Genomic DNA, 282,944 nt, shown 5'->3' with positions numbered 1-282,944 from the left:
ATAGACATCCATGACAAAGTTGAGAAGGCCATTCCAGTGGCTTTACAGTTTACATCGAGCTGTAAAGCTACTGGGATTTCACAAGCCAGTTCACAGTAGCATTGGTGTTAGGTCCTCTGCCGTGCTGCAGTCTCCAGGCGAAGGATCCTCTGTATCATCTCTGTATCATCTCTGCCGTGTGGCGGGGTGGCGATTAGCACAACGTGGCACGTGCTCCCTCAACACGACCCATGCATTTAGCTATTTTGAAGTCCAATACCCAGTTCAAATTCTTATCGCATATAAATTAATGCTTTTAAGCACAGCCGCGGCGCACCAGTACAATCTTTATGAATGTGAAACGCCTATTTGAACTTCTAAGCAACTATACTGCGGGACACTGTGAGGGATGACAAACCCTTAAGCCAGTCAAATTATTCCTCTAGAGAAACGGTAACAATTATGTCCTATGGTTTCTCGCCTAGAGCAAGTGCCACGTCTGCATGAGGTCGACCAGAATAGGTACAAGCTTAGACACTACTGTGCTGAAACCCTTCCTCGCTTACAAACAGTACTCCTATCTGTGTAGGGAGAGCTAAAGCTTTGTGTCGCTGTTACTGGTCTATTTCTATCCAAAATGTTGCGGTATCATATATATTCAGCATTCACCACGATATAGACACATAAATAAAGTACAAATACATTTATCATTTTAATTAATTAGTATCATAATTGTAATACATAATTAATTTATTTTGATTATCATATTTAAGAAGTTTTCTTCTCAATTTATTTCCATGACGGAGTCGTGCCATATCCGTTTTGGGAGCCAATTGTGAAACTGGTTGCAAAACAGAGCGTCCGTTGATGGGAGGAGCGCAGCCTTGAAACGTCACGCAGTCGGCGGTCAGTCCTTAGGAGACGAAGATGATGAAGACGTGGCGGTAAGGTCACAGGACACACCCGGCGGACGGTGAGCCTGACTAACGACCATATGAACGCCGCATGTGACACCGCCGAGTCCATCGTGGCAAATTTGTCAGCGTGACTGTTCTGGTCAGCGGCCAGTCACGCTGACATTATTGATCCCTGCTCCCCTCCTGGCTCTGTCTCATCGGGAATGGGGTCACGACTTTCTGCTAGGTCACCTGAAGGCGGTAAGGTGTGACTTTTACGCCATGCCGGTCGAAATCGCCGACCCTTATGTGTGCATTGTCTGAGTCAGAGACTCCGCCGAGGCCTTCCGTTTCGTCACAATCGTGATCACGGTGTCTGCAATCTGCCGATTTGCATGTCGTTTGCTTCTAAATGGGATGATAATCTTTGTCATTCAAGATGAGCCATCATCATGAGGTTCCATCCTTTTGACAGACGAGTCGAGAGACACTATGGATAAGCAATATGAGTGAAGCTGTAGACAGCTTCTTGCATGGTAATATGACTATGAACATAACTTACAGATTCACAATAGTCGCTGACATTTTAGCTTCAAAGCAATAATTGGGATCTACATATTCCTGACAGTTAATTGTGCCGTTATTGTGTCTCAATGGGAGCGTCGCTGCTTTGGCGCATAAGACACGACAGCACGAAACTCCAAGATCCCATTATTTCTATCTTTGGTGTCGTCAGACGGATATTTTACTGAATAAGATTTTCATTATCTTGGCATCTTGGGTACTGTGACAGTTGTTTCAAAATATAAAGCTGTTTTTAAGCTTCGTCTCAATCCTTCTAAATTGTCCAGCTTCTCGTTTACCGCATTTCCTTTCACTGATTGTCTTTGAGTTGATGATGAGTAAGAATGCTTAAATATCTTATCACTTATGTTTCACAAATGTTTCCTGGATTTTATTTATAACACTTGCTTACCATCATGGCTCATCCGTCCATAAACATCAGGGACAAGCCTGAATCGCATAGCTATGCATGGTTAGATAACATTATTCCTAACCTTGAAAATAACACAATTCTTCAAGTAACTTACATTTTGCTGACGATTTGGCTCATACCTTTTCAGATAAAATTGTTCCAGTGTAGGTACTGTGCTAAGCACCACGTGATGACGGATTTAGACAATATTGCACAACGTTATGCATATTTGCGGCGACGAATACCTACAACAAATTGCGACATAAGCCACCCATGCAATATGTGTGATTGGGGCCAAAGGCCAAGCCACCGCCCTCTTCAACAATTATGCGTGACAATTATTCCCCCAATAAAAGATAGGAAAAGTCTCTTGAGCCTCCATGTAACGATTAGCTCATGGATTAGTGGGATGGTTTTACGAGCCGCGCTGAGCGCCTTAGGAGCGACTGTGTGACCCTCCCTCCTCTGCCCTCGGGGCGTGCGGCCATCAGACCGCTGATCACGTGATAAAGGGCCGTCGCTGGTGGCCGACTGCCGGTTGCGTCACGTGACGTGTTGCGTGCAGACGCGGGCCGGTATTGGCACAAGAAGAACCGTCCAGACACCAGGGAGGCGGCCATTGATTAAGAACAAGGTCAGGACACTGGCGGATCCAGGGGGGGGGCCACCGGGGCCATGGCCCCCCCCCCAAAAGCCTGAAAGGGGGGGCCAACATATCTTTTGGCCCCCCCCAAAACGCTTGGAGAAAAATTAATGTGAGAAGGTTGCGTAGTAGATACCTACTAGAATCAGCAGCGTGATTCAATAGCGTAGAGAAAGTCAGGGGCGCGGGAACTACTTTCAGACTGGGGGAGCACACCATAATAGAGATCAACCTAGGGTCCCCCCAAATCTAGTTTTCTCACCGGTTTTAGGCCACTTATTTTTCATCCCTTGGCTTTTTCAACAAAAAAAAAAGAAACAGTTGCAAAAAAAGGACGGTATTCCGTTTGAAAGTTGTGGGGGCACCGCCCCCACTGGCGGATTCAAGGGGGCCACCGGGGCCATGGGCCCAAAAAGCCTGAAAGAGGGGGCCAACATATCTTTTGGCCCCCCAAAACGCTCGAAGAAAAATTAATGTGAGAAGGTTGTGTAGTAGATACTTACTAGAATCAGCAGCGTGATTCAATAGCGTAGAGAAACCCAGGGGAGCGGGAACTACTTTTAGACGGGGGGGGGGGGGGGGAGGTCACACCATGATAGAGATCAACCTAGGATCCCCCAAATATAGTTTTCTCGCCGGTTTTAGGCCACTTATTTTTCATCCCTTGGCTTTTTCAACAAAAAAAGAAAACATTTGCAAAAAGGAGCGGTATTCTGTCTGAAAGTTGTGGGGGCACCGCCCGCACGGCCCCAGAGTTGGGGGGGGGGGGGCAAGCTGCTACCACTGCCCCCTCCCCCCGGTTCCCGCGCCTATGGAGAAACTACCGGGTTTACTAGCTTCCTTCATAAAGTGTCGTCATGTCTTATCGTCACCCGAGAAGGTCTTATTGCATAAATATCGATTGAGCTGTCAAGTTAACAAACTTGCTGTGGCAGCCTGACCTGACATGACCCGGCAACTTTTCATTCACGGAATATGCGCAATAAATTTTTTAGGAAAACTCACTGAGTTTTCGTTGAAAAAAAAAACTTGTTTTGTTTCGTAATTGTACAAGAAGCATATGAGGGACCTTTTTGTCCCTTCCTGCGAAACGGTAGAAGACTTATTTCGGTCACAGCTCAGGCCAATCTCTAAGGGTCAGTCGGGTCACTTATTTCTTAAAAGGGTCCTTACGGCATCCAAGGACCAATTCCGGCTTTTGAGTGCGCCACATCAGCATTTGATGCTACGACAGATGTCGAAATCTGAATATATGTTACAGGCCGTATGAAAATTCGGTCCGTTTGCAAACGGCCTGGCCCAGTCAGGCCATATGAAACTACCTGAAAACACCGGCCGTTTGCAAACTATGACCTGAAATATCAGACTGTTTGAAAACGAACTAGTTAGTTTCGGCCTAGCGGATCCAGGGGGGCCACGGGGTCATGCCCCCAAGCCTGAAAGGGGAACAACATATATTTTTTGTCCCCAAAAACACTTAAGAAAAATGAATGTGAGAAGGGCGTAGTAGGTAGAGAGAAAATACCGTATCATTAAAAATCTGTGAGCTTGATAAAAGTGTTGGTCTTGTCTTCACCCAAGAAGTTCTTATTGCACACTTTAACCATGGATGAAAGAACCTTCATCCCCTGGTTCTCCTTCATCCATGCTTTAACTCTCGATCGACGTGTGAAGTTATCGTGTAAGGTATCATGAAGCCGATCGCGACGAAACTTTAGTACCCTCATGGTGACAAAGTCTGAAAATTTCATGACCCTGACCCAACTGAACTTTGACTTGTGGCCTATTTCTCGAGACTGTTTGGCCATGTTGGAGGCCATGTTTGGCCGGAATAGCGATTCGGCTTATGTCGGCTCACATTATCCGCGCTTTTATAGTCTTTTCGTGGTTTAAAACGCTCAAACATGTGATATGATGTTGCTCCCACGCATTAGGGCGGATGCCAATGTCACCTTACGGTCAAGTCAGGTCATTGACCTTTGATGACCTCGGTGCACTTTTCCGAGTTTAACATGTTTCTAGGATAGTTTCGTTTAGCTGATTTTGAATTTAGCATTTTGCAGCCATTTGAACATTTACCAAGTAGTTTTGATGCCTTCGTATCATGTTACGTAGCTGCCAGTGGTAGTGGACACCTGCTATACGGACGCCCATAAGTACTCCTACTGGTTGATCTGACCTGACCTGCCCCGACATGGTCTAAACGCATGAAGACATTATCTATGATCCAAACTAACATGAAATTTGTGATCAGCACAAAAAAACGTATTACAGCCTTACTTTAGGAGGTTCTGACAGGTCCTGATTTTCCCGTCTTTTGGGTCTGTGACCTGACCTGGGCGGTGTTTCACGGCACGCTGCCAGCCGCTGCCAGCGCTGATGGCACTTTTGGTTTCAATGGAGACATCAACAAGCCTATACCCACAACACTACCGAAGGCTGACCTTAGCTCGCGGAATGCGCTGTCAGCGGCTGTCAGCACGACCGTGAAACACCGCCCTGGAAGGTCAACCAATGACCAAGGACCTTAAAATCGGGTATCATCGGCTTCGTCTCGTCACTCACGGGCAACACGCCTGTTTTTTTTTCCGCGAGCTCTAGCTTAATCAGGGGCCGAACGGCAGGGGGTCCAACCGACACCTCCCAGACCGCGAAGGCTGCGCCACGCACCGACCCGGAGCGGGCTAATTGGTCGACAAAAGCAATTTGAAGTGTTTTCAAAGTAATATTTAGGCTCGGGTTGGGTGGGCTACCATTTCTATTTTTTTATTTTTAGTTTAAAAAAATATCGTTTCAGGGCTGTGACGAAAAAATAAGTGGCCTAAATCCGATGAGAAAACAGGATTTGGGGGTACCCTAGGTTTGGTTACTTGCAGGAGTTGGCCCCCCCCCCCAAAACGCAAGTCTGGATCCGCCAGTGGGTCAGGATCGCCTCGATCGCGAGCAAGGAAACCGAGAGTGGTTTGTCTCCCACAGAATAGCTGGCCTTAGGCAATAGGCATGTTGTTAAAGGGACCCTCCCACCCTAACATAAGATTTGAGTTGAGATAGCCAAAATGGGGTCCCTGGCTCACAATTACCGGTTTCGGCACTCACAACATCGAGAAATGCCTTAAATCGGAAATATTGAATTTCAAAATTGCAGCATTTTGTTTCAGAGGGGCTAATGCATAGGAATACCCCTCTGAATGTGTGACGTCAGCGCAGATATCTAACGATTTTTAAATGTTTGACTAAAACGTTTTGTAGCACGCGGTGGTTTATGCTGCTTTACGCGCAACAAGTGCCGCACTTTCAGCTGCCAAACTATTGCTTCCAAATAAAGTCTCTAGGAACAGCGGAGATCCCAAAAAGTAAACAAAAGTAGGTAAAAGTCTAATATCTTGAAAACCGGTGAATATTTTTAGGTGAAATTTGGTAGATATTCGTTTTCGCTCTTTCTGAACCGAGCGACATCACTTTCATGTCAATTCATAAACTTTTTGAAGGTGGGAGGGTCCCTTTAACTTTTAATCCTACCCTAAATGAAATATGTACCTAACCAATTATTGGTATGCATGCCACGACAGCGATGAATGATAACGGGCCTGATAGGTATGTAGTAGGTACTACCTTCTTTAACACAACTTACACAAGTGAAAATGATGCTTAAGCAACGCCATTTTGTGCTTCGTTTTAATTGCTTTTATCGGTACACACGTCCACAGACTTCTGAACTAAAATGTGCCTTGTCTTTTTCCGAATCACTGCGACTGCGCCGAATCCACCCTCCGCTCGGCCCTGACGTCACCGCCATGATCGCTGTCGTGACCTCGCCCTCTGGGGAAGCCGGGTCGGGCCGGCAGAGCAGACGGCGAGGCGGCCCGCCCCTCTCCACCCCTCCCCGGCCCTCCTCCCCGCCGCTTCTCCCGTCCGCCCGTCCGGTGGCCTTTTTCGGTTCCGCCCGCGGGCCGCAGCCACGTCGCACGCTGATTGGTCTACTGTTTTTACCCTGTTGTTGCATGTCTGCATGCATACGGAGCGATGCTTCTCGAGGAGAGCGAGCGAAAAACGCAGCCCTGACATCGACCTGATTGACGAACGGAAACGCGCCGCGCCGGATTGATCGGATGCGGGAGCGGCCGGCCGGGGTGGCAGGGCAGGGTGGGGTGGCAGCGCGCACTGCTATGGCTGCGATATGACGTCAATCGAGGCTGTATCGGCCCGGCACCGGTGGAGACGGCGTTACGCGCGTGATAGTGTGCGCGTAAGGCTACTGCTGACACGGCAGCTTCATGCCTACCTACTGTTTTTCCGTTGGAATCAAATGTTTTCAAATCCACTTTCACTTTGGAAACTAAATTGGTCTTTGGAGTCCGATATATGTTTGTTGATTGCAGCAATTAGCAAATCGTCACTTTTTGCTGAATAACGGCCTATGCTCAGAACGTCCGACTGGCCCCGATCCAAACCCTTGCTCACGGTTTCTGTGTCTCTAACGCAAAAAGCCTCCTAATTTAATCATTCCCTATTTGTTTCAAGATTACTCTTTTTTACAACACGGTATTTTATCATAACCATCTTGTTCACATCATTTGAAATATATGATGTGCAGTAAAGGGCAACGAAATCTTTGCTAAATTAGGTACTCCTGGTTAAGCCCAGTTTCCAAGCAGCTCAATTGACATCAATTATAGTGGTTTTCCACTAAATTTATGATGCCCCACACGTTCAACGTTACCCTCCCTATATCGACACCTTAAGCACTAACGCAATATGCTTTCACCATGATTATGATCCCGCATGATAGACTATGTCAGCGGAGATAGCCTCCCAAATGAGTCATCAGCTGCTGCAGCGGCGCCCCTCCTTCTCATGGCCCCCACTGGGAACGTCTGAACGGCTGAAACTGGGACAGAGCTACTGTGGTACAGAGCCATTGACTCGGCGACCCGGGACTGCAGGACTGGTCCTGTCCGGGCCCTGACCTCGACCGTGCCCGGTGGCAGGTCACAGAGCCTCCCCCCCCCTCTCCCAGCTGCTCCAGACTCAGTGGACCAGCGCGACTACGCCGAAACTATTTCACTTCACTGCGCCGAGCCCGAGTGCGCTGCTAAGTTTTATCACCCGGCTTCGCCGCCGTTCACCGGCCGCCGCCATAATGACCTACCCGCACCCTCCTGGGGCTCATGAGGGGCTGCTGCAGCGCGCAGTGTTGCAAACGCGTCCGTTCGCAGGCAGGGGCCGCTCTGGGGGTGCCTTTTGCGGCGCAGCCCCGCGAAGACCCTGGCCGGAGTGTTGGGAAATAGTCATTACGTTATATTTAGTCGTGCTCGGCTGTGGCGTGGTCGGAGGGCCTTCTGGGGAGAGCGACTGCGGTCCCGGAGGGTGTTTGATCGCCGCATTCGTCTGAGTAGCGCAGAATCTTTCCCTGCAGCAGACACAGCGACTGAACGTGACGCGACTCGTGCCGTGATTCAGGATCCGTCTCACCGCCCAACTATCGGGCCCGACTCATGTCACGGGCTGACCGGGAGGTCTCACTCAGGTCAGTCGGGTCAAAGGTCGAGCTCGGCAATCGGCACACCCATCACCAACGTCCCGTTTGAATGAATAGCTATAGAAGTGACCGTAGACAATGGCCTTTTGACAGGTGTGCGAGCGAAGAGCGGTCTTGTCTTTGGCAGGGATTGCGAATGGTGGAAACGATAGGCATACCTAATATGCAGGAATAAGGAGAACTCACACACAAACATTCATGTTACAGTAAAATGTATTTCCATTGCCCGTTGACGAAAGCAATGCAGATGAAGCATTTGAATATTGTTACCTAATTATAAAATATTTATCGTACAAGAAGCATTCGAATACATATTTGTATACCCATCTGTATACACTGCTGCATAGCCATAAATCACCAATGAACACACATGCATGCATTATACGCTCTACGCGTGCTCATGTCCAGCAGAAGAGCGATATATCATATACCTACATAGCATCGCCGAGACGCTAACTCTGACCAAACGTAACCACTAAGACAAAATCAATAGCGATATGCATCGTTCCACCTTCCAGTTTAAAACCTTAAAAAATATATATAGGTAGTTAGGTACTTGTACACATGCGTTCACTGTCCAGTACCTCAAGACGGATCACCCCGTACTGTCTGATCAATTATCTGTATTATCTGATCTGATTACATCAGAGATTATGCAACAGCTGTCTCCGTCGGCACCTCTATGACCCCAGCGCGGTGTGGGTGTGGGTGGGGTCCGTCTGTCCGTCTGTCGGCCTGTATACCGTTCCAGGTCAGTGCAGATTTGTACTCCGCCCCCGAGGCAGACATGCCGGCACTGGCGTAACCCACCTGCGCCGACCGAGGGGATCGCTAGAACTGGGGAGAGGGAGGGTCAGCGGCCACCACCTCAGAGGTTGCGTCACGAAGAGAGCGTCTGTCGCGCGAGGCGATAGGGGTCGGAACTCGGAATATGGATATCGGGCACTGACAGGCGAACAGAGAAACGAACGAGATTGAGAAAATAAACGGACCAACAGAGCTAGAGGATTTAAAGGACGCGACAACAGTCCACGAGATAACCTAGGTGAAATGAAAGCCAAGCGATGTGTAGCGGCAAAACAAACCTAACACGTTTTCCAACATTGCCGGATTTGTGCGCAGATAGTTGCAGAATGGTCGAATGAAAGCTTACCTAACGCTGTTCGGCGCGGCGTTTACAGCGTTGCTGGATTAGGGAATGGAATAGGCCGCACATCGAGCACAATACCCAGCTTACACAAGCATATCAGGCATGGACCAAGGGCGTGCTTGGTGCCTGTCACGCCCATTCTAATCGCGAAAGCTGACGCCGTTTATGCAGTGATGCCGATTATGCAGAGTGCCATAAGTTATTGGGCATAAGATGTTCTCAAGGTGGCTGCAATCTTAAAGTGGCAACTAAAGAAAAAGAGAGAAAAAGGTGCAATTTTTGACGTCGCTCTGACATCTTTTCAATCTCTACAACATTCTTTTCAGTTGCGTTATCATAAAAAGTTACCTTATCCAGAAAGTCATTTTCGTATCCAGAAAAGTTAAATGTCTTCGCCTGCTAAAGTAGTTTTTGACCATAGGAGACTAGAGATGTTTGCGAAATGCAATAAGCCGGATCGTGACTGTCATAGATATTTTACCTCAGTGATACGCATTTACGACGCTTACATTTTACTTTCTTATTTTCACAACATTTTTATGTTTAACCTAAATACGTTGCCTATGTTCTAATGATTTACAGCATAAATCGAGTTCCGTCATCCACTCATGTTCCCGAATCAGCACGATCAGTTTCATATGCATTAAATATTTAAACGAACTTGAATTGAGGATTATCAATAGACAGGTGTGACATATTATAGTGCATGTATGGCCTAAACTTTTGAATTCATTTTAAAAGGGGAAAAAACGTAAGAAATTACCCAACGTTTCGCATTTATTGCTTAGTCATGGGTCTTCGAGTGCGATTGTCTTTAAAATGAATTCAAAAGTTTAGGCCATACATGCACTGTAATATGTCACACCTGTCTATTGATAATCCTCAACATGTCAAGAAGTGCAATGAATGAGCCATATCACTTTAGGCAATCTTTCTATCTTTAACGAAAGCAAACCGAACGACCGAACGAATCGAATTTCTTCGAAGATGCAAGGAAGAACAAGTCCTTACGAACTCGGCGCCAAGCAAGCTTCGCCCAAAATGGAGCAATAAAAGAGCAAGCGAGGCACAGGAGTTTCTCATCATTTGAAGTGAATTCCGATAAAGTTTTATATCTACCAACATAAACCTGGGAAAAATATGACTCTAAAACAGCACATATGAAAAGCGATTCATCCCAGAAAAAGACCTCTCCTCCAAAAACTGTGTGATTTATATGCAATTTTCCCATGATGTATTCAAAAGTGTCACAATCGCACTCGAAGACCCATGAGTCATGACTAAGCAATAAATGCGAAACGTTGGGTAATTTCTTGCGTTTTTTTCCCCTTTTAAAATGAATTCAAAAGTTTAGGCCATACATGCACTATAATTTGTCAGAACTTGAATTGGTATCCTATGTATGGCATCCCTGCTGCATCGGCTGCCGTCACGGCCAGCCGATTCCAGGGTGCCGATTCCAGGGTGCCGCTTCCAGATGCCCTGGTATCCTATGTGATTGAATCATTTATGCTGTCATGCTGTCCTGTAATTCGTCGGGCCTTCAGCAATCTGATCCGTCTGCGGAATCGGCTCTGAAGTGACGAAACGACGCTCCCTTGATTAGCATTGGTCAAGCTAGGCTCGTAATCGCATTTGCCTGCCGCAGTACCTATACACGGTATGAATCAAGATTACGTATGAATGGCATGGTGGGTGTTTTTAGTCTGGAGAATGAATGAAAACTGGCGATTGAGATTGGTTGTCAAATGCGACTTGCTGTGTGAGTAGCTGAATGGCTCTGATGGCCAGAGCCGAGATCGTATTCCTAAAAAAAAATCGTTCAAGTTTGTTTCGATGCATGGCCCATATACGCCATTCATCAAATGTGGCTTTTATGTTCGTTTCCCATGAATCAAACAAACTTTCAATATTTTATTTGACCGATTATATTTTTACACGTAAAATAGGTAGGACTAGGTACGTACCACAACACCATCGAAAACAACAAATCAAGTGCTTTTGCTAAATTGCACCGTTCGTTGCGTTATCGTTGCATTTTAAGGATCCTTTTCATCAGCATGAGCCGTCAAAGTGAAGCAATGACATTTTGGTTTGAACGCATGATGAATGACGGCAATGAAAAATCTATCTGGCATAACACTCGTATGCAATGCTGTATATGATGCATTCGATAATGCCATAAGCCTGGTTTAACAAAACCATACAGATCCCCAATCCACCACCGTCCACCACCATCGTTTTTTAGGCTTAAGACTCTCATCCCCGAGCCTTGGTGTTCGTTTTTGTGCCACCCTTGTTACATTCAGCTCACGCGTCAACTGCATACGTTCTTTGTGAACATCACGGATCTGGAGAGCTCACTCCGTCACGGCTGTTTCACGGTCACGGCTCTGGCAAAAAGATCCTGTGGGGAGTCCACACGGCGGCTGTGGCTCACCTTGAAGTGAAACAGGCAGTGTAGCTCATCACCGCGCTCCATTACAGAGAATTGAGCCGCCCTGGCAGGGCCGGAAATGTCTGTCGGTCGACTGGCCAACACAGACGGCAGAGCGGCGACCCCGGCCGACGGTCCGCGCTGCAACTTCCGCAAGAAACAATGGCGTGACAACTTGGTTTCGCTCATGAATAAATCATAACGGAAATCGGTTGAATGGCGAAATACTCGGAGGAGACGGCTGCCCCTGAAATGAAACATCACATATGGAGGATTGTCAACAAGAAGAGCTGACCGAGCCGTTAGCTGCACGCAGGCAAGGCCAGATCAATCATATCGGAAATTATTCGCCACCGTGCGCGTTCAGGAGCACCACGGTCTCTCTCTCTCTCTCTCTCTCTCTCTCTCTCTCTCTCTCTCTCTCTCTCTCTCTCTCTCTCTCTCTCTCTCTCTACAGTATAGGTATCTCTTGCCGTATCCGCCACCCAGCGGTACCAGGCATTGCAGTGTCAGGCCTGCCCTGCGTCCGCCCTGTGACCTTCCTTTTCTGTTCTGGGTCCTCCTGTCTCATCCTGTGCTCTTCCCGTCCCGCCCTTCATGCTGAACTGTCCTACCAACTCGGCTTTATCTACCCTGTTCTCTTCCGTCACGAGTCCTGTCTGTCCTTTCGTCGACATTCTACCCATCTTAATTGAAGTCCTGCACACAGTGTCTACGAACCGGCCTACCTACCATATTTCCCGCTCAAATTTATTTTTGGCATTTTTTCGTAACTCCATTAAAGTTGCATAGTGCACTTCCAGTGCATTATATGTTAAATATAAGCGTAAATTATAATGCGCCCTGTTTCTACTACTTGCAGCTAACCGTTTTAACGAGGAATAATATAATGAATACATACCACTGCACGATTAAGGACTGGCGACGCTCTACAGTCGTCTGCCCCCCATCATAAAGCCCCTCATTCTCCTGTGGCACCAGGTCAAGGTTACGGCGGCCGTCCGCGCCACCAGGGGCCTGGTGCCTCCTAATTGGCACCGCTAATAACGTCTGAGAGCAAAAACTACGCTCCAAGCCAGCGTTTCCGCTCCTCACGGTGGGAGTTCAATCACGCAGATTGTCGCTGCAGAGCGCAGAATGTGGCGCATCTGGGTGGTCGAGCTCGAGTCAGTGTGTTCAGCCGTTAACTGATGATGGGGACGTCTCATAAATGTGGTCTGATTGCGAGTATGGTTAGCTTTCTGTGCCATATGGGACCACTGCAGTCAGCATGCAGTCAGCAGAGCGGCAGGCTATGTAAGTGCGCAGTGTGTGTGGACTGTGGAGGTTACCATTGTGTGATCGACGATTAGGCGGTGCCATCATTCTATTAGAGTATTCGTGTAACAGGGCTACAAGTAAATAGCATCTAGCCTTAGGTTATAGGTAGGTATATTATACTTCTCTTCGAATTCCAAGTTACTTTACCTAGCCGCTCTAAGTGATCCGCTTACCACTATAAAGTCGGGTGTCTATTGACAATTGTTTATTTATTTCAATACATTGATGTGAAATGACACGACGCATCAGGAAACTTTGTTTACGAAAAGGCCACTTGTTTAAAAACAATGATGGCAGAAAAAATTTAGCGCGTTATTTTGTAGCTTTACAAAAGAAATACTATGGAAGGCACATGAAAGCACCGCTATAATACGAGTATATTATAATGTATTCTAGTCTCCACTCCAACATTCATCACACATTCTCTGTAAAGCTCACCGCTGGACAAATGTCCTCAGAAGTGGTTACACTGATCAATCCGGGCCAAACATCTCACCCATAACGGGCGGGCTCGCCGAGGCGTTGCCGTCGTCATCCTCGGGCCACTTGAAGAGCCGACAGGAGGCGATGTCGCGGGCGGCGCTCTCCTCCACCCGTCGGTCGCCGCACTGGAACGCGCTGCGGAACTCCGGGTCGCCGTGGACCAGCGAGTTGACGGCGAGCTCGGCCGGCAGCCACGTCACCTCGCCCAGCATGTAGAGCTCCTGCCGGTCCGGCGAGCCGTTGCGGCAGCGCGCCTGCGCGTAGGCGAGGTAGAAGGTCTGCTCGGAGCTGTTGAGATGCAGGCCGGGCAGGGTGACCGTGGGCCAGTGTTGGCTGTACTCGCGGTACAGCCGGTGGGAGAGGTGGTAGGCAAAGTACTCACGCAAAAACAGGAAGCCCGCCGTCTCGGGGGTGATCTCGGAGCTGAGGTTCATGAAATGGTAGCGGGTCGACTCGACGGTGCTGCTGGCGAGCGCCAGCCGGTAGTTCTGGACGATGGGCTGCAGCTGGACGGCCTCCTCCAGGCAGCTGACCATCTCGTCCAGCCGGCGCAGGGTCGGCGGGTCCCAGTTGAACGTCTCGTTCAGCGCCAGATGCACCAGCAGGAACGGCACGGCCAGCGCCTCGTACACCAACGAGCCGAGCGCGGCGGCGTTCAGAGGTGCCGGCAGCGAGGCGTCGAACCAGGGCAGCTGCAGCGCGCCGAACGGCACCGTCAGCGTCTGCCGGTCGATGTCGTACCGGATGTCGGTGCTCTCCAGGGGCGGTCCGGCGGCCGACAGCGGACTCCGGGAGACGCGCACGGGCCGCGTGAACCCGTACAGCTCGCGCAGGTTGCCGAAGAAGCTGCTGCTGTATATGTTGAAGCGCAGCGATGAGTAGTAGCTGTCCACCGGACCTACGATCATGTGTGGCTCGCCGAAATCGACGTTGATGCTATCGAGGAGCTTCTTGGAGACGTGACGCGAGTGATCGGTCATCCAGTCGAAGCTGTCGAGCAGGGGGCCGCGCGCGTGATCGATCATCTGGCGCGCGACCGGCACGCTCTCCTGGCCGAAGTGCGCCGAGATGAGGAGAGCTCGCAGCGCGGGCTCCATGTGCCGCTCGAGCAGCGACAGACACTGCTGCTCCCGCGACTGGAGCGGCTTCAGCCGGAACTCGTGGTCGAGCTCCTCGCTGAGCGTGGCGTACACGGGTCCGAGGGCGACCAGGTAGCCGCGGATCACGGGCCACACCAGGAAGTGGTAGAGCCGCTGGTAGCGCGTGTCGTCGATGATGCGCCCGATGCCGGCCATGTAGCCGGTGCTCGGCACCCGGACGGTGACCGAGTCGGGCACGACGCCGGCGCCGTAGCGGCCGTCCAGCAGCCGGCGCCAGTCGATCTGCGGCACCAGGTCCTGCAGCAGCGGCAGCGAGACGGTCTCCTCTGTCGCCGCTCGCTCCGCCGAAAGGTCGGGCCGCAGTACCGCCAGCGCGTCCTGCACGGCCAGGATGTCCTCCACCATCGGGTTGATGCAGTCCTTGCCGCAGAAGCGCTCCTGGGTGGCGCCGTGAGAGTCCTGCTCCAGATGAGCAAACACCACGCGCAGATGAGTGCGCAGCCTGGACGTCAGCTGGTCATTCATCACGCTGCCCGGCTTCGTCACCGACTCCACGAAACCCATCGCCAGTCGGGGAAGACTCAGCACCAGCAGGTTCTGCTCATGGTCGTACACCATGTCGAAGAAGGCATGTTCCGGATGCAGGGCGGTGGTGTTGCCTAGCACGTCGTTGAAGTCGAACTGCGTTTCCTCCGGGTAGAACACGACGGCGCGCGTCTTGCGTCGTTTGATAGTCCACGTACCGAACAGGTCCAGACCCCCGAGGCGCGTCAGCAGATCGACCAGCTTCAGGACTTTGTTTTCTCCTTCTTCGTACGAGCTCATGCACGTGGTGAAGAAGACCTTGGCCTTGGCGACGGCGCTGGAGGTGGACGTGTTGAAGTACTGCTCCCGGCGCAGCAGCACCAGCAGCCGGTCGGCGGTGCGCTGCTCCAGCACATCTCGCACCCCGAACGGCCGCAGAGTGTCGGTGGGATGCGCCGTGCTGAACCCGCCGCACGCGTAGTTGTAGAAGTTCGTGCACGGGTCGGCCGAGTGGTTCAGGAACAGTATGGTTTCGGCGGCGCGCAGCACACAGCCAGGCTGGTCGCAGACGCGGGGCGCCGGCGCCCTCTGCGAGCTGGTGAGGGGTGCAGGGACGACCGGCGCCCTGTCGCCGTACCACACGAAGAGGCCGATAACGACGGCCACCAGCACCAGGCAGACCAGGACACCGGTCAGGTGTTTGAGTCTATCGCGCGACAGTCGACACTCGGGCGGACAGCCGCGGCCCATGCGGCGCGGCTCGCGCGACACGATGCGCAGGTTGTCGGCCGGCACGCCCGGGTCGGCGGGCGCCGGGTCGGCTCCCTCCGGCTCCGGCTCGGGCCGGGCTCGCTCCGGGCCGGCCGGGGAACGGTCCACGCTGGCGGAGCCGTTGGCGCCGTCGGCCACGTACCCGGCCACCACGGCAGCCGGCTCCGATGGCATTGTGCGGCGGTGGGTCACAGACAGGTCACGGCCGGCTCGGACGGGTCGCGGCGCACGAAATACCAGTAGAGCAGGCCAAAATGGCGTTAGATGATATCACTCTCGTCACCGCACAGTGTGGCCGAACACCAGTTTAGCGCGAATTTAATCCCAGCGCCGCTCGGATCCACTGGAAATGGTTCTCTGGTTCCAAAACTGACACTTACCCCTCGCCGGACTTATTGGTTTTCAAAATACGCGCCGGCCGAAGGGGGGAGGGGGGTTGGTACGACCCCAGTCGCTGTTTCGCCCCTGATGGTGCTAGAGCCCCGCGGAAAAAAACGAGCGTGTGCGCCGTTACGAGACGCAGCGACTGGTATCCGATTTTAAGGTCTCAGGCCAGCCTGTGACCTCTGAGGTCAGGTCAAGTGAACTAGGCGCGGATTCATTTTTTATTAATAACTTCGCGAAAAAATGCCGCAGAGCCGCAATTTTGGTATCATCATGTTCGCCTCACTCAGGCGCGTCGAATGGTATACTTTTGTTCGGCTGAAGTTAACTTAAGGTGTTGACCGTGGGTCAAGGTCAGGTCAGAGTCCTCCAGATCACGAAGTTGGTTGAAGGAGGTCATGTTGCATATCATTCGATTCGGCAAGTCTTCCTGAGTCCATTGGTGGCTTTCTCGACTCGCTAGCTCAATTTAATCGGGAGTTATTGACGAAAAACTCTTATTACCCTAGTGACGTCATAAATGACGTCACGTAAGACCAACAATGCATAAGTGAAGCATCGGACCTTGCAAGGAGTGCATGAAATCACGATTTCGTGTGCTTGAGATAGTTTATTAGGCTGGAGCCTGTCCGGCCGCGCCGCCCCCGACCTTGGTCAGGTCACATAGGGCGGCCGACTAGACATGTTCAAAGCTGAGTTGACGGCAAATAGGCAAAAACTGGCAACTGAAACTTGCTCGCTTATGTTCAGAAAGGTGCGGAGAGTTCAGCCATGCCCTATTCGTCATATCCATTTTTATCCATTTTGACATTTTTCAACTTCTTTATTAAATACTATCGTGAGAACGATACACATGCAGGGCTCTTGTTCTAACTCATTAAACTCAAAAACCCTTCATTGAAAAGCTACCATGATAGCAGAAACAGCTTCATCATGAATTGTGCTATCCGGTGATATGCTATTTTCTCATATATCTTCTCGAAACTTCCGTAAAATTTACGTTGAAAACTGGACATATTTATCAGTACCATAGCCCGATTTTAGGAACCGGAGCGTGGGTCTACTTTCGGCAGGGATATAAGTCCTCAAATGGTAAAGTGGCTTAAAAATAAGGTTCTATCCGATAACTTCAGACAATTTCCTACCCACTGATAGGTATAAATAACAGTTTATCGAAAGTCGGGTTTTTGATTAAATTCGCGCTAATCTGGTATTCGGCAAGACCGTGCACCGGTAGTTTCAATAAGCAACAGCGTCCTACAGAGAGGCACCGACGGCAGCCTAGCGGGCAAGCGACCCTCCGACCGAGAAAAGACGTCCGCCTCCGACCCAGCTCCCACCAGCACCGCACGGCCGACCCTCCAGCACCGACTGCCCGCGCGTCCCGGCTGCGGCACTGACCTGGCCGGAGGCCGCGACCTCGCTCCGGGCAGAGGCGCAGGGGCGCGCTCAGGGATGCCATGACGGGAGGGTAGAACGGCCGTAATCGCAAACGTGGTTTAGGTATATTCATCGGTTATGTGAACTGGAACCACTATAATAATAAGGTCTGCTGTACCTATATGCTAACTTTTGCTCGCTTCAGTGTATCTTATTTCACGCTCGTTTTGCTTGAGCGCAAGCTTATAAATGAGCGAATGAAAGGAGCCCATCTATAAACGAGCTGCCCATGACCTCAGGCCAAACCTTTTGTCTTTCATTAGCTAATCTGGTAGGGCTACTTACCTACCTATAACCTACCTATGCAGGTAAGAGTCGGTTACTACGGTTCATCTGACTTCTGAGGTCATACGGCTGATGAAATCACATAGGCCTAAGCGAATTGCTTAGTGGCTTTTCGTCTCGATCAACCTAGTAGGTAGTAGTGGGACTAGTTACTGGGCAGGCAAAAGAACAGCTCCCAAAGGCGAAAATCTCAGGGTCATAGAGGTCGAACGACGTCACCATATTCGAAATCGCTAGATGTTGACTAAACAGCGGACAGCCTATCTTGATTCCGAATCAGATGACATTTTCGTCTCGATCCGTGATCGGCCCAAGAGAAGAGCTGGTTCTGACATAAACTATCTGACCTGACCTGACCTAACCTACTAAAAAAAAAAAAATATATATATAAGCAGTGAAGTAGGTAAGACCACGGTAAGACTAGCTAAGCCATAAGCCACTTTTTATCATTTTTATTAGATTATTCTCTTTTCATACCCGTAACCCGTGGTTCCATGAGTTATACCTAGGATGGTTGTGAGGGTAGCTGTCGGATAGAGTTAACCCGTAACCGTTATGTGCATATATTATTTTTTATCTTTGGTTGCGTTTGTGTGCATCGAAATTGTGTGTATCGAGAGTTCAGTGGTATCGAAAGACGTTGTAAGGCAGTGTTTTAGTGCCTACGTGCTGGTTGAGTGACGCAGGTGAGCTGTTTCTGGCGCATAGCTTTTACGCTTAGTTTTGTTATTACAGGGGTGACGATTGTACGATAAGCATTTCAATTTTGTGGAGAAATATCGCAAGTATCGATACGTTTTATCACTTTTTAATCTTAGAAGGATGCATTCCTTCTTTTTGAGTCTTATTCTGAGGATTCCTGGATTTCTTATAGCCGTGCTGGCTGCTGCCCATGGGTATATCATGATTCATGATATAAACCGTGTTGGTGTTGCCCAAGGGTTTTTAAAACCTGTCAAAGTGAAACTGACTGCTTGATCTTGAAGTCAGTGGTACACTGACGCCACCATTCTGATTGAAACTTTCTAGGCTTATGTAAACTTTAGTGCTCACAGCTTGATTTGACTACAATGACAATGAAAACATGAGGACCTTCGCATGTCAGACCCTCTTACCTGGTACTCTTACCTGGTGGGGCTCCTTCTGCTTCGCAGCCGGTAGTAAGGACTGGAGCAGGAGGAACCCGGATAGGATCAGGACACGCCAGTCACAATCTCCCCACGATGATGTCCTGTAGATATGGCCAGATGACTGGAAAGTGTGTGTCCTCGTGGCATATGCCATTGGAAAACAACACTTATCGGTATGTTTGCACAAATATCGCGAGTCAGATGTAGTCGTACAATGTGTTACCTAGTGCCTGTGCGAGAAGTCGTTTGAAAGACGACAGATCTGAAGCGGCCACCACGGCCTCTGGCAAACTATTCCAGATAGCCACCCGACGATGCGAAAACGAGCGCTGCCGCACGTTCGAAACAGCACGTGCTACATGCAGCTTGAAGCAGTGACCACGAGTTCCACCTCGGGGAGGCTGATGGAAAATGTCCTCAGGGGTTATTGTGCTCTTCCCATGGAAAATCTTCCAGTACTGTATCAGATCGGCGCGAATTAGTCGGCCTTGCACAGAGAAAAGGTCAAGTTCCTTCAGCCTCTCCGCATAAGTCATGTCGTGCATCCCTTCAATGTGTTTTGTCCATCTGCGCTGTACCCTTTCTAGTTTACGCACATCCTCAGCATATTCGGTGTACCACAGACAAGACGCATACTCAAGCACAGGCCTTACATGCGTCTTGAGAAGGAACAACATGAATGCGGGTGATCGACAAACTGTAGCCTTTTTAAAATTGTGACACAGTCCACCGGCCTTATGCACTACAGTGGCTATATGTAGATGAAATTTTAACGAATCATCGACCAACACTCCTAGGTCACGCTGCGAGTGATGGATCGGAAGTGGTGTACCGTCTAACGTGTACAACGGCTGAGATTGGCTACAGAACTTCCGGGAAAATCTCAACACCGCACACTTAGCCTTGTTCATGCGCAAGCCCCAGGACAGAGAGGTCTTATACAGCACGTCAATATCTTGTTGCAGTGTCGGATCTGTCTGGGGATACAACGACACAGAGTTGCGCGCAACCGAAGCATACAATTTAAGGTCATCGGCAAACATCTGAAAAGTACAGGAAAGCTTTGAGCACACAAAATTAATATATATCAAAAACAACAGCGGACCTAACACGGAACCCTGTGGAACACCACTGCACACGTCTCTGCTGCTGCTTAAGTTACCACCAACACACACCTGCATGACTCTATCTGTTAAGAATGAAGAAATCCAAGAGAGTAGGCATCCATCAATACCCAACAGCTGAAGTTTCCTAAGCAGTATTCTATGACACACCACATCGAACGCCTTGGAGTAATCAAACAGAACAAGATCAAGGGTCTGACCTGCGTCAACTTTCAATGATACGTCGTCATAGACAAGTAGGAGCTGTTCCATCACCGATCTCTCGGGACGGAACCCAAACTGGTGCTCCGATATAATTCTATTTGAATCCAGGTACTCGTATACATGTTTGGCAATGACACGTTCTAGCACCTTACAACAGACAGGGGTAAGACTTACGGGTCTATAATTAAGGGGTTCATATCGCTTTCCCTTCTTAAACAGCGGTATTACATTAGACCTCTTCCAGGCGCTTGGAACGGTACCTTCCACAATCGATCGGTTAAAGATAACATGTAAAGGGTAAGTTAGGACATCACTACAATTTTTTAACACTAGCGGATGAATAAAATCAGGACCCATTGCAGAGTTTGTGTCAAGGGAGCGAAGATGTGACAGCACATCCTGCGCCGTAACTCGGATAGCGTCAATAGAACCGTCAAAGGTCTGATGAGGCTCTTGGGCAGTGGGGACCTCTTTCATAAACACAGAGGCAAAAGAAGTGGCCAGTATTTCACCCATGACTAATGGGTCCGAAGTCAGTTGTCCCGTATCTAACCTTAAAGGCCCTACAGCCAAGGCCGTATAAGTTCCTACAGCAACCGGCGCGACCTTCTTAGATCTGACGTAAGAGTGCAAGAGTTTTGGACACTCACTGAACCTCTGTATCATAGATTGCTCGTATGACGCCTGAGACATCACATCAAAGTTACGAACTCTCTTGTTTATAGTAGAAAAATGAACAAAGGCATCGCGGGCCGCAGCGGATGTCCGGCCGCTATGCAGCCTGACTTTTATATGTCAGCCAAGCCTCGTGTCGCCTGCTTAGTAAACTCCTAGGTGGATTTTTTGACCAGGGTGGCTTGCCACCCGAGCTCCTGCTTTTAGGAGGCACATGATCTAACACTTTACCAACGACAATGTCTCTAAATCTGTCAAAACTATCAGAGGCATTTAAATATCTAAGCTCAAAATTCCAATAAACCAATCCTAGGTCCTCCTTCAATCTACGATAATTTCCCTTGTGCCAAGAGAACTTCCCTTGCACTGCCTTTGCTACTGATGACTCGCCACTGAAGATATAGTCAAATACTACAGGCACATGATCACAAGCAGGCAAGGGGGGTTGCACTATGACACTGCCAATTCTATCCCACTCAGAAGTCAAGACGAGATCTAATGTGTTTCCAGACCTAGGAAACGTGGGCTCTGACACCCACTGTACTAGACCTTTTGATTCAAACACATCCATAAATTTAGTCTCAAGTGGCGGGTACGAGCCCACTGGTAAGCACCCAGATTGACACCACTGAATACCTGGAAGATTGAGATCACCCAAGACTACAATCTCTTTGCCCTCCACAATACTCTGTTAACAATCAACAAGAGCATCATTCTTCGCTAAATCATTTGAAGGGGGTCTATAAACACACGCAAAATACCCACACCCAAACTTGGACCCACAGTCCAAGTTTGGCCAGAAGGGATAAGGGCCATTTGGGGTATTTTATTCTGTTAATTGTGCATTGACAAAGTGTTTCCCTTTCATAAAGGTAGGGTTGAAAAGTTTGCTCAGAAACAGTGGGTATCTGCATTTGCAGGGGCGGCGCCACGGGTTTTCGATAGGGGGGGACGGGGACGGGGGCTTCCCTGACCGAAAATCCTAAAAGTAGATACTGATCGTGTATGCAAAAAAAAAAAAACGAGGCACGTAACGCCACGAAACTTCGCAAAGCCCAAAACACATCGAATGGTGCATCCCGTTTCCAAACTTATCCTAGGACACCTAAGATCGATCACCTTTTCAAGCATCCTTGCCTCTAAATCAAAATTTGCAGTCTTGCCAACTCAAAGCTGGTTTCCTACAAGCTGCGTACCTATTGCTTAGGTATGAGTAGCAGTGCCAACTATTCTTACGTTTCGTACTTTCAAATTTTCGACCTTGCGTCTGGTCAGCATCATCGCTTCACCATCATATATGTAGTCATGGAGGATTGAGGAAAAGTGGGAATGTCTTCTGCTCTGACAAGTGCGCAAAAACTGCAATATAATTTCAGAATCATGACATCACCACCTGATCCATATGCAACGGGCAGGGTGCAGGTAATGGCTAGCCGTCAGTGGTCATGTCATCGGTGGTCACTCAAAAGGTCATGCTAGGTCATGGAAGGTCACCAGCCGTTATTTAACCCACGAGCCGCTGGGGGGGGCATAAAGTTGCCCCCCCTTTACGTTTTGTGAAATATCTCCGAAACCTGATGAGCTACGAACGTGAAACTTGGCATAGCTTCAAATGAATACCTAGGCAATGTTTGAGGAAAGTTTGGTGGTTGTAGCACCTAGGATGACGTCACAGTGACGTCATAAAGTTTTGTCGTTTTCCGATATGGACCGTTTCTGATGACGCTGAGCATGAAATTCGACTGTAAATGAACTAGACAGCACCTGCTGTCATCCTAAAACATCTTACTACACTTCCATCTAGTTTCTGACCAATAATCGGCCCTTTATATTCGGTCCCATATATGTGATGTATCGTGAGGAATATGAGAGTCGCAAATCTATAATTTCACTTATGACGTCACTGTGACGTCATTTCAAATGGGATCTACACCAAATTTGGACACAACCTTGGCTAGGTATTCAGGAAGATGTATGCAAAGTTTCGCTTCTCTATCTCTTCGCGTTGCGACGATATCGTCGCAGAAGTAAAGGGGGGGGGCAACTTTATGCCCCCCCCCCCCCCCCCAGCGGCCGGCGGGTGGCGCGGAGGCCCAGCGGCCGCCGGGTTAATCACACTTTCTGATGGATTTTACTTACCAAGAGCTTCGCGGGAAAAACGAGCGCATGCACCGTGGAAAAAAAATTGAGTGAAAGGGTCTCAGGTCCGGCGACCTCTGTAGGTGACATGCCCCAGGGTAGGATTCCAGTCCTTGTTGATTAACTTCGTCGAAATTGGCAGTAGAGCTGTGATGTCGGCACCATTGTGTTCGTCATGATCGAGCTGGCACGACCTGCATCGTTCTCATATTCACCCTCCAATCGTAACAACTACAGCAGGGATTGGCAAATGGCGGGGCACCCCCTTTGGGAGGTAATGAAGGTCTCTGGAAACCTCATCCCTCATCTCTTTAGCATTAGTGGCTCTCCTTATGGAACAGGTTTCTTGACTGGTCTGTTTCACTCCAGAATGCAAAGACTAGTCAAGGTAAAACCGAGCGCACCACAGTGAGCACAATTTCAATTTGATAAGCTGGTGCATCTCAATTTTCATGTAGAACCTTTCACGTATCACGTAGGGTTAAATGGCATAGATTTGCTGGGGTTAAATGGCATAGATTTCAAATGGTTCCTGTGGTAGAACTGCCATGCTTGAATTTGACTAATTAGGAATGGAAAATATCCATATAGTAACGGAAATCTATGGAATTTCAGTAAACTTGGTTTTGTCGGCAATGGGGTCTGGCAGTGGGGTGGGGAGGTAATTACCCTGCCTGGCGCCCCAAAAAGGGGGGGGCACGATCCCCGAGGCCCTGCCGATCACCTTCTAACTACAGGCATCACAGCTCCACACCTTTTGCAGATGGCCAGGACCCCCTGCGATACATCCCAACAGCAATCTTTATTCAGAACCTGCCTTGATTAACCAACGATGCATTAAATGCGACGGATAACTCTACAATGCATTATTATCAACTATTGAACGGGCCTCGCCGATAGGGGGGTACTGTACCCCCCTAACTTTCGATAGCGGGGGACCTGTCCCCCCCGTCCCCCCCGGTGGCGCCGCCCATGTGCATTTGCTATTGAAAGTTTAATAATATGCTGCTGTAATGCCAATTGACTAGGTATCGAGCTCATAGTATGACACTATTTTTTATTGGTAACATGTATTTTTGATGAGTGATAGTCCCTTCTAATTCCATTTTTTTACAGATTGGATAATTGTTGCCAATAATTGTGCATTTGACAAGAATCTCCATGCCCTGACTCGACTTATGAGTGACGGCTTATGACTGTTCTAGTTCCAAGGACAGAGGTGCATATCTTCTCTGGATTCAAGCAGATCTGAATTTTAATTCATGGAAAACCTCATGTAAGTGGATTGAGCTTTGTCATGCTTCTGCTGTGTAACACTTTTTCATATTTTAAGGGCAATAATGCTAGTCAATGAAATAAAATTATACCTATATATTTTGAAGATGAAAGTCAATATCGTTCTTAATTGCTACCAATATTGTGTTATGTCCTGCTCAGTGTCTAGGGCCTTTGTGATGTGTTTTAGCTCCCTGAACATGTGTTGCAAAAAATAATATGGTTATGTTTCCAGAGTTCATGTGGTCACATACAATGTGGCTACCACATTCCCAACTGCTGGACTAAACCTGTCAAGCTTGCTTGATCTGGAAAACAATGCTAGCCAAAATAGACCAGACATCTATGTTATTGGGTAAGAAAATAGAAAAAGGAAACAAACGTTTTCATTGTATTTCATTTTTATCATTTTCTAATGAAATTATTTATGAGCATACTGTTATCATTTATGGTGATCTAGCCTCTAGGTGTCTTGTGGCTTGTAGTGACAGAACATAAATGTGACATTGCTTGCTTAGAGCTGTATGATTTAAATGAACTTGTTGTTATATCGGCTATGTGGTTATTGCATTAGTAACTGCTTTTTTGCAGCTTGCTTATTTTTCAACAGTTTCTATGGATGTGTGATTCTAAAATACATAGCTATTTTGGTTGTTGGTAAAAAATCTATTTCACCCTCCCTGCAGATGTCAGGAGGTCAAATCCCAGCCACAGAACATGCTCTATGACTCTCTCTTTGATGATCCATGGTCAGCTTTATTCAAGTGAGTGAATTTACATTTTAGTGTGGTTTGTTTGTTGTTGTACTTCTGTTGTATTTTAATGGTGGGCCCACCTGCCTTGTACACAAATCAATCTGTTATTTTGTCCCACAATATCAATTTTTAACATGACTACCACATCGGTGTTATGTCCAAAGATGCTAATTGAAGATATTGGTAATTCAGTTCACCATGCTCATGATTTGATCATTCATTAGAAGTTCAGATGTTGCTGCTTATGTTTCATGTAACCTTGCTAGATACAATTACCCAACTCTGCCTAACAGCAAAACTAAGGGGACATGGCTCGTAACCACGCCCGCTTCCCCACAGATGAACGCTTCACTGGTAAACCTTCCTCCCCTACACTGGTGTACCCTCCCTCCTGGCCCTCGATAGACGGACGCTCTGCTGGGGTGCCCTCTCCCTAACCTCCCCTCCCCATAGACAGACGCTGGCACCGCTGGGGTACGTGAAGCTGCGCACGGTGCGCGTCCAGGGTATCGTGCTCTCGGTTCTGGTACGCCGGAGACACCTGGTGGCCGTCCGACACACCGAGGAGCAGATCGTGCGGCTCGGACTCGGTGGCATGTGGGTGAGTGCAGGAGAGCTGGAGCGGAAGGCAGCTGTGTCCGCCGCTGCTCAGGGTTCAAGGTTTAGACTTCGATAATTGTTTACTTGAGCCCTGAATTGCCGATTGTCTCTAGCTGCTATTTTGAGAGAACGAAGTTTGTATGAATTTGCTACCTTAAACCTAGCGTGCATTTTTATCTTTCTGTCTCGCTCAACGCCTGACGTCTGTACTGCCGACTTCAGCGCCCTCGATGTGGACGGTTCGCTCCTCTGACCTGTCTTCTCCGTCCCGATCTTTGCGACCTCTATGGTGATCACCCGTCTGACCTACTACCTCCTACTGCCCCTACCTCAGCGCCCTCTGCTCCGCCTCTCACCTGACTCGCTGCTCCTCGCCAGGGTAACAAGGGCGCCGTGGCACTGCGTCTCTCCATCATGGGCGTGAACCTGTGCCTGGTGAACGCCCACCTGACGGCGCACGACCATCTGTTGTCGGACCGGGTGCGCAACTACGGCGACATATTGGAGCAGGCCAACTTCCAGGACCCGGCCACCAGCAAACTGCTCTACCACGAGTGAGGCGCCGCAGCGACACGGGTGGGACGGGGGAGGGGAGGAGGGACGCCTTGAACTCATGCTGGAGCTCAGGGCGACATTTTTTTTTTGACGACCTTTTGCTCTGAGATTACGTATGAGTTGCCTGAATTTTCTAGAAAGATGTCTCTAAATGCAAGTCTGCAAGACTAGTAATTAGTTTTCCGTTAAAATCGCCTTCATGTGCTTCAATCAGTGAACTCTGCTACACCTCCCGCCATCTCCCGCCTAGTATCCCTGCTGACCCGCCCTCCCCTCCTTCTCTGCCCTCTTCCCCAGCTACCTGATCTGGCTGGGTGACCTGAATTTCCGCCTGGCGGCCGGGCCGGACGACGCAGCCGTACGGCAGATGGCGTACGAACACGACCTGACGCCCCTGCTGGCACTGGACCAGCTGCGCGCCGCCCAGACCTCCGGCGAGGCCTTCTCCGAGCTCAGCGAGCCAACGCTCACCTTCAAACCCACCTATAAACTGGTACCCCGCCGGCGCGGCGAGTACGCTCACAGGTGAGTTAGGAGGAAGGGAGGATGAGATAGAGCAAGTGGAGATGCAGCATACTATGATAGAATTTCCCATACGTTTCGTGGCTACAGGTGCATTAGGTAGCCAATTTTTGTCTTTGCACGGTTATGACGTTATTATTTCATCACGAAGACATGAATCCTGCTTGTTAGCCTTTTTCTCGTTTCTTGTTATATCTCCCTGTTGTTTTTTGTCTCTTTTTTTTTGCCTCGTCGTCGTCAGATTAACTTTATCCAAACCCCATTTTTGTTGTTATGTACTGTCTCTTGTTATCATGTTATGTACTGTCTCCTCTCACTCCCCGTGCATGTTTATTCTATTCTTTTTTATTTTGCTTTATTCTTCCATTTCGTTCTATATTTGTCCTCCGGAAGCACCATTAGCGTCCAATGTCCATGTATTGACATCTCATCTTAGTTTTTGCTTCATATTTAGATTGTCCGCGGTTTATTACGATTGTTACCGCTGGTGGAAAGCGAACAGGTCAACTCCCGTCTCCCTCAGATATAATTCCCTTACTGACCTCCCCCCGCCCCCGCTTCCGTCAGCCGCCGGCCGGCCTGGACGGACCGTATCCTGTACAAGGTGAACGAGGACGTGTACGAGGGAGCGCGCCTGTCGGCCGACCCTCTCAGCTACCAGAGCCACCCCGAGTACACCGGGTCGGATCACTGTCCTGTGTCAGCCAGCTTCAGCGTTAAGGTCAGTACCTCCGGGGTCAGTACCTTAAAGTACAATACCTCTGGATAAAGGTCAGCACTCAGTACACCGGGTCGGACCACTGTCCCGTCTCGGCCAGCTTCAGCGTCAAGGTCAGTACCTCCGGGTCGGATCACTGTCCTGTGTCGGCCAGCTTCAGCGTCAAGGTCAGTAAGGTCCTCTGGCTCAAAGTCAGTACATCAGAGTCAGGGTCAGTACATGGATCCAGTTCAATACACGTTAAAAACTTTCACAAACCACACTGCGCCGTGTACATATAACGCATAAATGTGCATACGCCTCGATCAGCTGGCCCAATATGTTCCTCTGTTTCAGATGTTATCGAGCCTGACTCTGCTATATGTGTAGTTCCTACTTCCTGCCCATCTCTAATTCTGACCGAGTACCTACCTGTTCCAGGTGTTCTCGGGCCAGACGCCGCCCTGTGTGGAGTTCCTGCCCATCTCTATGTGGCTGATCGGAGCCGACTGTGTGGCCAAGTACCGGGTTGATCCGGCCCTGGAGACCTCCAGCTGGGACTGGATCGCGCTGTTCAGGGTAAGGCGCGCCGACCGCCGGCTCCGACAGGGGCGCCACTGCAGGGGTGTTCTCAGTCGCAGTCAGCTGCAACGATTGATTGTGGATGCTAATAGTTGTAGCTGTAGACGTTTGTAGACGAAATTCAGTGTCAGTACCTAATCTGTGCGTGTATGTGAATTTCATAATAGCTAGCTCATCTTGCCACGACTTCGGATACTCTATCGTAGATCTTTCTGTGGGCTTGTGTTAGGATCATTTTCTAATGTTATTTCACATCATTACGACTTGCATTTTAGCTGTTGTTGGAACCAGGGCCAGGGGGAGGAATTAGTGCCTCGTGTCGGTCCCTCTCACTGACGGGAGGCTGCACTGCGATATTGCGCTGCTAAGTGGTCCTCAGATGGCGGTGGAGCTCTGCACCAGATGGCATTGCGCTGCGCGACTTTCGATTACGGACGCCGACCATGTCTGTCGTGAAGCAATCTTGGGTCTACACAGTACAAGTCCTCCAGCTTTTCATTTACTTTTGTTCCTTGTAGTCGTAGTGCACTCGTGGGATGGTATGCATTTGCTTGAGGCCATGTCGTTTTTCGTGAGTGATGCGAGATCGGCTATTTTGCGGTCGAGACCCCTGCAGTCTGCTGTTACCGACTCATCGCATTCAGTTTTCAGAAAAGGCGTTCCCGCACCGGGAATCGAACCCGGGCCTCACGGGTGAGAGCCGTGTATCCTAGCCACTAGACCATGCGGGAGTTGAGAGTGCGGGTTCAATAGCTGCTTCAATTTGGTGAATGCCTTTTGGATGTTTGCCATAAGCTGTGACGTTTGGAGGCGGGGTAGAGAAGGTCGGGCTGTTTACTCTGGCCCCCAATTCTTACCTGTTTAACTCACTTGTTGGGTTTCCTTGACTCCCCACTGCATGAAGAGAGGCAGGAAACCGCGTATGAAAGACGCGCCAATTCCCCTGGTTACGCTGGGCGCTGAGAGATGGACCGCAGGGGGATTGGGGTAATGCGTCTGCTTGATGTTGGAGGAGGAAAAATTATAGATGTGATTTGATTAGCTATGCAGTGTCAGTTTAGTACCAGCTGCCACGGTACTGCTTGATCCGCTCCTTCGCGGAATCTGGAGTGCAGTTAGCGATTGTCTCTTTACTTCGTCTTCAGCTCGTAGCTGTGTGCGCACTGTGCTTCTTACGCTGTTTGCCCGTCTGTCTTGCCTGAAACGGTTACCCGGAGCCTGTACTCGTATTGTTTTGGCTACGGGGCACGGTCACTTCACTTCCTTATTCACCGTTTGCAGTCGACGACACATACACATACAGTCAAAACCTTGTCTCGGTTAAGTGGTCGATCGACGCACATTATACCGTAGGGCCTAGGTACGGTTCTATAGCCCGGTTTTTATGACTGGGTCGCCTACGGACGGGGTGCTATTGTCGGCGTGCTTTGAGAGGCTCCGGTGCGTTCCTTCGAAGCGTTTCAATGGGTAACGGTGGAGGGTCAATCCGTGCCCAGGATAGGTAAATGGACGCACAGGGTGGGTGCTGATGCGCGCACCACTTAAAGCCTTTCCTGTCAGAACCTTGATTAACGTCGACAATAATTGTTCGAATTAAAAGCATCCGATTGTATGCCGTGACGATAAAATGTGAGTGAGTCAAATATTTGGCTAAGCATGCCGTTTATCCTGGGTCTGATGACCGTTATAAATGTTTGAACGGGTGATACACCCGTAACAACGGGACAAAGTATCGGTTCGGCGGTTTTTAACTTGTTAATTAAGTCGTGTAAAAGAAGAATGGCCATCGAAGGCGTATGATGGTCAGCTGCTGGGCGTTGAGTACGTGAACTTGTGACAACGTCCTGCGGCTCGATATCTAGTGACCGTGCTGCCTAGTGCTGCTGGACGGCCTCGTCTGCACGCCAATATGACCTTGGTGCCGTGCCGTCCCGGCTCTAATTGGGCCGAATTTCGCGTGCCATCTGCGCTGGTGCGAGGTAGCGCAGCTTTTTTCGTGTCATTACAGTGCACCAAATGCTGGTTCGGAGATCAGATTTCCGACACGCCAGGCATTTTCTCACCTTTCGTGACAAGATTATGAAACGAACTCTGTTTCTGTCGGTGCGAATTTGTATCTCTGCGGTAAATGTGGGACTAGCTGTGCATTTTTCTTCTGGGCTATTAGTGGTACACATCAATGGTGACATTTTACGTGTTTTTTACTTATCGGTGTCTCTGGTGACGACTGACGAGCGTTGTAAATGGAACAGTTGGGTGGTGGCGCCAGGCTACGGTGAAATCTAGCGCCTCGGACAGATGTCTGCTAAGTGCTACATTGCAATAATCCATGCACGTGAACGTCGCAGAGCACGCCAGCTTTGGAGCCTGTCAGGCCATTTTCCGAGTCCGTTTTTCCCTGGCTTAAGTGTGGGATCGATGGTCAATAAGCTGCTTACCGACTGTGATTGACTGGGTGTCATTATTATATTGTCTTCACGGATCTTACCGCTATTCGAGCTCGGCAACCGGTCTATCCGGGATGGTTTGACGCTGTCGCCCATTTTTCTTCCTTATAGTTACGTTCCGCGTAGACTAATGAGTCCATATAAATACTGGGAATAATGTACGGTATCCACTGTTGTATGCTTTGACTGTACACACACGCATGTTGAGCATTGTTACGGATGCCGCCAGCGTTAGCCACGCGCACTAATCAACCTGTCAAGTGCCTTCGCACGAGTCTAACCCGTGACATTGTCGTCAAATGGCGCTATATGTGCCTGTTAGCTCCGCGAGACCGCGACACTCGTCGGGGTTATATCCCCGACCGGCCTTTTTTAACACTTCCAAGGCGCAGCAACCCTGTGAATTCGTCACACTGCGATCAAACTTCAGCAGGCCTCTGACTACTGTTCGTGCTATTCCACCTCTGCCGGCTTCGTAAAATAACTCTACCGTCCCCCATTCAACATTGTGTTAAGCCTTCCCGGTTCCCTGATACATACCTTCGAACACCTTAACTGACTGCTCCCGCCCCTGCCGTGCCCATCTCAACCTTGTTGCATTCCTTCTGACCATGTCGCTCCCTTCCTGGCGTAGCACTGTCATTTGTGTACCCCTCCGTCCCATCGGATGAGCGTCAATCTCGGATCTCAGTATTGAAGAGATGCCCAAGCCGTGACATCAGTGTCTGTAGGGAATGAGACGGGGCTCTCCTCTCGGCCGGCCGCGTCCCGGCTCTGTCGGGTCTTCCATCCGTCTGTATTGTTACTTTGGAATGCAGATGTAGGAGGGCCGGTATTCGGGCTGATATTTAATGCGGCGACAGCGAGAGAGGCTGGGCCGGTCGGTTTGGAGTTTAGAACGCTGGGCGGGCTCAATATTGACACCCTCTATGGGCGTGTCACGCATTCCAGAACAGGATAGAGAAGTGTTATTTGCCCAGACCTCGACGCATTCTTCATTTTCTTCGTCTGTCTGGCCCTCTGACTCTTGCTGTCTGTTTGGTCCGTCTGACTGGCCGACTGCTAAGCCGTCTGTCTGTCTGGCCGTCTGTCTGGCCGTCTGTCTGGCCGTCTGTCTAGCGGTCTGTCTGACGGTTTATCTGGCGCTCTGTCAGCTTGTCTGGCCGTCTGGTAGCGATGTGGTCGTGCTGCTGTGTGGTCTGCAGACGCTCGGTGTTAATCGGGAGGACGCCTGGCTCGGTCCGCCCCTGTGGCGAAGACGCTGCACCTGGTGCAGTCAGGCTGTTGGGTGCTAATTGGCAAATTGGTAATTGACCCTATCTGATCTGGGAGGAGATGTCTGCCTCGCTGTGGTATCTGCTCCCGGCAGTGATAAGCTGTAAACATCCCCAGACTGTATTTCGGGATTGAAGTTTTGTGGATTGTTTCCCACGAGTTTGCGCCTTAGTAACCCTAAAGGCAAAACCGGTTGGCATTGGCATTGGTAAGTGCTAGATCAGATATGATCTACTTTGCAATATTTTAGCGTAGCTCGCGCTCTGAAGTATTTTTTGATCGACACATTCCTGTCACCCAGTTCTGGACATAATGCTCCACCAATCGTCCGGTTGGTAACAGGGTCAGGAAAGACACTGAGGGCTGAGACGCCGATATTACCTTACCGTCCTTCGACATGTCACTGATGGTGTCGGCTCTTACCTCAACTTGGCATCTGTAACTAGCGAGTGGCTGGATTTTAGGGTTCACACTAAGCGGTCCGATACTTACACTGAAGGGAGTGGTAGGATATCACGCTCCAATGCTGCCGCAATGTCGGCAGAACAAAGAGTGTTTTGACCTCGGAAGAAGAGTGGATATTTTCCGGTAGCATCGGAGTCATGTTTCGGCCGTGCACGCCACGTTGCCCGTTTGATGGTTCCGCTCTGTTGTGGTTTGCAGTCATGTTTGCCTGCTGAGGAGTATTGTCAATAAAGGCTTGTAGACCGCTATCCTGCCCACCGTTACGTGAGCGCTGTACCGACCGTTCCCGGTAAGTTCTCTCTAAAATGCCTCCCGAACCGGGAATCGGGGAGCGGCTCTGCCGCGATTTTCGTGTACTATGACGTTTGCCAGCTATTGGCAGCACTAAAAATGCGCAGTATAGTAGAAGAGTATCGGGTTCAGGTACCCTGGTGGCCAAATTCCAGTATTGTTTGCCTCTTATATGGCTAATGCTGGCAATTAGGCAGGAATGCGTCGTAGACGGGCCCTTGTTTTGGCTGCATAACGGTTCGGCCACGTGACTTGAGGACGATCCACGATTGTGTTTGTTCTGTGCTGTCGAATATTTGTTTTTTTTTTCTGGACCACAATCCCTCATTTTACGTGAATGAAACATAAACTCGCCGTGTTCGAAGCAAAGTATGTAGTCATTTTGGCTCTATATGGATGTGTGACGTGACTTTGACAAGAGGGATGAATTATGCCAATATCGACCACTGCACTTGGCTGGTTGAACTTATCGAACGGATAATATACGAGACCATTGTCAGTTGTATAGGCCAAATCAGATTACAACTGTACAGTCTGTCTTAATAGTACCGCTTAAAGTAACGGTGGATCCATCAAGCCTGACCGAGGAAGGGCCTGCTAAATTTGAGTCACCGAAGCAATTAACATCCTCGTCCATCCCCCAGGTGAATTGGTTCGGTGACTTTCAAATTATAGCACGCCCTTCCTCGGTCAGGCTCGATGGATCCACCGTTACTTTTCGCGGTGCTTTTAAGGCAGACTGTACGTTGTTTGCGACTCGCCACACAGCTTTCCAATTTCTATTTGTGAACGGTAGTTTTCTTATCAATGTCTAACTGCTTTGTGAGAAGAGAAGCAAGCTGTTTCACAAAGATGTATGTACAGTATTCATAAGCCGTCGACCTCGTACGCCGTCGCTCTTCCTTTCGAGTCTCTTATGTCGGCTATTTAGGAGACATGTGTGTGCTGAGTTTCTCATGCTGTTCCTCTCGGCAAATATCCCGGCACGGCGGGCCGTGGAATGTCCATCGATCCACCGCGGAATTTCCACCGGTCCACCGTGGAACGCCCACCGGTCCACGGTGGAATATCCACCTCCTCCACCTCCTCTGTGGACGCCCACGCTCGACCGCCGTGTCCGCAGACAGGACTGAGATCCGGTGGCGTACGCAGCCGGACGGGATACCGCATTGTCTTTGAAGTAAGCCGACCAGAATGATTGCAAGCGGCGTCAGTGATTCGTTAGTGTTTATATGATCCAGCACAAGGCCGGGCGGATCCGGCGGATCGCTTCGTTCTGCGCCGTCAGGTATTTGCGGCATTGTTTCTGTTGCGCGTCCCCCTGGGCCTCATAACCTTGACACATATTGGCCCACTTACGCCGAACATGAGATCAGCGATATACTGCGTGGTACAATCCATTATATCGTGTTAATTACCCTCTGATAAACAGACTGGAAGACGGAAGGCATTGCTGACGACATTGCCGAGCTGCCAGAGACTCCATATTATCTGGCCAGATGCCTTGGCTAAACACCAACTACGATAGTTGCCGTGCGTCTCACGCGAGCATTTTTAGGGTCCCTAGGTGACACGTAGCTCTCGCTGGTGTTGCCATCTGCCAGTGCTGCCGTTTCAAGCAAACCTGCTTGTGTTTCCTGACATAAGCTGTGAGAACCAGGAACTGTGAGATTCAGATAAACCATGGCAGTTTCACCGCAGCGACGCATGGCCGAACGGTCAAATATACGACAGAAAAGGGAAGAGTTAAACTGAACTACATTTCTTGTGATCCTGTAGTCACGACTAAGACTCTGCGGCAAACTTATCTGCGCTCCATGTCGACCACCCATGGATTGGGTGGATTATTAAACAAAATCACAGCTCTTACGCACACCCACGCCCACACGGGGGTCTGCCTTGAACGGCCGTTTGTGACGCCCGGTGCCCCTCTCCCTTTCAGGCGGATTTCGCTGGTCTGGACGAGTACATATCATACATCTGGGTGCCGCGCTCCAGCTCGTCCCCCAACTCGGACCACTTCGTCGCCGTCTTTCCAGAGGACAGCATCACGGTGCCAGGTGAGTGTCCTGGGAGCGGTCTCCCCGCAGTTTTCTCAGACTTGCAACATGACCCCTAGTTCTGAACCACAATTAAACGCGGTAATAAGGTATCACAACCGAAATGTGTGCGTTTTTGCTGCTTATTACCAAGGTACTTCACAGCATTTGAAGTTGTCGGCGTTAGCTACCGTCTGGGTTACGCATTGAAACATTCGCTTGGAGCATTCCGAAAGCCTGTTCCCGTCCTGACCATGATGTGTCTAGAATCGTTTGATATCCTTGACATTTACAGTTGAACTAAAATTCCTTCTTATTCTTGCTACACCATGACCCTTAATATCCTCATTAGGGTAAGACACAATACCAAAGTGGGTAATTAGTAGGAGATTCTGCAAGTTGCATGTCATCACAAAGCCAAGTAATCGCATGGTGCTGCCCCAACACGAAACTTTCTCTGTTGTGGAGGATGTAGCTGCGGTGCTGTAGGTTTAGTGATACCTGCGCGATAGTGTGCTCTAACGTCCTGTTCATATAATGTTTTTCTACCTCCTACCTTTCATGGTCATTATCTCATGACTTTAATCCTCATATTCATTTTGGATTTGACTTCGTCAGTGTCACCTTGGTCCTTCTGCCTGTGGTGCAGGTTTGACAGTGGCAGCTGTAGCCTCCGGGCAACTGAGGCTACAGCAGTCCATTCGTCATTCTCTCACGGCAGCTCGCGGTGACAACAGTACCGCCAGGTGCCATGGAAGATGACCACTGGTGAATCCGATTTTAAACAGTCCGAATTCACAGAGTATCCATCCGCACCCAAAAAATAACGTGTCCGTTATATGATGCTGTTTCAGTCGCGATAGTGGTTCTCAAGGCCGACTGTGTCGCTAACGAAGCTGCCTGCTCCTGGACAATTAATATCTCGTTAACCACCGCAGTAATTAAACGGTGCTCAAGTGTACACTGGTAACCTTCACTGAAGCAGAATGCGGTGAGCGTTGACATGAAAATATATGAGATTAACCGGCCAAAGTCTGGCTGAAACGCCATGTACCGAGCATGTTTCGCCATGTTTCGGTTTATGCCTGGGTGACTGCTACATCATGCCTTGCAGTCGGGGACGAAGCTCATAGAATCCCATCTTGTGTTAGGTGGTAAGTAGGTGGTAAGAGTCCGAGGACGTTCCACCTGGGTCCTTGTCTCGTTTCGCCGTGTCCTCTGTAGATCGTTTACGGGTTCGCTGCTTTCCGTGCCCCGTTCCATCAGGCGGTCCGTTTAGCGCCTCACAGTCGGGGTGAGACTAACCGCTAAGGAGCTTGTGGTTGGCCACTGGCGACTGCTAGAGGGGGGGGGGGGGGATCTCTGGAGAGCACGGGGAGGGGAAGGGGATCATCGTCGAGCCGTGAGAAGAACGATGGCGCCCATCAGGAGCCGACCACTTAATCCGTCCAGTGATATCACGCCAGCCACGGACTGAGACAAGCCGGCCCGACTTGACCCGAGCAATGATGACGTCACTGGGTGAGGCTGGTGGCTGTGACGTCTCTGGGGCGCGGCTGGTGGCCTGCGATCAGTGGCCGCGCGTGATAGAACACCGGCCAGGCGGGTGGCCGAAAACCGGAGCCGCAAATCTCCGAGCCCAGGCAGGATGGTGGATATGAGGACCGTTAGATCTTGTTTGGGCGAGTCTTTTCGGCTTGTCCGTGGTTATCTCTGTTTTTAGTACCCTTGAAGACGTAGGACTTACATGTAGGTATGCAAGCTTTGCTAGGCCTTTGTTGGCCGTTGTTGGTCGACTTAGTCACCGTTCGCTGTGGCTGCTGCACGCGGCAGTCCCCTCCGGCGGACTCTCCCCGGGTCCGGGACTCTCGGCACCCGGCGCGGACGGCGGACCGCCGCGGATGTCGTGATGGCCGGCTGAGCTCTGCCGGCGGACGGTAGCGCCGCGGCCCGCCGGTCCGGTAAAGTACCGGCTCCCGGGCACTCAGCCGCTGGTGTTTTGGTGCCAGCCGCGCCGCCGCCGGAATTTATGGCGCTTTGTCTCCATCAGCAGGCAGCAGCGGCGTTAAATATTTACCATTCTTCTCTTGGTGGCGTTCAGCAATTCAAATTGTATTCACGGTGAGCCATCAGCCCGCTCGGCCGTCCATGCAGCAGGTTCTCAGTCTCCGTCTTCCCCGACCGGTCGGCGGGCGGTGCGCGGGGACTGATCGGTGGCTCGGACCGTTCCCGGTATCGCCCGCCACGTGCAGCGCCGAACGGTGTCCCCGGCGCCCCTGTCCTGCCCTGTCCCGGTTCTCGGTACACCCCTGCTGTTTGTTGTGTGACTGCTGTGCCTCTCGGTTCGTCCTCGCATTCCACGGGTCAGTATCAGCTTGACGTCATCACTCTGAACAGCGCCCCTGGTCCGCACCCTTCTGAATCTGCACCCCTCCTCCTGGCATACCAACATGACTGCTCTTTTATCAGTCCTCTCACCCTCCACTCTTCTCCGAGCCCGCGCGCCCGCTGCGGTCGGCTCGGACTGCGTATCCATCTTTATGACACCTGCCCCACCACCGCTGTGTTTGCATTGCAGGTAACTACGTGCTGGCCTACTGCGGCCGTAACGGCGGCGGGGTGTACGGCGTCAGTGCGCCGTTCCCTGTCCGGTACGGCCACACAGCGCGACTGGCGGCGCTGGCGCTGGACGGCGCGCCGGCCGCCGAGCTGGAACGCCGCCCGCTGCTGGCGCGCGCAGCTCCCGAGCAGGCCCGCGAGGCGCTGGAGCTGGAACAGGAGCAGCAGGAGCAGGAGCGGGAGCAGCAGGAGCGGGAGCCGCTGCTGGAGGGACGGCCGGTGCTAGACGGTAACCCCGGCCCGGCCCGGGCGGCGGCCGGGGGTGGCGCGGCCGACAGCGAGGGAGAGACGGACGGGGTGCCTCGGAGACGGATACCGGGCCCAGCGGCAGCGGCGGCGCCGGAGCCCCCTCCCGAGGACTGGGAGACCGTGGAGCGGCCCTCCAGTAAGGAGGAGTAGACGGTAGTGTTTGCCTTGGACAGATTCCGAACCAGCAGCTTAGTCAGCGGCCGTCCGGTGTGTGTCAAATGTGGTCAGGTTTGCAGCTCGGGTGAGTCGTGCTGGGGTTTAAATTGGACCTGATCACGGCACATTGTTTGATTAGCCAATGATGATTGAATGGTTCTCTCTGACAAGTGTAGGTAGTAGTTGATGCAGCTGAACAAAATGAACATAGATAGTTGTAGAACTCCCATGACTGGATATAGCTCGTTGTTATCACGATCGATGTAGCACTATTTATTTCTACTCTTAGCTGAGATGCATACTGTGTCATGTGTGGAGATGCATAATGTATGAATGCATAATGTGTATCGGTGCCTTGCGCTTGGTGATTGTCATGGGCTTCCTGGAGAACTGCCGCGGCCGACTGCGTAGCTTTTCCGCTCGTCGTGAGCTTGTGTGGTGACCGTTTCAGCCGGCAATACTGGAGAACTGTGCTCGCCACCGGTCTAACTAGTAACTACAGAAGTGGCCGCAGTCCCTCTCGCATTCAGCGCAATGTTTCATCGGTGAGTTTAGCTAGTCTAGTCATAAAACCGCCTTCCGGCTCCGTGGTCACTGCGCTGGAGTCAGCCGCCGTTATCATTAAACGAAGTCGCGTTTTTTTTTTAGTCACCTGAAGCGAATGGAATTGCCTTATCACCCTGCTGTCCGGATCAGGATGGGGCGGGTGTTTAGTGCGCGAGTGGCTTCCAACTGAATTAGTCAGATTGTGGCAATCCTTGTGGGGGCTTGCACTTGTTATCAGAGGTGGTGGCGGCATGTGATCCTTTGGTGACCTTTCGATGGGGCAGTTATTTAGTGAGTGCTGTGATGTGTTTTCGAGTAATTTCCTGAAGGTCTGATGCGTGAAGGTGTAATTAACAGAGAACTTGTACTTACGAGATTCAGGATGTGCAATTTATCAATGTCAACACAAACATTCTGGACTATCCGCACCTGTATCGAATGTTGCTATGTTGTGCCGACGGTGGCGCCGGACGGCGGCAGCGGCAGTCTGCCGAAGCTCGTCCGTCTGTGATTCTGTGCGGTGTCGGGGCGAGGCCGGACTATCTGGGCCGTAATTCAGCGTCCGTGTAACCCAACACGGCGCGCCGTGTCAACATGATGTCAGGCCTGGACGCTGGTGTCGACCGCTGGTGTCGGGCCCTGGTTTCGGCCCGCTGGTGAAGGGCGGCTGGTGACTGCCGTGTCGTTTGAATGGTGCGGAGCTTATCCGGGTGGAAAGGGAGTGTCTTATGTATGTGTGGCTCCGTCGTCCAGCTTTGCGGAAAAGACGGGTGACATTTTGCAGATTTTATGTGAAACCTGTTCGTTTTACCTGGGAATTCCGATCATACTGCCTGTACTGTTTATGAGAAACATGCCCTCAGTTCCCTGTATGGCTATGTTTGCGTTCTGACAGAGCGCCATTGCACCTAACACACTCTGCCGTCGTTTGGTGCGCACATGGGACACGCAACAGCGTGCCCGATGGTTTTTACCGCTCCTGTTCAGAGCGTGTATCTCCAAAATCGAAAAACGCAGCGGCGGCGTCTGAGCCGATCGTCCGATGTCCTTGATTAGATATTCTCTTAACGAGGGTGGCGGCCGGTGGTGCATTTTCCGCTCACGTGGGCCGTTGCGTGACGGTAGATCGGATGTCAGTTTGGCCGGCGTCGTGTCGTCGATACGGATGACGACCGATTTACATCCTGCGATCGTGTCCGTCCGGCCGGGCGGCGGGCGGCGGGCGCTTCTGTGGGCCCGCGGCCGGTGTGACTCGGGGCGCGGACAGGGTAGATGGAGGAGGACAGGAGGGCCTAACTACTGACGAGATGACGAACTGCCGACGGATGTATGCTCGGCCTGCCGACTGGCGACTGGGCACTGGTAGCGGCAGCCCTGACCCAGTGAGGGGCGGCCGCCCCCCCCCCCCCCCACCGAGACCGGTCAGCGGCAGATCGGCACAGATGACGGAGATGGCATCACGCAGCGTCCCTCCATTTCCATCTGCTTTCAATGGCCGCCGCCGCCGACGTGGAATGGTTGGCGATCCACCGTACATACGGTGACCGACTGGGGAGGGCTATTATCGTATATACCTGAGCTGTGTTACAGGGGCCCTGAGAGAGGATGGCTCAGTACGCGAGCTGCTGTGGAAGGCTATATCGTACACGGAATAAGGCAGCGGGCCTCTGAAATCTGGTTAAAAATGGGGTAGATTATAAGCCTTTTAAGCGTGCTTTTGCAAGTATCGCAGCTAAATTTTCCTCTTTTACTCCGATACAGGCAGCAAAAACATGCTCGCGTAATAAAGAGCTTGAAAGGCAATCGAGGCTCTTCTACAGTTTTTTTCCCGTCATTTCATCCGATTTTATTCCACTGGCTTATGGCTTTTCTTCGGAAGGAACTTCGTGTCAAATGAGCTGTGGCTGGAATTTCCTCACCCCACGATGGTGGAATGAGTTATGGGATGATAAGCTGTGAAATGAAGTGTTGGACTGTGTTGGTGTGCGCTGCTGTTTAGCGTTCGTGAAACCTGTCCTTGGCTGGGCGCGGGCCGGACTGTGGGACTTTGGCAGAGGCCGTAGAAACGTTTACTCTGTTCCGCCAGCCCTTGCCAGGACTGAATTAGGCATATGCTGTAATCAGGAAATGACGACGCTCAGTGAGGCGAATGAAAATGCTGTTTACGCACTGTGTCTGGCGAGCCATGGTCGCTGTTGAAGGACGCGGGTCGGTGTGCCGTCGGCCCGTCGAGTTACTTCTGTGGCGGCTCTGTGCGGGGTATTTAACCGACCCTGAACCCTGCGGGCCCCTGACCGGGGCAGGGGCGGCCGTGTGTGCTGTGGTTGCCCCATCCCGTCCGTCAGGATACTGCATTACGGCCAGGTGCGCTGTGTTTGACCGCAGTCACGTCCAAACGCTCAGCGAACCGCTGAGCGGTGAGCTATATCAAACGGAACATCGCCCGGCGCTGCTCAGCGCTACGGGGAAGGACTGGCGGTGGGGCTAGCCGCTAACCTCAGGGTGACACCCCCCGACATACTTGCACTCTAAACCGCCGGGGATTCCGGCCGGTCCCCCATCTTTGAGAGGTCCGACCTACCACCGTCGGCTCCGCTTCGTTAGAACCCGCGGCCGAGTCGGGGGCCGTGAGCTGAGCGGACACCGCTACTTTCCGTGACCGGGCCGCCCCAAAGCCGCTCCACCGGCCGGGGATGTGAGTCTGAGACTGGCCGGGTATTACCGTGATAGGTGTGTTGCTGGGCACGGACTGCTAACGGGCGGTCACTGACTGAGCTCACGGTCCCAGCCGGCACCGGCAGCGGAGAGCCACGGACAGGCGAATGGGATGGGATTTGTCGTCTGAGAATGTCTGATTTTCATCGCGCCACGTTTTAATACTGCATGGAAACGTGCACCAAATGATCAACGATATCGAATTCGGGACCAAACCATATTTGTTATCTGCACTTATCATCCATGTAGGCACCAAGGTTTGTGTTAGTCATGGGTTAAGCATGTGAAAATGGTTGATGTTATCTGATTGGAAAATGACTGCGGTGGGTGTAATGGGCGGACAGTGTGGTCGGCGGACCCGTCTGCGGGGCCAACAAACGGTGGGAGAGAAGGCTGTGGTCACTATATCAACGAACGGCTGCGACCACTTTGGGGCTCTTAGCGAGCAAAGTGTTGTTATTGGTTAGATATCACCGGAATCGAGATATTGTCAACAGATTCAGGCGTCAGCAGAACCGAATGACGTCGATCGGCTGTTCCGGCGATCGCAGCTGTTTTCGCCCGGTGTTGGTCGGACCGCTGCAGCTGCGATCCGTGGTTCCCCGGGCTGATCACGAAGTGGACAGCGGCGGCCGGACAGAGCTGTCAAGATGGGGAGATGATGGCGGCGGTTTGTGGAATCGGCCAGCGCTGAGTGATCGGGACTGTCTCCGTCCGTGGACCATATACGTCTCGCGGTGAGCCAGCGGCCCCCTGAGGGTTAGACTGTACCGTATCACTGTAAAAAAGTTTAGCATTTGGGGTACTAACGGCTGCTATTCGTAGCACCTTTTAGCGTCAAAAGAACCCTACGACGTATTTACAAAGAAGCACGGTGCTAATACTGTGCTAATGATAGCTAACATTCCCATCAAATATTATAAGTTTAGATCACCTATTCTTCTACTGAGCTTAACGTCTACTTCTGCTAGTACCCAGTCCATCAGTGAGTGCTCTTTCAAGCTGGATTTCTAATTAGAACCATTTTAAGTGTTTTAGAAGTTGGTAATGCTGAATATGGTGCTTACGTTAGTATCACAATAGAACCGGACATGCTTACAGAGGAAACAAATTTGAAATTGGCGCCAAAGAAAGTAGCTAAGCCCTGCTTTACAAATCTCTGGGAGTCTTATCACCAGCCCTTTAGCACGTTTTGACGGCGCAGAGCGATATGCGCATGCGCGTGCCAGCTGTTTCCGGCCACGTGTTACGCCATTTTAGTGGAGTCCGTTGGTCGTGGTGGGAGTGTGCGCACGTGCTCCGGTATATGAAGTGAAATAAAGTGAAGTGAAGTGCTCCGGGCACATGCCACCGAGTGATAGCTCTGGAATGATAGCTTAAATCAGCTATCGGTGGAATCCGTCGTGGGTGGCATGGGAGTGCACGTGCTCCTGCTCCGGGAGGCAGTGAGGTGGAGGGAAGTGCAGTGCAGCAGTGCAGTGAAGTGAAGTGAAGTGCTCCGGGGCCGGGTGGTACATGAGCATTTGCCACCGACACATGCCACCGACACCGACGTTGATCGACTTTGGTGAGTCTGACACGTTGATCTTTTGACATTATCTTATATTGTTTAAGTGCTTCATATTCCGACTTTGGTAAATCGCGCTTCTTGGTCTGAAGGAAAGTTGTGTTGTTTGCGAAAATAGCTCCCAACAGAAAAAAATCTTGGAACTGATCCAGTTTTTTTTTTTGCTCCAGGCATGGGGCCTGATCAGTTCTTCCGTCGACTACCACTTACAATGGAGGACAACTACGACAACAACACGGGGTCTCCGGTTCCGTCTATCACTAAACGCCGTCTGGTCGTGGATGAGGTCGAACTTATGGCCATGAACGGAACGTCGGTTCAACGACCCCCCCCCCCCCCCACCGCCTCCCCCAGTCGATCTCGCGTTAATCGTCGGTCACTGCGAGTGTGCAGGTATATGAGCGACCTTTCGCTATTTCCCGTGCGTTTGTTTGTGTATATATTTACATTTGTTTTTCATGCAGATGATATGAAGTGTTAATAAATGTTCCATTATTATTTTTCAATTTTATAATGTGTTGGATGCTTGAAAGATGCACTTACACGGGAATATTGCAGAATGCAAAACACAATCATTGAGACTTGTAGTTATCACTTATCTAGGATATAACCTTTTTTGCACGTGTTTTCGGCCTTACACAATTTCCTTTTTGGTAATTGATAGTCCTTTTTGCAGTAACTAGTGAAAGTATGTGCTGCTAAAGAAAGCAGGTTTTGCGAACTTTTCATGCAGCAGCTTTAACTAGTATAGATATTCTACTTTCAGCCCCAATGCTTTCGTTAGCATTATTCTACTTGTCGTGGGGTAACAATAGCGCTAAAACGGTTCATATGTGAGTACGGAAGGTACTAACTGCATGCTATTCTTAGCACCTTTTAAAGTTTAGCACCGCTAGGGTACTGAAAATTGGTCTAGCAGGTGTAGGGTACTACATTTAGTACACGGGTGCTAAACAAATATGGGTACTTATATTAGCACCTTGATACTAAACTAGATCTCAGTTAAGTACGAATAAAATGCTTAGCTTAGCACCGCTAGGGTACTGAAAATTAGTCAATTGAAAAGTACCTCTATGGTGCTAAACTTTTTTTTACAGTGTATAGGGTCCGCCACCATCCGCGGCGGCACTCTGAGCTCATTGCTCCCGCAGCAAATCGAAGCGGCTCTAAACCATAGAAATAAAGACTATTCTTGTCGTTGGGCAGAATTATCACTGGCCTGGTTCAAACGTTGACCTGCCTTGTTATTTGCAATGATCAGGACCTAGGTACAGCTCTGTTCCATGCGTCTTGTTTTGCTCTGTTCCAAACGACGAAACGTCCATACGGCAAATTGTCTTCGAACTTGACCGTCCCTTTATTTCAACTTTCTCCCTTCTAAATTGCACCAACGTAAGCTGGTTCTGGTCCTGCGTTGCAGACGGTAGCCACTAGTCAGCCCCCATCCGTCCAATACGTCCGTGACTGGACGTATAGGTACTGCGGCTCTTCTATTTTATCAATGCATTGATAAGAAAGGGAATAGGTCATACGCATAAATGGTGTAGCTTATCTCTCTTCTTCAGTCATCTCTCTTCTCTAAACTGCCTTTCAATGCGATTTTATGATGGCGCATCAGCGGCTCGTTTACGCAAGAGTTATGCATAATTCACGGAACATTTCAAAGGGAGCTCGACCCTCGTCCTTCTGCGGTGCCGACAGGACCGTTGCACATTGGTGATTTATGTCTCACAGCGGCCTCGTCTAACTGGTAAACTCTCGGACAGCCCCGTTGGCCGGTGGTTTTTGTCGCCAGTCGTCACTATCTGGAGAAATCTACGCGGTAAATCCCCAGTCTCGGACGCGGACCGCTGCACTGACTTATGTCGGCTGGAGAGGGGAAGGAGGGACGGGGACAGGTAGAGGGACGGTCCCATCGCGGTCTGATCTCGGGCCGGCGCGGAGGAGCAGCTCCTCTTCCAGCTGCCACTCTAAGGGCTGTTTGTCACAGTCCCGACAGGCTGACTTGTTGCTTGTTCACTTACCTCTTATTATCCCGGTCCAAAATGACATATGCGTTTGCAATATCTGCGAGCTGTGTGGATCAAAAAATCACGGTAGACAAGTACCTGTTGTGCATGCCTTCCTTTTTCAATTTCGTTCATTTATTACACCGTCAAAAATTAGACAACCGCATCAGCTGCTACATAGACCAGACATCTCATGAGTTGCACATTGATCAAAGTTTGCTGGGATCTCGAGTTATAAACCTGCGCCTGCCGTTGACTTTTCGCTTACTATAGTTATTTCCCTTGCATTGTGGCCTATCAGCGACCTCCCGCGCCCCGGGCGGGCCGGCACCAAAGGGATCCGCGGTATTCATACACCCACTTGTTCAGTAAGCGTGTAAATCAACTGTCCGTAATTGCGTGACCGCATGCTGCCCTGCAGACACAGCCGCGGGGAACGGTTATTATACACCTGTGGGGCGGGGGCGGCTGGCATTGTTACACTCCGTGAGACAGTCGCTGACAGAATCTCTGGCAGTGTGACCGTTAGTGATGTCAATTACGGAAAATCTTGATACCGATACCAAACTAAATACCAACAATAACCAAAGAAGAATACCGAAACTGAACCAAATTGGTAAACACAGGAAAATACCAACTTTTTACCAAATTCACAGCCTCCTTTACATTAGGAACGATTCACAATACCAACAAAATACCAAATGCATTAGCCCTAAAATACCTAATACCAAGTTGGTATCGGTTTGGTATCGGTATACCAAAAAGTTGGTATCTGATTGACATCGCTAGTGACCGACCTTGTGGTCATCTGGTCATGTCATCGTAGTCTGCATTGTATCCGGGCAGTCATTGTTGTCCGTAGTCTGCATGTGTATCGACTGGAAGAGAGCGTTACGGACCTCCCCCTTACCGGTTCGTGGTCCAATGCAGTGCATTCGGCTGAACTCCATGGGAGTGTGTGACTGAACTCCTCGTCCGGAAGAGTGTGCTGCGGCTTAACTCCTGGTCCAAATTGTTAGTCACCGTGCAAATTGTGACAGTGTGCGCCTGGCCTCTCAGTCTTCAGTCCGTGAGAATAACGTCATTCCCCCAGTAGTCATGCCGTTGTCCGTGAGAGCGTGAGGCTGACCCCCCGGCCTGGCCTGCGAGGTCGTAAATTAACGACACCATTGTGTTTCTCACAGAGGCTATAAACCAGACACTCTGAATACCTAATGAGCCTAATTGTCATATGTTGTGAGTATGCAGAGCGTCATGGACATTTGCAACGCTACTCGCCCTAAATGGCCGGCTTCTTTATTGTGGTGCTAGGGGCGGGCAGCTGCATGGCTTGCCTGCACTTAGGCAGTGATTTACTATTTATGTAATGAAAACAATCGTTAACTTGAAGTAAATAATCAGTATGCTTCTAAGCGATGGCATAAATTTGTGCTTATTAAATGCGCATTGCAACGCTAGTTTGGTTTGGAGGTGCGAGAATTCTCGCGATGAAATCAATATCGAAACTCAAAGAGCATATGTAACGCATAGGTAGGTATTAGGTAGAAGCCAGCTATCAACAACCAGTTAAACGGCACCAAGCCGCTATACGGCAACCCGCTGCTGATTTCAGTCCAGAAAAACGCGGTCATCGCCTGCCCCAAGGCCAGCAACATGATAAAACAATGTTATACAATGCTGGTCCAAGATCATGAACGACATACATATCAGGCATTGCATACTTGTGTGAGTAAACGACAGCAATGGAGCCTGGTTGGTACTGCATTGCATTGACATTTACCATACCAAAGTGTTTGGCTTCATTCTAGGCCGGCTATGTTGAAGTTCATTGCAGACGTGGATTATTTTGTCCTTGCATTCTCTCAAGAAGCTGAATTGCGGACTACGTAAACGGCTTATCCTCGGATATACGCTTTCGGAAAAGTGTTTTAAAACTAAATACCGACTAAAACTATGGAATGTATGCAATTAAAAAAGCACATTGCTATAACTACTACTAATTATGCTATAAGTACCTTTTTATAAATTGGGTACGGCCTTCCGGTAAGAGTGGTTGGTCAGCCGAAGTGTTTTGGTGAAAATACCTTAGCTTAGGTAGCTTTGAATGACACAGACACGCCTGCAAAATGACTGGATAGAAATAAGAAAAGTCTTATGCGGACGATTCGGCAAAATTTATCTGCACTGAAACAGCCTTCACACACATTCATCAATACTGATCGATTATTGTGCTGCTGGTAACGAGCCACGTTATGTTTGGAGGTTCGTGCATTATCATTATCGAAAATTGACGAAGCTGCAAAATAGGTACAGGGGTAAGGTTTCGAGAACGATTACTAAAATTATACCGGGTGGATACTAACTATGAAAAAAGAGAGGGTATCGGATTAACATTTGCAGCAACAAAAATATGCACACTGCAGGATCTGATGACGTTCTATTTGCTTACATGGGGCAGTCGACATATTACGAATATATGTCGTAGACTATATATTCCGTGCATGGGGATACATTCTAGGAGACATTGCGTGATGTGCTGTACGTAACTATTAAGTTGTGGAAAATATTTTAAAACTCCTCTTCTTTCCTTCTTCTGAAATTGAAACATCTCTGAAACTGCTCCTGCAATGTACGAATTGTGCAATGAGCACTGTACAGTGTACATGGTCTCCATGATAACCGGTCTCGATTCTGTAGTGTGCGCCATCAAAGTCTCCATTTAAGCTGTCGTGTGCGTTATCGAAGCCTTCTACTGATTTTGTCGCTTGCGCCATCATAGTTTATTGATGTTATCCGCGCTATCCAAGTCTCCGAAGTCTTCTTCTTTCTTATCCTGTCAAGTGCGCTATCGAAGTCTCCCACTGATTATGGTGTGTGCGCTATCGAAGTCTCCCACTGATTATGTTGTGTGCGCTATCGAAGTCTCCCTCTGATTCTGTTGTGTGCGCTATCGAAGTCTCCCACTGATTCTGTTGTGTGTGCTAGCGAAGTCTCCCATGATTCTGTCGTGTGCGCTATCGAAGTCTCCCAGCGAAGCTGTTGTAAGCGCTATCGAAGTCCCCCAATGATTCTGTCGTGTACGCTATCGAAGTCTCGACTCTCGCAGCGGTTCTGTCGTGTGCGCTATCGAAGTCCCCTTGATTCTGTCGTCCCCAGCCTGTTATCGAAGTCTCGTTCTGCAGCTGCCGTGTGCCTGTGCGCCTTCGAAAGTTTTCTGCTGGTTACCAGGCTTCTGTAGTGAGGTAGAATTTAATAGTCTTGCCGGGCCGCATCTTTTTGCGGATTTTAACGCAGCTTGCCCACTGCCACAACGCGAATGGACACTGCTTTGCACAGGCAGACCTCGCATCACACCAGCAGACCACGCCTCATACCAGCAGTCCCCACCCCACACCAGCAGTCTCCGCCCCACACCAGTAGACCCCGCCCCACAGCAGCAGACCCCACCACACACCAGCAGACCCCGCCCCACGTCAGCAGTGCGTCCTGTGAAGGTTTGCGGTGCCCCACAGTCGGTGCCCGCAGATGCCGCGATTGCTAGCACGCAAGCATTTGTTGTTTTCTGGCTACACGTGGATAGTCGACCGTCAGTTTCGACAGTTGTGGTTGCAATTACTGGAAGTAACACGGGCCAATCAGCATTCAATAGCTCAGCCTGTTCAATTGTGGGTATAGCATTGTTTGTTATATCACTAAAAACATCAGTACGAATCCAAAAGTTGGCGACGGTGCCAGGTACGGCGAACGCTCAAACACACTGAACTGTCGTGTTGGTATGGTTGAACAGCTCTGGGCAATAAAATAACGAATTTAAGGTTGCTGCACTGCGGTGATAACGCATCAGATGCCGTAGAACGGCGCTATATATAGATTTCTGAATCGGCTGAGTTCCGCAGTCGGCAGTCGTTGGACAATCGAGGCCGGGTTATAAGTGGCCGAGCGGCTAGGACAACTTTTGGAAATGTCAGACAAACACGTCCCAAATGTAAAAACAGGCCGAACGATTAACTGGGCTGATCTTAATCGCGTCAGTGTGAATCCGGGAGTTGTTTGGACTCTGGCCATTGTGCTGTCATGTCTAACACATGGCTGATTTGGATCACGAATTCCTGGTGGCGTTATGAATAGCATTTTGCTTTAAGCATATAGGAGGCATGAATTTGTTCACAGTTGTTGGGATATTTTTTGCTTTCAAGAAATGCAGTGCATTTGTTTTCTATTCTGCTGGGTGTGGAATATTAAGAAGATTATTTCCAAACACATTGGTTGTTTTTTTAGGAATATGGCTCGTGATAATTAAATTTTCCTAAGTGATTGTGGTATTTAGTAGGGGTGTAGACTGTAGGTACATAAGAATATTCCATTCGGGCACACCAGTCATTGACATGGGGAAACCCAACGGAGGGTGTCCTCGAATGGCATTGATTTTTTCACTTGGCAGAATTTCGGTGACGTTTACCCCGTTTATATTGAGTATTTACTATGAACACAATAAGATAAATGTTTTCCACCTACCAAATGTAGCTTCCAGCCACAAATATGATAGCACGGCAGAGGTTGCAGTGTCATTGCAATGTTTTTGTCAATGAAGATGACAAAATATATCCTGATACCATGCATTACATTAACCCGCGCCCAGATGGGGTCTGCCGAGCAACGCGGTCTGATGGGGGGGGGGCCATTTTGGCCCCCCCTCAGATCTCGAGAACCACGCAACATAGCGACAAGCGGTAAACGGTGTTGGATAGCCCCAGCGGGGAACTACCTTGTGACCCAATTTCATTGACCTCGGTCAAACCGATGACGTCACAGGTCAGGTCAAAGGTCGAATTTTCACCGTTTACAGGCATTTCAAGAAATGCGTTGTAAAATCGAGTAAAATGCATTTCATTGAAAATCATCGATGGAGAAATGCTCTTCAAACACATATTTTGCTATTTGAGGTCACTGATACCAGGTCAGGTCACAGAGGTCAGGTCACTGGGGGGGGTCACAATATGAAAGTGTCGTGTGATACATGTTTTATGGTCCATTTTACATGACAAATGCGATTATGTGGGTCAGACAGACCTTAGGGCCAGCTTAGGTCACGTTTTGGTCATGGTCAGGTCAAGGTCAGGTCAAGGTCAGGTCAAATTAGGTCAAATTTCAAAGTTGATATTTTTGCATAAAATGGGTATCGATTCGATGCAGCTCGTCACGGGGAGTTCAATGGTGGTCTCCGTTTTGCGCTACGAGGTCTAGAATTGCTAAAAATTGAGTTCAAAAATTTGACGTCATCAATTTTTAACAGTTTTTTCGCTATAACTTGGCCAAAAAAAGAGGTATCGATCTAAAATTTGGTATGTATATCGAAGAGCGCAGGGACTATCACATATGTTCCGGTTTTTTCGAAATTCGAAATTTTTTTGGAAATTTTTTGAGTTTTTCTGAAAAAATCAATTTTTTTTATTTTTGGGGGTCAAAATCCCAAAATTTCGAAAATCCGAGATAGCAAGTTTTGTAGCGCCGTCTTTTCTCTACACAACCACATAAAGAACTTTAAAATTGCTTGTTAACTGTAGAATTGGTGAGCGTTTCAAGATGTCATGTTTTTTGCTCATTTTTGCTCGAACATGACCTCAGTTTGACCTCAATAACTCCTGACCTGAGGTGACCTGTGACTTGAAATTTTGTGTGAAGGTGTCAAATTGATGCCCGGTAAGGTACCCAAAATTTGGCGGCGCTGCGCGCCGCCGTTTTCCTCGTTATTTAAGAAAAACCACAGGGGGGGGGGGGGGCCAAAATGGCCCCCCCCATCAGGGCGCGGGTTAATAAATAGTCCTTAACCCGCGCCCCACTGGGGGGGGGGCTATTTATAGCCCCCCCTCCCGTTTTTCTGCAATAACTTCCAAACCGCTTGACGTATCGACGCCAAACTTGCAGCACCTTCGGCTGCATCGATTTGACACCTTGTGTCAAAATTTGAACTTCGTACCTACCATATGTCGGCCGGAAATGACGTCAGAGTGACGTCATGTTCGGCCGATTTCGACGCAAAACATTGAACCACGGCAATCGCTCCCAAGAGCTCAGTTTTTAAGCTAGATCCAATTTCTTTGCATGAGCTGACTCAGAATAGACTGCGCTATCAAACTGCTATCTCGGATTTTCGAAATTTTGAAAATTTCGAAAATTTTATATAATAAAATTCAAAATTTATATTTATACATTTTTTTCAAAAACTTTTTGACTTTTCGAAAAAAACCGGAATATATGTGATAGAACACATTATTATGACTAAGCCTAGCAAGTTTTAGCTAAATATCTTCCAAAATGGCCAAGTTATACGCATTATTGCAAAAAATTAACAATTATTAATTTTTCAAATCAATTTTTCAGCACGAATTTGACATCGTACGCCAATATAAATAGCACCATCGTGTTCCTGAGCTCAAACTGCATCCAATAGACACATTTTTTGTTGAAAAATTATAACTTCAAAATTTGACCTTTTTTGACCTGAAAGTGACCTGACCTGAGCTAAATTTGACTCAAAATGACCTGGAATGACACAGACGACATCAAATTCGAAATATTTGGCCTAAATGGACCATAAAACATGTGTCACGTGACCGACGGATGATATAATATTTTCGTGACCTGTGATGACCTGACCTTGACCTGAAAATCAAAGTACAAGTTTGGTACCCTCAGAGTATCTAGAGCATCTGTTCACGAGTGTGTGAACCAAAAATGAGCCTGATCTGACTTGTAAGACGGCGGCCAGAGCCCAAAAAGTGAAGAAGCCAAAATGCTAATAGTTTTTACTTTGACCTGACCTGTGACGTCATCGGTGACCTCGAGGTCAATGAAATTAGGTTTCGCTCGACAGTTTTTTCCGGGGCTATCAGATGCCGTTTGAATTTTGACGATCGGCCCAGTAGTTTCGGAGTTAGGAGGGGGGGCTATGAATAGCCCCCCCCCCCCCCCCCAGTAGGGCGTGTTATACGCAGACCCCAGTGGGGCGCGGGTTAAGCAGTCGTAGGGGTGCAATATTTCAATGGAGACAGCTTTGATATTTAAGGGTATTCAGTTTCATTTCAATTTTATTGATGAGATTGTGAATATGTTTGGTTATCTTCTGTATCTGTCTCATTATTGGGAAGCATTAGGTACAAGCGGTTCCATCTATTTAACTTTGTTTGTTTATTTGCTGAAGGTTTTACTGATCTGTAAATCACTGATTTGTTTTGTCTCGGACCTTTGTTTGTTGCTAACAAGGAGTGTTGAGATCACGGCGACTACCGAGTCTTTGAGTCACAACATAAATCATGACTCAATGACCGCATGTAATAGTTTTATACCGCTGTGAGTAGTCATGCGTCCTGTGACAATCGTCTTTGTGTCCGAGTTCCCATTCGACTAGAAACACACTTTTGCTGGCGGTGATTGAAGGCGATGAGCCGTGTCCTATGTGAGTCAGTCGCCCTATTCTAACCACACAGCCACCGGGCAGAGACGGGGGCAGAGGGGGGGGGGGGGTGAGTCACACCCCCGGCTCGGTGACCAGCTCGGTCGCCGCTCGCCGTGAGCCCCAGAACCGGACCATGGTATCGCCGTGCCGCGTCCCGACGAGAAGAGACCAGGAAAGGCGTTATGGCCGGCTTTGTGAGGCGAGCCATGTCCGTTAGTCGAGCCCGCTGGAATGGCACGGTGAATAACGTGCCGCGAGCGGAAATGCCGACGCAAATGACGTATTTAAGCACTAAATCGGAATGTACGCGGATGACGTGTGATCGTGATTAAATTGAATGTCGTGAGATTATTCATAAGTTGGTAGGTACCTATAGCTTTGTGAGTGTCATGCCCAACCCATCATTTTTATTCAATTGTCTAATGTAAAAAAAAAATGAGTAGCAGTTATAATGATGTTGAGCAGGGATGCGGAGCCGGAGCCGGAGTCGGAGCCGGAGCCGCCGGAGCCGGCATATTTTGCCCGGAGCCGGAGCCGGAGCCGGAGCCGTGGAACAATATAGCCCGGAGCCGGAGCCGGAGCCGGAGCCGCCAAAAAAGGGGGCGACTCCGGCTCCTTTTTATTTTTTGAAGAGGAAAAAAATAATTGACCTAGTTCGGTTTGACAGTACAAGGCAGTAAAACATATGGTACTTTACTTACGTCATGGGCCATCAAGTGAATGAAAAAAGCCGAATATCCCCAGTATCCCACAGTACGCAATCAACTTCTTGTCTGCTCCTCCCCCCCCCCACGTCTACTGCATCCCCAGAGCATGAGGAGAGGACCGGTCATCAGGTGACGGCCATTGTTTTCAAGCCAGTGCAGTGGACTGCGACTCCCAGCACCGTCTCTTCCCCTCCCCCCCCCCACTCCCACCCCCCAATGCACCCGAGACTGGTGTCAGCTTACGATGGTTCAGTGAACTCCAATTCGCGGCGACTGCGTTTCCAATGCCATCGCTTCCTAGTCCTTTGTTCTGCCAGTTCTCTCCGAGGTGTGTTTGCGCGGGGACGCGGTGAGCCGGTCATGGTAAGGAGTAACGCGTATAACCAATCCAATTTTTCTTCCACCCGTATTTAATTGATTGCATAGGGGATGTACTGAGTCGGAGCCGGAGCCGCCGGAGCCGGAGCCGCCGGAGCCGGACCATTTTACTCGGAGCCGGAGCCGGAGCCGGAGCCGCCACAACATTTCACCCGGAGCCGGAGCCGGAGCCGGAGCCGTTTTTTTCTCCGGAGCCGGAGCCGGAGCCGGAGCCGTCTGAAATTTCCACGGCTCCGCATCCCTGATGTTGAGATATTGTGCTGAGACTGCACTGAAACGTTATGTGTCCTCTTTTGCTTCAACTAAAGATGAACTATAGAGAGCGTGTGATCGATGAAATAAAACAATTTAACTACGAAGTAGCGTTTCTCACAAGCGAAAAAAAGAAACTATTCACTGCTGGTTAGCATCCAAGTGATGGTCGATTATTGATGCATTGTGATGATGGATGTGCGAATCGACTTTCCAGAGTAGCGTGTTTCTTGTCATTTACTTAGATGGATAATTCGTTGACTGTGATTGCAAAGTGTCGCGTCATCCCTGCAGTGCCATCTTCTGAGAGGTACCGTCGCACAGCTTTCCCGGCGGCCCACTTTCTGAACACAACCAACCGACATGACACTTCGGATGAATTTAATATCACCGTCACATGCCATACGACCATCCCGAGTCGACATAGCGTGCTCTCACACAGCATGAGGCCACGAATGAGTTTGTCGGGTTCGTCTGCGCAGCAAGATATGTGTGAAAGCCGCGCGCCCTCCGATCGGCTCGATTGTATCTCGGGTCAAGACGATCGCCGGGCGGTGGCGTCTTCCATCCATCAGGGCCCGTCCGTCCGGCGGACACGAACAAAAACACTGAGCTCGGCACTGACGCGCCCGACGGCCCGCCATCCGTCCCCGCGGCCATCAGAGACACAGGCAGGGGGGTACGCTCCGGCTGTTTAGCATTACGAAAAATGGTGACAGACGTTTGTGGAGGATTGTCGACGAACTCTTGTTCCGCGAGCAGTACTTACACGCTAGCGGAAAATTCACCAATCAGCGCTCGGCAGTACTCGACGCTGATTGGTCCGACGCTCGTGACGAAATTGCGGGGGACCGCAGTTATTCTCTATGGACCCGAATAGGCTTTTGGATTTCGGAGGAGTTTCTTTAAAATTATATGCTGTTTGGAGCTGTTTTCGAGTTGAAATATATTTCTTATGACTGTTAGCTATATAATGACACCATAAAATCATGATTTTAATAAATATTACCGATGTAATATCGGCCGAAAAGACATGCTGTCATGGCACGGACTGCCCTGCGGCTGATGTGGGGCCCCTAGTGCCAGCGTATGGTAATAATGGGTTGACGAAGGGTTATTGGAGAAACTTAGAGCCCCTTTAGCATTCAGTATAGGGTCATCAGAGGCCGGGAATGTCCATCAGGGGTCTGAGTAGGCCTGTCATAGGGGCATACATGACACATCATGGCCCATGGGTCAATGTAGATCCATTAGGGGCCGTTGAAGGGCCATCATTGTTCAGCGTGGGCTCGCAATTACCTCTGATGGGCATATGCCGTGCCCCGATGGACTAACGCTGGCCCCTGATGAACCATCACCAGCCCCTGATAGGTCTACAAAGCCCTCTGCTGGGTCCAAATTGGTCACTGATATGCCCAAATGGGCCACTGAGATACCCGTACAACATCGGGCACATCCCCTGACTGCACCTGCTGGACCAATGCCGTCCCCTCATGGGCCCACCACAGCTCTTGAATGACCTTTTCAAGTCCCCTGAAGTGCCTTTATTGGCCTAAATGGCCCCTGATTGACTGATGTGGTCCCTATTGGTCCTATATGGCCCCCATGAGCCCTCAACGTCGGCCTAGACAGCCTTACATTATATGCCACTGGGCCCTGTTGGGTCAGCACCGGCCCCCGATAGGCTTGCACACTGGACCCACCGGGCCTATACCGACCCATGAAGGGTCTATGTCGAACCCTCACGGACCTCCGATGACCACACGCCGACATGTGTGGCCCCATCAGCAGTGGTCCGTCTATCCCATGTACTTACGGTCTTTTTGGCCGATGTGACACCGGTAGTATATAGAATGTCATGATTAAATGTCGTTATTACACAGTCAAAAGTCACAGAAAGAATATCCAAGCTCAAAAATGGCCTCAAACCCAACAAAAACTGGTATAAATCCCCTTCAAAAGCCGTAAGTCTATTAAACGCCATAGGGGAATAGCTACAGTCCCCCGCAATTTCGTCACGAGCATCGGGCCAATCAGCGTCGAGTATTGCCGAACGCCGATTGGTCGATTTCCGCTAGCCTGTAAATGCTGCTTGCGGATATAGTTTTGAACAAGTGAGGGTCGCGGCTACTAATTATCGCTTGTCACCACTTTTTCGTCGGGAACGTTCTACCTGGTTTATATAGCCTTGGACACAGGTAAAAACGTCACACCGGCCGCGGCGGCGCCCCCGCAGTCGGCACAGGGCGCTGACCGGCAGCCCCGGCGCCCCGCGGGCGCCCCCGCCCCATCAGAGATCACTGCTGCGCGCGGCTCGCGTCACTCACGTCACTCGCGTCACGGCACCGGTGACGTCACGTCAGTACATCATGCCGGGGTGCGGCGGAGTCCGATAGAAGAACACATTGGGGTTTCCGGCGGAGAGCGTGCGCTCGGCCGGCGCCCGGTACTGCGACTTGATGTGGTCGATGGTGTTGTACATGTTGTTGTCGTCCTGCCGGATGTAGCCTGGAACAGAGGAGTGCCGTGGTCACGACCCTGATAGCATCTCCAATCGAACACTGCGGGAAGCGCCAATTACAGACGCTCTATCACCGGACTGCGCTCGTTTGTTCAGTGTTACAAAACATACACTAGGGAGACAGCAACATATTGCATGGGTGACTTCAGTACAACTGTGAGCTGACGTCATTTATATCACAATATGACGCCATTGGTATCATGGTATGACGTAATAGGATCGTTCATCTCGGGTCACTGGATCGCTGAGATGACTGGCGGAACGCTGCAGATCAACACCACCATGAGCAGCAGCACAGAAGGTACGCCAGCCGAGCCATCCCACGTACGCAATCTGCATCACAACCACCTCCCAACAAACAAAGCCCCGTCTGGAAAGGCCCGGTAGGTGTACAAAGGACCAGGCTAGCGACCCAGCCGAGAAGGGGATGGAGGGGCATTGTTCAGGCCGGGCGGCTCCCCTTTACTTCCAGCGTATGCCGTCTACGGCGCCGATTCCAGCAGGCTCAGCGGTACGTGGAAATCAAGTTTATATTGCGTTCGACCCTCCGCTCCACCCTCCACCCATCTGCAGTGACCCGGAGTCGGGACCCTCCTCCGGCCGACTCGTGGCGCCGCGCTGGTCCACTGGGACCACTGCTGGGAAATGGTTCCGGATTGGTCCCGGCTCCGGCCGGCGGTCCACCGGGGACGCTACGGGCCCGGCCGGGATGACCGGCGCCCTCACATCGGCAGAAAAAGCCAGTGCCAGCGCCAGCGTGACAAACCGAGCAGGGCAGGGATCGGACCATCGCGGAGGGGGAGGGTCGGACCGACGCCCGGCGGTGAGTTACTGCGCCAGGCCGATGGGGACTGTCGGCTCTGAAATACTGCCCGCCGCCCCTGCCGCCCCGGCATCCCGCTCCGCCGGCCGGCACCGGTCAGAGGTGGCGCCCCTGCCCCGTTCAGGTGAAACCAGTTTAAATCAGGGCCGGGAGGTCCGTCCTACTAGGGCGCGGTGGGACTGTCCCCGCAGCACGGGGTCATCCCGCCGAGCGCAGCTGAGGAGTGGGACGTCCCACTCCCATGTATGAGCCGATTTTTAATCACTTAAAAAGCTTGTTGATTGTTCACATATATAGGTTCGTTAGTGTAGCTACCACACCTATAATTGAGCACGTCAGCCAGACCGATTTGTTTTACCGGTGTTACAACAGACTGGCAAGGCGGACCTGGATTCCATTCCGCGTCAACCTTGACACCAGGAATCGTGCACGTTCACTGATGATACACAGATGTAGGAAGACCTGCTTTGAGACGAGATCCGGCAAAGAATGGAAAATGGGAAACAAGCTGGAAAATACAGCGATGTGTCTAGGCACCGATCTTGCAGCGAATGAAGAGGAAAAACGAATGGTATGGAAGACTAGGGGAGAGCGGGGCCAGTTGAAACACGGGGTCAGATGAAACATGGCTTTATTTTCAAAAGTATGCAACATATGGCGTTGCCGACACCACTGCGCATCCGCGCTCGACCACTTCCTTTGTCAACGGCGTTTGGGCGGCAAACGGACGGTAATTTTGATTTGACACTTGTTTTTGTGTTTTTGAGGGGAGTTTGGGAGAAATCGTTTTTATGAATATTTTGTGATATCTCATATACCTTTGTTTGCTGAAAGAAGAACTCCTGGCTCCGGAATAACACCTTATTTGGCCCTTCATTCAGCATGATGCCGTCCCTCCAGCTGGTTTGACATGTGCTTTACGGCGCGTGCGAGATGGCGGGAGCGGATGGGGTCAATTGAAACGCTTCTCTGAGGGTCAGTTGAAACAGGGCCACAGGCCGTTTCAATGGACCCCGGTGACCTTTACAATGGTTATTGTTCAGGGGCTGTAAACATTAAAGGAAATAGTCCACCTTTGAAATGAGCTTTTAAACTGAAATAGTAGTTTAATATAGCTCAATTTTTGACCCCTTTTTCTCCAGCCTTTTGCTTGAAAGCACACTATAGCCTGAGATATTTCTCATTTTCCTCATCCGCCCATTTTACCATAGTCTATGTACTTTATGTCACCTATTATGAGGAACTTTGCACTTTTAGCTTTCCAACGACCTATTGAATGTAGCATTTGGAAAAGTAAACCGGACAAAATATCTTCTTAAGAAAGTGGCCTTAAAGAGGAAAACATCCCATTGTTAAAGGGACCCTCCCACCTTTAAAAAAGTTTATGAATTGGCATGAAAGTGATGTCGCTCGGTTCAGAAAGAGCGAAAACGAATATCTACCAAATTTCACCGAAAAATATTCACCGGTTTTCAAGATATTAGACTTTTACTTTTGTTTATTTTTTGGGATCTCCGCTGTTCCTAGCGACTTTATTTAAAAGTGCGGCATTTGTTGCGCGCAACGCAGCATATACCACCGCGTGCTACAAAACGTTTTTGTCAAACATTTAACGGACGTTCGAAAGCCTGATGACGTCATCAGATTTAAGTGCCTATACCAATACATTGTGGCACTTATTTGCACAGATGTCAAAATCAAACTCAAATTTCTTTGTGATGAAGTAATTGCTGGAGAAACGGTTTTCACGGCACTGATTTTCAAAGAACGTCCATCAAGATGGCTATCTCAACTCAAATCTTATGTTAAGGTGGGACAGTCCCTTTAATTAAGGATAGGTGCAATTGACCCCATGAGCTGGTTCAATTGACCCTCGCATCGGGGTCATTTGAAACGGGCGTAGAGCTGTTTTATAAGCATGCGTTTGGCAGCAAAATATGTTTGAAACATAATTTTACATATCTTAAAATGAAGCCAAAAGAGCATATTTTTTCATGGCATTGTGCATTTTTCGATATGACAACTAGATCTCGCTGTGCATGTCAATATATAAAAAGTGGTTCAACTGGCCCCGCTCTCCCCTACCTGATAGGAAAGGGGACAGGGAAGGAAAGGAATGAAGAAGCAGAGAGAGAGGTAAAATTGATGCGTAAAGACACTGCACGAAACTAGAAACAGCGAACATGAGGGCGACAGGAAAATACCAGCAAGTTCTCAAGCAAATAAGATCTGCCACAACTTTACAAAGTAGCATGCAACAAGCAAGCATCTACAAGTTGGCTGCATGTTGATTGACATCGGGTCGCCGCCCAGACCGATGTGACGTGGGGCGACGCGGCGCTCCCTACACGTGTCTGTTGTGTATAAAAATCGTCCCGGTGCCGGTCCGACATCGGTTATCGCCTGCGACCGTTAGCGGCCCGGCGAGTCACGGCCGGCCCGCCGCGCCCGCCGGCCGCCACGGCTAGGGGTGAGCTCAGCACCGAGCGAGGGGTGAGCTCAGCTCGAGTCACCCGTCCGGCCCACTCCCACACAGGCACATCAGCGCGGGCCGCCAGTCGAGCTCCGAGCAGAAACACATCACTCACCCACCAATCACAGAATATGGATGGGGAAAACAGAGACGGCCTTCAGCTCTGGGGCCTTCCGCGAATGGCGACGTCGCTGCATAGCTCACAGTCACTGGTGCAGACAATTGGTCGGTAATCGCCCACCAAACGGTGGGTACTTGGCTAGGTGACAGTCCGTCCCATTCACTCTCTCCTTGACCATCATTTGACCGCAACCCACTCTGGCCTCACGGTGACCAGATGTCACCTGGACGTCGACCACTAAACGGCTCCGCCGCCCAACACTTTCCTCTTCGACGAGGCACGCGTCAGTACCGCCCGACTGACTGCGATGAGTGTTCACCGAACCGTGACCCGGCCGCGCCCGGTAACACCGCGTCCTCCACCAACAGACTCCTCAGCGGACAGACTCCAGTCAGACGTTCATCACGGGCTAATGGACGGACGCTGTCAATAGGCGGCCGTGAAAGGGACACGCCCAATGTGAGTCGTTCGTGAGCAGCCATCCATAGTGCGCTCAGGAGGGACCCACCAAAAGCTAATCTCGGAATCTAGGTACTTTGGTGACTGATTTTCCGCCATCCGTCTTAATTTGTCTGTATTCACTCGTAGGTGACGACCTTCGCTCAGCCTGCTTCCAATTTCCTGTCGGATTGTCCTCGCCACCACACGGCTCCTCTTTCTACAAACCCTGGGCTGGGAGGGGCCGCGGAAGTTGAGCGAGATTCGTCTCACCCCGGTGCCCCCTCCCCCGCGGAGAGGCGTGTGGCGCGCGCATGACCGGCCACGGAGAACTTCACGCTTTCATCGCGACTGCACCGGGCCGACCTCGCCAACTGTGTCTCCCTAATTCTCGACACGACTCGGCGGCCTACTGTGTTACACAACAACTGCACATGGCTCCGTTCCGCGCGGAGAGGCGGGAGGAATCACACTGGAGGCAGCTGAGGGGAGCGCAGGCTGAAGGAAGTGTAACTCAAAGAACATTTATCACACCGCTGTGCTTGTATTTATGATGGCTGTGGTGAAATATATCCTATCCTATAAATAAAAGACGTTTGTTTAACGAAGCAAACATGTCATATGCAGACATGTACGTGGCTCTGTTTAAGTACTAAATCACAGTATTATTAAATGTTGTTTTGCAGGTTTTATTCCCATGGTGCACAGCCAGAAGGGCCATGTATGGTCATGCCCAAGTTGCTCGCCCCATAAAGCTGTTAGCCCTTCTCGGCCATAAATAAGTGAAGAGGATTACTTTGCATCTACGGAGCGAATGTTGGCCAATGGGCCGCCAATAGGGAGTGGGGACGACAACGCTCAATGGCTCAATGTAGGTCTCCCAGGGGCCGTGCCGGCCTGTGAGGGAGCGGCGAAGGGGCTGCCTCTGGTCCATATACCTGCACTAAGCTGTCGGGACGAGCTGGGCTGGGCCGCTAGACCCAGCAGGTGCCCTAGTTAGAGATCGGGGCGGCGATTACACGACACTTTGAATGCCGCTCCATTGGAGCTGGATCTCTGTTTGGATTGCACATGCAGGTTCGCTCGCTCCTGTGGAGCTCTTTTCCAACAATTTGGGCCACATGGGTCATCCGCCTGATAAAACAAAGGTCCCGCTTTGGCAAAAATCAGACAGGATAAAAAACAATTCATTCGAGTATGTGTGAAAGTCGTCTGTCTTGCAAGAACAGCTGCTGGCACGACACCCATTCAACCTTCCCACCTATGGCGAACGCTTTATATTGTAGCGTGCGCATTGCGATGCTGCAAAGTAGAACACTTGAGCAAACGCCAATGCATAAATGGGCGTGTGATTGTCATAACTGCTTGCGCAATTCACGATACCAGACAACTGAAAGTTCGGCGTGATATGCAACAATGCGCATCATGTTACATAATGGGTGTTAATCGTTCCCTGACAGGTAATGGCTGGCTGGCGTCTGCCCATGCCAGGCACGACTTTAACCGCAGACCGAGTGTTTCGATAATTGGTGGTGTGACATCGTCAATCGGCGGACGTAACTTCTCTCTGTGGCTCACCGTAAAAGAAAGCTGTGTCAGCCGGTAGGCGCACTGAGTCTGGACACGACCACTCCATAGTTTCAGCCAAATATCAGGCCTGTCTAGACGGCAAGGCCGTCCCGAATGACATCATCCCAAATTCACTTGATGCTACCCAGTAACAACTAAAATCCGAGCCACATCGCCTGACCGAAATCGGCCCAGCACTGATATCGTCCACCTATAAGCTAACCAGCTACGTTATTGCTGATGGGTTTTGTTTGTTCCGGAGCCGGAACGGATGGGTGCCCGCCAGGTGACAGGCCGGGTCTGTTGCGTGAAATACTCGTCACGACACAGCGTGACACGACACGACACGGTATGACACGGCACGACACATCACGACACAACGAGTAGCCAGGTGCGGCCCGCAGCGCAGCTGGCCTGACGACAGGCCGAGGGAACGGCCGATGGAGCCGTCAGTTGTCACTCCAACGGTGATTTGGAGGTCTTTTGGACGGAATACGGACTTTTCGGACTTCATGTGTGGCTTCTTTTAAGGTAAGCGGGTCATCTAGAACGATATACGGACTATTTCAAATGTATGTGGGAAACCACCATAAGCTTTCAATATTTCTTTACACCATCGCTCGTTCCTGCGCTGTACCGGTATATTGGTATTTTCTTCGTGGTGAATTCCATACAACATCCGGCCCAGGTCGCAAAACGGTCGATAATATCGTAGACATCCGATTTACTGCCACACTATCCGATAATCAGCTATGATTCCGAATTCCGATCAAAACATGCCTGCTGTCACCCTAAAAACACACAAACAGCAGGCTTGGTACGGGCTCGTCGTCCTTTGGTATATTTATAGATAGATTTGAAGCGTACTTTTGGGTAAACATTTCCTTGAACACCAGGTGCAAGACCCAATTCAACAAAAAACCTTAAGGTAGGGGTCCTTATTCTGCGGAAGCGATTATGATCACTCGATTTTAGAAACTGGGGACAGAAGGTATTTTGAGTTTTAGTTTTTATGTAGGCAGCGTCAGTATCAGTCAACACACCACAGGTTCAGTTATGGAAATCCTATTTCCAAGGTATGCATCTCCATCAAAAGATATCTTCAATAAGCTACCCTACTGCACACCGTTCAGAAATCTATGCTACCTCTATTTTACCTATAAGGGAAGTGTATCAATAGCAATGTCCGATTGGTTACGTCACGGTCGGGGACTGGCACGTCTCCGCGAACGGTGACGGTCGCCGGCGCAGCAGACTTGCTTTCCGTCGGCACGTCCGGGTAGCAGCAGGAGCGATGGTGATAGCAGTGGTGACAGCTCAGTGATGGTGGTGATGGTGACTCGTGACGTTGGTGATGACGGTTGGTGACGTTGGTTATGGTGTCAGTTGCAGTTGGTGACTCGAGTGGTTGTGCTAGTGGTGGCGGTGGTGACAGCGGCAGTGGAGGCAGAGCAAGGTCTCCGAGTTGATCACGGTCATGATTGCGGTGGATGCTGAACAAACCCAACATAAGATGCCGATCGAATTGACCGCACGACCGCAGTGGCTCCTATATCGCTGTTGTGAACGAGCTGAGCTTGCCGCATGGGACCGACCCGGTGACATTGCGACCGCCGTCTGCGACCGCCGTCTGCTGACCCGCGGCTGCAGACTGCCCGGTGACATTGACGACCGGCAGACGGGGTGACGGCTGCCTTTTCAGACCGATCACGACATGCGACGCCGGCCAGACAGTGACCGTGGTCCATGAAGTCATCGAAGTCGCCACAATGCATTGGAACTGTCTGAGGGTCTGTTGTTTCTTTAGGCTCGCTCGACGAACGATCAAAGACTGTAACCAAAAAAGGTGGATTAACACCAATCGGTAAATCTGAAGAAGTAGCGGTAATGGTCTACGAAATACCATCCATCGCTCATATCAGCTGTGGTGAACTCATCCGCAGCACATTTTCGGCGTTTTAATTTCGATGCTTTTACTGTCGCTGGAATGCTCCTATCGGCGGCTATATTTACCTTGGTCGGCCCCACCTGGCACGCTCCTCCGCCGGTCACTGTCAGCGGGTGACCGTGACTGTGGCCGGTGGCGGCTGACGACTGGAAAACCTTGACGACAGGTGACAGGTGGGAAGGTCCTTGCCACCTCACACTTCACAGCGACTGACTGATAACAGTACCCATCACCACTCGGTAAGAGATAGCACCACTCATCACCGCTCGGTAACAGATAGTACTACCAACACCAGTCGGCAGTGGACGCCGGGCTATCTCACGGCGCCCGCAGGCTGCCGATGCGAGACGCCTCCCCTCCGTGAGCTGTTGATGCCAGGATGTTATCGGCACTCTCACCCCAGCACGAGCGACTTTTAATTGGCGATTGCCGATCGCACTCATCAGCTATCACGGACGCCCTCCCCGCGCCCCACCCGTCTCTCTCTCTCTCTCTCTCTCTCTCTCTCTCTCTCTCTCTCTCTCTCTCTCTCTCTCTCTCTCTCTCTCTCTCTCTCTCTCTCTCTCTCTCTCTCTCTCTCTCTCTCTCTCTCTCTCTCTCTCTCTCTCTCTCTCTCTCTCTCTCTCTCTCTCTCTCTCTCTCTCTCTCTCTCCCTCCCTCCCTCTCTCTCTCTCTCTCGCTCTCTCTCTCTCTCTCTCTCTCTCTCTCTCTCTCTCTCTCTCCCTCTCTCTCATCTCTTCTGCCTATCACCCCTTAGATAAGAGCGGGTTGTGCGAGGCTGACCGAGATATCAATGAAAGGGAGAGTCGCTGCGCCTGGATAAGGATGCAGCGCACGATAGCCAGACGCTAGTCGCTTGTGATGTGAAGGCCGGTAAGCGGAGACGACAGAGCGCATTGGTGAGGAGCATGATTGAAGAGCAGAGCGCCGAAGTGGTATACGTTTAATTTTCGCCGCGATCGAGTCTTATTCAATCATCAGCTAGCGGCTCGCATTGAACTGTGTGGTAACCATTCATCTACGATGAAATGTAGGTATTGATAAGAGCTTAGGACATGTAGTATTGTAATGGGATAAACAATGGGAACTATTTTGAATTATATTCTTTTGAATTGGCAAAATTACATACCTACATAAAATGTAGTATGTACAGAAGTTTAGTTCATCTGACTGATCATATGAATTCATCACAATAATATGAATTCAATCTAAATAACCTGAATAAATTCAACTTAACCTCTAGCCTGAGACGACCCATCAAATCAAGTTCATGTCGATAATTTGACTTTAAACACCGTGACTACGTCTCAGTTAAAACCTCTACAGCCATCACAGCGCACGGCCGGCCCAATCAATCACCCCTACCCTAATCCATCCAGCAATCAATCGGGGGCCTCGGCGCGATCCATCACGGCTCGACGAGCGGCAGATGAGGCGGCGCGCGCCTGCTCTCCCGATGGCCCGATAGGCCAGGTGTAAACAGAGAGCGGCCGCCGCGTCCGCTCCGCAATCAGCCCGCGTGCGCCGCGCCGGCCGGAACGGGCCTACTCGCACGCGACTGTCTCACTCCTCTCTGCACCGGGATTGACCTCTGCACCGCCGCCTCTGATCAGATGGGGGATAGCACACACGGGCGTGAGACCTGTGTACGCGGAGTTTTACTGTTTTGTTTACGCTTTGGGGTGATGCTAATTTCGGGCGGAGTTTCATCTAGAAGAAGAGCTCCCGCGCCGAGAGAGAAAGGAGGCGCCCTGCTGCAGCGCCCCAGAGCGGAGCGGAGCGCTGTTTGGTCTGATTTGAAACGCAATCAAGTCGGATTACCGGCTAGAAAGGTTTTGCTTGATTGCGAAAGAAGACATAAGGGTTGGAAGGAAAGTCCGAGAGGATTGATGGATATCTATGCAGTAGAGTGTATACGGGTATGCACTATGCATGTTATATGCTTCTAGTAAAATAAATGTTACAGTGCATCTACGGATCACATGTCATGTCAGTTGTTTTCACGACATCCAGTTGTGTGCAGTGCACCCTGGTTTTGACCACTGACATGACACTATCATCCACTGTGTGACGCATCCGTCTCAGTCCGGCCCCACCTGTCATTCACTGACCACTCTGCCCGGGTTCACCGGGTCTGACACGCTCTGTTATACAGGGTGCGCTGTCGATTTCAGACGGGACCAGCGCTGTCCCCGCATGCTGTACCGTTCGGTTTCCCCGGAGGTCACTGCGACACAGGGCCGGGTGGACCGCCCCAGCCCCGGCAGACCGCCCCAGCCCCGGCACGAAGAGGCCCGAGCGCAGACTCATGCATTATGCCGGCTGTTTTTCTTTTTCGACTTCAAGGCCACCAGGAAGAGAAGAAGGAACGGCGGAGATATAGAGGATTAACCGGCTACCGCATGATAATGATGCATCGCCGTTCAATTTACCTGCCGCAATAAATATTGTAACAAGTGGAACAGCAGGAAAACACTACAAAAGATCGTCTATTCAAACTAGACACAATCGTCCTTCCGGGGCAATGAAGCGGACAAACACTGGATGCTGCATTTTTACAAGCAATGACCCATGTAGATGAATATTTGTGTTACATGAATCATTCGAATGTGCAATTTTATACGTTTGTATTACTGTTCGAATGAAACAAAGGAGCTAAGCCTCAATGAGAGAGCACCACGAGTGCGTGGCTGTAACATGTCTAACTCTAAGTGACCGTTAAACGGCGGTTATAACTATAAGTATCGACCTTCTGAACCCCACTCTACACCGGCTCGGCCACAAATGATGACGTCACGCTAATGACCTGTTCCACACGTCATTTATGTGCCAAACGGCGCAACCTCGGCTGAATAACGCGCGCGGCGAATCTCCATATGCATGACGCACGCTACTGAAAGGAGCAGCAGGTCGGGAGACGGTAAAAATTACACCCTAACGACAGGAGCAGAGCGGCTCTAGTAAAGCCGGGAGAGCGGACGAACAGCTGTGTTTGGATGGGTGAGAGGCACGGGCCGCAGCGGCGGTGAGAAAGTCCGGTCCGGCGGCCCGCGCCAGGTGGTCGGTGGGTCAGGCGGTCAACTGGAGCAGAGATGCCGAGATAGCCGCCTGCTCCGTACACAGATTACCCAACCGTCAAACCAGGGCAGAAATGGGGAGACGGCGATCGATCGCCGGCCGACAGCGTCAGAATGTGCGGCCGCGCAGCTCTGGCGAGACAAAACTGCGCGACCACCCAAAATACGGCAAAGGCATGCTTATATCTGTGAACCTGCATATGTATGGATATGAAGACGTTTAGAGAGGTGTGAGCCGTTAAAGGAATGCTACCAAACATAGCTTTATCCCATGCCACGGAGATGAGGAGCGGCTGTTGACTCACAAAGACGATTGGTGCAAAATGCCTGATGTAACAGCGATGCCGCTCAGATAAGTTGGCATGGAAACAGACGCGCCAGCACTGAAAATCTGCTGGTTGGCCGAAGATACACGGCCATTAATCACAACGGCTACTTTGCAGACATGCAATAAAATTAGTCATACCGGCCGTCAGCCGCCGTCGGTGTTATTGAACAACAAGACACATTTTCATAACGGGGAACTTTATTTCTTTCGAAACCTCACAGGAAAACGAAAGCAGCAAATAAGCCGTGTGGGAAGTGTCTCTGTTCGCTCTTTTATTTTCTTATCTCTATATCTCATTTTACCATTCCTTTCACCGTTTTTCACTCAGTAAAAATATGGCGGTATGAAATCAGAAGCATGCCGATGTACAGCTCGTAGCTTAAACAATCTACTGTCATGCAAACTGAGTGTCATGCTGCGCTGCCCGACCGTGACGTGATTCCAGACAATCTAATCTAAATTTGCATCGTCATCGGGCGCCTCAGTCGCTCTGATTAGCCCCTGGCCGCGTCCCAAAGTGCCCTATCTCCATGACTGAGGGAGTGAGCAGCCCTGCTGGCTGGCCGCCACAGAACAGGGGACGGAAAACGACAAACGCCGAACGGTATACGGTAGGGTTGTTCAAAAAAACCGAATTTTGGAAAAGTATACGGGCTCATGGCTCATGTGGTGCGGTATTCTTTTCTGAGTCCAATGATGCCCATTTTTCTGAAAAGTATTAACTGTTAGGGGCTCCTCAAACGGCTTAAAGCGGACCATGTTACGCCCGCCGACCGGCCGGTGTCAATAAGGGCGAGAATTCGACGCCGCGCACGGGCGGCAGCGCCTTATCGGCACCGCGCGCCACGACACCTGCCGGGCGGCCGGCTGGGCGGTGGGAAGTTATAAGTGCGTGGTCTTATTGCACACGATCGGGGTGAGCTATCCCATGTTTTCGGGGCGGAAAGTTTCAGTGCAGCATCGGTGCAGCTGCTGCGGTGGTCTGTGTCGATGGTACAGAAAATAAGTCAAACATAGCTGAGAAAAGACTGAATGATTCCGGTTAGTTGCCTCGAAACAATCCATTTCAAGAATACATTTGCCTTCTTAACGTACCGTATCACTTGTTAATTCTTTAAAAAGCAAACTCTGAGCAATAACAGACTTCTTTGCATTGCTGTTGACAATTCACGTTACTTTTGGACGGTGGCTCGCACCCCCAATGTGCTGCCACGCATCTTAAATCTAACGGCGAAACGCGCAACTGTGCGAGAATCGAAAATTCACGATTTACGTACAGCAAGAGCTGACAATGCACAAGAACAGAATATGGAGACCCGGAAGTCATCGGTCCAAGTTTGGGGGTGGGTTTGACGAGCATGGGCGTCACCAATGTCATTATGCAGATACGTTGATATCAAATGCTGAAGCAACAGAATCGACGCCAGGTTTAACTTAGATTAGCAGGCCGAAATAAAACATAGCATGTCCGGGAATGACAGGGTGGCCACCCTGACAGTGTGACGAAGTGAGACATGAGTAGAGACATTAGCCGGAGTACCTATAAAGCGCCGTTTATCCAATCTTTCGAGCATAAGCGACGCCGGCAGTCCGGCCAGGGCGGCCGTGCCCACCGATGCCGATCAAGACCCGAATCCAGACCCGGCATAGAACACAGCTCTGCCCTGACGTGACACATTACCCCGCTGTGTCACTCATGACGGATGGACCAATGCAGGAGCCTTGCCAGCTCCTGTTGTACCTACTTCGTTAAATTTTCGATTCTCGCTAAGTTGCCGTTTCGTCGTTGGAATAGAGTTACGCGGCAGCATATTGGAGCTGCGAGCCACCGTCCAAAAACAACTTAAATTGTCAACAGCAATGCAAATAAGTCTGTTATTGCTCAGAGCTTGCTTTTTGAAGAATTAAAAAGTGATACAGTACGTTAAGAAGGCAGCTGTATTCTTGAAACGGATTGCTTCGAGGCAACTATCCGGAATCACTCAGTCTTTTCTGAGCTCTGTTTGAGTTATTTTCTGTACCATCGACACAGACCACCGCAGCAGCAGCACCGATGCTGCACTGAAACTTTCCGCCCCGAAAACATGGGATAGCTCACCCCGATCGTGTGCAATAAGACCACGCGCTTGTAACTTCCCACTGCCCAGCCGGCCGGCCGGCAGATGCCGTGGCGCGCGGTGCCGATAAGGCGCTGCCGCCGGCGCGCGGCGTCGAGTTCTCGCCCTTATTGACACCGGCCGGTCGGCGGGCGTAACATGGTCCTCTTTAAGCCGTTTGAGCAGCGCCTAGCAGTAATACTTTTCGGAAAAAAGGGTATCATTGGACTCAGAAAAGAATACCGCACCACATGAGCCATGAGCCCGTATACTTTTCCAAAAATCGGTTTTTTTGAACAACCCTAGTATACGGGTTCCGTTCCCGGAGCTGCCAGTGGCAGGCGTCCCGCCGTTCCCCACGCCATGGGCTTCTGGTAGCCGGTGTAACAGGGCACAGAACATGAAACGAGCCATGAAACGAACTGGTAGCCAAAACAGCCGGTGTCGACACTTTTCCGAATCGCGGGCGTCATGGCATGCAGGCGTGAAAGCCGAGCGAAGGAAATCGTGCAATCGTCCGTGGCGAATTGGTGGGATCGCCCGCGAGCACGTCCGGGCCGGAAGGTGAAGTGAGTGCCAAACACAGACTGAATCTGTCGGTGTGGAATGTCTCAGGAAGTATGGCAAACTATCCAAACACGCCACACGTATCAACCCACAGGCATCCTGGATCAAAACAGCAAGCAGGTTTGCTTCGAGCTGCTTAAGCCACAAACATTGTTTGGGCTTGCGATAAGCACTATAAGCAACACGCCACAGATAGACCAGGCAGGAATTCGGCTGAGGGACGCATGCACTTTGCACACGCCATCGAGCATGCCCGATCCGAGCACGATACGCTGCGATCGTGAATTGTCTCGTTAGAGCTGATAAAGCGGATCGTGCCGGCGCGGTGCCGGAGAGAGACACTTTCCTCGATCGCCGAAACTGCTGGCTGCCAGTGACCTTCGGGGACAGCTGGGAGCACACGTGACACCGTCGACACTGGTGACCACTGAGAGTTTGGCGACACTGACATTGAAGGCACGGTGCCAATGACTATAAAAGTAAAGCCCTGTCGGCACTGAGAGCTTGGAACCGATGGTGACAAATTATGATAGCGATATTTACAAATACTCAAATCAAGTCCACAAATAAAATGGTGCCCTTTTAAAGTTCCATAGCTGGCTTGCGAAAAAAATAACAAGACTGTCTTGACATAATTTCCGATGGGTTGGCACTGTGTGCGTATGACAACCGCGACACAGCTTGCCTGCCACCGGTGACACCGCGTGCCTGACACCTCTAACACCGCGTGCCTGGCACCTCTGACACCATACCCCTGACACCGGCGACACCGCAGCCATCGGCGGGTGTCACGAGCGTGGCCCACCGTCAGCAGTCAACTCCCATCGGTCGTGATCGGTGAAATGGAAACTGGCCGCGCCGACCGGTCGCGCTGAAAGGTCCATTTGGCGAGCCGGTTACGTGCCATCGGAGAGCGACGGGCGTCCGGCACGGCGCGCGGAGCTCCGACCCAGCCAGGTGGCGTCCACTGTGTGACCAGCTAAACTGGAAGGCGTAGACTGCTGAGTGAGGGAAATCTCAGTTGACTTTACAGTGTCTTTCTATTGCGTTTAGGAAATAAAATGTTTTAGTGAGATGCTTTGTTATGCCTTGGAGGCCTAAATATGTAGTATCAGCGATCTAAAACAAACTATAGTCCTTAGGTTTCACATGCACAAAGGGTGTGACTTTCACAGGATGTCGCTGCCGTTTCCGTGTGGATTTTCAACGTGCGTAATTCATCCGGTCGTGATTCAAGGATTCCTTTCCAGTGCCCTGTCACTTATGCCTCTCTTACTCTTTCCTTGTGAGTTTCACGCTCATTACGTCATCCTCCACATCACTGCCATGATACACCATTCTCCGCATTATTTTCAATACCGTTTTCTCTCGGAGGGTTTTCCGGTGTCTGCCAACTCAGACTCAGGTGAGGTCATTGCACGGTATCAGATAAACTTATCTCCGGTCGGATAGTGTCAATTTGCTAACAGCTCCTTTGCGTCAGCCAGAACGGCGGCACGAATAAGTGATGCTATGTTTAGTTTTATTGGCGGTCATTGTCGCATTTTCTTTTTTAATTCAACTAGACTACGTACTGTTCTTGTCTATATTTAATATTTGTCTATACTTTGTTCTGAGTCTATAAGAATAATTGTGGACTGTATTATAACTATATATGTAGGTATATAAAATTTGGATTAAAATGCACGTCTATTTTAGATTGGTGTCATAATTCACATACAACAGAGTTTAGACGGTACCATTCCTCTGCTCGCATGATACGTCATAAGTGACGACACTGACACAGCCTGTCATCAGCGGACGACAATGACAGACGACAGGAGGCGGCCGGCGCGGCGGCCGGTACTGGGCGACAATGGACCCGTGGACGTAGGAACGCTGTCACCCGCCGCTCGTACCAGTCGTCTGCACCGGCAGTGCCCGGCGGTAAACTTTGATTAATCACTCCATTGAGGGACGGAGTAGGGAGACTCGTGTTTCCTGTCAATGCTACTACATAATGTCCGTATTGTCATACGAGCGATCCATTTGTCATATTCTGTCGGTACTCGGTGCGTAAGGTTTCATGTGCGCAACCTTGACAAATGATGTCGGATGCATTTTCTCTATTGCTTCAGAGATTACACGTAATTAGCTACAAACGGTGAAAAGTTGGTTTTGAGGTTCCTTATTCTGGTTTCTACATGCACAATATAAGTTTAAGCCTTTATTGCGTTTTGCAGGACAGCAAATTGTTCAACCTTTTTGTTTGTATTTTTGGAGGAAGCCGACAGTACTCAATTTTAAGAGCCTACATAGGTCATTGGTTGATCTAGGTCAGGTCAGAGATCAAAGCAGAAACAGGTGGACCTGCACTGGAACTTTATGAAGTGACATCTGGGGCATTTTGGGGTCCTGTTTCTGAATTTGACCTTCCTTTTCTTCAGTAATGATGAGCTTGGCATCTGCAGTAGGTCGCTCAGATCAGGTCAGGTCAACCATCAGGTATCCCGACAGCTATCCTAAATTCCTTAGCATATGCTCACCACCACTGACTGCTTTGCACCATGTGGCGTGACCTAAGGAAAGTTATTTGGGCTATTTCCACTTGGTTCACAAAGCTCCGGATTATTCATATACACCTTGCATTCGGCGATATTTCTGGTAATGAATGGACATACTAACTAGGTAGATGAGCTCGCACCTGAAATACTTCCACGGAGTTTACCTATGTAGACCTGCCAATTTCCTCCTGATATGTTACCCAGAACCAAATCAGCGACTTTGGAGCAAGAATGCAGCGCTTTAGCCAGAAAACAGACCATGAAACAGATAGATCGGAATGCAATGTTTACCTTAGCACGAATATCCCAGAGCTCTCTAGTTCCAGGGCAATCACTTTCTGCTTTTTTCGGCAGTACGCCGCCGACTGATTATTTGAGACGTTAACCAAAGGACTGTGTTACAGCATGCTATGAAGTTGATATTCTCTGTGCTAATTAACGGTAAGACGTGTGCCAAGTCGTGTCCCGAGCTGGCGAGTAAATCGTGCTAGCATTCACGTCCGAGAAATGGCCCGTCACAGTCATCAGATGATTAAAACGTGGGCGTTAGGCCCGACTAACTAGTTCACCAGTCATGATGAGCGTCATTTAATTCAGTTCAGTGTGCCCCAGGGGCCGGGTAGCAGCCTTTAACAGCACAACAGGGAGGCACGTGGGCACTGCAGGCACTGCTGTACACTACACAGCTGAACTGAGGCCCCGTGGTACTTATTCACATAATGAGGCTTGAGACGTACTCATGAGCTCCATTTCTGGGACACGACAAAGCTATGTAAAGTCACGATCGTTCGCTTCGCCATTATTGCCTAGCTCCGGTAAATGGCAAAAGATCCGGGAAAGCACGAGACTAAAGTTGAGTCAACTGAACGTTTTCCGTCATCCCGCTCAACAGGGCAATGCACAAACACCTCGCTGAAACGTAATTTGCCACAAGAACCTTGAACACCACCACTGTCATCGCCACCACCATCACCACCATCGCTGCCGCCACCACCACCGCCATCGCTGCCACCACTACCACGACAATCGTCACCGCTGTCACCACACCACCGCCACCACCGCCACCTCAAAAAGCCGGGAAAAGTGCACCAGGCCCGTCAGCCGGGAGGAAATCACCGCCGCCGTGTCACCTACCTGTGGCCGAGCTCGTCAGTGCCTCTAAGGTGACCCCGCATGCAGTCCTAGCTAACGGCCGGCCGCCGGTCATGCCTCGTACTCGCTGGTAAAGTATAGTCCTGCGAGGGAGACGCCGCGGGGTCAGGCAGCCTGCTCAGCACCGGCTTGTGGTCACTGTTATGTGATGCGCTTGCTTCTGTGTGTGAGTTACCCCGTGAATGTGAGCATGCCATGAGTTTTCCCTGATAGAGACCGAGCCCTTCCGGCGAATAAGCCGGCTCCTCCCGGGTAAGTCAGGCGCCGGGCCGGATCAGACCGCATCCCGCCGTCTGAGAGCAGGTAATCTGGCACCGGTCAAGTGCAGGTGCAGCCCCGGCCAGGAATGTCGGACCCGTCGGTCAAACCCGACCCTCCCGACCCCCTCCCGTGTCTGTTTACCCCCCCCCCCCCGCACCCCTCGGTTGCCAGGGCCCAGGAACAGCACGCGACATCCGCGCCAGCGCCGGTCACGTGATCGCACCCGGCAACCAGTCCATCATGCAATTGCCCATTATTACCCATTAGATACTGATAGTTCACCCATGGCATGCACCCGGGGAGAGAGCATTCCATTCTGACCTACAATTTGTGGATAGATAGTTGGGGCGTTGATTCGGAAAAGTATGAGCGGAGGGCGTTGGCACGAATTATTAGTTGTTGGTTACACAAAGATCGTTGGATTTATGCATCTTCTAGTCACGCATGGACATTGTATCATGCCAGCACAAGGCTCATGACGTTAGTCAAACACAAGTGACACACAATTAGACACAAGTTAGACATCATATGATCAGTGAAACACAGAAAAACGCTATACAGACTACAAAAAGCCACCAGTGCTGAGGTTCCCTAGGTCGGATCGTCGCCCCACTCATATCACCCTTCTGGTGCAGCCATTACGAGTATACCCACTACCCAGTCCGGGCCGTGTGGAGCGTCTTCCAGTTCCGCCTACCGTGTCGCCCGCCCCGCGGTACTGACCCATTTGTACCAGCCGAAGTCACGCGGTGTATCGACACGGAACGCCGCTCACAGGGCGTCGCGACTCGACGACGCGGCGGTAGGGACTGGGCCAAGACACCCCACCCCGGAGTGGGGAGGGACACCGCAGGAAACGAACGGAACAGGAATGTGCACACACACGGTGGCATATGGGATGACTATCAGGCTTTATATGGTTGAAAGTGATTATAGATTTATAAAATTGGGCATTTAATTGCCTAAATTTAATTTGGGTTTTCATAAAGTTTGTTATCAATAGCTCAGGCAATAGCCGATAAATCACCTACAATCTGTCCCTCATAAAATTTGTCTGTTAGTCTTCTTCACAACCGCTTCTTCTTCAATTGTCCATTCTCCTTTCAATAATCCTTTCTTTATTCCCTGTTTAAATTCCATTGGGAGTTGCGGCCATCTTCGAAGAAGATGAACCTTGGACAAGATTAAAGCTAGCAAAACTGATGCGCCTTATAGCGACGTTACGTAGCAGGCAACCTAAGTCATGCTCATCTAAATAAGTAGAGCAAACACGCTTGCGTGTAATAAAATCGACACACAAATATTCTCATGAAGCCGAGCAGAGACTATAGGTAACTCATCTTTTCATTAAACAACGCAAAAAGGTGCTTTATGCCACCACCGAGCGTATCTCACAAGTTTAATTTTAGGGGTGAGCTTCTTCGTTTAACCACCCTCGATAACAATGCTCGAGACAATGCCACGGCCATTTACCCCACGTGGTAAGGTGCGCGGTAACATCCAGTGATCACCAGGGGCACGGGGACTGGCATTATAAGTAATTGTACGGCCCGACTCATAGTCAAAACGCCCGCGCGTCTTAGCCTGCAGCGGGACTCATTTTAGAGGCTAAAAACGCGGCTGAGACCTCTGTTCTGTGACATTCTCCCTCTGCTACCAGCTACACACGGGGGAATTAAGGTCACACATGTCCTCCCGTGCGACATACAGCCGTCGCCGCACAGTTTCCGGCCATATGTCTTGCTTAACTTCCCGTATCTTTCCGCCAATAGTGGCATAAACCCCGTCTGCCGGCTGCATTTGGTGGACAATGGAGCCGTCATCGCACTAAGCCAGCCCGCTGACAGGGGCGTCCCTGGACCCCTCCTGACCTTCCCCATCACCCCCTTCCCCGCCCCCGCCGGCCGACAAGGCGACAGCGGATTAGGGATTTTCGCCTGTCCCGTGTGCCCGGTACCGAACCCGACGATAACGGTCGACTGAGATTGATGGAGCAGTTAGCCGCGAATGGGGCCGCCCCGACCACACCCCGCTTCTGCAGTCACTGCGATCATCACTGATCAGTGATCATGGAGCCGAGTCACTGTGATCACTGGTCAACTATGGGCTACGGCATCGAGTACACTGGTCACTCAGCGTGTTAACTGGAGATTGCATGCTTACTAATGAAAAGCATAAAGCAAAATAATTGATTAACTAGTTTGAGCTGTTATAGCTCGAGCGTTATGCTGCAATCCTTACTTAAAGCCAGTTATCAGTCATTTAAATGTTCAGGAAGGGCTAAAAAAAGTCAGAGAAGTCCAATGAATTACAACCTGTCACGCGCATCGTGAAGGTTGGAGGGTCCCGTCGGTGTACTCTCGGTGGTATCGGGATTGCGATTCAGACTTATCGTCCAGGCTTTGTCACGCGATTGCGTTCAAAGGTGACGGCGAGTCCGGCACAATCTGTTGTTGCTGTCTTATACTGTCTGCCATCGCTGTCTGCAGTGCGGGTGTGGGAGGTTACCAGCGACAGCATAGTGGAACTTAGAGAAAATGAATGACAGCCAGAGACCTTGCATGCGGATATAAAAGTAATTTAGGAGCAAAATGTGATAATTTATTCTTACAAGAATAAATGCCACTTGGTATTTCCAGAGCCACCCTTAAAATCTCGTCTCCGTCAATCGAGATTTGCAGAAGGGCGAGGGCCGGAGACGCCTTTTCACATGGATTTGGGTGTAAATGTCCGAGAGTTGTTAATGACTCTTGCAATATGTAACCTTGAAGAAAGGAAAGAAAGACAGGTCTATGTTTCAAACGAGGAAAAGGATTGCATTAATATGGCAAGAGGAGCCATTACGAAGACGGAATCCATCATCAATAAGCATCAAGTGTCACATCAAAGTTATCCGATCAAAGGGAAGTATCTCAGAGTTCGGACACAAAAATAATTCACCCAACCAGTTTGAAAAGTTCCGTTTGAGCTTGAATCAAAGCGTCATTATGGTTCCATAATGGCACTGGAGGACACCTGAAGACATCATTGCAAGCGACGGACAAGAATGACGATCATTCTGATCATAAAAATCAGATGTACTATCGGTCGCAGTTCAACTCTTGCCAATCAGGCGGACATCGATGAGTTTTAGTAGCGATAGTTCTATCCCGTAGTGGAGTAATTCCCTCTCTGTCGGGGGCCGTGTCAGGACCGTTATTTTTCAACTCGCTTCGGCGTCAAACGGTATGCCGGAGCTGGCAAGTCATTCGGACTGGCCATTGTCTTTGTTCATTAAACGACATAAGCCCTCAGTCACGAAGGGGCAGACACAAAGGTGGAGCCTTCGCGACAGATTGCAAGGATTCCGTTAGCTCTAAATTTCCAGAGCAGCTGAGCAGCTTTCCGTATACTATTTTGACACTCCATTTTTATGTCCCGCTTGGTATGTATGTGGCATGCAATATTGCAAACAGAAGCGTGCAGCCACACAGTGACATTGGAGATTGGTGCACGAAGATACCGACATTTATTCATGTAGACTTACCTCATGCCTCGGCTGGAATGTTGCTATCAAAAACAGCATATTCTTGCTATAGGTACAGTATTGTAGTGCACCACGAGCAATAGGTAGATGCGCTTCTCTTTGGCTATCATATCTTTTATATGCTTTTATTTTACTTAATTTTAATCCCGGTGGATACATTTATTCTTACTAAATGTATATCAATAGAGTAAAATAATTTAGACGTTCCGATCCCGTTCCAAATTAACCTAACACCTCAGTTAACATTTTAGGTTCCGTCCTTTTTCAAGCTACCCTGTGTTTAACTCTACCTTAAGTCTAGCCCAACAGCTTGAAGCGTTTGGCAACCATTCCCTTTAGCAGCAGATACTTTTATTATTTTCTACAGAGGACCACTTCGGTACCTACATTTCAGAGGATAGTCATAGGAGCTCAGCCTAATGACTTCACGCATAGGCTGGTACTCAGTCAGAGCCCACGTCAGCACATTATCCTTTTCTCATCATATACCATCCTTCTGATTATGCTTTCTAACCACATATGACCAGATTGTCCAATCAATCCCTATACCCGTAAGAGCAGCGAGGTCCCCACCCCTCAATCAGCGCGTCCCAACTTCCAGTCAATGACAGCGACCTCCCCGAGTACCCCATGTATGTAAATCCCTGGGTTATCCCGGTGCCCTGCCCAGAGCGGCCTGATGCGTTCCCTCGGAGCACCCCGGTGCCAGCTCAGCGCACCCCTCGGAGTACCCCCGCACCCCTCCACTCTCACCTGAGCAGCGCGGTATGAGGTACGGCGTCTGGTAGTAGGAGGGAAGCGGCAGCGGCACCGCCACCGGACCAGACTTCCTGCGCCGATCTGCAACTGCACACCGTGCACTGTCAGCATGCGGTGACCTCACTGCAGTGACCTAGTATGGTGAGTGACCCACGTGCGGTGACAATCGCAGTGAACATCCGTGCAGTGACAAGGCGTGAATGGTGCACGGTTCATACTCGTACGGTGAAAACGCATGACGCTGGGCTCTGAAAAGTTAAGTGTGCGGTGCATAACAGACCCACGTAGGAACATATGTCCCCAACATGCGTGGGCAGACCACAGGTTGCAGCTGGTGCAAAAACTCTGCCGATCGGGTGCAAAAAGGAGACATCAGGCTGGCATACAGGTGCGATTACACACGGGACAGGGCCGCGACATGGGTGGTCCAACGATCGATACCGGGTAAAAACAGACATTGTTCTGAACTGAGTGGGTCGTGGGACACGCCGGGCGGCCCGACCCAGCCCCGACCCAGGTGTTGGCCGGGGTTTGATGGACATGGGACACATTACACGCAGACTTACATGGCACATGCGCGGTGCGTACACCGATCTGCTGCAGACACCATACGGGCGGTAAGGGGTGCTGCAATCCAAGGAAACACTTCACGTGATGGTAAGTGCTGGCAGATGCTGCGAATTCCTCTCAACCAGCCGCCATTTGGGCCTATCAGAGTCGAGCTCAGCCATACCAGACGTTGCGTGTGAGGAATGCTATCGTTGCCGTCTGGCTCGAATTCTCCCGCTGGCCTCATCACGTGACTACAAACAGACTGCGCAGCGGCAAACTGGGTGGGGGGGGGGGGACCTCGCCGGGTCGCGGGGAGGTGACCGTCCAAGGCTGCCCTGGTCAGCGCGTCACCCAAACCGTGACGGTACTGGTGACACGGAGCGTCTCCGTGACGCCGCCGTCACAGCCGTGACGCAGCCGGGTGCGTCACGGCGTCACGGTGGCGCCGCATTCGACCCGTTAGCGGTGCCCTGGTGGCGGCATGGCACATATAAACTGGGGCAATTTAACGGCGGCAGCGGCAGTCACGGGGGGGGGGGGGGAGTGCGCGAGCCGGGGCGTGTCTTATGTTAAAGATCAGCTGGTAAATGACCCGGCGGTAAGCGCAGTGGGTGGTGACTGGTAAAGCAGACGCGTATAGTGCGATGGAGACGATCGGGGACTGACGCGACTATGATAGTAGATTGAAGAGAGGGGGCTGTAGGGAAATGGCTGAGTGGGAATTGGGATGGGCAGTCGATATTGTGATGAAGAGATGCAAGAGAGATGTCCCCGGGACAGGGAACTTAATACTAGTACATCAAAACATCGTCAACCGGCAACTTACACACCAAGCGAACACTCCTTGAGCTGGAATTAGGCACAAACCAAGTTCCATCGGTCTTTCTGAATGCTTTATGATGTTTTGCCACAATGGAAGGTCAAATAAAGGCTAACGTGAGTGAAAGATGATCGAGCTATCGTCTTTGAATATCCAGCAACGGCCTATCAAGTTGTAATAAAGCTGTAATAGTTAGGTTGGTACTATTGTCATTTATCGGGAGCTGCGATATCAATCAGGGCACACAAAATAAGCGACTTTTAATGCAAGTTTTCGGGGTGTCGATGCATTAAGTCATGTTCGGTATTGGATCATATCATTCGTGCAATAAAACTTGTGAGAGAATCATAGAGAAAACCACAAAACTCAGCGCTTAAACTGCCTTTCATCAAAATATATGACACAAACTGTGGCAATTACCAATAACGGAACGACCATTACCAATGATGCTCGGTGTTTATGTGCGACTTTTATTGCCGGCCGGGCCATTACGCTGCCCCTAAAAACTATGGGTGAGACGAATGCACCCTCTGGCACACGCAGCCCACCCGCGGAGCCTTAATAACCACTGCACATTGGGAGACGCCGAAACGAAACTTATCTTGAACTGTAGCGTTATGTCATTTGGAGTTCGAGCACCTTTCCTAGGCATGGAGGCATCTACAGACTACAATCTAATTCTCAAAAGTGCTTGAGTGGTGAGTGACAAGTTGTGAGGGTACCTAACTGGATAGTAATGTGCCTACTCAAAGCATTATAGCTGTTGGTTTCCATGTTTATATAAGGGTGTCTCATACCGTTCGCTCCTCAGGTCTGTCATCCAGAGTTGGCTGTTGTTGGCCGTCTGCACCCAAATCATGTTATCGTTCATATCATGATCGATAGATAACATTCGAGATAACATAGATAACACATAACAACATTCGAGCGCCCTAATCGACAATAGGTGGGCCGTATTACTGATTTACAAGATCGTATTGACGGAAAGCTACAACGCTGTCCTATGCCTATCTAATGGTAATGCCAACAATGAGAAAAAAAGCAAACTTAAATGAGTGTTGCGTTCATAGGCCCGTGAAACGTAAATCAGTTTTGATAATACAGGAAAATGAGTTTTTTTTGTAAGCCAGCATGAACAAGGACATTGCGCAATCCTCTGAACACATACAATATTTCTACTCAACCATTTGTTTTTGGCACACTACTGAACTGATGGCTGTTAGTTTTAAAAAGTATTTTTAAAGCCATATCAAAGCATTGCCTCTAATCACACCATCACTAAAACTACATCATTAATTTAAAGCCTCAAAATACTGATATTATTCTTGTGATTGCCTGATATACGAATAAGTTCTAACAAGTTCAGCTTAAAGGGACCCTCCCACCTTCAAAAAAGTTAATGAATTGGCATGAAAGTGATGTCGCTCGGTTCAGAAAGAGCAAAAACGAATATCTACCAAATTTCATCGAAAAATATTCACCGGTTTTCAAGATATTAGACTTTTACTTTTGTTTACTTTTCGGGATCTCCGCTGTCCTAGCGACTTTATTTGAAAGTGCGGCATTTGTTGCGCGCAAAGCAGCATATACCACCGCGTGCTACCAAACGTTTTAGTAAAAGATTTGAAATCGTTAGATCTCCGCTTACGTCACAAATTCTAAGGGGGCATACCAATGCATTAGCCCCTTAGAATCCGAAAACTGCAAGTTTGAAATTCGATATCTCCGAATTAAAGCATTTTTCGATGTTGTGAGTGCCCAAACCGGTATTTTCAGGCCATGGCCACCAATTTGGCTATCTCAACTCAAATCTAATGTTAAGGTGGGAGGGTCCCTTTAAAAACGTCAGGTACTCAATATACGATGGCTAAGCAAGCGATCTATCATCTTCAACGTTATTAATGTTACCGTTTATCATTGAAGATATGTTTTAGGCACCCATACTTAAACAATGGTCTCAACAATAAGTGCTTTGAGTCATTTTTGTGGCATTAGTCACACCAATGTGCTCGACTTTCGAATATTTCTGGTACCGTTACAAGCACCGCATCCTTAAGTCATGACGATAATAATCGCTGATTTTCATCTATGCATCGTACATGGGTAGGTAACTTTCTTTATGATTTGATCGCTTGTCTAGATTAACGGCTGACGAACACAGAAAAGACACAAAACAGGAATGATAAATGATGTGCTGAAACAGTAGTAACTGTAACGTTAAGTCCGCAGTTGGCGGGTAACAACCCATCAAAAATGTTGCAACGTCCAGAAATCATTAGCGACGTGCAGGCTCGGTCATTTAGATTATCAGCGCACGTATCGTTGGCAAACCTGCCCGATCTCGGGAGCACGCAATGCCGAGCCGGGATTAGAGCGTGTTCGACATCCTTTCAATGCCCGGCGGCTGTTTGCGGATACTGGGGGCCACTCGGAGAGCGGGTGGGCTGACGCGGGCGCTCCGGACCAACCGGTCCTCTGGAGACGACGACAGCCTGGTGCGTTCGACATCGGACCAACAGGCGATCGGATCGCCAGTCGTCGAATGCCGGCCCCGCGTCCAATCGTGTCGCAATGCGATTGGATCACATCGCGCGCTCAATTGGGCTGAATAAAATGGCAATAACTCTTCATCTTGGTAGTCTTATGCGCACAGCCGCTATAGGTGTGAGCTCAAGCAGTAACCACAGCCACATAATTAAACCTCAACTTTGAGCATCGGCTTTCCAGAAAAGCCCGTGAATCAGAGACCGCGAACTCACGGACAGTGAGCACTAAACACATCACGAAACATCAGCAGCACTCCACTCCCGCAAGCCATCCAGAAAACCATAACGGACTTAACAGACGCTCAACTTTACAGAATGCAAGGGGTCACCGACCTGAGAAGCCCCATGTCCCCTGTCCCCTCCCTATAAGCCGTCTCCAGCGCCGGTCAGGGCGGAGCTGCTGCCGGGGTCTCCGTGACTCGGCACAAGCCGAACCAGGCTCCGCTCTCCGTCACAGGAGATCACGTCTGGACGGTGTCGGCCCGGCTGTATGGGAGCGCCGCAGCGGCCCTTTGTGTCGCTCCAGTCCGGGATACTGGGCGCCACTTAGCAGGTGATGAGTCCAGGACTGCCAGCGATCGGTGGCCAACGAACTCGTGTGTCCGGCAGACTCGGCACGGAACAGCGCCAACTGCGGACCGTGGATGTCAAGCCAGGTGACGTTTTCGTGCAGGCGGTCCGATAGAAGATGGTTTTCAACAGTCATTGGATGCAAGCAGCTGGTGGAGAGCTCGCCAGTCCTTGCTGACATTCGCATAAACATAATGAGGGAAGTTCGGATGGTACGAAATAGACATTGAGCCTTAGGTCGAGGAAGTATAATCATGACATGATTATTCGCCGAAAATTATAGTCGCAGTCATGATTTTAGGAGTAAGGAGCAACAAGAACTCATGCGCCTGGTGAATAACTAAGAGACGACCCAACAAAGAAGGAATGCCACCAATGCCAAGCCAACTTAGAAACAACACTTTAAGCCGTTTCTGCCAAACGGCTGAATTGGTAACCAAGCGGATATGGAACACTCGAAAAGTAGCTCACATTGCATGACATCAGGCAAACCCAAACGAGTGTCAGCAACTGCACAACAACCCGCCCCACAGCAGCGGCACGACAGGCGGAGAGACAACACCAGACATCCGTCTAGACAGCACTTTCCTAGCTGACAGACCCTCAATGTCACAGCCCTGTTTGATAAGCGGTCATCGGTGAAATCCGAGACCGGATTGGCCGGCCGGCGGATAGTCGGGCTCCAATTCATCCTTGAAATCCAAGCGCCCGGCATTGATTGCATTGATACGCTGCGAGTTGAGCGATCAACAGGTGGATCGAGGACATTTTACAACGGATTTGGTGCCAGTGTTTGATAATGCTATGTCTATTTTATGAGTAGGCACTAGACAATAAATAGAAAGATTTGATTAGTTGGGCGAAAGCGTTTCCAATTTGTTTTTATTTCATGCGTTTGAGACGGATAGGGATATGTAATGTGTCCATGCTGGATGCGATCGAACAAATATAATCGGAAGAAGAAAAAGGAAACGGAAAGAGGTCGATGAAATTGAAATAAAGCTTGAACGGAAACAATTTGGAATGTAAACAGTGACAAACAAAGTGGGTGGACGGCGGAAAGGAAAGGACAGTTCTGTAGAGTGGCACTTCTCGCCGGTTTCTGCGGTTGGGTGCTGGGGTAGCCTGTCCACAGACATGCCACAGGGATAGTCTGCCAGCGTCCGGCGGATACCGCAGCCGCTCGCACCGGCAGCCAATTGAGGAGGGCATGGTGCCGTTCCAGGGATCGGATGACTCGTCAGACGGGAGAGAGGGAGAGAGGGAGAGGTCAGGGAGGAGAGGAGGGGTGGGATGTAACAGGATGAGAAGGAGAAGCATGTCGGAAAGTACAAAGACGGCAGACATATATGAAAGGACTACAAAGAAACGGGAATTCCTTCATTGCTTGGCTTGCTTCAGATGCCTGGTTTGGTAAGATAGCTGTGATGACAAGTTATGCAGACATAACTGTAAATCGACTTATCGAATGTAATAAAACATCTTCTATTTGAAGATTTGGGGTGGGTGGTGCCATGACTAAAAACAGCTCAGACGAGAAGCTGGGATCTTCCATGATGATAACATCTACTGAATAATTAGGCATCTCTTGGTATTACTAATGCCAGCAACTTAATTGAGTTGACAAATGTCCATTCTCAGACCGCAGATCAGGCTAGAGAAGGCCGAGGCATTTAGTGCACGTCGGTCGCAACTGAGGCATTTACAGCATATCGGCGACCGTTCTACGCCTACGCCCGTGGGTGTCACGATGACACCATGATAGCACCGACGACCCCTCGTGAAACGCACCACAGCGTCCGACACGACCTGCGGTTCCGCTGGCGCCATCCCATAACCGAGACCACTGCGGCTCGAGCCTCGTTGTAAAACGCGTCATACCCGCCGCAGCAAACAGCCCAAACCGCGGTGTGCGGGGTGATGTAACGGTCCTCAGCGTCACCAGAAGCCACCGAGGGGGGGGGGGGCACTGGCGACCGCCCAAATCGTGACGACGCTCGGACCCAGCCGGCTATTTCAGCTATTTCACAATGCACCTGGCCGCATCTATTCGGATAGCATCTGCGTGAGAGTCAGCTCTGAGACTCAGCTCTGAGAGACAGCTCGACGGCAGTCCCTGCTTTGCTGAGGATGAGCTTCAATGAGCGAACCGTCGGAGGCGCGTCAGAGAACGCAGTGTCAGCGCCCGCTCGAGAGTCCGCTCTTTGACGGTGACTTGGCCTGAGTGCCGCCGTCATGACCGATAAGAATAGAGTCCCCTCGAGACGGCATCATACGGGAGTGCCGACGGACAGCTGGGCGTTTCGGAAGCGCAGAGGCATGGATGAGCCCCTGACATATCCCGTCTGGTATTCTTTTGTATAAAAGGATAGCGCTAATCGTGATTTGAAATGATAATACTTTTCTGAGAGCCGGCATGCAAAATTATCAGATTAGGTAAAAGGGTTTAAAAATAGGCACAGGTAAAAATGGTTTTATCTGGCAGAACATAATAGAAATGATTGTCTGCTTTGGAACCTGAAGAACACTGAAAATTGAACATAGACATGTTTAGTCAGTCATGCCTCATCCAATATTTCTGCACACTTCACGTCATCTAAAACGGTCAACACAATAGCGCTATAAGTCATACGCAATGAGTGACTGCCGGGAAACAACATTGGTGATAACCCTCAGCGTCCGATATGTTCAGAAACACATCGCACGCCTCCCAATCACCCCTCCCCGCCACCCCGAGTCGGAACTCACCTGCCGGCTGCACCTTCACCGGACGGAAGTGGTAGAAACTGGGCGAGGCGGCGCGCGGGTCGGCGTAGCTCAGACTCAGTCTGTCCTCGCGATCGTCCCTGCGCACTCCCTGGCGGCCCATGGCGGCCAGCTGGCGGCCCTTGGGCATAAACATCACCAGAAACACGAGCGTAGCATTGACGGCCAGCCCGAGGCTGACGGAGGCGTCCCGGTAGAGGGGCGCCGCCACCAGGCCGGCCACCACCCACGTGCACCAGACCAGCACGCTCAGCGCCGACGCTACGCCGATGTAGGCCGCCTCGCGGTAATTGTCTTTGATGCGCCGCGAGCGCGCTGCCACACAGGCGACCAGCACCAGCAGGAACAGCGGGTACAGCAGCGTCAGGAGGTGCACGTGGAACGAGGCGGCGCAGGCGCCGTCCGCCACGGCCGGCGGCGTCACGGCCAGCCACTGCGCCGAGATGGCCAGCTGCGTCAGCACCACGAAGAACAGCAGCAGCGCCTGGTAGTTGGCCGGCAGGTACACACCGCCATTCAGGCTGATGAGGAACACACACTTGACGAGTAGCGCGGCAAACATGAGCGAGTACGCCAGTCCGGTGCCGAGGCGGATCACGGCGCACGACGCCACGGACGGCTCAAACACGTGCGCGCCGGCCGTCAGAGAGGCCAGCAGCAGTCCGGCCAGCAGCGCCTGGCCCAGCATCACGTGGCGCCGGCTGGGCGCCGTGCGAGACACCTTGAACAACACGTACGCCTCGAACGAGAGCATGGCCAACACGTTCATGGCAGCGATCACCATCACGGGGATGACCCAGACCTGTCGGCGGAGGCCGAGCGCGCTGGCGGCCGCCGCGGCCGGCTCCTCCGGGTCGGCCGGCTCGCCGGGCTGCACGCGCCCCGGCACCGTGAACAGCGAGTCGAGCGCGCCGCCGGACGCCATCGCCGCGCCGCCGCCGCCTTCGCCCGGACCGGGCGCTGCAGGTCAGACCGAGCGGCCGCTTTTTGCTGCCCGAGCATGGGCGTTTTTGCGTCCGGCAGGCATGCGGGCGGCGCTGACGGATGCCGCCGCCGGTGTCCGCCCGCGGCGCGTCTCGGCCGCCCCGCCGCTCGTCTCCGCCGCGCCGCCGCTCGTCTCCGGCGCCGGTGTCCGCTCTCGACGGTCGCCTGAAACGAAGACAAATGTTGCTGAGGACCACACGGCGGCTCGCTAACGGTCGGCCGCGCCTGCCGCGCGCCGTCGTCACACCGCTCGTAGCGGCGGCATCGCGCGCAGCGGCCCGGTAAATCAGACCAGAAGTGCCGGCAGAAAGTCACAAATTATGCCGAGCGAGGCTGCGAGACGTCACCGGCCGGGTGGGCGCCGCTGCGGGCGGTGTACGAGCAGGGACACGGCGGCGACGGGGCCCGCGTTACGGTACCGCCCGCCCACCGACGCGCACTATACTGCGGCTACGGACCGTGACATGAAGAGAAACGGATTCGTGTGTGGGCATATCAGTTGTTGAACCACAAGAGTGATATATGTATGCGTGCAAGGTTTCCATAATAAATGGGCCTCGGAGACTGGTGGCCTGGTGCTGAGTTTCAGAATAATGACCAGATGACTCGGTGACGAGATCGGATGAGACTAGAACCGCTACCGGTTTGAAAATACGACTACTTTTTGTCTGCAGGCAGCTGCCAGGGCCAGTGTCGGCCGGCGGCGCCGCGACTGATCCGCACACCGAACGACTCTCCCGCCGCCCGCGCATTTTTACCTCGGCTGATTGTGTCACATGAATCACTGGCTTTACTCGGGAGTCAGACAGCCGCCGACGCCGCTCCGCCGGCGGCTGGACGACTACCCAGTGGGTAGTACCCAGTGCCTACCGGCGGCGGCGGGAGCGTGCCGGCTGGCCACGACACGCACGGGTGCCGACCGGGTGAGAGGCGCGTGCCTCCCGGTCACGTGCATCGCGGGCACGCGCCGCGAGTCCGGTGGCTCCCGCGAAGGCGCGCGTTTCCCATGGGTACGTGTGCGAGCCGCGGAGGCCCGGCGTGGCAATAGAAAGTGATCAGGCCGGTAGGTATACCGGTGGCGGCGGTTTGTAATGCCGAGTGAAGTGAAGAGCAGAAACATATCACAATGGTCCGATCATGGGCATTAATACTGGTGATAAGATCAACAACATTGCCCATACCAGGCTCGGTGGAGCGAGAGGCAAATAACACGCGAAAAACTAGTGAACAGTACTTTCGCCAGAGCTTGAACAGGAAAGGAAAGTTATACTTTTTCATTGCGGAAGTAAGATAAATCGATGCCTGAACACATTTCGAATTCAGCACGATCACCTTTCGCAGATTTGGTGAGCTCTGATCAAGTAGTTATAACCCAACGCATTTTTAAATTATTTTCAACAAATCTCTTTAATTTCACCGACTGAGAGCGTTTAATACTTCAAGGAGTGTGTGGGCGCACGCTTTCGGATTCCACACGCACTCGGGTGTTTAAAGTGGCGCTGGATATTAACTACTACATGAACAGATAGGCGGGCCGGGCAATTACAGAGAAACTTTGGAGCGTGGGACCAGGAAGCCATCGCAGTCCGTAACAAGGTAATAAGACGTTTTCATAGCGTTAGGTGCGCAACTGTTGAAATGATAGTGTGGGGAGCAAAGTGCGTCGAGTGTAACGAATACACTAGCCAGTCGCTAGGATATGCCGTCATTGGGTCTGTTCCAGTCGCACTTCCTAACACCTCTAAACTGCTCCAAAATTGCTTCCCTGTTCCAGTGGCAGCTCTAGCCCCTACAAAGCCAAGGAGGGTTCTGCTCCAACCTCCTCTATCTTGCTCTTCAGGAGGAGTTTAGGTGTTTGGAAGTGCGACTGGAACAGACCCATAGACAGAGGTGTTTTCGAGCAAGGAACAGACAGACACTTTTGGTTGAATATGTAGTGTGCTGATCGCTCAATACCGGTGCATTGTCGTCTGGCTACTTTGTCCGACAGGTTTTGACTGTGGCGATGAAAGTGAAATTAGAACGTCAATGGCCTTGAGAACCGCTTGTTTAGTTAAATACGGATAATTTCAACAAATCTTTCTATTATGCTAACCTTGGAATTATCGATATTTTCCTAAAGAAAGTACATGGAAGACAGCTTAGGTGAAATCAAAGACAGAGACTGATCCTCCCTTTACCATAAATGGAAGGAACCAGAGCAAAACACTACCATTTACAGTGTTTAACATATAAAATAATTAAGTTTTCCTCTATATTCAGATCCCAACAGAAAAGTCGGCAACTAGTCACATCAGATTATTTCGAATAGCGTCTATAAAGAGCTGCCTATCGTGTAAATTCAACACCACATCGGGCTAATCCAAGAATATTAACAAACAGTGGGCATGTCCCAGGCATACTCCAAAAAACGTTTTATAGATAGTGTTCGCTGTCCATATATGTTCGTACCGATGGCATCGGGAAGTGAGTTAACATGTGTCCGTTCACGTAATTCGGCTCAGGCGAGGCGCGCCCAGGCGGATACGCGGGTTTACCGGCTCAAACTAACTGCAGACGCAGCTTGCCGATACAATCTCAGTGGCTAGGAGGTGAGATTTGTTTGTGATTAGAGCTAAATTAAACCTCGTGATGACAGCCACGCAATGGGGACAGGGTAGGTATGTACACCACAAATCCAGGACGCCAGCGGCAGGATTCCGTTCGTGATTTAACCAAAGATATTTTATATGTAAAACGCATGGATATAGTTTAGTTGAAAGGCTCACCCAAAATTTAAAATTCATTAAACTGCACGATGAATCTGATCGATTTCTAAATGCCAATAAGGTTAGGCCGCATGTTGTAGGCAACTCCTGTTAAAAAAAAATTAGCACTCGAATAATTTCATTGAGCAAATCTGCTCTCCGAAATACAAGCATAAATGCTGGCGAACTTCGATAGTATTGAAGTCGAGCCACCAATCAAGTATTTTCAGTCAAGATTTTCAGTAAGCAATTTTGTAATTTTGTTATGCTTGTTACAGCCCTCAGATTAGCATGAGAAATAGATGTGATTTACCCGCAGAGTACCCGGGGGGGGGGAGGCTCTACAGAGCCGCCTTCCGTTTTTCTGGAATACCTTTATCTTTTAAACTGCTTGACGTATCAACACGAACTTGCAGTACCTGCAGTAGCATTAATTTGACACCTTGTGTTTAAATTGCAACTTTTTAGCTACTATAGGTCAGCCGGAAATGACGTCAGAGTGAAGTCATATTGGCCGATTTTGATGCAAAACATTGAACCACGGTAAACGCTCTTTTCAGCTAGATCCAATTTCTTTGCATAAGTTGACTGAAAATACACGTGGCTTTCAAAATGCTGTCTCGGATTTTTAAAGGTTGAAAATTTCGAAAAAAAACAAATACATATCCAACTACAAAAACACATTTAGTCAAATTGAACGACAAAAGTATGTTATCAAAATAAAGTTAGGACCGGGTGACCAGTGCCAAATGATAAAATAGGCACGCGTCGCTGAAACAGTGGATGGACGCCAAAAAATCGCTTGTTTTCTTATGCCTGGGTCTGAGTGTGTTGAGTGAAGTAACCCGCGCCTGGCAGGGACTGTTTTTGGCACACCTCAATGCATTTTCTGCACATATTAGCGGAAATTTCAGACCATGATCGCTCAAGGTCAGGTCACCAAGTCATGTCAAATGACATTTCCACGGGAAAATGAAAATGCTGGCCAATGGCCATGGCTACGCCAACTGAATGATCGCTTTAAATTTTAAGCGACTAATGATAGTAAAAGTGGGCAATGGGCATGTATAAAACACTCTCTCGGGATTATGATATCAGTGACCTAGGGTCTTGAACTGCGCTCCTTTTGGACGAAATGCAACATCGGGTAACATGTAAACATGACACAATGAATTGTAAAATGAACCCGTGATCCCTGTTTATGCCCCTGAGGCCTGAGGTCATCTCAGTTCATGAGTGGTTTTCAACACTTTTTTACAATAACTATCGAGTATCAACATCGAGTATCAACAAATATTCTAAAGCGGTGGAAAACACCTTACGATGTGTTTAGCTCAGCGATGCGAACTGACATCACGACCTTATCCGGCCAGTTCAAGACCTTGACTTTAAGTCAAACTTTTAAAGTTAGTTTTTAACATCAAATTATAATTAATTCAACGCGTCTGAACAAGACCAACACGCTGTCGGTAACTTCAACGCGACAATGCTTGTTTTCAGTCAAAATCTATTGAAGAAAATATTTCCATAACATCGTCAGTCTTAATTTTCCATCTAGTTGAGACTAAGTCGATTAGCTTAGGTCAAATGTGAGATTATTATCCAGAAGCATGTTCCAAAAGAGCTGTCGGATGCGCTTTTCCGCGGCGCTATACGCTCCCGAGTCATGCACCGATTTCTCACACATTTCATCATCAGTTACTAATTCATTTATGGTAGGCATATGTAGAAAAGAATCGCATTGAAGTGCCATGTATTAGTATTGACAGTACAGTATCGGCAGTGACTCGCATGGTATTTTAAGAACAAAGCACAGTAACTGTTTTATCAATACAACCAATCACAGAAAATCTCAGTCATGATAGTCACTTCAATTCAAATGAAGCCATTGACTCTTATGACTCGTCTAAGGCTCATTATCAAAGAGAACCTGCAACTCCATTTGCTCTACTACTCCTCTCCCCCGCATTCCCGCTGATTTGTCACTCAGTTCTCTCCCCTCACCTCTGTGCGTCTCCGTCCGGTGTATCAGCGGCGGTGGGTAGGACGTCAGGCAGCGTGGCTCGGCGCGGCAGCGGCAGCACGCTGCGCCCCTCCTCTGCGTACACCGGCGACCAACTGGACGGCGGGACGCCCGCCCGGCCGGCCCGGCCGCCGGCGCCGCCGTCGGTACTGCCGCCAGGGGGAGCGACACGCCAGCGCCCCCGGACCGCAGGACGGTCCCGGTGGGGGTGTGGAGGAAAGGTGGACTGGAGGACCAGCGGTGGTCCATGGTCTTCACTCGTCACGGTCTCCTATGTTCCGTATTCCCTCCCATGGTCGCATGACTCGCATTTTATGGCTCTACACTCCTCGCCACAGTCATGTAACTGGTCCAAATGAAACATCAACTAAAGAGACAGCTCTTCTCTTGATAGGTGTATCCGTACTTATCACTGTTCATCCTCGCTATCCTCAGGACAGTCCCATTCGAGTGATCTACACCCCCCTCAGGCGACGCTTCCGATTTCCCGAGCTGGCGGTCACCCCTGGTTACCCCCGCCAGACTGTGTGTGGCGACTGGTGAGGCCAGTTCCACTCCCGGACCACTCAGTTTCTCCGGACGACCGTTTGAGCGGCAGGACCATCGGAACGGCCTCTGCCGCCGCGGCGCAACGACGGTGGTCCGTTCGGCAGTCAAATGTTATGCCTATCGGCTATCCAACATCCCATTAGCTGTGAATGTAGAGGTTCCTCCCAGCAAAACAAAACAAAAACAATTGTCCGTCCCCGAGGTCCGTTCCATATGTTCCTCTGGACAAGTTCATCCGCATTCCACATCCCCTCGCGTTTCCGTTTTCGGTCTGGCGGTCACCAGCACCAGTGTAGTGGTGAGGACAGGCCCTCGTCGGGCTCCGCGCCGGTACCTACAGCGCGGAGGCAGAGCGGATCTTTTTCCTAATTTACTGACGTCGGACAGAAATGTCACTTTTAAATAAGGTAGGTAGGTATATTATTTATGACGCATGTTTCGATGTAAGCCTGCATAAAAAGATATAGCTGACATTTATTACTTTGAACCCTCGCCGTCACAGGGGAAGGGTGAAAAAGTTGATGCAACCCCCCTAAGGTTTTTCGCCAATAACTCAAGTAAAAAGCGGCCAATCGCGACGAAACTTTCAGTACCCTCGCACTGATCAATTTTACACCTACCCTGAAATTTCTATGACCCTGACCCAGACGACCTTTGACCTGTGAGGCTGTGAGTTGTGACCTACTTTCCGAGACCATGTTTGGCCGGAATCGCGATTCGGCGTATGTCGGCTCGCATTAGCCGCGCGTTTGGAAGCTTTTCGTGGTTTCAAACGTACAAACATGTGATTTGATGTTGTTCCCATGTTAGGGTGGATGTCAGGGTTACCTAAATGTCAGGTCAGGTCGGTGACCTTTGGTGACCTCGGTTCACTTTTTCGAGTTTAACATGTTTCTAGGCATAGTTTATGGAGCTGAATTCGAATTAAGCAACCATTTGAACATTCACGAAGTAGTTTTGGTGCCTTCGTAGCATGTTACGAAGCTGTCAGAGGCGGTTGACACCTACTACGAATACCCGTCACGAACCCTACTGGTTGATCTAACCTGACCCGACCTGGTCTAAATGCTTAAAGACATCATCTGTGATAAAAACTAACACGATATTCGTTATCAGCACCCCGAAAATCCCCATAGCAGCCACACTTTACGACTTTCTAACAGGCCCCGATTTTCCCGACTTTTGGGTCATTGACCTGACCTGGAAGATCAACCGATGACCTAGGACCTTAAAATTGGGTATCATCGGCTCCCTCTCGTGACGGGCAATACGCTCGTTTTTTCGCGAAGCTCTAGCTCGATGGCAGGGGCCAAACGGCCGTACCCTCCCCCCCCCCCGCCCCCCGTGTGCCGTCGAAGGACGCAAAATGGCCTGTGCCAGCGATGGTTAAGCCCAAATAATTATTTTCACGCTGCTAATTAACAGATCCTTATACACTGTAAAAACCCATGTCAAAAACCAGCACCCTTTACCTGCTTATTTTAAGCAGGCTAACTGGGTGCTAAATTTTAGCACCCTTTTCGAAAAATAGCTCCCTGTGCTGGCTTATTTTAAGCACCCTAAATGGTTGCAACCATTTACGGTGCTTAAAATAAGCCGGCACAGGGAGCTATTTTTCGAAAAGGGTGCTAAAATTTAGTACCCATTTAGCCTGCTTAAAATATGCAGGTATAGGGTGCTGATTTTTGACATGGGTGCTAAACTTTTTTTACACTATAGTGTAATGGGGATCTCTTCAGCCGGATCTCTTAAACCTTTAACATCACGAGTGTTCTCACATACGTTTCAGGGAGAGCGACGCTGAGTTCTCACCCGCACGTGAACTGCCAACTGAGTTGATGGGTGTAAAGTAGGCCGTTCACTCTCAGGAAATGTCAATCGAGTTGATTGTTATAGTTGATGTTGTTGAGCTGGGACAGTGGTTCTTGGTAAAGATTGTTCAGGACACCAGCTTTGTTTATTTTCATTGGTAGCTTTCGGAAGACATTCGTCTTCCTTCATCAAACTGTCTATCTAGAGCACTAAAAATATATTACTAAATTATTATTTAAAAAAATTAAATAATTTAATTTATATATATGTTCATTTTATAATTTCATTTAATAAAATAAAAAAAAATTATTATCAAAAATATATTATAAAAATAAAAATATATATTCTATATATACATATCAAAGACCAACACAGAAATCAAAATGCGTACTGTTAACCTAAAAACCTCAAAACATCATTCGTTACCAGGGCTGTCTAATCCCTATCTCCGTAACGTGTCGTGTGCGACCAATGACGTCACGGCATTGCGGCGTTCTGATTGGGCGGCAGCTCCGAATCGGCTGACTGGTGGTCCCCGCTCGACAAGCGCACGTGCGCCGACTAGGCATTTGTAGTGGCATTGACGGCAGAAAGTGAGCTAATGCAGAGCTCTGAATATACTTAAATAGAGTCTAAGCCGTTAGTAATACGTAAAAACGTCAGATAGGTTTCTTGTTCGTCTTGATTCGAGCTTTTATGTGATATAATTTTTACCTTAGTGTCGAGTCTGGCAGCTATGTGGGAGAGCCTTAAATTTGGGTCATTTTCCATAGGATTGCATTATAGCCGTCTGACCCTTCGTACCTGTGACGTCACGCAAATCGCTGCTTCGGCCTAATGAGCATACCTTCTATATAGGGCCTTGATTCGTTACCAGTATAACGCCTTTTGGGGCGACTAACGGAGCGAGCGAGAGGGTGGGCCTTGCACGTGCGAAATTGCGAGGGGGTACCTCCAACTGACTTGTGCACGGCACCCTACTGACCGGTCTCTAGCGATGTGCCAAATTTGGGCACAACCAGCCCAGCCATTCTCGAGATCTGGAAGCGGCACCCTGCACGTGCGCACGTGAAAAATGGGTCCCACTCCCAACTGACTTGTGGACGGCACCCTACTAACCGGTCCCTAACTGTGTACCAAATTTGAGCGCAATCGGTCGAGCCGTTCTCGAGATCTGAAAACGACCCCTGCACGTGCGCACGTGCAGCAGCACCCCAACTCTGGCACATGGATATGCAGTGCCTAGTGGGTGCCTACCTACGTGCCAACTTTCAGCGCAATCGGCCAAGTAGTTACCGTCTACCGAGATATTGCAGCAATTACAAAACTGACACCTCTTCGTTTTGCACGTGGCACGTGCATAAGGGGTCACCCACATGCATCAGGAATAGTCCAATACTTGGTAGAAGGAATGAAGCTACCCTACAAAAACTACCGCATGTAAATCGGTCGAGTGGTTGCTGAGATATAAGCCTCGCAAAAGCGTCCGCACGGCCGGCCGGCCGGCCGCTCATACTCAGAAATCGGATCTATATTATGAATTATAACATGTCTGTGCGTAATCCGTCATGCCTTATGTGTCTTATTGCGCCTGAAAGGCGCCGCGTATCGGCGTGAAATTTGGCATGCCGAATCGGTGGGTTGATGTGACCTCTGTATTAAAATTTGGGACGGATTGGCCCAGGGGTGCGCCGTCGGCACGTGCAAAAGGGCGCTTCCATAGGGTTAACACGGGAAACGGTCAAATCGAAGATCGGGCGAAAACCGGCCTGCGGCGCCCACTTCCCGGGCCCAAAACTCGGCAACAGATTGCCGTAGGGAGGTGGGGTTGCCACCACTGGATAGAGGAGAGATGGGCCTAGCATATTGATATGGTTTCATAGTATAGCACGCGCCACGTGCAAGACAGCACCCCCGGTTGTTAAAAAAATGACCGATTTCGTGCATTGTGGGAAGAACACCGATGCCGCTGGAAAACGGCTTGACGGAATCAAATCGGTGTTGTATCATTTTGCAGACAAATGTACGTGTAATCAGAGGAAAGCAAATAAAAAGTGGCAATCCGTACCATTTCTTTAATAATAAAAAATTAAATGGAAAATTTGATTCGCGCGGAGCGCGATGTCCTTTACAACATCAAAACGTATTGAAAACGCTGATCAATGGCTATAAAACCTACATATTCGGAAAGAGCATTCTTTTTTGACCAATATCCACCCAAAACATTTTCGAAAAGTTCATAAATTTCCGTGAAATTAACTCAAGCATACGACAGTATTTCAGTAACGCCACGCTGCTTTCCAACGAATTTCTGTTGATCGCGTCGAAGGAGAAAAATGCCTCCGCGCCCCCGGGACTTGAACCCGGTACCTACATCACTGAAATCCGATTCGCTATCAACTGCGCCACGGCCGAGTTGGTGCGAGCGGCTCAAATATTGTTATAATTTAAAATTAGGTGAGGAAATGACTGTGAACTTTTAATACAGAGCGGTCCTAAATGCTTTCCGTTATTCAATTTGATGCTTCGTCCTTAAGTATTTGAAATATTCAAAGTGTACTTTGAATATATATTTTTGTTTGCATTGAGTGAGATATTCATTTATCCACACATTTATCCAGGCTTGCGTTCACTTTTTTGCCACGGCCTTGATTTGTCGCATAGCAACGGGATACGCAACAATAGTGTAAACAACTTCAGCAAAACAGGCTCGGGTGCCTCGGGTGATTGCGTTCCCTGTGGGTTCGACTGTTCGACGGGCAATCGTTTGAGTGAAATTTTGCGCATTTTTGCGTATTATCTTTGCTCACCTGATTGTTGATCGTCTCAGTACCTAAGCCCTGCTGGGAATTCGTTTGCTCGATCGTTCAAACTTTGCGCTGAGGTGTTTGATTGATAGCATTTCGTGTACCAGACCTGTTCTGGGCTTAATTGCTTAATTCTTCGTAATTTTTCCAAAATTATCACCTGCCTTCTGCACTTTTCCCCATCTAAATTAGATATCCATGCCGCGTAATGAGCGGGGTAGCGCTGCTCGGGCGGCGAATGCCGCTGCTCAGCGCCGGCGCCGCGAACGGATGGCCCAGGCCAGGCGGGAGGCTGAAGCTCTTCGTGACGCAGAACGGCAAAGACAGCGGCGGGCGGCCTTCGATGAGGCCGAAAGAGCGGCGGTCGCCGAGAGACAGCGACAGCGGCGGGCGGCCTTCGACGAGGCCGACAGAGCAGCGCACGCTGAACGTGAGCGACAGCGGCGGGCTGACATGCCCGACGAGGTACGTGACGCAGAACGGGCGGCCGACGCGAGGGGCCACATGGAGGGGCGCCGCAGAGCCGACCGGGCCAATCGAGCCGCCTGTGACGCTGACTCCGTGCTGTCCGGTCGCCAGCCGGTGGCCAGGCTTGACACGGGGGCACGTGACACGGTATGTCCGCACTGCGGCGCCCTCCTCTGGCGAGAGGAGCGGGCCACTCTGTGCTGTTCGGGGGGAAAGGTAAACCTAGATCCCCTGCCCGCCCCGCCACCGCTGCTCCGTGAACTGTGGACGGGCGACACGCTGGAGGCGCGCACATTCAGGCAGCACTCCCGGCGCCTGAACACGGCGCTGTCTCTGGCGTCTATGATGACGAGAGAGGTGAGGCCGGCGGACGGTGGGTACGCACCATCAGTGATCATACAAGGTAGGTTGTATCACCGCGTCGGTCCGCTGCAGGCCAGAGACGGGGAGCGGCCGTCGTTCGCCCAGATTTATGTCAATGACCCGGACTGTGACGACCCGGCGGCAGAGGCCGCCCTTCGCCTCGGACACGTGCCGCTTCCACGCGGCACCCGTGAGCCAGAGCGGGCGCGTCTACTGACGCTGCTCGAGCAGCTGCAGGTACTGCTACGCCAGGTAAATCCCTATGTGCAGGACTTTATCCACGCCGCCGAGCTGCCGGAGGAGGAGGTTCAGCAGCAGAGACTGGTGGTAAGTGCCGACGCCCGCCCGGCCGACCAGCACCCCCGACGGTACAACCGCGCCGAGGGGTTCCGGGAGGTGGCCGTGCTGATGGACGAGGAGCCCGTCCACCAGGACATCGTGCTGCGTCGCCGTGCCGATGCCGAAGGTCCGTTCCTCCAGACGGTAAATGAGACGCACCGGGCGTTTGAGGCACTGCACTTCGTGCTCCTTCTGCCGTTTGGCACAGACGGCTGGCAGCCGGACCTACGGCAGGCGGTAGCAAACGGGCGCGGGGACGTGAGGGGCGTGACGCTGATGCAGTATTACGCTCATCGGCTGCAGCTGCGACCCGATCTCGATGACTCACTGTTCCGCGCAGGACGACTGTTTCAGGAGTACGTGTGCATGGCTTTTGCGCGCGTAGAGACACAGCGTCTGCTGTATCTGGCACGGAACCAGGCCGGCCTGCGTGCAGAGCTGTACCAGCGCCTCCAGGACGCGCTGCCGGGGGACGCCGAAAGGGAGCTGGCCGGCGGAGACCGCGTCGGTCAGCGTGTCATCCTGCCGGCCTCCTTCACCGGCGGGCCCCGGTACTACCAACGCAGGTAAGCTAATTACGGGCGCATTGCATTGTTTATTATGTAGAAATCAGTTGTTTTAATCCACTGGATTATGGATAACCCGTGCCATTGGGGGCGGGGGGAGGGGGCGTCTGAACACCCCTTCCGTTTTTTCGCGAATATCTCGAAAATAGCTGCAACCGCCCTTGGCATATCGTATGATGCACCTTTTCTGCATCCGTTGTGAAAATTTCGGGGTCAAGGTCACTCAAGGTCAGGTCAACAGGCCACGTCAAATGATCTCACCTTATGAGAAGTTTTGACATGCCTTCAATAGCTTCACCGAATACCTAACTGATCGTTTTGAAAATGTCAGCGATTGATAAGAGCGACAATGCATTAAATGAATATATCGGAATTTTTATATCAGTTCAGTGACCTAGGGTCAGGTCATGTTTGCGAACTCTATTTTTAAATCGTCTGTTAGGCAGTTTTGGGGTCCTGTAGTTAGACCGTTGACTTTAGGTCAAATCTGAGAAAAGATTCAAAAAGAGCGTTAAGGCCCATAGTGCTACTATTTAATAAGCTTTTTCGAGATGCTTTATGTCTATTGGCTTCTGAGTCATTCGCTATGTTGTTGAAAATTTCCGACATTTGACCTGAAAATGGGCGAAATTTTAGCCTTCGACGACCTTTGGTGACCTGACTTTAACCTGAAAAAAGTGATCGGAACATTTTGGCGTTATTTCGTCAACCCATGAACAGGATTTTTGCGATAGTTCATTTTCTCATTTTGGTGCTTTACCTTTGTCTCAACGTTTCAGGTACCAGGACGCCATGGCCATCGTGCGAGTGTACGGCCGGCCGACGTACTTCGTTACGTTTACCTGCAACCCAAACTGGCCTGAGATCCAGGCGGCGCTCCTGCCCGGCCAGGATGCGCAGTCCCGTCCCGATCTGGTGGCCAGGGTGTTCCACCTGAAGCTGAAGGCCCTGCTGAAGGAGCTCACCACCAGCGGCATCTTCGGACGCTGTGTCTCCATGCTGATGGTGGTCGAGTTCCAAAAACGAGGTAAGCACTAAATGTTTGTATTTGTGTGCGCGTGGGGGGTGGGGAGTGAGAAAACCGAGCTCATCATGCATCAATTTTACATCGTGTGCATAACCTTAGCGCTCAGTTCACTTACGGTCAGGTCGAGCTTACAAGTTACACCGCAAGATATTTTAAGAATCGTAACATCTTTACCTATCTGCAATGGGCTAAGTGCAGTTAATAGCTAGCAGTGACTCGAAATGTCATGCTGGGTCATAAGAAGGTCACCACTGTGTTTTTTTTTCGACGTAACCTTTTCCTTGATGCATGGCAGAGCATTGAAAACACCTGGGTTGTGTGAAATTCACCATCTCTGATCGATTGATAAGTAACAATGTATTTTTCCGTTAGGTCATGACCTTGACCTGAGGTCAACTTTTAAGGTCATATATTTTATCTCATGCAACGCGTTGTATTCGATAGGTTATGACACGTTCGGTCATCATCTCGACCTGAAGTCCATTTTTTCATGTTATGTTCTATCTCAATCGACGTTTGAAACATTATTTATTTTTCCTGCAGGTCTGCCGCACGGCCATATCCTGGTCATCGTCCGGCAGGAGGACCGCCCGCGGACTGCCGACGACGTAGACGCGGTGATCACGGCGGAACTGCCCGACCCAGCCAGGTCAGACCAGGCGCGCCGCCTGCACGAAATCGTGGTGAGTACCATGGTACATCGCCAGTGCGGCGCCGCCAACCCGACGGCCGCCTGCATGGACGGCGGTCGCTGCTCCAAGGGCTTCCCCAAGCCGTTCGCCAACGAGACAGAGTGGCGGGATGACCATCCGTACCCTGTCTACAGGCGGCGACCGGCGGCCGAGGGCGGCCAGGAGTTTGTGCGTGACGGACGGCTCATCACCAACCAGTGGGTGGTACCCTACTGTCCATACCTGTCCCTAAAATATGAGGCACACGTGAACGTGGAGGTGTGCTGTTCGGTGCAGAGTGTGAAGTATCTTTTCAGGTACATCTACAAGGGCCCGGACCGCCAGATGGTGCGCGCTGACAACCTGATCGGCGGCGATGACGAGATCGCCGAGTACCAGGACATGCGCTCGATCGGCGCCAGTGAGGCCTGCTGGCGTCTGTTCGACGTGCCGATGAGCCAGCGGCAGCCGAACGTGGTCGCCCTACAGGTGCACCTCGAGGACCACCAGCTGGTGTACTTCGAGCCGGGACAGGAGCGGCAGGCGGCTCAGGCCGCCCGACGCACCCACCTCACCGCCTGGCTGGAGTATAACCGGGAGTCGGCCGCCGCCGACCCGGACTGCCGCCGACTGCTCTACCCGGACTTCCCGTCCCGGTACACCTGGCAGGCCGGCCAGAAGGTGTGGCGCAAACGGCGCCAACAGCAGGCGGCAGAGGCCATCGGCCGCGTGGTGAGCCTCTCACCGCGTCACGGCGACGTGTTCTACCTCCGCGTGCTGCTGCACCACGTCGCGGGGGCGGCGTCCTTTGAGGAGCTACGCACCGTGGACGGCATGGTCTGTGCCACCTATCGTGAGGCGTGCTGCCTGCGCGGACTTCTGCAGGACGACCGCGAGTGGGAGGTGACGATGGAGGACGCGGCGCACGCACAGATGCCGGCTCAAATCCGGCGCCTCTTCGTGACGCTGCTGCTCTTCTGTGCACCAGCCGATCCGTCAGAGCTGTTCCGGCGTCACCTGGACGCCATGTCTGATGACTTCGGCCGTCGTCATCGCGACCTGCCGGACGAGCTGCGCGCTGCTCTGACACTGGTGGACCTGGAGCGGCAGCTACAGCAGGCCGGCAAAGAGCTCCGAGACTTCGGTCTGCCGGAGGTGACGCCCGATCAGCGGGCGCGGGCGGCTGAGCTGCAGCAGGCCGCCGAGCTGCGCCAGCTGCCGCGGCTCATTCAGGAGGAGCTGGAGTATGACGCAGCAGCGCTCAGAGATCAGGTGGCCATCCAGCTACCCACCCTGCTACCGCCGCAGCGCCACGTCTTCGACCTGGTGATGACGGCCGTCGACGGGCGGCGTCCGCTGGCCGTGTTTGTGGACGCCGCTGGCGGCACCGGAAAGACGTACGTCTTCAACACGCTGCTGGCGGCGGTGCGCTCGCAGGGTATGGTAGCGCTCGCCGTGGCCTTCAGTGGAATCGCTGCCACTCTGCTGGACGGCGGGCGCACATACCACTCGCGTTTTAAGGCACCGCTGCAGGTGGACGCGACATCAACGTGCGCCATCAGCGCGCAGAGCCCGCTGGCGGAGCTCATCCGACGGACGGCGCTCATCGTGTGGGACGAGGCCCCCATGGCCCACCGTCACCACCTGGAGGCGTTCGACCGCACGCTGCGTGACGTCACTGGCAGCGAGGAGCCGTTCGGCGGAAAAGTCCTCGTGCTGGGCGGGGATTTCCGCCAAATTCTCCCAGTCATCAGGTAACTAACAACAACAGGCGTTCAGTGTGTATGAGAAAAAAGTATATACAAAAATAGCTGTGGTACGTTTGTTGTTATAAATGTGCAATTGAATACGACTGATATAATGCTCTTCGGCGCAATCACATTATTGCAGTTTAACATGTGAATTAAGTCGTAGCCACGAACATTCAACCGCTATGCCTTCAAAACGTATTCACTGATTTATATCGATGCCAGCGTCGTAAACTCACTGCCGCAGCGGATTGATCGTAGACCGCATGCTTTGTGGTTTCTATAGCTTCGCCCTGGTGGGAGGGGCTTTTTGACCACACTCGCCAGTTTACACTCACACTCTTCCACACAGTGAGCCCAGTAAAGAAAGCTGGGCTAAATTTGTTATGGCCGAAAATAAATCCATTGTGCATCGTGTGAGATATTTCTTACATCTGGTCACATAAGGTCAACGGATCTCCAGATTAAGATTAAAACGGGTCATTCAGCAGTTTTTTGCGATAACTTTAGGTAAATATGCTAGAGCGATGCAAACACGTTAGTTAGATGGATTCAGCTAAACGATACAAATCGACAGTTATGACACGTGACCTTTACCGGTAGGGTCACGACCTCGACCCTAGGTCAGATTTTGTAGTCGGTCTTTTGAGGTGAGATTATACTTCATTCGACGCGTCTCAACGAGCGTTATGCGTCGCTGATAAAATCGACAATACAATCTTGATGAAAAAGGTTCGCAGAAAAACGTTTCCCGAAAAATGTTAACGCTTTAGTTTTTCCCCTGTGGCTTAGGCCCCCACCAGGGCGCCGGCTAAACAGCCATTTCTGAGCATAAGTGGCCGTATCGGCGCGTTTTTACATGCATATTTTTGTCCGTTTCAGGCACGGTACCCGCGCACAGGTGGTGGACGCCTGTCTGCGGCGGTCAGCGCTGTGGCGTCACTTCATTGTGGCGCCGCTGCTGGAGAACATGCGGGCGCGGCGGGCAGCCGGGCCGGACGGTCCAGAGCTGCGGGCGTTCTGTGACTGGCTGCTCGAGCTGGGAGAGGGGCGCGCAGAGGGCCCCGAGGATGGGTTTGTTCAGCTGCCCCCGCACCTGGTGATGGACGCCGATATCGACGCTGTCATTGACTGGGTGTTTGATGACCTGGCAGGGCGACACGGTGACCGGGAGTGGATGGCGTCGCGGGCGGTGCTCGCGCCGCGAAACACTCGGGTCGACGAGCTGAACGCCGCAGTCACCGAGCGCTTCCCCGGAGAGGCCGTCCGCCTGCTGAGCGCCGACAGTCTGGTGGAGGAGGCCGAGCAGCTGGATATTCCACATGAGTATCTAAACACTCTGTGCGCTCCCGGCTTCCCACCTCACTGCTTGATGATAAAGCCAGGCATGCCACTCATGCTACTTCGTAATCTGTCCGCCACTGACGGACTGTGCAATGGCACGCGACTTATCGCTGGTCGTATCATCAGCCCGCGACTCATGGAGGCCACTATCGCCTGCGGCAAAAACGCCGGAAGGCAAGTGCTTATTCCACGGCTCCCACTCCAGCCCCCGGATGACGCGTTTCCCTTCCGCTGGGAGCGTCGCCAGTTCCCCGTGCGGCCAGGTTTCGCCATGACGGTGAACAAAGCCCAGGGGCAGACGCTCGGTCGGGTCGCGGTCTTCCTGGAGGAGCCAGTGTTCAGCCACGGGCAGCTGTACGTGGCTGCATCGCGGGTCGGCCGGCCGGCGGATCTGAGGATCGCGCTGCCCAGAGGTGGCCAGGGCGCAACACCCAATGTGGTGTACACGGAGGTGATGGGCCGAGGTGATGGCCGGTAGATCAACGGGTCGCAGAGGCGACGGGTAGCCAGAGCGCTACGAGCAACGTGGAAAGGAGGAGCGAGGAGCAACGAGGAGAAAACGGCCGGCCGACCGTGATGCAGGACGGATAAATCCTGGCGAGCCAATGCGCCGTCAAGTGGAAAATTTACACATTAACATAATCCCGCAACTGGCTTTGGTGACCTCCAATGCGCGAGCGCAACTTATATTTTGAGGATAAATCAATGCATTGAGTGGCATGTTTTAAAACATATTTGATATGGTCTGATGATATGTTTGATATCTGATGATATATTTCGATATTTGACAGCACATCTAACAATGGGCGTTTGCCCCCAGCTATACAGGGTGTCCGGAAAGTCCTGGCGCTTCTTTTGGACGCCGTGTAACGCGCGCTGTGATTATTGGACATTCAGCCAATCATCACAGACATGACCCCTCGTTGATTGCTCAGCCAGGGGTCGTGTAAATATGACCTTGAAATCGTTTTCAGTGATGGGTAGATGGGCGAAGATGCGCCTTGTCGCTGAATGCCTGCGCGCGGCGGCCGGGTGCGACTTGAACGAGGCGCGAGTTGCAGCGCGATGCGGCGTTTTTCGATGAATGGCTTAGCAGGTAAAGGTTTATTTCGACTCGGGAATTCCTTAAAAATATCCTCAGACCGTTTCGAACGCGATATGGGAACGGAGCAGCATTTCAACGCGGCAATCGAAGAAAGTGCGGGGGTCTGATGGACAAAAATGTCCCATCATCTTCGTCAATGTCGAATAAATGAATAACAGGCTGGCCCACGAGGGGTTCCTGGACAGCCACATCAACCCGAGGGTCAAGACGACATGCCCTAAGGGTCACTTCGCATTTCAACAGCACAGAGCACCCTCCAACAACGCCGCCGCCATTCAAGCTAAACTGACAGAGGAGCTTGCCGGGCCAGATCACCGTGGCGAAATGAGATTAGGCCGCCTTATTCTCCTAACCTGACCCGCTCGACTAAGGCGTGCTACGCGTTTTGTAGAACAGGATCTAGGCCATTTCTCACCCCAACCTGGAGTCGCTGAAGACTCGCATCATGACAGCATGGGAGGACCTGGAAATGCCCCGCATCGTCAAAACCCGCAGACGCTTCCTCCCCTACGTCGAGGCCGTCGTCGGCGCCGACGGTGGTTACATTGAATGAGCACGTAGCGGAAGCATGTGGCTTGGTGTCCCTGGTCATTGTTTTGATCCATTGATTAGTATCTATGAACCAATGGCATTTGTTTTAGAAAATGTTGAAAAGCGCCAGAACTATCCGGACACCCTGTACAATCGGCTGCGAGTAGCACACACCGAGTACTTCTCGGGGGGCCTTATTGCCGCTGCCCACGGCCGCCGTGTCTTCCCTCACCAGAGGTGTGCGCTCTGCACCCGGTGAGGGGTCTCGGGCGTTAAATAGAGACGCAACCCGATGTGGCAGCCTCCACGTGGCGGGTTGCGGGGTAAAAGCTAATAGCCACACAGAGCGACACGTAAGTATTTCACTGTTGTATTCACTAGATTTGATTGCGTTGCAGAAACATGTCATGTGCTGTCACCTGCCCACTGCATCTGCTTCCACTTCTTATCACGACATGACTTAGTGTCAGCCCCGCTGAAGACAAAAGGACGCACAAGCGCTGCGCTGGATTCTCCGACAGCATCTTCTCAGTCGCGGTGGTGACTGATACAACCAGCGTCTTACGGGTAAGGCAAGAAGTAAAGTATGGTTTGGTATGTGTTGAGTAGAGCTTCTGGGTAGGGTAGGATAGTGCAGCGTATGGCAAGGTTGAGTGCATAAGGGGCCAGCATGCGAAAGACTCAAACAACCCGTAATCAGCACCAGCACACTTTAAAGTATCAAATTTCACCTAACTTATACGAATGAAAATATAACCTCATACATCAAACTAATGGCCCCATGAACAATAGCAATCGAAACGTACAGTTATCGCGTGTGTCCACCCATCAATCCTGGGTAGGGTAGGGTATTGTAGTGTATGTTAAGTTTGAGTGCATAAGGGCCCAACATCCGAAAGACTCAAACAACCCGGTAATCAGCACCAGCATACCATACAGTTCAATTAAAACCAAATATCAAACTTCACCTAGCTCATACAAATAAAAATATAACCGCATACACCCAAACTAATGCCCCCTCAAACGTATCTATCCAAACGTACAGTTATCGCGCAAACATGGCCATCTAGTATATTATAAAAGAGAAGTTGTCGGTCTGTAACAGACGAAAAGTGTCATCGACATCTGGGTGTCTTGCGCCGGAACGGCGCCATGTAGGGGCGTGAAATTTGGCAGTCGACAAGCGTGGTCAAATCGAACAATCGTATTAAAATCTGGGTGCGATCCGACCAGGGGTGCGTCTCTGACAGGGTCGCGAGCACGAGGCACGCTCGCCATTGGTTTAGCACGGGGCGCGAGAAATGGCGATATTGGCCGAAATCGGTCCGACGCGTGTCCCTTTCCGGGCTTATATCTTGACGACCGGTTGTCACAGCGACACGCGGTTGCCACCGATCGATAGAGGAGAGATAAAGCTAGCGTATTGATGTGGTTTTATAACGTTGGGCGCGTCACGTGCACATCAGGACCCATTGTTGTGAAAAAATGGCCGATTTCGTGCCTCGTGGAGGAAAAATCGGTGCCGTTTGAAAACGGTTTGGGCGAATGAAATCGGTGTGGTACCATTTTTTAGGTAATTGCACGTGTGATGCAATGAATAAAAAGAAAAAGTGATTGCTACTACCACTTCACTAATAACGAAAGATTTATTTGAAAGTTTGATGCGCGCCGAGTGCGCTGTCCTTTACAACATCATAACGTATCGAAAACGTTGAAAATTGACCATGAAACACACATATTCGGATAGCGCATTCTTTTCTGATCAATATCCACCCAAAACATTATCAAAAAGTCAATAAACTTCCGTGAAAATGACTCAGGCATACCACCGTGTTTCGTTAACGTTAGACATATTTTCCGATGAAATCCGATCGATGGCTTATAGCCGGCATGTCATTAAACTTTTGCCAATCAGTCAGCACGGCATAGGCTACAAGGCACCGCCCGCTTAGGGATATTGCAAACCCTTGAAAATTGTACTTACATATAACTCAGTCGTTTCTGGGCCGATTGCGCTGAAACTTGGACTTTCGGCAGGCAGGGCACTCACCAAGCGATGTAGGGTCATGTGTCACAGGTGGGGTGGACTCATGCACGTGCGCACGTGCAGGGGGTCCGCTTCTACATCTGATGAATCCCTGGGTCGATTTCAATCAAATTTTGTACACTTTTGGGGACAATTTAGACAGGTGGCTCACAAGTTACATAAGTCATCTGGAGTCTCAGTAAGCGCGTGGGCACGTGCAGAGGCCCATTTATATATCTCAAGAACAGGTCAAGGTAGGACGATAGCACTCAAATTTGGTAAAACTCCTCAGTCAAGTATGCGTAGGGCATGAGTATGCCGGGTATAGGTAGGGTACGGTATGGGAAGGGTAGGGTATAGGTAGGGTAGGCCTTGGGTAGGGTAGGGCAGGGTAGGGTAGGGTAGGGTAGGGTAGGGTAGGGTAGGGTAGGGTAGGGTAGTGTGTAGGATGGAGGTAGTTTTGGGTATGGGTAAGGTAGGGTAAAGTATGGGTATGGTAAGGTATAGGGTAGAGGTAGATTTGCCGTTTGGGTAGGGTAGGGTAGTTGGGTATGGTAGGGTATAAGGTAAACGTATGGTAGGGTATGGGTAGGGTATGGGTAGGACTAGGGTATGGGTAGGGTATGGGTGGGACTAGGGTATAGGTAGGGTATGGGTAGGACTAGGGTATGGGTAGTGTATGGGTAGGACTAGGGTATGGGTAGGGTATGGTAGGGTAGGGTAGGGTCTTTTGCGGCTTTTCCGATTGGCGGCGGATGGGCGTGCGATGCGGGCGGTTTCCTTTGTTGCGGCGCTTGCGGCGTTTTGCGGTTGGCGGCGGGCAGGCGTGCGATGTGGGCGTTTTTTTGCGGTGGTGTTTGCGTTTTTGCGGTGTTTGCGTTTGTCGGCGGGCGGCTGTTTTTTTAGGCGTTTTGCGGTTGGCGGCGGGCAGGCGTGCGATGCGGGCGGTTTTTTGCGGCGGTGTTTGTGTTTGGTGGCGGTCGGGCGGGCGATGCGGGCGGTTTTGATTTGTTTTCGGCGTTTTAGCGTTTTTTTTGCGGTTTACGGCGGGCGGGCGATTTTTTATTTGTTTTTATTTATTGCGACGTTTGCGTTGGCGTTTCGCGCGTGCGTTTTGCGTTTGGGGCGGGCGGGCGCTTTTTTGTTTCCTTTTTTCGGTGTTTGCGTTTGGGGCGAGCGGGCGCTTTTTTGCGGTGTTTGCGTTTGGTGGCGGGCGGGCAATTTTTAGGCGTTTTCGGTTGGCGGTTAGCGTGCGTGCGATGCGAACGGTTTTATTTTTGCAGCGTTTTTGCGTTTTTTTTTTGCGTCGGGCGGGCGATTCTTTATTTTTTGCGACGTTTGCGTCGGCATTTCGGGCGTGCCTTTGGCGCATTTTGCGGTGTTTGCGTTTTGCGGCGGGCGGGCGGCGCTTCACAATTCAAAGTCCCAACATTCGGATCTCCATTGCTCCTCGAAAAGCCATACACACCTACTATACAGTTTAATGAAGAAACTACCAAACTCTACTTATTAAACCTAGAAGTTTTGACAACCAAACTGATAAACCCCTTAATATATCTCAAACCTATACAGTTATCGCGTAAACCTGTATTCTAGTCTATATTATGAATTATAACATGTCCGTCCATGCGTCATGCCTTATGTGTCTTATTGCGCCTGAAAGGCGCCGCGTATCGGCGTGAAATTTGGCATGCCGAATCTGTGGGCGTGGGGGGCCTTTGTATTAAAATTTGGGGCTGATTGGTCCAGGGGTGCGCCGTCGGCACGCGCTCGCGTGCGCCATAGGGTTAACACGGGAAACGGTCAAATCGACGATCGAGCGAAAACCGGCCTGCGGCGCCCACTTCCCCGTCCCAAAACTCGGCGACAGATTGCCGTAGCGAGGTGGGGTTGCCACCACTGGATAGAGGAGAGATGGGCCTAGCGTATTGATATGGTTTCATAGTATAGCACGCGCCACGTGCAAGACAGCACCCCGGTTGTCAAAAAATGACCGATTTCATGCATTGTGACGGGAAAATCGATGCCGCTGGAAAACGGCTTGACGGAATGAAATCGGTGTGGTACCATTTTGCAGACAAATGTATGTGTAATCAGAGAATAGCAAACAAAAACTGATGATCCGTACCATTTCCTTAAAAATGAAAAATTAATTTGAAAATTTGATTCGCGCGAAGTGCGTTGTCCTTTACAACATCAAAACGTATTGAAAACGCTCATCAATGGCTTTGAAACCTACATATTCGGAAAGAGCATTCTTTTCTGACCAATATCCACCCAAAATATTACCGAAAAGTCAATAAACTTTTGTGAAAACGACTCAAACATACGACCGTGTTTTGTTAACGTTACATGTATTTTTCGACAAAATCCGATCGATGGCTTATGGCCGGCAGGTCATACAACTTTTGACATTAGCTATCAAAGCATGGGCTGCAATGCACCGCCCGCAAAGGGGAATTCCAAACACTGAAAATAAGCGCCTACCAGTAAACAGCACATTATTGTACTAGGAACAACTCAGTTGCTACTGGGCCGATTGCGCTGAAACTTGGACTGCGGTTGGAGGGGGCACTCACCTGGCGATGCATGGTCGTTTGTCACAGGTAGGGGGGATCGATTGCACGTGCGCACGTGAGGGGTCCACTTATACATCTCAAGAACAGCTGGGCCGATTTCGCTCAAATTTTGTTCACTGTTGGGGACAATTTAGAAAGGTGGCTGGCACAGGTCATCTGGAGTCTCAGCTAGCGCGTGCGCACGTGCAGCGGGCCAGTTTTATATCTCAAGAACGGCTGGGCCGATTGCGCTCAAATTTGGTACGTTACTTTAATCGAGTATGAGAAGGGTAACTATGTGTAGGTTATTAGTAAGGTAGGGTATGGGTAGGTTAGGGTAGGGTAGGGTGGGTTTGAGTTCGATAAAGGCAAACCATGAGAAAGGCTCTAACAACCCGCAACCAGCACCAGCATAACATGCCGTTCAAACAAATATCCACCTCCGACAAAATAAGACAAATAAAAATCATAAGTTCCCACACCCAAACTAATGCCCCTCAAACGCATCTATCAAAACGCACAGTTATAGCGCAAAACATGCCGTCTAGTCTATATTATGAATTATAACATGTCCGTCCATGCGTCATGCCTTATGTGTCTTATTGCGCCTGAAAGGCGCCGCGTATCGGCGTGAAATTTGGCATGCCAAATCTGTGGGCGTGGGCGGCCTTTGTATTAAAATTTGGGCGTGATCGGACCAGGGGTGCGCCGTCGGCACGCGCTCGCGTGCGCCATAGGGTTAACACGGGAAACGGTCAAAACGAACATCGTACGAAAACCGGCCTGCGGCGCCTGCTTCCCGGCTGTATAAGTCGGCAACGGGTGGGCGCAGCGAGAAGCGGTTTTCACCACTGGATAGAGGAGAGATGGAACCAGCGTATCGATATGGTTTCATAGCATAGCACGCGCCACGTGCAAGACAGCACCCCCGGTTGTGAAAAAATGACCGATTTCGTGCATTGTGGGAAGAAAAACGATGCCGCTGGAAAACGGCTTGACGGAATTAAATCGAAGTTGTATCATTTTGCAGACAAATGTATGTGCAATCAGAGAATAGCAAACAAAAACTGATGCTCCGTACGATTTCCTTAATAATGAAAAATTAATTTGAAAATTTGATTCGCGCGGAGCGCGACGTCCTGTACAACACCAAAACGTATTGAAAACGCTGATCAATCGCTAAGAAACCTACATATTCGGAAAGAGCATTCTTTTCTGACCAATATCCACCCAAAATATTATCGAAAAGTCAATAAACTTTTGTGAAAATGACTCAAACAGACGACCGTGATTTGTTAACGTTACAGGTATTTTTCGACAAAATCCGATCGATGGCTTATGGCCGGCAAGTCATTCAACCTTTGACAATAGCTATCAAAGCATGGGCTGCAATGCACCGCCCGCCAAGGGGAATTCCAAACACTGAAAATAAGCGCCTACCAGTAAACAACACATTTTTGTACTAGGAATAACTCAGCTGCTACTGGGCCGATTGAGCTAAAACTTGGACTGTGGGTGGAGGGGGCACTCACCTGGCGATGCATGGTCATGTGTGACAGGTAGGGTGGATCGATTGCACGTGCGCACGTGAGGGGTCTACTTATACATCTCAAGAACGGCTGGGCCGATTTCGCTCAAATTTTGTACACTGTTGGGGACAATTTAGAAAGGTGGCTGGCACAAGCCATCTGGAGTCTCAGTTAGCGCGTGCGCACGTGCAGCGGGCTGCTTTTATATCTCAAGAACGGCTGGGCCGATTGCGCTCAAATTTGGTACGTTACTTTAATCGAGTATGAGAAGGGTAACTATGTGTAGGTTATGAGTAAGGTAGGGTATGGGTAGGTTAGGGTAGGGTAGGGTGGGTTTGAGTTCGATAAAGGCAAACCATGAGAAAGGCTCTAACAACCCGCAATCAGCACCAGCATACCATGCCGTTCAAACAAATATCCAATTCCGACAAAAAAAAAAAAATAAAAAGTTCCCACACCCAAACTAATGCCCCATCAAATGCATCTATCAAAACGCACAGTTATAGCGCGAAATATGCCATCTAGTCTATATTATGAATTATAAGTTGTCTGTACGTCCATCCATGTGTCATGACTTATGTGTCTTAATGCGCCTGAAAGGCGCCGCGTATCGGCGTGAAATTTGGCATGTCGAATCTGTGGGCGTGGGCGGCCTTTGTATTAAAATTTGGGCGTGATCGGGCCAGGGGTGCGCCGTCGGCACGTGCAAAAGGGCGCTCTCATAGGGATAGCATGGTGTCGGCGAGAGCGGCGGTCGGCCGAAAATCGGGCCGACACGGCTCGCTTTCCGGCTTGATATCTCGGCAACGGGTGATTGCAGCGAGAAGCGGTTGCCACCAATGGATAGAGGGGAGATGGAACTAGCGTATTGATATGGTTTCATTGCATAGCACGCGCCACGTGCAAGACAGCACCCCCGGTTGTGAAAAAATGACCGATTTCGTGCATTGTGACGGGAAAATCGATGCCGCTGGAAAACGGCTTGACGGAATGAAATCGGTGTGGTGCCATTTTGCAGACAAATGTATGTGTAATCAGAGAATAGCAAACAAAAAGTGATGATCCGTACCATTTCCTTAATAATGAAAAATTAATTGGAAAATTTGTTTCGAGCGGAGCGCGATCTCCTTTACAACATCAAAACGTATTGAAAACGCTGATCAATCGCTATAAAACCCACATATTCGGAAAGAGCATTCTTTTCTGACCAATATCCACCCAAAATATTATCGAAAAGTCAATAAACTTTTGTGAAAATGACTCAAACATACGACCGTGTTTCGTTAACGTTACGGGTATTTTTCGACAAAATCCGTCGATGGCTTATGGCCGGCAGGTCATACAACTTTTGACAATAGAGCTATCAAAGCATGGGCTGCAATGCACCGCCCGCCCAGCGGAAACCCAAATACTTGAAATAAGCGCCTACCAGTAAACAGCACATTATTGTACTAGGAATAACTCAGCTACTACTGGGCCGATTGCGCTGAAACTTGGACTGCGGGTGGAGGGGGCACTCATCTGGCGATGCATGGTCATGTGTGACAGGTAGGGTGGATCGATTGCACGTGCGCACGTGAGAGGTCCACTTATACATCTCAAGAACGGCTGGGCCGATTTCGCTCAAATTTTGTTTACTGTTGGGGGACAAATTAGAAAGGTGGCTGGCACAAGTCATCTGGAGTCTCAGCGCGTGCGCACGTGCAGTGGGCCAGTTTGATATCTCAAGAACGGCTGGGCCGATCGCGCTCAAATTTGGTACGTTACTTTAATCGAGTATGAGAAGGGTAACTATGTGTAAGTTATTAGTAAGGTAGGGTATGGGTAGGTTAGGGTAGGGTGTGTTTGAGTTCGATAAAGACAAACCATGAGAAAGGCTCTAACAACCCGCAACCAGCACCAGCATACCATGCCGTTCAAACAAATATCCAACTCCGACAAAATAAGACAAATAAAAATCATAAGTTCCCACCCCCAAACTAATGCCCCATCAAATGCATCTATCAAAACGCACAGTTATAGCGCAAAACATGGCCATCTAGTTTCCGTTAATCTAAGGAAAGACTCCGCTCGATTCGCTCGCTCCGTAATTAGACAGATTAGACAGTCGACAGATTAGATTAGACAGAGGTTAGACAGGCTGATGAAGGAATACGGATGTCTTCCAAAAGCTAACAATAAAAATAAACAAAGCTGGTGTCCTGAACAATCTTTACCAAGAACAAAGTCAATCGAGTTGGTATGTTAACATGACTTTTGTAACTTCATCATAATGAGCGTCAAGCAATGCGCAACAGTAAGGCGTCCTGAATGATTTGGTACGCCCGTGGCTTGCCGATTAAACCAGAAAACAGTTTTCATGCCGTTACCTACTGGAGTACGTAGCACAGACAGATGGAGGCTACAGCATTACACACTACAGTAGCACAGAGAGATGGAGACTGCATCACCGCACACTGCAGTAGCATTATTAGTTGGGGACTTCATCAGCGCATGCACTACAGTAGCACGGAGAGGTGGAGACTGATCAACGTACACTGCAGTAGCAGTTAGATGGGGACTGCATCAGCGCACACTGCAGTAACACAGACGTGGAGACTGCATCGACGCACACAGAAGTAACACCGGAAATGGAGACTGCATCGACGCACACAGAAGTAACACCGGGGGTGGGGACTGCATCAGCGCACACACTGAAGTAACACCGGAGATGGAGACTGCATCAACGCACACAGAAGTAACACCGAAGGTGGAGACTGCATCAGCGCACACTGCAGTAGCACAGACGTGGAGGCTGCATCGACGCACACAGAAGTAACACCGAAGATGGAGACTGCATCAACGCACACATAACTAACACCGGAGGTGTAGACTGCATCAACGCACACTGCAGTAGCACAGAGAGGTGGAGACTGCATTGATACACACTGCAGTAACACTTTGTCACATATGTTACTGCCTTAGTGCACAGCGCACCGCATAACCGCAGTAGCTCCGAGAAACGATTCCCCGTGATCAGGGCTGCGGAGTCGATAGATTTTCGGTTATAGTCCAACCCCAGCTCCGGCTTCCAAAGTTCCAAACTCGACAGTCGACACCGACTCAGACTCCGGTCAGAACTGTCGACTCCGACCGACTCCGCACTGCCCTGACTGTGATATTGCAGGATAATACCAGGGCATTTCCATTTGCCACAAGTAATTTTACATGCCGACTCAGTCAGTGCTACCGGCCACCAACCATACGATCGTGGGCCGCCCATGCGGAGAAGATTGCAGTTGCTGGAGGGGAAATGTGAGGCGTAAGAATTAGGGCGGCGCTGCGGGCGGCTTGTGGGGCGACCGTGCCGTGCTCCTTCCCCGCGGCCCGTCTCGCCCCCGGTGCCGTTCTCTTCCGGGAGCGGCGCGGTGCCGCCCACGGCCGTGGCGCCGCTGATTTGCGGCGTCTCGGTCTCCGATGTTTTTTTTTTTGGGGTAGGCCCTTTCGGTCCAGTAAGACCATTTCAGAGCCGGGAGGATAATAGGATATAGGGGGAGACATTGGTCTGGGCAGGCATCCTAGTGAGTCGCCGGGGCTGAGCCCGTCCGAAGACAGGCCACCCAGCCCCAAGGCACTCACTGCACCCGGCTACGGGGTGCGCACCCTCGGGAGCAGCGGTGCCGCTCCAAGGGAGCAGCCCGCATGAGATAAAGTTGCCTGTCCAGCCCGGAAGGGGGTGGCGGTGTGGAGGAGAAGGATTTCAGTATCCTGAGGATAGAAGCATGGAACGGTGATCACTCCGATGGTGGACAGGAGGAAGAGGAGTGCCTAGGAGGAGAGTTCTGTTGGCGTGTGGCAGCGGCGGCGGCGCGCTGCCGCGTCACCCGCGCGCCGCCTGCCGGCTGCTGACTGAACTGCTGGTTGGAGTTGGAGGTGGCGCGGCGGTGTAGTGCGGCGGCGCGGCGGTGCGCCCCGTGCAGGGGATGACGTCACTGCGGACGTGCTCGGTGCTCGCTCGCGTCGCCGTTCGGTGATGCTGCCGAGCGTCGTCGGCCTGTGGGTGGCGCGGGCGCCCGAATGCGGCCGCCGCTGGCGATGCGGGTCGATGCTACCCTATAGGTACTCTTGCCATCCTCAGCTGAGGAGTGTATTAGCGTGCGGAATTGTGCGGGTGCCGGCGGCGGCGACCGCGTCTCTGGGTGATGACGCCGCGCTCGGCGCTGATGACTGCGGCGGTGAGAGATTCTGTGGTGATTGTTTGTGATTTCGTGTCAGCCGGAGTTTTACTGCCGGGTAGACCGAGGAACTGCTATATGCTTGTGCCGGTGCCCAAGAGTGAGAATACCGCGCGCCTTGTGTATGATTTGTCGTCGCTCACCCCGTACATGCCGCGCCGGCCGTGTCCGTTGCCGTCCGTCAAGCGGGCACTGGAGCTGGCGGCTGCTGGTTATGTTATGTACAGATAGATTAAAGGGACCCTCCCACCTTAACATTAGTTTTGAGTTGAGATAGCCAAATTGGTGGCCATGGCCTGCAAATATCGGTTTGGGCACTCACAACATCGAGAAATGCTTTACTTCGAAGATATGGAATTTCAAACTTGCAGTTTTCGGATTCTAAGGGGCTAATGCATTGGTATGCCCCCTTAGAATTTGTGACGTCAGCGGAGATCTAACGATTTTTAAATCTTTGACTAAAACCATCGTTAACACGTGGTGGTATACGCTGCTTTGCGCGCAACGTCTGCCGCCTTTTAAGGCTGCCAAATTATTACTTCCAAATAAAGTCGCTAGTAACAGGGAGATCCCAAAAAGTAAACAAAAGTAAAAGCCTAATATCTTGAAAACCAGTGAATATTTTTCGGTGAAATTTGGTAGATATTCGTTTTCGCTCTTTCTGAACCAAGGGACATCACTTTCATGCCAATTCATTAACTTTTTTGAAGGTGGGAGGGTCCCTTTAAGACAGCTTTTATCACATTCCTTTGGCAAAGTGTACCATGAAGAATTTTGGCGTTGATTGTGATTTGCGATGGATTCAACTTTTTGCTCGCTTGCCGATGGACCTATCCACAGCTCTTGCGGAGATGCAACATTTCGCGTGCGTAGGTAGGTACCTAGGTAACTGTGAAATTAGTTGAAACGCACTTTCCTGGAATAAAACGGAAAGCGGATTTGGATGACTTTCTCTTTGTTTCGCGCCAACCGGACGAGTTGATCGGTGTACCTAAAGTTATTTTTTTTTGTTCGTGCAGGTCTCCGCATTACCGTAAAAAATTATTTTGTGTCCCATGTCGCACCTTGTAGGTATATCTTGGAGTTGACGTCGACTTTCGTCGAGCAGCGGCCCCGGTGGGCGATGCCGTAGCGCCTTGTTTCGAGTTTTAGCCGGTGTTGTGAGTTGTGACTCGCCGGTTATGTATTTTTTGCGACCTTTTCTCAAGCTTCGGCCCTGGAGGCTGCGAGCGCTATTCTGGACGGGGACGTCGACGCCTGTGCGGCCATCTTGCCTTTTATAAGCGACGATGTTAAAGGGACCCTCCCACCTTCAAAAAAGTTAATGAATTGGCATGAAAGTGATGTCGCTCGGTTCAGAAAGAGCAAAAACGAATATCTACCAAATTTCACCGAAAAATATTCACTGGTTTTCAAGATATTAGACTTTTACTTTTGTTTACTTTTTTGGGATCTCCGCTGTTTCTAGCGACTTTATTTTAGAAGTGCGGCGTTTGCGGCAGATGTTGCGCGCAAATAGCATATACCACCGCGTGCTACAAAACGTTTTAGTCAAACATTTAAAAATCGTTAGATATTTGCGCTGACGTCACACATTCAGAGGGGTATTCCTAAGCATTAGCCCCTCTGAATCAAAATGCTGCAATTTTGAAATTCAATATTTCCGATTTAAGGCATTTCTCGATGTTGTGAGTGCCAAAACCGGTAATTGTGAGCCAGGGACCCCATTTTGGCTATCTCAACTCAAATCTAATGTTAAGGTGGGAGGGTCCCTTTAAATGGTCGTTCGAGGACATGTGCTGCTGGAATGATGTGAATGATGTGCATTGTTTTGTGAACGCCACTCCGGATCAGGTCTGCGTAGTTTGTCCGGGCCGCGAGCCGGTGTTAGCGCGCCTAGAATTGGAGCTGGCGATTTATTTATCAGAGTATGCTGCAGCTCTAGCTGCAGTGATGTGCTATTGGTGACGGGCCTGTAACCATATTTACATATAATACGGGCGTTTTGTGTAATTTACATAAGGGTCAATGCCCGCGACCTTTTTGGCGATTTTGTGCCATATTTTTCGCTCGCGCGCTTTTTGTGTCAGATACATTTCTACTCGTGCCAGCCGTGCTGATGTGCTTCCCCCCTCCGTTGTTCTGACAGGTGAGATGAGTGGTGCCACGGCGATCGGCAATGGTGGCGCGCTGCGTGCGCGACTCTAATGTATCTGAGCCAATGAAACTTGAAAGTGTATCGTTTAGGCGTGCGTGACTCTCGACATGTCAAATGAATGACCCCCGCGTCAGTTGCAACTCTGCTCCGGTATCAAACTAGTGCCATGGTTAAAAAAGGCCAAAAGTATTGAAATAAATAGTAGTTTTATTGCAAAGCATATGGGTTCAATTCCGTTAGTGGGTCAACCAACAAAAAAACATGCATCGTACACATGTAAATCACATACAGTTATGGTCACATACAGTTCAGAGCATGTGTAGCTTCTCACAGATTTTCCATGCTAACCGGTCTTGCTTGCTAATTACCATAACTTACTTGGTAACTAGCAACCACCATAATCAAGCAATGGTTCACGCCACGATGGAGGACTTTTTTGTCGGTGCACTTGGCCAGAGGCCGGTGCGCCGGCCGGGCCGCCCGGGGTGCTGGACCGGGCTCTCAGTGCCACTGCCCCGTAGATCAGCCACTTGGGCATCACACATCACATGAAGAAGGCGGCCAGCTCGGCCATCTTGTCACGGCGCGGCTGGTCGGGCCCGCCGCCGCGGCCGCGACCTCGCTGTCCGCCGCGCGGCCGGCCACCACTGCGCTGGGCGTGTTTCAGCTGTACCAGCTGCGTCAGCCCCGCAGTACAGAACGCGCAGCCAGTCAGCTGTGCAGCCTTGTTCGGCAGCCGCGACTTCTCCGGTCTGTACTCGACTCGGACGAGGTAGGCGCCGCACTGTTCGCAGACGTCCGGCATCACTGCCACCAGCGACGCCTGGTCGAACGCGCTGACAACGACGTCACACCTGTTGCAGACGAGTTTCCAGCGCGGTGCCGAGGAGGGGTCGAGCGTCAGCACGCCGCGCTCGCAGCAGCTGCACGCCGACACACCCGTCTGGCTCACACCGTGCCGGCAGGACGGGTGAGAGCAGCTGTTGCAGCCCGAGCCCTTGCCCATGTCGGGGAACGGCGGATGGTTGTAACAGTACGGACATAGCACGAAGCTGCGACCCTTCTTGCCACCGGACCAGACGACCAGCTCGAACTCGTCCAGTGGGCACTTGCTCTCGTTGTAGACGCGGACCAGGCCGTCGGCGGGAAGGGCCAGCGTGTGGCCGCACTGCTGGCAGTGCAGTCGCTGCGGCCGGCTCTCCACCAGTCTCATGTAGCGCCGACACCGACCGCACCTGGACAACGGCTTTCCAGAGGAGGCCAACGGCGAAAACGAGTCCTCGAAGAGCTGGTCCATGTAGCTGATGTTCTTGACGAAAAAGTGGAACTTTTGTTTGAATATATTTAGCGTGTGAGTGAGCACAGAGTGGAAGTCGGCCTTCCCCAGCGCGATCAGGTTCAGCTGCTGCTCCACGGCCGAGCGCATCGTGGGCAGTACCAGGTCCGGATCGATCTTCTGGTAGCCGTGCACCAGCGTGTTGCCCAGTGTGGTGGGCACCAACCGGCGGCCCGCCTCCACAGTTACATAGTTGCGCAGGCCGATGTTGTTGATGTGGACTGGGATCGAGGCGTCGGTGCCAATGCCGTGCTTCTCCATCAGCGTGATGAGCTCGGCCTCGGTCAAGTAGCCCGGTGGCGAGGTGTAGTGGTCCGTCAGAGCTAGGGCGCTGACGTTGAGCAGGTCTGCGGGCGCCAGTTGGGGCAGCGGCTCGGCCCGCCCCACGGCCAGCCAGTCCATCAGCTCTGTGAAGCCGGCGTCCAGCAGCCGCGCGCCGGTGGCGGTGAACTGCTGGCCGCCCAGCCGCACCGTCACTGTGGTGCTCAGGTACGAACAGTCTCGGTGCACCGTCGCGATAAAATGGCGCACCACGTAGTCGTAGATCCTCCAGCTGTCGTCGTCCAGCGTGTGGCGGCTGGCCAGGCGCATCGGTGTGATGGGCGGGTGGTCGCCGGCGTCGACGCCGCGGCGAGGTTGCCGCAGGCCGGCCTCCAGCAGGGCGCGCACCTGCTCGCCCCAGACGGCGCTGTCGCGCTGCTGGCGCACGGCGCCAAGCAGGTCAAAGTTCTCTGGGTACTGGGTGGTCTCTGTGCGCGGGTAGCTGATGTAGCCCTGCGTGTAGAGCCGCTCGGCGATCTGCATGGCGTAGTGGGGGCTCATGTTGAGGCCCGACGAGGCAACCCGCATCAATTCCACCGTGTTGAGCGCCTGGGGCCGTGCCTTCGCCTTCTCCTTGCTTACAACGCTGTCAACGACTGTTGACTTGATATCTTTGATCTGGTTGAGGAACATGGAAGCCACCTCTTTATCGAAGCAGCGCACGCGGGCCCACTCGAAGTCGATCTGCTGGCCGCCGTCCACGTCACAGGTGAGCGCCAATTTCCAGTACTGCTCGGGCTGGAAGGACTGGATCTGGTCATGGCGCTCCACGCAGAAACCGAGCGTTGGCGTCTGACACGGGCCGTACGAGATCAGCGTCGAGTCCAGGTCACCATATTTGCCCTGGAAGAGCCGGGTCTGGAAGCGTGTGAACGCACAGCCCACACGCAGGTCCAGCTCTTGGCGGGCGTCGACGCTGCGCGCCGCGTTCTCGTCGGGCTCCACCAGGCTGCTCATGGCGGCACGGATGTCGCGGTCGGTGATGGCTGAGAAGCGGGCCCGGAAGATGGTTTGTCTGTCCGGGGGAGGGCGGCTCATGCTGCTCTGCACAGCGGCCAGCACCTCGAAGCAGATGTTCTCGCCTTCCTTGTCGCAGTCGAGCCAGAGCACCAGGTAGTCGCAGCCGACCGCCTCGCTCGCCAGAAACTCAGGCATTCGCAGTTTCGGCGTGGCTTCCTTCTTCTCGGTGGTGGCCGAGAAGAGCTCCGCCGGGTCCACGCGCTCCCAGCTGTTGTATTTTCCGATAAAGTCGAGCGACATGACGTGGCCGCAGACGGACGTCATCCGGAAACGGACCGGCTCTCCCCTGAACGAGCCATTCCACTCGTGCACGTGGCAGGCTCCGTTGCGGCCTTTCCTTGAAGAAGCTTGTCCGTTACTTAGAATAGCTGAGATCGAGGACGCCAAAGATGGCTTTTCGGCTACCATCAAGACTTTCCGCATTTTTACTCCACTTGTAACTAATAACGCTTCACTTGCTGACCCAAGCCTGGGGTTGAACCCTTTTTGGCCCTTTTCCACAGGTAGCTTTCAAGGCCATCTATAGAGGAGCACTCCTAGGAAGTCATAAACTCGCGACTCAGTGATCACAATCACAACCTTAACGGGACATAAAAATGACGCATTTAGCAGCCTCAAGTTAACACGCACCGTGCTCGGTGCTGGGGGGCGTTTTAACGCTCCCCTTCAGTTTTTTTTTTCGCGAATATATCTGTAGAGGTTGTTGATTATAGTTATAGTGAGCAGGTCGGTTGGCCGGCTGGCGGCGCGCTGGCCGCCGAGTTGGGGCTTGGTGTGCGCCGCGGGCGCTAGTCACGTGACCGTGACTGGCCCGAGGTCGGGCCGCTGGGGTGGCCGGGTCTGGTCTGGTTCTGGTCTGAGGCGGCGACCGGTGCGGACCGGTCCCTGGTGCTTACGTGCTTCTTACGTGCTTACCTGCCGAGACGGACAATATAAGTGAATGCGTTACATTTTACCTATCAAAAACGGTGCGCCGCCGCGGGGCTCCGTGTTCAAAGGCCGATGTGGGATCATCTAATGCGGGCCTGGCCCTGTATAGAGGCCGCCCTGGAGTTTCGCGGCGGAGGCCTCCGTGGGGTCTCAGAAGCCGGCTGAGGCCTGAGAAGCTTATGTCTTGTCTAATGTCTCGTAGGATTGTTACAGATTGACGTGGACTCTTCGAGCTCGGCATGATTTTAAGTGTAGCCAATGCAACACGAAAGAAACCAACCGACCGAGGACCTATTGGGCCCTGAATGAGCTCTAGAAGGCCGGTGAGGGTGGTTAGGCGCCCGTGTGAGGTCTTCAACGACTGACTGGGACCTTAGAGGCCCAGGCCACATGGGCCTTGGGCCCTCAGTTGTCAGCATGGGACTTCTTACCAATGTGGGAGCCCTCAGGGGGCTAAATGGGGCTTTCAGTTTAAAAGATCGACATGGGCCAGCTGAGCCCCACGTATAGTCGACTACAGAATGATGTTCCACTCCTCAGAAGCTATCAGTTGACCGGAGCGCTAAGTTGTGCCGTTTATCACGTAATTAGGAGTGTCGATTGTGAGCATTGGGGCAAAGCTATAATTTGTGAACTCAGCCGTGTGATGCGGCACAGCCTACCACCCGAGGCAAATAATGGCCTGTGAAAAGTGGAACATCATTCTGTAGCCGACTATACAATCCATAAAGACTGGTGTGTTGAGGTTTTTAGCAAAAGGTTGCATCTTCAACGATCTTCAACGATTGCATTGTCAACGATCTTCCTTCGGAGGTCACTGGTTCGGTCAAACTGTTCGCCGTCGACACGAACAATACCGCCGCGTCCTGGGTAGCAGCAACGACCTCCAAGCTAACATTGATGCGCTCGTCCGCTGGCCTGAGAAGTGGCTGCTCCAAAAATGCAAGGCGATGCGCCTCGGCCACCGAAGCCCGGGGCATGCGTACTATTGGAACGACATCCTGATCCAGAACGCTGAAGAGGAGAAAGACATCGGCATTGAAATCGACAACCAACTCAATTTTCACAAGCAGACCGAGCCAGCCGTCGCTAAAGCCTCACAGATTCTGGCCGTCGTGAGACGCTCATTCGCCAACATCGACGAAGACACGCTGCCACTTCTCTACAAGACCATGGTTCGGCCCCTCCTACTTCCTAGAACATGGGAACACAATCTGAGGACCTTTGTGAAAAGACTGAACCATAAGAGGCTTGAACGCGTACAACGTCGTGCAACAAGAATGGTCGCACAAATCAAGCACCTCCCGTACCCTGAAAGACTCCGTCGGCTGGGACTACCATCACTCTACCACCGGAAGCGCAGAGGCGACACGGTGACCCTATATCAGCTGCTGCACGAAGGGTTGGCCATATCGCCAGAAAACTTCTCGACACCGATCATTCCAGCTCGAACTAGGGGCCACGAGTGGAAGCTCGAGAAACCGAGGGGCGAGGGCCACCAAACTCGTGCGGAGAAACGCGTTCAGCTTTCGCTTCAGGGTCATTAATGACTGGAGCTCCCTACTGAGTGCAGTGGTCATGGGCCATGGTACAGTCCATCAACCAGTTCAAGGCCCGGCTGGACAAGCATTGGGGTGGTATCATGTACGACACCCCATATCCCTGACAGCCTAGCCTGTATCTCGATGAGTTCGATGAGAGCGGGATCTCCAGGCCAAGTGGCCTTTTCAATCCCGATCACCACGAAGGTAGGGTAAGGTGGATTAGCCAGCGTGCTGACTGATTCGGTGACTGCCATTCGCAAAAATATCTGTGGCAGCCCTGCAACGAAAAATTCGGCTGCCGCCACAAAGGCCGGAAAACATCCATACACTAAGCCGGACGTCAATGAGGCCCTCTTGCCCGAAATTCGGCGCAAGCGATTTTGTGCTGAAATTTCTGCATGGTTTGCGCCGAAAGTTGGGTGCCTATTTGTGCCAAACTTAAATACAAAGCACATGTGCACATCTACCGATCTAGGCTACATCAACCAGACAGAGCGTTCCGGGGCCTTGGACGCTCTTCCATGGTCCAGCGTCCGAATAAGTTTCTTATTTCCACGGAAGTCCAATACTTCAATACGCTTAGCACACGGTGCACTGTAGCGTCGTGCCGTGAAACAAGGCCGGAGCCGGAAGTTACGGGGCCACAAAAATCGGCGGAGCGGTGTGTTGGAGGGCATGGAGGCTGGCGGGAGCCAGCGAGGGCCGGGTAGCGGAGCAGCACGTGCTCCGGCACATCAGCCTCTTCTCGGCACACGGTACCGCTTGTTTGGGCATTGCTGGCACGCCGCGGAGTGGAGACAGCTGATTCGGTGCACGTACTAGAGCGAGCGACCCTAGTCAGGCCCGCCCTCAGCTGGTACACCGAAATGGCGTCCTCTCGGTCTTCTCCGGGGATAGGGAGCGGTGGCGTGCTCCCGAGGAGTGAGGGACTCGGACCAGTTGTCGCGCCATTGATGCGAGGCCGCACGATGAACCGCCCCAGTCAGCGAGCGGGCGTTTGAGGGCAGGGCGACCGCTTGTTTCGCCAGGTCGTCCGCGCTCTCATACCCCTCAATAGTCGATACCGTGGTGGGCAGAAACCCACTGCAGTATTACGACGCTCGGCGATGTTGAACAACGTCTTCCATAGCTGTCTCCACGCCGAGGGTTGAGGCCTCACCTGGGCGGCCGCTCCTCCGCTGAGTAGACCCAGGGAGGCTCGCCAGTTCGAGCACGCGACGACTGGGACGGGCACTGGCGGATCCAGGCTTGCGTTTTGGGGGGGGGGGGGGGGGCCAACTCATGCAGGAGCCAAACCTAGGGTACCCCCAAATCCTGTTTTCTCATCGGATTTAGGCCACTTATTTTTCGTCACAGCCCTGACACTATGAATTTTTTTAACTAAAAAGAAAAATATATAAATGGTAGCCCACCCGACCCATGCCTTTATATTACTTTGTAAACACTTACCATTGTTTTTATCGACCAGTTAAAGGGACCCTACCACCTTAACATTAGATTTGAGCTGAGATAGCCAAAATGGGGTCCCTGGCTCACAATTACCGGTTTCGGCACGCACTCACAACATCGAGAAATGCCTTAAATCGGAAATATTGAATTTCAAAATTGTAGCATTTTGATTCAGAGGGGCTAATGCTTTTGGATACCCCTCTGAATGTGTGACATCAGCGGAGATCTAATGATTTTTTAATATTTTACTAAAACGTTTGGTAGCATGCGGTGGTATAGGCTGCTTTGCGCGCAACAAATGCCGCACTTTCAAATAAAGTCGCTAGGAACAGCAGCGGATATCCCAAAAAGTAAACAAAAATAAAAGTCTAATCTCTTGAAAACCGGTGAATATTTTTCGATAAAATTTGGTAGATATTCGTTTTCGCCCTTTCTGAACCTAGCGACATCACTTTCATGCCAATTCATTAACTTTTTTGAAGGTGGGAGGGTCTCTTTAACCCGCTTCGAGTCAGTGCTTGGGTCCCTTTGCGGGCCGGGAGGTGGTAAAACAGCCCTGTCTAACTCGGCTCCTGGGCCACGCCCTGATTGAACTATGTTTCATTATCGTTTGGGGGAGGGGGAAAACGGGCCACTTTAGGCCTCTGGGAAGGGGGCATGGCCCTAAATGCCCCCTCCCTGGATCCGCCAGTGTAAGAAGAGACCATTGGAGCTGCAGTTGGGTACCTCAGACATCAGGGTACGCCCTCAGATGTATGTATAGGACTCGCATGGAGACCTCTTATGCTATAGGGGAAGTTGGGGCAATGCCGGAGTTGGGGCAAAGCCGAAATTCGAGATATTTCGAAAACCGTAAGACATGGATGCCACCTGTCAGTGATGCTCTGAAGCTTTAGTGACTACAATTATCGCATATTTGTTACGAGTCGTCATTCGGAATACTTCGACTGTGAGGGCGCCAAGAGCGTTTTCAAGGTACGTTTCCCTTGTACTACATGCGCCTTTGAAGCTGCATTTCTTACTCATTATGCTACCGTTTGTCCGGCCAATTCGGTCAAGTAATCTTTAGCATGTCTTTGCATAAGTGTGCTGCCTATTTGAAATTTATACAGCACGTTGAAAAGTTATGGGCCTGCAAATGAAAGTATGGCAGGCTGGGGTAATGCCGAAAACGTGCGATTACGCACGTGTTAAAAGCACGCTACGTGGACTTTACTGCTGTAGAATAGCAACGCGTATTTTTAGTCACACAAATTACACTTTCAACCGACACAACGGCCTGTAACCTATAAGGAATGATTTACCTGGCATGTTCTTATTATATCACACAATTATAACTTCCAGTGTGCACCGCGTCCTCAAGCTCTTAAAACGCGTGTCAGCTTTGATCAATTCTGGATAAAGTTTGAGATAAAATGGCAAAACATCAATGTCGGCATTCCCCGTAGATCATTTCTCCCATTTTCGGCTTTCCCCGCAGTCCGGGGCAACGCCGAAAAAGTCACTTCTTTGATATTTTTAGTTTGTGCGCTTAACGGTATGCGAATTCATCAAATGCGCCTGGTATGTTTGAAAGGCAAAAGACTGGCCTCTCGAATGACGCCAACAAGAATAGCTTATGTTGTCTACCTTGCGTGCTACGGGCGTCAGAAAAAAAGTCTTCGGCGTTCCCCCAACTTCCCCTAGTGTACTGAAAGGACCCAAAGGAGCCTGTCTATATGGGCTCCCGGAGATAGACGTGGGCCCTCAGGAGCCCGCCAGAGCCCCAATGAGGGATAAGTGAGGGATACCAAGTGCCTGCAATTGCATATTGCGTAAGCCATAACGCCTTTACAAATCAATATATTATGCATCAGTGGCAGATCCAAGGGGGGCCACATGGGTCATGACCCCCTTGGTGCCCGGGGGCACCACAGGCCTGTCAGGGGCACCACCGGCCTAGTAGGGGCACCACCAGCCCGCCAGGGGCACCACAGGCCTAGCAAGGGCACCACGGGCCTGTGAGGGGCCCCACAGGCTTGTCAGGGGCACCCCAGGTCTGTCAGGGACACCAGAGACCTGCCAGGGGCGCCGCCGGCCTCGCAGGGGCACCATGGGCCTGTCAGGGACACCAGAGGCCTAGCAGGGGTACCACAGGCCTTACAGGGGCACCACCGGCCTTGCAGGGGCACCTTGGGCCTGTCAGGGGCACCACAGTCCTGTCAGGGCCCAGGGGCACCAGCGGCCTAGCAGGGGCACCACAGGCCTGCCAGGGGCACCACCGGTCTAGCAGGGGCACCATGGGCCTGTCAGGGGCCCCACCGGCCTCGCAGGGGGCACCACCGGCCTCGCAGGCATCACGGCATCACGCATGGGCACCTTGGGCCTGTCGGGGGCATCACGGGCCTGTTGGGGGCACTTTAGGCTTGTCAGGGGCACCACAGTCCTGTCAGGTCCCAGGGGCATCAGCAGCCTAGCAGGGGCACCCTAGGCCCGCCAGAGGTACAGCCCACCGCTAAAGTAATGTAGGGTTTTACCAAACTCAACTGTTGGCTTTGACTGGCGATTGTTTAATGCGAAGTGATTGAAAAGAAGATGTCAATAGCTAAAGTTGCAGCTGCAAGGGTGACGATACATATAGGGGAAGGTGGGGTAAGACGGACCAGCTAAGGTTTGAGGCCGCATATCTTGCTACACTGCTCTCGTAGTTCATATTATTTATAGTCTTCGGAATGCTCAATCCTTCCTCTGTTGATATGTGTAAAGACTAAATTTCAAATTAAAGACATCTAGGTGGTGGGTGCTCTTAAAGAGGGACATGTCAAAAACTCAGACAAGAAAAAACGTGGGGTAAGACGGACCACCCAGCAGTGCCTGCTATCCGTTCATGTGTGTTACACTTCTGCCCTGTACTCTTGTAAGAAAAAGTAACCAGAATGGTAAGATAACAAAATGAGCCTTTATTCTTTACTCATGTGTGATGGAAGTGCAGCTAAAAGCTGGGAACATGTGTGTTGATTGTCGTTTGGCATGAATGCATGCTAACTGGGCACTTGCATGCATGGCTCACATGCAACAAAGACTCCTTGCTGAAAAATTAGCTTACTTAAACTAGTGTCAATGTTTTGGAAAAGAACTTTCCATATGCAGGGTACAATGGACCACCACAGGGTAAGATAGACCACAGTGGTCCGTCTTGCCCCAAATCTAAATTCTGTCATTATCATGACGTATATGTCAAATAGCCCAACATTGCAAAACCTTGCCTTTCCTTAAGTGTGACTATAACTAAATTTATAACTTTGTTCTTCACAGTTAAGTGCAAAATAGAAACTTATCATGCATGAAAGGCGCCGTAATTGAATCACTCGTAGACCTCTTATATTAGATCGGTTTGACGAAAAACAACATTTTTCTCAATAACTCAAAAGCTATGCATCCTAGCAGCATGAGCTCAAGGTGGCCATTGTTACGAAGGAAAACAAACATAGTGAGTGCATAAAGCAGTAGATACCAGCAGCGGTTCAGCCGGGAGGGCTGGTGGTCCGTCTTGCCCCGCTGGGCCGTCTTACCCCACCTTCCCCTAAGCTACATTCAAAGTTTCATTGTAGTCTGGCTAATCGTTCCTAAGCTTCAGAAGCAGAACATACCCATGACTGAAACCCCACATTACTTCTGCTGTGGACTGTACCACAGGCCTGCCAGGGTCCAGGGGCACCACAGGCCTAGCAAGGGCACCACGGGCCTGTCAGGGGCACCTCAGGCTCCCGTGCCCCCCTCCCCCCCAGATCCGCCAGTGATGCCACACCACGCGAAACACCGCCAACTACCAGCTGCCGCGCCATAAACACGTGCCAACAACAGTCTTTTTTTTTAAGGTCGACTCCGCTCGCGCAACTTTTGACTGACCCTCACTGCTACTATATTGCTTCCCTATTATGCTGTGGAAAGCTTTACTTCACCAAGTGGCTAAAAACCTCCATCAAGGTATATTTTCTTAGCAATTTTTCTGGCGCTTTGGGGGGGGGGCCAAACAGGCCACTTTAGGCCTTTGGGGGGGGCCATGGATCCGCCAGTGGGGACGGGAGACGTCTTGTTCCGAAACCTCTCCAGACCCGTATAGGGTGTATCTGCTGCTAGATTGATCAGCATTCCGACTAAATTCGGTGACCGTCTTTCTCCAAAAAATTATGCGGCCGCCCTGCGACAAAAATTCAACCACCGCTATGCGCTGAATTCGGCACATGCAAGGTTACGCCGGATGTGCGATGAAATTTTCTGAGCAATCCCGCCACTACGCCAGACATATTCGGCAAAACATGTATTTTTCCAGTCTGGCAGCCAAATGCTGAATTCGACGCATGCAAGATTAAGGAGGACGTATGTGTGCAGAAATTTTCGGCACAATTCCGCCACTATGCCAGACATTTTCAGCATAATGTGTATTTTCCAGTCTGGCTACCAGGGGCAGATTGAGATCCAAATATTAATGAAACAATTGCAATCACAATCAATGGCTGAGTGGAGTGCGTGATGCGGGTGATGCCATGACCATAAATGGTCAGAAAATAAAAATGGTTTTGGTTCAAGTTTCAACACATCCTAGCCTTCAAATGAAAAAAATAGGCATAAGAAAGGGTTTTAACTACACCAACACAGGGCCTATACTCACTCAGTGCTCTATAGATGGCCTTGATACAGTGTTTGAGTGCACTCAGAGACAGAGTTCTAATTCAGCAGTATGATTCACGTCAAGGCCATATTTAGGCCAATATCAAGGCCATGCACCTAATTTACAGTAATTTGCAATTCCCAGTGCCGGCAATAAATGATCAAACCAAGGATTAAGAAATGGGCAGGATCGCGCAAAATACTTCTGAAAATTATTATGGTTCAATGACGTCATACATTTCAAAATTTATTTTACTTTAAGTGAAATTCTATCCATGCATACGATAATTGGTAGTCAAAAAGCCTTCATTTTTTAATAAACATTAAAATATTAATGGATTGAAATTCATACAAAAAATATCAAGTCGTAAATAGGTACAAAAATTTGATAGTTGGTCTGAAACTGATTTCGTCATCAATGCAAGCAATACTCCAGCGCATTCATAAAGACAAAATTGTCCATTTGATGCGCCATTTTAAAACTGCACAAAAGTATCCAATATCCAAGTATTATCTGTAAGAATCTTGGGTGGTATTTAACATTGGTATTTATCGGTATTTACTATTTATAGTCATTTTGCAAACATGCCATTTACTTTTCGTGATTCTTTGTAGGTACCTACCTATGCGCATTCCAGAAAATGTGGAAATCGGCCTTGCAGGACTCAGTTTGTACGAAATTTTGCTTATATTGGCAACGTGGAACACTTATTCTAATTGTATCATCAGTATGGCCTTTTCGGATAACCTGTAATTTTGCTTATAAGTTTTTAATTATAAATTCAGTCCAAACCTTTTTGAATGGAATGTGTCTGATTCACAAGGACAGAGCCCCGGCCCCCGCTAAGCGAAGTTGGTTGCGTTGACTGCCTGGTGCCCTCTACCCTCCGATTGCACAGACTGGTTCTTGGTAGGTTAAGGTTTAGGTTAAGGTTTATGTAGTGGATTAGGTTTAGACACAGTCTATTTAGTACCCACATCATACTGGTTTGGGACAAGATGACAGGTTAGGGTGCAGCAGTCCGATGTCGGTCCAGCAGATTTTTGAAGTGGTTTGTAGATGTTGCAGCCACAACTTCCTCTGGTAGAATTCAGAGTCCAAAGTTTAACATGTTCACATAGCTGCGCACAGCCGGTGCTGTGAGAAGTTCTAACATTACCTGTTGTTTTTCTGGAAACTCATATGGCTAGGCTCCATTACATGAATTTTCTGTGATTTTGCGATGTTCGGATATCAATATTGCATCCAATGCTATGTAAACCGGCACAACTATGCCCTAACTGGTAACTGCGCCATGTGGAAGAACAATGCAAAGCACCTAAGCCCTTTTACTGGCAAGGGGCATAATGTGGTAAATGTCAAAATAAAGTCCAGATAACTTTTCAAGTATACATTTTTCATAATTCATATTATTGCATTATTTAACATCCTGAATAAAAAAAAAATGATGATACATGCCTCAAAAATAAAAGAAAAAAGCAATCAAACCTGACCTAACCTCACCTACTTACATGTAACCTACCAGCCTACAACCTACAAACCTGCAACCTACCAACCTACAACCTATGAACTTACCAACCTAAAACCTACAACCTAACCTAACCTAACCTGACCTAACCTACAACCTATAAACCTACAACCTAAACCCTACAATTTCTGCTGTTTTATCAACAGTGCCACAATTGTTGACTGGACCTTATCTTGACAAATACCAGTAATGTTTATTGTTTCCTGAATGGCCTCATTGATATTGGTCAGTAGGGGCCTGCTCAGACCTTCTGGAGTCCAGCACTGGCTGATGATTGCAGTGAAAGCCTCAATGTCTAGGCATATCCCTAGATGTGCCCATGCCATGGCACAATATGTGTTGGTGCAATTTGGAATATATCACATGACAGAAAAGTATTGATAATGTTGCACATAAGCCAAGTAGTTACCTACTGTCTTGTTTTTTTTTGTCTCTCCGTACTTGGTGCATATGCTATAATACTACTAAAATCCCTTTTTAACCACCCTTCCTCGCAAACAGCAATGCCTAACAGTTCAGTAAAAAGCTAAGTTCAGAACTTGAAAACACCAGATTTTACAAAACCACTCCTATTACATGGCTTACGAGTCTTACGACCTTACGACTTGACCTTCAGGTGACCTTGACACCCAATGCGTGGGATCAGCATCATATGACATGTTTCAACGTTTGAAACTACAAAAAGACTGCAAACGTGCGGCTAATGCGAACTGACATACGCGGAACTGATATTCTCTCCAAACATGGCTTCGAGAAATAGGTCACAGGTCAAATGTCATTTGGGTCAGGGTCATGACATTTTCAGGGTAGGTGTAAAATCGATCAATTCGAAAGTTTTGTCACGATCGTCCGTTTTTTGCGCGAGTTATTTGCGAAAAATTGAGGGGGTCCGTTCTTCCCCCCGATAGGGGCGAGGGTTAATACACCTTTTTTGCATTTGAATTCAACCATTCGCCATAACTGTTTGAGGAGCCATTTCGACGATCTGCATCAGCACAACTATTCCGGCATTGTGTGTTTCATTTCAGCCATTCAGCAAAACAGATTGACCACTGAAATGACCGATCTGCAAAACAGTTTGACACTTCGCCAGACTTCGGCATTGAGCGAGCCATCAGCCAGCTCGGCAAATGACCAATAGTTTCGACTATTGACGATTTGTTTGCTCAATGTTCATGTTGAACCATTCGCTCAATGTTTAGTTGTCAGGAGGACCGCCGATTTCCACAATGGCGATTCTTTGTGACTAACCGCCCATTGGTAGCGCCACCTAGGTATATGGCGAATGTGTACCAATGTTTTTTTCCAATAGTGAATTCAAAAGCTAACGCAAAAAGTTGTAATTGTCATGAATGCAGAAGTGATGTGTATATTCTCAGAAATGGTCCATGGTTTTGCTCAAATAAGAAATTGGGTTGTCTTTTTCAGTAGTCTGCAAGAGTTGCGTGAGAAATGACCCGTGGAGGGCTTCTGTGAGCTCTCGTGCGCTGCCGATCTGCTCCAAAGCGCACCCAGAACCACGTAGAACCCTGGTGCGTTCCCCACTCCCCAGCGCAGCCACCAGGCGTGGCGACAGCGTGACCTCGCGTAGTCATGGCCGCCATGACCATGGCGGCGGCCAACATGCTGCCCAACAACTCGATGAACTTCACCGAGAACCAGCACGGCAACGCCGTCCTGGAGACGCTCTACCACCAGCGCGAGCAGAACGCCTTCTGCGACGTCATCCTGCACGTGCAGGGCCAGGAGTTTGAGGCGCACCGCTGCGTGCTGGCCGCCTGCTCCAAGTATTTCCAGGCCCGGTTCAAACAGGAGCGGGTGGCCAAGGAGCAGGTGGAGATTCCCAGCTGTGGCGGTCACGAGATCTTCAAATGCCTGCTCGACTACATCTACACGGGTAACGTGGTGATCGACAAGCACAACGTGTCCGAGCTAGTGCGCCTGTCGAACCATCTGAGCGTACTCAAGCTGCGCGGCCACTGCTCCGAGTACCTGGAGCGCTACCTGGACGTGACCAACTGTCTGTCCGTGCTGGACATGGCCGCCAAGTACCAGATGGGTGAGCTGTTGCGCACGGCGGCCGCCTTCGTCCGCCACCACATCGACGAGGTGCTGCGGCAACAGGAAGCCATGGAGCTGCCTCACAGCAAGGTGGAAACCATCATCAACGACAAGGTGAGACACTGGGGCGGCGGGACTGGACCGGACCGGGATGGGAGCGACACAGGGTCGGAGCGGCTGGGTTAACGCCATCTATGGAGACTGGAGTGGCACAGTCTGGCGCGAGGTGGCGGCTACGTGGTAACGTGCGTTGAGCTGATCTGGGCTGAAAACGTTTCTCGACGCACAAAGGCTGCCTTTCTCCCCAGACATTGACAATAATTTGACTTGCCTATGGTTTTTCATCGTTTCCCTTCCGTAGTACGTAGTACGTATTGTATAATAGCTGCTCTGCCCGCGCACCCGGAGCGGCGGCGGCGGCTGACTCCCCCCCCCCCCCGTCTCCCATGCAGGAGCTGGACCTGTCCCCGGAGCGTCAGCTGACCTTCATCCTGGACTGGGTGCGGCACAGCGTGTCAACACGCGAGAACGAGCTGCGGCAGCTGCTGCTGAGCGCGCCGCTGCAGCTGATGGAGCGCGGCCGGCTGCAGCTGCTGCTGCAGGGCCACGGCCTGCTGGCCGAGAGCGAGCGCTGCCTGTTCGCTACCCTGCAGAGCCTGGCAGACGCCGGCGTACGGCTGCCCGCCTATGAGCACCTCTACACGCAGATCGAGGAGAAGTACATGCAGGTGGGTGCGACTGATGACAGGTGATCCCGCTCCGCTGTTCCACTGTTTCCAAAAAAAACCTGGAATAGTCGATAGGCAGCGCAGCGTGCTTTTGAAGACGAACGTAGCGAAGAAGTTCTTTTTTAGGCGGAAAACCCTTCTTTACGGCGTAGGCGCCATTGTGTTTGCGTATTCAAACCTCGTCCGCTCATACGAAGCTCCTGAAGTACACATGAGGAGTCGGCGCGGCTACTTTAGTGGATCATCTCGCTCCCAATCGAGCTGAAGCCTTTAAATCCGCCGTAAGGGCTTAACCGGCGCCCTGCTGGGGGGATGTTTGAAACCCTGTCTGAGGTTTTTCGCGGAAAGGTATCTAAAAAAGAAAACAGCGGCGCGGCGCCGTTTTTGGCACCCGTCATCATACATCTTTTCCCCACATGCCGTGAAAATTTCAGACCAAGATCACTCAAGGTCAGATCACTAGGTCACGTCAAGGGACCTCACCTCCTAAAAGATCCCGATGCCTGCCATTGCTACACCTACTGACCGATCGCTTTGAAACTTTTAGCAATTGATAAGAGCAGCATTATGTACAAAATGTATGTCTCGGAATCCTAATATCGATGACCTAAGGTCAGGTCGGTCCTGCGACCTCTCCATTATAAGTCAATGGGAGAATTTTGATAGGCGCCTGGTGCCTCTTTGGGACGAAAGTCATTCTGAACACTTTCAAACACGGATTTACAAGTGAACATGACATGCTGAACCAGAAAGTGGCACCTGTGGGCTGTGACCCCTCGTTATGCCCCTGAGGTCATCTCAGGTCGCTTACGGTATCCGACAGTCTTTCGCCAATACATTCTGGTAGAGGCATGCTACAGCGATGAAAACGCCTACGATGTGTTGAATTCGGCCATACGGATCAACTGATATGCAACATGACCTTTTCCGGTCAGGTCATGATCTTGGCTTGTGGTCAAATTTTCAAGTTTACCTTGAGGGTCAACCTATAGTTCATTCGACTCTTCTCGACGATGTTATTGAACAAAACTTTTTTTTCGTAAAAAAGCATCTATTGTTTCCTTTTTGCTCTCTGGAGGTTAAACTGTTGACCTGAGGTCAAACCTGAGGAAAGAGGGTTAAAATGGATATCGAATGCGTTTATACCGCGGCGCTGCAGCTCTATTACTTCCCGAGCTATGTACCGGTGTTTCGTAAAATGTTGAATAGGCAACATTTTACCTTTGACGACCTCTGGTGACCTGACTTTTGACCTGACCTTAAAAATGACCGGATGTTTCGTCCTTATTTTGGACACCCTTTCGAATGCCGCTTACCGCCTGTCGCTAGGAGTCCAGGAACTGAGTTAGCGGGGGGGGGGGGTGTTCAAACACTCCTCCCCTCAGCAGGGCGTGGAACTTTAAAATAAGTAAATTCTGCTTGGTTAAAGGAGACGCCTCGACAACAAAACTTGTCTTTGCATTCTCTCACTCTTGCTGAAGTCATGTTACATACCGACCTAAACAATATTGCATTTTATTTTCACGTTTATGCACAACAGCTGCACACTCTTTGTGCAATGTGACTCGATAATCACATTGCGGTGGCTCAGCCCACTTCCTCGTCCCTTAGCGGCGGCGGCGGTGTCACAACCATGGGCAGTTACCGCTCCGCTGAATAATTCACTGCGCTGCTGCCTGGCCTGTGATCAATGCCCTGGTGCACTGAGGTCAAAAGGTGTGGTACTTATTGTGCGCAATATAGGTCGAGGTACTGACGGTACGGGTACATTGACTGTATGCATACGGCTTACAGCCGACTTCTGACTAAGCGGAAGGCATACTGAGTACTGACAGTTTGATGACCGCACTGACGACTCACTGACGGGATACTGACCCTTCTGGTATAATTATAAACCGCCATGCGCCCGTTAGGACATGACTTACCGTTTACTGGCGGTATACTGACTGCACTGACGGTACACTGACTATTACTGATAGAATACCGATTGTGTGCAGTATACTGACGTGACTCCTCACCGTCAGGACCTGGTGGTGGATAACGAGGCGCTCATGTCGATGGCCCCTCACTGTATACTGACTGTACGCTGGTTGTATACCGAGTGCGGACTATATACTGACTATACTGACGTGACTCCTCACCGTCAGGACCTGGTGGTGGATAACGAGGCGCTCATGTCGATGGCCCCTCACTGTATACTGACTGTACGCTGGTTGTATACCGAGTGCGGACTATATACTGACTATACTGACGTGACTCCTCACCGTCAGGACCTGGTGGTGGATAACGAGGCGCTCATGTCGATGGCCCCTCACTGTATACTGACTGTACACTGGCTGTATACCGAGTGCGGACCATATACTGACTATACTGACGTGACTCCTCACCGTCAGGACCTGGTGGTGGATAACGAGGCGCTCATGTCGATGGCCCCTCACTGTATACTGACTGTACACTGGTTGTATACCGAGTGCGGACTATATACTGACTATACTGACGTGACTCCTCACCGTCAGGACCTAGTGGTGGATAACGAGGCGCTCATGTCGATGGCTATCAACACGGCCATCGAGGATCTGGTGGGCACCGAGGCGACTGTGTTCGACGGACTGCATCGACTCCAACAGCAGGTCAGTGGGTGGGAGGGTCAGGTCAGCCGGGCGGCTGAGTGTCTGATGGACTGCATCGGCTCCAACAGCAGGTTAGCGGACAGGGAGGGACAGTCGGGGGGGGGGGGGGGGGCGACACCGGAGGGCACTGCCGACCCTCAGCAGGTTAGCTGTCGGCGAGGGTCGCCTCGGGGCACAGTCGCCAGGGACGGGATGTCGTCAGTCCGCAGTAGGTTAACGGCCGCTGCGACTGCAGGATTACACCGGCACCGGCACTCGGAGTGAGGCGTTTCGCTGTTTTTATCACTCAGTATCACTCACTATCACTTTTTATCACCCTCTATATTAGCAACAATCTAGAAATAAAACAGTTTGGATTAGAAAATTAATTCGACCTTATGAATGATAGATATAAGTGAAAAAACAATATGTTGTTAAAAGGTGCTCTTTGTCCCACACTTCAAGCATTTGAGTGTGTGATAAACTGTTATGTCCTACAACAACTGTGCTAATCATAATGATACTGACATAGTTTGCATATGATTACTGGCATCATGCAGGACTCCATAGCGCGACTTCATGCCGTTTGTCATTTTGATAACAGTGGTACGGTTTGCTACGAGTTTCTTGTCACTGGTGCAGTTGTCTAATTTCCTTTGTGTTTCTAAAAAACCGGGGAACCACTATTATTTTACATTCCATAAATTGCTGCTCCAGCAGGGCGCAAACGATTTTCCCCGCTACTACCGCTGCAATATCCGCCTTTAGATAAGATAAGACAGCATACAGCCATTGATTTACGACAAGGGGATCACTTAGCCATATGAAACGTTTTCCCCACATACGAGGTCGCAGCGCATGTCATTTCATTTCGGAGTGCGGTGGTAAGTCGATTCATAATTGCACTGCGTCAGCCGAACAGCGGGATTTCATTAGGGCCGTGGCTCGCCGCTTATTCACGACTGTCTGCTGACTACCGTGTTCTTTACCTTACCGGTTGCTGTCGTGACTGGGCCTAAACTGCGCCTCTGTCCAATGGGGTGCGGGGCACGTGGACGCGACCGATGGCTCGCTCTCCAATTGGGCGACGGCGGACCCCGTCGGCAAGGGTTACGGGCCACGGGGGTCGCTGTCCGTGTGTCGGGGTAAGCGGCCACTCTGAGGAGGGACGGACCGGCGTGCGAAGCGCCCGACCTGTGCCGGAGAGGGAACAGAACCCGCAAGGGAGGCGACGGACGGGACTGTGGGGTCACTGACGCGGTGGGAGGGAAGAGCCAGCGGCCGAATAGACGGACGGGAGCCGGGTTGGGGTGAGCGAGAGGTCTGTGGTGATGGCGCTACCGCCGGCCGGTCGGCGGTGGCCGGTGACGGTGCTGCTGCTAGGGCTGTCCGTCAGGGCGACTCTCTCCGGGACCACCGACTACATGACCATGCGCCAGGCCGCCTGGACCACCGGAGGTTACCTGCCGGACTCGCTCCTCTCGGCACAGTTCGCCACCGGCAGCGAGTGCCAGTGTCGGTGGGCGTGCCTGGCGCGGCCGGAGTGTCTGAGCGCCAGCGTCTCGGACCTCCCCGACCGGCGGGTCCAGTGCAGGCTCAGCGAGCACCGCGGCCACCCGAGTCTCATCGAGCCGGGCACCGAGCAGTCAGCCGTACTGTTGGAGAGGCCCGGACGGAGCCGCCTGCTCGACTGGTGCGACACACAGGCCGACTGCGTCACCGTCGGCGCCAAATGCCACGACCAGCAGTGCGTGTGCGTGGCAGCGCTGACCCCGGACGGCCAGCAGTGCCAGTGTGGGGAGACCTACGGCCAGCCGGACTCGGGGCCGTGCATGTTCCGCGACTGTGCCGAGCTGCGGCGCGCCGGCGCCACCTCCGACGGCACCTACGCGCTGGTCCCCCAGCCGGGAGCTGCCGTGCGTGCCGAGTGCGACATGACCACCGATGGCGGCGGCTGGACGCTGATCCAGCGGCGCGCCAGCCGCGACGACGCGGACGTCTTCACCAGAAAGGACTGGGAGGGCTACCGCGAGGCCTTTCGTACCGACAGCGGCAACTTCTGGCTCGGCAACCGGCGGGTGTACATGCTCACCTCGGCCGAACCTCAGTCGCTACGCGTCGACCTGGAGAGCGTCGACGGCAGGATAGCCTTCGCCCAGTACGGCACGTTCAGCCTCTCGGACGAGTCTGGCTCGTTCCGGCTGACAGTTGACGGGTTCATTGACGGCGGCGCCGGAGACGGCCTGTCCTCCCAGTCGGGACTGCAGTTCGCCACCAGGGACCGACCCAACACCATCTTCTTAATCTGCAAAGACTTGAACGACGTCGGCTGGTGGACGAACGCGTTCTGCATGGTGGTGACCAACCTGAACGGCCGCTACGAGCCGGACCACCCGCTGTACCGCGGCGCCGTCTGGGTCACCTGGCACGACGGCATCGAGAAGACCAAGATGATGATCCGGCCGCAGGGTTTCCAGCCCAGCAGCTCGTCTCAGACGGATACCAGCAGCTCGTCTCAGACGGATACCAGCAGCTCGTCTCAGACGGATACCAGCAGCTCGTCTCAGACGGATACCAGCAGCTCGTCTCAGACGGATACCAGCAGCTCGTCTCAGACGGATACCAGCAGCTCGTCTCAGACGGATACCAGCAGCTCGTCGCAGACGGATACCAGCAGCTCGTCGCAGGAGACGGATGGGGCGCTGCTTTCCTTCGGCTAGTGGGAAATAACTCGCGTTACATCTTCAGCCTGGTTTGGGCCTTGGGGCAGTGACGACTGCGTCCACCGTCTCGTCTGATGCCATTTTGACGATCCTGCTCATTACCAAGTGGTCTGCAATTTCAGAGCTGGCTCAAATACTTCTTGCTATAGTCGAATATATTATCGCAGGAAACACTAGTGTTATGATAGGCAATCACAATGAAATGCGTCATACGTATAACAGCGAATCACTATATCATTTACACTAAACATCTCTTAACACCTTAGCACTTAGTAGCTATAAGTGGTGTCATTATATTATAGTGGTGTCATTATATTATATTATAGGTGTCACAATCTTCACGATGATAGACGTATCCATTCATTATACATTGTAGTCCTCGCTATGAGTTGTGCCTACTGCGGGACCGAGATCGTCAGTTTTCCTAGAAGTGAGTGACCGCGACACAAACCTACGTTTTTATTAACTTTAACGCTTTGTAACAAAATCTACGCTTTCTTTTCCAAGCGTTGAGATTTTTTTTCAGCGTGATGTAATGTTTTATATATCGCATATCATAATTCCTGTCCTTATCGGTGACTGAGTTAAAAGTATAACGATTTTTTGGCATCAGTTTGGCATTGCTGCATTAATTGTGGATGAATCTGTACGCTGAAATCGGCTTGATGCTCAAATGACAAATAGAAAGTTCAGGTTGACTCTGGCAGCTCCCAGTTTTGCTCTCGTTATATTCAGTAGGGATTGGTGGATGATTCACCAGCAGGTCAGGATGCCATCTAGCGTGCTGATTTATCGAGCCAGTTTGCTGTCCATAGATGCAGCATGCTCGCGTTAGCAGAGCTGCGGCATAAATCAGTACCTAGGTGTCTGTTTGACCATTTATAGGTTCTTACAGTGGCCGCCATTATACAGCGCCCCTGCTTCGATTTCATCGTGGCTTGCACATTGCTCCTTCAATAAAAATCACAAGCTTCAAGCTATGCTATGTTATGATTATTTAGCTTCAAGATCCTGATCTAAAAATCAGTATTGTATTTGTGCTTATCACTTTATAGTGGCGGAGTTCTATAGTCTTGACTCTTGATGGTGGCTGCTAGTTTGGGCCGGCTCAAAGCTTTGACAGTAAGTTTCTCGAAATACACTAAGCTGAAGGAAACCCTGTGAGAATGGTGATCGTTTGATCTGCCCGATGTTTGTTTTACAGCAGTACCCAGACATGTGCATGGATCTGAGAAAATGAATCTATCCGGGATCAGGATCCACAGATCCTGATCTCGGAATCGTCAGGATCGTAGATCCAGCTCTTCAACTTGACGAAAGAGCCGTAGGGATCACAGATCCGAGTTTATTTTTTTTTTGCTTGAGATCCAGTGAGATCATAGATCCTCATTTACTTTTTGTCAACTCAGAAATCCCAGAAAATCACTCGTTGCAGCTCACAAACTCTTTGTTTTAGAGATTTTGTGTGATTGCACATCATAATCCATAGTTTTGTGGCACTTATTGACATAGAAACACTTGCAAACCTGGTTTCAAATGTTGTGCATGCTGGGATCCACTCAGAATATCTAGATCCATGTTCTTGATTTATCATCAGATCCTATGAGATCATAGATCCAGATTAATTTCTTTACGACGGATCCAGTGGGATCATAGATCCTAGCCTGCAGTTTGCTGCGAGATCCACTGAGATCATTGATCCATCACTTGGATCCATGCACATGTCTGGCAGTACCTATGTACATCAGCATTAATTCCTCCTAGACGACGGATGGAAGTGGAGACATAACCCGTATTGAGTTCGTCTATATCTACGGTTTAACCCGCGCCCCACTGGGGGGGCTATTTATAGCCCCCCCCTCCCGTTTTTCTACAATAACTTCCAAACCGCTTGACGGATCGACGCCAAACTTTCAGTACCTTCGGCTGCATCAATTTGACACCTTGTGTCGAAATTTGAACTTCGTAGCTACCATAGGTCGGCCGGAAATGACGTCAGAGTGACGTCATGTTCGTCCGATTTCGACGCAAAACATTGAACCACGGCAATCGCTCCCAAGAGCTCAGTTTTTGAGCTAGATCCAATTTCTTTGCATGAAAGGACTCAGAATTGACCGCGCTATCAAACTGCTATCTCGGATTTTCAAAATTTTGAAAATTTCGAAAATCTTATTGAATAATATTCAAAATTTATATTTTTACATTTTTATCAAAAAGTTTTTGATTTTTCGAAAAAAAACCGGAATATATGTGACAGAACGCATGATTATGACTAACTCTAGCAAGTTTGAGCTAAATATGAAAATGGCCAAGTTATACGCATTATTGCAAAAAATTCACAATTATTAATTTTTCAAAACAATTTTTCAGTACGTATTTGACAGCATACACCAATATAAATGGCACCATCGTGTTCCTGAGCTCAAACTGCATCCAATAGACACCTTTTTTGTTGAAAAATTTTAACTTCAAAATTTGACCTTTTTCTACCTGAAAGTGACCTGACCTAAGCTAAATTCGACTCAAAATGACCTCGAATGACACAGACGACATCAAATTCGAAATCTATGGCCTAAATGGACCATAAAACATGTGTCACGTGACCGACGCATGATATAATATTTTCGTGACCTGTGATGACCTGACCCTGACCTGAAAATCAAAGTACAAGTTTGGTACCCTCAAGGTATCTAGAGCATCTGTTCACGAGTGTGGAAACAAAAAATGAGCCTGATCTGACTTGTAAGACGGCGGCCAGAGCCCAAAATGTGAACAAGCCAAAGTGCTAAAAATTTTCACTTTGACCTGACCTGTGACGTCATCGGTGACCTCGAGGTCAATGAAATTAGGTTTCGCTCGACAGTTTTTCCGGGGCTATCAGACGCCGTTTGAATTTTGACGATCGGCCCAGTAGTTTCGGAGTTAGGAGGGGGAGCTATGAATAGCCCCCCCCCCCCCCCAGTAGGGCGTGTTATACACAGACCCCAGTGGGGCGCGGGTTAATGACCACGACCAGTTAATGATTCACGACCAGTCTAACACACACGTTATCTTTTCTCTCTTTCTTAATCTTTCATCTCTCTTCCCCCTCTTTCCTTCTCTCTTTCTTTCTCTCTGTATCTTTCTTTTTCTCTTTATCTTTGTTTCTTTCTGTCTTATTCCTCGTCGCCTACGAACAACCAACTGCCACCCCGAACCCCGGTCTTCATTTTTTATTTCTGTCGGGCAACAACCCACCGCTGGAAAACCTTTTTGCCTATGAGTTGATCTCTTGGCGCTGAAAACGCAAAGCTAGACCAGCCCCTGGACAATTGAGGTGTCAATCTATGATACTATATGACGCGCTTGACAGTGCAGCAAGTGCATAGCTTGCGTCACCTGGCTCCAGACATCGATTGTCCGGTGTTTTGGCTTTGATCAATAAATATGTCACGCTGGAAGTGGCTGATTGTGCTTGCGTGCTCAAGACTGGATTTTGGCGGGTTCCGTTAATGGGGATGGGATACCAGACAGAGGGGACGGGCACCATGTAATGGAACACAATGTCTGGTGTTTTATTGGTGGAATTATTCATTCATCTATGTAGTCTGTGTTGAACTCAAGACGACCATTCAAGGCTGGTATCTGTCACTTATAAATTTACTTACTGCAACTTTGTTGATATCGTGTTGAATCCGAACTTGACCTTTGAAACTCGGCACTGTCGCATTAAACCATATTAAACCAATTGGCCTAGTGTAACCTCGGCCCTATTCGTGCAAAGTACGGCTATCGTAAATCAGGTAGGATTGTTTTTTGGCATGACGTTAGCCTGGCCAGCTTTCTATTTTTACGTTTGCTCTCCTGTCCGAGAATTGTGTCGACAGTCCTGAATGACATCCCGTTTTTCCTACGTTGAACTGTTCACATGTATGTGCTCGCTGAGGTCCTCTGGCCGGCACTGGTGCCGTCCGCGCTCTAAGGCGCTGCTCTGTCCTCAGGCAGCCGTCTCCGGCCAGAACCCAGCGCCGATCGAGATGTTCTCGCTCTCCGGTATCGAGGACGCCCTCGGCGGCGGCGGAGGTGGAGAGGCGCCGCCGGCCGCCGAACAGGAGACGGCGCGTGACCTGCGCTGTCACGGCGCCGCCGAGCCGCGCCACGCCGGCCGCCACCAGGAGCTGGCGCCCGCCGCGCTGATGCGGTACCAGGAGTACGGTGACGCCGCCGGGGAGCAGCTGCCGCCGCCGGCCTCGGTCGCCGTATCCTCCGCCCACGACAAGTACGCCGAGCTGGCGGCCGCAGAGGCCGACCCCCGGTACAGCGAGCACGCGCGCGCTGCCCCGCGGACCGCCGGCAGATACAGAAATGTCGGAGACTGCCACGAGATGGCGGGCGCGTACGGCGGTGGCTCGCTGATGTCCGCCGGGGACGCGCAGTACGTGGTGGTGCTGAAACGGCCCGGTGACGGAGACCCGGAGAAGCTGGAGCCGCCGGTGTCGGGCGGCGACGACCGCCGGCTGGAGCAGGGTCAGGCGCTGGGCGCGCAGTGCATGGTGCCCTGGTACGCCGACACTGCTACCGTCACCTCCAGCGGCTCGGGCGGCGGCGAGCCGGCCTACTGCGAGCAGCAGCTCACCCTGGCGCAGTGCCGCTTCGAGCGGGACGTCGAGTCGGCGCCGGCCGAGCCGCGCTACCCGCCGCTGGCGACGAGGTCGGGCCGCGACGTGACCTGCTACCAGGTGGGCGAGGGGCGCGGCGCGTACGACCCCGCTCCGTACGGGTGCGAGGCGGCGCCGCTGGAGCCGCTGGTGGTCGTGCCGCCGTCAGAGCAGACGTCCAGCCTGCTGTACTCCGACGGCCGCCGGGCGGAGCTGCTGGCCAAACTGGAGCTGTCACCGCTGCAGGAGCAGTGCGACGAACAAGAGCGGAGGTTTGAAGACCACGCGAGGTTTGAGGACCAGGGAAGGTTTGACGGTCAGGGCAGGTTTGAAGAGCAGGGAAGGTTTGATGACCAGGGGAGATTTGAAGGTCAGGGAAGGTTCGAAGAATCTGGCAGATTCGAGGACGGATCAGGCAGGTTTGCGGACGAGCCCGGCAGATTTGTTGGTGACCAAGAGAGGCTCGGGGAGATGTCCCAGGGGCGGTTTATGGAGCCCGAGCAGGGCCGGTATGCCGAGACGGCTGGGGACAGGTTCGGGGACGTGCAACAGGCTCGCCAGGTGGACCAGGCGAGGTTCGAACAGCTCGAGCAGGCGCGCTTTGAGCAGGCCGAGCTGGCGCGCTTCGAGCAGACCGAGTTGGCGCGCCCGAGCGAGTCCGACCAGGTGTTTGTGTACCAGAGTGATTCGCTGCGCCTCGAGCCGGTCCCGTCGCCGCCGCCACCGCAGCCGCTGCCCATGCCGGCCAAAAAGCGCAAGCTGGACCCCAGTCTCGCCGAGGAACTGCGCACTATCCACGAACGTAACCAGCAGTCGCTGCAGGAGCAACTGCGCGCGCCACCCGAGCCCGAGTACGCGGCGGCGCCGGTCGGCGACCACGAGCTGCCGGCCATCCAGGAGGAGCTGCGCGGCGCGACCGGCCCCGAGCCGCGGCCGGACGCCGAGCGGCCGAACGGCGCCGCCGGACAGGAGGACCCGAGCTCGGCGACACCGCCGGCAGGCGAGCCCAACGTCAACCACAGTCCAAAGAAGAAGCGGCTGAGGCGGCAGGCGCCGCCACCGCCGCCGGACAGAGAGGAGGAGCTGGGTCCCGCGAACACCACAGGTGAGTCTAGCTGTCTACATAGCTGGCACTAGAGCTACCTGGCACTATAGCTGGCATCTGTGATATTATTATTGCTGTGTTAAAGCAAGCTGTTTCTCTCTTGAAATAACACTCAATAATTAGTATTTTCATCCTTAGCATGAAGTTCACACTCAACAATGTGGTATTTTTCTCATTACAGCTGACGGCAGTAACTACAGCCTCACAAGAGGCGTTTCTTCTATTCATTCCTTTCCACATGCGAAGTCTAAGAAAGCAGCCTTGAAAATGCAGCCTTTTGATGATTCTTTCTTAATTGTTAGTGTTGCTTGCTAATTATAATGTATGTGCTCCGCATTTCTGTCAGTAGAGAGGGCCGTGAGCCCGTCCACCCACTCTAACGCGCTCCGTCGTTTTGCCAACAGACCTCACGCCGCTGCTGGCTGTGGCCCCGGCGCCGCCGTCTCCCGTTCCGGCGCCGCCGCCGCCGCCGCAGCAGCAGTCGCCTCCGCCGCCGGCGCGGCCTGAGCAGCACGCCTGCTCGCGCTGTCAGTCCGTGTTCACCCTGAAATCGGCCCTGCTCAAACACATTGCCGCAAAGCACCGGCCCACCGACCAGAAAAAGAAGACGTTCATGTGCAATATCTGTGAGACCACCTGCGACAAGAAGGCGCTCTACGTCAAACACATGATGACACACTTTGAGGGCCCGCCGTTCACGTGCTCCATATGTGAGTGTTTCTGGGGGATGATGTATGGAGTGGTAACTGAACACATTGTGACTGCCGCAGGAATGAGGCAGCCGATTTCGTTATTACGATTTAGCTTTGATTACCTTGCTCCGGCAGCTGAGGATTGTAACACGTTTTTTATCATTTTCCGTGGTCATTTGCGTACATTTGTGTCCGTAGTTTATTCGCATTTATTCGCATTTTCTTTATATTGTTCCGTGCGTTTTCTCTTCGCCATGGGAACAATTGTCACAAGCTATAAGGCCAAAATCTCGTAGATTGATAATTAATTAGTTGCTGAAAAACATGCCAGACCATCTCGACCCGCTGGGAACAACAAAAAGCTTATCTTCTGACAGAAACTGAACTGGAGTGTTGAAAAAGTTCTGAATGTGACTGTTTGTCCGTCAAAACCGACGTGACGAGCTAGAGATGTGGCCGCTGAATCCTCACGGCGCCTTTTTTGGAACCATTCGTTTGAAAAGTTTTCTCAACAGTAAGGGAAGTTCTTTGATTCCCAATCTCGGCACCTTCACATCATTTCCGTCGCAATTCACGGTCTCGCGCTGTGGTGGGCCGGGATCTTAATTGCGTGGAGCGGCTGCAGCCAAATCCTTTTCCCGCTGACTGACGATTTTCTATTCCCGTTTTGTTTCGCTCAGCTTTCTGAAAGTTCCCAGATTTCTCCATGTTTCTGACCAATGCACCCTCCCCCTATTTCATTCCGCCTGAGTTTCCGTGAGCCCCTTTTCCTTTCTGTGTTTCTGACGACCCCATCCCCCCGTTTCGTTCCGCCAGGTTTCCGTGAGTTCCCCCTGTTCTGGTTGTTTCTGACGCCCCGTCCCCCTGTGTTTCTCGCATGTTTCCACGAGTTCTCATGTGTTTCTAACGACCACCGTGTGTTTCTCTCAGGTTTCCGCGAGTTCCCCGTGTTCTCCGTGTTTCTGCGCCACCGGCGGGAGCACGGCGAGAACAAGCCTTACCGCTGCCCCGACTGCAACCTCAGCTTCTGGAAAAAGTGCAACCTGGACCACCATATGCGTGTTCACACCGGAGAGAAGCCCTTCCAGTGTGAGTTATACCAGCTTTGTTAAGTTTTTCGAGAATAGCACGTCCGCGAGTAAGAATTACTGATCACATTGGTGAATTCAAGGAGGGTGTTCACGGTTTCAGACCTTTGACGTCTTGCGATTTGGCAGTCTTTGCTATGACGATTAGGCCATTCTTCGATGGCGGTTGTGATGCTGTCTGCCGGCTTGTATGATGCCCAGTGTGTGGATACGTGAAAACTCTCCCTACCGTTATTGACTTCTGACCCGTGTGTTACGCAGGTACGATTTGCAAGGTCACCTTCAGCCTGAGGACCACGCTTAAGCAACACATGAACAAGCACTCGAGCGAGAAAAAGTACGCCTGCGACGAGTGTGACTTCTCCACCAAATACGCGAACCACCTTATCACGCATAAGAAAATTCACGCCGGTAAGTGAAGCAATTCCAACGGGGTTTTCCCGGTCATTCGCTTGGGTGGGTAGTGAAAAAGTCACCAATGGCATAATGAGCCGCGGTTATTCATTATGCTGTTCTGTTGGTGGAAAGCTTGCCATTAATTGTGTGACAACTAATGAACCAAGTGCCATAACTGATTTGCCACATCTTGTGGTGTTTGCCTGAACTGTTTGTGTCATATCGATTATTTGATGCTTAGCGCATCTTTAGGTTATTCAGCTGTCTGGCCCTTGTTTGTGGCGTCTGATCTGGTTGCTGTTTGCCTCTTTATGTGCTCCACCCAGCGTTTGTCCATCAGGTCTTGTCTGTGGTGTCTGATCGACGGTCCGCGCCGCTGGCCGTTGTTGTTGAATGGCCGCTATCTGTGTTGTTTGAACGTTGACTCAGATGTTTGTGCTGCCTGTCCACCGTCTGTGCTGTTGTCTGGCCGCTATCTGCGCTGATTATCATTGTCATCCGACCGTTGAATGATCTCTGTGCCCTTTTACATTTGACGTGCTGTCTGACCGCTGTATGTGTTGATTGTTGTTGTCTGACCGCTGTCTGTGCCGTCTGACCGCTATCTGTGTCGATCGTTGTCTGACCGTTAACTGACGTCTGTCTGTCTGTCTGCTCTGACCACTGCCTGCGCCGGACATTGTTGTTGCTTGTCCGTCTACTGATGCCTGTCTGCTCCGTCCACCGTCTGACCCGCCGTCTGACCGCTGCTCTGACCGCTGACCCGCCGACTGACCGCTGCTCTGACCGTCTGACCCGCCGTCTGACCGCTGTTCTGACCGTCTGACCCGCCGTCTGACCGCTGCTCTTTGTTCCCTGCTCCACAGGTGACCTGCACCGGTGCTCGCACGCCGGCTGCCAGTACACCACGCCCAAGCGGTCCCACTTGCGCGAGCACCTGCAGTCGCACGCCAAGCGACGCAGCCACCACTGCCCGCTTTGCCACAGCACCTTCAACGTAAAGACGCATCTCAGCAGACACATGCGCACGCACGACGAGAGCAAACAGTTCCGCTGCACCCTGTGCGACTACACCGTCCACCGTAGCGACCGCTTCAAGAGCCACATGGCCACACACGCGCGACCGGAGCCCAAGGGACACCGGCCGAATGCGAAACGGGTGAAGACCCAGCCGCCGCCGCCGCCTCCACCCCTGCCCGAGCCGGCGATGGAGGTCGAACTGTCCTCCGGAACGCCCATCGCCGCCGAATGGGATGTGTTCTGAGTGGAACTTGGGGGGGGGGGGGGGGGGGTCGAGAGAGAACGTCAACGGATGTTCAAAGATAGCCCAATGCCCTGATCGATCGAACAAAATTACATATGCAATTTGCATAGCATGAGACAAATAGGCGGCTTTGTGACTTAATTTAATTCTTATGAACGCATTTTTGTGACTCTGGTTTCTTGTTAACTGTTATGCATTTCATGTGTTACTATTTCACAGGTTACTGGTTAGGATACATTTTTTCAAGTGACTTTCCAGTTATATTCTACCGTGCAAAGGCAAACACGGATTACGTTCGGGTGACCTCTGACCTGACATAATGACCTCTGACCCAGTGTAATCGTCTTTGCCTTTGCACGGCAGTATTTATTCCTCGAATGAAAAGTGAATGGTCACTTTCATCTGTATCAGCTGTTTCTCGTTAATATTTGATAAGTAAGCATTACCACGCGTTAGTTGCCCCGCTTTGAACACTTAACTCTTTCACTTTTGTAGAGCTATTGTGGTCTATTACTCACACTAGATTATTACTCACACTAGATTCAGCTGTTAATGTTTTACGCTGTTAGAGAAACTGTGCTGGTCATGATGAGACAGACGACACATATTCGACCGTCTGTCGCGTTCAAATTGGCTTCCGCTGAGAGAACGGCCTTCTTTACGGTCCTGGTCCTATTTACAACTTCTCTTCTGAAAGGTATCGTGGTAAATTTACGCTGATGTTTGGCGTAAATGTGCTCAGGTAAATGCGTACAGCTATTGGTCAGTAAATGTGTTCAAACCAATTATGGTTAGAATCGCGACGTGCGTAGTCCTTTTCTTTTACCGGATCAAATTGCGACAGGTGTGAGGGGTTCAGCTCACCACCTTGATCTCGTTATGACCCGAACAATGGTACGGCATGTCGTGCGACGCCTCCCTTCGTTCGCCTGAAGTGGTACGCGGTGAATGGATGAAAGGGAGCATTCGTTGGTGTTGGGAGGTGATCGGTTGCTTGTATGTGCCAGCTGTGATCTTATAAGATATACATACTGTGCAATATTTTATTATTTTGTCTTATTGCAAGCCGCATCTCGTAGTCTTATCAGCAAATGTGCTCGACTTCTCAGACCTTCCATGCCCGTTTGAAGCGCGGCGAAAACCAGGGTATATTGGATTAGGGCGAAAACAAGGCCCTAAGCTGGCCCTAAGCAAGGCCATATAACCGCCCTAATCGAGAGATGTGTGAAACAGCGATTGGATGGCTGAGAAAAGCGGGTTACGAGAAGCGAAGCTAAAGCAGCTGTTGCCCTACGCCCTGGGCGCTTCTGACCGTCATAACACCAGACCTCTGACATTACGTGGTGATGGGTGTTTCGGATAACAGTTTTTCATTCCACATTTGACAGTAAATTAGTGCAAATCGCAAAGCATTGTTGATAAATCGGACAACCTTAAATCTACAACATTAACGCGTTAAAATTACGTCGAAATTTTATTTGGTATATTGCGTCATGAGTACTCTGAAAAAGAGAGCCATTCTCGCTTTTGATTGGCTTATTTCTTTACTAGAAGGGAGAGCCTACTTTAACCATTGGCCAATTTTAATGACATCAGTGATCCATCTACTATCAAGCATTCTAAATCACGACATCTCCCAAGCAGTTGCAGTTTGGTGTTGGTGCCCGAGGTTGGGTTGTGGGCGGTGTGGTAGGTGTTTGTGAATTGTTTTGATCGTGTGCTGCAGATAAATCTTATGATAGAATGTAAAGGAAATAGGTATTTGTGTATTCTTGGATTATCCATTATGCGATAGTTGTTGTGGCTGATAGGTGTCATTCCACCGAGACCTCAGAAATCTAATTAATATTTTCCCTGAAACAATGCAATTTCCTTTGGATTGAAGCCTGTGTAAAGGTATGACAGGCATGTTTAAAAATGGGTGCAGTTCTTTAAGATAGTAGTTTGAGCCTGACTGAACTAACCAAAGAACCATAACTGGTGAATATATGACCCCACTATGACTATTCGAGCCCTTAGTTATTTAAGCTGGTGTCTATCAACACTGACAAGCATCAGCATGTGCTAACAGCTGACAGGATTTTATAAACTTTGAAAGTCAGTATCTAATAAAGCGATCCATATATTTCTTGGGCGGGCACTTTGGTTTTTCCCTAGACTGCAAAGTGAGGCAATAGTCGGTGAGGCACACCAGCTCAGTAGGTGGAACTATGGTCATGAGTACCCAAATATAGGAACGTTCCCATTTTTGGGAGCGGAGTTCCCAAATATGGGAACGGGCGTTCCCATTTATGAGAACGGAAGGTAATTTTTCGGCCGTTCGCCCACTAAAACTCATAAGTGCATCACGTCTCAAAAAAGTGCACGCTAATTTAAGTATCTACTAAATCTCTATAAAATTATCTTTAATCTGACCGTTGAACAAGGAAATTGACCGTCGAATGATATTTTTAATGATTTTTTGAAATGACGGAATGGTGAAAACATGGGTTATACTACATTTAACATGCAATTTAAAGGAAAATGAAGCGTTTTTTATATTTTGAGGTCAAGTATAATAATTTTCGCCTGGTTATGAAGTTTCATTCTAGCGACACTAAATGCTGACATATGCAAGCGAACACGCGGACAGTCCCGAGGAAATATTGTTGACTTTTGGTGTCGGGGCGCACGACCGCGTGGAACGTCAGTGATTTTACCGAACTACTGTTGTAAACTCAGTTTCAGTGGTTTAAAATTATTCAGCTGTACTTTATCAGCCCGGAAAGACATATTTTATTTGGATGCTAGCTGTTTAGCGTTGTTTCATAAGGAGCGTCATGAGCGTGGTTTTTGTCTTCCGTGTTTCTAAGCATGATCGTTTTGGGGGAATTTCTCTTATATAGGTCGCTCTGTGTGGCTTATTTATAATTTTTATGCTGATTTCGATCATTCCTCGTGCCCATCCTACCAGGCCTTTTGCCACTTACACTCATTAAGAAAGGAAAAAAATAGATTTTCCATGGGACTAGGTGTTTTGAGGGTGTAACATATTCAGCGTTCCCATTTTTGGATACTTCCTTGTGCTCGTCAACTATCGGTGATAAACAGACAGGTGCTTGACATGTCTCCACCCTCGGCGCGGACGGTGGATATAGGTATGGAAGACCTTGTTGAACATCGCTGAGCGTTGTGAATTACATAATCCTGCAGAGGGGGGCGTGCCCGCTGCGAGATCGACGGGAATAAAAGCGCAGAAGACCGGGCGAAACATGCGACGGTCTTGCCGGAAAGGTCATCTGATGATTGTTGTGTTAACAATAATTTGCGGCGTTGGACGTGATGCTTGTTAATGAAAAGAGCCCCTGAAAGGCGTCGTTGAAATCGTTCCCAAATTTGGGTACGCCGTTCCCATAATAAGGAACGCTTGCAGCGCCAGCGTACGAGAGCGTTCCCAAATTTGGGTTCGCGGCCCGGATGATGGACTGCTTTAGAAATAGGGGAACGATTTGAAACTACGATGGGCCTTACAATATCGAACTCTTTCGCAACAATATTGAGACAAATATCAGGCGGTTCACGATCGTTTTATATTTTTTGGACGTCATTTAACGGTTCTTTTTCTTGTTTTAAATAATTCCTACATGGCGTTCCCATATTTGGGTTTATCGTTCCCAAACATGGGAACGAAAATGCGTTCCCGAAAATGGGTACGCTTGACCATAGTTCCGCCTACTGAGCTAGGCCTAGGGACAGGGTGGGTCAGCACTGCTCTATGCAAACTCCACATCACACTCGAGTGAATCTGCACTGTACTGTGCGCCAAATGAGTTCCTCCGAACTGATAAGACCTCTAAGGGATTGCAATGCCGTGGAGTTTGGGTCTTGCCTTCTTGTGATATCACTGTTTTTTCTTCTCTTTTTTAGAAATTTTGTCTGAATGATTGAATGGGTGGCTATGGGCCCGGGTGCCCAGCTAAGCAGTGCTTGTTGCGAATGACACCACGGACCCACCACCCCACCTTGCCCGCGCCCGGTTCACCGGTGATAATTTGGATCAAAAGTTTAACATGCCGCAGGTAGATGGCGGCACGGTCCTCCCGGGTCTAGTGTGGCCCTCTCGCCAGTTGACAGCTGGCTTAATATGGGAACGCGGGTCAAACGACGTGAAGCTTCCCGGCCGCGAACTCGCTGCCAGCTGCCACTGAGTTAGGAGATGGACGCCTTATCCACTAGGCCACGGGGAGGAGTCTACTAACACTGATAAGCATGTGTCAAGAGACTTGATGTGATAGTTGAGTGAGCTGTGCTATAAGCCTTAAAATTCACTTTGAATTTGGTGATAAACCCATGCTGGGCTGGGGGAGGGGTGATGTTTGGGCACCCCTGCTATTTTTTTTTTTTTGTGGGCCACCATTTTTGGAACCCCTGTTTAGCATGCGTCTTTATGCACATGTTGTGAAAATTTCAGACCCTGGTCGTTCAAGGTCAGGTCACATGAAGTGACCTTACCTCAGAATAAGTTAGTATGCTTGCGAATGATCACTTTGAAACAAAGCTTGTTCAGAGCCTCTAGCACCTCCCGTAGTCAGACTGCCTTTGCCGGCTGAAACTCCTAAGCGTGTATTGCCAGAGACGCTAATGGCCACGGGAACATGATCGCTATTTACCAGATGTTTGTCGGCAGGCGCAACCTGTAAATAGAACGGTTCTTTTCAGAGGTCACCCATTGAAAGTCGACGAGCCACAAGCTACCTCTCTGTTTCAAATGAATGCCTCGGCGGTTCGGGCCACAAACGACTGGAACGCATTCCCCTCTCTTGTTAACTTCTTCCCCATCATGAACCAGAACCAGAAGAACCAGGCCAGCCTCGATAAGCACTGGAGTGACATCATTTTCTTCACCCCTGACTGAAAACATGCCAGTCACGTGCGACGTCAAGCTCGGTACGATCGTGACCTAACAGCCCAAGTGGCCTTCAACAATCTACGATTTGATATCTTATATGAAGACAGATGGTTTCAGTGGTTGCAACATATTTTAATACTATTCTTACATTTTTATAGTCTGACGTTCTATGCGCCGATGAGCTCTGATGGTGTCCTAAAATCACAAATCAAAATGATTTTATCGAAGGTGAAGTTCTTATAGGTATCCGATCGAAGCTGCACCGCTAAGCAGTATTCAAACGACGAGGCAATTGTGTCACATTAGGCCTGAGACCTGAAACATATCCTGCCTGGTTCAGTTTCTCATCAAATCCGAACAAGTCAACAAACATTCAAACAAATATGCAAACATATTTGCCATTATGTTTGATGCGGACCGGAGGACCGTTTTGATTAAAGTGCGTTCACCGGTAGGCTCAATCGACTGCAGGTCTGGCTCGTCCCTGCGGTAGAGCCCTGGATGGCGTGCCCCACAGCGGCCTGTATTAGTAATTCAGCGCTCTTGTGACGTCCAAGGCCGACTTAACCCATTTCCTGGCATGAACTTGCGGCCTGGCTTACGTGCGGGGCATTCCACGTCAAATCAAACACCGAAATCCGTCATCCCCTTCGATTTTTCTGAAAATGTGTAGGCAGACTGGGCATGGTTCAAAACTGAGTTACGAATAATATTTTTGAAATTTGATAACGTATCGCTGAGATATAGGTCATCGAATATAGCGAAAAATGCCACACATCAATTTTTTAAATGGCTATAACTCTGGTTCCTTTTCTGGTATCAAAACGATATTAACAGGTTCTTATAGGCAATTGATAAGGCTTTGATTTTTAATTATCAAATTAAATTGAAGTGACCTTGAAATGCATTTGACCTTGAATTAAAACAGAAAAAATTAACTAGCAAAAAACACGTCACCTTCGATTTGGGTAATTTCTACATATTATGTCCGTCACAATGTTCCTAACCATCTGTGAAAAAATTGGAGTGGGCCATTCATAACTTTCGCGGCAAACGCCGTTTTCATGCATCAACATCACGCAACCGCGCGTGACCTTGAAAGACAGAGTCAAGACATGCTTGCTTGTGTACACTTTCTGAAATGAATGATTGCTGATTAGTGATATACCAAACTCTTCGAGAATGGAAATGCATAGTCATCGTAGTCAAGCATTCACGTTCCATAGTAAAAGTGTCTCAGGCAAACGGTATTTTGCGGTGAATTTTGAGCCGTGTGGAAATGCGTCATGAAGTAAATTCAACGAAAACATTATCACGCAACGATATCTTCACGTCTTTTGATCTTCACTATACGAAAGAACATACATTTTTTAGTATGTATGGGGAATTTCTTGTTAATCCAATAATAAATATGGCAGTTAGAGGCCTGCTAAGAGTAACATGTCGCCGGCTGAGGCGGGCTCGGCCAATGCGGGAAACGCAGCAATCACAATTTTGTGTTTACACGTTCATATTTCAATTGTTTACCAACTGATTTTCAAACTTCTTTCACCATAAGATTGCCTGTACATTTCTTAGTCTTCTCACAAAATTTGACGCGAATCGAACGTAATCAGCGGTAGGGAGCGCGATGTAAAGACGGAACCGTTCCGTTCCGTCCCGGCACAGTCTACAATTCAGGCGGTCGGCGCCGGCTGCCGAGTCGCCGCGTTGCTGCGGCGACAGGATGTTCACTTTACACCGCTATTACTAGAACAGTTGTGAACCGATTTTCTTATTGCTTGCACGATGAGATGTCCAATTCAATTCTTGACAGGTAGCCATAATTAATTTCGCATTAATCTTATGAGATATTGGCGAAAAGCAGGAGGGGTGGGCGAAATTCGTTCTTCCCCCTCCACTGCGCGTGCTAACATACGTTTGCATATGTGCAACTTTCTTCAAAACTTATGAATGGCCCACTCTAATTTTTTCACAGGTTGTTAAGAATATGGTAGGCAATAAAATATATGAAAATGAGCCAAATCGAAGGTGACGTGTTTTTTGCTATTTCAATATTTGTGCTTAAGAACAGAGTTAAGCAAATTTCAAGGTCATATATCTAAGTAGGTGCAATTCTAAACGAATGCTTAAGAAATTACCTAAACAGTAAGGTTTATTTCATTCAAATCAAACAAGTACAACCAAAGTTATGGTCGTTCAAAAATATAAAGATGCAACATTTTGCAAAAATTTGATGCCCTATATTTAGAAGACCTGTGGTCAGAATGTGCAAAAAACATCAATGTAATGTCCGGGGCCACACAGGAACTCGCTCACAAATTTATAATGAAATCGCTGATGGTAAGGTGCAAAACAGCCGATTTTTGTTCGATTTGACGTGGAATGCCCCGTGCGTGCGTGTCGGAACGACAGTAGCGCTTACTTTACGGCACGGCATACCTACTGCAATAACGAAAAAGGCAATTTCCGTTGCCGTTGTTTGGGGTGCGCATTTTATGAAAATGTGATAACTGAGTGGATGTGGTGGAACGCAGCTGACATGATTCATCAACGCTGGATGATATTAAACTTTGCTCTATTTCAGGGTTGCCTGAGGCCCATGGATTCATTGTCCAAGAGCAGCTCGTCGTCGTCGATACAGCTGTCACGAGGTAAGGAGGCGGCCGCCGGCCTGCCGCGCCCGCCCCGCTGTGTACGTGTGTGTGCCCTGCTCGAGCGCCGCCGTTCGGTCGATGTGGTAGTAGTGGACCGTGTAGAATCGATGTCCGGTTGTTTGTTTCGCTCGCTGCCGAGCCGATCCTGACCGGCCGCCAGTCCGCTGCAGCCCTCTGCCGGACGCTAATGGCCCATTAGCCTCTGTGTGGGATAAGTGCGCGCGGTGGCGATCCGTGGCCGCCGATATCTCTGCCTCGGAGCCGGCCGGTGGCTCGACCACCGTCTCTAATGTATGGGAGAAGGCCGCTGATCGGCGGGCGTGCCGGGGCCGAGCTGGGAACTGCGCCGCCCGGTCGGCATCCCGTCCCGGTGATGAAGTGGTCCGACCGGCGGTCTCGCGGAATTCTAGCGTTACCTTTTTCTGAAATAGGCTCTTAGCGGCGAGCGATGCGTCGTCTGTAATGTATTAGTGATGCGTCCGGGAGAGCCGATGTGCAAACGGCCTTCATCCGGGACAAGGTCGTTTGCATAATGCTCGGGTGGTCGGCGGTCGTTGATAATGACATACGCCTCTTATGGTCTCAGTGAGACGTAGTAAGTGTTCATCTACCTCTTAATTGCATCTATTCCAAATCTCGTCTGCCTCAGTCCATACGGATTGTTTGGCGTCCTCCTTTCTGTGCCGAGTGGCTGAGAGGCGCACCTGCCTACCACACGGGCCCGCCGGCGGCGGCCGTGTTGGCTTTTTCCGGTCCAGTTGTTTACGTTTGTCGACGTTGGCCGGTTGCCGACGGTACGGTCGTGAATTCTGATGCGCCGGGCGCCTTTGTTCAGAGCTCGTCCACGGCCGTCAGCCCGTGCACGGCACGGTGTTCGCTGGACCGACGCGGCACGGTGACGGCACGTCACGGCGCGCTCCGTGAGCCGGGCGCTCGGCGGTCGGCCCGACGGCGCGTCGGTCCGCGCCGGGCCGGCCCGTCGAGCGCCGTCCGGAACAGCCGGCTATTTCGGCTCTCGGACGGTGCTCCGACGCTCGGCCGGCCGCTCGGCGCCGCCTGTTGAACGCCCGGAAACGCACCCCGCCCCGCCCCGTCACCGCCGGGCCCGCCTCATGAAACTGGGCCGGTGATAGTACGAAACGGTGCCGGGCGCGGCATCTCGCGCCTTTCATTGGTGTGGATTGTACTTCTGTGGAGGAAGATGCGTGGTGTTTGCTGTTTACGATGTCATGCGTCTGGTTTGTCAACAAGTGTGAATACTTTCACACTTCTACAGCCTGTTCAATTTTTTTTTTTGCATAAATGCTTATGTTGAAATAAGTGGATAGGCTTGTATAAAACGCTTGGAAGAGGGGCTCGGTTATACTCAATTAGATAGGCCCCGGGTACTTTATATGGAGATGGCGCGCCGCTCCATCATCGACATGTCTCCCATGAGCGTGCCGCCCGCCAACGTCCTCCGCACAGGGGCCTCCGCCGGGCCCCCTCACCGCTCAATGGACGACCGTTGGACACAACCTATCAACATTTGTCTGACGGCTCGCCGCCCACCGACTCCAGGCTCGTCCACTTAGACTATATTTACCCTGGGGATGATATCAAATATTACCGATATAATCATAATGTGCTTTCCGAGAAGCACCATTGTAACATTATTTGTTGGAGCCGCGCACAAGGAGGATGGCTGGTGTGTCCCTGGCTAAGACAGTCTGCGAGATAACGGCTCTACTCGCCGGCGCGGCGGGTCGGCTGGGACGGCGCTCCGTCGCCCGTCACCCGACTGGTCATTCTGCCGTCGGCCGGGCTGCGATCGGGCCGTGCACGGCGTTGTTTTGCTGACCGCACACGGAATGGGTATCGACGGGACGATCGGTGCCGGCCGGCGGCCGGACCGGTCGGCGCTGCGTCGCACGTGCCAATCGCGAGCGCCGCTACTGCAGGGGCACAGCGGCAGTGAAAGCCACCCGGCCGCGGGTCAGAGCGGGACTGGCCAACTGGCCACCCCGGGTGCGAATGCTGTGCTGCTGCTGCGTTTGCGAGGCCCGGCGCTGTTCGTTGCTGCGGTCGCTGCGATGGTTCGGGTATCGATTGCGTGCCACCGGGGCCGTATCGCCGTGTCGATGGACGCACAAGTGAGCCCGGCGCCGCCCGGTCGGTGGTCGCCGACCACCGGCCGCGCCGAGTCCATAAACTACCGACGGGCACCTGTTGACACGGCTGCCAGTGAAAACAATTACCGCCGGTGGTGGAGGCGGCAGACGCCCTGAGCAGGCTGGTCCGGCCTCCTCCGTGACTCACTCTGACCCGTCACGGAGGCAGCGGGACGACCCGGCTGGCGCTTCTGATCGATGCGACCCGTGGACGGTCCGGCCCGCGTCCCCACCGCCGCTGTGATGTATACAGCGGCGCCGCGCTGAGCAGGCGGCGCGACGGATAGTTTAATCCCAGTCCGGGCCTCTCAGACTGGCGACGGCAGCCACCGACGCAACTTTGGCCGCGAAATTGGACGCCGCATTTGCATTTTGCGGCGTCGGAGGCTGTTTTCCGTGGCGCTTTCTTGGTCGGCCCGCTGTCCCAAGACGGCGGAGGAAGTGCAGCCGATGAGAGGCCCTGGGGAGCTGCGGACCGGTGCCCCAGCGCGGTGCGAGGCAGTGGTTTAAAGCCGCTCCGTTGTTGTGGAGTGCAGCTGGCCGTTTCGTAGTGCTCATAACCAGAACGAGAGATATACAGCGGCTGTTTGGCGGCGCGCGGTGGAAGCTGCCCGCGAAGATTTATGGCCTGGCGTCTGACACTAACGCGAGAATGGATAACGAATGAGCGATGGATGGGATGGACTTGGATGCGTGAAAAACATACGCCATTTTGGTGCTGGCGTGGAGCATTTAAGTTCATACGATGTTTGCCTCTTATACCGAAAGTTTCAGACTAGCATTGGTTTTTGGTTTTACTATTTTCAGTTCAACATGGCCCCCGGCCACCGAATATCAATCCATCCAATTACGTGAAGGATATAAGGAAAAATGACCGCTACCGGCATGAGGTCGCGTTAAATTTAGTTTCGTTATTATCAGCAATCCCGAGATCATTGCACACATTTCATTTCCTCGCCATTAAATATACAGTTTATTGTCCAGTTTTCTCGCCGGATCTGGCCGCCATAGCGACCGCACGGCTCCAGGGATCGGCGGTCTGTTGCCCGGTATCCGGAAACACTCGGGCTGAAAGTGGATCATACCGGGGAGGTTCCCAGCGCACTCAGACGTCGTGGCCCCGGGGAGCAGGACGGCGGCACAGGCAGACAGATGGCGCGCAACAAACAAATCGCGAGAAACGCTGCGAATGGACCTATACTGCAGCGATCGTGCTTTTTACCCGTTTTGAAGTGACTGATCATTGATCAATGCTGTAACGTAAGCTGTATAGGATCAGTTTCTGTCTTTTTTTCAAGTTACATAGTAGTTCGTTCCAACTGATCAATGGCATGGACTTGTGTAGTGTTCTTACTGTGTATCGCAATTGCTGCTTTTTCTCATTCATTATTCCGCTTCGAATACGGATAAAGACAATGCTAGTCAATGGTGCGGAGTACTTTCTGGTGCTCCGCAGCATCGATGCTTCAGTAAATCGTTATTGAAGATCTGAGATCTGATAACACTCCATTTGTGCGGATGATTAGTACTTGGAAAATCAAGAGAAATGTCATATGCATGAGCATTGTGTGTACCGCATCTAAGCTTATGGCGTTCTCAGTCAAGCTAGTTTTTAGCGGTGAACAAAACCAAATACGCTTTTCATCGCCTGCAATGTATTGGACGACTGAATCATGATATGGGAGCGCTTGAAGAGAAAACCATGAATGTAACTATTATTTTACATGATGAGCGCGATGAGGATCATTATTTCTGCAGATTGTATGATAGAATCACCGCCAGTTTGCGTCAAACAATGACGGCTGAGCGTGACATGGGCTCCGATCGGCCGACACTTCGACCAGTCTGAGAGTGTGGCAACGACCCTCAGCGCAACGATGATGGCTTCTTCGCCGTCTGACGGGCCGGCTTATTGTCCCATAAACAGGCGGCAGACAATGACAGATGGCTACTTAGTGAGCGGGCGAGGCGCCGGGCGACTGAGCAGCGCGCAGCATCCCCCGACCGGCTGCGGTGCTGCTAGACTAGCGCAGGCCGAACCGCTGCGCGGGACGCTAGCGTGGGTCGTGACTCTGCTAGTGCGGGCCGTGGGGTGCTAGCAGGTACCATGTAACTGCTAGCAAGGGCCATGGGACTGCCAGTAGGGGCCGCGGGGCGCCAACAGCCTAATACGGGCTACGGGACTGATGGGATGGGCCGCGACGCTTTCCGCAGGGGTCGCGAGGCTCTAGCACGGGCCGTGGTGCTGCTATCACGGGCCATGGGACCGAGCGGTCCCATGGCGCTAGCAGATGCCGTGGGGATAGCACGAACTGCGGAGCTGCTAGCACTGACTGCGGGGCGCGCTGGGGCCGCTGCTTAAATCAGCCATTAGGAGACACTGGCGGCCAGCCACCGTCCAATGTCCGCTGACAAATGCCGGACGATCTGTCGAGGGCGACTGTTGCGTCGTGGCTGCCGCAGCCGCCCGGCCGCCGAACACGGGTCGGCACTTACCGAGTCTGCTGCTCTGACGGCGGCGGTGGCTGTGACTGTGGCTGTGGCTGCGGCAGCGGCAGTGGCGGTGTGACACCAATGTCACCATGATACGGGGACAGTGTCACGGTGACATTGGTGGTGACAGGGACGGTGAACAGTGATCAGTTTTTGACGGCAGTTTTAGTGTTGCGGTTATGACGCCAGCAGTGATGTTGAATGGGACGAAAACTGTGACAGGGACGGGGACAGGACAATAACAGAAACCTTCAATGTAAGGGGGACGAGACAGTGACGGTGGCGGTGGAAGTCGCTAACAGTTACGGTAACGGGGACGGTAACTGGGTCTGTGGTGACGGGAGACAGGGGTGGTGGACGGTGAACAGTGAAGGCGCTGAGAGCTGGCGACGGTTGTGGTGACGGGAACGGCGACGGAGCTGGGGTCTGACGTCTGCAAACCGTTCACGTTGATACGTACCGCCGAGCCGGCACGAGCGAACTTTCACTGCTGATCGCTTGCCGCGGGGTGGCGCGTCACTGATCCTGCAACTCGTTTTGGCCATTTGTTGCAATGGCTGAGCTTGTAGGGTTTCCCCAGAATGAATGGCGTCGTGCGCAGTAGGTCAACCTCTTTGGCTGTCCCCGCTCCGCTACACGTGATGGGGCAATGCGTTACACGGTTGTGAATGCCTTTACAGCGCGGTATTTTGCACGAGGTTGTTCGTGGTTCATCCCCGTGAAAGAGGCATGCAAACAGAATCGTTAAAAGTTGTGATTTGGATTGGCTGTGTCCTATTGAAATGGCCAATTAGCTCTTCACGCCAAAGCGGCCGAACAAGCGATTTATGCAGTTGGAACAGTCAACAATGGATGCCTTATTTCTAGTTTATGTCAGAATCCATAGGCTGGAAAGAATTGTTCCGTATTCAGAGTCAGACGAAAATACCAAATGTACTATCATTGCGAGTTTCCTGATAATTTGCATTTCACTAGAGTGACATTCAAAGTAATGTTCCTACATTATTTAAGGACATCGGACGCCTGTTTCCCTTTGGTAAAGGATGTCGGTACCTCATCTTCCCAAAGGTCAGCTGCCTCGACTTCCTTTGTGTCTGGCTCGGACGACTTCTCGTGAAGGCGGTCACAGACATTGGACACCAATGGCCGCACGGAGCTGTAATTTAAAGTTCGGTAATTAAGGTGCATTCATTCATTCATCAGTCTAAAGTAAATTGGGCTTTTGTCACAAAGCGTGAAAAGGAATCTCTTCAGACATTAATCAGGAACTTGGTTTGAAGACAGTACTTTTAAACTCTATGACTACTTATCATTGTGAAGCTAGCTCTGGTTAAGTTTATTGACTTTTTGAATGAAAATGCTAATAAGCTCAGCTCAGTTGCATTTTCATTGTTTTGCCCACTCTGGTTAAACTCGTTGTGGGCTGATTCTTCCCATGTGACACCATATAGTTCCCTTTGTACTCAATTTGACCACGAGGCGAGTTCCGATTGGCCGGTCGATTTACTGAGAACCGTGTCACCGGCAGCCGGTGCCTTGTTTGCGCGAATGCGGTAACTGCGCTGATTCCGCTGCGGTCTAGACTGTCCCACGGCTGTCTGGCCTGACCGCCGGCAGTCCCACTGGCCTGGCCTGACCGCCGGCCGTCCCACTGGTCTGGGCTGACCGCCGGCCGTCCCACTGGCCTGGCCTGACCGCGGGCCGTCCCACTGGTCTGTGCAGACCGCCAGCCGTCCCACTGGTCTGGCCTGACCGCGGGAAGTCCCACTGGTCTGTCTGGGCTGACCGCGGATCGTCTCTTTGGTCTGTGCGGACCGACGACGGTCTCACAGAGCGGTTGGTGCTCTGGCGTTCCACCAACTGTCACCGGGCGGCGGCCGCTGCGACATGCACAGCTGAACACCAGGCAAACGGACAAGATCAATGGGTCGTGGTGTGCCCGGCCGGCCCGACCCGGAGGTGTGGCACCGCCGCACAGTGGGCGATCCGGCCGGTGTAGCCTCGCGAAACCTATCGGCATTCATAACATCCATGTTTTTGAAGCTAGAACCACAATATTTAGGAGCAACCTTCTTGAATGTCTAATGAGCATATGTTTTAAATAAGGACTATCTCTTAAAGGATTTATGCTCTGTGGCGAGCTTGCAATTTGCCTAATTGCTGTTCGAATAACGCATGAATACTTTTGAGGGTAGGTCGAAATTTATGCGATATGAGCTGGGTAGGACATTGAAATGATGTGTACCTCCATAGAAAATTGCTTCCAAACCAATTTTTTATTCAAACGATCATGCCCTACCAATTTATACATATCATGAAACAGCGTAAATCTCGCCCGGCAAGGCCCCATTTCATAACGTGACCCAAGCAGCGGGTTTGGTTTTGGTAAATAACTTCGCAAAAATGGCCGCAGAACCACGATTTTGACATCGCCGTGTTCGCCTTGCTCAGGCGCGTCGAATGGTATACTTTTGTTTAGGTGAGGCCACCGTAAGGTCAACCTGGCCTTGACCTCGAGTCAAGGTCAGGTCAGAGGTCTTCAAATCACGAAGTTGGTCGAAGGAGGTCATATCGCATATCATTCGATTCGGCAGGTCTTACGGAGTCCATTGGTGACCTTGTCGACTCTCTAGCTCAATTTGATTGGGAGTTATTGACGAAAAACTCGTATGACCCTAGTGACGTCATAAATGACGTCATGCAAGGTCAACAATGCAAAAATGCAGCATCAGATCTTGCAAGGAGTGCATGAAGTAACGATTCCATGTATTTGAGACAATTGAATATCATTCCTGGCGCCAAAATAACAGTTTTCATATTTCCCCATTGACTTATAGGTGAGGTCACGTGACCAACCTGACTTTATGTGACATTTAGGAAAAATCTGAGATATACAAGTTGTAAGACCTCTGAAGGACAATAAGTCCTGCAAGTCTCACTCCCTGTGAAAGTTACTCTGGCACTGAGAGCGTTGCAAGGTTGCGACATCTGAGGATCGTGCAGAGGTTCATTTATGACGTCATAGGTCAGTGACCTGACCTGACTTGAAAGTGCGGCTGGTGTCACAAGATCCAGCGTGCATCAAAGGTCAGGTATGCCAGGTTGCAGCTCTCTATTGCCTGGGTGTTTTGAGCTATCGCGAAAACACCCTTTGGGGCATTTACCACTTGTGCTCAAGTGCACCAAGCCACGGCCAACCCTTAGAAGAAAAAAGTGTCTGGATGCTAGGGCTGCAAGTTGCTGCAAATTTTCACTGGCTCCCCTAATAGATAGTGTCTTAGTGCATGCGATACAGCATTATTTTCAGTTCATCCTCGTAAAACTTTTTTTGCTGGGCTTGGTTAATTCAGTGAACGTAATGTTCAGTGGTAGAAAAAAAAAATATAAAAAGTTAACCTAATTATAAGACATTTTGAACTGATTTTGTCTGCTTGCTTTCTATGGCGGAATCGTCTAAACACCTAAATTTCACTTTCCATGCAAAATGGATGCTCAACACCTAGCAATTTCATCGTTCCGCAAAATATTCAAAGAGCGTAAAAATCGGCTGTGATTATCCCCCTTATGAAGTGTTACGGAACGCTGTCTTTAACGATACTTTTGTCCACGAAAAAATGTCTCCTGAGCCATGCAAATGCACTAATCGTAATCTTTGATGAATTTTCTGTCGACTAGTATGCGTTGTTTTCCAATTTTCGGAAAAAAGTGTCTTTGAGGTTTCGCGAGGCTAGACCGGCCCGATCGCCTACCGTGCGCCGGCACGTGGACGAATGTGCGACCCGTCGGCCCGGCGCCGGACGTCACTCACTCGGTGGTGGAGCGGCGAGACGGGCCGGCCAGCGGACGCTATATGGAGTGCTCTGGTTTTTTTGTTTGTTTGTCGTTTATTCATGATTATGGGCATGGACTGAGATGCTGGTTGCTGAGCTGAGGCGATGCATCGCTTGCTAGCCATTGTCGCTTACTAGGCTTTCATGTTCGTGACTGACGAATGTAGTTTGGGCTCTAGAAAACTCTTGTCAGGCTATTGTGCTAAGAGCTCGAGTGCACTGATGTGTGACACGTTTCGATAAAGGACGCGACACCGGACACGTCTGTTTGCCTGTTTGTTTGCCATACTGCTGACAGCCCTGTCACCGGCCGACTCTGTCGCTGTCGGAGGGGATCAGCGGGCGTCACACGTCCGACCTGGGGGCGCCGTGGGCGCCGGGCCGGCGGGGGCGAGTTATAGGAGCTGGCACAGCCGCCGGCGCGGCACGCCGCCCTCGCAGGGGCCGTCGTAAAGTCGGCGGGGCCCGCGCGGCCCGTCCGGCGCCGAGCTGAGTTCAGACAGCCGCCGGCGCCGGCGACCGCCCGCTCGTGACACTCGGCACACCGGACATGGCAGGCGCCGGTCTGCCGCGCGGTTGCTGAGTCGGCGGGAGCGCGCGACCAGCCGTCACGGACACGGGTGCCGCTGTGGGTTACGGACGACTCGCCGCCGCTGCCGCCGCGACCGTGCTGTGGCGGCGGCGGGCGCGTGCATTATGGAACGTTCCGGGTGGGCGCCGAGTCCCGTCGACTCGGTAATTCATCTGTGCGCCGAGCGTCCGGCCTTGGCCGACGCGCTCGCCGCCTATCTAGGTCGGCGTGGGCACCGGCTCGCACGCGCGCTAATGGTCATTTAATGGTGCTTTATTATAGGATTCGTTGTGGTAATGGGCCTGTCTTTGTGATGATCCGCACAAGAAGACGAAACTTGTGGTCTCTGTTACGCGGGGTGGTATTCTGGGTTGATATTTTCGTCCGCGACCGTAATTTGTCCGATGTTTTCTAAATGTGTGCGCTCGCCGGGGACAATTGCGGCGCATCAGCTGCTCAATACCGACCGCTCAGTGCTACTGCCAGTGGGCGTATCATAGTTCCGCCCTGTCCGCGGGAGATTGTTGACTTTGTCTGCGATATTGGTGGCGTCGTGTCCGCACAGACAGCCCCATTTCGGCTCTCTGCCGACAGACAAACAGGACGACACGGGCGAGCCATTGAGGTTCACCGTCCATTGAGCGACTGGGGGCCGGCGCGCCGTTTGGCGGGCGGCTGACTGGCGTCTGTTGTTGGATGCTCAGAGACAGAATTAGCCGCGATACTGAAGGGCATCGCTCTCAGATTCGATTAGTGCTATTGACAGTGCGGCGGAGCTGGCTCGTGGGTGGCGTGTGTTTGATTTCCTAATGATTGTGCGCCGTCTTTGATTGGACGCTGTTGTGGGGGTTGCGCTCGGGCTGTGGGAAGAAGTGGGAGAGTTTTGATTTGAAATGCGTGGCGCGTGTCTTGATCGTGCCAAGCGTTTGACGAGACGATGTGATTTACGATGTATTTATGGTAACCGCGGCTGCCGTGGAACGCTGCGCGTCTGATCGCGATTGATGGACGGTAACGGGCTGACGGTGGCTTGGCCCGGCCACGGGCGCGCCACGCGCGACACCGGACTGACCGGGATTCCTTCCGAGTTGTGACGTCAGCTGCTACCGGTCATCTCGCTGTCACCGTAACAGGTGGTCGACGACCGGCTTGGCGCCGCCTTTAACCCAGAGATACGGGCGCCGCGACCGGACTTCTGAACAGGCCAACACCCAATGGTGGGCAAAAACAATGGCACTGCGGATATAATACATCGATTGACCTGGGACAGACACCTCTGGTCTCCTCTGTATCTGGCCGGCTCCCTCTGCCCGAGGGGCTGGCTACCGATGGAGCCGCCGCTGTGCGGGGTCGCCGGCCGCACACCGCCCGCCGTCGGACCATTGTCACCGGCTATTCGCGGTCTGTGCTGCATTGTTGGCAGGGGCGCGCCGCGGTGCCGGCCGACGCCGCCTTGATTAACCAGCGGCCGCCGCCGGTGGTCGCCGGTGGTCGCCGGTACCCGGGCACCTACTGCGCCGCGCCGTATCGCCAGCTGCAGCCGTGTCCGGTGCCGTGACGCAGGTCGGCCGTGACAGTGGTCAGCGGACGTGTCGCGACAGCGGCGGCGGACACGCTCCACCGGACCTCGACCCTGATGAGCTGCCGGTGATAAGCCGCCGACCGGCCGCGCTTGTTAAGCACGCCTGTCTTCACTCAAGGCCCACCGGTTCGCGTGCCGCCGGCGGCCGGGCTGCCGGTCGTGGCCGTATGTGTGGGTGGAATCTCTGCCCCCGAGCGGCGGTCACAGCCAGCAGCAGCGCTGCGGCGCCGGTATTGGCGGACTGATGGCCGCCCCCCGCTGCGGTCACCGAGGCCGCCTGTTATTCCCGCTCCGGCGGTAGCGGCTGTGATGGTCCACCGGCCGGCACATGTGGCCGACCCGGGATCGATCACAATTACGCGTCGGTCCCGTTGGGTAGGCAAACTGCGGCGCGGCGGCGGTCGCCTCTGTATCGTGTGCTGCCGGTGTGAGTCGGTACTTGCTACCGTTCCCCGCGCGGCCACCCGGCCTCGGCCGTTCCGCTGCCGCGCCCGCCGATCACGCCCCGCTCTGCGCCCCGAGCGTGAAGCGAAACGGGTTAGTCGGTGACGCGACGGCGCGTTGCATGCCGAGCTGCAGTGGAGCTGGTCGGCTGACAGACCGGCGCCACCCGAGGAAGGGTGTACAGGACGGTCACGGCGACCGCTGCCGACCGCCACCGGCGGCAGGTGGGCAGGTGTCGGTCCGCTCAGCTCGGGGAAATCCGGGGCGTGACCCGCGAGCCGCCGCCGCCTCTGGGTCGATGGGCTGTAGGGACTCGAGCCGAACGGAGCACTCGTCAGCGCCGGCTGAGCCCCTGTTCGGACCGAACGGGCCGCCGACGGACATTGGCGACACGTTTCGGTCAAATGTCACACCGCGACTCGTGCTTAATCTCCGGTGGGTGGTGCCGAGGCGGCGCCGTCAGACAGGCCACCGAATCGCGCTGACACGGGCACAAAGTGGAAAATTAATGTCTCAACTATTCATCTGAGTTGGAAATTCATTTCTAGGAAGAAGCATGAGTTATGCAGAGACGCTGCAGGTTCGACAACTCTTTTTCGCAAAATAATTTGCACTAAGCACGCTGAATGTCTTTGTCTCGAGGGGAGAAAATGTGAACTAACTCATGGAAAGTGTCAAATACTAATGTTAAGATCATATTTCCACTAATTTAGTCGTGTTGGCTTATGTGAGCTACCTTCTGCGCTGTGCTGAGCTGTCGGCTCAGACGGAGATCTAGTGTCCGTAGTTCCGTGGGCGGTGACATCTTACGGAACTCTGATGTCACCCGGGGCGGCTCGCCGAAAACGGCCGTACGGCCCGCAAAAGTCGCATCCGGCCGTCATTAATTTGACGCCTAATTCCAGTAAATGCCCCGCCGAGCCGACAGATCGATCGCTATGGCGCCTCGGGCCGGACCTCCGAACCCAACTACCGAGAAACAACCGAGCAGAGACCCCCGACCAGTCCACCTCACAGAGGCTCTGAGCAGCCCGTCTCACAGCGGCTCCGGGTAGTCCACAGGGCCGAGTCCGAGGAGCTCACAGGAACCCCGACCAGCCCACCTCACAGGGCTTCGAGCAACCCACAGGACATGGGTCTGTTCAGCTCACAGGGGCCCCTGACCGACCATCCCATTCCACAGGGGCTCCGACCAGCCCACAGGACCTGGGTTCGACTGCGGCCCACAGGACCGAGATTAGACTGGCAGCTCACAGGAACCAACACCTTCGAACCGACACTGTGCAGTGTTAACCTTTTCGAGCTTAGTAAAACCAACTCTCCTGCCGGGATCTCCCAGCCATTCCTCCCGACCAAATAAACCTTCCGCGCGAGTAACACGAGTGACGGCCTGTCCACTTTGGTGGCCGGCGGCGCGACATTTATAATCCAGCCCGGACGCTGCTGTGCCGGCCGTCTCCCCTCCCTCCCTCCTCCCTCCCCGGCTCTCCCGGAGCTGGACCGGGCAGCTGACATTCTCCCACGGAACGTTCGACAGCAGGCGCATTAGTCGTGCTCTGGACATGCTCTTGGCGTGCTCTACAAGGCGTGCTCTGGAAGTGTTCTAGGCGTGCTCTGGATGTGCTCTAGCCGTGCTCTGTCCCTCTCTGGACGTACTGTAGACGTGGTGAGCAGAAGACGTGCAAAGAGCTTGCTTTAAGCGTGCTCTGGACGTGCCCGGAGTGTGTCCCGTACAAAGAGGTCTCCTGAGACCCACTTCGGATCTTGTTAAGCCGCGTCTGTCCGTGCCAGGTGTTTTAATGGATTCTGCGGCCGCGCTCGGTCCCTTGCTCCATGGTTTCCGGCCTGCTCCCCTGTGCGATCTCTGGTGTCTTTGCCGTGTGGTCTCTGGGATCCGCCCCGCCGCGGGCTGCGCCACTGAGCGGTGTTCCCAGTGGGCTTACAGATCCGTTCACGTTCACTTATCCACCTGTTCCTCACTATGCCGGCTAGTGCTGGAAATGGGGGTTGATTCTCGGGGAAGAGACGTCTGAAGGCTGGGGAGCCGATCCCTCTCTATCTCCTTAGACTCTCCTTTTATCTGTGATGAATAATGGACGCGATAATATAACATGTAAAACCGTAGCTCGAGTAATCTCAAATGTACGGTAGGCAGAAGCCGCCTCTTCTGCATAAACATGCTCCATGCTGCTGGCCCTGACCTGAATATTGCATATTCTGCCGGCGCGCTGGCTCTGGAACTTTCGGCCGGGTTTTCACCTGTGCTGTGGAGGTGCCCGGCACGTCCCCGCGGGCTGAGGCCGCGGCGCGCGCCGGCCGGCCGGGTTCGATTTCCCGCTAACAAGGGCCGCTGGAGAGTCAACCGCCGGCGGCCCCGGAACGGGACACGGCCGCGCAACTGGAGACGGACCGGAGATGGATGGAGGCAGAAACGGAGACGGAAACAGAACAGAGACGGAGACGAATATGGATAGGTCACGGAACTGTAGAGGGGAGATGTCACGGAGACGGAGGAGACAGACGAAGACAGAGATAGACAGAACACGGAACTGAAGATGGAGACAGAAGCGGATGGGCCACGGAACTGGGTCAGGATAGAGATGCAGATGGGTTAGAGATGGAGACCTATATGCAAAATAATTCAGACACAACTACACAAGGATGGCAGATGTGAGAATGAACGAGACACGGAGACGGAAGCGGTGTCACAGGAGAGGACACGGCTCCGGAATGGGACCGGATTTTAGCGAGGATAGAGGCAGATTCGAAGCTTTAGACGATCGGAAACGGATAGAGGAACTACAAGACAGACATGATTAGATCGTGCCTTGAGGAATCGCGGGATTTGTTTAAGACATTTAAATGCCGCATAGTTTGTGACCTATGGGATTGTGAGGCCCTTAGTTTTAAGCTAAGGAAGCCCGACAATAGTCGGAAATGAAGCTCGGTTCAACAATGCGACTGGTGAATGGCGAATCTGCATTTGCAAGCAAGCAGCTGGTTTGGCTTAGTGGGTGGTTAGAAATATGAAGTTCATTACAATATTGCTATGGATGAGTGAGTAAGGGCAAGTTGCAAGATTTGATTCCATGCTACCAAAAAAAAAAAAAACGCGTATTTTAGCGGGTCAATCAACACCGTAAAATAACTTCATAATCAACGAATTAAAGTGACAGTTTTAGTGGCCAATAAGCCAGAGACCTCCGTGTAGAGTCTTGCGTGAAAGGTTCTCTTCGACAGAGAATGGGTTGTTTAAAGTCATTTGTAGCTCGTGTTCGTCACCGTTTGATAGGCGAGCGTGGCACGACCCCCGCTTCATTTACGCTGAAACTATCGCCTTCGTGTCGAACTTAAGCCATCCTACGACATTAACAGCTGTGCTGCATTTTAGAATTGACACTCAACGAGTCGCGGCATGTCATATATTTCAGCTATCGTCATTTAGACGCGACAGGAAAGGAGTTTATAAGATCGCATATATTTGCAAAGCTTTCCTGTTTTCTTGCATAAACAACTTTTTCCGTATTTATTTGTAGATTGGATCTTGTATGCCTGACTATATTTCTTTTTTTTGTCCATTTCCCATTGATGTGAAGATAAAAATGGACCTCGGAAGAAACACATCTGTCATAGTTGCGCCGCCCTGCTATTCGCCGGGGATATCGCTCCAGCTCCCTTCCCATTTATATAAAAGCCCGGAGCGTCTGGGGAAATTCTCGCTCCGGCTGATATACAACCGATGGAAACATTACGTTTCCCGTTCACGCTCGCCAACAAATGACTGTCGATTTGTTATCGCGTTGGCTCGGCCGGGTGCGCCGGGCTACCGCACGGCGTCCAGACAGCTCGGCTATCACTCCCGCACACACGGGCTTTGTTCCACCTCTGCGTGCGGCGCTCAATTCCGCCCAGCTCTGCTCTGCGCCACTACCGCCATATTTTGGGACCACCCGCGCCGGGAGCGCCGCCCGCCAGGACCGTCCATTTCTGGGTGTCACCAATGCCGTGCCGCGCACCAGAAGGCACAACACGCCACCCCGGCCGCCGCTAGCCCCGCTTATTGACATCCGGCGGCGGCCGGCCGGGCTGGGCCGGGCCGGACAGCTGGATCAGCGGCCGTCGCCGCGCCGTGCCGCGCTCCGATGCACTGCCGGCCCGGACGAGCCTCTCCGAGAATCGATTGGGCGCTCTCCGCGCGGCGAGAGGCGCGGTTATTGCCGGCGGTGGGACCGACACGGCCCGCCGCGCGGCGTGGCCTGTGTGTGTACCTACCGGTCAGGGATGGACCGAGGAGCTCCGATATAAACTGGAATATCGGGAGGGGGTCCTGGAGGAGCACACGCTGCTGGGGCGCCAGGAGCGGTCCTGTCCGGCTCTGTTCACTCGGTATCAAGCTGACACGCTGCACCGTCATCCGTCGGCACGCATCGCAATAGGGTACGTACCGGACCGATTCGGTGTGAATTTGGGACGGATGCGGTGGAGAATCATGGGACGGGGCTACACGTCAACTAGTTTCGCATAGCTGGGCTGCTGATGTTCTAATCCCTAATCTCCTTCGTCTTCCACTTTCACCTACTTTATAAAGTGATCAAGTTCATTGTCTTTCTCTCCCCCGTGTATAAACAGTATTTTGGGATGTTTTTCATATGTAAGAATTTTCTAATAGAATCAAAACAGTGCCAATTATTGTAAATGCAGTGATTAGGGTAGTGATTACAGATCTAAGTGTTACGCTGTAGAACAAAGGTCTGAACAATTTTTGCGCCAATCGTGCAATAAATCACAGTGCCATCTCGTATTTCTCGGGTGTAAGATTCAATTTCCTCGGGCGCCCTCGGGACAGACGGTCTGACTTATGGCGTGCGGCGGGCTCACTTCGATCTGCGCCTGTCACGGGACGCCGGTGAAAACAGGGCGCCGGAGGGCATATTAGTCACGTGACATTTGGAACTTCTCCCGCTCCATGGGCCTTCTATATCCCAAACGTCACGTGTAAATTTAACGAACCTTGATCAAATCGCCCCAGGCGCCCTGTTTTCACCGTCGTCCCTGTCACGGCTGGCTTTCCTAGGTGGCGAGTGGGGAGGGACGGCGGCCTCGGTACTCGTCCTGCACTGGCGATATCGTCATCGTTCCGCCGGTCTACTCGTATGGTGCTTCTACTCCACTCCGGGAGTGAAGTAGGCCGCTCCGCATCGGAGCGAGTGAATCAGGCCACCGCCCTAGGAAATATGAATCCGGACTGATGCTGTTATCATGTTCTGTTGTGTCTAGCTCAGCGATGCATGTGTCAGCGTCTCTCCGGGAACAACAGGCGGATTTCAGCGGGCGTGTTTGACAGGCGCTGGCCGCTCTGTGGACCGGCGGCCGGAACTGTTTCCGTCGCTCAGACAGTGAGGTCCCTCACGGAGGGCCTGCAGTCGTCAGTTTGCGGCTGACGGCCAGCGCCGCAGGCCCAGCCAGCCGTCCCCGGCTGTGTTCACACCGTCGTCGACGCTGTGCAGAGTCGCAGACTGTGACTAACGACAGACGAGTAACGACCAACGACAGAGGACGGGCGCCGGTCGCGCTGAGCGATGGCTTAACACGGCTGCCTGCCGACACATTGTTGTTGGCCGGCCGGATGGGCCCGTGTGCTATCCTGGCACTCTCCTGCCGGCGGGTCTGCCGTCTGTGTGCAGTGAACGCAGTCCCCGGCTTCTGCAGCCGCCCCCGGTTGGTCCGCGCGGTGCTGCATATTGCAGCGGGGCACCGCTGCCCCTGTCCGGTCACCGGGGACGCTCGGGGCAACGGGCGCAATGGCCGCTCGTCGGGCGCCGTCGGCGGCGGCGGGGGACCAGTGTTCGAGGTGACTGTGTCCGTCGGCGCTCGCAAATGTCGGCTGCCAGCGGCTGGCTGCAGTCTGCCGGCGCCCCTGCCGACCTCTTCAGCTCCCCGGCGACCTCTCTAACTCCTCGCAGACATATGGGCGCCTCTGCCGACCTCTCGAACTCCTCGCCGCCCTCTCTAACTCCCCCGGTGACCTAATTCCCGGCCGACCTCTCTAACTCCCCGCCGACCTAATCCCCGGCCGACCTCTCTAACTCCCCGCCGACCTCTGTAGTCCCCCCCCCCCCCCCCGGCGAAAACCAACGCCCCTGCCGACCTCTCTAAATCCCTTGCCGGTCTCCCTAGCTCTCCGCCGGCATACAGGTGTTCCTGCCGACCTCTGTTTACTCCCTGCCGGCGGTACGGTGGTGCCCGTCGGCGCTTACAGCTCCATCCTAGCCTAGCCCACAAGGTGCAGTGCCGAGACTTACCGGCTAAGCGCACGACTAAGCTGTGGAGCTCACGAGACACCGTGAGAGCTCACATGGGAACAGAAACAGACACACGGTTGATGGGAACTGAAACGCGGAATTGCGGAAACTTTTGGGACTCAGTGGAGCGATGGAGCTCACATTTCTGGTAGGTATGGAAGCCGGCAATACCATCTGTGGAGAGCTGATCCACCTCGCAGACTTCGATGTCATAGTTCATCGCTGCCATGGCTGTTGGAATTACGGCCCACTTTGTGACGGGCGGAGGGCCGGAGTCGGCGGTGCTCGGTGGATATTGGATAATCTTCTGTCGGTTACTGGCGCCCGTCGGCCGGTGACTGTCGGTGGCATCGGGAGCGCCGGCCGTTGCCAGACCGAGCCGAAAGGTCAGGCTCTCCGGCGGCCGCCCACGGCTTCTGCCGCCGAGCCGCCGCCCACAGAGTGGCCGCCGGCGGCGGCAGCCGGTCAGCCGTGCAAGCCAGCGACGACGCGCGGACGGCGGTCTCATCCTGCCAGCCATCGGCGGCGGCGACGGCGAGCCTGCTCCCCGCCTGACCGAGGAGACACGGAGGGGACAGGTGCGGAGGCGGACGGCCCGCTGTCGCTGGCGGCGCGCCGGCTGCGTCACCGCTCGTTTGTGTCTGAGCTGCCGTCGGAGGACCTCTGTGCCCGCGGCTCCGACTGACGGCCTGTCGGGCCGGTGACGCGCTGACTGTCGGGTCGGTGACGTGCTGACGAGACTGCAGCGATTAGCGCCGCCTGGGGCCGCTCCCCGCCCGCTGCTCACCAGCCGACGGCACCTGTAGACGGTACTCCGTCCGGCGGCAGCTGGCGGCTCGCTCTCCTTACCGGAGTGCGGCGATAATAGGCTCAATAATCCGCACATCCGTCGCCTGAATGCCACCGTAAGTACGTACCAATAGAGCCGGCGGCACTGCTGCTGGATACCGGTGGCGCCGACCGGCCGGCTATATTGGAAGGCTCGACCGCCGCCGGGTGAGCCGTACAGAGGCTGTATGTTCCGTCTGCAGAGACGGAGTTCCACCAACTTGGACGGCCGTGAGCTGGGACGATGGTGTAAGTCCGGGGACCCGGTAGCGGAGCTATGCAGTGTATAGGCCGGGGAGGTGGTAGATGGGGAGTCGTGTAAGCCAGAACACCTGTGAGCTTAGAGGACTGTTGCTGGAAAAGATAAAACTATAATATGAGTTGATAGACCTAAGGTGCAGCGAAGGCAACTTCAAAGCTGTAAATTGTGAGCCGAAAGAGCGATGAGTGCCGGCCCGAGTCGTCATGACTCCTCGGCGACACTGTCCTCAGCGAGAGTTTGGTTGCCGGTCTCTGATATCCGCTGGATGTTTAGACACCACCCTCTGGGATCAGTGTCTGTCTTCACGCCGTCCTCGGGAGCCGGTCGCGGCAGTGACTCGGGGTTTCGTCAGCGGACCATGTCAACCGTATCTCACCACTTCCCGTGCTGACCACACCTCGTCACTCCCTTCCTGTCCACTGAAGTTCCCCACTGCCCCTCACTCCCCACTTCCCTCCTATCTTGGGGAGTTCCTCACTCCCCCTCACTCTCCACTTCCCTCCTATCTTGGGGAGTTTCTCACTCCCCGCGATGCTCCTCACTCCTCACTCCTCACTCCTCACTCCCGGCGGTGACGGGCAGGCTTTGCGACTGTCCGACCGGTGATACCCTGCCCGGCTGTAACACCCCGCATGGGATGTGTGCCAGACGGGAGCATCATTGAAATGGCCCACAACTGGCCCATGATTTTCCTCATCTGTCAAACTTGCCGCGCTGGGAAATAATGGTTGGATGAGAGCTCCGCATGTTGCAGCTCAGTGATATTGAACCAGACCCAGTCGTGGTGAATACCGTCTCTGGAGATGTGCTGACTCCGTCTCTGGAATCTGGTACTTTCACGGGCTGGCCAGTTGCATAATTCAGGCCAGCGCAGTCAGTGTCACCTCACAGCCTCATATTGGCGAAGAGAGACCGATACGGCTCTCCCATGGCTGCGGAGAGACGTATGGGTTTGATCAGTCCGCGTCGTGGAAGGACACGCCGTCGAATTGTCCGCCGCAGCCTGGTGGTTCCCGGATGGGGCGGTCATTTCGCCGTGCTGATTGACCAGTATCCAGTTCTCACGGCTTATCGAAGCGAGATGTTGTCCTAGGCTTTCCATTTTTCCCACGGGACTAGCGGGGATGTTGAGCGACCCAGGCTTCCAAGGATGTGGTTTGGACGTTTGTTGACATACGATTGTATAATCCTTACTGATAACAGGAAAGAAGATGTGCTGCGATGCTTCCGTTCGCTAGCAGGCCTAAATAAAGGCAGACTGTCGGAAATAAACTGAGCAACATCAGGAAATTCATCATGATGAATGTTTTCTTATTTTCAGCTTTACGATTCGCTTGCATTGATCTTCTTTTCTGTAATGGCTGGTATCTGTTGATACGCAAGGCACTGGCATATGGGTCGTCTGAGGGTTCTTGGTTTTTTTACTAAGCTAGTGCGACGTTTTGATTCAAGCTTTCTGAAATTAATCAAGATTCTCTGCTCTGATTCATTTAGCGAGATGCGCTTCGCAGGAAATTAATTCTCATTCCAGCAACCAAATACAGAAAGAGGATCGTTTTGAATAGGCGCCGATGAATTCATTGTAGTGAGTTACACAATGCAGTTGTTGTTATTCTCTTCTGAAAAAGCTAGCTGTATGTGTGCTGTTCCAAAAGTTGAGATGGTTTTCGTGTGTCGAAAATTGCTGGTATGAATGCGTGGAACACATTTTGTTAGAAGCACCCCTCTATCTTGACTAAAGGTCGTCAATCCTGACGCAATCGAAGCCTGTTCATTGTTCAACTATCCTACTCAACCGCATTGACATTTCGTCCGCACCGGATGCCGTGTTTCCGATCAAACTTTGGCCGTGCAGTGCTCTCACGGCTTTGACCGCGCAGTGCTCTCACGGCCTGTTGATCAATTGTTGCTGTGCTGTTTGCAGCGTTTGTACCTACTCTACCACCGCACAATTTGTGGTTCTCGGTCGTCAGTCGTCAGCCGTTCAAAGGCCGATGACAGTCGATATCCGCCAGTCTGATCGAGTCCTGTTCACCTGCTCTCATGTTAAATAGCGCCTTTGCCAGCCCTCGGGCTGTAATGCTGATTGGATCTGGGCCGGTGGCGGTGCCGTCGGCGACTTACGGTCGTCCCGGCCACCTCGGAGCTGCCGGAGCTCAGTGAGCCGTGAACGGACGGTGATCGTCTCAACATGGAGTCTCGCCGGTCCGGGTCGAAGGGGGCGATAGGTCGGCCGTGAGTGGGGCCTCGTCTGGTGGGAGAGGTGCGAGACATGAGCGGTTGTCTGTGGACGAGGTCTCTGATGGATATAATGGTTTGGACAAAGTTTGACGGACGTGATTGCTTAGACAATAATTTGAATATGGAGATAAAACTCAGCTGTCGATTTGGGTCCGTTTCACTGATGGTGTCATTCATGCAAAGGGCAATGGTTTGTCTCTGCTGCATGTTTTAATCCTCTGCGCCTTGTTTTATCCGTTTGGAGTAACTAACATTACTTACCAACAAACATTCGTTTCGCTAACAGCTTGTGACATTGTTATTCGATATTTGCATCGCACCGTGCATGATACAAACATTGCGGTTTATTGCCCATTTTTAACTGCCGTACTACACAGCACATACCTAGCAGCCGTATCATTTCCCATCTTGCCGCTGTGCTTATTTTCGGCGGCGAGCTGAACGTACCGTCATTGTTCGCCTGCGGGTCAGGCTCGGCGCTGTGGCTTTGTCCGGTTAGCCCAGCTGATCGGCCGAGCCATTGACACTCTGTGACCAATTGTTGGCCGCCCGGGGTGGGCTTTGTCGCCACACCAGGCGGCCGGTGTCACCGCTCAGGTCAATCGGAAAACGGGGGACGGCCGACAGGTCAATCACGTGCCTGTACGCACCTGACAGGCCAGGTAACGGTACACTTCGTGACTTAGTGTACCAAAAAATGAAAGTCACTAAGTCAGAGGCACCGTCTGGTAGTTAAAACTGCCTAAACGCCTCAATCGGTTGGCTGGTGACTAGCTTGCCGGGTCTCACTGTCATCCATCGAATGCTGCTGTAACGGGAGGCTGCGAACGCGTTACAGATTGCGACCCTGCTTCCGATGCCAATGCAAAGAGCCAGCTGAGCGTCGCCAGCAGTGACTCGGACTGCGGTCAGAGACCTTTGAAGCAAGGCTGTGGCCGCATACGGCTCAGGAAGCGCATCACTCCGGTCCAAGTACCCTTTTATCCGCTGAAATTTATTAATTCGCTCAGACGGGTTCAGGTGGTGGGCGGCTCAGCTTCTCAGAAGTTTAATATCACTTGTCTGACAGCGAAACATTACCAGTTGCAGCTACGTAGCTGGAATCCTTGCAGCTACGTAGCTGGAATCCTTACATGTTGAGTCGTCGCTGCTTACTGTTCCTTTTATAATTTTCTCCCGCTCGAAGTATTCATCTATCGCCCCAATGCATGTTTATAATTGAACATCAAAAGATGAATCTTGAAGACATGTATGAATCAGTCAACAATATAAGCAACTGAATTTAAGTATTTTCATTTCCAAATCAAAATCTTCAGTTGGCCGCATTGCTCCCCTTTCATGTAATTTTCATTTATCGTGGAACTGTCATGTAAAGCAGTAAACGTTCACTTCATTTTCTGCTGTAGCTATGCTCTTTCACTGTTATTGCTAATTCATCCAATGACATTTTGCTCAAATGTCAACGGAATAATTTGTTCAGCGTGGTAGTATCTTTCTGTTTCACTTTATTTACATAATGTTATTGAAGCGCTAGGCGCCAGTGATTAGTGATGACTGCAGCATAATTCACGTTTCCTCAAGGAGATAGTAAGCTTAGCATTGCATCAAATCCACTTCTTCTCTTACCAGTTACCTCGACCTAGAGCGTCGTACGACCTTGCGAGTTTCTTCAAAGTGCACTCGGATATCATAGGAGGTTTTGTTAGAGCGGGCTCTCTGACGTGCCTCCACGCGCTGCCTGGCCGGTTCCTTTGATCTCCGCACGGCTGGGTCGCCGCGGGCGCTGATTCTCCGATATGTTTGTCTCGGTCGACAGCGAACCACTGAAGAGGAGCCCTCTCCCCGTCACGAGTCCCGGGCGCTCCAACCTGTGCTAATTGACTAGCACAATACCGGATTTGGATTTTTTCCCGACACTGGCGGCCGCAGTGGGGAAGGGTATCGTTTTAAAGCGGTCTCTCTGTTAACCCGCGCCCTGCTGGGGGGGGGGTGTTTGAACACCCCCCCCCCTTGTGGTTTTTCGCGAATATCTCAAAAACGGCGGCGCTCCGCGCCGCCGTTTTTGGTACACCTTATTGTACATCAATTCTACACATGTTGTGAAAATTTCAGACCAAGGTCATTCAAGGTCAGGTCACCAGGTCACTTGAAGTGACCTCACCTCATAAAAAGTTTCAATGTCTGTCATAGCTACACCGAGTGACCGATCGCTTTGAAACTTTCAGCGATTGCTAAGAGCAATAGCATGTACAAAATGTATATCTCAGAATTTTGATATCGATGACCTAAGGTCAGGTCAATTTTGCGACCTCCCCATTATAAGTCAATGAGAGAAAATTGAAATGCGCCTCTTTTGGACAAAAGACGTTATTAACACTCCCAAACACCGAACTACAAGTGGCTTAGACACACTGAACATGAAAATGGTGTCCGTGACCCTTGTTTATGCCCTGAGGTCATCTAAGGTCACGAATGGTATCTAACAGTTTTTCGCAAATAACTTTTGATAGAGGCATGCTAGAGCGATGAAAACGCCTTAGATGTGTTCAGCTCGACGATACGGATCGACTGATATGCAACATGACCCTTTCCGGTCAGGTCATGACCTTGACCTGAGGTCAAATTTTCAAATTGACCTTTCAAGGTCAACTTATAGTTCATTCGATGCGTCTTGACGAGAGGAACACAATGCCGGTAAAAGTAAGCTCGTACAAGGCTTGGGTCAAAAGTTATTGCAGAAAAACTGTTTCCGAAAATATCGGCTATTTTTGCAATTTTTGCCCCCTGCAGGCAAAACCGTTGACGTTAGGTCAAATCTGAGAGAATTACTCAGAAAGGGCTTTAATAGGGCTATCGAATGCACTTTTCCGCGGCGCTGTAGCTCTATTGGTTCTCGAGTTATGCGTTGGCTTCTTGGAAATTTTCGACATTCGACCTGGAAATCGGCGAAATTTTGCCTTCAATGACCTCTGGTGACCTGACCTTTGACCTGACCAAAAAATTAACCGAAGTGATTTCGTCATTATTTTTGACGCTCTTTCGAACGCCGCCTTCCGCGTATCGCTACGTGGCCCAGGAGCCGAGTTACAAGGGGGGGGGGTGTTTAAACACCCCCCCCAGCAGGGCGTGGAAATCCAGAACCCCCAGCCGGGCGCGGGTTAAGTCTCACCGCGGTGACGACTAGCTCTGTGGCAGCTGCTGAGCTCCGCCGGACCTCCCCGGCTTATGGGTGACCAGTGCCGGTCATAACCAGGCCGTAACCAGTCGCCAATGACCGGTCACTGATCACCTGGGACTCTGACGAGGCCCTATATGGCGCCTGTAACGGCCGCGCCCACCGGCCGGCCCGGCTGCAGATTTCGCTTGCCTTATTCAATAGGGTAATACCGATCGCTGGGGTGTTGCTGCACTGCCTGGATGATGTCATTCATCGCAGGGGAACTTGTACTGATACAAATTGCCCCTGATGGCGATAATCTATCATTGGACGTATTTGAAACTGCACGATATTGCTGTGATGTTTTTTTGTGCCATGCATGAGCAATGAGCATTGAGTAACCTAGCTGTGCATTGTGCAACGTGCATCGCTATTTTGGTGTGCATGGCACTCTATCAACCCATCAGTGCAAAGTGGTAAGACCGCTGATGTTATCTCATAGCTCACAAACCGACATCGACACTTCCGCCGACACCACAGCCATATTCGGACTTGTTCGTCGCCAGGGACACATTTCAGAAATCCATTTTCTGTGGACGCTCGTCGTTTCTTTGTGGTGTGATGACGCGGTTCGTCAGTGAAATTCGTCGCCATTGTAATTCAGATTCGGCCGGCGCGGGCGTGGGGCCAGCCGGGGCTCTGGGGTCGCCGTCGGGCGCAGTGACAGCCACTGGTCGGAGCTCGGGAAGGGTCAGCGCGGCCCGGCCCGCCGCCGTGTCAAGTGTGGACACTGAGAGCCTCAGCTATCGCGGCTAAGCCTGTCCCTCGACCGCGTCCGGTCGGTATCAGATAGGCGCGACGAGCTGTGTCTCGTGAGGAGCACCTGAGTCATGCTACTGGGCGCACCGCGACACGCCAGTGTTCGCGTCCGGCGCCGCTCGCCGCCGATTCCGAACACTCTTGGGGAGTGCCGGCGTAGTCGCGTGCGGCACGCCGCGTGCCGCGTGCCGTCGATGTCGGCGGCGGCCGGCGCGTCGGTCCGCTGACGGCCGTCGGAGCCGATGGCCGTGATTGCCGGCCGGCTGTCGGTTCCCCGAACAGGCGCCGGTCAAACGGCCAGTCTCTGAGCCGCGGTCCACCGATCGGGTGACTGTTTTGGCGGCCCGAATTGAACGCGAAATCTCAGGACGCCGTTGGGGTGCTGAGGATTGCGAGACTTAATCTCATTTGCCGGAATTCTCCAGAGAGCTTGACTGTTGAATTCGCTTTGTTCGGCTTGGCTGAGCCGCGAAGTCGTTAGTTTTAACTGGAAACGCCGTCACAGGCCGCCTGGGTTTCGGTGGGTTGATTAAGATTGGAGGACGTGGGACGGTAGGGAAAAGAAACGCGAACCAACCACCCACAAAGCACTGTATATCGACCTGTAGTGGACGCACCAGCACCGCTGTCTCGCCCCTCCTCACCTGGAGCACTAAGTGTTTCCCGTCCCGCTCTGTCCCTGCCGCCACCCCCCCCCCCCCGCTGCCGCTGGTGCCGGGGGTCCGCCGGAAGGTCGAGGGTGACGGCGCGCGCGCGCGTGTCCGCCGTCGCCGCCGCCGCCGCCGCTCGGCTGGTCAGTCTCGGAGCGCCCGGCCCGGCCGGCGGTCGGACGGCGTCCGTGTCCCCCGCTCGGTGTCGCTGAACGTGCTGTACGTGTAGCTGCCGTCGCGTCTGAATGGCTGTGTCGAGGGCATGCTGCGTGGCCGCCGCGCCGCCGTTCGGTGTTGTCTGTCGCCCGCCGATTGTGAGAGAGTGAGCCGCTCGAGCGCCGCCGCCGATCTGTGCCAACCGGGCGGCCACGCCCCCGTTCCCGTCTGCCCGCACCGCCTCATCCTGCTCCTGTCCGCCCCCGCAGGCGTGCAGCCCGGTCATCAGGTGCATGTTTGCTGCCGGCGTCAACTGTTGACGTTCAGAGCTGAGCTGTGCGGAGAGGCGGCCCAGCCGCCGGCCGTAGCGCCACCTGTGCGCGCCGACGGGAAGCTCGAGTGTTGCCGTCCGCCGCTGGCCGCAGCCCGGTGACCGGTCCTCCGTTCTGGTGTTGCAGGTGGGCTTGTGCGCGGTGCCGGCGGCGCGCGCTGACCGTGTTGTTGTGCCGCAGCAGCCGCCGCGCTGGGCACCATGGACGCGCCGCCGCGGCGCAGCCGGCCGCCCAAGATCGGCCAGCTGCCCAAATCGGCCACCATCGATGACGACCGGACGGGGGCGCTGCGCTCGTGCGGCCGCCAGCTCACCGATGTGTCGGCCACCACCGGCGGCAGCGGCGGCGGCGGCCACGGACATGTGACAGTCAAGGTGCAGAAGTCGCGCCAGCGCGTGGTGGTGCGGCCCCGCGAGCGGCGCACGCCGTCGCCGGCGGCGCGCACACTGCTCTCAGTGGTGGCCGAGACGGAGGCGCTCAGTCTGGACGAGGTGCGCAGCGCGCCCGTGTCGCCCGGCGGCAGCGGCGAGGGCGCGCCGGCGCCGCCGCCGGCCGGCCCCGCGCGCCCGCACACCTGGCAGCACCAGGCACCGCTGCTGGCGGCGCGCAGTGCCGGCGGCGTCAGCGACCGGCCCATCTACCCCAACATCCCATTCTCGCCGTACGGCTCGCCCTGCTGCTCGCCGCGATTCAAGAAGCGGCCGCTGCGTGAGGTGCACCGGGTAGTGAGCGTGGAACACAACGGTGACTACGTGCAGCTCAACCAGTACAAGCTGCACGAGGCCATCGGGCAGGGCTCCTACGGCATCGTCAAGCTGGCCTACAACCAGGACGATGACACCACATACGCCATGAAGATTCTGAACAAGAAGAAAATCATGCGGAAAGGTGGGATGTTTGTGCGCGGCCGACTGGCGCCGCACCGTAAAAACTCTGGCGGCAATCCGCTGGCCAGTCCGCTGGACCGAGTGTACCGCGAGATCGCTATCCTGAAGAAGCTGGACCACCCGAACGTGGTGAAGCTGGTGGAGGTGCTGGACGACCCGGTGGAGGACAATCTGTACCTGGTGTTCGAGCTGCTGGAGAAGGGCGAGGTGATTTCGATCCCGACCGAGACGCCGCTCAGCGAGCAGCAGGCCTGGTGGTACTTCCGGGACGTAGTGATGGGTATCGAGTACCTGCACTACCAGAAAATCATCCACCGTGACATCAAGCCGTCCAACCTGCTGCTCGGTGACGATGGACACGTGCAGATTGCCGACTTTGGCGTGTGTAACGAGTTTACCGGGCCGGACGCGTTCCTGACGGGCACCTCGGGCACGCCGGCCTTCCTGCCGCCCGAGGCGCTCCGGGCGCAGCGGGACAAGTACAGCGGTCGGGCGGCTGACGTCTGGGCAATGGGCATCACACTGTTCTCGTTCGTCTACGGCCGGCTGCCGTTCCATGATGAGAATATTCTGGGTCTGTACTCGAAAATCCAGAGCCAGGAGGTGGTGTTTCCGGCCGAGCCGGCCGTGTCTGAGGAGCTGAAGGACCTGATACGGAGGATGCTGGCCAAGGAGCCGGGCGAGCGGCTGACGCTGGCACAGATCAAGGAGCACATCTGGGTGTCTGGCCCGGCGCCGCTGCCGTCCGAGGCCGAAAACTGCCGCGGCGCCGCGCTGGAGGTCACTGACGACGAGGTGGAGCACTGTGTGCGCCACCTGCCCAGCCTCAACACCATCATCCTGGTGCGCGCCATGGTCAAACAGAAGAGCTTCGTGCACCCGTTCCGCGGCAGCAGCGGCGGAGACAGCGGCGGCGACAGTGACGGCGGCGGCGGCGGCGGCAGCGACGAGCGCGAGCACGACCGCGGCGCCTACCAGCGCGACGGGCGCAGCAACTCGGCGCCCTCCGCCTACGAGCTCTACCTGGAGCGGAAGCGCTCGCTGGACATCTCGCTGCCGCCGGTCACCGAGGTGGATGCGGACGCGTAGCGCGCGACCGGCGCCGTGCCCTCCCCGTCGCAGCCGCGCACTCTCGCCTACATTCGGATGCCTTGTCTGCGTGACCGTGAGATCTGGTGTGCCTTCCTCACGGGTGCGGCCTCCTGTGCGCGCCTCGCTCGTGACCCGTGTCCCGTGACCTGTGACCCGTGTCCGTGACCCGTGCTCCTGGGACCCTCTGTGGACACCCGCGGCTGCGGCGACCTACCCCGCCCCTATTTAAGTGCCCTGTTCCCGGCCCCCTCCAGAGGTCCGGCCGTTTGCGTCGAGACAATCAGTATATATGCGCCGCCGGCTGTGGCTTTCCGAGCCCCCGGTGAGTTTTAATCTTTGGTATGACGAATGTTTGGGGCTTTCCAAACTGTTTGGCTGGCTGACACCTTGCCTCTCGCTGTGACGGTCACCGGCGGCAGGGGTCGCTCCCGGGCGGGCCGGCGCCACTGGACACTGTCCAGCAGGCCGTCAGTCTCTGGACGGTCGGCCGCCGGTGGCAGGTGGCGCTCCAGTCAGCGCTGGCAGCCTGCCCCTCCCTCAGAGGGCGGCCGGAGCTGTGACGCGTCTGTTGACACCCGCGCCGTGTCTGTGTATTTTCTCAGCTACCGCCCGGGCCGGCACGCAGCGGCCGGCGCGGCGCTGTGGCGAGTAACGGCGCGCCCTGCTGCGCACTGTTTGCCGCCGGGGTGACAGAGACACTGTCAGGGCGCGGCCGACGCGCCCGGACCTTCCCCGGCTCTGACGCACAAATCGGGTGATGGTGCACAACGCTGAACACCGCGCGGATGGTGTATTTTGCCAGAGCCGCGATACCGGAACGCACAGGAAACACGAACAAGTGCGAAGTGCTGCTCCACAGAGTTATTTTGGTGGGTGTAAGTGTCCAGTTTGGGCCGCTGTGACATCCCTGGAGCTTTCTCCCGTTGGACCGTGTTCAGCTCTATGGGCTCCTCACCAAGGCAAACCTGATACGCTTTTGTCTCAACCTCAGTACTCCCTCACTGATTGTCACGCAGCGATTGGTGCGTGCTCCGCGCTCCTCGGACTGCGTCCTGGGCTCTGAGTGAGTTCCCAGAGAGAAAGGGCAGAAGGCAGTTCGAGCGAGATGCGAGACCGAGTCAGGCGAGATGCGATATTAGCGGGCCGTGTGGGTGGTCTCGTGTCGGTGACAGCGAGGCTTGCGCCGCTGACGTGTGCAAGTTTGTGATTTTTAGACTGGCGGTGTTTCATCTGGTCGCGAGAGCCGCGGTGTGTCAGAGTGCAGTACCATTCCAGATTTATCTCAATGTGATTGTGCCTAGTCGGCCGGGCGCCTGCCCGCGGTGGCAGCGGGGGATGAGGTCCCTCGTGTCCGCCCCAACATTCCACTGGGAGGCTGGGATTGTGGGGTTTTACCGTATCTATCTGCTTTAGTGCGCCGTGTGCGCGGGTGAAACATGAATGTGTCCTGGCTCTCGATATATCCATTTTATATAACTTCCATTTCTCCCCTCTTGGATATCTTTCTACTACTTATCTGCCGCTAGTGCGTGATCTAGTGCTGGGCTTCAGCGATTTCTATCATTCCCTCAACAAGCTGGGCCATTCTATTCACATTGCACTAGCTATTTTATGTAAAACACAAAACACACTTTATTTTTATTTGATCTTTGGATAGTTCAATTAGTTCACCAATCTAGTTAGTGTGCTCAGTATAACATCATCCATCTTTTTCCAAGGTTAGTTCAACCCTAGTTCTAATGACTTTTTTGCCGTTCAACTCGCACCAACAGAATCATTAATTTTTCAATATAACGCATCTCTCTAGCTCCTTTGGTGTGCTTTGGGCCTTCCTTTCACTAAGACCTTCCTTTTTCCATTGTGGACTTTCTACTGGGGCCCGGCGAGTACAGTTCCGTGCAGAATGGGTCTGATGATTCTTCGCAGGCAGTTGCCCAGCTGCAGCATGTCTCTCTGACAACATCAGTACGAAATCGCTATTTACCGTTACGTGTTTCCGCGTCACTTAACAAATAGTTTGCGCACAGTGAATGAAGCCTCCAGGTAGCCCATACTGGCACCTGGCCTGACCTACTGACTGGTGAGCGGGGGTCGCTCGATTCCCGTCTCCCGTTCCCTGTCAGGATAGAGGATGGTGGCACGGCTAGATCTAACCGATCTCCACGGGATGGCTGTTGAGGCTGCGACGACTCGGTGGTGCTCTGTTGTTGACTGCTGCTGTCACTTTGTTTTACGGAGCGCGGCCAGAAGATTGGTTCTTTTTATGCTGATGGCGCCCCCACCGGCCCATCGGGACCCCTGCTGGTCCCGCCGCGGCGCTTGTCTCACGCGGCCGCACGCCGCCGCCGGTGCTGCTGGAACTAACCAGCGTGTATACACGTTCTCGTGTTTGTTTGTTTGTTTGTTTGTTTGTATGTGTGTGTGTGTGCGTGCGTCAGTGTCTGTCTCATTGTCGATACTTGCATCATTGCGCACACGTTGTGTCATTGTCTTTATACCTTGTTGATGTATGTTAGTTACCCTTTACGCATATTGCTATTCAAGCAACGTTTTGAAATAAATACTTACATGAGCTGTGGCTTGTATCGGTATGGTCTAAATATTAGCTTTAGGTCTGTAGAGAGTGCTTCGTAAAATGTAATTTCAGTCGCTGACGCCGAGAACATTGTAAATTTATCGGTCCTTTATCGCCAATGCCTCTCGATAGGCAAGCAGGTAATCATCTGTAAAACTGAATGGATCGTGCCAATGAAAAGTTGAAAAAATGGTGGGGAGAAAAATGGTAGATATTATAAATGACTTATTATGAACGAAGAGTGTAGAATATCATACTTACATGAGGGTCGCACGATGGGTTTCATGGTCTGGTATCTTCACTTCAGGGAAGGACGACTTAAGCTAGAGTTCGTATGATATTTCGCTCATTTGCATTATAATCATTTGAAGGCATGCATGCGTAAATGTAATTAGAAAAGCCAAGTATGCAAACATCATAAGACGCACTCGAGTACTCCAGCAGCCTCCCCAAGAAGTCCTGGGAGGTATTTTGCGGGATTAATCAACACCGACCAAGCTCCCGTGAGAGTCTCTCAAGGCCGGGTGCACGGTTACGTCTCTTGTCCTCCTAAAAGCCCTGAGCTCTCGGCGGCTAATGTGTTTCGCTTATACAGCTCCGTCCTTTGCCTGAACTATTAACCGGGAAATGTGTGCTGACGTAGTGGTTTGCCATTTATAAAACGAAATTCTAACTAGTCGCGGGACTGGACAGTTAACTTTTGTCACTCATGAGTCTCGCCGCCAGTTTTGAAAGTTGCGGTGTCGACGTGACGTGTCTCGGACGAGCGTGTGTCGCGTCGTCGGCTCGGCTCGGAGACACTCATTTCGCTGACCTTTCGTGTCACCTTGTGGAAATTAATCTCTCCGTGCGCCGGGGCGCGGCTGGTCACGTGGTGCCGTCCCCGGGGTCGGCGGTGACTGCTCAGCCCACCGCGCTCTCCACCTCCGCGAGGTGGTGCAGGACCGTCCCGAGCAGTCCGACCCATCACGACCGGTCCCCGCACGACCCGATCGACCTCACGGAACGTGACAGTACGGCGGGACGTGAGCAGGCCGCGCGGCGTGTCCCTGTGACCATGACCTTGACCCGGGGCGGCTGGAAGCTCCGCGGCGGCCGTCGCTGGCGCCCGGCGCCCACTGCCCGAGAGGCAGCGGCCGCGCGCCGGCGGCGGAGGCACGCGTGCGCGCCGGTCCCGGGCGCTCAATACTGCCGGGCCGGCCGGCGGCGGCCGCCCCGGGCGCCAGTCCGTGGCTCGGCCGGCCGCCGCGCCATGGCTGCACTCGAGTGTGTTGTCGAGCTGCCCGGTGAGTGAGCCCGGTCAAGTCAGGGCGCTGGGGACTGGGCCGGGGCGGTGGGGTGGGAGTGGGCTGTGTTTGACCGCGGTGTGGCCCGCTCCGTCCCCCTGCTGTGTGTCTTCTGTGCCCTTTCTATTGTTTGGTCCGTACCGTGCCGATCCATCCGTGTGCCGTCCATCATCCGCCGTCACGCGGCCGGCGCGGTCGATGGCCGGCGCTCCTGGGTCGCTCGCTGTCCACTGGCGGAGGGGGACGTTCGACCGGCCGCGACCGTGACACGGTGCGACTGCCGGGGTCGCGAACTCTCCACATGTCGCCCGGGTACTAGTGGTGTCAATCGGAACTTGAATCTTCGGAATTCCGATTTTGTCCAATGTCCAATTCGGAATTCGGTTGGACAATGACAGTAGGCTTTGGACAACTTTGGACATCGCTTGCTACACCTCAACATTTTTATAAAGCAATCGTGTTTAACATTGATAGGCTAATAGAAAGCTCAGCTTTCCATATGATTAACACTTTTGAGCTGGTAACGGTACATTAAAAGTAGAGATTGCAATCCCGGGATCGGGATCCCGGGATCCCGGCGGGATTTTAATCCCGATCCAGATCCCGAAATTCCGCCAATCACGGGATCCCGAAAAGAATCAGTTTTTTCAAAAAGAATGCAGCCGCTGCACGAGTCTTGTTAACACTGTTTATGGTGCTGCGTGACATAAAGCAGATAAACTATTTAGCTGGCACCCCTTATTGGCCGTCGACAATCGACCGTGTTGGTAGCTCTCGGGTATCACCCACAGCGGTTAAGCCGCTTAAATACGTACGAAAAAGGGTCCCGAACGCCAAAAAAAAAAAATTGCAGCATCAGCGCTGCAACATCTTTATCAGGATCACAGATCGTTCAGCGATTCTGACTTGCCCGTCCGTGGCCGGAACAAAGGAGGTCATCAAGACAGTCTTTGAGCTCGTGTCGCAGAAACATGTCACAGATGTCACGCAAGTGACGGCAGAGCTCACTGATTCAGACGTTGAAGACGGTAGAGTGGTAGAGTAGAGTAGAGTAGAGAGCTTTCCCAGTCAGTGACTCTGCTCTCAAAGCGACTTTCGAGCAAATTCTGAGAGACATTAGTGATGAAAACGGAACCGGAAGGAGGTAAAGTGACCAAGCGACGTCTTGAAAACATTGTGAAATAGGGAGCTGCCAAAGTTGGCGTACACTGGTTGCGAGCTTTTAAATAGACAGACCTACCAGCATGGCAATGGCTTAAAACTGTCGCGCTAACTACGAGTAGCGTAGAGGAAGAGTGAGTGAGGCGTGGATGTGCTGGAACCCGTCTAGTAAACGTACTGGTCGACGCACAGTTTTATGAAGGCCAATTGGGAATAAATGCTAATGCTAATCAAATCGAAACGTTTTATTCGCAAATTCAATCGTTTTTAATGCAAATGACATGGTCTAAGGAGGGCTTTTGGTTGTCTGTTTGTGGTAAGCTAAAAGACGCAAAATATGTCAGTAGGAAATCACTCTTACGACATTTAGTGACAAGACCGGGATCCCGGGATCCCGGGATCCCGAAATAAAAACTTTCGGGATCCAGGAATTGGTAAAACGTTCCGGGATTGCAATCTCTAATTAAAAGCAAACTAAATAACAGTGTTGAGTGTAAACTATTGCGTAGATGTCGGACATCTTTGGACAAATGGCTGGCTTGAACATCTTTGGACGGACAGTCAACGTAAGTATTGGACATTGGACGGACATTGGACATACGTTTTCTGAAATTGACACCACTACCGGGTACCGTCTGTAGCAGCGGTCTGACGGCAGCCAGGTGTGAGCGCTGACCTCTCAGCCCGGGTCGGCTGCCGGTTGCTCTATCGCGGCAGCAGTGCCGCCGCAGCGGCCCAGTTCTGTCCCATCCGAGCGGTCCTCGTCTCTAACGTGAGCGGCGCGGCGCCTCAGAGACTTCCTTCTTCATCCGATGTCATTAACCCGCGCCGGGCCGGGGGGGGGGGTGTTTGAACACCCCCCCCCCTGCGGTTTTTCGCAGATATCTCAAAAACGGCGGCGCGGAGCGCCGCCGTTTTTGGCACACCTGTTTGTGCATCTTTTCCGCACATGTTGTGAAAATTTCAGACCCAGGTCACCTTAGGTCAGGTCACCAGGTCACGCCAAGTGACCTCACCTCAGAAAAAATAAGAATGCTCGTCATAGCTACACCGATTGATCGATTGCCTTGAAACTTTCAGCGATTGATTAGAGCAACAATATCTATAAAATGTATGTCTCGGAATTTTGATATCGGTGACCTAAGGTCAGGTCAATTTTGCGACCTCTCCATTATAAGTCAATGGGAGAAAATTGAAAAGCGTCTGTTTTGCACGAACGTTATTCTAGACACTCTCAAACATCGAGATGTAGGTAAAATGGACACACTGAACCGGAAATTGGCAATTGTGACCCCTCGTTATGTCCCCGAGGTCATCTCAGGTCACGAACAGAATCTAACAGTTTTTCGCTAATAACTTCTGATAGAGACGTGCTGGAGCGCTGAAAACGCCTTAGATGTGTTCGGCTCGACGTTGCGGATCGACTGATATGCAACATGACCTTTTCCGGTCAGGTCATGACCTTGACCTGAGGTCAAATTTTCAAGTTGACCTTTCAAGGTCAAATTATAGTTCATTCGACGCGTCTCGACGAGAGGAACACGATGGTGGCAAAAGTAATGTCATGACTCTTTTGAGTCAAAAGTTATTGCCGAAAAAACGTTTTTCGTAAAAACGGCTATTTTTGGAGTTTTTGCCCCCTGGAGGCTAAACCGTTGACCTGAGGTCAAATCTGAGAACATTACTCAGAAAGGTCTGTAAAAGGGCTATCGAATGCGCTTTTCCGCGGCGCTGTAGCTCTATCGGTTCCCGAGATAGCCGTTGGCAGTTTCCAAAATGTTGAAATAGTGGACATTTGACCTTTGGTGACCTCTGGTGACCTGACCTTTGACCTGACCCAAAAAATGACCGAAGTGTTTTCGTCCTTATTTTGGACGTTCTTTCGATTGCCGCTTACCGCGTGTCGCTACGTGGCCCAGGAGCCGAGTTAGAAGGGGGGGGGGTGTTCAGACACCCCCCCGGCCCGGCGCGGAATCTCAGAGCACCGGCCCGGCGCGGGTTAAGCTCGCCTCGTGCCGTTGCTAGCCGTAACTGCGCCAAAGTGCTCTCCAGTTGTGCAGAGCGAGCGCGGAGACACTCGCCCTGTCATGGGAGCGTTTCCATTCCACGTCTTCCAACGAAAGTGCGCGGCTCTGTAGCCATGTGTACCTTTTTACTGCTATTAGTGTCTACGTCTTTTGGCTGCGGCACTACTTTTTTAGTACTGTGGAATCGTTTGCCATTTAAGCACGATGACATTACCCAATCTGAACCTTACTTGATTAATTTTTACGCACGCTTCTTTTGTTGAAGCGTGCGTAACATTTAGATGCCTATTACTTATATCTACTCACTGAACAGCAGGCTTATGCTTCAATATTGATGTGTAAATTGATGTGGGTACGCTGCACGCTACTTTGCAATCACATAGACACAGCTTTAAATAATTATTTAAATACGTATACACAAACTCCATGCTATGAAGTTGAATTGCAAACGGGGGATATCATCTTGTTTAGCACAATGGACTATTTTCTGCTTCTTTGCCTGTCCGCAGACCGTGAAAATAAGCTCCTGTTGACCGCGAAGCCTTTGTTTGACCTTGCCTTGCGATGATTTATCGGCTGACAGATGAAATGGATGTCTCTTGCCACATCCATTCTTTTTATTACCTGAGGATGGAGCGGCGGCGCAAGCTCGCAGCCCGTCATTGCAATGATGACGAGTGGCCAACATAAGTCACAGTTGGCCTGCTACTCACCGACGAAAACCTGGTCGATTCTTTTTTCAGATAACTTGCCATGTTACTGCACAAACTCTTATGTTCACATAATCTTTGTCCGTAGTCTGTTTTTATGACCTCCTTCGCTCCCTTTTCTCACCGTCCTCTTCGGCTGCATTTTTCTGCAAATTACCCACTGGGCCTGCCACTGTAAATTGCGGCTTTGTTCGCTTCTGGGCCGAAAATAAACCAGGCTCACTGGTATTTGGTATTCTCTCTGATGAAGCGGCTGAGACGGCAGTCTGAAATGCTCAAAGGTTCCCAGTAAATGTTCCGAGAGCTTTGTTTTGCAAGTAATTTACGATGTCTTTGTCCGGGAATCAAATTATTGTACATTTTCCGGATTAGGGGCCTAACGGGTTAGTCCCAGACTCCCAACATCCGCAATGAAGGCTAGTGCTGATATTACGTAGTGTCCATATGCAGATTGCACTGAACGTTTACTTGTTATGACTTTTTCTTTTCTTTTTGCACCATCGAAAACAATACAATGTTATCTGTAAAAATATGCAATGACAGATGCACCAAGCTTCTCTGTTTGTCTGTGACTTGGCAACAACTGGCTCATTCATTTTACGTTAATTGACGCTGAACTAATTTATCCAGCTTCGTACTAAAATTTGTCTGGGATAATTAGCTGGTCATAGAAAAAGCAATTGAGACACCAACTCTCTGCAGTAGCATGTGGCTTGTAGAAGCAAATCCTGGGCCGTAAATGTTTTGCGGCACATCTTCCGGACGGTCGGCGTGAAGATGTGTGTCCTCCCCATGTTGACCATTGCCTGATTTACAATTAATTTGCTTGCTTTACAGATTGAGATGACTAGAGCGCATATTTTCCTGAATCCTGTAGGCATGTCACTCAGGCCGCAGTATTCCTGTATAACGGGACAGCCTACTCGTCAGGCGGCTGACGCTGACGCCATCTTTTATCAGTACCCGTAACCAGAGCCACTAGCACCGCGGGCAGCGGCTGTGGCAGCGGCTGTTTGTACAGTAGGTCTACTAAAAAAGTCCCCCGCTCCAGAGGCGGCCGGCCGGCCGAACCCCCGGATTCCTGCCCCGACTCTATTGCGCAGGCCGCGGCAGCGACACGGGTCAGGTCGCGGCGCCCGGCGAGTGGGTCAGTTGGCGGCGGCCGGCCGTGGAGTGAGGACGCAGTGTGTGGGGCGCAGAGATGCCGCTGTGCAGAGGAGGGGAAGATAATGACTCTGCACGATGCCTGAAATGATGCCTTTGTGATCTAAATCAAACACCTGCAGTGCATATCCTCCCTTGCCTCATTCCTATTTTATCATAATCCTTCAATAATCTGTAATGGCCATTCAGCGCAAGCAAGCAAACAAAACAACCCGCTTAGCGGCGACAGCATCTCGGATAAAAAAGCGGCAGTGATGATTAGAATAGACTTAGCGCGAGGGCAAATCGAGGGGTATAACTATATGTATCACATACCGAGTATTTTATTCCTGTCTAGCGAATTAAGATTGGAGATCTTGTCCAACAAGTCAGCGGCCGTTCTAGACACAGAATAATGCTTTGTTTTCGGTCACATCATTATCTGCAATAATTCGAAGCGAGGTTTACCCTCGCCGGCCGAGAAGGGGTGGATGCCTCCACCATGCATTTTTTGCGGTAGCTCAAAGCACACTGATGATAGAAGGCTGACATTTCACATGCCTTACATTTCAATCAAGCCGGATCACTTGACATCAACCACGTTTTCAGGTCAGATCACTTAACTATGTCTTAGGTAAACCTCTGAACGGTTGTCGGTTATAAAATGATGCAATCCGCAATGCACTTAAGGCGGCCGCACACTGGGCCATTCGGCGGGCGAGATTCCGCAAAAGCGGAATGTCGCGGGCGACATTCCTACAGCGGCTTTCCGCTTGTTTTCAGCAGCAAGGTATATAAAAACACTGTTCAGCAGTTTACAGGACCATTCGGCGGTGCGATTTTCTACTTAGTATTTTCAGGAACTTTATGTGAAACATTTTATGATAAATATAAACGAATGCAAACTAAATACATTTAAGCAAATACAATATTTGCTTATTTAATGCGATTATGCTATATTTCTGTACAATAAAGTTTTGAATACCTATTAATTTGACATAATTTCTGGAGGAAGTTGCAAAAAAATAAAGCTCGTGATTAATGTAAACAACCGTGTTTGTCGACAAATGCAAGAAACCTAAAGACAATTGTGGAGAGGCACATAGTAACCCCTGATTGGAATAACCAATGAAGTGTATAAAAACCATTTAATATGGGGAAAGAAGTGCCGCTACGATTTTTTTATCAAGTGAAGTCTATTTCTCGGCTGCTCCATCAATAGTTGGTGAGTTTCAAGTTCCACAATTTCGGGTGTCCGCGGCGTCGCCGCGGAAAAAGCTGAACCGGTCCAGCTTTTCATCCGCAACTCCGCGGCTGTTCGCGCGCATGCGCACTCTACCCGCGGACAGCTAGCTGGCAGCGGTCGGCTGATAATTTTGTCGTTTCGGCAGCTGATTCGGCGTCCACGAAAGCGTAATGTCGCCACGGAATTGCGTTTTTGCGGAATGTCGCCCGCCGAATGGCCTAGTGTGCGGCCGCCTTTAGTGTCGTATAAGCATAATGGGGAATTATGGAAGCTGTTAATGTGGCGTCGGAAATAATCTGAAACTATACCTCAAGCACATGAAATCGTGACTTCATACATTCTTGGCAAGGTCTAATGCTTCACTTTTGCATTGTTCACCTTGCGTGACGTCATTTATGACGTCACTTGTGTCATAGGAGTGTTTCGTCAATAACTCCCGATCAAAATGAGCTAGCCAGTCTGGACAGCCATCAATGGACTTTGCAAGACTTGTCGAATCAAATGTTATGCAACATGTCCTCCTTTCAACAGCTTCGTGACCTGCGCTGCCCTAACATGACATTGACCTGAGGTAAACAAAACATCCTAACTTGCTTCACGTAAAAAAAAACAAATCGACGCATCTGAGAATAGAAAACACGATTGTATTGAAATGACGATAATGCGTTTAGTTATTTACCAAGAACCTATCAAATGCCTTGGGGCCCTTGACCTGCCCTAAGAGGTCACTGATATTTTAAAATGGGGTGCCAGTCGCTACGTCACGTAACAACGGAAGCGCTCGTTTTTTCCGCGAGGCTCTAGCAGCTAGCTCAATTATAGGAGCTAAACATGGGGTCGGGGAATCGCTCCCTTCTCACTCACTATTTGGCCGGGATAGTGTTTGCAATTATTGTTAAAATCTAGCATTTTGATATTTCAAATGACCCATTTTTTCCCGCCCAAGTCTTTCAATTCAAGGTCATAACATCAGGTTACGTCAAGTGACCTTACCTCAAGGAAAGTTCCTGTGCTCATCATATCTACCAATATATATCTCATGATATCTACCAATACGACTATAACCAATATTAGTCGGTAAATACACCGACTAACCGATCGCTTCAGAACTTTCAGCGATTTTAATGGGCAACAGTATATGTATTTGAAACGTTTACTTTGCAAGTTTGACATTGTTGACAGAAAGGCCGGGTCAACTCAAGTCAATGGGAGAAAATTGAACTGCGCTTTTTTGGACGGAACTATACTCTGAAAACATGTGGTGCTTGATGAGATACGATACAATACTGAATGAGAAAGTTGTTTGTTTTGTTGGGGGCCATCTTTTTCGGTCTGAAAAGGCCCTTGCAGAGCTATGACATAACTATGCTGTGGTGTAGTAATTGGGTTGTGCGAGCCAGCGACGGTGATCTGCGGAAGCGAGACTGTTCCCCGTGGGACGATTGCCCTGTCGGGACGGTCCAGCCGTCTCCCAAACGGTCACCCGAAGAGGATTATGTGTCCTGGAATGGATCCGACATCAACTACAGGTTGGCTGGTGGGGTGACCTCCCGTCCCCAGAGAGGGAAGCATGAAGACTATGTAGGGGCGATGCGGATTGGTTTTTCCTGAGGATAGCGATGACGGAAGGAATCTAGCACCCTTGAACCTTCCTTATACTGAATGTATCTCAGGCTGCGTTCCTAAAAATCTCCTAAGCGTTTTTTTTTTCTCGACATCGTGAAGGTGTCATTAACAAAAATATGAAATTCGGGAGGCTAAATTAAATATAGAAAATGTGGCCAACAGAACATTATCAGTTGCGTTCAACATAACCGCAAGCATGTTCACACACCCAGCTTACATATGAGCCATGTAATAATTATTTTTGATAGACATGCTTAGTTATGAAATCATCTGAAGTGTTTGTAAAGTTCCACGATACGGATCTAATATCCTGCTATGCTATGACCATTTCTGGTCAGGTCATGTCTTTGAACATAGGCCAAATTTTTCAAATGACCTTTAAAGATAAACTTGCGATTCATTCGAAGCGTTTTGATAAGAGGAACGAAGAGGCTGGTAAAATTAATTTCATGCAAGTTTTAAGCTAAAAACTTTAAAGTGTTTGTGGAAAAGCAATTGGTTTTCTCATAATACCGATGGTGGCAGTTGTTGTTATTTACATGCTAAGCCGTTGACCCTAATTCAATCTGACAATATTATTCAGATTTCAGACATAGCGGTAAACGAGCTGATTGTTGTGTTAGGTTGGGCTCTTCGGTCGATTTCAGAGTGGGAAGGATGATAGGAATTAGGAGGAGACAGGGGGCCTGGGCGGGAGTCCTGGACCTCATGCTCCGCTGGGGCCGAGCCCATCACGTGGGTTGGATTGCCCTGACACATGGGTAGCCCTGGGCGGTGTTTCACGGCCCCGCGCTGCAGCACGCTGCGCTGCGCTGCTGCATTGTTGCGGCGGTTGATATGAATTGGGCTCCACGCTAGCGTTGCGAGCCATAGGTGCGGGAGCCGGGGGGGGGGGGGGGGCAGTGGGTGCAGCTTGCCCCCCCCCCAACTCTGGGGCCGTGGGGGCGGTGCCCCCACAGCTTTGAGACGGAATACCACATTGTTTTGCAAATGTTTTCTTTTTTGTTGAAAAAGCCGAGAGATGAAAAATAAGTGGCCTAAAACCGGTGAGAAAACTAGATTTGGGGGGACCCTAGGTTGATCTCTATTATGGTGTGCCCCCAGTCGGAAAGTAGTTCCCGCGCCCCTGTTGCGAGCTTCCGAGTCTGTTGATGTTTCCATGGAAATTGGAAACCCAATGCACCGGTGCGCACAACGCACCCTGTCTAAGCAAAATTTTACCATCGATGACCTCTAGTGACATGACCTCTGGCTATGACCGGATCCAAAATTAGCTGAAGTATTTTTTTCTTCTTTTTGCTACTTTTGACGCTACTTCGAATACCACTTAAATGCCCAAAGCTGAGTTATAAGAATGATCCTCAATCCCCATTTCCCCTCCAACAGGGCGTGAGAGTCTAGGCATTCATGTGGGGCACGGGCTAACAATGACTATCTCATCGGCCATGAACATCTACTGCCATTCTTTAACACCGGTTTCGCTGCGCTGAGCGGTGGCCGTCCCGTTTGTCGGATTCTACAGCTGGCTGGTGGAAAGCGTTACCGGCCGCCCGTCCACCGCCCGCGGGCCGGACCGAGCGGTCCCGCTGACCCTTCCTGACCTGATACCGGCGCGATATGGGACAGGCAGACGGGGGTTCGGCTCAGCGAAGGCAGCGCCCACTGGTGCCGGGGACTTTTTTAATAGACCTACTGTACAGCGGGTCAGTCTACCTGTCAGGCGTGTGACGCTGGCGCCATCTCTGATCAATACCGCTAACTAGCGCCGCCCGTAGCGTGGTGCTCCTCTCCGTCCCTGTGATCGGCGCCACGGGTAACCACGGGTGCGTGCTGGCTGCTGCGACTGCGTGTGGACCCGGCGGGGTCACCTCGTCGCATACCAAGCGCTGGATGTGCGTGTGGCCGCCGCCCCGGCACGTGACCCAGCGACTGAATACCGGAGAGTAGGTAGCAAAGATAATTGAATTAAGGCATGCTCTTCAGTCCCTTGGATTCAGATCGAGGATCCATCCAGTGTCGAGACTCCTGGGCTGTGGCTCAAAACTGGACAATATGTTCTTTTCGAGCTATTAATCAAGCTTAAATGAAACCAGTGAGGGCCTTAAATGAGTCGCCAGTCCGGTCAGGTCCACACTGGCGTTCCCGCAGGCTCCACGCTGGCGTTCCCGCGAGGTCACACCACCGTTTTTTTTTTTCGGAGCCCATGCTGGCCTACCCACGGCCCCAGTCAGACGTTACCCCGGGCGGCGCCCGAACTCTACGCACGTCCCAGTTCCGTTGATTGGCTGTCATTTTGCCGGCCGGCCGCGAATGCGCTCTGTAGAGATGGCCAGTCTGTAGGGACGGGCAGTCTGCAGATGCCGGGAAACATCTCAAACCGACGAAAAATAGCACCAAAGTTAAGTCAGATCCATGCGATTCCTTTCCTTCTAGACTGAGTGAAATAGGGTACGTAAGGAGGTCATGTGAAACTGTACACGGAAGTTGAACGCTTATTCCCCGCTCAAACTATCATTCAATGAATGCGTTCATTCATTGAATGTTCAATGAATATGAATGCGTTCAATGATAATCCCCGTGATAGGTGCTATGTCCGTTCAAAATGATCGTTTTCGTCTTGGTTGGAGCTCTGGTGTGGTATGTAAATCAGTCGCAATCGACACCTCCATTGGTGCCTTCGTCCGTTACGAGATAAAATCTCATGTGTCATTTATTCAGATAGGGAGTGAGCGAGATGGAGAGAGAGAGAGAGAGAGAGAGAGAGAGAGAGAGAGAGAGAGAGAGAGAGAGAGAGAGAGAGAGAGAGAGAGAGAGAGAGAGAGAGAGAGAGAAAGGGAGAGAGAGAGTAGAGGAAGGGGAAATGAGGGAAAAGCATTCTGTATCTTCTCTTTCTCTCTCTCTGTAGGGAGGTGTGAGATGAGGAAGTAGAGGAAGTAGGAAGGGGAAAGTAGAGGAAGTAGAAGAAGGGGAAGTGAGGGAAAAGCATTCTGTATCTTCTTAACCTTTCTCTCTCTCTCTCTCTCTCTCTCTCTCTCTCTCTCTCTCTCTCTCTCTCTCTCTCTCTCTCTCTCTCTCTCTCTCTCTTTCTCTCTCTCACTCTCTCTCTCTCTTTCTCTCTTTCTCTCTATTGTCTCTCTTTTACCATCCATTTATTTTTCTTCTTCTCTCTCACCCTTCATGTTCTCTTGTAAACAGCTCTTTATATTTCTTTATCCTTGGTGTTGTCATTTACAGCCGTGATGTTTTCAGCAACTGGGCACTGACGACTGACGAGTCGTCAGTGACGATTTGTTTAGACGGAGACGGCCTCTTTACACAATTGCACAGCCAAATATTGACATTTCTGCAGAATTCGATCGGAAATTTGTACTGAATTCTGCAGCTCATCATCTCAGACAGGCCATACGGCATGTTGAATTCAAATCTCGTTAACGTCGAAGCAGGCGTTCACTATACTTGGACGTTATTTGATTACCGCTAGACGCGAACTGGTTGTGATTGCTTTTCGAAAACAACTTAGCAAATTACTGTTGAACTTACTGCATAAAGTTGTTTGCTCGCTGTTTATTCAAGCTATTTTTCTCAATAATGCGTTTTTTTTTTTTTTTTACAAACGCCGCTGATGAAAATAGCATGTAACGCAAATCTGCCTATTTTGTATAGATGCTCCAAGTCACAGATAACAGTAGTAGTACTGTTATCTGTGTCCAAGTCTATGTTAGAAGTAATGATGTTTTAGACGAGTATGCGCATTGAGCAGCCTGTTATCTCTTGATATTGATCTTGCACTATATGGATGCTTTCCGGAATGCGCTTATCCTGTGTAAGCTGGTGTACTTATCCAGTATCCATATCAACAATTAAAGAATAGTTATCTGCCCACCGACCTCTGGCCCGAAACTGTTGACCCGTGGCAAAACCACTTCCAATCTCCTTATCGGCCGGCGCAGGTTCCGACCGCGGTGCCCTTTTACCACGCGCTGCGACACGACGCCTTTCAGCAGCATTGAATCGAGTGAATTGGACGCGGTGAACCGACCTCACTCCGTATTGGCGGCGACACCGCGTCGCTCCCGGACCCCTGACGTCGCTGGCGGCCCACTCACCCGGGTCCGACCGACCCGTCCGCTTAGTTGCGACTCCGTGGCACGGCAGCGGCGGTGTTTGTCGACCTGGCGACCACCTAATTACTCCCGGCAGCGGCCGTTCAGCCGATGGGATGGATTGGACGACTGCCGGCGACACGGCACTATACCGGCGCGGAGACATGACGGAGCTGGGACGGAGACGGATGGAAACGACACGGAGACGGGACAGATACGGAGACGGGACGGAGAAGGGACGGAGACGGGACGAAGAAGGGACGGAGACGGGACAAAGACGGGATGGGGAGGGAGACGGGACGAAGGAGGCCGAACAGAGATGGGACGTGGGACGTCACAGAGACGAGATGGATAGGGACGAAGACGAGACGGAGACGGGACGGGGACAGAGACGAGGTGCTGTTGCGGGGCGCCCGCCCTAATTCTGGTTCTATCGGTGTGGTAATGAGCGGCTGCTGACGCGGCTGCTGACGGCGCTGTTACGCGGGTTAGGCTGGCTGACGCTGGTTGGCCTAGCAGCCCCCGGCGGGGCGGGGACGTGTCACCGGACTGACGGTGGCGCTCCGACCAGGCACCATGACTGTCCAGGGAGGATATTTGGCGGCATTGACGGCATGGTGTCAACCTTGGCGGCAGACCGACATTGAAATCGCCGGTGGGGAGGCTGTCAGCAGCGACGAATTCCGGCGGCTCTGAGGCACGCATGCAGCAAGCCTGCTTGGAATAGTGATACGCTTGTCAATCGCCTTTGAAGAACTCATAGATTGTTCGGTTGCTACTCCTTCGCATGTCGCGGCAAGAAGAGAGAGAGAGAGAGAGAGAGAGAGAGAGAGAGAGAGAGAGAGAGAGAGAGAGAGAGAGAGAGAGAGAGAGAGAGAGAGAGAGAGAGAGAGAGAGAGAGAAAACACGATGGACGGTTTCCCACTGGAGGCTTCATCACACCATCATGTTATGCAGTGCAGACAGTTCGGTTGATCTCTCTCTCTCTCTCTCTCTCTCTCTCTCTCTCTCTCTCTCTCTCTCTCTCTCTCTCTCTCGCTCGCTCGCTCGCTCGCTCGCTCTCTCGCCGAGCAGTCAAGGTGTCACTGTACCCTCCCTTGGTCAGAGCGGCAGAACTACCCTCCCCAATACTCTGAGACGATGTCGTGTACCGATCTCCCCGGCCGGAGACATCGTCATCGATTTCTATCGCCTACGGAGCGATCGGACGACTGTTTGCTGTCCTTGGAGTCGTGTGACCAGTTGTGTTTTTCAAAGGAACGACGAAAGACACAAGCATTTAAGCAATAACTGTGGAAATGGTGGCGGAACTGAACTTGGGTTTTATGCGCCCTACGCTACTTCAAAAGCAATCGCGATAGGTCCAAATAGACCTCAGTATACCTAGATATATAGAGGTCCATGGTCTAAACAAATATCCAAGTTTTGCTGCAGCCAGCTACTGCTTAACGACTGTTCCGCGTACTCTATGCTGGTGTACATTGTATAATATGCATATGCGTTGGATAAGCATTCATGCATACATTTACACTTTATAGGGTGAAAAATACCATGCATTCCACCAACAAACAAAGCTAGCTTTTCGAAGCAAAACATCGCAATTCTGCCAAACGGGGTGCTTATAAAGATATAAAGCGAATTCGACTGCACCAAGTTTACCTATAGATCAAAGTTATCAAGGTCTAACTGAGTTAGAAGAGGAAGCTTACCGCATTTTCCCTGGATCGGACGTCTTCCCTTCCTCAGATTGGTCTGACTGGCGATGCAGAAGAGACACTGAAAAATATCGGACGAAGAACGATGGACAGCTTCACTCGGGAACGATGCGTTTTCATATTATTGTTTTTGGGAAGCTAACTATTCAAGTTGAATCGTTCGCCAAAGCCCGTAAATGTACATATTAGATACAAATTAATCAAAACTAATTCAGTGGCTCTCGAGCACCCGAGATGTTTTTAAATCACATTGCAATTTGATTTACGCACTAACCAGGCCTGCAAAAAAAGTTGCATTTGGCACGCTAATGTGCACCAACATAGTTACCAGCAAAAAACAGTATGCCTAACCACCCGTGCCCCGTCTTTTTGTCCGTTGTTTTGATCGGCGCCACCGACCATTATCCAGTCCATTACTCCGATGCTCGAACATCATTTCTTCCCCGCTCGCTGCGTCTGGCGCTCGGGTCCCCGGTGCCTGTCCTCGACACTGACCCGCTCCCATCTCATCAGACCTCCGCGCCAATATTGATTGCGCCATGAGCGCCGCACGCGCGCCACTCACCGTCACCGGTGTGCCGCGTGGCGACAGGGCGCGCCTGATTGCGCCCCGGGCTGGTCTGGCTCGGTGGTGGGGAAGGAAAACAGGAGCGTGCACGGACAGTGGGACTGGGCTGCGCTGTCTGCTTCGTGTCTGCGTGGCCCCACTGCACTGCTGCCGGAGTCCGGGGCTGATTTGGTCTGAGTGGGGACAGTAGCGCCTCCCTTCATCTCTCCTTTCCTCCGTCTGTCAATTCCTTTTCTTCCTTTCCTTGTGTACCTGTTTTTGTTGAGGGTTAGTTAGGTTTGTGTGCTTCTTATTGCTGAAGGTATGTTTTCGTATGTTACTTATTGCTGGAAGAGTTTTGTGCGTGTTATCATAATTGCTTATCTGGTTAGACACAGTGCTGAGGTCTATCGGGGCGAGAAACAATTATCAGGCCCGTTGCCATTCTTTTTGTTTGGTACATCTCAGTTGCTCTCCACAGGTTACAGTGGATTGTCCATCTTACATTGCGCCTCACTCGTGTTATTTGTGCATCCGTTTCAGCCTAGCACCGCACACCTTCCCTACGGCGGGAGCCATTATGCCTCTCTTTCTCGCCTATCGTTTCGCCGAGTGAGCCGGGTGTATTGACGGTCCTGACCCAGACGCCGTCGCCGTCCGGGTCGCCGCGCCAACTCCATCGAAGGCTGTCCGTAAACAGAACACTCGAGCAGCCGACGGCGGCGCGGAGGCCGGGGTTGCGGACCATTTGATATGCGGCGCGGCCGCCCGGTGCGGCGATGAACACCGCATGCCTGCCTGCGAGTCGGTGGGGCGGCAGAGAGTGGTTTGAGGAAAAATAGAAGAAAGAGATAGTGAGCGAGTGCGGCGAGAAAGAGAGTGACTGGATCTTCTGATGCCCGGTTTGTCTCATAGCATAAGTCCTCAACAAAACGCTCGAGGTCCCTGTTTCATCGGCATACGCCACTGGAGCGCTCATCGCATCATAACTGCGACAATATTGGCTAATTTGTTTCGTGATATCCCATGGTAGCATTAATTGATTAATATTGGCTTGTCGGTTCACGCCAATGCACACCGCGCTGAGCTGCCAAGTTGTCATACAACAGGCCTCCGCAATATGGTGAAATCATCCTCCAGGCTCCAGCATCGCAAAACAAACTATGAGTTTGCAGTCATTTGAGCTCCGAACGACGTTTTACCTAGCCATTCATTTGCTTTTCATTTTCCTGCACTATTTATTCAATGTCGAGAGACTGAAAGTGTCTGCTGTTTTCGACGCTAAAATTACAGCGCTGAACGAAAACAAAAACAATACACCTAGGCTCTCAGACGGGTTTCGCTCGGCAACTAAACGGCTCGTTCCTTGTAAGCCTTTGTTTGGCGTTGGTTCGCAGCAGGCTTTTGCAGCAGTCGTTTGGCGCACGTGCCGGGGGAAAAACAGCGGCTATCGTTAGGTGGCGCGGCCGATCGGCGGCGGTACACGACCGGCCGCAGATGTTTCCAATGGGCCTGACTAATCGGTCCTTCGAGTGTCTGTTAAGACGCAAACGGCGGATCGCTGCGGCGGAAATGGCCGCCATTTGTCACCGATTCGACGCTCGACCTGTCGATGGCTGGGGAAAGTTTGGGTCTGCGGCCGCGTGGACGATAATCACCTCCCACCTTCGAACTAAAAGCCAGCTGATTTACTACGACTGGATTTATCGCTGCCTTATTCTAATGATTGCTGGCTGACGGCTGTGCCATGGGTAAGCGAAATATCCACACCGCATTGGCTGCTGCTCTTTCTCGCGAGCGTGCGTTTTCCTTGCTGATTGTTTTTTTTTTTGGTAGCTGACCTTCCATCGTAGACAGTTGGAAAGTATCTTCAGTCGCGTGCTTCGCTATTTTGCCTTCTAGCACCAATACAGTATTCGGTCCCTAGGTCAATATTCGCTGCCCCTGCTCCGCTGGTGTCATTTATACCTTCGCTGCGCTCCGCCCTTCTCAAAGGTCACCTGGCGGAGGTGTTCTCAGTGACCCCGCCAGCGGTTCGGCCAATTACGGGCCTGAGAGGGGTTCCGTCGGCCGGAAGCCAGACTGAGAGGCTGCTGGAGACACCGGACCGGTATTCTGGGACGGCTCGACCGGTGCTGACCCGGTGACAAGTGCTGCTGATTAATGTGGAAAGATGAACCTTCGGCGTGTCTTGCTCGGATTCGACTAAAAAACTTACGGTTGTTGCACGAGTTTTTGTGCAAAAAAAGAACTGTCATAAGCAGAACCGCCAGTTGTAAAAGAATATTTCAGTCTTATCCATAGGTAGGTTTTTTCCATCGGGTTATCTTGCTGCGAAATTCATTGCTTGGTGAAAAGAGTATTTAGCATTATCAATACGGCAAAATAGCGCCGGTTCGATTGGACTTAAGAGCTAGCTGAAAGCTAATCTCTGCCACAGCTGACAGCATATCGCAATATGACTTTCAATTCGTGTGACCTAATGGCCTCACCTGTATCGAATTATTGCCAATTACAGTGTTTGGTTCCAGTTGATGGAATTGGTATGTCTACTAACAACATAAGTGAATTAGTGTTGGCATATACCTAGATCAGGCGAAGACCGGGGTTATCTGTTTCCTCACGACTTGACGAATGGCAATGGTCTATCAGGAACTGCTATTTGACGGCAGAACTCCGCTGCGGTCCAACTGTGCGGAACATTTCAATCCGAACGAGCGGGGCTCTCGCGCGGTCGCGGCCCGCTGAAGGCGGCTGTCGGGCCGTTTGTCCCTCTGCACTGGCCGCTGGACATCTGGTGGTCTCGTATCACCATCACCTTATCGGTATCATCGTCTGACGTCAGTTCGACGAGGAAGGGTCATCGATTGCTCCGGCTCAGTGGTCACGGACGCTTCCCAGATCGGGCCCGCACGGCCGCGGCAAATTGTCTCCGGCAGTCCCCCGGCGGTGTCTTCTTCGAAACAGAAATGACGTCGGATGGTAATGTGGTAGTCGCTGAAATAGCCATTGACAGCGATATTGATACTAGGGATGCTGCCTATGTTTACAGTTTTTAGAACCAACCTGCCAAGGGGCCGCTGACCACTATTAGTTGAGTGCGTACCTACTGCATATCAGAGTCACTCGGGGCTGGTTTGTAACAGCAAAATATGACGTAAGGATCTTCCTGTTTGTGCTTTTGCAGGTGAGGTGACAATTGAGTATGACGGAGACGCGATGAGTTTATTTTCAAAAGGCTATCAATATTTTACAAATGCATGAAAGCTGCACAGATAATTGAGCCTGACGTCTTATCATAATCCTTATGCGGTTCATCTGTTCTCATTTCACAAATGATGTCATTAATCATAATATGGGACGGATCAGGAGTCAGCGCGGGCACCTGCTACCGCCAGCGTCTACCAAATGCATAACACAATTGATGGACTGTATTGGGCTTTGCTGGGATACCGACTGGCCTCATCACACACAACTCGATTATTCAGGAGCGATTATTACGCCTGGCGTCTGCTTCTGCTACTGCTGCTGACGTCACTGATAATGGTACTTATAGGGAAATTATACAGAGAGGCGGAATATCTATCGTAGAGCCCTCATTGGCCCTCATCGGTGCCACCCATATCACCGATTCTATAATTCCGTTGAATGTTTTTTTTTTCTTCCTAAGTAGGTTGTTTTCTGCCGGGTGATCATTTCGAGGTAGCATCATTTGTCTATAGGTATCCGGTGTTCGTCATGCTGTCGCTGAGGATTAGCAGGCATCTGTTTTTTTTTTATAGCAAGAACTGCTTCACCTAATGTGACTGCTGTTTGCACGTCTCTGGCTTCTCAGAATAGTTCAACTGATCAAACAAGTAACAAGAGGCAATTTACGAGCGCTCTTGTATTGCCAAAGTGCCGACGCGGCTCTTGTAATGCTGCTAATGAAGCTGGGACGAAGCTGAATGCTCACGTATTGTCAGGTGGTGGCTTACCCTATAGGTAGTGCTGATGCATCCGGTACACGCTGGTCGCAATGCAATAATCGAACTATAACGATGTGTCATACAAATGATGCTTTTGACTAAAATCAATATTCGCTAGCATAACATCATAGACCGTGCCTATAGAGCAGAGGTCACGGCACACCTCTTTCACTTCAGCTGAGAAAGCCGGCTGAACATGTTACTTACTGCTTTATAAACTGGCTGCTGTCTCATGAACTATAGCCAGGGTAATATTGGCTCAATAACCTGTTGCTGATATTTAATTAACTCAGTTTTAAGAACTAAAGGTGGCATTTATTGCTTTCTTTGGACATAGTTTTTAAAATCTTTTCATTTAAAACGTTTTCATTCACATCAGTTTCCCCAATTAGATGCTCTTCCTTGCACATAGCCTGGTCTTCTGCGCATTTTTAAGCTCGTTTACCGTCATGCCAAACTCGTCCAATCAACGGTTCATCGTCTCGAGGACCAGCGTCGATCCGCACACCGCCAGTTCAGATATCGCGCGGGGATGGAAATGGACGTCTGCACTGACCCTCTGTGGCGGATGTCTCTGATGCGCTGAATCATGTCGTGCTCTTGTCAGCTGTTGAAAAGTTTAGGCCTGTGACATAATTGGCTCGCTTCTTTACGTCAGTGGCATAGTTCATAGTTCATAGTTTATTCGTGGTTGCATCCACTGAGAAGTGGCTCTTCCAGCGCCCGAGTCACACATACAAGTCATAAGATATAAAACAGTGATGACATAAAATGAAGAGGAGAAACACGCGATAAGACATGGCACTCCGCGAACCTATCCTGCCTCCCGAAGCAGCAGAAGTCTCAGCTGTCGTTTGAAGGCAGGTCGCGACAGAGACTGCAGCTCATTGGGCAGTCTGTTAAATAACGCACTGGCATGAGATAGACGCCTAGCACCAGAGCATGTCTTTGCACGTGGGCACTGTAACTGGCCAGACTGCCGAGTGTGATGGGGTGTCGACACATATGAGAGCATCGCTGCAATATCCGCTGGCAACTGGGTATCTAGCGCAGTCTTGATCAGATGGCAGTATGCGTAGGCAAATTCTAATTAGATAACTTTGTGTGGTGAGCGAGCAGTTTCAAGGGAAGTGCGTGAAGTGGAATGCTGGAAAGCACAACGTCCTCCGTTTTTCCGGTCCACTATATCCAATGCCTACTTTTGTGTTTTTAATCTATTTATGAATTATTTCACGCATGTAGAATTAAATAGGTATTCCACCCTTAGCGGCTACATTTGTCAACTAATTTGTTGGAACTTACACAATTTAGGAAATATGTCAAATGGATTAGTTAATGTGTGAAAACATGTTAAGCATAGTACCTATGTATGGTGCACCTTGCTTATGGTGGAAATGTTCATATTATACAGGCATTTGCTTTCCAAAGAACTAGAACATTTCAACAGTCCTAAGCCAATGGTTGAATGTAGGTAGGTACTTTTGATAGGTGTTACGGCTTTTCTTATTTTATTTTTTTTAGGACACGCCAAAGCTAGTCGTTCACTTTAATTCGCCTTAGCGTGGAATTGTCTTATCATTTAAGCCCATGTGACAAATGATAAGGCCCATCGCTGACCAGCCTAATTTGTTCCGCGCTGACCTTAACATGAGTGTAACACGTCAGCGTTGAGGAGAACACAATCTTTGGTTTCCCAGAAGCCTGATGCGGTAGTTTCGGGATAATCCCTGGTGGCGGTGGGAGGATCAATCACGCGCCGTATATGCGGGCACGGCTTACCGGCTGATTGGACCGCCCGCTCCCGTGTCCTGGAACTCGACGGATGACCTGGCGTGGTGCGACCGCCGGCGGCCAGAGCTCTAACCCCGTGACACCAGGTCACCGCCAAAATACCCGACACCAGGGCCTCGGCACGGCCGTCCATTCATAACGTGTCAATGGGAGCGTTCGTTACAATACAGGTGGCACTTGTCTGGTGCTATTTTTGGCTGGGACCTGTGTCGCCATTTACCTGTTATTGAGAGTACTGAACTGACCTGACCCTCCCGAGGTCCCGTCTGACCTTACCGACACTGCGGGTAGCCGTGCGATCTCTGATGTTGACCCCTTGCGACCACTGATAAGTTCAGAGCTCTGATCGTGACCCAAACGTCCATGAACTTGCCTGTTTGGCCTTTGATGGTAATTCGAGATGGTGGCTGTGACCCTTAACGATGGCATGTGACCAGATAATGACCTTTGTCATCCATGTGACATAACGGTGACCTTGTAATCTGTGACCTCTGACGGTGACCCTTATGACTCATGTGACCTGAAAGTGACGTATGTGACTCCTGTGACCTCATACTGTGACCTCTGATGGTCTCCTAGTTGACCTCTGACGGTGACCTCTGTTTCCCTTGCAGACGATGCCAGCCAGCCGCCGCCGATCCCTGCCAACCTGGGCGGTGTGCCGCGGACGGACCAGCTGCCCGGTCACAGGCACCGCTGGAACACCAACGAGGTGAGGAGGCCGCCGCCACCGCCGTGACGGCAATTGGGTCTTCGAATCCCACTCCGACTTCAGACATGCTTGGGTCTACGAATCCCAGACATGTCTTCAGTCGTGCATCGAGATTCCGTTTCCTTTATCGACGCAATGGGCACCGATGACCTCTGAAGTCCGGGGCGCCCGAAAATAGCAAGCCTTCATCATCGTTTCATTTTTTATCCCTCAGTATTCTTATCTCCGTACATACATTTTCACTGTAGACAAAGTAACTACATAGGGGGAGGGGGTTGATATGGGAGAAGGGGGTTGATCGGACCCCCACAGCTGCTCGGCTCCCAATCGAGATAGACACTCACGAATAAAACGAGCACATTTTTCCGTTTCCGTTTCTCGCAAGCCTTTTAACTCCTTTGCATGAGTATTGAGTATGTTTTCAAGCCAACGCGTTATTTGATTATCTTATGCCTATGCTTAAATATCGCTTGGTCTTACGTGCTTACAGGCGCGCGATATACCTGTTAGGTGAAATAGCCTTCCTGGCAGTGCTTCCTTTAAATAACTATCTGCTGACTGCTGAGATCTGCTAGGAATTAAGCTGGGAGTGAGGACTGGCAGCTGGCTCTTACCATCGACGAAGCTGCATGAAAGAGCACTCGCTCGCTGGCTTCCGTCCACTTACCAATAGCACGCACTGACCTTTGCAGGCTTCCGTTAAAGGCCCGCTATTCAAGCACGACCACGTTCGGCAGTAATTCAGCCGCGAAAAACTGCGCGATCTGCTTGCTATAACCGAAATTGATAGCGTTCATGCCTGATCAATGACTCAGTGGCCGGCTTTGCAATCGGTCCACGCGTAAGGCCTTTACATGCACCTGTTTTTTTTTTTGTTTGTAAACAGAGGCAGAGCCGGCCGTTAGTTGTCTTGGATGCCGGCCTGTGCCACTGCTCCTAAATGTTCACACGTTTAACCTCGAACATAACAAAGTACTTTGCCGCCTCTTCAGGTTTGACCGCGAACTTTCCTGAACGAGACAACACACAAGCCCGGGCCAGGTGGGGAAAACATCCTCTCCAGTCCTTATTTTAGCCCGGCGGCGTGTCGTCCAGAAGTCGCCCCCTGTGTCAGTCAGCGCGCGCTCAGGCCGTCTCTGAACTCCGCTTCTCACGCCATCAAAGTCGTAAGAGGATTAGTATCGGCCGGCGGCCGGTGTTCGATCGGTCCCTGAGCTGCCCGCACGGCTCCATCGACCGGCTCACCTCCGCGAGGCGGCCGATTCCACCTCCGCGCCGCGGCCGATTCCACCTCGGCCGATGGCTCCTTTACTCGAGCGATTTCCCCTGCCCCAGGTGATCGGTAGCCCGATAGTCCTGGACGGACCTCCTCAATGGTCGGTGATGATCACCTATTGAGCACGAACACGAGCAGTCGCCGTGTCCGTGAACGGACCTTATCGTAGGCTCTCCTCCGACCTCTCACCACTCTTTGTCTGTCTATCTGTCCGTCTCTCCTTCTCTCTCTCTCTCTCTCTCTCTCTCTCTCTCTCTCTCTCTCTCTCTCTCTCTTTCTCTCTCTCTCTCTCTCTCTCTCTTTCTCTCTCTCTCTCTCTCTCTCTCTCTCTCTCTCTCGCTCTTCCCCTCTCTCCACCACCACTTGTTTTTCTCTCTTGTCTGTCGTCTCGATTTCCAATGGCGGTGCGCTTTGTCGATGCTGCTGCTGTCTTGTCTATTAATTTTCACTGAAAAGGAAGGTCCAAGTAGAGTCCATCTCTTGATAAGTACTTATCCTCTATTAGTTTCATTTTCTTGTATTTACAACAGTCATCAACAGGCTTACGCCTAGTGACAGGTGAAGTCAGGTGTGAATCATCTCTGCGATCGGTGATAGCTGACTTGCGCTGCCTGCCGGTTTACTGAATGTGTAGATATTCACAGAAAGTCGCAGCACCCCGGGCTGCCGCGGGATGCGGGCCTTGCGCCTCACTGACGGGTTAGACTGCGCCGCGCAACACCGATGTACGGCGGCGCAGTCTACCATTCAGTTAGCATCCCTCCCAGTCCCGGCTGAAGCCAACTGGCTAGCAATCATGCTGCCAGCGGCTTTTTGTACCCTCGTCAGAGCCACCTTTAACAATCGTTGTTCACGTCGCTCCAATTCTGCTTTTATTGAAGTGAGGATAAAAACCAGGTCATTATTGCGAGCCACGCAAGCGTGTGATGATGAGCCCACTTTGTCCAGCGGGTCAGCAGGATATCCACCGGTCGCGTGAGCTACGATGGAAGGATGGGGGTGGGGGTGGGGGGGTCGGTGGCACAAATAATGAAATAGTGTCCACCGTGTCGACGCCATCCAGTGCCACGCTACATTTGAACTACGCTACAGCTTGGTTCTGGAAAGCACTGGACGTCTCCGAGCCGAGTTGAGGTGTGATTTTAAGTCAATGTGCTACGTGTGTATGTATCTTTTTTGTGGCTGACTTAATGTGCAGCGATGCTTTACTGGCAGTTGTAACTGATACGAATCAATATTAAAGATGGCGCCCGTCCGCCCGCCTCTACTCCTAATGGATGCCTCCTGTCCGTCCGTCCCGACCTGCAGTGGATGCCGCCCATCCAACCGACCTCTTCCTCCAATGGAAGCCTTCCCTCCGCCCCCCCCCCCTTATCGTCCTCCGGGTCCTGGCATCGTGCCGACCCCGCCGTGTCAGCCGCTCTTCAATGCTGGCCTTTGTTTTTCAGGAGATCGCCGGTATTCTAATCAACTTCGAGTCCCACAATGAATGGCTCTCCAAGGAAGTAAAGATCAGGTGAGTGTTATTGTACGCGCTCGCGCAGCCTGGCCCGGGGATCCCCTGAGCGTCTCAGAGCCCTGAAGGAGGTATATACTCTCAAAGGGAGAGGCTGATCTTATTCTTGACCCGATAGTGCCCGCCTTCATAAAGGCTGATGTGAGGATAACAGAGCTGGGCTGGCGCAGAGAGGACTCCGCTGCACACTGTGTTCGTGTTTTATCGACGTGCTGTTTGCCGTGATCTAAGTGTGATGGGGATTGGGGCCACTCGCTGCCTATGTTTTTGGTCTTAGTATCTGGAACAGTGATGCTAGCGTTCAATTAGCAAGCAGCATAATTCCTTTCTTGTTTATTACACTTGCCTTGCATACAAAGCTTATACGCCGTTAACTAAACTCTTCATTTTCCTAGCATATTTTATTTTCAAAATCCGAGTAAGTCGTTGTGTGTGTGTCAGCTCTATACATTTGAGCTCATAACGTTTTATTACATTTTTCAAAAGAATATTGCCAATTTATAAGCCATTCTAAGCTGCTAGTTTCGGTTTAATTGTCTGAGACAGTATTTAATTGTGGCTGTAAGACGATCTTATCGCCGCCATGATTAAGACATTAAGTCCGATCTACACGTTGAACCAGACGGGGTCAGTGGACGGAGCACGTGTTTCGGCGCTATCAGGACCGGTACCTGCCGTTTGGCCGCGCTCTGTAGACGCCGTCTCTGGTGCAGCAGTACGGCTACAGTGCCTGCACGAAGTAGTCCGGGTAATGGCGTAACCACATTGTAGTGGTGTTTTCTATAAGGCGTGCCTGTTTTTTTAATGTCTTTGTAGTCTCAAAGGTCTATGTATGCCCTATTAAAGATCATGCACTTTTTGTGTTGCTGTAAAGAGTTAATATAAGACTCAGGTACGCATACAGTGGATTCATAAGTCAAGCAGCTTCATTTTGTAATGAAACTTGCAATTAAAATTCGAAATTAAATAACGCGCGATGAAGTCTTCGTGTTATGTAAGAGAGCTAGGTTCGTCGGTAAATGTTTGCAAAGTATGAGTTCATTTGGTGTCGGTGGTTGTCAGATATTCAGATACCTTCATAATCGTATGAATTTGATAATAATAGTAGCTACCTCGTCTTTCAATGAAAGTTACACACGACTCGCAAATTTACAATACGAATATATCGAAGACCGGTCGGCCGAGAGCATTGACACCGGTAAACTGATGGCGGTTAGTGTAGCGCTATTCTCCTCGTAACCTACATAGATCCCAGTCCTACCCCCAGCACCCGTCACTGTGACCGCAAGGGCCGCCACAGAGTAGCGAGGAGGGAGAGCGCCACAGCTGCAAACCCCCTGCGGCGCTATACTGTCCGAGCCGGGTCACTGGGGTCGCGATCGGTCGATGTATGGGTCACGTGCTCACTCACAGAAGGCTCTCTGGTGTTTGGCGGTATGCAAAATTGAAGTTGAGCGTGCACGTCGGTACTGGACTGCGGTCGTTTGAGGCTTGCCGGTTTGACGATTTGGATGGAGACTGGGAGGATATATGGTTCACCTTAGTTAGTTATTAAGCACTTCAGTTTCGTGCGCTGTTAGAATGCTGATTTAATTTTAAATAAGACATCCTGAAGTCTGTTTCGCCCGAGACTTCGCCGATAAAATGTAAAAAAAAAATCGGCATGCAAGCCACTGAAACGTGTCATATGAGCGAAGAATTGTTGTACACTTTACGTTAAAATCATTACAGTTTAAATATGATAAAATTCGTGTTGCCTCATGCAAGTTGCAACATTAAATTCATGCTGGTTCAGCTCTGTGTTTGACCTCATTATCAGATTTAGTTGACAATGGAGTTTGTTTTGAAGCAGTCCATTGTTTTATTGTGCCGTGCTCCCTACTATTTATAAAATAATTCAGCTGATCTGTGATGCGATGTTTTCAGATCACATTTTTGTTTTGCATATAGTTAATTCTATGAATTTAAGTAATTAAGGCTCAGGTGCGGCGTCATAAAGTGCTTTAGTTGAAATGATATATTATAAATATACGTGTTTTGATTGTTCATTTGTTGTGCTTGCCACCGTTGATGTGTTGTAACGGTGGTTGTCATAACATGGCATGATATTGCCATCATAACTTACCTGCTTAATTGGATAATTGCAACCTTTTGCGCATTAGGCATTTTGTGGGCCACAGCAAGGCTGTTTCGATGATTTATTTTCATTTTCTTTTTCATTCATCATCCACCGTCCGGCTAACTGCAGACTTCATTACGATCCTTTCCGATGATTAACACCATCCATCCATTCCACAATCCATGCTCACTCTAACTCGCATTATTGTGTGTGATCACAGGAGCCTCTCGGTCCCTTCCTCCCTCCCTCCCTCCGTCAGAGAACAGTGGTGCGTGCTCTGCCCTCGGCAGTGAGCGCCCGGTGGCGTGACCTGCCCCGACCCGTGCATTGCCCTGGGGCGTGCCTTACCGTCATACGTGCCAGTGCCTGTGCGTGCCGCCGGCCATTTGGCCCGGTCACTAGGCGGGTGCTCTGCGCCGCCCGCCCCCCACTCCGCCGAAATATGGGGGCGTTTGTTTGGGCTCGCGTCCCGCTGTGGCCGGCTGCGGCCGTCTCAAGTGTTTATTGGGTGCTCATAGCGTAACACAACAGGAGGGTTTTTGCGGCGGGGAGTGGATGGTCTGTAGTGATTGGACCCTCGCGTGGTGCCGCGCGCTGAGTCGCGCTGCTCTGGTTGTGTGTCATGGCTGTCTGGTGGTGCTGATGTGTTTGGCCCTGGGGTCTGAGCTGACGTGACCTGATGTGTGACCCTGGGGTCTGACGTGGTGTGACCTGATATATGTAAGAACCGAGGATCTGAGCTGACGTGACCTAATGCGTGACCCTCGGGTGATTTGACTGAGTTGGTGTATTACTCCGGAGTCTGACGTGACCTGGTCTACTGAGTGTTCCTTGTTTCTGACGTGCTGTGACCTTGTGAGACCGTGAGGTCTGACGTGATTTGACCTTTTCTGTAATGTGATGATTTTTCTTCTACGATAGCATTGTTGATAAATGTGGCTTTGCATTACCATGTCCTGACACTGGCTGCCATGTGACGGAGTTATTTGCCGCGTTACGGTGATATGTGACGTAGTTTATATGCGTTAACCCTCGCCCGCACATGGGGGGGAGGGGGTGGTTGCCACCCCCCAGGCAGTCTTTCTGCTCTGCACTCAACATTTTTAGAGCTAGAAGGCTGATTTTTCGTATAGCTGCTCGTCTATCCTTTCTTGATGTCCACTGAAAATTTCAAGTTTCTGTGATTTTTGGTTTCGGAGATATGACCTTGTTTTTTAGGTCATGTCATGACCCAAATGGCCAATTCTCAACATCTTGCGTTTGCCATGGGCCTTGTGAGCTTTTGACACCCTGATTTCGGCCTTTTTTGCCAGTCTTACCTCCCACCTATCATGGAACATGTTGTTCGACGATGTACAGGGGTCAAGGTCAGGGTCAAGGTCAACCTAGGTCATCTAAGATAATTGCGTTTTAGGCAAGCTGAATTTACTTTTTGTGAAGTTTTTTGACTGCATTTTTGGTAAAAGCTTCTCAGATCATGATTTCATGTGATATGGACCCAAAAACAATCGGTGCACACATCAGTATACACACAGACACACACAGACATACAAACACATATAATTGACCTTGACCTAACTTGACCTGAAATGACCTCAGCAGCAAAATTCTGGTCGGATAGTGTGACAAAGAGGTTCTAGCTGGCTTGGCACCAGAAAACAGCATCGTCATCGGTATTTGATAAGCAGCGCCCTTGATATCCAACGGTGACCCAAAACAGCAACATTTTTTAGTTTGACCTGACCTGGAAGGTCAATGACTGACCTGAGAAGGTAAAACTGGGTATCATTGGATTCGTCTCTTCCCAAAGAATCTTTTTCGTCTTTACTGCTAAGCTCTATCTCCAACAGGAACGAAATGGCGCGGGGGGGTGGCAACCCCCCCCCCCCCCATGTGCGTTCTAGGATGGGAAAATGGCATGTGCGGGCGAGGGTTAAGGACCGGTGATCTGTGTCACGATGCGCGTTGCCTTGCTACCATGTTTCGTGACGTCAGCCGTGATCGTCCCCAGACCATGCAGCGGCTCGCTGATGCTCTACAGCCGGAAAAAGGTCCGCTACAGGCGCGACGGCTACTGCTGGAAAAAGCGCAAAGACGGCAAGACCACGCGCGAGGACCATATGAAGCTCAAGGTTCAGGGCATTGAGGTGAGCCAGAGAGAAATAGCGTGTCTGGTACAAATTCTTTCTTCTGGTGTATGCATAATTCTTTTGTGTTCGCCTAAGCTCTTTTTTACCTTCGTCGATAGTCCTTTCATTCACTCTAAATTTTCTTTTTCGTAAAGCATAAGATGCTATTCACGCTTCCACCGCCCACCAATTCTATCTCCAACGCCCGCTCATTTAAACACCAATCGTTAAAGTCATCCAGTCTGCGTGGATAACCGTGAAACGGTTGACGGTGCTCAGCCCTCCCCTCATTGGCTCGCTCTGACCTTCGTCCAGCGTGCCCGGCTTTTCTGTAAACTGTCATCGCCGCGCTGATTCGCCGGACGTGTTATGGTCCCTTACACGTCATGCCCCAATAAAGGGCCAATGGCGGGCGACCATTGCCGCCGCGGCTTTGTCTGACAGCCGTGGATCCATTTGTTCTCCGGGCCAACAATCGTTTCAGTTTTATTCGTAGTTTGTCGTAAAATGTCTGTGAATAGGCGGCCCGCGTAATTTACACGATAGTGTCGTTCACGTAAAGCAGAGAAAATGGCCATTGGCTAATGTTGGTTTGTTCTGTAATCAAAGCTTGGAAGAGCGTTTCTAGATATACCTACCTCATATCTGATTCAAAATGCTCAAGTGAGTGACACGAGATGGCCTTCAATCCTTACTTGAATATTTTTATACTTCTCTTTTTTGTCATTGTCTTTATTCAATATGTCTTTTTGAAGTAATTACTCTTACTCGCTTTTGTTTTGCTAAGGACCCAAAAATGTGGCTCAATATGCAGAGTTCCAAGTCTTTTCTCCATATATGTTTGTTTGCTCGGCTGCGTTGTCGTTGTTTTAATTTACTTCATGTATTGTCTGCAAATTTTCCCATTCGTAGCTGCATTATTACTCACTCACTCAGGTAGCAAGCAATCCACATACGACATTTAATCAAACATAAACTTGGCAACCTGTGATTTGTATCCAATTATCATTTGAGTACTGTCTGAAACAGTCTATGTTTACTTGAAAACTTTGGCGATCTGCACAACAAGCTGGCTTTGGTTTATGCTAATAGCTTTGTTTGTCCTGTAAACTTGTATGCAATGTGTAAAGCAGCATTTCCAGTGTGGGCATCGCTCAAGTACATTGCCATTTCTTGGATATGCTGTACCGTGACACATGTATACAATAAATGCAATGTAACTAAATGCTGTGCACCATGCTGACATTTTACTGTCGCTCCAACTAGGAGCGTTTTCAGGCGCAAATGCCATCCGTACTGCCCATTCGGTGGTTGTGTTGACCCGTGTCCCCTCCCTCACCATGTTTCAGTGCATTTACGGCTGCTACGTGCACTCGGCTATCCTGCCGACTTTCCATCGGCGCTGCTATTGGCTCCTTCAGGTGGGTTCGGGTCATCACCCGTGGAAGGGGGTGGGGACTAGATGGGTCTGAAGGGTTATGTCGCCTGCGTCTGGGTCAGTTCTGTGCGGCTTAGACGACGTTATTGCTATGGGCAGCTGTGTTTGTGACTGGGGGCTGTCATGTGCCCATTGTCTGAGGGTGCAGGTGCATTTGTGACTAGGATTTGTCAGAGGTCATTGGGTCCATCTGTACAGTGAAACAGTTGAACTGAGCCTCAGCTTGCCGTGTCTATTTTAAGAATCAAATAACAGTTCGCTTAAAAATAGAGACAATGCTCTTTTGTAAAAACTTGCTCTAAATGAAGCTGACGAGGAAAAATGAGCGAAACACGGGCATGCGAAGAGAAATGTTTTCGCTTATTGCTCTGCCATGAAGTTTGCTCGGACGATTGTAGTGCAGGCTCACGTAGCGCGGCAGCAAAGCGAGCCACTGCGTTTTGACTGAACGAGTGCACACTTAATCCGCCGGGCCAGCGGACAAAGCGGCCACTTCTGACGGCCGCCGCGGCACGCCGGGCGGTGCCATTTCATTCGGTCTGGCGCCGGCAGCCCCCGCCCGCGGCGATTTACATGTGAATGGTGTCCCGGCGTGGTCGGTACGACGGTCTGGCGGCCACGCGCCGTCACGTTGCTCGACACTTGGCCCTGGCCGCGTCCGACCGGAGGCTGGGACAGATCGGAACGTCATGCTGGGTGATTTTGGTGGGTCGGCGGAGCATCAAAACTGCTGGAATGGGTCAACAATATGCCGGAACATATAGTTAGACAAGAAATCATGAAAAGCTTTTTTATTATTTAAACACTCTTTTATTGACAAGTCAATAAGGCGTGTCCCCTAAGAAATAGTTACAGGAGTTAAACTATGCTGGATGATCCGTGATCAACTCGAATGGGTGGACCAAAGCCGTCCTCTCTCGGCGTCTCAGATGCGGCGCCTCTCCGTCAGTGTTCGTGCTCCGCGGTGCAGCATACGTTTCAGGCGCGCACGACTAGTGCCATCTATTGAGCGGACATGTTAACTGACTCCTTGGACAATCCTCACGCCTATTCTGCAGACGTGATTGCATGTAGGCGCCTTTCTGATAGCAGCGGCGGTGGTGGCGCGTTTCGGGAATGTGTCTCTCTGCCGCCGTGTTCTGATGAGGTGATTACGGGCCGGCATCTGACGTCCGATCTCTGCCTCTGCCCGCCGCTACAGCCCGCCCACTGCCGTCGATAGAGTTCCTCGAACCCGACCGTGTCGGTCGGCTCGGCACTAATAACGTCTCGGCAGAGAACAATTCCGGCGGCCGAGCCGGCGTCCGCCTGGTTAATCCTGTTCCTAGCGCACAGACGGGCATACAGACAGACACACAGACAGCCATACAGACAGAGACACTGCTGGACTGACAGACAGGCATGCATACAGACGCACTGCTGGGCCTGACAGACAAGCAGACAGACAGCCGCTCGAGTGGAGATAGTCATTGTGTGAAGGCTGCACTGAAGCTTACCGCTCCGACTTTGGCTTGTTCCGTTCAGTCACTTTCATCGTATTCACTCACATTCCGTTATATTGTGCTGTGGTGTCGTGTTGTACGCTTTACTTTAAATTTCAACTACAACAAACAAGCAATTTTCCTTCCTTCGCATTCATTCAATTTTGTTTCATTTTATTTCACAATATTCTGTCTTACTCCATCGAATCTCAATTTATTTAGTCCCATTCCACAAAATTGGCTTTCATCCTGTTCATTTAGCATTCACCCTAGCTCCATTTTATACCTCTGATATTGATTCTGGCTCATATCACTTCATTCATTTTTGTTACCCTTTTCATGCCTTTCCATTTTCAGCCAACCAATTCTGAACCATTTCACCCAGTCGCATCATATCCTGTCCCGTTAATGCCCATTGGTCGTGTGTTGTCTTTAATGTATGGGTTCATTTTGTTTACCCTGGCACTACACAATATTTACCTCCTAACTAAAAAGGCCAGGGCTTCTGCATAGTGCACACCACCCTATGAGAAGCAGCGTTCCCCCACATCCCGCCACATTGTGTCTCAGCGGCCGACGGCTCGGCCCGGGCTCTGCCGGTGCACACAGCGACTCATTGATCTAGGCGGGTCATCAGTCACCGGAACCAGGGCGGCCGTTGTTCCCTTCGCTAACTGTTTACTAAGCGCTGCGTCTGAGTTAGCGGCCGACCGCACCGCATTCCGCCGAACTGCGACACTGAGCCACGCTGTTAGAGCTGATACACAGGGATACGGCGAGACGCGGTGGGCGAAATGGGGTTTATGATTCCTGACGGCTGGAGTTGAGTTGCGGAATGTTTTGTTTTATAGGTATCTGATGGAAGTTATGTTAGTGAGATCCACCATCAGCTTGGCCAAATTCGCTGGGTCTCTTTGACACCCTCCAAAGCCCCTGTCGATAGTGTCTGAAACCATAAACTTGTCAGTATAGCCCTGCTGGAGCGCGTACCAATAAAACCTTACCCGAACTAATCTGCACGCTATCGTAAAAGTTAGTACATCGATGCTTATAAAAAATCCATCAGATATGTCGATAAGTTTTAACCCGCGCCCCGTTGGGCTCTGCCGAGCAACGCGCCCCGTTGGGGGGGGGCCATTTTGGCCCCCCCCTAAGATCTCGAGAACCACGCAACCTAGCGACAAGCCGCAAACGGTGTTGGATAGCCCTATCAGGGAACTACCTTGTGACCCAATTTTATTGACCTAGGTCAAACTGATGACGTCACAGGTCAGGTCAAAGGTCCAATTTTCACCGTTTACAGGCATTTCAAGAAATGCATTGTACAATCGAGTAAAATGCATTTCATTGAAAATCATCGATGGGGAAATGTTCTTCAAACACATATTTTGCTAGTTGAGGTCACTGATACCAGGTCAGGTCACAGAGGTCAGGTCACTGGGGGGTCACAATATGAAAGTGTCGTGTGATACGTGTTTTATGGTCCATTTTACATGACAAATGCGATTATGTGGGTCAGGCAGCCTTTGGGGCCAGCTTAGGTAACGTTTTGGTCAAGGTCAGGTCAAGGTCAGGTCAAGGTCAGGTCAAATTAGGTCAAATTTTAAAGTTGATATTTTTGCATAAAATGGGTATCGAATCGACGCAGCTCGTCACGGGGAGTTCAATGGTGGTCTTTGTTTTGCCGTACGAGGTCTAGAATCGCTAAAAATTGAGTTCAAAAATTTGACGTCATCATTTTTGAACAGTTTTTTCGCTATAACTTGGCCAAAAAACAAGATATCGATCTGAAATTTGGTATGTATATAGAAGAGCGCAGGGACTATCACATATATTCCGGTTTTTTCGAAATTCGGAAAAATTTTGGATTTTTTTTTAGTTTTTCTAAAAAAATCAATTTTTTGAATTTTTTTGGGTCAAAAACCCAAAATTTCGAAAATCCGAGATAGCAGTTTTGTAGCGCCGCTTTTTGTCTACTAGACCATATAAAGAACTTTGAAATTGCTTGATAACTGTAGATTTGGTGAGCGTTTAAAGATTGCATGTTTTTTGCTCATTTTTGCTCGAACATGACCTCAGTTTGACCTCAATAACTCCTGACCTAAGGTGACCTAAGACTTGAAATTTGGTGTGAAGGTGTCAAATTGATGCCCGGGAAGGTACTGAAAATTTGGCGGCGCTGCGCGCCGCCGTTTTCTTGATATTCAGGAAAAACCACAGGGGGGGGCCAAAATGGCCCCCCCCCCCAACGGGGCGAGGGTTAAACGAATAAAAGTGGTCTCCCAACTCGTCTGTGGCTCAAACGTGATGTGAAGTTCGTACAAACCTTATCATCGTATCCCCTGCTCCCCGTGTGATCTGAACTCGACACATCCTGACCCCGACACAACCTGACCTTATGCGCAACCTGACCCCGTGCGCGGCTGTGCTTGAGGATATGCGAACGGGAAGCCGTTCAGTGACCCTCTGGGCCAGGTCCGACCGGCTGTGTCCGGCTCTGAGTGTCCAGGGCATCCGTCCGGCCGGGCCCCGCTGACCGGGCCGTGCTGACCGGGCCGGCAGCACTGAGCCTCTATTTCGGGAGACGCCGCGTGTCGACTGCTGCTGGTGGTGGCTCCAGAGGGGCGCGGGACGACAGACGACCCGGTGGGGCTCTGGGACAGACGACAGACGGGCAAGCGGGGCGCTGGGACAGGCGACAGACGAGCAGGCGGGGTTACACATTATACAGACGACAGACGACCCGTTAGTTCTCTGGGACAGACGAGAGACGACCCGGCAGTGCTCTTGGACTGGCGACAGACGATCCAGCGGGGCTCTCGGACAGACGACAGACGAGCAGACGGGGTTACACAAACGACAGACGAGCAGGCTTGGCTACACGAGCGACTAGCGAACCAGTGGGGACTATGGGACACGGGAACAGACCACTGGCTAGACGAGCCTCAGGACTCTTGGTCAGAGGACATACAATATCCGGCATGAAATAGACAATAGATGACAAAGGAGCTAGTTTCGAGACAGACTCCAGGCGACCTGGCTGGGAGAGAATGAACCAGACGACATACGGTAGACGACCTTGAGGCTAAAACGTTCGATAAAACGTTCGAGTAAAAAGGACGAAGGCGGACACTTGGACGGAATAAGTCATCGCTTCTGTCGTGCCAATAACAGACTAACATCCCTATCATGACAGTGGGTTGTATGAGCGTGTGACACTGTTTACTGCCCGGAACGTCTTGGCGTGGGTCGGTGAGAGGAGTTACGAGCGGTTTATGACGTCCGGTCGGCGTTCTGTCGGAGCTTCTGTCGATGATGACCCGTCGGCCGTGACCAAGCTACGCCGCGTGGAGAGCGGTGGTCCGTGACAGTAGGACCGGCGCTGACTGGACATTCATGTCGTCGTCAGACGCGGCGGGATGGAAGCGATGCAGGATAGAGATATAAACCGTCAGAGGTAGCTATTAAATCAATTGTGCCAACTGTCTCCGGCTCTGCACCGTCACACGAAAGGACGCCGCTGCGAAGATAATCGAGAGAGATAGCTAACTAGTTTCTCATTTCCATTCAGACGAGTTTCTGAGCGGCGCAGCTGTTATTGAGTGTATCCCCTGAGTTCGCTGGCCGAGAGCCCGCCGGCCACGTCTGGAACTGCCGCAGCTGCGTGCACGCGTCGCCGGCGAGGTGCTGAGAGTGACGTCTGCGATTGAAGCCAGCCGCGAGCGCGGATCAATGGCCGCTCGACCCCATTGTCACACCGTGAGCGGCCCATCCGGCACGGCGAACAGAGCACGTGACCAGAGCGGAGACGGCGGACACACACACAGACAGACAGACAGACAGACAGACAGACAGACAGACAGACAGACAGACAGACAGACGAACACAACGGCCCATCCGCCACGAGGGCCAGAGCGCGTGACAGTCCAGCGCGGAGACGACTGCACACACACCCAGGAGGTTACGTGACCTCTGAGAGTGCCAGTGTCTGGCCGAGTGCCCGCGGTCTGATGGAGTTCGATCGCGCTGTCCAGTCCGTCTCTGGGCGGTCAGTGATGGGAGACACGACCACCGACCATCGCCGCCCAGATTAGGCTGGGAGGGAGGAGTGATGCTGATTGGAAACAGAAGAGAGAATGATAGAGATAGAAAGGAGGGCGTGAGAAAGTGCAGGAAAGGGAAAAGAGAGACGAATGAAGAAGCATTGGAGACTGTGGAGCTATGCTGAATAGCATCAAACATGCAGGAAGACCGAGTGAGCGCATCGCTCTGCGCTGTGGGCGGAACAACGCTCTGTTTAACCTTGACGGAGCGCTGAGCCGCTGCCGCGCGACATCCGAGACCGGTCACCGGAGAAGCCCTGGGGAAGCCGCTCACCCCCCCCCCCCCTCCCGGCGGGGAGGAAGTCGCGTGTGACGTCAGCGTCGATCGCTGGTCGGCTGTTTCGGACGGCCGTTTGGCCGCCGGAGGGCTGATTCAGATTCACGACAGCCATCAGTCTACTCGCGGACTCCGAGCGGCCTGCGAGTGCGACTAGCCTCGAACGGGATACCGAAAGAAACACGGACAGACCCCGGTCGGGGTCTGGACAGGGCACGGACCTACCCCGAACGGGCGCTACCAGGGCGCACTTTGAGCGATCGTCGAGCGTTCACTACATAGACGTATGGCCAGTTGAACGAGCGATCCCCAACCGGCATCCGGGATTGATTCCGGGGCAGCAAACAGTCTGGCTTCCCTTGACCCTGAGCGAGCTGCAAATACCCTGGATGGTCCATGATACCGAAGCGTGTCCCGAATGATATCCCTGGACCCTGGAACTACTAGAAATGCGGAAAAGGGAAACGGTGCTATCCGCCTTACGTAAACCGGATTTCTCTCGTCACTGGCCGATTGGTTACATGTTGGTTAATAATGATTAATAGAAAAAAGCGTTATTCGTACTTGTGAATTGTGATGCTCTGATGATGATTCGTGATACTTGTCGCCTTCAATGTGAATGCATGTTTAGAGCGTTTTCGACGGATGCAACTCTCATGGTTCATGTGCTTATTTATGTTCAGCGACTTACTTTCGTGACCCGTATTATGTTTGCGTTGAGCACTCGGGCTAAGTTCTCTTATCGTTGTGTCGTGTGGGCGGCCTCCGTGTCGCGCCGTGTAGACGCATTGAGTCGGGACCGCTGTGAGTAGAAGGAGCCAGCGGCGGCTTTTGTTGGCGCTATGCTAATGCGGCCCGTTCGTGCTGAGTGAACGCTAAGGGAGCGCCGCTGGAGCTGCAACGACCCGGTTATGGTTTGTCCGACCATAGAGCCGAGCTAATTTATAAGGCACGCCTGTCATGGGACCATTCTCAGCCGGGCGGATACACGTGTCGGTTCGTTAATCAGCCCACTAATGGACGGTAATTTCTCTGTCAGGCCGGCTGCTGTCAGATTCAAATTATTATCTTGATGACATTAATAGCTGTAGAACTGCCGTCATAAGGCATGGTTCCCTGGGACACACACGACCCAGCCAGTTGAGTCGTCTCTCCGTCTCCGTATACCGCCGCTAACCGTCTCCCTCCCTCCCCGGCAGAACCCGGACATTGTGCTGGTGCACTACCTGAACGTGCCGTACCCGGACGACAACAAGATGCTGCTGGCGCCCAGCCTGTCCCTGTGGACCGAGCGCAAGGAGTGGACGCATGACGAGCTCGTCTCCCAGCTGCGGCCCATGTGTGAGTTCCGATGCCGCGCCACGCACCGCCGGGCTAGCTATGTGTGTACTGTGCAGTGTCGATATCGCATGCTAGAATATTACAATACTCACATATTGCCAGAAGATTGAGATTCTTGGTAAACGCTGACGCATGCGGGGCTTCATCACACCGGCCTGCGTTGGAAACACACTTTGCAGTTTGCAGGTGCAGTCATGCAGATTGCGCAATTCGTGCTATGTTAACTGCGTGATATACCTAACTGCATCGTTTCGCGTGTTAGTCAGGACCGTTCGAGATATTGGCATTTGAAATCAGCACAACGGAGCCGTTATCTTACTCAAACAGCCTTGCCGGGAGCCAGTACGCAGGTGATCCAAGTAGCAAGAAGCACTCGACTGAGTTTCGAAATAAGAATGGTACTCAGCTTATGGGTGTATGGTGTCCTTCCTTTCTATCATTTGCAAAACCTACAATATGTATTGTAGCTACAAATGCGTTACTCTGCGTAGTCCCTAACCTCCGATTCTGATCTCGGAAACCCGTTCATTCAACAACAACGGGATGAAATTTCTGAAAAACACCTCACGAAACGTTCCTTCTTGAAACCCTCCTTGCCACAAGTCGTGTGTACCTACATACGTTGTCACTGACATTCAGTGTCCTGGTAACCAATCGGGTGCCGCGGGCGTGACGGTCCTCCCCGGCCGTCCCAGGACATGGCAGCTGATTGTCACCCCGGCTCGGTCGCTGGATGAGCCTGTCGCTCAGAGTTGACCTTCCGCGGAGTCACCCTTCGTCCGCTGTGACCCCCAGGGGTCTGTCCGGTCGGCGACAGTGCTCTCACGTCCAGACATGTGCTTGGATGCGGAAAATGGATCTGAGATCCGATCCCATGGATCCCGATCCGAGATCCATTCAGATCATAGATCCAACCCCTCAATTTTGTCGAGAGATCTACTGGGATCGTAGATCTGACCCTTCAATTTTGTCGCTAGATCCACTCGGATCATAGATCTGGCTCCCCAATTTTGTCGTGAGATCCATTGGGATCATAGCTCATAGGTGCTCAAAATGTTAAAGGAAAAGGGCCATCTTCGTGAAATATGAAGATATCGTTGTTTTTCATTTTGACATTATTATTTTTCATTTTCTTTTTAAAACTGGTGCCAGAAGTGCACAATTCGCGAAAAAGTATTTAAAACTATTTAACATATTGGTACTATGTTGATACTCTCTGCGGCACCTACTGTATGATGGCATAGCGATGACGTCACACTCAAGCCAATCATCGTTCAGAAGACAGACTCGTCGGGTTGTGTCAGATAAGCTGATTGGTTAAAGCTGAGCTGATTGGAGCTGATTGGTAAAAAACCAAAGCCTCGCCGCGGGTGGCTGTATTGTCGGATAAGAACGCATTCCTGGGATAAGGACGCATTCCTGGCATATTTTCTTTTAAAATTGCCGATAACTACGAATGGAGGCCGAAATCGGCCGTAAGGAGGTAGACAGATAGGTTTTCGGACACGGGCTACAAGATGGCTATCTCAGTTTCAATCCCCATGTTAAAGGTGGCCCTTTTCCTTTAACAACTTTCTTTCATAAGAAGTTATGAATACCAAAGTATGGTTAGAAACAAAAAAATCTTATACAAAGGCCATATTAGTAAAGGCATCCAGTTACATTATACAGAATACAAAATAAAGGAGGCTCATGACGGTCACAACTTGAGAGAATTGAGTGACATGAAGATTGTTCACAGTTCACATACCAACAGAAAAGTTTGCATTAACAATTAACATAGAGGTAAGTCAAAGTAATGACTAATGAACAATACATAACTGGGTACCTACCACATCACAATTCATGTTAGAATCTACATAATGATATTGATAAGAAAATCTTGCATTAGACAACCATGAGGCTTTCCAGTTCCCAGCTACCACAATTGATTGACAAACAATAAAAGATGATACTGACACATGTGGCTTGGTGAGGTAAAGGTTTTTCAATCTATTGAAATAAATATTTGATAAAATAAACTGAGATATAAACAAAAGTATAAAAAATATTCAACAGCCTGCAGAAGCGATGGGAAGCGAAATATCAATTGTAATGGCCTTGGATATTTACCGTAAAATGATTATTCAGTATCTAAATAGAACTCGTGACGTCATTTCAAATAACAAATGAGCTAGGCGTTCTACCTTCGAGTATAATGAAAATAAATAAAAAATCAAACTGGAAATTCAAAAATCTGGAGTTTTTTAAGAATGTTCATTTTTTCTGCCTCACATAATTTTACGATACGATTGTTTGTGAATATCATCTTTGTAGCGTTGAATTTTATGACGTAAACGTAAGCTGAAACGGTATTATATGGCCCTGAGCGGTGTGCGCCTTGCATCTTTATTTTATTCACTTTCCAAAAAATAACAATATCTTACGTCATTAGTTTAAAGGGCCTATTACGGGGACTCTTTTGGAATCATTACGGTTTTGGTAAAATTAAGATTTTTCATTGGTCAAACGATAATGACGTAATAAAACCATATTACCAAAACGTGAGCTGTGAATATCGTTTGCCTTTTTTTGGGAGGCTCGCTCATAACAAAAGCACAGCATGGCACCACACGTGGCACGATGCCAAAAGTAGGTAATCTGAAGAAGTTGATGCCATTTTTGAACTTGTAATTTTATTAGGAAAGTATTAGAGGTTGGTTGCTATTCTTACTAAATCGAAATTGTGTTGCACATACTAATAGCTCATACGAACATTCTGGATTGGGATTTCATACCTGGCAGAAGTGGATTGCTGGATTATTATTTTTAACAAAACTGACCTATTTGGCTTCCAGGTTTGATTTCCTAACATCTGTCCATAGACGGCAGAATAGGGGGGGGGGTGGCACCAGGGTACAGTGCCCCCCATAGATTTTGGCATTTTAACATTAGCCCTACTGGCGTTGCATGGAAAGAATGGGACCAAAATGAAAATCTGCAGTGCCCTGCTGCCACTGCATCTGTCTGTACTGTTTGTTCATTGAATTAAAGTGGCTGTAGCTTGTTGATAAGATTGTCATCAGTGCTGTCATGAAAAAGTTACAATTGGTCACAAAACGTAGCAATATGCATGTTCTTGGTTTATTTTAAATGTAGTACAAATGTTGTTTATTTAAATTCAAATTTAATGATGATACCTAATGATTACAAGTGGTCTTAACCAATAACCATGTCCACAAGTGATAATTCTCAATTGTATTGCACTGTAAGGTGTACAATTATGTAGGATAAGGGTTTCATTGGCTACATGTTGTCGTGAGATCCATACAGATCATAGGTCCTCCACAAATTTTTGCCCGCTGGATCCACAGAGATCATAGATCCGACCCCTAAATTTTGTCGAGAGATCCATTCAGATCATAGATCCAACCCCTGAATTTTGTCGAGAGATCCACTCGGATCATAGATCCAACCCCTCTATTTTGTCGAGAGATCCACTGAGATCATAGATCCAGCTCTCGGATCCAAGCACATGTCTGCTCACGTCACTGACGTCACTGGAACGGTGACGTCACTGGTCTGATAATGACGCGCCGTCAGACACGGCGCAGATTAGCGCGGCGAATCTCCTCCACGCGCCGGCGAGAGCTCTCGGCAAGGTTATGACGCTCCCATTACGGTCCTGAGAGGCCCGAGTCTTTGTCGTTGGCTCGGAATGGTGCGGCGAGTCGGCGGCGCAGCGCGAACTGGGCAGTAGCTCGCACCATTTGCCGAGCAGACCTCCATCCGACGTCCAAATGCGAGTTACGGCCGCGATAGTGTCCCTGCTGGCTAGTGCAGTGGACGGCGGACAACGGAGCCTTTCTAGGACGGGACCGAGCTCGCCGAGTGGACGACCGTCGGTAGTTATCATCGACTGTGTTTCTGAAGTACGGTGATGACGCCGCGAGGAACTTGCAGTGGACGGTAGGGTTGTTCAAAAAAACCGAATTTTGGAAAAGTATATGGGCTCATGGCTCATGTGGTGCGGTATTCTTTTCTGAGTCCAATGATGCCCTTTTTTCTGAAAAGTATTAACTGTTAGGGGCTCCTCAAACGGCTTAAAGAGGACCATGTCACGCCCGCCGACCGGCCGGTGTCAATAAGGGCGAGAACTCGACGCCGCGCGCCGGCGGCAGCGCCTTATCGGCACCGCGCGCCACGACATCTGCCGGGCGGCCGGCTGGGCGGTGGGAAGTTATAAGTGCGTGGTCTTATTGCACGCGATCGGGGTGAGCTATCCCATGTTTTCGGGGCGGAAAGTTACAGTGCAGCATCGGTGCGTCTGCCGCGGTGGTCTGTGTCGATGGTACAGAAAATAACTCAAGCAGAGCTAAGAAAAGACTGAATGATTCCGGGTAGTTGCCTCGAAGCAATCCGTTTTAAGAATACAGCTGCCTTCTTAACGTACCGTATCACTTGTTAATTCTTCAAAAAGCAAACTCTGAGCAATAACACACCTCTTTGCATTGCTGTTGACAATTTACGTTAGTTTTTGACGGTGGCTCGCACCCCCAATATGCTGCCGCGCAACTTTATTCCAACGGCGAAACGGCAACTTCGCGAGAATCGAAAATTCACGATATACGTACAGCAGGGGCTGGCAATGCAGTATGCATAAGGACAGAATATGGAGGAGACCTGACAGTCATCGGCCCAAGTTTGGGGGTGGCTTTGACGAGCATAGGCGTCACCAATGTCATTATTCAGATACGTTGATGTCAGATGCTGGGGCAACAGAATCGACGCCAGGTTTAACTTAGATTAGCGGGTCGAAAGAAAACATAACATGTCTGGGAATGACAGGGTGGCCACCCTGACAGTGTGACGAAGTGAGATATGAGTAGAGACATTAGCCGGAGTACCTACTCATATAAATCAAGCGCCGTTTATCCAATCCTTCGAGCATAAGCGACGCCGGCAGTCCGGCCGGGGCGGCCGTGCCCACCGATGCCGATCAAGACCCGAATCCAGACCCGGCATAGAACACAGCTCTGCCCTGACGTGACACATTACCCCGGTGTGTCACTCATGACGGATAGACCAATGCAGGAGCCTTGCCAGCTCCTGTTGTACCTACTTCGTTAAATTTTCGATTCTCGCTAAGTTGCCGTTTCGTCGTTGGAATAGAGTTACGCGGTAGCATATTGGGGGTGCGAGCCACCGTCCAAAAGCAACTTAAATTGTCAACAGCAATGCAAAGAAGTCTGTTATTGCTCAGAGCTTGCTTTTTGAAGAACTAAAAAGTGATACAGTACGTTAAGAAGGCAGCTGTATTCTTGAAACGGATTGTTTCGAGGCAACTACCCGGAATCATTCAGTCTTTTCTGAGCTCTGCTCGAGTTATTTTCTATACCATCGACACAGACCACCGTGGCAGACGCACCGATGCTGCACTGAAACTTTCCGCCCTTCTCGCCCTTATTGACACCGGCCGGTCGGCGGGCGTAACATGGTCCTCTTTAAGCCGTTTGAGCAGCGCCTAGCAGTAATACTTTTCGGAAAAAAGGGTATCATTGGACTCAGAAAAGAATACCGCACCACATGAGCCATGAGCCCATATACTTTTCCGAAATTCGGTTTTTTTGAACAACCCTAGTGGACGGGACGGAGGGAAGGAGTGCAAATGGAGGGGTTGATCTACGCCGACAGAGTTTGGACTGATGCGATTGATATCAGTAGTAAGAATGAGAAATACTATTTAAGTACATCTCTCGTTTATATTAGTCGTTAATAGAAATATTTCCCGTGTCGGTGTTCTGACCTTCCCGTATAAGCTGTTGCTCCCATCCAATGCAATTGACTGAAACGGTATCGGCTCTTTATAGTTAAGAATTGCTCGCGTTCTAACGTCACTCGGTTTCGACGGTTTTATCAAAGGTTTAAAGTCTTTTTTTCGGCGCAACGCACTATCGGTAAAGCCGACCCATTGCTGTTGCCAAAGGTGTACCGTCTTCGATCGCAGCCGCGCCTCGAAAACTGTTTGTCCGGCTCCCGTAATATGCGGACAAGCCTACGGAGGTCTGAGGTAATACCTGCTAGTAGTCCTGTCAATGCCAGACACAGTGGCGCGCTCCTCTGGGACGTATCCATTCTGCGCCCGAAAATATGTTTGTGGCGTATCACCTCTGCTCGGAGAGCCTTCTGGGACGGAAAAAGATGCACGCTTCTGGGACCTGCGCGGCGGTGGCCTCGTCGGGTTTCCCCGGTTCTCACCCCGCCCCTCGCTTTGCAAGCCCCCACCTCTCGCTCTGCTGATTCACCGTCCGGCAGCTGTGTTGTGGTGGCGCAGTTGAGGCGCCTGTGACGTCACAGATTCGGGAAGTCCTGGCGCACTGAGCGAATCAGTGACGCAATGGCCGGCGTGTGCAATAACCATAAGGTCGCCGCGTCGGAACGCCCACCCAGTCAGACGAACGTGTCGTGAATCTGCGCTATCGCAGCACACTGCGATAGTTGCAGTGTGTGTCGGCGGACGGCGGGCGGTTGGCAATCAGTTGTGCACGAGACTCGAGTGGAAGCGGAGCAGAGCAGACCGTTGACTGTGACGTGGGACGAACGGACGGTCTGTAAAGGAGCTATTCGGCAGCCATGGGGATCAAGAAGACGGAGCTGGTGTTTCAGACTCGCCAGGAGGGCACGCCGCTGGCGTTCTCACCTGGCGAGACGATGAGCGGTGCCGTGGTGCTCACCATCGACGGATCCAAGCCGCACAAACTGACCAGCGTGGTAGTGAAGGTGCGCGGCCGGGCGGAGACCGACTGGAAGACGGGCTCGGGTGACGACGAGTCGCGCCACAGGGACACGGAGGAGCTGCTGCGGCTGGACCTGACCGTGCTGGGGAATGCGGGCGGCCAGCCGACAGCGCTGCCGCCCGGCCGTCACCAGTTCCCATTCCAGTTCAGCCTGCCGCCGCGGCTGGCCTACTCACTCAAACACATGGACGGGAAAATCAGATACGAGTGTTCGGCGCGCGCCCGCAGCGACAGCTTCTGGTCGTTCGACGGGCGCGCGTGCGTGCCGTTCGAGGTGCTGGCGCGTCGCGACCTCTCCGCTGAGCCGCAGCTGGCACAGCCGCTTACCGTGTCCCGCGAGGCCCGATTCTCGCTGCTCGGCCGCGACCCGGGACCGTTCCGGCTGTATCTGACGCGACAGGGGTTCACCGCCGGAGAGGTGATTGATATCTCTCTTGAGGGACCCGGTGAGGCGTTCCAGGCGCTGGCGAAAGCCGACGGCACTGTCCAGCTGAAGACCAGGGTGGTGTTTCGCGCTGGTGTCAGCACCAGGCAGAAGAAGTGGGTGGCGGCGGCGGTGCGGCCGGGCAGCTCACCGGACGCCTGGCGGCATATCCGACTGACCGTGCCGGCCGGCGAGGTCACCCTGGACGACAGCAGCGGCTGCACTATCATCAGTGTCACCCACTACGTCAAGGTGCGTGACGTGCACCTGCCGGTGGTGCTGGGTACGACGCCGCTGCGGCCCAGCTGAGACGGTCACCGCTGGCGGTAGACGGTGACCGCCGATGGCAGACCTCTGACGGCCGGCCACCGGACGACAGCGGACTGTGCTCGACCTCTGTCTGTGACCTTGGGTGGACGCTCTGAGGTGCTGCTAACGATCTACTGCCGGCTGGTTGAACACTGTGGTGGAGTTCGAGGCCTCAAATATTTCTGCAGAATGGCTAGCGGATATGTCGACGGTGACCTCCTATGGTCGTTCTGATTGATTTCGAGAAGCCAAGCGTGATAGAGGAGAGGCTGTTTGACTTCACGGGTGGCGTGTCACGGATCATTACCAATGGTCTGACTGGGGCTGTCATTTCAGGACTGCCATTTTACACGTATTTTACTAGTCAGATCTGCCAGTATATTGCGTTAAAGATCTAGAACTACCGGTAATGTCAGCAGGTTGACGGAATCTGTATTCTCAGGAAGCGCTGAAGTTATTGGCATATTGCCAAAAACAGGTGTTTGCTGGCGTTGTGGCACGAAACTCGTCGGTGTTTGTTGACAGCCTGATTTGATCTGTCCCAGTTCATTTAGCGACCGAGCGTTCAGCACGTGCGGATCGCATGCGTGCAGATGTGCGATGTGTTTTATACATTTATACATATGTATGTATATACGGCGGATTTCGTCAACCAGTCGTTACGTACATATTTAAAGGGACTATCCCACCTTTAACATGGGGTTTGAGTTGAGATAGCCAAGTTTGCGGCGAGGTTCAGAAACCACTATCTATCTAGGTTGCAACCCCCGCGGCCTCTTGGTGTTGAAGAAATTCGTTCCCTTCGTTTGAAAATGGGCCTTGTACAAGGCCCTATCTTCAACATGGAGCGACCGTTAGTGTGACGTCACCTCGTTTAGTCATTCTGATTTAAATGGGTTTGTTCGTTGAAAAATCGCTTAAAACTTGGTCTGAACTTTGTTGTGGTGCCTACAGAGTAAAAAGAATCAGCTTTATGACAGTAATGAGGCCTGGGGAAGGAGGTAATTTTGGGCTGTGACGTCACATATTTGAAAGTTTGTGTTGGGAATATGGGAAGCCTAAGATGTTTAATGAAAAATAAATGCCAGAACCGTGTTCCTGGTCATCCAATCTATAAAGTCAGGCACAATTTAACTGGTTTTTACAACATTTTAGAAGGTGGGATAGTCCCTTTAATGTCGCTTCATTGTATAAATAGATACGGCTTTCAAACCAACCTCAAATGTGCTCGTATTTTTTTAATACATTTTAGATCAATAAACTTCACCGTTTTTCGATTGACTGGCGTATTGGCAAATGGCATGTCGCATTGAAAGGCTTGTTTCTTCGTTTTCTCTTCATGCGCTATGGTCGCTACATCGTGGATCACGTTTGTTCTCTGCGTAGGAAAAGCTCACAAGGACGCTCACACAGTGTCGACTGCGTGTCCCTCAATACCTACATATATACCTACCTACATTTAGACGATTATTCCGAGCAATTGGGCTGATTCTGCCTCTGAAGCTGAACACTGAGCTAAGCAATTATGGTAAGTAGCTAAACTATAAATTGCGATCAATCACTTTCAAACACTACACCACCAACAATTGTCGTGTATTTTTATCAGCACAACGTCCGCTACACATCAACGGCTAGCACAACTGCGGCGGCCGTGGCGGTCCCTATACCCGGCTCGTGTGTCCGCCCGGGGACCAGACGCTCCTCTAGCGGCCCGATTCCTCCCGATGGCGATGGCCGTGTTGATGATACGGAAGATCCCGAGGGACTGGCTGATACCATGAGGAATCGATGATGCGCGCTGTACCTAATGAGGGAATTATGATCGTTTTCTCTCGAATAACTTGAGTGATTATGTACTTTGCAAATGTGACCATAAATGGTTGTGATCACTAATCAAACAGCAAGAAATGTTTCGTCACCAGGGTCTGCGCTTACGTTTTACATTTGCCGCGGGCTCCCCCCCCCCTCCCTCGTCCCGTCTCCCTCGACCTACTCACGTCACTTCCGACTGGACGTCCCTCTACAGCATCGCCCGTGGCAAACTGCGTACTACGTCCCCCCCCCCCCCCTCGGCCCCTCCCCATTGCGTAGTGGCACACACCAGCTCGTCCTTGGAACGGAAATACGATGAGACACGTGTTTACCGGTGACGTCACTTCTGTGTAGGGGAAGTTGGGGCAATGCCGGAGTTGGGGCAAAGCCGAAATTCGAGATATTTCGAAAACCGTAAGACATGGATGCCACCTGTCAGTGATGCTCTGAAGCTTAAGTGACTACAATTATCGCATGTTTGTTACGAGTCGTCATTCGGAATACTTCGACTGTGAGGGCGCCAAGAGCGTTTTCAAGGTACGTTTTCCTTGTACTACATGCGCCTTTGAAGCTGCATTTCTTACTCATTATGCTACCGTTTGTCTGGCCAATTCGGTCAAGTAATCTTTAGCATGTCTTTGCATAAGTGTGCTGCCTATTTGAAATTTATACAGCACGTTGAAAAGTTATGGGCCTGCAAATGAAAGTATGGCAGGCTGGGGTAATGCCGAAAACGTGCGATTACGCACGTGTTAAAAGCACGCTACGTGGACTTTACTGCTGTAGAATAGCAACGCGTATTTTTAGTCACACAAATTACACTTTCAACCGACACAACGGCCTGTTACCTATAAGGAATGATTTACCTGGCATGTTCTTATTATATCACACAATTATAACTTCCAGTGTGCACCGCGTCCTCAAGCTCTTAAAACGCGTGTCAGCTTTGATCAATTCTGGATAAAGTTTGAGATAAAATGACAAAACATCAATGTCGGCATTCCCCGTAGATCATTTCTCCCATTTTCGGCTTTCCCCGCAGTCCGGGGCAACGCCGAAAAAGTCACTTCTTTGATATTTTTAGTTTGTGCGCTTAACGGTATGCGAATTCATCAAATGCGCCTGGTATGTTTGAAAGGCAAAAGCCTGGCCTCTCGAATGACGCCAACAAGAATAGCTTATGTTGTCTACCTTGCGTGCTACGGGCGTCCGAAAAAAAGTCTTCGGCGTTCCCCCAACTTCCCCTACCGGTGACGTCAGCGGTGTTTGTCAGCTGGGCTCACGGACAGGAGAGGTGGCGACAGCTGCTTCCGTGAGCAGCAGGGTGTGAATGGCCTCTGCACAGTCTGACTGACGGCTAGATTGGCGTGATCTGATTGGACCATTTCCTCGCGTGGACACTCGTCGAACATATTATTCCATCGCTATGAATGAAATACATTGCACATTCACACGCCCGACTGGCACATCACGTTATCCTAACTTTGTGATGTTACAATCCTTTTTGATGTTGCTTTTTCTCTGCTTGGACTGTTAGCGCCTTGTATCATTTGGATGTGAACGGGTAGAAGACATTGGACTGATTCGACGACACAATTGGTGAGCTGCAGCGGCTGATCCTGCCCACTCCCTTTTGGACAAGCATGCTTCGGTGGTACAGGTCACCCAGCCGCACAAATGTTTTTTTTTCTCGATTTTTTGGAGGAATAATTGTTTGTATATGCATAATGAGATAATTTAGGGATAGTTGGATATTGTACAAGCGTGTATAAGCGTATAAGCTGTATAAGCGTGTCTGTGTAAAATGTTTGTTTCTGTTGTTTGTGTTTCAGTTTCGAGCCTTCAGGGTGACACCGACCACCTGGATAACACCCTGGACAGCTCGGTGAGTGTTCAACGAACGTTCTCCTCCTCCTCCTCCTCCTCCTCCTCCTCCTCCTCCTCCTCCTCCTCCTCCTCCTCCTCCTCCTCCTCCTCCTCCTCCTCCTCCTCCTCCTCCTCCTCCTCCTCCTCCTCCTCCTCCTCCTCCTCCTCCTCCTCCTCCTCCTCGTTTTCCCGCCGGACGATATCGGCCAGGCGTGTCGCCCGCGCTCGTGACCGTTTCCGAGTATTGGCCGGCCTGCCTGTGCTGCCTCAGCGGAACGTGCCCTCCGCTCCACGACGGCGAATATGCAGGCCGGGACGCACGCCTGCTGATAGCAGGCACTGTGCTAGGCATAGACGCATTGGTTTTACGTGTAGGTATCTGGTTCGGCGATTGTTGTTTTACTGGGTAAATGCAACAGCACTGACATGAATTTTCCAACTTTCTTCGTTAAATTAGTTTAGTGATTGGGACTTCATTTTTCTTCCATTACTATTTATTGTATACTGCGCACGAAAAGAGATAGCTGAGGAGCAGAATATTGTGCTGGAAATTGTTATCCTTCTCGAACTTCTAGTGCTATTTTCAAGCGAAAGAACTGATTTGATCGGATTAAGTTGGTAATATGATTTCGTAGTTTTCCCTTGGATGCTGGATAAGCTTAATTCGCCAATTTTAGTTCGTTCAATTCTAAATTGCTCCTCTAAAACCGTATTTCAAGCCTTGAGTTGGGATTTAAAGCAACTGAACCACACTTTTTCACATGCATCTACATATTAGGCGTGCCGCTCTTCATCAATCTGTCGACGGTTTCCACGCGGAGCGGCCGGTCATATAGCCGCCAAGTGTGGCGCGGTCTCGTCGGCCGCTCGGCCCGTATCGCCGGCAGTGCCGCGCCGATCGAACTATGGCCATCACTACCTGAACGGATGGAGTTGGGCCGACATGGCCGACTCGGGCTATGGAGATGAATTGGAGCGGCTATCGACGGGGAGCGCCATCAGCCGCTGAGAGGCCGCGCCGCGGCGGCACTGACGTGCCATCGGGGCGGCCGTAAAAACCGTCCCCATGTCCGGCCAAATTACCCCGCCTCCTCCTAAAACCTACGTGTGCCATCAGAACTTTTAATCAGCCTGAAAGAAAACGCGTTGCCCTCCGCAGCGGAATTCAGATGTTCATCGATGAAGAAAGACGGTTCCAGACAGTCCTCGTAACGGTGAATTGATCAATCGTCTTGCCGTTATTGGACATCCGCTAAGGATTTGCCGTTTTATAGCCACTGCCTGAGGAAGTTTTCAGTCCGACTGTCGTGGCAGTTTCTCTAATGAGACTATTCCACCCTCGTGCGCTGCACTCAGCACTCGCCTAACTTACGGGCGCCGCTAACTTGGTGAGCGCCGTGAGTCGGGCACTTTCGGGCGGGTGAAAACGTGACGGCCACTTTGGCGACGAGCTGATGGTGCTTTTCGCCTTTCGGGTCCGTGGACGTCATCACGTTCTTTGTGCCACGAAATCTTGACGAGTTTCTTCTCATCTTCATTTTTTTCTTTGACTGAAATGAAAGATCCCTAATTGATGCATGTTTTGCACTTTCCGTTTCCATTTGGATATGGGAATCGGGTTTGTCTATACCTAAAGTGAGGTGTCGTTTTTCAGTTGTCGTTTTCCGCTACGATTGCCATACATTTTTAATTTGATGTTAAATTTGAGGTATTGTGAGCACACATTGCTATCCTTTTAAGTTGACGATAGCGCTTCCCGCTTGGTTTGTTATTTCGCGTCATTAGTCCCACAGTCCCACGGCGGCCGATTCCGAACGATCTCTTTCCAACCAGTCTGCTCCGTCTGCTGAGTGCCATGGCTGCGGTGCTAGCGTTACTACAGACGGCACTGCGGCGGACTGTCGGCCGTTCCAGTGCGGACGGTCACCGGAGATGACACCACGCTCCTGGGCAGACACCGTCGCGGTCGGCGAAATGACTCGGCCATTGGCGGCGGTTCATGTGCGGCGGACAGAGGAGGGAGAGCACGTACAGAGCAGAGCCGTGACGACCGACGACGACCGACGACCGTCGGCGGGGCAGATAAACGCGCCGACGACGACGGTGCGACGGTAGATCGACGTTAGATCGACGCACCGACGACGACGTGGGTTCGTCGAAGGGCTACCACGGCTCGTTTTGTTCGCAGCCTGTCCTTTGAATGGTGGGCGTTGCGAGTTCCCCGTTGGATGCAGTTCGTCGTATGTATTTTTACCGAGCTGCCGGACGTGGACGCGCATAAAAGATGACCGCCTGGACGAGGGATGGCGCGAACGTGCGGTGTTTTTAGTGCAGCTTATGCTGCGTCACGAGTCCAGTTTGATTGCTTTTGTTGCCAAACTATCATCAGCTGTATTGAGCTGACTGATACGTTCTTGTTTTTATGAAATTTGCTGAAGAATGTGCAACTGGGCTATCACTAGTTTTGACGACGGGAAACAGCGTAGCGGGATCAATTGTTTTTACGAAAGTTGTACGTACACACATCAATATTAATTTTTCACTGAGGTTCAAGAGACGTTGATTCCCTTTGTTCTTGATCAGTAGATATTTGCTGTCATGGTGTAGCTTTAGTGGCTTTATCACAGTATGTGAGGGGCATACCTTCCCCGCTGCAGTCAAGGCAGTGGCAACCGCCTGCTCTGAGCTGAGTCAGAGCCGAGCCCGGCCAGTCACTGGGGATCCAGCGCCGTCAGAAATTCGCCGCTCCGTATTGCCTGCTCCTCTGTCCGTGTATTAGGCGGCCCATGTCCGTCGGCGGGCTGCAGCTGCATCTTGCAGGAGGTCACCGCCGGCTCGCCCACGCGCTGCACCAGCGCTCGGGGCCACGGATCAGAGAGGCGTCCTCCTTGGGGGCTCAAGTGGATGGGTGCACTCGACCTTTTGCCATCTGCCGTGCGTCTCTCATCTATGTCTACACTCTAAATATATCTACCAACATTTATGCTTAGTGCCCACATCCATGATCCATGATTTATTCATCCTTTGGCTTTCCTCAGGTTTCATCAGATCTGTTTTGCTGACGCACGCCCAATTTACTTACGCTGCGTCGGAGTCTGAGTTTGTGGGCACCATCAGGGACAACAGTGCGCGGTAGAAACTTATTGTTTGTTTTGGGCGTTCTGACATGTCCACACGATTGATGTGCACATGTTGGTGGGGTATGCACATTGCATTTTCACGTTTTCCTGGGTTGTATGGGACGAATATCTTAGATGCAATTATTATTTATCACAGCTTTTCTACTAGGCACCAGGCAGTTGTTATACTCTTCTGCATCCGTCCTGGGCCGGACTCACCACCTCCTTTCTTCGCCCGGCCATCGCGGGTCGTATCGGAGACACCGGACGGCCGCCCGCCGAGTCGCTCGATGAAGTGACGCTGCTCGGTTTAGTCGATGCCCTCTGTTCTGTGATCGTGCCCTCAGGCGACATGGTCTGTAATTCTATACAACTCTGTGATCCGGGTCCGGTGTTACAGAGTCGAACTCAGACAGCGGCACGATGGCCTGTGCTATAGGCGTGACGGTATGGGTTGAAAAGAACGGGTAGCCTAAAATGAGACATGGCTGGCACGAGATATAAATATATGTGCAATATGTGCTCTGATATTGCCCGCTGCTCGCGGATGTGGAGACCAAATAGCTCCATCAAGAGCGGGGAGTTTTTGTGCAGGACGACGTTGAGGTAGGCTGGTCTAATTTGATAGGTAGGTAATTTGGTATAGAGTGCTGATGGATGGGATCCCCTGGCATTTACTTGAAGTCAGAGGGAAGGTAGGTAAATGGATAAGAAACGGCACAGTGAACTGACAGTCGCCCGCCCAAATACGGCGATGCCGAAATTCGTTGACAGACGATTGACATTTGACAAATTGACAGACTTTGACTGACGTTGTATGAGAACTGGTTTTCCATGGATGGAAATGACAGTTTTTTCCCTGAATGGTGGCCACCTCCTGGGGACTACGGGTCCGCCCTGATGGCTCGTCAGAGCGCCGATAATCGTCTTCCCCGCGCTAATCACCACCGCCGTGTTCTGGTCGATGATTGCCGTGTCTGCGCGCTCCGGGACAGTAGGGGACTGGAGTTACTCGGGTAGGACAATTGGGAGTCGGAGATACTGAGGGTGGGACTGTTGGGGGCCGGAGTTACTGAGGGTGGGACAGTTGGGGGCCGGAGTCACTGGGTGGGATAGTGGGGGACATGAGTTTCTCGACTGGGACAGTTGGGGACCGTCTCTGAATGTGTGTAAAATTCAGCTCTAGATCATCGTTTTCGAAGATCATCACTATCTTATTAGAAGTTCATAGCTATAGTTCGTTTTTCTTAAGTTTGCCCCTCACTGTAAACGTCTTTTTGAACATAGCACGAGAATTGCTGGCTGAATTACTGAGAAAACTGGTTGGCGCACATTGATTTGACCAGATTTCACAGACGGTCAATTTCATCAAATTTATTTACTATTTCACAGACTCTTAGCTTGTATTTGCCAATACCTACAGCCCCACAGGGATAGACGACTTCTCAGGAATTATGTCTGAGCTAATAAATAAATTGCACGGCGTTAACATAACGTTAAATCGTCGGTGTTCAAAACTTATTTTTGAAAATATTATTCATATCTACAATACAATGTGCGCTAACCAGTTTTCTCAGTAATTCAGCTAGCAATTCTCGTGTTGTGTTCAAAAAGACGTTTACAGTGAGGGGCAAACTTAAGAAAAACGAACTATACCTACCCAGTTGTCTGCGGACTGGCCCGTCCATGCCCGACCCGTAGTGTCCTTTGTTCAGCAAACCAAGCTGACAGTGAACCACCCACTGACACTGACGCTGACTGACCTGAATCTGCCCTGACCTCAGGTATCGAGCACGGTGCATCTGATCGTGAACCAGCTTCTGTCCTGACCTGGCGCTGCCCTAACCTGACCTCACACTTCCCTAACCTGACCTGACCTGACCTGCCGTGCCGCTGACGCTGCCCTGGCTCTGATCTGACCTCACACTGCCCTGACGGCTGACCTCAGGTGTCGACCACGGTGGAGCTGATCGTGGACCAGCTGCTGGAGCGGCAGCGGCAGGTGCGCAGCACACAGGCGGTGGCGCAGCTGCAGTGCGGCTGCTCGGAGACCAGCTGCTGCCCCGGCGGTGTCCACTGCGCCAACCCGGTGAGCTAGGCGCCTTGCCAACCCGGTGAGCTAGGCGCTGCGTCCACCTGGTAAGGGCTCAGGGCGCCCTGGCACCGGCGGCAGAGGGAAACGAGCTGCGAGGGAGGGAGAGTGGGATCCTGAGCAGGGAGTGTCTATGAAGCTCGCTAGAGGATATTTGGAATGAAATTATTACCACCTAGTTGAGCGGGTGGATGCTCTGAAATCCTTAGGATGATATCAGATGAGATAATCTTGCGGAGAAGATTGTGCCGGCTATTTTGCTCGTGGTGCATTGTGACTCAGTCCCCTGACCTGACCGGTGCCCCCAGCTGCGGCGGGTGACCACCTCGGTACCAGGCGTATTGTATGTATTGTATCCTGACCTGGCCGGTGCGCCCACCTTGCCCCCAGCTGCGGCGGGTGACCACCTCGGGCGCCGTGTCCACGGTGACGGTGTCGTCCAGCCGCGCGCCGCTGGCGGCCGAGCCGCCGTCCGGCGCCGGGCCGCCGCTCGTACTGAACCTGAAGGCGCTGCAGGGCGGCACCGGCTACCTGCTGGTGCCCAGCGGCGCCGCGGCCGCAGCCGCCGCCGGAGCCGCTGCTGTCGAGTGTGAGACAGTCGAGTCGCCGCTACCTCCGCCGGTGGAGGACACGCCTCCGCCGGCGACGGCGACCACCTCGTCAGCGACGGCCGACGGCCAGCCGTGGTCGCCCTCCGCAGACCAGGACCTGTTCAAGTGAGTCGTGCTGCTCCTTCTAACTCAACTAAAGGTGGCTCAGCAATGCAGAGGATCCTCCATATTCCATGCACCCATGTCTGCGTGCCATTGGAGACGAGGCACTATGTGCGCAGAGATATCTCGGCAGGCTTTCTATCATCGGCTCTGTGAATCGCAGCGCGTCTTAGTCGGTAGATGAAACACTTTATCACTGCGCCAGGTAGGCTGTCGGCGGGTGAGCAGTTTGCATGCTAATTTTCTGCGGGTCTGAGCCGAATTGATCCGGGCCAGATGGAATAACGGATCGGCAGCCGTTCTGCGCGACGCTGAGCGATCGTCGCCCGGAAGACGTCGCCATAAAGTCGTCGTCGTCGTTACTCTTCCTGGGACGGCCGGATCGAGCCCGCGCCCGGCTGGCGGTTTGAATAGAGGCCGGCATTTGCTGGGCGATTCTCGGATGGCTGAGAAGCTCACCGGTCATAATGCTTGTAGGATAGATTTGAGAATATTGTGTGTGAGTTGTTTCCATCGTATACCAGTGTTGTCGACACTAAATGAACCTCTGTGGATTGAATGCACTGATGAAATGTGCTTTTGAATATGTGAATGGCCTATTCATCTCTGCGCTTTGCCTCTCTTCCAGAGCTACGTTCGACCTATCGCTGGACGACATTCAGCGCACACTGTGTGCCAGCATGCCGTCTGACCTGGACATGTCCCAGCTGGAGTCCAGCGAGCGGCACGACCAGGCGGCGCTGCTGGACGCCCTCCACTGCCTGGACGACTTCGACTTTGACGGTCTGGAGGTGGGGCACGGTTCGTCCGAGTCGCCGGGCGGGCCGCCCGACCTCAAACTGCCGCGGGCCGACGGCGAGCAGCCGGCCGCGCCGCCGGCCGCCCAGACACCGCCGCCGGTCGGCGAGCCGCCCCCTGCGGCGCCCAGCCCGGCGGCCGCCCTGCAGCCCGAGGAGCGCCCGCGGCCGGGCTCGCGGCAGCCCAGCCGGCAACAGTCGCCGCACCCGCAGCCGGAGAGCGGCCCGCAGCCGCGGCTCGGCTCGCCGGCCGGCTCCGTCACCCTGGTGGCCGACCCGCCCGAGACCAGCCCCGTGAAGAGCGAGGTAGACAAGTCGTGTGTCAACATGGAGTACCGCGAGGGCACGGCCAACATCACCGACTTCAGCCCTGAGTGGGCCTACCCAGAGGTCAGTGCCGGTGCCGGGTGGCTGTGAGCTGGTCAGGGGCTAGTAGCAGTGAGAGAGGGTGGCTGTGACTTGTCAGTGTCTGGTCCAGAGGTCAGTACAACTATCTGGGAGGACAAGCCTTCACAGAGGTCAGTGTACGTGATCCCAAGATTACTTTCCTGATCCGACGTATTCAGTGGTCGGGGGTGACCTAAGCAGAGAAGCTAAACACATTTTGACATTCCTGTGAGTCTGTGACAGACCGATAAGTGCTCCGGTCTTCATCACTGTTCTAGAAAACCAAACGACAAAAACTGCTTATTAGTGGTATGAAATACCATCCGATTAATCGCTTGTCCTGGCATACGATGCGAGTAAATGCTTCATCATGATGGCGCATCAGTGTGTACAATTACAGTTTCCTAGAGCAGCCTAGCTGAGCCTATTACCTGCGCCTGAGCTGAGCAAAAACACTGCTGTCGTCCCCGAACGAGAGTCTCATAACCTCCCGGTCCCTCTCAAAAATCATCCGGCTAGATCCGGCGGGTGTTTTTCCTGACGTGAGGATCCTCCGCGAATGACATCGGCGCGGCAATCGGGGCGGTTTTTACACGCCAGCACGAGCCGGGTGGCATTGTGCGCTGCCGGCGGCGGTGTCCGACTCTCGTGTGATGAGAAATCGCCCCGCCCCCGGCCGGTGGCTGTAGACGAGTCGGTGGACGGGGCAGGGGTCCCGGCCGGGCCGGGTGGGAGCTCACAGCCCGCCCGCCGCGCTGCTCCACTCCGCACCCAGCGCCCGTCGCCACCACAACTCTTCTGTCTGTCGCTACTCTCCGCCGGCCGTCCCGTCCATTACAGAGGCGCCGAGTAAAAACAATCCCCTCTCCGCTAACGACACGACTGAAAGACGCCGCCACAAAAGAAGCTCGTGTCGCGGTCATTAGGAGCTTTCCGCCGCGGCATTTGTCCTCCTCTCAGCGCTGTGATGACGCTCGTGGCGCGGCCCAGCGCGCCGTTTCTCGTCGCTGGCCGGCCGGTATTGACGCCCGGGCCGTGCCGCGCCGGCCCTGCCCGGAAATGACCACTGGAGACGGCACGGGCGACCGGGCGGCGGCGACAGCGCCGGCCGGTCCTGGTAGCATAGTGCGGAGGGCGGCGCCTTTCCGGTGGTTTGTTTTAATGCTAAGTCCAATTATGTCCTGTTCCGACGATCATGTCTGACCAGAGGCATTTTCACTTACATTTTGTACGTCGTGAGTCCATCACTCTACGTGTCTTTCTTCATTTTAGTTCAGTTTCCATCCATGTCTCCGTTCTGTCTCTTTTCTTGTACCCATCTCCGTCGCTCTTTGTATCCTGCTCCGTTTGTCTGCGCCTCGTCCCCACTTCATTTCTTCTTTTGTTTGCTCTCCATCCCCCTCTATCCTGTTTTCGCTTCGTCTCCGTCTCTGTTTGCTAACGTCCACTCGCCGCCACTTAGCTCATCTTTTCGTTTACGATTGCTTCTACATGTCCGAGTGTCCAGTCGTCACTGTCCTCTCTTCTCCCGTCGCCGTCTCAGTCCCTGACTGTCTCTACCTCTGTCTCTGTTTCTGTCTCCGTCGCCTTCTCTGTCCCTGACTCCGTCTCTATCCCTTCCCCGTGCGTCCTGTCGCTGTCGACGCGGGTCGTTCCTTTGGCACCCGGTCCCCGCTCCGCTGGGCGGCTCAGCACGCTTCGTTAGCCAGAACAGGACGGAAATTCCCGGCCTTCGCCGCGTCACCAGCCCCGGCCGAGCTGGAAAACCGGGACGACGACGACCGTGGCACGCTCAGCCGCGCCGCCAACCGCCGATTTGGTAGCTTTGATGATGGAAGAGGTGTGAGATGGGTTTATGGCTTGAATGATCGCTTCTGTTTGTTCTTCAGCCTGCTGTAGAATGATCTATTCCATATAATAGGCCAGTATTGCACTGAAAGATTAGTTGATGCCAATTCAGAGAAGAAAACTCGACGTTTGGCTCATGCGCTGCAGTGAGATTCCGCAGATCCATTTCGGGAAGTGGTAAAGCTATTTTGTCAGACTTTCCATTTTGACTAGCCGTGTCCTGCTGACCTTTTGTGGTTTGAAAGCTGAAATCCGCGGCCCGTCGGCGATAAATCCACCGAGCACTGGTTTCGGCCGGCGGTTCAGAAGTTGGCCCGCGCTCTGCGGCGGCTCGCTGGCGGCTCAGGGCTCGTTACTCGGTGACCGTGCGGGTACGAGGACACAGCCGGGCGATCGCCTGTTACGGCGGGACAGCGAGACTGCAGGTACACAGGACGGAGAGCTGGTGGGACTGGGGTTAGGCCGATCTGGTGTCCATCTTGTAGCGGAGGCTGCCTGAGACTCGCAGAAATCAGTTGACGTGGTAGGCGGGAGACGGAGAGGGTCGGTGGGTACGACTGGTTCAGGGAGTACGGCCGGACACAGAGCTACTGGCGCCAGGGACAGCGGTCAGCGACAGCGGACAAACAACAGTGTCGCGATAGTTACGGTGACCGACTGGGCAGTTGACAGAGGCAGCAAACCGGAGCTGACCATAGTGTCGTGATGGCTATGTTATCCGACTGAGCAGCTAACAGGGGTAGCTGGAAGACGCAGCTGACCGGGGTGCCGTGATAGCTATGGTGTCCGAATAGTGAGTAACTAAGAAGGGTGGCTGCAAGAAGCAGCCGACAGGGACAGCGCCGTCCCGTTGACCAGTTGAGCAGCTGACATGGAAGCAGTGCCATGCCGAGTAGCTAAGTTGCTGCCTCGCCGCCTTCTGTTGGCTGGGATAAGACCACGCTGTCAGTGGTAAGCCCCAGCGCAGCAGCGGGCGCCTCGAAAATAAATCACTTGGGTCATCCATCAATGCGTGCTTCTGGTGGAAATAAATGACTTTGTATCGCCCTTAAGTTGGAAAACAGGCTGCAAAATGGTGCTAGCACCGTCCATCGCATAATGTTATGGTTCAGCCTTAACATTTGCAGATCTTCTGTTGTTTTGTTTCGGAAGTCATACAAATTAAACAGCGTCTTTTATACTTCGTCGCACTTGCCGAAGAAAACCCAGTCTCGCAGCTGTATTTAAATAACCTCTCCTAGCAACTGCTACTTGCGTAGGTGACGTAACTTGGATAGTACGCTTGGTGTCCAGTTTTATCTACTATCAAAACTGATAATACTATCGCTAAAACGCCGCTGATTGCTAATTCAGAACAATGGGAATGATCAGGATTTTATTGAATCATAAGATGTATAAGTTGTGTAAGATGTCGTAAAACAGTCGTCACAAGCAGTAGCCGCCTCCTTCGGGACGCGAATCATCCCACTGAAATCAAAATCACAGCTTGATAACCCATCAACTCTTCAAGATCATTTCCAATATTAATTTCATAGCTCGACATTGGAACCAGACCGTCTATCCGTCTTAACAATTTGTCTCTCGTCTGTATTTTACCGCCCATGGTGTGCGACTGTCAGGCAGTGTTGTCTGCTGGTGCCAGCGCTGCGTTGGACCGCGATGATGACCGGTGACGGCCGCTGTCTGTCCGCGTTGTCTGTTGTGTTAGTTAGTACCCGCCCCTGACCGGACTACGGCTGTATCCCTCACCATCGTCGTCCCGTGCCCCCAGGGCGGTATCAAGGTGCTGGTGACGGGTCCGTGGTACGCCACCTCGTCCCCGTACTCGGTACTATTTGACGGCGTCTCGGTACCCACCCAGCTGGTTCAGAGCGGTGTGCTGCGCTGCTTCTGCCCAGGTCAGTTGACTACTGTCTGCTACTGCCCACGCCAGTTACCGCCACTGTCCAGGTCAGTCACTGCTAATGTCCAGGTCAGTTGGATAATACCGCTGTCTGCTATTGTCCAGGTCAGTCACCGCTACTGTCCAGTTCAGTGACCGCAACTGTCCCGGTAGATTACCGCTACTGTCCAGGCCAGTTGGATAATACATACCACTGTGTGCTTCTGCCAGGTCAGTTACCGCTACTGTTATAAGTTGGACAATATTGTCAAAATTGTCTGCTACTATTTTGGTCAGTTGGTCAGTGAATGTTGACTTTTACATCACATTTTTCTGATCGCGCCATTTTGAAAGTAGAGACGCTTTAAAGCACAAGCATTGCCTCCCATCACTGTGCGTTGGCATCACAATTCGAAACCCATTGCGTATCGCCTGTAATAATTAATCCCGTCTACTGCCAGCCAATACGTCCTCACTAATTACCCTCTAAGCCCTCCCCTCCCCTCCCCTCTCTCCCCGACCTGACCTGACCTGACCTGACCTGACTTGACCCCCTCGGCAGCGCACGACGTGGGTTCTATGCCATTGATAAACAACTGACTTGACCCGACCTGACCTGACCTCCCCACGGCAGCACACGACGTTGGTCCGCTGCCACTGACCTGACCCTCCCTTCTCCAGCCCACGACGTGGGTCCAGTACCACTAACCTGACCTGACCTGACCTCCCTTCTACAGCGCACGACGTGGGTCCGGTACCGCTCCAGGTGGCCTGCGAGGGGTTCATCATCTCCAACGCGTGCCTGTTCGAGTACAAGAGCCGTCCGAGCGAGCAGGGTCCGGCGGCGTACCCGGTGTCGGCGCCGTTCCCCAGTCAGGACGACACGCTGGTCAAGGTGACCCTAATGCAGCGCGTTCAGCTGATCGAGTCCCGAACGGAGGGCGCCGCCAGCGGACAGGTGAGAGGGAGAGAGAGTGAGAGAGAGAGAGAGAGAGAGAGAGGGGAGAGAGAGGGAGAACTGCTAGAGGTGGAGAGAGCGGGGAAGTAGCGGTGAGGAAGGTGGACATTGAGAGGACGAGTGAGGGATAACCTCGGGGAGGGAGACAAGTGAAGTTGTCAAGAGAAGTCAGAACCTTGTTGTAAAGGCTTAAGGGCTGGAAAAGGTCAGAAAATAAGAAAGAAGGAAGCAGTTAGATGGAACTCGGCTGGATGTTCTGATTATTTCATTTACTGGTGTAAAAACCGAAATTGCAATGAAACTCCACCCACGAAATCGCCTTGATTGAAATTAAATTGGAAATTAATCACGACAAATTAGTGCATTCACTGTACCGCCACGAAATGGGCGGGTATGGGTCCTGCGGCACAGTACAACTCACAGACGATCTGCTCTGGCGCCACCTAGTAACTGCAGTTTGTCCCCATTCGTTTGGTGTCCGCGATCCCTAGCCGTGCGGCGCAGTATACCGTCCAGGCGCCGACTCGTGGTGCCATCTAGCGACAGAACTGTAACTAACCGAGAACTCTCCCAGTGACTGAATAATTCCTCACCTTTCGAGCCCTGCTGGGATTTAGTATCCCCATATAGTCCCATATTAATCACAGGTGGCCCAATGAGCTCTCTAAGCCACGTGCTTTCCTCACACGGCGCATTAATGAGCCCCACGAGCCGGCGTCGGCCCGAGCCAGACTCCCGGCCATCAGTCGTGCTGTGTTTATCTAAATTAAGGCGCTACTTTGTGCGTTATTAAGCCGGCCGGTTGATGTAGGGCGTCGGAGCGGGCCGAGCAGCTCCATTGTAGCGGCTTATTGTGCCATATAGGACGGTTAGCGGGGCTCGGTGTGTCAGCCGGACGACTTATGGGGACGGCCGGGGTTGGTAAGTACGGCCCTGATGGAGACGGTGGAACGGGCTGTGCACGGTCGAATTGGACGGCTGGTGTGTCTTTTGGTGGTGTGGACGGTGGAACTACTTCCGTACCGGCTGATACGGACGGTGGAAATGGACGGCTGAGGTGAAATGTGGAAGGCCTCGATGGACGGAAACGGCTCTAGGAGCGCTGCTGGTCCGTGCGTCACAATTTAACGAGGTGTTATTTTCGCACTGAGCTGTACTTGACTTGTAATGAAAAACGGATCGACTTTCATCGAACGTAAAGGAGTTTCTGCGGTCGGCATTGTTTTCAATTTGTCCGCTGGTTATTTCCCGATAGACCTTAATTCGGTACTTCTGAACTAAAGTTCAATGGGCTACAACAGCTTCAGTGTTTTCCAATTCCGAATGCCTGCAATGTTTGCACCCATTTCTACGTCTGTCATCCATCAGAATGGCAAACTTTCGCTTGATTGAACTATGGGACTTTATTTAGTTTCATTTGGTTCTCATTTTGCTGTCTGACAATGCGCCAACCAGCCATCCTATATACAGGAGCAGAGCAGGCATGCGTCACCGTCGCTGAACAATACTGTCGCTTCATATGGAAAACAGATTGCATCGGAAACAAAAGGCTATTCAGCCGTTAGTAAAAATAGGGTCATTGCCCTGACCCGTTCATTGTACTGCATAATCATGTTCCTCGTGTGTCTTTTGTCGCGTCGGTCTATACAGACATTCCCACTACCTGACGCCTCCTCTCTCCCCCTTCCTCGCAATAGAGCAGTTCGCTGTGCGGCCTGTGGTCGGAAATAACTAGTGTTGTACCCTCCCCTCCGACCTCACCTCTCCCTTTCAGCAGGAAATGACCCCCCACTTTCCTCCCCTCTCCCTCAGTCGAGAAGTCTGCTGGCGCCCGAGTCAAGCAGTCTTCAGATGATATGACCCCCCCCCCCGCCCCCAGTCGACCAGTCCTCTGGCTGCGCTCTGCGGCTGACCTGACCCCTCCCTCTTCCCGCAGTCGAGCAGTCCCCTGGCTGCTCTGTGCGGCCCGCAGCTGACCTGTCCCCTCCCCCCCCCCCCACAGTCGAGCAGTCCCCTGGCTGCGCTCTGCGGCTGACCTGCCCCTCTCTTCCCTATCTCCCAGTCGAGCAGTCCCCTGGCTGCGCTCTGCGGCTGACCCCTCCCCCTCCTCCCCCGCAGTCGAGCAGCCCCCTGGCTGCTCTCTGCGGCCCGCAGCTGGAGGAGCTGCTGATCGCCTACTGCCAGGACCTGATGACGCGGCCGTGGCTGAGCGACCTCTCCATCTGTGAGGACGCCGTACAGAGCGGCGCACCGTCCCTGCTGCACCTGGCCGCCCTGCTCGGCTACAGCAGGTGAGTACAACTACAGGGGGGGGGGGGGGGGCAACTGGTTGTACAGCAGGTGAGGAAGGGGAGGGACTGGGTGCTCGGGTACAGGAAGTAAGGACGGGAAGGGACTGGCTGCTTGGGTACAGCAGATGGAGGATGGGGACCGACTGCGTTTGGTTGCCATGCTCGTCTACGGTAGATTAGAACAGAAGGAGGGACTGGGGCAGGTTAGGGATAGTGATAGGGATATCATGATAGGGGCTGTATCATGACAATTGACAGGGATAGGACAGGAATAGACCTTAGGAGCCGATGCCCGCTGCATGGGTCATTATTCGATATTCATTTGATGATTTAACAGACGATATTCCGTACGCCCGCCCATTTGATACCTGCGTTTGAGTTTCGGATTTCGTTGCGGTGTACACAATGCACTGCAGGCATGCGGCGGCGTTGATGACCGTTGTTGTGGCCAAGATTCTTACAGATAGTTGTGGCTTCATTCTATGCGTGTTCTGCCGGCCCCTACCGTTTGCAATGCTTTCTGACTACAAGTTACAACTGGCTCTGGAATGTTGCCAAACGAAACTGCCATCTCAAAGTGACGTATTGCGGGTGACGTCAACACAGGCTTTGTATGAGGCAGATGTCATTCACTCGGTGACCATTCATGCTGATATATTCGGATGACGTCATCTTATATGCAGTGTAACTCTATTGTGTCTTATGTAACGATGCCAGCGTTTGATGTGTTATCAAAGACCCGTCATACGCGCTGTACCGGGCGCTGTACCTTAGACTCAGACTGTTGACCTGTCTAAAGCGGACGTCTGCTAGCGGTCGTTAATAGTTCATCAGTCAGTGTAGCGACAGGGTGGGTCGTTAATTTCTGGAAGGTCAGACAAGTGACCGGTCAGCCTGCCAATAGGTATCCGACAGGTCCGGGATCATAAGTGTCTCGACACATGAACCTCTGCAGAGGTTCATGAGTCGAGACACTTATCATGATGTCGAGACACTTTCCACTGGCTCATGAGCCAGTGGAAGCCATAGACACCTATCCTACTCAGATATTCTCAGGCGAGTTCCCGCCGCTAACTTCTAAGACCTCACCCCGCCACCGATCCGATCTAGAACCGTAAGTTAGCCACCAATTCGCTGGCTGACTTTTCCCTGTCGTCCTCTGGCTTCTGAAGTCCAGTTTGTGACTTCTGGTGGCTCCTTTTGAGCTCTGTTTGGCGAGATCTCCGGCCGCGGTGGCTCCCGTGTCGGCGTCATCCCGTTAGGTGCGACTCGGGAAGCCTCTCAGTTTCCGGCCTGTCCCCGTCCACATCGGTCACAAAAATGACCGCCGACCGGTGAGCGTCGATCGACCGGGGCGGGGAGAGGTCACAGAAAGGGAGGGTGGAGGTCAGGGACAAAAGAGGATAGAGATGAAGGACAGAGGAGGCGAAGTCAGGGTTAGAACGGGTATAGATTAGGTTTTGAGAGAGGGAGAGGTCAGACTTCAGTGATCAAGAACGAAGGTAAGAGATCCTACATTGTCTTTTCTGTCTTTTTTTCCCCCAGTCGTTTCGCTCCTATATCACATGACAGATGCTTTGAATCAGCCAGTGATATCTCTGCGTCTGCTCGCACTCAGTATAATATCCCACCACCTGATCATATGGTCAGCTCTCTCCGGCGGTTTTTGACGGCTCTCGCTCTCTCCCCGCGGCAGGCTGGTGTGCTCGCTGCTGCACTGGCGGGCCGAGAACCCGTCCCTGTACCTGGAGTCTGAGGTGGACGCCGTGCGGACAGACCAGAACGGGGACACGCCGCTGGGTCTGACCTGTCAGCGGGGTCACACTGAGACGGCGCGCCTGCTCTACCAGTGGAACCACACCGCCATCAGGTCAGAACAGAACCACACCACAATCAGGTCAGGATCAGGGAAACTACACCTTTTTCAAATAGTATCACGACAAAACCAAAACGGCAACTGGTCTCCCCTTACAACCGTGCTACAGCATTTGCTGGTTCGCGTCAGACCGTCCTAACAATAATTGATCCCAGCAATCGTCTTCCCTAATAATCTATCCAACGAAAACGCTAGCATACAGCTTTGATCTTTTTTCTCTCTAAATAGCATTGCAATTTCATTTGTCTTTGCGGCGACCGATCAGCGTTCTTTTATAGAAGCCATTACCGCTGATCCGGGCAAATATTACCCATCTAACCCTCTGACCGTCTGTATCTGTCCAGGATGCGAAACTCATGTGGCCAGACGCCCCTCGACCTGGCGCGGGAGGCGGGCCACACGCAGCTGGCCGATGAGTTGGAGCGGATTGACACGATCCGTCAGAGAGCTCGCGAGCTGGACCGCAGTGAGAGGGTGTTCGCCCGGCCCGGCACCAAGTACAGGTCCGTGGAGAGGGACGGGGCGCTAAAGGACATGGGAAGGAATGGGGCAAGGTGACAGAGGAGTGAGGTGGAGAATAGGCAATAGGATAAGTACTGGATTGGTAGGTGTAAGTTAGAGGGTTGAATGTAAGGGACTGGTGGCTTTTGCCATCTTCGCTGCAACTACGTATTCATCATTATCTGAACAAGTCTCCAGGTGGGGTTCAACCTTGAATGATAGACGCCCGACTTCATATACAGGTCAGATCCAATTTCATACCAAACAGTTCAGCACCCCCCTGAAGCGTCCCGCTATGTGCGCTGACCGCCGCCCCGGCCCCGTTCCCCAGGTCCGAGCTGTGGCGACAGCGCAACTTCAGCCTGGACCTGCCGTCCGGCTCGCCGCAGGACTCGTCGGCGGCGCGCCAGCTGCGCTCGTCAACCCCCAGTCCCCAGCGGGCGGCGGCGGCGCGGCGGGCGGGAGTCGACAGCGCGCGCAGCAGCATCGACTCGGGCCTGGACACACTGCGGGGGGAGCGGAGCGCCTCTCTGCCAGTCACATCGCCGGCCTGCAGCTCACGGTGCAGCGCGGCAGACATCAGGGACTGGCCGTCGCCCATGATCTGTGAGTCACGGGGACTCGGGGACTGGTTATCGTGTGTGTGATCTGTGAGTGGTGGACTGGGATGAACCTAGGGAGTGACCTTCACACATCATCCGAAAGTGTGGACTGTGGAGCGATAGTGACACTGACGCTCGCCGCCCATGATCTCTGTGTGAGGGTCCGAGGGACCGGGACCTGGGAAAAACAGTGATCTTTGAGTGTGGAAACATGAGGGACTGGACGTCACTTTTCCCCTTTGAAACAACTGTATTGATGTCGATCTTTCAGGCGAGAGTTCCCCGTCAGCCGACATCAGTCAGACGTCGGAGCCGTCGGACCAGCACGTGCTGACGTTGGCCGAACACATCATCGCCGCTATGCCGGAGAGGATTAAGGTGGGTCCCGGACTCCCGAGTACCGACATCATGAGCCGGCACAGCCACGATTCACCTTGCTTCATCAACTGCTGATGACTGAATTGTTCGTGCCCTGTCACAGTCCGCTCACAGCCCGTCGACAGCCCCTCCGCCCCTCTTTTCCGTCAGTTCGAGAGCATACCAGTGTAAGTGTCTGCTGGCGGCTGTATTGTCTCTCTCCTGTCACAGCCCTCTGACAACTTCTCCGCGTCCCTGTTTTCTGTCAGATCGAGAGTGACGGCCAGTGGGAGGGCCTGCTGCATTGTCCCTGTTCTGTCACACTTCTGAACAACTTCTTCGTCCCTTGTTTACCGTTAGATCAAGAGTATACCAGTGGGAACATGTGCTGATGGCTGTATTATCCCTCCCCGTCTCAGTCTTGACTACTTCTTTGTACTCTGTTTTCCGTCAGATCGAGAGTGACGGCCGGAAGGCTGTATTGTCCCTGCCCTGTGACAGCACGCTCATAGGCTTTCCGTCCCTGCTTATTGTCAGATAGAAAGTGACTGCTAATGAGGGCGTCCGTTGGTGGCTATGTTGTCCCTGCCCTGTCAGTCCTCTGACAGTGGTTCCGTCTCCGTTTTCCGTCAGATCGAGAGTGACGGCCAGTGGGAGCGCACCTCCTCTCCGGCCTCGGACCTGGCGTCGCTGCGCTCCGAGGCCATGGAGGACGCCATCGAACTGGCGGACATCTCCGACACCAACTACCGGTGGGTGGACTACCGGTGGGTGGACTACCGATGGGTGGGTTGACTGGAAACTACCGGTGGATGGACTACTGGTGGGTGGTGGACTACCGGTGGGTGGACACCGGTGGGTTACTATCGGTGAGTGGATGGACCGGTGGGTGAATTATCGGTGGGTGGACACTGCGACACTCCGGCGCACCGCTGTCTTCTGGATCATCAACTATCCCGACTGGTTAATGACAGGGTCACCAATCACCATGTCATCGGCTGAGCCCAAAGTCGGTCATATCGTTATCAAACGAGCCTACTTTAGGTAGGTGGCTGGCGGTGATAAGTGAGCCTCAGACAGCCTGTGATTGTGGCACGGCGGCGTGCGACTGCCCCCATCAACCCCACCCCTTTTCTCCACTGCTACCTTTCTCGTTATCTAAGCGTCACCCATCATCGGGCCGAGTCCGGCCGACGGTCGCACCCGGCACACGGCATGTAGCGCTGATTGGGTTCCGTCATCCTCCAACGCTGCAATACAGACACGGCAGTCGAGCGGTAATTGAAACCCGCCCGCCGCCACGGCCCGGCGCCCGCCCCGGCACTATATCCTGTCCCAGACGTGTCATTTCTCGCCGGTATAAATCGGGGTAATTTCCACGTAAGGCCGCTCCTGGGAAGTCACGCTGGGCAGTTTATGTGCGCACGTGATTATCACCTGGCGTGAACTGCCTGGGACTTCTGGTTAGGCTGTTACGCATGGGTCGTTAATTTGTCCGGTTGACAGTGAGGTCTGCTCGCTGTCAAGCGGCTGAAGATGTACTTGTACTCCACGCCGCGGTGTTCCATCAGGAGTTTTCATCGCGCCGTAATTGTGTTGGCGGTGCGGCTGATGTGTGGTCGGGTTAGTGGCCTCAGAGGAGTGCTCAGTGACCCCGGGCCGACACACGGTGGGGCGGTAGAGTAAGTGGTGGATGGCTACGGTAGGTGTCGTGATGAGAATAGTTGTGTACACATAGCGGTGGGTTAATCGTAAACTACCACTACCTCCCGTCACCGCATATTTACAGAAATGCATACGAGTCGTTCACATGATCCTTGCCAATATTGTGATAATGCGCGTGTGTCATTGCATTTTCTGAGCAACGATGCTATTATTTCATAGTTAAGTAAGAAAACGAGAGACGGACTTTTAGATGGTTAGTCAGCCTTGTAATCTAGGGATCAACGCTGTGCATGATGCTCCGAGTCGTGAACAGGTACCGATGTGCACAAAAGGACCTTATCTCATAATTTTTTTAATGAACGCCGCTGGGTAAAATGTCAAACAGTGCAGTTCTGTGGCGCTGGCCGTCCCGCTGCTCGGGTAGTGTTTATGTAGCGTGTCTCTCCGTTCACCTCTTCACCCCCTCTGCCGTCCACAGGTACTGCGAGGCGAGCACGCCGCAGTCGTCAGCCTCGCCGGCCTCCTCCTGTCTGCCGTCGCCTTGCTCGTTCTCCGTCCTGGACTCGTCACCGTCGCCGCCGCCCTCGGCCGCCGATCTGGGGCAGTACTTCAAGGCGGGCCGGCGCGACTTTGCGCTCGACTTCTCCAGCCTGACGCTCTCGGACCGGGAGCAGCGCGAGCTCTACGAGGCGGCCAAGGTGATCCAGAAGGCGTACCGCAGCTACAAGGGCCGAAAACGGGCCGAGGAGCAGGACCGCGAGAAACAGGCGGCCATCGTCATACAGAACTGCTACCGAAGGTACAAACAGGTGAGTTCAACGCCAAACTAGAGAAGGGAATGCACGTAGGTGAGAAATGCACAAAACCGCTGACGTACAAAATGCGAAGGGGTCATACACTCTAGGAATTTCAAAGAGGCGACTCGTATAGAACTACCACTTTAGGACAGAAGCGAGTCTTTGTGTGAACAGAGTGTCAATGAAAGGACAAATTTAGAATCGAGACGGGCAAGGAGGCCACTTGTATTCACCAGCGGCGGCTCGTGAGCTACAATGGCCACATTTATGACCAATCAAAGTCACAAACAGCTTCTCGGGATGTTGCTATTAAAAGAGCGGACTTCCTCCGCATACAAACTCCCGTGTCTGACGTCTGTTCCCGTCCCGTTCCAGTACTTTTACTACACTCAGATGACTCGCGCAGCGCTAGTGATCCAGAGCCGCTACCGCACCTACTGCGAGCACAAGCGGTTCAAAAAGTCGCAGGAAGCGGCCGTATGCATCCAGAACTACTACCGTCAGTACAAGGAGCAGGAGCGCCAGCGGCACGGCAGGGAGGGCACGCCCGGGTCGCTCAAGTGAGTTATCCGTGGTGGATCGTGATGTATGTACAGGACGTGGCTAGGGTTTGACGACACGCTGAGGAGTGAGGAGTGCTCTCATACTCCTACTGGCTGGAATGAAATGGTTTATGATGGCTTTCACCTCAATTTTTATTGTATGTATTTATGTCTTTTTTAAGTTATTTGGTCCTTTGATACCTTGCGGCATTCCTTTTCTGGAACCAATATGCGAACTGGTGTCAATGATAATGTTACACTGTTTTTTTTTTTGCGATGGGCTCTGACGCGTTTGGTCTCGCATTACAGGCGAACCTACTCCCAGAGGCGACAGCACCAAGCCGCCATGAAGATCCAGAACTTCATGCGGCAGTCGAAAAATAAGTACGTGTTTTTCTGGGTGACTGGTACCTTATTCTGCATAGAGCTGTATAATGTGTATACGTTGCATATTTATCCGCTGGCTAAGGCTTCGTTTTACGATATAAAGCTATAATGAAATACAGTGTTCAGTTAGTGGGTGTACCTTTAGTACAAAGCAATCAACACGATGACTAATGCACAGTTCACAGTTCACAAAAAAAAGATATTGTTCAAAGGTGCTTACGCTCCTCGGCATGGAAAACTAACGAAGCCCATCTGCTTTACTAACACATGATACTGCGTCATCAATCTCTGTGATGATTCTGGCGACACCTTCCTGTGTCTATGTGTGGTCCCAAACTAACGGTGTGTGTCGCCGCGCGCATGGCAGCCAATGGGAGATGTGGTTTGAAGACGTGGTGAGTGCCTATAACCTCAGCGGCCGAGTGTGGTACCCCGGGCGGCCTTCCCCCCCCCCGTCCCCCCGTCCCCACTGTCTGTGAGCGGTAGCAGGCGGCGTCAGGTCTCTCCCGTGCTGTGCAGGGCCGGCTCTGTCCGTCTCTGAGGTGTGCATGCTCTCCCCGACCTCGGAGCACTCGCTGACGTCACTTCACGTGCACGGTAACCATGGAAACGGAGACGGCCCAGCTTCAACTGACGGGCATGAGGTCAGACGAGGTGTCATTTCGGGAACCTAAATCTAATCCGGTTTAACTAACTTAGGCTTGTTGGATGAAGATCGATGACTTAATTTTTGCTCTTTGATTTCATTTACATCTTTTGTTGTTCCATTATGATGGGTCTTTAGCATCCCCTACAACCCTCTACAGTTCGCAGGTATTCCCCTTTCTCCTTCTTCCAGAGCTCTGTACCACCGTCTGTAATTGTATATCGACTCTTGTGGAGACCCTCCCAGCTCATCAACTGTCCCAGACCGTGCCAGTACCAGGTCAGCAATATGTCCATCCCACCGGTCCACTTCCATCAAATAACCCGCTGACCGCCAGCCGCTCGTCTGTCGGTCATGGCCGTATATCGATTGCCCTCATCCGCCGCCGCTGTCACCCGCCGCCCGGCCCGTGTCCCTGCCTCTCATGACGTCACACCGGTCCGCTGACGTCACACACCGGTCCGGCAGATTGCAGAGAGAGCGCGAGCTGGAAGCCGGAAGCGCGAGGCCCCCGGACCGGCCGGAGCCAGTATGTGCCCCGCCAAAGTTCCCGCCCCCGCCTCCCGATGCCAGCCGCTGAGCTCACCCTCCACCAGCTCTCTGCACAGTAGGAAGGTGAGGATCTCTCAGATAGGGGGGCGCAGACGTCTGGAGTTGGACTGAATTGACGTATTGAAACCCGGCCCTGATAATTGTTTTGTTGTGAGAAAACAGGAAGGAATGACGTATTGTTTCGAACTAATGTCTCAATATGATATTGAATTGCGTGCCTTATCGTAGGGCGTCATGTCAGGTCGCTTATGGCTGTCTGCATTGAATTGCGGTCACCGTGTGACTGATTTAGCCATATGTCCCATTTTGCGTTGCCATCTAACCCTCCCTCCGCCCTGCCCCGTTTTCTCCGACAGTGCTGACACGAGCTGCTCGGCCGGCCGCCGCCGCCTCGCGGTCCGTCGCGGAGGCTCTCGTTCCGCCAGCTGCCGGCAGATGGCTTCCGCGTGCCGGCCGCGCCGCCCGTCTACCGGCGGGCGCTCAGCTTCGAGAGCTCGACGGTAGTGACGCACGAGACGGTGCTGCGGCGCGGCCGAGTGGGCGGCGTGGCGGGCGCCGCGCCGGAGCCGACGGGACGACCTGGACGGTCGGCCGGTCCGCAGTGACCTCCCCCGGGCTAGGACGGGGCATCAGGGCGGCCGACGCCGCAGCTCGAGGGCTATCTCCATAGTCGGCGCACGCCGGGCCGGCGGGGACAGTCGCCGGCCGGGCCTCCCGCCATCGGCACGCAATCAAAACACGGTACTCCTCGCCGGTTGGAGGCGACCGGGGGCGTCAATCCTCCCTTCTGGAGCCATTTTGGGCCGTTTCTCTCGTATGACGGTCGTGTTACACTGTTGAACGCTAGCCGGCAGTCCTGTTATGTAGTGTTCGTTATGAGAGCTGTTTACTGAGTCGTGTTAAGTGAGTGCGCCGTACCGAGTTACCTGCAGTCGTGTTACGGAGAGTGGAGCGGCCAGTTTCGCCGAGAGTTCAGAGTAGAGTTAGTCGGCGGGAGTTGGACCCGGTCAGGTCCGGCGCCGCCGCCGCTCCGCGACTCCGCGCCGTGTTATTGTTGCTCACTCTTATCTTGTTGCCATCATTGTTGCGCTCAAGTCCTCATCTTTCTCGCTCTTCGTCATCTTACTATTCGATTACCTCGTTGCTGGCGTGCTGTTTACGTAGGTGTAGTGAGAGCGAATGGAAGGCGGACGTGTCTTCGATGGAGTCCGATGAGGGAAGATGCAGTCCCGGACGGGGTCTGTCTGGTCAGTCGGCGTAGTGGAGACAAAGCTGCCCTGCCAAGGTCCATGTGGATCGGTACTATCTATCACAGATTCTGAGAGACATGTTCTGTCCCATCAGGGCCTCTTGGGAGGCAGAGTTAATCCTTTTGGGGTCTCTAGGAGGCAGAATATGTTTATCAGGGTCTCTGAAGGGCAGTCGGTCTATCAGGGCCTCTGCAGTCTGCAAGCACCTAACGGGCCGGCTGCCGGCGCTGCCGTGCACCAGCCCTCCTCGGCGATCACCTGTGACCCGTGATCAGCACCCATGACCTGTGACCTGATGAGCGCGGCCGTAGTGACCTGTCGCCCAGCCCCGGCTCCGGGCCGAATCCCAACCGAGCACGTCCGCCCGTGGCGACTGTGATGCCTCTTGTTGCCGTATTGTAGTGCGTAGTGTTGAGAGCAGACATCGGATTCCTTGTTTATTCTTTTACAATGCTGTATTTGGGCGTCTTTCACAAATTGGTCGGTAGGAATGCCTAGAGCCTGGTGCCGCTGGCCGGCCGACGGGTGCCCTGTCAGTTGGACAGGGTCCGGTCTAGAAGAGTAGCTCGGCCGGCCCCGTCAGCTCTCCAAGTTCTCATGTTCTCACGTAGCTGTAAGACCCGCCCAGGTGCGTCTTGTCTCGATTGCCTTCGTCTTTGAGCAGCATGCTGAATCTGCTGACCGTCCTCTCGGCAGCAGGTCCATATTTTATCTCTGGCCCCGGGCCGCCAGCCGCGGCGCGGGAGCTCCATCTTTCTCTCGATAGCCGCTTTAAGCTCCCGTACATTCCAGTTTCTTGCTCTCTAAGCCCGGTGCCGGCCGCTCGGGCGTCCCAGGGCGAGCCACGCGCGTTTGAGGCGGCTGAGTGCCCGTAGATTCTGAAGAAGTGCGAGCCCTACCAGCCAGGGGCAGGTTGGAGCGGCAGTCGCCTGCGCCCCTTCCCGTCCTCCCCCTGGGCAGAAGTCGACTTTGACAGCCCTGTCTATTGCCCCGCTCCATTTCATCTCCTTCTGAACTCCAGCCGTATCAGCAGATTTCTCTCGCGGTAATCGTTGGCAGAATGCCGCCGAGAGCAAGTTTGATCGTGGATTGCCGGTATCGGATTGGGTCTGACCGCCGCGTCAGCTGACGTCCATGGTGGAATGATGTGTGATGTGGCGTCAGACTGACTTGAGCAGGCGCGTGACGGGTGTCAGGGACGCGTGCGATGAGCATAAACCCACCTTACCTCTTGTCGAATACAATTATCACTCATTCATCCATGTGGTTTTTGAAGCTGTAATCAGCAAGCTGACTTTAGTGGGAGGAGGCTGAAGACACACGACGCCATACAGAAGCTAATGAATAAAAGTAAAGTAAATGCTTAAATATTCAATCATTATTCAAGCTGACTTGTGATTTTAGAGTTCCCGAACTGCAGATCATCGGAGCCAATAAGGAAACTGACGCCTTCGCACTTGTAGAAGGGTGGGAGGGGGGGGGGGGGGTCCCCTGGAAGGGCCTCCTCGGTTTTCTCATGACACGCGTAAAATGGCGAATCACGTCATGCTGCTTACGTGGCTGGGTGGACGAGTGTGGTGAACTCTCAATGAGCTTTAGCTCCAGCACCCCCTACACGATACGAATTCGCGTTTTCTTTTTCTCGTCACTTATGCCTGTCTGTCGCTTATGCCCGCCCTCACCCCCTCCAGTAGAGTTGTATGTAGCGGACAGAATAAACGGGTTTACCGTAAACTCGAACATCGTATAGTCTTCCTCACGCCACCTGCTTGTGGGCCTGGCATGGCCTGTAAACATGACAGCGCGTCACACCTTCCTCAGTTTCCCAGCCGCCCCAAATAGCACGCAGTCTGAATTCTGACGTTCCGTCACCCGCCCATACCCAATCTACTCCCAGCCACCTCAGACAGACCGGCAGTGCGGTACAAAATATGTATTTAGGTGTCGAGCCGCACGATCGGCAGTTTGATACACGATGGATGTTGATGGCTGGTCGGCACCGCGTCGGTCGGCGGGCGGCGCCGGGCCCGGGCGAGCAGGCCTGCCGTGATATAACCGCCCGGGACCGGGGCCGGCCGCCGACCCGCGCGCCGAGCTCACACGCACACAGCACTGGCCCGCGCAGAGCACACATGGTCATGAGACAATATACACCGTAACAACTCTACGAAAAAATGCCGCTATAAGGCAGACTCGAACGACTGCTTCCACTGACTTGCTGAACTCCACACTGCGCCCGTCGCCGTGCTCACGCGCACTCACTCGTTCACTGGTGTCCCCATTGCACGTGAGTATACCGGGCGCCGTGACGCCGCACTGGACTGCCGTCCCATTCACACTTCTTGGATTACTTTCCGGGACCGGCACTAGGCACGGTCAGACACGAATTAACGAGATATACACTGGTACAGGTACCACCCGTGGGTGTACCGGGCGCCGTGACGTGGCACTGGCGCCCTCCCATTCACACTTACTGACGTATTTCCGGAGACCGGCACTAGGCACGGTCAGACACAAATAACAATATACACTGGTGCAGAGGCCGCCAAACACGTGTGTTACAGTTACCCATAAATCGTCAAGAAAATGTTTCATTCAGACTGTTACTCTGTATGCGGCGCAAAAACTTGGGAAGTACAAGACAACCAACGTGGCAAAACGGCTTATACAAACACTTTGCACACACTATATGCAAAATCAAGATGGGAGCGGAGGTCCTGGCGTCGCCCACTGCCCGATGGTCTCACGAACCCTATCACATGGCTACAGTCGATAAGCGGCACTTTCCAATGACAGATGAGATATCAAAGAGCGACTGGCGTGTGCTTTTACATGCCCATGCCGCCCATTCCACCCATGCCGCCCATACCTCCCATGCCACCCATTCCGCCGCCCATGGCGTCGGCCTTGTCTTCCTTGGGCACCTCGCAGACGACCGCCTCGGCGGTGGTGAGGAGCGAGGCCACACCGGCGGCGTCCGTCAGCGCGGTCCGCACCACCTGAACAACAGACACCGGAAGAGGTCAGAGACTCGTCCACCGGGGTCAGTAGACACATGGAGAGGAGGTACAAATCCGCAGGCGAACGGCTGAAGACGAATTAGGAATGAACATGTGTACGATGACACGGAAGAGCGGAGGACACTCGAGAAATGATAATGTAAAGGCTGATCATGGAAACTAAATCAGAGGGAAATACACAGAGAATCAGAATAAATCGTCAATGACGATGCGATTGTCGTGGCCGGCCCCGTCGACCGGTGACCGCAATACCAGCCGCCGGTCGGGGGGTCGCCACAGCTGTGATCTATCTCCCCTTTCACCGGCCGGCTCAGGGAGCAGAGCGGCAGGGGCGTCGGGGAGAACACGGGCTCGGCAAGCCACAACATTGAGACATTAGCTTATGCTCACAACAAAATTCTTACACATATTCGCCGGAAACATTGCACAAAAACTTGGGCATTTGTTGAAGAGTGGATACCAGCGCACGAAATATTTACATGTTCATATTTTCATATTCAGATCTTTTTTACACACGATCAAAACCCAACTCAGAACCCAATAGCTGATGATGTCCCTACCATCACCCCCCCCCCCCCCCCAGCCCCCGATTCGTGTGCTCCCGCTGACCTTGGTGGGATCGATGATGCCGCGCTCCATCATGTTGACCATCTCGTCGTTAAGCGCGTCGTAGCCGATCTCCGGCTGGGCATCCTGCACGCGCGCCACCACCACGGCTGCGTCTACGCCGGCGTTAGCTGCGATCGTCTGCAGAGGCATGCGCAGTGCCCGGCGCACGATCTCCACACCTGGGGGCACAGAAAGGGAGGGTTACGGGACGAATCGAATGATGCAGGTATAGGTGAGATGAGATGAATTGATTTGTTCAGGCGAAATCCAACAGCGGCCAGAGATCTGACGACAGATAAAAGTTGTAACGAAAACAAAACCAATCAAATTTAACAATCATTCGAAACGCCTTAATTTCAGTCCAAGCTAACACTAACGATCAGACCTGGAAAGGTAAGCCCAACCGACAATGTCGTGGCCGGCCCCGTCGACCGGTGACCGCAATAACAGTCGCCGGTCGGGGGGCCGCCACAGCTGTTTTCTATCTCCCCTTTCACCTGCCGGCTCAGGGAGCAGAGCGGCAGGGGCGTCGGGGAGAACACGGGTACACAGACCGGGTCGGGGCCACTCACCGGTCTTCTGGTCCTCGTTGGTCGGCTGGAGGGCGCTCAGCGCGGTCGCCGAGCGCAGCAGGGCCACGCCGCCGCCGGGCACGATACCCTCCTCGACGGCGGCGCGGGTGGCGTTCAGCGCGTCCGTCACGCGGTCCTTCTTCTCGTTCACCTCCACCTGACACAGGCAGAAGGGGGTTAGAGTACGGCGGACATAGAAAAAATGGGCAGCCTGACGTGACAGCGTCGCTAAATAAACTAGTTATATGAATTCTCGAAACCTCTAAGATCAACATCATGGAATTTAAAAAATGATGACGTGTCATGCATGGTCCGCATAACAGCTTTGTTACCGGTACCGGCGAAATATTGGCTTATAGCCCATCAGATGTCGTTCTCGTTATCCCAGGCCACAGGCTACCTACAATCGCCGAGCGGCCGATCCTGAGAACTCTGTTGCTGTTTCTCCCGCGTTCACCCCGCCGGCGGCTGGTCGGACCGGCGAGAGCGTTAGGGAGACCCTCCCCCTCCTCCCAATGGTCCTGTGTCAGACGTACCTCGCTGGATCCGCCGACCTTGAGCACACCGACGCCCGAGGCGAGGCGCGCCAGTCGCTCCTGCAGCTTCTCCTTCTCGTACTCGGAGTTGGTCTCCTCGATCTGGTCCTTGAGCTGGACGCAGCGCTGCTCGATATCGGTCTTGTTGCCGCGGCCCTGTGTCGGAAGACGGACGGTTGGTTAGGCCACGGCGACACAAGGGAGGCAGGGCAGTGAAGATAATTAAATAAGACGATAGTTACACAATGCATAATACACAAAGCAAAACTAAAACTAGAGCCATTAACACGCGCACTGCAGCGGGTCTGAGCCGAACACGAACTGCAGGGGGGGGGGGTTGAAAACAACCCCCCCTGAGATCTCGAAAACGGCGCAACGTAGCGACAAGCGGTAAACGGCGTTGGATAGGTTGAGATGAGATCTACAAGAAATACTAAGATCATTTTTGGGTCAGGTCAAAAACGAGGTCACCAGAGGTCACCGAAGACAAAATGTTACGATTTTCTTAACAGGAATTTCGCGGTAGTTTTTCTTGAATAACTTGTCTTGCACACAAGACAGAGGATCGATTCGAACGCCATCGTTCTTAGCTCGTCAAGGCGCATCGAATGATATATAATATGACCTCGAAAGGTCAAGTTGAAAAATTGACCTCAGGTCAAGGTCATGACCTGACCGAAATAGGTCATGTTGCATATCATTCGATCCGCATTGACGAGAAAAACACGATGAACGTCGAACGGAGTCTCTATCTCTATTCAATCACAAGTTATTGAAGAAAAACCGCTGGTGATCTCAGGTGACCTAAGATGACCTGGAGATCACCTTCCAAAGGTCATAAGTGATATGTTTCGGTGAAATCACCAACAGGGACCTGTAATACTATGATCCTGAGCGTATTGAAGTCATAGGATGGCATTCAGAGTAAGTTGAAATTTCTCCCATTGACTTATAATGGGCCGGTCGCAAAAATGACCTGACCTTAGGTCATCGATATAAAAATTCCGAGATATACAAGTTGTAGCTCGTGATGACTTTACTATTTCCTGTGGGTTTCAAGATCATATCTCAACAACTGTGGGCTTGGTGGGATTGCAAACTTCGAAATTTACGTTTCGAGGTAGGGTCACTTGACCTGACCTGGTGACCTGACCATAGGTCACCTGGGGTCAAAATTTTTACTCAAGGTGTGCAAAAGTTGGGAGAACAGGTATGCAAAATTTGGCGGCGCTACGCGCCGCCGTTTTCTCGCGATTTGCGAAAAACCACAGGGGGGGGGGGTTGAAAACAACCCCCCCCCCTGCAGTGCGCGTGTTAAAATATTAGGCAGAGCCCATCAACATCACAAGCCAATCTAGCTACTGTATCATTCTTAAATTTGTCGGTGAACCCGTCGAGCTACAACATTAAACCACGCCGCAGCTCTCTGGGACAATTACCACCGGTTCTGTACCTCCACGTCCAACCGACGCTGCCGTGGGTCGCAGCGCCGGTGAATATGGGAGGATCGCATCCCCACCCCACCCCAGAACTGCGTCCTTACCTTCAGCATGAGCGTGTCGTCCTTGGTGATCTGCACCTCGCCGATCTGACCCAGGTCAGACAGCTGCACGTCCTCCAGCTTGATGGTGGAGGCCTCGTCGCCGAAGACGATGCTGCCCGTGGCGATGGCCATGTCCTGCAGCGTGTTCTTGCGGTTGTCGCCGAAGCCGGGAGCCTTCACGGCCACCACCTACAGACACGGGAAGGGCGTCACAATTTGGATCGCAAATACAGCAGTGATATCAGACACCCGCGTATCGAAAAGGTTCAGCAGTTTGGAACGTCAATTTGATAAAATAAAGAAGAGCCGACATTAAATGCAAAGCGATGGCACCTAACATATTGTCGTCCTCGTTATCCCAGGCCACAGGCTACCTATAATCGCCGAGCGACCGATCCTGAGAACTCTGTTGCTGTTTCTCCCGCGTTCACCCCGCCGGCGGCTGGTCGGACCGGCGAGAGCGTTAGGGAGACCCCGGTCCGTCCCTTCCCGTCTCCACACGCACCTGGAGGCCGATCTTGAGCCGGTTGACCACCAGGGTGGTGAGCGCCTCTCCGTCCACGTCCTCGGCGATAATGACCAGCGGCTTGCGCGCCGTGTTGGCCAGCTCCAGTGTGGGGATGATCTGCTGGATGTTGGAGATCTTCTTCTCACAGAGCAGCACCAGCGCGTCCTGGTACTCCACCTTGGCGCCTGCCGGGACAGCGCAGGGGTCAGATATTGCCCCGGGCGCACCAGGGGCAGGGATGATTGCTAAATTGAACTGCAGTACAAACAAAACAATAGTCGTGTTAAAACACAATCACCTGACTGACTGAAATAGATCGGCAAACAAAAGATCAATTGTCGGCGCACCTCAGGGAGGACCCGGCCGAGGAGCTAGGCCGGACTCTCCAAGGTAAGTGACACCCGATACTCTACCTCCACTCGACAACCGACACCGCCACGGGACGCGACGCTAGTTCATTGTGAAGGGATACGCTTGCAAGAGCCAAAACAAAACACATGAAGCACAACTATCCGCGACCAAAAAAGTCAAAATGTCGGCGTTTTTCGGCTCGCCTACCCTTGCTGGAGTTGATGAAGTATGGCGAGATGTAGCCGCGGTCGAACTTCATGCCCTCGATCACCTCCAGCTCGTCGTGCAGCGTCTTGCCGTCCTTGACGGTGATGACGCCGTCACGGCCCACCTGCAGGGGAGGAACAGCGTCACGTCACGATACACTGCCGTCACGACAGGGTGACGGTATCGGCGATCATCTGACTGTCTGTGGGCGGCGCTCAGGAAGGCGCGGCGCACGGTGCCGCCGCGCCCTCCAAGGTCCGCGTCCGCCGTTCCTGTGCCTCCGCCGTCCGACCGACGCTGCCGCCGGACGCAGCGCCGGTGTACCCGGGAGGAAAACATATACAAACACACGCAGAAAAAATACACGATTTACTGCTCACGTAAACGATAATCAAATACGATAAACACAAAAGCTGCCTTCTCAAAATGTAAAAAAGCACAAAACGTCGAGAACCACGGCAATTCGAGACGACAAAGCATAAAATCTGAGCTGAGGCCTCTTGCACCAAAATCCTCTTGCACCAATGCTTGGATTATTTTGCATCGTATACCCAGTCCAAGTCTCAAATGTAACAATTTGCGTGCAAAATTTAGCAAACACATGTAGGATTATGTATTGGGCTACTGCAAACAAATTTACCACCGTTAGATAAGCTTATTCTGAAACCGGTTTTTCGATTTTACCTAGCTAGGTAGTTTGGTGCAAGAGGCCTCTGGTGGCTCACCTTCTTCATGGCGCTGGAGATGAGATCTCCAATGGTCTTATCTCCGTTGGCGGAGATGGAGGCCACCTGGGCGATCTCCTCGGGCGTGGTCACCGCCTTCGACATGTTCTTCAGGTTGGCGACCACCGCCTGGACCGCCAGCATCACGCCTGCGGGATGAACGACTCGGTCAGACGCCGGAGACCATCCGAGAATTACGACACTTGAGGCTGGTACATGGACCCAGGCTGCCCCTAAACGTATATAGCGCAAATCGCAAGATGACGTAGGACATTTGCTCTACCTCAGCTATTATCAGTGGGCATCCAGCTGGATCAATTGGTCCCCAATTATAGGCACTGACTGTTTGAGCGACGTAGTTAAGCCCAATCACGTCCAATACGCCTGGCCTGCCCACCACTTCAATCACAGGTATTTGAGCCCATCTTCCCTATCCGACAGCCATCATATCATTGTTTATGGCCACGCAACCGCGCCACGGTAATAATCTACAATGTTTCGTCTAAGTCCACCGAGGACTGTCACGGAAAGATCAAATGTCGGCGCACCTCAGGGAGGACCCGGCCGAGGAGCTAGGCCGGACTCTCCAAGGTAAGTGACACCCGATGTTCTACCTCCACTCGACAACCGACGCCGCCACGGGACGCGACGCTAGTTCATTGTGAAGGACTGAGTAGCAGACTCGTGTACCAAATAAACAAAACAACCCGAGGTTACGCACAACTAGCCATCCGTGTATAATTGCCAAACACCGTCACCTGTCCGCCACTGACGCACCTTTGCGGACCTCGGTGGGGTTGGCGCCCTTGCTGATCTTCTCGAAGCCCTCCTTGGCGATGGCGCGCGCCAGCACGGTGGCCGTCGTGGTGCCGTCGCCCGCCTCGTCGTTGGTGTTATTGGCCACGTCCTGCACCAGCTTGGCGCCAATGTTCTGGAACTTGTCCTTGAGCTCGATGGCCTTCGCCACCGTGACACCGTCCTTGGTGATTTTCGGAGAGCCCCACGACTGCTCCAGAATCACGTTGCGGCCCTGAGACGACGGGTGACAAACGTCAGACGGCTGTTACGTAACAGGGCGTAAATAGAACATGAACCGAGTCACAGGTTGGCAACAGTACAATATCCAAAATACCGACATATCTGAGAAGATTGCTGAAACACCAGCTTTCATTACGCTCATTGTAACATCTTCCCAAGGTGACTCAAACAGCATGAAAGTCAACGTAAAGGTTTGACTCGCTCTGACATGGTGCGGCCTCGCACACCCGGGTTCCACCCGAGACGCCTACCTTGGGTCCCATGGTGACGGCCACGGCGTCGGCCAGAACGTCGACGCCCTGCAGCATCGAGGCGCGCACATCGCCGCCGAAGCGGACGTCCTTGGCGAAGCAGCGGGTGAGTTGCCGGGCGGCCGGGCCGCGCAGCAGGCCGGGAATGCGGTACATTCTGCGGGTCAGACCAACGGCCAGGTCAGCGGGACGGCGATGGCAAGACGACTAGCTCAGTTCGTGCGGGCTGAACACGTAGTCAAGTTTTAGTGATACGGGGGGACTAGACCTACATAAAGCATCCACGATGTGTCGGTGCCTCGCTAGGCCCGAGCACGAGACTGGTGCACGTTCCTTTCAGTGAGTTACATCTGTTTCTGTACCTCCACGTCCAACCGACGCCGCCGAGGGACGCGGCGCCGGTGAATATGGGAGGATAGCTCACGATTCCACCGCAGCAGCATCGCCAACTCTTTTTTTTTTGTCACATTTACATGTTCCTGCATACAGCGTATGTTTTCGGATGTTTTCGGCCAGGCTATCGACAAAGTTGCAACAAAACTGACGGCAGCGGTTCAAAGCTCTTCCAATTACGTAAGGGTAAGCAGTATGGTGAACTGTGGACGATACAATGGCTCCACCGCTTTGTGTGAGGGGGGGAGGGGGCCTCCGCCGCAAACACCGTCGGCGTCTGTTAGCCGCCCCAACTCCCCTACCCTCCCCTCCCAGACAGGGATCGGATGACCAGAAACAGACCGTCCCTCCCCTACCCCGGATCCTCTTTCACAGGAAAGAGCAATGACAGCAGTTACGCTGTGCATAACCTCGGTAACTCTTCCACGCGTCACAAGGACAAAACAGATGTGGCATATGAATGATGATCCGAACAAGTCAGCACAATCTCGCAGTCAATCAGAACCTAGGTTTAGTTCTCGTGACGGAATGTCACACAGGGGCCGGCTAGCAGTTTCCACTTTCAGCAATAGAACGCGCCATCTACCGACCCCTATCAAACAGCTCAACCCTCGTGGACATCTAGTCTGGTCAGCCTTTTAATCTTGTTTGCAGTCTCATAATTTCGCCTAGCTAACTGGTAATTGAGATGGTTCTTGCATTTATTTCATTTCCCCAATAAAATCAATCATTAGGTGTGCCAATAATCCAATATTCATTCAAAGCAGTTTTCCCAGAAAAAAGATGTTCACATTCAGGAAACAAATAAACATTCAATAATTTTCATGATCTGGCTTTAAAAGCCTTAATTAACCCGCGCCGGGCCGGGGAGGGGGTGTTTGAACAACCCCCCCCCCTGCGGTTTTTCGCAGATATCTCAAAAACGTTTGGCACACCTGCTCGTGCATCTTTTCCGTACATGTGAAAATTTCAGACCCAGGTCGCCTTAGGTCAGGTCACCAGGTCACGCCAAGTGACCTCACCTCAAAAAATAAGAATGCTCGTCATAGCTACACGGACTGAACGATTGCCTTGAATCTTTCAGCGATTGATTAGAGCAATATTATCTATAAAATGTATATCTCGGAATTTTGATATCGGTGACCTAAGGTCAGGTCAATTTTGCGGCCTCTCCATTATAAGTCAATGGGAGAAAATTGAATTTTTTTTGTCTGTCTGTTTTGCACGAACGCTATTCTAGACACTCTCAAACATCGAGATGTAGGTAAAATTGACACACTGAACCGGAAAATGGCAACTGTGAACCATCGTTATGTCCCCGAGGTCATCTCAGGTCACGAACAGAATCTGACAGTTTTTCACTGATAACTTCTGATAGAGGTGTGCTAGAGCGATGAAAACGCCTTAGATGTGTTCGGCTCGACGTTGCAGATCGACTGATATGCAACATGACCTTTTCCGGTCAGGTCATGACCTTGACCTGAGGTCAAATTTTAAGTTGACCTTTCAAGGTCAAATTATAGTTCATTCGACGCGTCTCGACGAAAGGAACACGATGCAATACACGATGTCATGGCTGTCTTTTGAGTCAAAAGTTATTGCCGAAAAAACACTTAGTAAAAACAGCTATTTTTGGAGTTTTTGCCCTCTGGAGGCTAAACCGTTGACCTGAAGTCAAATCTGAGAACAATACCCAGAAAGGTCTGTAAAAGGGCTATCGAATGCGCTTTTCCGCGGCGCTGTAGCTCTATCGTCGAATGCGCTTTTCCGCGGCGCTGTAGCTCTATCGGTTCCCGAGATAGCCGTCAGCAGTTTCCAAAATGTTGAAATAGTAAACATTTTACCTTAATTGGTGACCTCTGGTGATCTGACACAAAAAATGACCGAAGTGTTTTCATCCTTATTTTGGACGTTCTTTCTATTGCCGCTTACCGCGTGTTGCTACATGGCCCAGGAGCCGAGTTAGAAGGGGGTGTTCAGGCACCCCCCCCCCCCGAGATATACTAAGCACAACAGAACACACATCCATTAACCCTCGCCGGCCGAGGGGGGGGGGCGGGTGCCGCCCCCCCCCCCCCCCCATAGGGTTTTTTTCGCGATAGCTCCGAACACGTTGGCGATAGAGCTGAAACTTGGCATACCTGACCTTTGATTCAAGCCGGATCTTTTGACACCAACCGCATTTTCAGGTCAGGTCAGGTCACTGACCTATGACGTCATAAGTGAACCTCTGCACGGTCTTCAGATGTCGCAACTTCGCAACGCCCTCACTGCCAGAGGAGATGTCACAGGGAAATGAAACTTGCAGGATCTAGTATCCATTATGAGTCTCACAACTTGTATATTTCGGATTTTTCCTAAAGGTCATATGAGGTCAGGTCATTTTCGTGACATCACCATTATAAGTCAATGGGGAAAAATTAAAACTGCTATTCTGACGCCGGGAACGATCTCCAAGTATCTCAAGCAAACAGAATCGTGATTTGATGCACTCCTTGCAAGGTTAGATAAGTCACTTTTGCAATGTTTACCTTGCGTGACGTCATTTATGACGTCATCAAGGTCATATTAGTTTTTCGTCAATAACTCTTGATCAAATTGAGCTAGCGAGTCGGGAAAGCCACCAATGGACTCAGGAAGACCTTCCGAATCGAATGATATGCGACGTGACCTCTTTCAACCAACTTCGTGACCTGGGGGTGCTGACCTGACCTTGACCTGAGGTCAACACCCCAAGTTGACCTGACCCGAACAAAAAGTATATCATTCGACGCGCCTGAGCGAGGCGAACACGATGCTGCCCAAATCGGCGCTCTGCGGCCGTTTTTTGCGAAGTTATTCACCAAAAACTGAACCGTACCCTGGGGCACTTGACCTGACCTCAGAGGTCACCGGTTAAACTAGGACCTTAAAATCGGGTACCAATCTCTGCGTCTCGTAACGGCACAAACGCTCGTTTTTTCCGCGACGCGCTAGCTCCACCAGGGGCGAAACGGCGAGGGGGGGTCGTACCCGCCCCCCCCCCTCGGCCGGCGCGTATGTAGAAAACCAATAGGTCCGGCGAGGGTTAAGTCAATTCTGTCATTCATGACCATGCAGGTGCCAGGTATCATCAAATTTCGCTTCACATTAACATTTTCTTGCTCTGGATGTCAGTGGAACTAATATTCTTACTTGGGCCTAGGGTTAAGTAGAAGATGGACATTTTGGTGTAGGTAATGGAAAAGTAAAACATGAAACTGTCTTTCCATAGCAATTAAATAAAGCACAGCTTCATTAATCCTAGCACCTGTGCATGTGGAGTAAGCAACAAATGAAAAGCATGCCCAAAAGCTCAAGGTGAATAATTGGTGAATAATTAACATCACTGAATTAAAGATATGGGCAGGGAAATTAGAGCAAAATAAAAAAGGGGTCTAGGACATTCAAGGCCTGTAAGTGCCACTCTGCACTCAAACCTTCCACTTCGATTACTTAATTGTGCAGATGCAAATGATTCTGAAATGCAGTTGCACTGATGAATTATGTATATTATCATCCCTGCCCCTTTCTCCCACACACAAATAAGATAGTAACTATACTTGGCATCTAACAGGCAAATACCAATAGCAGTTCCTCTGTAAGTGAGGTCCAGACTGGAAAACATCCATACACTACGCCGGACGCCCGTGAGACCCTCTTGCGCCGAAATTCGCCGCAAGCGATTTTGCGCCAAAAATTAGGTGCCTATTTGTGCGAAAATTAAGCCCTTTTTAAATAAGGCACATGTGCACATCTACCGATCAAGGCTATATGAACCCGACAGAGTGTTCCAGGGCCTTGTATGCTCTCCCGTGTTTGAGCGTCCCAATGAATTTTTCATTTCTACAGAAACCTATACCTCAATAGTCTTAGCGCACTCTAGCTTCATGCCGTGAAACAAAGCTGGAGCCATGAGTTCCGGGGCCACAAATTTGTGCCGATGTTAAAGGTAGACTGCCACCTTTTTTCCACAAAACGGTTTTCACTAGAGCTGAGCCACCTATGTCCCAGACTGAAGTCGGTTTTCCGAAATTCGAACCCGTTTGCGAGAAATCGGAGACCAAAGTTCAGTTTGATGCCATTTTTTTAGTCCAAGAAAACCGACATCTCTACTGTTTATCGATAACTTTGAAACATGAATTTTCTTATCTTTTGGTAAATATATGTCAAAACTTTGATTGTTTCGAGATCAGAGAAGAATTTTGGAGTGTCAAAATAAAAGTTAAACTTATATATTCAGTAGTTCATTTTTTCCAAAAAAGTGTGGGAAATGGGGTTTAACATGGGCCAGACCCATTCCAAATGAGCCATGATTTTTTTAATGTTTTACGAACTTAAATGCAAAATAAATTAAACATGGCCAATTTCTCATGAAATCATATATTAGTAAATCATAAAATACCTTACTTTTTCAAATAAAATGTAATAATCTTATGACCTTGAAGTCTAGTGATGTGTAAACATTGTCGCTAGACATTAACCGATTGATAATTGTATGAAAATCGACAATTTTTTCGCGATTCACGTCATGATACTTTGTCGGGTGAATTCTAAAATTTTGTTTTGTCCAGGGAATAAATCATAGGCCGATCTGAGAAAACTTTTTGAAGGTGGCAGTCTTCCTTTAATATCGGCAGAGCAGTGTGTTCGAGGCTGGTGGGAGTGGCAGCGAGGGCCGGGCAGCCAAGCAGCATGTGCTCCGGCACATCACACTCTTCTCGGCACACGGCGCAGAGTGCCGCGGGGCACCGCTTGTCTGGGCACTGCTGGCACGCCGCGGAGTGGAGACAGCCGATTCGGTGCCGTATTGGAGCCAGCGGCCCCAGTGGCCCGCCCTCATCTGGTGCACCGAAACGGCATCCTCTCGGTTCGCTCCGGGGATAGGGAGCGGCGACGTGCTCCCGAGGAGTGGCTTGAATAGTGACTGAGCAGTTGTCGCGCCATTGATGCGAGGCCGCACAGTGAACCGCCCTTGTCAGTGATTGGGCGTTTGAGGGCAGGGCGGCCGCCTGTTTTGCCAGGTCGTCCGCGCTCTCATTCCCCTCGATACCGCAGTGGGCAGGAACCCACTGCAGTATTGCTTAACGACGCTTGGCGATGTTCAACAAGGTCTTCCATACCTATCTCCACGCCGAGGGTTGAGGCCTCACCTGGGCAGCCGCTTCTCCGCTGAGTTCGAGCGGCTCACCAGTTCACCAGTTCGAGCACGCGACGACCAGGGCGGGGAGGTCTAGTCCCGAAACCTCTCCAGAGCCGCCCGCGGGGCGAATCTGCTGCTAGATTGACCAGCGTACCGCATAAATTCAGTGAGTCTTTCGCCAAAAAATTATGCGACCGCCCTGCGCCGAAAAATTCGTCCGCCGCCATGCGCTGAATTAGGCGCATGTGAAGTTACGCCGGACGTGCACTAAAATTTTCGGCACAATCCCGCCACTACGCCGGACATATTCGGCATAACGTGTACTATTTCCAGTCTGGTGAAGTGGTCTAAAGGCAAAAAATTCCAGCAGGCGGCTTTTTCTGTTGGTAAAACTGGCTTCAGGAGTTTAAAGTTTTGACACAGGAAGTGAGTTAAGAATGAATGCGAGGGAAACAACATGCAAAAAGAAATCCAGGAGATCCAACAAAGAAGTAATCAAAGCATGACACAGGCATCTATCTCAACTTAGGATCAAGAAATGGTCATGCTAGTCCGGCTCAATGATGTTAATTGGCATGCATTATGCAACAACATTCAGTTTAGGGTGCTGCAGGCTATTCATATTGTGGAAACAGTATTTTGTCCCAGCACCTTTCCAAATCTATTGCATTTCGCAGTAAGCATTTAGTAAGGACGCCATTTAATTGCGTCCCAGAAAAGCTATTTCTGGCACCTAAAAGCTGACTCGCCCCAAAATTGGTCCTCAGCACCTATTTGGTGGATACCAGCACCAATCAGGGAAAATGACCTTAATTAGCTGTTTCTGGCACCTATTCATCGGTACGCCTTACTCTTTTTTTCTGAATCTGGCACCTAAATGCTGAGCGTAGCACCAATCTAGTAGAAAAATGAACTACTGGCTGGTAGAATCATGTTGTTCTGGTATAATGACCCCTGGAGTCTAGCCTAAAGGTTGCCAGTGCAGCTACACTCTAAGACAGCCCCGTAGTGATCTCAGCATTGTATATGACGTTTAAGTAAGCAAATAATATTGATTTGTTTGAAAAAAAAACAATGTCATTTAAATATTTAAAAGTATTTATTTGTAATGCTTAAAGGGAAACATTTTTGTGAGTAATTGTCTCGATTTTGACCATTAAAACGGGTATTGTATTTTTTGACGTCATCAAATAGCTCCAAAAAAGAAATGTAATGTTTTCATTCCGTTCAAGGCCGCTGAAGAAACGCGGGATCTTGCGTGGGACATTGTCCGTTGTTAGCCGCGCAAAGTTGTGCCGTGGTTGTGCCTTTTTCATCCATTTCTTACTTGTCATATGTGTGCATGAAGCTTTGATTTTGTTTTTGGTTATTGTGTGGCCGGTCAGTCAAACGCCCCTGTAGAAACCGGATGCTGCGTTTGATCGAGATGGAGTCAGACGATGATTGCAGAAAGCTAATAATATTGAAAAGAGGGCCGGTTGCGTGGCATGTCTGTTCAGAGTTGACATTTTGCTTTACTCCAGTTTATGACCTGAGAGCCTGGCTGGAAGTGACGGATCCAAACTTTTCACGTTAAAATGGCTGAGGGTGCAATAATCTCTAGTCTCTTCTCTACATAGCGGGCTGGTATAGGAGCGTCTTGCTATGCTGCACCATAGCTGGCTAGTGATTTTCTTTTGGCTAGAAATGGCATTAATCATTATCTCCACTGGCGAAAATGGCACTTGACATCACCGAATGCAACGTTCATGTTGTTAGGATACATAAAATCAGGAAGATTACGCGAATTAGGTAAGCAAACGTGGAATAAAATAGGTGCTGGGTGTTTTGGTTTTGGTGCTGAATCAGCAAAAAGCAAATACGGAGTTCAACTAGACGATCTGGCAACTTTAGGCTGTGTGGAAGCATTTAGGTGCCAGATTCAGATATTAGGGTCGAATAAGCATTTTGGGGCTGATCAGCAATTAGGTGCCAGAAACAGCTTTTTAGGGACCAGAAACAAATATTCCCCATTTAGTAATAGCATTCATTATCGATTTCACCGAGATCCGATTTCCGGCGCAGGCAGCCTATTCTCACCCAGCGAGAACGATCCAGCAAGTTAGTAGTATTGACACCATAGACAACAAACCTTTTATTATGTGATGAAGCGACGAAAATGAATTTTCCAGCGGATCTGTCGACGGTTAGTGCCGCCGCTGACCCACGTCCCACGGAAAAGAACACCGGCTCGTCGTCGGGAGTTTTCCGGAAAGACGGTAGAGAAGGGAAAAGCTGTACTTTATCAGGGTGGGTACTGCTTCACCGAAAAAAGCAAAGCGCAAGAAAGCAAAGCACATCGAAAAAGGTTTTAATTTAAATAAATCTCTAAAATTAGTAACATCAATGGTTTTTATCAAGTTAAGACAAAGGCAGTGCCGAATTTTTTGTCGAAAACTAGTATTTGTTATACTTTTTTACCATTTGTATTTGCAGTCCAACTCTAGGCCTTTTCCTCTCTTTTTTCATCCGTGATGAACTTCGAGAGAATTCGTATGACGTAATACTATTCATTTTAATTTTAAATTTCTTGTGTTTTACTTTAATTTTATGATATATATTCAAACTTGCCAAAAAATTGATCTCAAATAAAGAATTGTTGTTCAAAAGAGCTAGTTTTTTATTTAAATACAATATATACGTCATGATATACATATAAAATACATTTATGACGCATGTGATACGCTGCGCACGCCGTTGTAAATTTTCTACTCGCCCGTGGTGACTGAGGAATCGCATTTTCTATTTTTCGGGCTATTGTCGCCGTTTGAAGTTCGACTGAAATATCCGTAAACCCCCCTAAAATGGTAAGTAATCTTAGAGTTATCTTTTTAGACCTCGATTTAATGCCATTACAGTCTGCTGAAGGGTTTGAAGTGAGGCTTGAACCCTGAGCATCATTTGCATGAACTTGTCCAATTCAAATAATCATTATCTCCCTTCTAACTCTGCTCATGGGCCACGTAGCGATACGCGGAAGGCGGTGTTCGAAACAGCGCCAAAAATAAGGACGAAAACATCTCGGTCACTCTTTGGTTAGGTCAAAGGTTAGGTCACCGGAGGTCATTGGGTATCAGTAACCCTGGCGTCACCGGTAGCGGTTTCGTTCAGGGTTAAGGTTTCCTGTATTAGGCTGCCGTGCCAGGCCAAAGCATGTTGTGACGTCACTGGGTAAGAGAAGATAACTTAAGGAACGACTCAGGCAGACTCAAACCGACTCAGGGGGACTTAAATTGACTCGACAGACTCAGATCGAGTCAGAACGACTCAAACTGACCCAGAACGACAACCGACTCAAATCGTTCCAATGGACTCAGACAGACTCAGGCAGACTCAAACCAACTCAGGCAGACCCAAACTGACTCAGGCAGACTCAGACTGACTCAGATAGACTCAGAATGACTCAAACTGACTCAGACCAACTCAACAGACTCAAATCGATTCCAATCGACTCAGACAGATTCAGAATGACTCAGATACTGAGGCAGACTCCAACTGGCTCAGGCAGACTCAAACCGATTCAGATCGACTCAGATAGACTCAGAACGACTCAAACTGACTTAACAGACTCAAATTGATTCCGATTTCCGATCTACTCAGACAGCCTCAGGCAGACTCAAACCGACTCAGGCACACTCAAACTGACTCGACCGACTCAAACTGATGGGTCTGTCTGAGTCAGTCTAAATCGGCTTGAGTCGGCTTGAGTCTGCCTGAGTCTGTCTGAGTCGATCGGAATCAATTTGAGTCGGTTGATTCGGTCTGAGTCAGTTTGAGTCGTTCTGAGTCTAGCTGAGTCAGTCTGAGTCGATCTGAATCGGTTTGAGTCGGTCGAGTCAGTTTGAGTCAGCCTGAGTCTGTTTGAGTCGGTTGAGTCTATCTGAGTCGGTCTGAGTCGATCTGAATCGGTTTGAGTCGCTCGAGTCAATTTGAGTCTGCCTGAGTCGGTTTGAGTCGTTCTGAGTCTGTCTGAGTCGATCGGAATCGATTTGAGTCGGTTGAGTCGGTCTGAGCCAGTCTTAGTCGATCTGAATCGGTCTGAGTCTGCCTGAGTCGGTTTGAGTCTGCCTGAGTCTCGATTTGAGTCGGTTGAGTCGGTCTGAGTCGTTCTGAATCGGTTTGAGTCGGTCTAGTGAGCTTGAGTCGACTTGAGTCGGTTTGAGTCTGCCTGAGTCGTTCTGAGTCTGTCCGAGTCGATCAGAACAGATTTAAGTCGGTGAGTCAGTCTGAGTCGGTTTAATTCGTTCTGAGTCGGTCTAAGTCGATCTGAATCGGTTTGAGTCGGTCGAGTCAGTTTGAGTCTGCCTGAGTCAGTCTGAGTCTATCTGAGTCTCAGTCGATACTGATAGCGTGGTACGTTATCTTCTCTTCCAGTGACGTCATGGCATGCTACGGCCTGGCACGGCGGCCTAAAACAGGAAATTGAACGAAAACATTACCGGTGACGCCAGGGTCACCGATACCGGTCATTGATGGCATAATTTTGCCAAGTTTCAGGTCTAACTAATGTGGACAATTTCCAAGAAGCCAACGCATAACACGGGAACCAATAGAGCTAAAGGGCTGTGGCTAAGTGCATAACCCTTTTACCGCTCTTTCTGAGCATTATTCTCGGATTTGAACTAGCGTCAGCGGTTTTGCCTGCAGGGATCAAAAACTGCCAAAACAGTTTTTGACAAGCAAACAGTTCTTTCTCTCAGGTATCCTAAACAACTTAGGTACCGACTTGAATCGTTAAACTCACAAATATGTCGTCCGTTTCGCAAGGCGACCGCCGAGCGTCTCTTCCGTGGCCGGTCAGACGGGCCTAGCGCCGGGTCTGCGCGTCGATAAGGGTCATTTCACGCTTTTGTGTGGCTTACTTTGATCCATCATGACACTGAGCTGTGTAATTGCACCTTGTTGCCGGCTGTGAGAGACTCATATTAATATTTGAAAATATTTTTGCTACATATCGTTCTATAGAGGATTCTTCATGGCTCCGAGTGGAAGATAAGGATATCTTCCAAGCGGGTTACTGAAAAACCGAGCGACGAAGGAGCGAGGTTTTTCTGTAACACGCGAGGAAAAGATATCCTATCTTCCACGAGTGAGCCATGAGGAATCCTATATCTTTCTATGTTGAGGTTTATTCTTGATTAATAAAATATTATATTTAAATGTATTCATCCATGTAAAAATAGATTCAGAGTAGCTTGTTCTTATTTCATAAGTTTCATCCATAAACAACCATTAAAAATGTCGTTCGGTTATTGGCCCATCATCACTTGAACTCTTGATTTTTCGCTATGAACCCTCGAGACCTTATCTTTACAACTCAGAGGGATGCAGAGATTACAATTTCTTATCTCTGCAATCTGCATCTCAGAGTAGTGCGAGATAGAAATATCCCTGCACTGTAGACCCAATGGCAAATAAACCTCAACTAGAAAGATTTTGGCATTCAGCTTTCACTGGAAAACGAAAAACATGCCTATGATTTTAACAATGTCCTGGACAGCTCGTTGAATTAAAAATTATGACGTTTTTACAAAAACGCAATTTCTTAAAAAGGCCATCGAAAGATTTCGGTAAAAAAAAAAAAACATTTTTGGAATCAGCTCACAGTCGCCTTTCGAATGGTATATTTCGTTTCTTTTGTGGATGAAATGACTTTCCGACGAACCGTGCAGGCTGCGAATATCAGTTTTGATTTTCGGGGATATGTGCCTACCCGGTTGACCTGACCTTGACCCTGACCTATGCTTGACTTACCCCTACATGGAGCTGACACTTGTAAACCTTACATGAAGGATTGTGCACCGTTTTGACAGAGTTTATGACGAGAGGCGCCAATTGCGAAGTTCTGAAGTCCATGCTACTGAAAGCCCGATTTCAGGTGTTTGACCTGACCTTGACCCGACCTGTGACCTCAAAATTCAACTTGGAAGTACTCATCTGAAGCGTCTCGTCGCGTTCTTTCTTTTGCCGCCTTGTGCGTTTCGCTGCGCCTATTGGTTCTCGAGTTATCGGTTATCGGCTGGGGGCGTTTAACGCCCCCCCCCCCCCCCAGCAAACGGCGGGTGGCGAAATACCCTAGCAACTGCCGGTCCAAGTTAGAAGAGTACCTACAAAAACATTTGAGAATGAGAAATGAAGAATATACTCAATGTCTAGGCCGCAGTTACAGCCATAAGAACAGTATCAGTGTTTCATGTGATAACTAATGTGTTTTCATTCCAGTCTGGTGCTGTGAAGAGGTTCATCCCGATGTTTGATCGCGTGCTGCTGCAGCGAGCAGAGGCCATCTCCAAGACTAAGGGTGGTATCATGATTCCTGAGAAAGCGCAACAGAAGGTCTCAGAAGCGACAGTGGTGGCTGTAGGGCCAGGCTTCAGGACAGAGGTAAGAAATCTTATGGAAACTGCATTAGGCTGTCATCATTTATCTGTTGTTTTTCACTCTCAGTATGTCCAAAATTGTAATGTTGCGGGGAAATCCACCCATAATCAAAAGTAAAATGACGTCCTAAAATATAAACCAGTAAAACGCCTTTTGGGCGAAGAACGAGAACCGAGATAGTGAGCCCTGCACGTGCGGAAGGGCGAGAGGGTGCTTCCAACGGGCTTGCGCAAAGCACCCTTCTAACTGGTCGCTAGCGGTGTGCCAAATTTGAACGCAATCGGCCCAGCCGTTCCTGAGATCAGGAAGCGGCTTTCTGCACGTGCGCACGTGCAAACGGGGTCCAAAATGACTTTTGCACGGCACCCTACTAACTGGTCCCCAACCGTGTACCAAATTTGAGCGCAATCGGCCCAGCCGTTCTCGAGATCTGGAAACGCCCCCTGCACGTGCGCACGTGCAGTAGCACCCTAACCGCAACACATGGGAATGCATTGCCTGGTGGGTGCCTACCTGTATACCAAGTTTCAGCGAAATCGCCCCAGTAATTACCGAGTTACTGAAATGGGAACAAATTTGGCACCTCTTATTGTTGTATTTTGCACGTGCACTGGGGATGACCCACATGCATCGAGAGTATCCTATTTTGGGTAGAAGGGATGCTGCTACCCTATAAAAATTACCGCAAGTCAATCGCCCAAGCGGCTGCTGAGATATGAGCCTCTCAAAATCACTACTTTTGCAAAACAGCTTGAACACCCTTGACTTTTCACGTGGCACGTGCCACGACGGTCACTGAGATGTATCATAAGTAGTCAATTACGGGGTAGAAGGGATGGGGCTACCCAACAAAAAAGACCGCAGGCCAATCGGTCTAGCGGTTGCTGAGATATAAGCCTCTCAAAAGCGTTACAGGCCGGGCCGGGCCGGGCCGGGCCGGGCCGCTCATACTGAGATTTTTCCGTTATATTGAAAAGACTCACTTCGCTCGCTGCGCTCGCTCGCTCGTAATAATAACATCCTTACGACTTAAAACAACAATGCTCTGAGCCAAAATGTTCAAATATATGACCAGGCTTTAACAGTTCGTCTTTATCATCCCGATTCCCAAACATCAGAAAGCTTTTAAAGTTTTATCGGTGTTTACTACGTCTTTTTCTAGTTATAACTGTAAAAACCACCTAAAATGCCACGATAGTCAAGTTTTGTGAAAATAATGACATCATCTACTGGCTCTTTTCTACATCCTCCCTCCTAACGCAAAATGAATTTAGCCACACTGTTCACTCTTTCACTTCCTGGTGACTGCAAGAATGTTTGATGACTGATGAGATTGTTTTGTTTTCAGGAGGGCAAGACGGTGCCGTTGGGTGTGACTGTCGGCGACAAAGTGCTGCTGCCCGAGTTTGGCGGTACCAAGGTGACCCTGGACGACACCGACTACGTGTTGATGCGCGACACAGACCTGCTGGGCAAGTTCACCGAGTGACCGACCCGCCCCGCCGATACTCACCCCCGTGTATGAGTGGGCGCCGGCCCGCCGCCGCCGCCCGCTAGCCGGGCCACTGTCGGGGCGCGCGCGCGGCGGGCTGGCCAGTCATCTGCGTGCGGTCGGCGGCTCGGGCGGCGCCCCGACCCGCCGACCGCACGTGTCACCGTCAACGGCGGAGTCTCATCATGTTATACTGTAGCCGGCCGCCGCTGAGCCGGAACGCTGTGCAGAGCCGTTGTTTATGACCAGTCATGGCGGATCGCCTGTATTGCCACAGTCTGTGCGATCCGCAATGTTTTTGTAATAAATATATACAATGTATGAGGGAGAACGGTATTTTCTGACAGGCAGCGTGCGGATGACTAGTCAGAGACCGGTTAACTACAGCCGATGGCGAGTCTTTTTTTTTTTCTTTTTTTCTACACCGCCACCCATGAACAGGTGACCAGGAGTGCCCCCTCCCTCTATCCCAGCGACACACAGAACCTTACGTTAACACCAGTGAACTTAAAATGATAAGTCGCGGCACTCCCAGCTAAGAGTAAGGAAAAAAACAAAAAAAAAGCAAAAAACGAGAGTAATATCAATGGAGAATGCATGCTGTTAATATAGTTGCTTAAGAGAAGCAAAGTAGTCACAACTGAAAACAGTTGGTGACTGCCCTTCTACGCCAGGAACACCCACTGATGCACACTTACACAGGGTATTGTTAGTGGGAGGAAGGGATTAGAGGGAGCACTCATACATACATGGTGGATGGTCGTAGGTAACATTTCTGGTCAAATTCAAGCAAGGTCATTCACTGAGCCTCTGTAAAGCTGTCCAACTAAGCAGAGCTTGTCGTCAGACAGCCCACAGAGGCCAGTTCCGAGGTGGCTGGAGTAGAAAATAATGCAATATAACGAAAATGAGAGGTAACATCAACGAGAGAGGAAAAAGACGGAAAGGAATACAGTTGGGAAGGAGAGACGGGCAAGAGAACTACTATCCTACAGTAAGTTGTAATGTTTGACGGCCAGGCGGGCCGCGAGCCCCCGCCCGCACCCCCGGAAAAACATCTTTCCCGAGGGTGCCCCCTAACCACCGCCCGGGCGAGGGGAGCGCCGACCCGACCCGACAGGCCGGCGCCCCGCCCGCCCGGACGGCCGACCGGTCCCTTTCAAGTGGGACCGGTACCCAGGTTGGCCCGGATGGGTCATAGGGGCGGGGGCCCAATGCTTGGCAACGCAGGGCTCCGCCACAGGCCGGCGGAGCCCGCTTTTACGTTAATTAGCTTACGCAGTTACCCTGTATGCGTGCATTCATTCCTTCGTAAGTCGTTCACAGCATCCTGTCCACATCCCAATAGACCTATAATTGCTATGGAGTTAGTATTCAGCTATCATAAGCTGCTTCGATGTTTCTTTTATTGTTCTTTTTGATACAGGTTCAGCTCTAATGGATGGGAAATGCGTTGCAATCATTGAGTTCCAAATTCGCGGACCAATCCAGGCTAACGTCTGGGTGCGGTATAATTTGCTTGTAAATGGCTCCATAAAATGTTTTGTGTTTCTGCTTTCTCTATTACCGGGTTGGGCTGGCTGGAAGAGGGAAATGATGGGTAATGGTGATCTCAGATGGATTATATTATACATGAGTGATATGGTTTGCTGTTGGGCAATGTCTTCTAGTTTGAGTAGCTTTAGTTTGGCAAAAATTGGACTACTGTGAGCCAGCCTGGGCTGGTCATCAATAATTCTGATAATCTTTGATGGATATGGTCGAAATGATGCGGTTTTCTGTTTCCTTGGACGGCTGTTGGCTGCGCCTTGCGGTGGTCGGTTAGGCGTAGAATTGTCAGGATATGGGCTGGGAGACGCGCACTTCATCGTTGGTAATTTACTACGTGATATCTGGCTTGGTTTACTAAGCAATGTTTGTGATTGGCTTTAATGTCAGCAGCATAACGAACGATATTTTAAATTTGACGAGCCTTTGCTTCGCTTCATGAAAAAGCATATCCATGTAACTTGTAAGTACCTACTTGTTTGTAACGTTTCTGGTCAACCGGTACAGACGGAGCGGTAGAATGTGTAACAAACTGGCATCCCGACGATCGCGACTATCCCTGCCCCGCGTTCGATGTCTCTCGGACGACAAAGATTCTACGTCGTCCGGCCAATCACGTTCCATAACCGCAGCCGAACCCCCGCTGGGCGCTGACCTTGAACGGGATTGGCCGGACGATGTAGAATCTTTGTCGTCCGTAAATGTGGCCGGCTAGGCGTTACGTGGTGTGCCTCATGGCCGCCATGAGGGCACACCACGGGCACATGAGGGCACACCACGAGCACACCATGAGGGCCGGCTCCAGCCTCCAAATATGCTTGTTGAAAACCTCGACACCGAAGTTGGCAGTCACGACATAGGAGGCCTTCTTCAAATATTTTAAGACTAAGTCTTTGCCGTTTTTGTAATTCATCTTTCAGGAATACTTACCTACGGCGCACCATGATGCTCTCTTTATGCTATTAGGCTGTGGGGTGTGCCGCAGGACTGGTGGATGGCGCCACGGCCGTACTTGATGGGTTGGTTGTTGCTGGTCCCTGCCCCCTGTTAATGGTCGCATTGTTCAGGCTTCGGAGAGAGACCTTTGAAATGAATACCAAAGCAGCGGGAAGTTACACCTACTGTCTACTGACTGATCGGTAGAGACCGTACTTGACATTACATTGGCCATTCTCTCTTGAAATGCTCTCCTGAAAATACCCGTAAAATCTTCCTATTTCGCTTGTTAGCCAATCAGAGTGCTACGGAAGGGGCCGATCCCCGTTGTGCCCCCCCCCCCCTCCCCTTTGATACTCCAGTGGAAAACCCATGGTCTATACATTCGATCTTGGCTTGATTAGCAAAGTTTCGCAACTGTCCGGAGCCTGAATCAAACTTAATAGGCCGATGCTGAATACTGCTGCAGTTTAGGCCCGGCATTCGAGCCACGTAAAGAGCGTAGTGATGATTTTGATATTTTGGACTCCAAGACACTTCGTTAGCACGTTTTAGGCAATAATTTTCGCATTTAGCTGAGCTTTCCGTTAAGTTTCTTAATGAAGAAAATTAAACGAATTTTTCGCTACTACTTGTTTGCTTTTTTAGTGTTATTCATTCTTGTTTTAGGCAACTCAAAGAAGATAACTTTCGACTCATGTTGAGAGGAACAGTGAACCTCTATAAACCTGACAAGCTGGCTTGAGTGCGCCGGATATGTAGAAAATTTGTTTTGTTGCATCATGCATGTTGCTGAATGAAATTGTTTATGCCGGTGGTTGTACAAGACACTTTTCAACATTTTAGGGAGTTCAGCACTGGATGAGCCACATATTGTGCTGTTGTAATTGTTTGAGAAGGGGGAAGACTTAAAAGAGATTGGCATCACTGGCATTGGACACGTCTAGCACCTGCTTTTCGCCTTAAAAATGGTAAGGGAAATCAAAATAAGCATGCTGATGAAATCAATGCATGAATCTGACGAATGAGATCAAGATTAAATCAATAAATGCGAATGGGTAGGCGTGTATCAGATACTCTGCTACTGATT

General features: G+C 51.4%; 11 protein-coding genes and 1 non-coding gene across 18 annotated transcripts in view; 7 read left to right on the top strand and 5 right to left on the bottom strand.

Annotated features, from left to right (window-relative positions):
- Positions 1 to 13,131: 13,131 nt before the first annotated feature.
- Positions 13,132 to 17,604, bottom strand: LOC122383016 (endothelin-converting enzyme-like 1). The gene is made up of 2 exons (XM_043369064.1): positions 17,437 to 17,604; positions 13,132 to 16,104 (listed from the first exon to the last, which is right to left on the bottom strand). The coding sequence occupies exon 2, from the start codon at positions 15,991 to 15,993 to the stop codon at positions 13,414 to 13,416; it is 2,580 nt and encodes an 859-aa protein (XP_043224999.1). The 5' UTR covers positions 15,994 to 16,104; positions 17,437 to 17,604; the 3' UTR covers positions 13,132 to 13,413.
- A 977-nt stretch (positions 17,605 to 18,581) lies between these two features.
- LOC122382996 (inositol polyphosphate 5-phosphatase K-like) lies at positions 18,582 to 39,192 on the top strand. 3 transcript variants are annotated; one of them, XM_043369052.1, is made up of 12 exons: positions 18,582 to 18,614; positions 24,406 to 24,476; positions 24,711 to 24,830; positions 25,162 to 25,239; positions 25,684 to 25,831; positions 26,209 to 26,384; positions 26,683 to 26,910; positions 27,475 to 27,588; positions 27,699 to 27,738; positions 28,046 to 28,183; positions 34,607 to 34,724; positions 37,282 to 39,192. In XM_043369052.1, the coding sequence occupies exons 2-12, from the start codon at positions 24,463 to 24,465 to the stop codon at positions 37,719 to 37,721; spliced, it is 1,614 nt and encodes a 537-aa protein (XP_043224987.1). In that variant the 5' UTR covers positions 18,582 to 18,614; positions 24,406 to 24,462; the 3' UTR covers positions 37,722 to 39,192. The 3 variants fall into 3 exon arrangements, with proteins under 3 accessions (XP_043224987.1, XP_043224980.1, XP_043224972.1); XM_043369045.1 differs by lacking the exon at positions 18,582 to 18,614 and adding an exon at positions 20,989 to 21,007 and having other exon boundaries at positions 24,317 to 24,476; XM_043369037.1 differs by lacking the exons at positions 18,582 to 18,614; positions 27,699 to 27,738 and having other exon boundaries at positions 24,187 to 24,476; positions 27,475 to 27,628.
- On the bottom strand, positions 28,846 to 28,917 carry Trnae-cuc. Its single transcript has one exon. It is a non-coding gene; the product is annotated as a tRNA-Glu (tRNA).
- Positions 39,193 to 53,721: 14,529 nt separating the features above from the next.
- LOC122382985 (protein bride of sevenless-like) lies at positions 53,722 to 90,672 on the bottom strand. Of its 3 annotated transcripts, XR_006256757.1 has the most exons (6): positions 90,549 to 90,668; positions 84,796 to 85,962; positions 77,554 to 77,646; positions 72,996 to 73,096; positions 55,557 to 55,865; positions 53,722 to 54,029 (listed from the first exon to the last, which is right to left on the bottom strand). XR_006256757.1 is itself a non-coding variant. In XM_043369020.1 (4 exons), exons 2-4 carry the CDS (start codon positions 85,736 to 85,738, stop codon positions 55,717 to 55,719), a joined length of 1,179 nt encoding a protein of 392 aa, XP_043224955.1. In that variant the 5' UTR covers positions 85,739 to 85,962; positions 90,549 to 90,665; the 3' UTR covers positions 55,612 to 55,716. The 3 variants fall into 3 exon arrangements, 1 of the variants encoding a protein (XP_043224955.1); XR_006256756.1 differs by lacking the exon at positions 72,996 to 73,096 and having other exon boundaries at positions 90,549 to 90,672; XM_043369020.1 differs by lacking the exons at positions 53,722 to 54,029; positions 72,996 to 73,096 and having other exon boundaries at positions 55,612 to 55,865; positions 77,554 to 77,640; positions 90,549 to 90,665.
- Positions 90,673 to 96,005: 5,333 nt separating this feature from the next.
- LOC122383585 lies at positions 96,006 to 102,739 on the top strand. The gene is made up of 5 exons (XM_043370164.1): positions 96,006 to 96,200; positions 96,315 to 97,471; positions 98,251 to 98,498; positions 99,042 to 100,923; positions 101,800 to 102,739. Exons 1-5 carry the CDS (start codon positions 96,006 to 96,008, stop codon positions 102,737 to 102,739), a joined length of 4,422 nt encoding a protein of 1,473 aa, XP_043226099.1.
- Positions 102,740 to 116,571: 13,832 nt separating this feature from the next.
- Positions 116,572 to 127,807, bottom strand: LOC122382973 (DNA topoisomerase 3-beta-1-like). 3 transcript variants are annotated; one of them, XM_043368983.1, is made up of 2 exons: positions 127,634 to 127,807; positions 116,572 to 119,974 (listed from the first exon to the last, which is right to left on the bottom strand). In XM_043368983.1, exon 2 carries the CDS (start codon positions 119,480 to 119,482, stop codon positions 116,927 to 116,929), a length of 2,556 nt encoding a protein of 851 aa, XP_043224918.1. In that variant the 5' UTR covers positions 119,483 to 119,974; positions 127,634 to 127,807; the 3' UTR covers positions 116,572 to 116,926. The 3 variants fall into 3 exon arrangements, with proteins under 3 accessions (XP_043224918.1, XP_043224927.1, XP_043224938.1); XM_043368992.1 differs by having other exon boundaries at positions 116,572 to 119,595; XM_043369003.1 differs by having other exon boundaries at positions 116,572 to 119,579; positions 127,634 to 127,784.
- Positions 127,808 to 128,106: 299 nt separating this feature from the next.
- On the top strand, positions 128,107 to 147,510 carry LOC122382963. Its single transcript, XM_043368972.1, has 9 exons — positions 128,107 to 128,148; positions 130,590 to 131,336; positions 131,675 to 131,950; positions 134,467 to 134,580; positions 141,263 to 143,024; positions 143,429 to 143,734; positions 144,647 to 144,805; positions 145,066 to 145,215; positions 146,067 to 147,510. Exons 2-9 carry the CDS (start codon positions 130,755 to 130,757, stop codon positions 146,462 to 146,464), a joined length of 3,747 nt encoding a protein of 1,248 aa, XP_043224907.1. The 5' UTR covers positions 128,107 to 128,148; positions 130,590 to 130,754; the 3' UTR covers positions 146,465 to 147,510.
- Positions 147,511 to 148,112: 602 nt separating this feature from the next.
- On the top strand, positions 148,113 to 257,802 carry LOC122383583 (calmodulin-binding transcription activator 1-like). Its single transcript, XM_043370149.1, has 26 exons — positions 148,113 to 148,153; positions 153,940 to 154,006; positions 206,318 to 206,415; positions 209,140 to 209,207; positions 213,338 to 213,473; positions 214,805 to 214,876; positions 221,954 to 222,095; positions 233,249 to 233,301; positions 238,350 to 238,490; positions 238,884 to 239,209; positions 239,835 to 239,997; positions 240,154 to 240,393; positions 244,010 to 244,136; positions 244,858 to 245,078; positions 247,197 to 247,369; positions 249,066 to 249,239; positions 249,590 to 249,748; positions 250,078 to 250,352; positions 250,620 to 250,726; positions 251,339 to 251,472; positions 252,849 to 253,179; positions 253,543 to 253,727; positions 254,019 to 254,093; positions 254,464 to 254,491; positions 255,211 to 255,357; positions 255,651 to 257,802. Exons 2-26 carry the CDS (start codon positions 153,955 to 153,957, stop codon positions 255,654 to 255,656), a joined length of 3,633 nt encoding a protein of 1,210 aa, XP_043226084.1. The 5' UTR covers positions 148,113 to 148,153; positions 153,940 to 153,954; the 3' UTR covers positions 255,657 to 257,802.
- Positions 228,471 to 230,282, top strand: LOC122382959 (arrestin domain-containing protein 17-like). Its single transcript, XM_043368959.1, has one exon. The coding sequence runs from the start codon at positions 228,708 to 228,710 to the stop codon at positions 229,602 to 229,604; it is 897 nt and encodes a 298-aa protein (XP_043224894.1). The 5' UTR covers positions 228,471 to 228,707; the 3' UTR covers positions 229,605 to 230,282.
- Positions 257,803 to 258,462: 660 nt separating the features above from the next.
- Positions 258,463 to 273,919, bottom strand: LOC122382952 (heat shock protein 60A-like). The gene is made up of 11 exons (XM_043368946.1): positions 273,590 to 273,919; positions 265,905 to 266,061; positions 265,393 to 265,645; positions 264,616 to 264,764; positions 263,891 to 264,014; positions 263,330 to 263,517; positions 262,825 to 263,013; positions 261,282 to 261,437; positions 260,746 to 260,902; positions 260,174 to 260,352; positions 258,463 to 259,543 (listed from the first exon to the last, which is right to left on the bottom strand). Exons 2-11 carry the CDS (start codon positions 266,058 to 266,060, stop codon positions 259,373 to 259,375), a joined length of 1,722 nt encoding a protein of 573 aa, XP_043224881.1. The 5' UTR covers position 266,061; positions 273,590 to 273,919; the 3' UTR covers positions 258,463 to 259,372.
- A 246-nt stretch (positions 273,920 to 274,165) lies between these two features.
- On the top strand, positions 274,166 to 279,701 carry LOC122382947 (10 kDa heat shock protein, mitochondrial-like). The gene is made up of 3 exons (XM_043368931.1): positions 274,166 to 274,304; positions 277,720 to 277,881; positions 279,227 to 279,701. Exons 1-3 carry the CDS (start codon positions 274,302 to 274,304, stop codon positions 279,365 to 279,367), a joined length of 306 nt encoding a protein of 101 aa, XP_043224866.1. The 5' UTR covers positions 274,166 to 274,301; the 3' UTR covers positions 279,368 to 279,701.
- Positions 279,702 to 282,352: 2,651 nt separating this feature from the next.
- Positions 282,353 to 282,944, top strand: part of LOC122382913 (coatomer subunit beta'-like) — a 20,264-nt gene continuing 19,672 nt past the window's right edge. Inside the window, exon 1 of the mRNA XM_043368848.1 lies at positions 282,353 to 282,825. Coding sequence (XP_043224783.1) covers positions 282,823 to 282,825 — 3 coding nt within the window. The 5' untranslated portion in view covers positions 282,353 to 282,822. The remainder of the gene's footprint in view (positions 282,826 to 282,944) is intronic.

The sequence above is a fragment of the Amphibalanus amphitrite genome, unplaced genomic scaffold (genome assembly GCF_019059575.1).
Source record: "Amphibalanus amphitrite isolate SeventyFive unplaced genomic scaffold, NRLGWU_Aamphi_draft 000012F_arrow, whole genome shotgun sequence".
In the NCBI taxonomy this organism is placed as follows: Eukaryota; Metazoa; Arthropoda; class Thecostraca; order Balanomorpha; family Balanidae; genus Amphibalanus; species Amphibalanus amphitrite.
This window is presented reverse-complemented; position numbering and strand designations above follow the sequence as displayed.

Excerpts from the sequence above, each read along its gene's own strand:
- LOC122382963 (XM_043368972.1), top strand. The coding sequence starts at position 130,755 with ATGGCCGCCATGACCATGGCGGCGGCCAACATGCTGCCCAACAACTCG. Across the intron at positions 131,337-131,674 it reads AAACCATCATCAACGACAAG|GAGCTGGACCTGTCCCCGGA; the intron begins GTGAGACACTGG and ends TCTCCCATGCAG. Across the intron at positions 145,216-146,066 it reads GCATAAGAAAATTCACGCCG|GTGACCTGCACCGGTGCTCG; the intron begins GTAAGTGAAGCA and ends CCTGCTCCACAG.
- LOC122383016 (XM_043369064.1), bottom strand. The coding sequence starts at position 15,993 with ATGCCATCGGAGCCGGCTGCCGTGGTGGCCGGGTACGTGGCCGACGGC.
- LOC122383585 (XM_043370164.1), top strand. The coding sequence starts at position 96,006 with ATGGCCCAGGCCAGGCGGGAGGCTGAAGCTCTTCGTGACGCAGAACGG. Across the intron at positions 98,499-99,041 it reads GGTCGAGTTCCAAAAACGAG|GTCTGCCGCACGGCCATATC; the intron begins GTAAGCACTAAA and ends TTTTTCCTGCAG. Across the intron at positions 100,924-101,799 it reads CAAATTCTCCCAGTCATCAG|GCACGGTACCCGCGCACAGG; the intron begins GTAACTAACAAC and ends TGTCCGTTTCAG.
- LOC122382973 (XM_043368983.1), bottom strand. The coding sequence starts at position 119,482 with ATGCGGAAAGTCTTGATGGTAGCCGAAAAGCCATCTTTGGCGTCCTCG.
- LOC122382952 (XM_043368946.1), bottom strand. The coding sequence starts at position 266,060 with ATGTACCGCATTCCCGGCCTGCTGCGCGGCCCGGCCGCCCGGCAACTC. Across the intron at positions 265,646-265,904 it reads CCGTCACCATGGGACCCAAG|GGCCGCAACGTGATTCTGGA; the intron begins GTAGGCGTCTCG and ends CCGTCGTCTCAG. Across the intron at positions 260,353-260,745 it reads CAACGAGGACCAGAAGACCG|GTGTGGAGATCGTGCGCCGG; the intron begins GTGAGTGGCCCC and ends CTGTGCCCCCAG.
- LOC122382947 (XM_043368931.1), top strand. Across the intron at positions 277,882-279,226 it reads GGCCAGGCTTCAGGACAGAG|GAGGGCAAGACGGTGCCGTT; the intron begins GTAAGAAATCTT and ends TTTTGTTTTCAG.
- LOC122382985 (XM_043369020.1), bottom strand. The coding sequence starts at position 85,738 with ATGGCGTCCGGCGGCGCGCTCGACTCGCTGTTCACGGTGCCGGGGCGC. Across the intron at positions 77,641-84,795 it reads GGTGAAGGTGCAGCCGGCAG|ATCGGCGCAGGAAGTCTGGT; the intron begins GTGAGTTCCGAC and ends GTGCAGTTGCAG. Across the intron at positions 55,866-77,553 it reads CCTCATACCGCGCTGCTCAG|GCTACATCCGGCAGGACGAC; the intron begins GTGAGAGTGGAG and ends CCTCTGTTCCAG.
- LOC122382959 (XM_043368959.1), top strand. The coding sequence starts at position 228,708 with ATGGGGATCAAGAAGACGGAGCTGGTGTTTCAGACTCGCCAGGAGGGC.
- LOC122382996 (XM_043369052.1), top strand. Across the intron at positions 26,385-26,682 it reads AGCAAACTGCTCTACCACGA|CTACCTGATCTGGCTGGGTG; the intron begins GTGAGGCGCCGC and ends CCTCTTCCCCAG. Across the intron at positions 27,589-27,698 it reads AGCCACCCCGAGTACACCGG|GTCGGACCACTGTCCCGTCT; the intron begins GTCGGATCACTG and ends TCAGTACACCGG.
- LOC122383583 (XM_043370149.1), top strand. The coding sequence starts at position 153,955 with ATGGATTCATTGTCCAAGAGCAGCTCGTCGTCGTCGATACAGCTGTCA. Across the intron at positions 154,007-206,317 it reads GTCGATACAGCTGTCACGAG|ACGATGCCAGCCAGCCGCCG; the intron begins GTAAGGAGGCGG and ends TTTCCCTTGCAG. Across the intron at positions 213,474-214,804 it reads TCAAGGTTCAGGGCATTGAG|TGCATTTACGGCTGCTACGT; the intron begins GTGAGCCAGAGA and ends ACCATGTTTCAG.